The 240,669-nt window shown below is 38.6% G+C and overlaps 4 protein-coding genes across 10 annotated transcripts in view; 2 read left to right on the top strand and 2 right to left on the bottom strand.

Annotated features, from left to right (window-relative positions):
- The window catches only part of NABP1 (nucleic acid binding protein 1), a 15,270-nt gene extending 3,935 nt beyond the window's left edge, over positions 1-11,335 (bottom strand). The window contains exons 1-6 of one of the 2 annotated variants that reach the window (XM_007420393.4): positions 10,651-11,335; positions 10,053-10,191; positions 6,431-6,502; positions 4,378-4,453; positions 4,034-4,103; positions 1-2,961 (exon numbers count right to left, since the gene is read on the bottom strand). The exon at positions 1-2,961 is cut by the window's left edge and continues 3,935 nt beyond it. In XM_007420393.4, the coding sequence (XP_007420455.1) occupies positions 2,765-2,961; positions 4,034-4,103; positions 4,378-4,453; positions 6,431-6,502; positions 10,053-10,191; positions 10,651-10,741 (645 nt within the window). In that variant the 5' untranslated portion in view covers positions 10,742-11,335 and the 3' untranslated portion in view covers positions 1-2,764. Of the gene's footprint in view, positions 2,962-4,033; positions 4,104-4,377; positions 4,454-6,430; positions 6,503-10,052; positions 10,566-10,650 lie in introns of those variants that run through there. The other variant, XM_088135699.1, reaches the window with a different exon arrangement.
- A 4,713-nt stretch (positions 11,336-16,048) lies between these two features.
- On the top strand, positions 16,049-16,882 carry LOC103062985 (testis-specific serine/threonine-protein kinase 6-like). Its single transcript, XM_007420397.1, has one exon. The coding sequence runs from the start codon at positions 16,049-16,051 to the stop codon at positions 16,880-16,882; it is 834 nt and encodes a 277-aa protein (XP_007420459.1).
- A 55,848-nt stretch (positions 16,883-72,730) lies between these two features.
- LOC103062507 (testis-specific serine/threonine-protein kinase 6-like) lies at positions 72,731-73,588 on the top strand. The gene has a single exon (XM_007420396.1). It carries the CDS (start codon positions 72,731-72,733, stop codon positions 73,586-73,588), a length of 858 nt encoding a protein of 285 aa, XP_007420458.1.
- A 17,905-nt stretch (positions 73,589-91,493) lies between these two features.
- MYO1B (myosin IB) lies at positions 91,494-220,678 on the bottom strand. Of its 6 annotated transcripts, none has more exons than XM_025165067.2 (31): positions 220,473-220,678; positions 198,657-198,800; positions 183,985-184,100; positions 159,796-159,890; positions 157,004-157,108; positions 153,160-153,206; positions 149,538-149,601; positions 135,428-135,526; positions 135,120-135,223; positions 133,676-133,823; positions 132,372-132,490; positions 131,339-131,425; positions 131,069-131,134; positions 127,814-127,918; positions 125,967-126,029; positions 123,880-124,080; positions 123,251-123,477; positions 118,636-118,836; positions 117,407-117,500; positions 116,264-116,413; positions 115,425-115,493; positions 113,503-113,589; positions 113,129-113,215; positions 107,972-108,058; positions 105,087-105,161; positions 104,300-104,434; positions 101,212-101,318; positions 97,719-97,851; positions 97,075-97,227; positions 96,794-96,921; positions 91,494-93,116 (listed from the first exon to the last, which is right to left on the bottom strand). In XM_025165067.2, the coding sequence occupies exons 2-31, from the start codon at positions 198,789-198,791 to the stop codon at positions 92,993-92,995; spliced, it is 3,411 nt and encodes a 1,136-aa protein (XP_025020835.1). In that variant the 5' UTR covers positions 198,792-198,800; positions 220,473-220,678; the 3' UTR covers positions 91,494-92,992. The 6 variants fall into 6 exon arrangements, with proteins under 6 accessions (XP_025020835.1, XP_087991827.1, XP_087991826.1 ...); XM_088135701.1 differs by lacking the exon at positions 220,473-220,678 and adding an exon at positions 219,798-220,089; XM_088135700.1 differs by lacking the exon at positions 220,473-220,678 and adding an exon at positions 219,771-220,089.
- Between the last annotated feature and the right edge of the window lie 19,991 nt (positions 220,679-240,669).

Here is a 240,669-nt window from a genome sequence, read left to right on the forward strand (position 1 = left end):
TTCTCATGATGGGAAGACACAAACACTAAGATGACTCAAATGAAGGGCCCAGCTACGTTAAAGGAGGGGCAGGAAGCTTTCCGGTGACAGGAACCATCCTGTGACTTCATACAAACTCATATGAGCAACAGATAAACAATAAAAATAGCCAAAATCTCAAATCCCGCAAACCAAAAGATCTTTAAAGTTTTGGCTAATTCCTGCTTTAAAAAATTAAAGATGCGCTGAATCTCTTTTGAATTTGGAGGCCAGTGGCCACTACCTAGTGACACTGCAGACCCCTCGCCCCTGATCGCCATCTCAAAGCCCAGATTGTGACTGGATTCATGCTATTCCAAACTATCATTTGGTTTATTTGGCCTTGCACAAACCCATGCAATTGTGGTTAATTTAATAAACCTTTGTTAAGGATCTTATGTTTTAGCAGAATGTTCCAATGTAATTCCCAATATTATTTATAGAACGGTACCTAGCATTCGTGCACGTCATCACACAGAATACAAAAGCCCTGTTTCTTTTGACAGCCCGTGCTTGGTTTTTAAAGGGAGAACACCAAAAGTTATATATCAGCAGGAAGCCACTTCTCAACTATACCTAAACTTATGAACAGCAGCCACATCCCATCTCCTCTATTCTACAGCCGTTGGAAGAACTGTTTCCCACAATACCTTGACTTACCAAAATATTTAGACATAACTGTACAAGGTGTGAAGAGACTGACGATCCACAGCTACTAGATTTTATTCAGAAAGCATATCAGATTCTTAAGACACTGCATTGCATCATGGGAATTCCCTCCTACTTCAAGATGCAATGCCGAAATTACATAAAATCAGTATTTATGCTGGGGCATTTCAAAACAGATCTATCATGTTTCCTTCCAATCAGTTCATATACTACTAAAGCTTTCAGTAAGCAACTACAAATGTCATTTAACAAGACATACCATTTTAGAAAAAGGACAGTGGGAGGTGCTTCAAAACTCTTCCGAGGTTTGTTACAAAGATTAGCACATATCCTCATCCTCTACACTTGGGAATTATATTTACGTCCATGTAAATCTGGACAGACAGAAGTCACGGCTTTGAACTGAGTTTTTTTTTTTTTTAAACCAAGAAAAAAATGTTTTTTCTTCTTAATATAACACAGTTAGTGCAAATCTATTATGAGGTCTTCTTCCAAAAGGTAACCAAAAAAAGGGGGGGGGGAATCCAGCCATCTTACAGCATTTCAATTTATTCCAATCATAATCTTAAAGAAGACTGGATAGTTTTAGAGTTACCAAAAAAATTGGTACAAAGTAGATTTTTTTTAACCATAAAGGTTAGGATTAATGCCAGCATTATTCTGCTTTCTCAAACTCAGCAGCCTGAAAACAACCCAAATTGGTCAGGGCCAAGGTTCTTTTTCCAAAAAAAAACCCAACCTAACCCACCACCAAGGTAAGTGCTGCAAGAGCATAACTGTATTGGTGTAACAGGCACTTAAGAACTGAGGATTCTCACGAAAAGGGAATGCTCTCAGTGATCACATCCACCTTTTGTTTGTAGCTCTTCACTTCAGCCGTCTGGGTAGGCTGATGCTCCTTAGGAGGCTGATGGCTTCAGAGGTGTCTGAAGGACCCCCTTTTGTGGCAAGGATGGAAGCAGCCTCATGGCCCCGCAACACCAGCCCCCTCCCTTTCATATAGGCTGCATCCGTCACAACACACACACAAACGTGATTAAACCACACCGCTTCAATCATTCACCCCTTGAGAACGCTGCTGCGTGATCTGCAGATCTGAGATTCAATATTCTCATGCTCCAAGGGGAAAAAAAAAAAAAACAGTGCAAATGGAAAATCTCTACGTCTAGGATGTTTGTTGGCTGTGTACAGGAAATCCTTCTTCTCTTCCCTGCACATCAACCATCTTGAAACCATTACCTGCCACTTGAAATCAGTGTTGCTTGTAAAGCAGCCATCTGCAGAATCAACCGGTAAAGGTTTTCCAGGTGACTCCACACCAGTAGGGGCTTTGGTCACCGAGAAAAGCTCTGAAGAACAACATACTTTACTTCAAGAATGAAAAGCTTCAATCCCTGAGAAGGGTAATTAAAAAAAAAAAAAAACTGCAGCATTTTGTGAACTGAAAGGCAGGATATCTGGTAAATATCTTGAATTTCTATTTTATATCAGTTGGATTCTTATCAGCATACATTTTTTGAAAGAGACATCTGACCCTTGCTGTGAGAGCACCCCAACCAAATAACAAGTCAACCAGTTTGGACAGTTCATCTGCACTTATTGTTAGAAGTTTTTAATTGAGAACTGGCTTGCTAGATGAAACTTCTCCCTACCCATCCCCACCCCCCAACCATCATAAGCTCCCACCAGCTGGGATGTGGGTCAGTCCCAGGAGCAGAAAGGAAATAAACTAACATCTTAAGGCTGCATCATGCAAACTAAACCAAAATAAGAATACTCATCCATCCAAAACCAGGTTTTCTTTTGGAAAACAGCAACTAATCTTTAACAAGGAAATCTATTTCCAAATATGCCTCCATATTTTCACACATTTTCTTTCTGGGGTAATGCATGATCAGCAGCTTCACTGAATTTTTGAACCAAGGGGGGCAGAAGAGCGAGAAAGTCTTTCCCATCAGAGAAGGCTGAGAATCAGAAAGAACGAACAAAATGTTTTCACAGTAAACCATAAATAAAAGTGCAGCAAGTGTTCAAGTAGGCTTAAGAGGTTCTGTGGACAGGGAGGCGTTTGGTTTGGTCATCTCTTGGAGGCTCTGCGGGGGTCCCTCCCATTACTTATTGTGCTTTGTAGGGGACGAACATTATTAGACGGCACAGGTGCTAGAGGAGGAGCAGGCCCCCGTCCGCCAACCCTCCCAGAACCTGCATAAGTGGGGGCATGATTGTAAGCCGTTGACAATCCACTCAGCTCTGGTCCAGCTGGCAAACCATTTCCTAAAAAAAAGGAAACAATAAAAAAAAAAACTGTCATCAGACTTTCTACTTTCTCAGGCCACACTTTAGTAATGAAGATTGCTAACACTGTACTCCAAAGAGCCTGATCTCAACTAGGGAGCATTTAGCATTAAGTTGCTGAGAGCTGGTGATATCATCGGTGGAGACCACAAGGTCCCAAGAGACAGCTTGCCGTGCCATGGTAATCAATGCACAAGAAAAACAAGCAGCTACAGGTTTTAGTGACTTAGCAGGATCTTCAGAGTTCTGTTTAATGCATGTAATTCCTGCCAACCTACAAACATGCACCAAAGCTAGCAAAAGAAGTTAGCATAGCAGTCATCATCTAGATCGGTGTTTCCCAACTCAGCAACTTTAAAATGGGTGGACTGGAAGATGCTGGCTGGGGAATTCTGGGAGTTGAAGTCCGCCCATCTTAAAAGTTGCTAAGATTGAGAAACATTTATCTAGATAAATTGCAATATACATGATGGTGCAAGATCTTTTTTATTAGGTTTTAATTTACCGGGAGCATTTAGCTACACAGGAGGAGATTATGTAGCAAATACCTTTTTATTGTGCCCTGGGGCTTTTGGTTATCATCATCTGCATTAGGAACTTATGGTTTCTCAGAACCAGTTCCCTGTATGTTCTCCCCAGTAAATTGCCACCTGATAAAATGGTTGATGTACATGGGGCTATATTGAAGAAAACAGACTCCTGGTCTGTCTAATCAACCTAACCATGATGAAATTGTGGAATAGGAGGTGCAACCTGACATGTATTACCAAAACCTGGCTGGACAAGGAGCAGTGAGTACCTCTCCCTGAGATTTCTCCAGCAAGGTCTTGGGTAGTGCATCAGTCATGACCCCAGGGCTGGGCAAGTAGAGTGTGCTTACTATTTAAACTCTATGTCAAATTTGGCTTTAATTATGACGGTTAATATTGGAGCAAGCCAAAGTTAACTATGGTTTCTTATCTTTACTTTCTAAAATCAACCATAATTTAAAGAAATGCATGTTCCTGAATAGTCATTCAGTTCTCTCTCCTACTCCTACACACTTACTTACCAGTTGGCCCAAAAGTACAAGTACCCGAATTAGCTGATGGAATGGAATTATTAGTCTGCTCACCCTGTGCCTTGAAAAAGAAATGCAAAGAAAACAAAAGCATTAAGACAACAAACCTCCTCTGTGGAACAGAAAATGGCATGGGGCTTGGAGGGCAGTATCTACAACAGCTGCCGATTTTTTCTTGACCAGGTATTTTCCTCCCATTTATTTAAAAGTCCATTTGTTCCCATAAAGATGCAAAATCCACTGCAGCTAAGGTCATATTAGACAGACTGAAGCTAAACTTAGCTTAAAACTGCTGATCGCAGACCCCAGAATGGAGCTGCGTGTGACAAACGTACCACTTTATTCGACTGCCCAGGGTGATCTGAATTGGGTTCACTGAAGTTGGGCACTTCTGAATACACCATGCAGAACCTGTACAGAAAAACAAGCTTATGAGAGAAGAGCGTTTCTTGCTGCAACTATTTCTGCAATCTCTATCCAATTTCCAGCGATAAACCCAGAGGTAGCCAGAAATGGCTGTACCCCCATCAGACCACCAATTCGATGCTTTAGCCTATCCAAAGTTCAGGCCCTAAGAAAAGTAAAGCCTGTACAAGTGATGGGACTGGCTTCTGAGTAGGTTGTGATTCTAAGCACACATTCCTTCTACTGTAGATGCCTGTATTTAACATTCTAATCATTTCTGCAGAAGGATACACATCAGGGCTACAATCCTTTGTACATTTCCCTGGGAGTGAGATCCACGGAATCATGAATGCCTCACTTGTATGAAAGCACGCCTAGATTTAAGCCACACAGAGAAGACATAGTAAGTCTAGTGTACAAGGATTCCAAGGAGAAATGTTTAAGAACAGTTAACAATCCAAATACATAACTGCACCCAAAATTCTGCATCTTAAATTGCTCTTTAAAGCCTCCTCTTCCAATCAATTGTATTTTGGATCTAAGTCTCCTGCGGGGTAGAATCTGTTAAGAGACATTTTGCTCACCAGAACAATCTTCCACACTAGCCAAAAATCCAAAACAGATGCTTTTCAATTTCTGGCATCACACAGCCCCCCAACTAAAATCAGATAGCCACTTATTTCAGAAATATATACTAATCTTTTCTAAACCCAGATTTTCAGGTGATCAGCACTTTTTTCTCTGCTAAAATACCCACCCTATGCTATTTCCATTGCAACACTTATTTTCTAACACAACTATTAATTTTCACTTTTTTCCCTTTATGACAATATCCTACAAGTTACAGGAACTCTTTGGGTTTTTTGCTTTTATTAAAAAATGGAAGCAGAAATAGTGGAAGGTAATACACTATGAATAATCAGAGGTCTTATTGGATAAATTAGGCTGAAAGCATAATCACACAAGGGCCATCTAACATTGCAGCTGTTAGGAATATTTAGAACACAGTTCTATCTATTCTAGCCTGGTTTACACATGCATGATCACTTGATCATAACAGAATGACTGGAAGATGAATTATGAACCAATTATTGAAAAAGTTTGAATGGGCTCGCATATCACATTAGTCCTCATTTGTTGAATACACAGTAAATCCAATTCACAGAAAACCCAAAGCCAAGAACCCTTCCACTGCATCTGACATAACGCAAGGGGAAATAAGCATCTTCAACCCAGGGCTAGACCTCTGATAGCCCACCCAGTCATCATCTGATGCTCCCATCATCATTCATGTCAGGATGAACCAGCCCCTGGAGTAACAAATTTGAACTGGTCCAGCTCTTTGCTTTTAAACTTTTATGACAGGTCTCAATGAACAGCCTACTCAAAGTTGATAAATGCTAAAAAAAAAAAAGCCAACAGTCTGATTCATGACACAGTAGATCTCAGAGACCTCAGTTAGGACCTAAAAGACTCTGCTACATAGAGGGGGAAATTTACCTTTACACCCCTAGAGAGGCTGGCTCCTCCAGGACAGGCTGGAGCTCAATACCAGAGTAGGATGTGGAAGCTCGCAATGCGGCTGCCTCTACCGTACCTGGCCTGTGGATAAATAGAGGACTTCAGTTTTTCGTGCTGCAAGTCCTTGAAAGTGACAATGTCTTAACCCAACAAAAGGCTAAACTTACCTGCTTACAACTATACTGAAAAGACAGAAATCATGTTGGATGGAAAGGACTGATCGAGATGCCATTTCTCAACTATTGAAGTAGAATTCCCAAGCCCTATATTCCCCCACCCCCATTTCAGGCAGAATAAAACCCAATACTAAGAGCAGGACTTTTACAAGAAAAGCTGGATAAACACCATAGAGCAGGAGTAAATGGCAGAGACAGACATTCTTCCCTTAAGGCCCAGACAACTTTTCCTTACCTACCAGATTTCAGAAAAATGACCAGATTATATGCAAAATAAGATACTCACTCCCCAATTTTTTGCAGGTCACCTCCTTTTCCAGTATAAAGCGTCAGGCATCCTTTCCACAGAGATGCATACCTAAGGAAGGGAACACAAGCAGTATTAGACATGCTAGAAGAGAATGGAGTGACGGTACCAGCTTTATCAGGATAAAGCATAAGCCGTCGCTCACCAAAGGCCATCACATTCATCATTACACTCATCAAAACTGGAGAGAATACAAAATGTACTTAAAACACTGAAACATTAAACTCTGACTTGCCTTACATTAACTGCTGACTTTTATGCTTCGGTTGTAATTACTAAATACTTGGAGAATTTTATCAAGTTAAAGAGTTAAGTAACTGAAATTTGTATTAAATATGGTTCCTGTAATACATTCCACTTTATGCCTCTGTTTGGCCCTTGAGACTCATAATTCAACAAAATAACTCCTTACAAAGATGATTTTTACTGAGGCTGATAAAAAGGGGGCAAAGATACTGTCTGCTTATAAATCAGCAATGCTTCTAAAACTTTTGCACCGACAGCAGAAGCGCTGGATTATCAGTCTCCAAAGAAGTTATCCGTCTCTTTGTGTAGTCACATAATAGTTCTGCAAAGACGCATATAGAAAGCAACTTTAATATGGTATTGTGCCAAGGTGTAATACGAAGGGCTTACAAGTTAGCCTAAGGGTAAAATCTGGTTACATGTGCATATTGCTATAGAAGCAAGTCTTGTATCATTGTTCCCAAGCAAGCAGCCATAACTGTATTTTACATTTAAGCCAAAAAAATATGTTCCAGTCATATTCCGGGTATGTCACATTTGCCTCCAAACCTCTGTCCAAGGTATTCTAAATGGTTGTAGGGTTATTCCACTTCATTCCAGCTGCACGATTCTAAGGCCAGTTAAACTGGAGAGAATAGTCTGAACAGCAGGACATTATGAACTTGGCAGACAAGGAGGTCTGAAGACAAGTCCCCCCCCAGTTTAACTCCAAACTACCTATTGCACAAGTCTTAGTAGTGGATGACTGTAGTCCAATATACAACAAGAAAAACGTATTAGGCCATTCTAATTGAGTGTGTGGCCAGGAGCAGGGCTTCACGTCAGGGCTGTAGCGAACAGGATTCAAAAGAGAAAAGATGATCCGGAGTGTGGGAGGGCACCAACACAACACCAATCAGCAACTCCTTAAAACCACATCCTTGCCTCAGATTACACAAGAATAACTGCAAAACCGACCAGAGGCTTTTACGGAACAGTGGTGCTACCGGCAACCAGTTAGTATTCATCACTGCCACATTGCTGATTTTCTAGATTTTTTTTAAGCTACTTGATCTACTCAAAACATGTCATCATTACAAGCACCATGTAGGAGGAGCCACCCTATTATACCCATAAACTCTTCTCAGGAAATTCAAAGTTCATGCAAGATTTGACCAGGACATACATTGTTGTGTATTTCTACATGGTTTTAACACAAAAAATAAAGACAAATACAAACAAGCCTGTGTTAATTATAGAAAGTAACTGAAGGTCCAGCTAACTGGAATGTGATAAAACATAGCGTAAGTTCTTGTTTTTAATACTAACTGGGAAATAATTCAACAAGGGCATCCCTGAAACCTGTTAACTTCCTCTAGACTGAATTTGGTGCAAAAAATACAGGATACTGGTAATAAAATAAGATGCTCTACTGCTAATTGTTAATTCTGCCTCCCTCCATTTTAAAATAAGCCAGCTTTCCCAGTAATGCTTGATGGAGGCTCATTGACAGAAGAGGCAGAAATAGCCAGCTGCAGCAGGAAAGATATGTTACAAATCACATTACACAAGATCTCAATCCATTACTATATCAAATTTCAAAGAAGCATAGTATATCTAAGCACACAGAGCTATTTACAATTTGTGTAAGGACACCCCGGCATTGCTCTTATTTAGAAAAAACACAATCTGGAAAATTTTGCCTTACAGATCCCATTTTGCTGGGACAATGCAGAAGAAGCTGGAGGGAGCAGGCCTTGAATTCCCAACTCCATAACAAGCCATACTTTGGGCCAGCTCATATATTGAAATATGAGGTATAAATCTAAAAATGGCAGGGAGATCAACAATGTACAAATGCGTGGGTCACAGAAGTACCATCAAGCAGGATGCCTTGTCCAAAGGCTGCTTCCAGGCGTTGTCCTTCACAAGCAAGCCACGCAAATAAAATGGATTATCAAGACCTTTTTTTAAAAGCTCAGAAGGTTGGACAGGGTGTTCAGAGCATCAGCAACAGGCTTTAAGGTTAAACACCACCATATACCTTCTAATCTCCCTCCTCCCCCAGAAAACAGCAGCTTTTTCCCTCCTGTTAGGAGGAAATCCAAAATAATCTTCCCCTCAAACTACCGTATCTACAGAGAAGAAGATATGGCTATAGAGAGTGGTTCTAGTCCTTCCTCCTGCTCACAGACTTTTAAATAGGTAAAATCTCTTAGATGACGCTTGACTCCTGGTGATTATATGACATGCCATGTGGTTTCCTTGGCAACAATACTGAAGTCATTTCCACTGCTTTCTTCCATAAAATAAATAAAAATATAAATATGATTCCTTGCTTTCTGGCTCGGAGATTTCCTAGTAGTCTCCCATCCAAATACTAACCTGATCTGACCCATTTTCCCCCCCCAGATCAGACAAGGTCAGTTAAGTTCTGCTATTTGAATTGTAACATCTCTATTTCACAAGACTTGAACAGGTTCCAAGTCATGCTCTACCACTGCCAGGTCCAACTTGGTTCTTGAAGAGGAAGAGAGGGACAGGAGGGGAGAGAATAGCTTTGCTTCTCCATTATTACAGGAAACACCTTAAGTCAACCTACTTCTACAAAATGGGCAAGTCACCTGTTTCTTTAAGCCACCCTCCCAACCAGTCCCCTCCAAGTGTTACCACCTGCAGCCAACTTGATCAATGGCCATGTTGGTTGGAAAAATGGGAGCCACAAGATTGGGGAAGGCTGCTTTAAGAGGTCAGTCAATGGCCAACACATGGTTAAGAAAGGCACCACTGCTACACACCAAGCCAAAGACAATGGCAGAAATCACTTTTGTTCATATCTGAGTCAGTTCCGATCATATACAAAATGCTGAGTGTGAAAGAGTGAGAGGGCAGACCAGTAGGAAGAGTGAACCCTTCCTGTGCCTGCCGCTTACCCTCAGGAGCTGTTCTCTGGATCTTGTTCATGGGAGCAAGACCTGAGGGGAAAAGTGTTCTTCCAAGAGACAGGGTGACACAGGGACCACTTTCTGCTTACCAAGGTCATGGGTTCAAACCCTGGCCCCTCCTCCTGTTAAGGGGATTAAGCAGGAGGGGAGGGAAAAGACCCTGAAGAAGTACTGTCAGCAAACCCAGTTTAGAGAAAGTACAACTGGTTTGCTGCTCCCACATTTAATGGCAGCCTTGTAAGAGAAGAATTCCTATTCCCACTGCCCTTCTTTTTTCAAAAGAGATGGAAGTCACAGCTGATTCAGCACAAATTGTACCCACTCCAAGCTTGGGGACACTCCCTTCCAAGTCACACACAAGTTGCTTCTAGAGCAAACAAAGAAGCCAGGCTGAGCTCAGCCCAGAGTCATCCTAATCTTGCATTACGTACCCTTTGGTCAACCGAATAATATCACCTGGCTGGATGAGGCTGCCAAGCTCATCCCACACGGAGATGGTGATGCTTCCTGTCTTGTCAGCTACTTTGCACGCCCTGACCTCATGTCCATCTTTGGTTTTGGTAACACGCCCTGCCAGGAAACAGCAAAAAACAAAAACAAAAAAAGGAAGAAAGAAAATGAGAGGGAAAGAGAAAGAATTAATGACCCAAGAAAGTGAATGCAAGCTGCCAGCATAATTTATTCCTCTGTAAATAGGATTAGGAAGAAACTGTGGCATTAAAAGCTTTGGAACTGATTGCAGAAAAATACCACAAATAAGAAACAGAAGCAAGTTCCCTAAAAGAATGAGGAGGGGGTCTGTTTAAGAATAGGATTTTTTAAAAAAGGGTGGAGCACACCACCAGTGGGACTGCCAACCCTTTCCCTGAAAAGTGACCACGTGTCCCAAACTCACTCGCTCGCTCTCACACACACACACGTAGCTGCTGAGCCAGAAGGGGGGGAAGGAAAGATAGCGGGGGGGGGGCGGGGAGGAGAGATTGAGGGAGGGAAACAATGAATGCGATGGTTCCAAGGGACCCCACTTACCGATCTCCAGCACAATAAAGACGACATTTACATTTTTCAGTCCGGGCTTTATGTCTTTTATGAAGAGGTATGTTTCATTTGCCATGCTCATGCTGCTTGCTCAGGAGGAAGACACGGGCGTTGCGGGGGCAGACTGAGCAGGACAAACCATCCCTTCCCCGAGCAGCACTCGGTACCAGAGGGCAGCCGGGGACCGGGGTGGGAGTTTGACCAGCTCTTCAAAAAAGCAAGGATGTGTACGGCCCGGGGGGCGGGGTGGAGGCGCTTTTTTAAGAGACAAGGCACGCACGGCGACCCCCTTTTCCTGTAGCTCGAACTGGTTGCTCTCCCACTCGGGAGGAAACCCGATCGCAAACAAATCTAAAGCTGGGCTGGGGCTGGAAGCCTGGGCGCTATGATTATACAGGCACGGAGTTTGGCCGGCTTCAGCTGCGACTTCCGCCCCTGCCGGTGGAGGGGAAAAACCAGTCCAGCATTCTTCGCCTCCCTGCTCCTTACGGCGCTAGCTCCTCCGAAAAAAGACGGAGGGAGGAGAGAAAGCGCAGCGCTTTCTCTTGTTCCTTATTATTTTACAACCACTAAGGCGCTTGTCTGCTTATCTTCCTCGTTCGCCCCCCTCGTGACCACGTCGCCCCCAGAAAAGTAAGCGCACTAATTTCATTCCCCCGCGTGCTGCTCCCCTTCAAACGCTCCTCTCTATAGAAGGCAAGCATGTGCTGCACCACGCTTTTATAGCCTAGCGGACTGATCCATTTGCGCTTCATGAGGGGAAGAGAGAAAAGACAGTTAAGGATGGCATAAGGAAAGCAGAGAACGGAGGCGCCAACTGCCGGTTCGGTGGGCAGCTGCTGTGTCTGATCAACATTGAGTCGTATGTTTTCCGCCCTGTAACCAACTGGCGCTGGAGATATAAAAAGGAGGACGGGAACCACCCGAGCAAAATGGTACCGTCCAGTGGACGCGGAATGGAACTGAATGTGACAAAGTGCCCCGTGAGAGGAGCCGATTGGTTGGAGGAGATTCTTTTGTCCTCTGACCTAGAATATTTACCCTTGTTCGTCTCCCCCCCCCCACCTTCTTTTCCTTCGGCTCCCTTTCGGAAGTGGGTCGGAGCCCGTCTCAGCCGGGGACGGTGCCGCGCTCTTCTCGTGAGCTTCCCGGAATGGCGGTCTCTGGCTTTTCCCACGCCGTCGATTCCCTTACTGACTTCCCCCCTGTCGAAAGAACGACGCCGCGTGTCGTGTACTGTAAACGTGCTTCTTCCCCAAAGCTAGATACGGTTATGTTTAAAACTGAGCAGCGTACGCAGCAAATCCATTTGTTCCGGGTCTAAGAAAACTGGTGGCTGGAGGTACTGGGAATCATGGAACGGACCGCAATTGGCCGTGATCTCTTGCCGCTTGAAAACTGCACTTTTTTTCAGGTAGAAAAGAATACTTGAAAGCCAGCCTGCGCGTTACTAGCAGGACCAGTGATCCCCGGCGTGGTTGATGGGCTTTCTTCGCAGTAGCTGTGCATAAATAGTATAATTTAGATCAGCGGATCACTACTTGAAAGAGAAGCAGACGTGGCGTACAGTCGAGCGTGTAATTAGTCAATTTATTAAATGCCTCATAAAATATATTTCTCCAGGCTTAATGCCGGCTTCAGCTGCGACTTCCGCCCCTGCCGGTGAAAGGGAAAAACTAGTCCACGGTTTATCACCTGGAGAAATTACACTTGTGCGTGTCAGAGCTTATTGAAAGTGCAACTTACAAAAGACAAGGATAGTTAAAGTGAAGTATATCCTATAATTTCAAATAAACTATCTTAGAACTGAACAGTGTTGTATTCTGCTTGCGCTCCCTGTGGTTTTTCCCCATCACTTCTCTGTTTACATGCATGCAATCTTGAGCATGTATAAAGTCCTCAGATATCAGCAAAAATGTCACAGAAACCTTACATAGTTCACTGAGAAAGTACTGTTGTAGAGAGATCATTCCTTTTGATTAAGACGTCCCCATAACCTGGAAAGATGTCAAAACAGATGATTTTGCAGGCAGTGGTATTGCAGACATTCGGAGAATGTATTTCCAGAGGACACAATCGTTAGAGTGTCTTTGTGTGTTGATAAGGTCTGCTGGATTTCAACAGGTCCAAATTTGCAACCAGCATGTTTAGCCTAAATGTGAAAGGGGGAGGGGAGATACTAATTTAAACTCTTTTTATGTAATAGTTTGGATTTTATTTTACATTGGTAGCCATTTTGTACACCATATGGGTAGGAAACTGGCATATATTATAATAAAGGGTTACTGAGAAAACAAAGTTCACTTTATATAGATTCTGCCGTTAAAGGCATTTCTCCAGTTTCAAAGGAAGTGCAATTTGAGTTTTTAATTAAAGATCCTGAACTGATACTTCAGAGTATAGCTCCAAAATTATAAACAGAAAAGCTTACTGAAAGTGGAATTCTGGGAGTTGAAGTCCACACATCTTAAAGTTGCCAAGGCTGAGCAACACTGCCTTAGAGGAAGGAGGGAACTCTAGAAGCTATCAGGCACCTTGGCCACGGCTAAGTGATTCTTTTCCAGGGATGATTCTCATAATTCTCTTTAGCACAATTTATTGAAATGAAGGGAAGAGGTTAGAAGAATTCTGGTGAGGGAAAAAACTATTAAGACTTTCTTAAAAGACTGGAAGCTTTACATGGACTTTTTGCTGAAAGTAGAAAAAAACAGAACTGAAGATTAATGGATTTGGGGGTTAGAAAGGGTTAAAGAGGGAGGGGAATGAGTAAGATGGGAAATTACTCTATAGAGGGATGGAAGTCAAAATCGTATGGGTTTTTTTTTTCACTTTCTAATTATCTTTTATTTTTCTTTTCATTTTTATACTTCTGTTGTATTGTAAAATTCTAATAAAAATGTATTTAAAGAAAAAAGGGAAGAGATTACAAGAATTCCAGCAACTAACCTATCTGGGCTTTGCAAGGTATCACTACACACATTTCATCGTTTCCCCCCACTCCTTTACTGCCGTGCAGACCCTTCTGTCCATGGACATCCATGACAGAAGGGAGGCAAATGCAAAATGTGTGTCATGACATTGCAATGCAAACTCCACCTCTTTTTTACTTGGCCTGTGACATCCCTGCATGTATCATCATCTTGATGAAATCTCAGTTTGCTGCAGATGCCCCTGTGTTAGATTGGGCATATAGTCATAGAGTGGGAAGTATCTTGGAGGGCATCTAACCCACTCTCTGTCAATGCAGGATTCACTAGAGCATTTCTGACAGATGAACAACAAAACTGATACTTGCTCACCTGTGGTTCTCAAAAATAAATTTGACTGGGCGTTCAATCCTATGCGTTTCTGTACAATATTTGCAAACTGCTTTACTGAATTGCAGGACAAAAGGTGGTTTACTAAAAGGCTGTGGTGCCTTTTAGTAAAAGTAGAATTTTTTCCATGCTGGGTTGGATTAAGCCATTCTTGGCTTGGAGTTTATGCCCCAAATTATGTTGGCAATTGTCTGGCTCGTTAAGAGTACTGACAAGGTAGAAATTCTTTCCTGGACTATTCTTTCTGGGGCAAGGGAAGTCAAAGCTATGAGTAAAAAAAAAATCAGATTCTGAAAGGTGCAAAAGAGATGGAAGCCATGGAAGATCAATGCCCCAGCTGATGTGAAAAACTAATATTTATAGAGAATGATCTTTGCTTACAAGGTTGGGGCATTATGGGAATGAATGAATGAATGAATGAATGAATGAATGAATGAATGAATGAATGAATGAATGAATGCTTTCCCATAATTGGCATCCGTTCCATTTATGGATGAGGATAAAGGCAACAATGCAGTCCTATTTTATCTTAATTACATGGGCCTGATTCACTAATCACTCCAAGGGATGGCTGGGTACACACATGCTAAGCCAAAAACAAACAAAACACATTCCCCCAAATACCCATGTGAGTTCTCAATATTTTTTTAATAACTCTTGTTCATGTGTAATTCCAAATCATGGTTTGTTTAGCCTTGTTTTGTTGAATAAACCAAACCTTAGGTTTGACCAGCATGCTAAGCTAAAATCATATAAGCTAATGATAGGGTATTGCAGCGTGTGAATCCAGCCACAATTCAACTCATAATATTCTAGAAATATTTCTAGAAGAAGCCATTATTTGGAGGAACAGTTGTTATTTCCTTCCTGGAAAAACAAGATTCTCCTATCCATTTTAATTACGATGCATATTCATAATTTTATGTGAAGCAAATGTCAGCTACAATATGTTTAATACCTATTTGATTTCCAATTGATTCCTATTCTGAGGCAGGGTTAGATGGCCGTATCCTTATTCTACACTGAAGGACTAATCAAAGCATTTAATTAAAAGAATTCTTCATTGAATGGGTCAGTTTCCTATTTATGACATTCCTAACTGAATGAGCTGAAGACTTTACTTTTATCTGATTAGTTTGACCTTGAAACTCCTTGAAAAGCTATTCTAAACTTTCTTTATCAAGACTATTATTTTAACGGGCACAAGACCTGTTTTTTTATCATACACATTAAAATAAATTCTGGTGCTAATACATATTAATGAGAAGGATTTCAAGTCATTTTCTTTCAAGTTGATGATCCATTTATATATCCAAGACATTTAAAGCTCTTAAGATCAGGTTTTTCAAACTGTGTTACATGGTGAACTATAAGAACTTGATGGGACTCCATAACAAAGGGGGAAAAATATTTTTTCGCTCAGACGCGACCAGTCTGCAATCACTAGAGCTTTGCCTCTTAATCAGAGGTTCCAGAACATTTTTTTAGAGAACAAAATTAATGGGTTCCACATCATGATCAAGTTTGATAACTCTCCTCTTAATTGGCACAACTTGATTTAATCCTTTAAATTGCTGGAAAATGATTCTTTTTTTAAAAAAAAGTGCTCACTGTAAAATTAACTTCTAAAAGAAGTACTGAATTCCTGAGAGATGAGAAGCTTCAAAGATTACAAAAGTTCAGCACATGATCGTCTGGGTTGTAACATTTTAGTAAAGAAAACGCAGTTCTTAAAAACATATACAGGATTTCTCCGCATAGAAAACAAATACATTACAGAGAAGAGCTAGAACAATAAGAAGAACCGAATTCTCTTCCAGGATTTCCTTGGAGTATCTAAACTGAATTTCTCTGGACCTAAAGGGACCAGCTGACACCTCTGATTGTGCATTGCAGACATAACCCATGACACCTCTTGCACTTCACAATACATATATGAGTAGTGATGACTTCGAAGCCCAAGCCTCAGAGGGCACATGGGGAGTAAAGGTCTAGAGATATCAATCACAATGGGTTAAAGCACTGAGTCCCAGAAAGAAAACTAAAGGCTTTTTCAGCCTAACCAGGTCATCATGTCAAGGGCTTCCAAAGGAGACAAACTTTTGAGTGACCTGGGTTATAAGCTGGGCCAGACCTTAGGAGAAGGAAGCTATTCCAAGGTGAGAGTGGCCACCTCTGCCAAATACAAGGGACCATTAGCAATCAAAATGGTGGACCGACGTCGAGCACCCCGGGATTTTGTGGAGAAGTTTCTACCGCGGGAACTCTCTATCTTGCGAGGGATTCGGCATCCACACATTGTAAGAGTGTATGAGTTCATTGAAGTTTGCAATGGGACTCTCTACATTGTAATGGAAGCTGCATCCACAGACTTGCTGCAAATGGTGCAGCAAGCAGGGAAATTACCCTGTGCTCCTGAAGCACGAGACATCTTTGGCCAAGTTGTGGGTGCTGTGCGCTACCTCCATGACAGGCATTTGGTGCACCGAGACCTGAAGTGTGAGAATGTGTTGCTTACTTCAGATGGCCGTCGAGCAAAATTGACTGACTTTGGTTTTGGCAAGGAATCGCATGGATACCCTGAACTGAGCACTACCTACTGTGGATCAGCTGCGTACGCGTCCCCAGAAGTGCTTATGGGTATCCCCTATGACCCAAAAAAGTACGATATATGGAGCTTGGGTGTAATGCTCTATGTGATGATTACTGGCTGCATGCCCTTTGATGACACCCACATTCATAACATGCCCTGCCGCCAGAAGAAAGGAGTCATGTTTCCTGAAGACCTGCCTTCTCTGTCTGAGCCCTGCAAAGCTCTTGTTATGCAGCTGCTCCAGTTCAATCCAGAATCCCGACCCTGTGTGGGACTAGTATCCAAGAACAACTGGTTGAAAGGGGGAACTTAAATCAGATGTCCTTCCGTATCCTGCGGTTGCATGATGCAGCCAGTTCACCTACTACAGGCAGCTGTTTCAAGGGGGGATCATGGGGACAGAAAAATGGAACTACGTCATTGTGGAAAAAGAGATTTCTGGGATATTGACTATGGGAAGTAAGAGGGCTAATTGCTTTAGAGGAAAAAAGAAAACAATTCAAATATAAGTTCCTCTGAAATTAAAGGGACTTACTTCCTAACAAATTTATTTAGGACTGAGTGCCAATGAGATCTTTTAAACCCTCTTTTATGCATTAGCTCTCATTCTGTATTGTCTGTATTTCTCTCAGTTTTTGAAAGGGAAGGCATGTTTCCTATGCATAATTCAAATTTGGGGAATGTGTTTTGTGGGGAGGGGGGAAAGTGTTGCCAACACTGACAGGGCAGAACGTTGTACCCATATTTCAAAAGATTATGATCTTCTATCTTGCATTATGCAGGATGCCACACAGTAAAGCTAACGAACTATCAAAATGACACCTTCTATAGGGAAGGAAGCTTAAAAATTTTAAATTGAAGAGTCAATGTAATTGGGAAATGATCAGATAAAACAGCAGAATTAATTGAAGAATCTGACTCTTCAATTCGCAGAGTAAAACTAACAGATTTAGACTTGCACGTTACCTCTGATTGTGTGCTCCCTGATTTGTATAATCCTAGAAAGCAATTTAGTGTGCTTGCATTATCAGACTTTTTCCCCATGAAATCAGAATATTTATAAGTACAAACTTCTGATCATACTAAAAATATAAACCTGGATTCAAATCAAACTCTTTACATAGTATTAGAGTCTATGGAACCAAACATTTCAAAATCAAATAGATTTATTTAACATATTTACTTTGTACATGTGTATTATATACAGTATTGCTTAAAAGGCAAAAAGGAGTGGGTCATATCAATCTTTTCTCAGCAGGCAGAGGTATGAAATGAAGGCTAATCAGAAAAGGCCTGATGTCAATTTTTATTATCTAGACTTTTCCATTGTACATACGGTATCTCAACATGCAGCTGATACTAACAGAATTCCAAAGATTCTCCATAGCAAGCTGAAGAGACCTGACCTCCCAACCTTACATTTCATTTATTTAAGATATTTGTTTGCTACTTTTCAAAATGCTTAGTTTTTTAAGGTGCCATTAGCTATCATAAATTAAAATCACAACAGTATTAAAAGTTAACAAAGCAAAGATGAGTGAAGAAATGATAAAACCAATCATTTCCTTTCTACCACTATGTTCTAAAAACAAGGCAGTTAAAAAGAAATATAAATGCAACTATTCTTTCAGCTGAATGTAGTCTGAAATAAAAATGTTTTTATGTCTTAATTTAAACAAAACAAAACAAAAGGAATAAGCTGGATGGCTCTCCCAAGGACAGAAGTTCTGAAATGTGGAGCCCCAATGAAAAGATTGTGTGTGTGTGTGTGTGTGTGTGTGTGTGTGGTTTTTTTAATTGAACTTAGAAGCAAATGGCAGCCACCAGAGCTGATGGAGAATTGGCTTAATAAAGTCAGTTGATTGAGCTGCTGCATTAATTTGTGCACCAGTTTCTTCAAAAGCAACTTCATACGGAATATGTTACTGAAGTTTAGCTTGGATATAGGCTAGGAAAGATGAGTCCAGATGGGAGTCACAGTTAATGAATCATTCTAAGTTGATAAAAGGTACTCGTTATAACCAATTGTGGCAGTCTAATTGTACAATAAAATCACCCCAATTAAATCTAGGAAACTCCCCTCAAAGGTTTCATGTAAACATAAGTTATAGAATGAATTCTAGTAGCATCCATTAACTCAAGATGCCTCAGAAAAACACAGTGGTCAAGAATCAATGGGATTGTATTTCCCCCATCCATTTCCAAAATCAAGCATTCATAAGGGACCAAAAGCCAAACTGAAGTCAATCTAGGTAATGCATTGCCTCCAAAACTGGGGGAATGGGACATTGGATACTAGGTGGTAATTGTCAAGATCCATATGTTCACATTATTTTTTTTTTCCCAATGAAAATCTCACTGCTAGCTTTTTTAGGGCAGCAGTGACCTAAAAACACCATCTTCCATCAAGAAGTATTCATCATTTCAGAATCATATGGTCGATTTCACAATCAGAAGGAGCAAGAGAACAGGGAAGTGCCCCAATCTTCAAGCAATTTATCCACATTCTCATGATTGCACAATCTGAACAATAACTAGACAAATATGGCTATAGGGCGTACTGGCTATACACCTCTCTCATTCTTTCAAAATCACTGTATTATTTGCAGTTTGTAATGAACACTTCTGTAATGTACATGTCTGGACAAGCCCATGCAGTTTTCTTGACAAGATTTCAGAATTGGTTTGCCATTGCCTCCTTCCTACGGCTCAGAGAAAGTGACTGGCCCAAAGTCACCCAGCTGGCTTTGTGCCTAAGGTGGGACTAAAACTATGTTCTTCCGGTTTCTAGCCTGGTGCCTTAAACACTACACCAAACCGGCTCTCCTTTGTATTCATAATTCTAAGTTACTGTGTGGCATTAATTTCTTTGCTCAAAACAAAAAAGAAGCAACAGGAGATATTTCATGCAACCTTATTGTTTCTTTTTGCTTAAAATTCTAAAGGAGATCTTGAAATAAATGAGTCATTTTATATGCAAATGTGCAACAGTTATTCTGACTTCCATATAGCTTCTTGCTTAGGGAGAGAATACTAAGTCTTACTTCATTGTACCACATCCTGCTTTAAAGTCACATGTCCTAGATTAATTTAACAGCTGGTAAGGATGTCACTAATAATAGGTGTTAGTCATTTTTTAAAAGCTATTTAGGCTTCCATCAAACAATTTACTCCAAAAGTATCCCACTGATTAACAAACAGTTTGAGGATTGTGCCATATACAACAATGTATTAATAAGACTGACAATTACACATGAGAAAACATCACACATGTCCCTCCAAAATAGGGTGTAGTACCAAATGTAAATAAAAGGATGCAATTGTTAAGTAGCAGCTAAATCAGCAGTAATCCTTTGTACGTTCTGTTAAACAAAATGATAAAAAGCAGGCCGCATGATTTTTTATTAACTCTATGGGCTCCATTATGAACCTACAAATGTTTAGTATTATAATCATGTAAAATAAAAGATCCAAGATAATATATCAAACACAATTAATTCAAGGGTTTCTTAATTTAAGCTTGTTTTATAAACACTTTTCCACTAGAAAGATACCTTCCATGAGTTAAACCATTACAGGAAGTCCTCGCTTAATGACCACTTGTTCAGAGACCATTCAAATTTATGACAGTGTTCAATGAGTGGTACTTACGACTGGTCCTTGATGTCTGGCTGTTGCAGCACCCCTGTGGTCACATGATCGCAATCAGGGTGCTAGGCAACTGGCCCAGATTTTCAACCATCACAGCGTCCCACAGTCACATGATCACCATTTATGACCTTCCCTGCTGGCTTCCCACAAGCAAAGTCAATGGGAAGCCGACAGGAAGTCAGAAGTCACAATCATGTGAAGTCCTTGTTTAACGACCCACACAGTCCTTGCTTAATGACAGCAACTGGGGACTGATGGGATTGCTGTCGCTGTGGTCACATGACATCGCACTTTAAGGCCACATTCTGTTTTAGCAACAGAAATTCCAATTAATGTCTTTAACTGAGGACTACTTGTAGTCTACCTAGCTCTGGAGCAGCAGCTCATCAGGATATTAGAGGGGAAGTGCCAAGGACTGTAGCTGATACCTGCAACAATCCAATCCTGTCAGCTGAATATTTTGTTTTTTTACCAGAAGCCTCAGTGCCACCAACCCCTATCTCTTCTTCAGCTACACTTCACCCATTTTCATCTTCGTTGAAAAAAATGTGTAACTTTATTTCACTGTATTAGGATTTTCCCACTACCTGAAGGTGATAAAAAATGGCATAGGAGGCTGGAGGTTTTGTCATATAATTTCAACTATATGTTGATAAATATGAGGGACAAACTACTCAAATGGTACATCTCTCCAAGGTCAATGCTTTAGCCAGCATTATTATTAACATTAGCATTATTATGCTTAGAAAATCTAAACAAGGATTAAAATGCTATTCTGAAATCCTGAGCCAACAGACAAGTATGCTGACTTAAATTGTGCAGCCCACATTTCTGATCCCTACTATATTTTGGCATGAGAAGCCAAGGGGGAAGAAAGAGGTAAGGTAGGAAATGTCTCCTGTGATGCCTCTTCTTGGTAGCAGAAAACACCTGAGTTTTCTGTTCTCAATTCTCTGATCCCATGGAGTGACTGCTCTGGAGGATCCAAGAACTGGTACTGCAGGAATTGTTTCTCCCCACTTTTCTCCCCCTGGTTCTCCTGCCACCCAGGAGGAAAGCAAGATTTTTTGAAATGGTTAGCAAGGCATCTTCCCACTGCTGTTTTCAGGATGTTTAAGTCCAATCGTTCAATGGATGGATGGATGGATGGACAAGAATAAACCAACTAAAAGTTACATGTTCTTTCTTTCACAATTACATTGCTGAATAATGGGCAATGTGTATATAGACCTTGTTTTTAAAGCCGTGGATATGTAAGAGCTACATAGTACTGACTGAAGAGCCACTGTTTTCTAATAGGTACATAGAGCATCAGGGTAGATCTGGGACACCTGAGTTCAACTGATCACCATAAAACTCACTGGACAATTTTAGGTCAATTTCTGCTGCTTCACCTAACCTCTCTTTAAAGATTATTATGATATAAAAATAGGGTAACCCAATTTTTTCCCACCCTTTTTGGAAAATGGATACAACAGAGATACTGTATGGTAGTCAGGTTATACCATTAGAGCTTCACAAGCTTCATCAACTGATATTCAAAGAAGCCAGTATCTGGCAACTGTTTGTAAAAAAGAAATAGCAGAAATAGAGCTCGTGTACTGTACTTCTCATATAGGAAGAAACAATCTTGGGCATATGTTTATCCAGGGGAATCTTAATTTCAGATTAGCTCTCTATTTTGGTTTGATCATCATCATGTTAATTAAGAATTGTAGATTCTGCTCTGCACATTGCTCCATTAAGAGTTGCTCCTCCATTGCTCATTAACACAAACATCTGAAGTCACACGAAAGGGATAATGTGGGCACAGGAAAGCGGCTGAGTTATCAGCTCATCTGGTATGAGCTGGGTTTTCCATATAATTTTGTCAGTCCGGCAGGAAAGAGTCATATACTGGAACAACTCTTACACTGCTGCCATTTCAGAAAAATAAACTTGTAAAGCACTTAAGAATGGTTGTCCATTTTGTTTTCATCCTTTCTGACTGCAAAATGTCTCACCTCAAGAGTGAATTCCTTTATATGGGCCACAGTAAACTTACCCCTGTTGCCAGCATCAATTACCTTCTGTGCTTTTGGCTAGTCCTTCAGTGTGAAAGAAGCAAAAATGTATAAATAGACCCAGAGCTAATTTTGTAAAAAAAAAAAAAAAAAAGTTTTCTGCAGCAATGAAAACACGGTGACACACGTAGTAGCTGACATCCAGTTTTGCTGGTTCCTCAGACTTCTCTAACTCTCATGAATGTGCATTGCTGCAGAAAACCAGAACTGAACCAAAATTAAATAAGCAGCTTCATCGGCATTAGGCATTTTGATTTTAACCGATCAGGTTTGGTCAAAGCGGGATGCCTCTTCTAGACTACGCTGCCTCCTATCTTCTTACTGACTGTAGCACAGCAACAGAAAGGAAGAGTTTTGCCGGAGGCTTAATAATACCCAGGTCTTCACGGGTAATTGTCCCCAAAGAAGGATCTCACAGGGATCAAGAGGAACACGTGGCCAACGAGACCAGCCCGAGAGATTTTGCTGCGCTTAGAGAGTAAGATACCACCTTCCCTTTTTCCGTGACAGAAGCTGAAGGCGATTTCAGCACTTGTGATGGGAGAAGATCTTCCCGCCACGCTCTCTTCCGCACCTCCTCAGCGTCGGTGTATCTGAGGCAACCGTGTTTCCATTCTGGGAAAACAGAGCCTACCATGACACTCGCAAAGGCACAGAAACAAAAAGAAAACGAGCCAAAGAAAGCACAGCAGGAGGTGCGCTAAAGAAATACATTCTGAATAGACAGACAGATTTACCTCTTCCCGTGAAACTGACATACAGCGGGCCTATTTTGAGCCAGTAAAACCATGTCATGTTTATAAAAACGACTGCACCTCAAACATGGCCCGCTCCAGATTAATCTTTTTGGATACTCATCTAAATCGGTAGTCTGATCATTTCCAGGAATGGTAATTAAAGCAGGGCTGTGCGCTGTGATAAAAGGAAGGCAAATAGAGTGACTTAACAGGCTTACCTTCTTCTGTATTATATAAACAAGGGTTGCCATGACAGCACCCTAAACCTAAGTGCTTATTAGCCTCAGCAAGCCATTTCCCATTTGAGTCAGATTGCACAACTCTAAGCCGGAATTGCTAAGCCATCTGTGTAAAACAAAATATTTTACCAAAGAATCGTGGCAATTAGCATCTGCCACAGAGAGCTGAAAAACTATTTTGGGGCCAGATTACCTTTTTAATTTTTACATTTAATCGCAGCTCTGCTTATAACAATAGTGGCTGCTGTGCCACTACCTTCAGGATTGAATTCCAAATGCAGTTTAATTTATATGGACAAAATATAACGCTTTCTTCTTTTTTATTCCTATGGGATCCCAGAAGACTAAGACCAGAATAGAATAAAAAATTCCTTTTAGCCTTTTATTCTGTATTTTTGCACAAAACAAAAATAACATCAGAAACACAAGTTGAAGGAAGAGTGAAACTGAAGTCAAAAGGAGCAGGGAAAATTGCATAGGAGGTGCTGCAAGTAATTGGAGGGGCCTTAAAAAAAGGAGCAGCCATTTTTAAAGACCAGCTTTAAATGCGATATGATTTCAAGGCAGTTCTCATTTCTCCAGTAGCTGCCCAAGAAAAAGATTAAAGGTCTGCCTTCTGAAATTGGTGGCACTCCAGATGTGTTAGAATTGCACTTTTCAGAATTCTCAGCCAGCCTGCTGACCAGTAATTTGGTGAGTTGATTTGACCAGTCACAGAATGCCTGGTTGTGAAAAACTGCTTTAGTCAGAAATCTCATGAGATTATACGGAGATGAAATAAATAATGAAAAAAATTCGGAGAGCTCACAGCAACAGCGAACTTATTTATCCTGAAGGATACTAGCTGTGCATTAGGAATCGTGGTCTAAACCCAACTGGAATCTTATGGTCTAGGCCAAGTCTAGTCAATGGCAGCACCTTGTGTTCTATTGTGACTAACCAGATGCTTCCAGGAAGCCCATAAAAATTAATGTCACTCTTGAGCTGAGCATGATGGACACATCAATGTTACTATCTTGGCAACAACATTTAAGGTGTTTGCCATTGCCCCAACTTCCCAATTTATCCTATTGCTTGGGACTTCCTGATACAAGTAGTCCCTGGTTTAAGAACACCCGGTTTAAGGATGACCCATAGTTAAGAACGGAGCCTATTGTAGCAATATTTGAATTAAATACACAATGATTTGAGTTAAATACACAATGGTTTGAGTTCATTACACAATACTACTTATATAGTATTATACAATAATACTGTTTTGGCTTATATACAGTTTCTACTTAAGGACAGACCTTGGGAACAGAACTCATTCTGTAGTCCAAGTATCCAAGTATTTAAGCAGGTCCAATCCTGTTTAGCTTTTTTCAAGATCAGCCTTGGTCAGCTAAGGTGCTGCCCCCTGCTATGACCCTCTTCTGCTCTTACTCCCAAGAAATGGATATAGCCACAATGTATGAAAGACTGATATACATTGCTTGTCTAGTTTTCTTTTAAATCTATTTAGATTTAATGGCCAGCATCCAAAGTAACAGATCCTGCCTCAATTATTCCATCCTGAATGAATCTTTGTGTTCATTATGTCCAATGACATAATATTTGTCATATTCGCATATTTGTTCTTTTGCTCATCTGGCATTTAGCTCCCTGGCCTTTTTAATTTTTCCCACTTACTTTTCTCCCTCCCTTCAAGCTCTCGGTTCAATATGACTCTCATCACCCAAATACCATAATAGTAACTCCTGATTACTATATTCATCTTTGTAAGCATGAGAGAAGTATTTGTGCAACAAGCTAATTAAAGCATAGAAATCCAGTAATTTCAGAATATTTAAAAGAAATGATGGATTGTAAAACCATTTCAGTCTAAAGCTCCTCCTTGAAGCATCCCTGTACCAAAGGTTTATACTAATTGGTTGGGAAATCACTAGGAAATACTAGGTATATAGGCCACAGACTGGGAAAATAAACACACACACACACACCCCCCACACAAAAGAAAACAGTGGCAAACCACTTATATTGCTGCCAGGACAATAACATTAAGCTTGATTCAAAAACAGCTTTATCTTAATAGCTATTCCCCTTTCCAAGGGAACTCTGGAAAATTTAAGTCTGTGTAATAACAAGGGATCTTGAACATACAAGTCTCTGCACTAGCCAAATTTTAAATCATATAATTCTCTGGAGAAAGGCATGTCACTTAAATGACTATGCAGTTTCAATGTCAAAATGTCTTTATTTCCATATCTCTTTTAATCCAGAGTATCAGCCTCCCTCTCTCCAAAGCACAGAAGTTACTGTCTTTCAAACTTTTTTTTTCCTTTTTTGAGAAACTTGCTGTTCCTCTGAGAATTTATTTTATTTTACTGGATCTTGCCAGCATTAACAATCTGCCACAATACACAGCCATGTTAGAATTCAGAACAAATTTCAGGAATTGCTCAGTTTTCTATCAAGTAATGAATTGTCCATATGGGCTCTGTAGTGTCCAGAAGACACTGTCATGCGAGAATTAGCTAGTGATTGTGAATGTCTAATTTCAGGCCAAAGTTTACCTGGAAGCCAACCTAAATCCCATCAAGTGGCTGATTCACATATTTGTTCTTTTGTTCATCTGGCATTTAATTATATACCCTGAGTATTTTAATTTTTCCCACCTAATTTCCCCCCTCAGAGCTATCTATTCAGTATGACCCTCATCATCCAAATACCATAAATGACTCCTAATATTATCATCTTTGTTAGCAAGAGAGAAGTATTTTCTGCCAAGAAGCGAATTAAGAAATAGAAATTCAGTAATGTCAGTGCATTTCAAAGAAATGATGGATTGTGAAATCATTTTCTGGGGTAATTGGAAGCAAACCACTAACATATCTGACACAAACAAGTAATTACCATCCCAGAACGTGCATGGTCTCTTGTTCCTTTCTTGCCCAACAAAAAGGTCTTGCCTTGCCTGTCGGGTAATTTTGTGCACCAGGAGATTATCCCCATGTCTTTTGGCTGCCTCACACTGCCCCCGCCCACACAAAGGTTTACAGTTATTGATTAATGCTGGACAGTTATCTCTGCAAATTTATGTAACCACGTTGTAATCACAAGTATATCACACCAATTGATTGCGTCCACAGGAGACAAATCTTTTCAGACATGACATTCTAACACTAGTGGTGGGCACAAAAGGAACAAGAATCTTTGCACATATTAGACAACTAATTACGTCTTGTAAATAGTGATTGTAAGCAAGAAGCATCACATACACCTAATATGCTTTACCCATAAAATCCTACTCAAATGCATGGGATATTGGGACTCCTCCAATAATAGATAATAGGGCTCCATAATAGATGCATCTAGCCCAGAGCAACCTCCACTGCAAGGTATCAAGTCCTCTCTTACAGGTCAATGGGTAATATCACATCAATAAAAACTACTTCTTTGCGTCTCGTTTATGTATGACTGTAATCTTGGAATCCCTCTTGGAATTAGGTGGAAATCTTCTTGTTCATGCTAAAGTCTCTCTTCTTTGCTAAGCATGCAGCAAAGAGCGAGAGAAACATCTAGGCACATTCGGTGCAATTTATACCTTTCACCCACTGTGTGCAATGCTAACCTTCTTTCCTTTCCTTGGCACAGTACAAGCTCATACTGATGTACTATGAAGTAAGAATGTAGCCTAGACTGCACTGCAACAGAGAAAAAACGAAAAAGGTTTCTAAAGGAAGCATAAGAGACATGAGTTTCTTCAAGATAATTAGCTGCTATGGTTGTTGATGTAATTTGAAATTCTGACAATCCCCATACTTATCTAATCCTTACTGCAGTCACCCCAAAGCATAGTGACTCTTCTTCCTTTATTTTCCAATTATTATTCTGTCTGTAGATGCAATCAGGGATATGAGGCATTAGTGGTCTTAAAGCAGAGAAAACCTGAACACCTCTGCCATTGTACAAAGTGTATGCATTATGCAACTACAGTTTCCTAGCATGCAAATACCTTTTGCTATGGCCAAATGAGAATACAGGAGAAGGCACTACAGCGAGACAGGCAGGTGTAAAACAAACAAACAAACAAACCCTCTCACCCCTATGGGTAGTATGTGTCTTCCTCAGTCTCAGGTCCTCTACCAGAGGCCTGGGAGTTCAAGGGTTCTGCACTCTTCTGGACAGAGAGTTCTGATATTGTTTCTGGGATCTGTTGGAGCCCCTCTCCCAGCTTGGGAGTCACAGCCCCGAGTGCTCCTACCCCCACTGGGACCACTTTGGCCTTTACTTTCCAAATCCTCTCTAGTTCCTTCTTCAGGCCCTGGTACTTCTCCAGTTTCTCATACTCTTTCTCCCTGGTGTTGCTGTCACTTGGCACTGCTACATCTATCACCGCTATCTGGTCTTTGTCTACTACCATGATGTTTGGTTGATTGGCCAGTACCTGGCTGTCTATCTGGATCTGGAAGTCCCTCAAGATCTTAGCCCTGTTATTCTCCACGATCCTCTATGGAATCTCCCATCTGGACTTGGGAGGCTCTAGACCATACACTGTGCAGATGTTCCTGTATACAATGCCAGGTACTTGGTTGTGCCAGTTAGTGCATGCTGTTCCTGCCTGCATCTTACACCCTGCCACTATGTGTTGGACTGTCTCTGAGGCCTCTCTGCACAGTCTGAACCTTGGGTCCTGTCTAGTGTGGTTCTTCCAATATTATTCAGTTTCTGCTGTTGGTGGCTCTGCTGTTACTGTGTTGTTGCATTGCAGTTGGGAGTACACTTTGGCTGGTTCTTCGGAGAACAGAGCATTTATCTTCTTGGCCTCTGCTTCTCTAGTGTATCTCCTTAGCCTGGTAAGCCAGTGCTGTGAGCCTTTGTTTAGCAGCTTCTAGCACTTCAGATGGAGTCAGGCCCTTGTATTTTTTTCAGTAGCTGAGTCTTATCCTTAATCTCCGCACCCTTCTGTAGTTCCACCAGTTGACTAACTTCATTCCGAGTTGCCTTGATCTTAGCCTCCAACCTCATTTTCCAGGGGGGTATGTACTGCTGTTCTTCTTGATCGTGTAGCCAAGCATTTCCAGGATTACAGTGGCTGTGGCATATACCAGTTCATTGATTTGAGTTATGGTGATAGTAGGGATTGTCGTGAGGGCTCTATTGGCATCTTCTAGCATACTATCTGATGGTACTTCTCCACTGAGCCTTGGTAAACAGTCTCAAGCTTTGACTGTGGCTAGTTTATCCATCTTCTTATGCCTCATATCAGCTACTGTGCTCTGTAAGGGAGGGGGTGGCAATGACATTTCAGCTTCAAGGGTTGGCTGCACATCCGGTTGTTCTTCCAGGTTTTCTTGAGTCCAGGATGTAATGTGTAGTTGGTCTATCTCAAGTTGTGAGAGCAGCCTTCTCTTTGCTATGTTGAAGTGTTGGGTAACTAGAGTAAGAAGGAACAAAGAAAAAGGTAGAAATAAAAGACAAAACTAAAGGGCAAAAAGAAAAAGAAAAAGATAGAAGAAAAATAGAAAAATAAGAAAAAAGATATAAAGAAGTGGCTTCCGATCTTCTTTACAACAGTTGCATGTACAATTAGAGGAAGCACCACTCCTACTCTGTTTTTTTTTCTCAGTGACATCATTACATAGCTAAATTTGATTGGCTAATTACTGATGTAATCACAATTACCAAGTAATCCTTGATTGGAATCACTCCAAGAAAGAAGTACTTTGAAAAACATGCCAAACCAGCAGTAGTCCATGGAAAAATGACTGCAACCGGAGCCTCTGAACCATGCTGAACAGAGCTGGGGGAGTATATCCCTACCCATCATGCTATTTCCTTTTAGGGTAAGTAATGTTATGCAAAGCACAGAAAAGGCTAAGAAATAGTAAGCAAGAAATTATATGAATTATATGAATAAAAAAAATACAACTAAATATAATTTATACAACACTGTTCACTATACTTCTCTGTATTCTTTTATCCTTGCTTCCATCCATCCACTGATTCATACCTTGCCTTCTATTCTTTAAACTTTTCACCTCTCCCTTTTGAGGAACACGCCTCCCAATATTTGCTGCAAATCATTTGAGTTCTCAGCAAAATGGCATCATCTGCATATAGTTACCTTTACTTTTTACTTTTCTGATCAGCACACATCTAATATCACCCTAAGCATTGCTTATACATTTATCCATAAATACATTAAACAACCAAAGGGACATTACGCATCCTCTCTAAGTCACTGATCAATGCTGAATCATTTGCTAAGCATTCAATTTACTCTCATACATACTTTACTTCCATCATGTACCCCTATTACTGCATTCAGTAACCATTCCTCACCACCATATTCCTGAAAAAAAATTCCAGGTTCAACCAAATTCAGTATCATACACTCAGCATACATAAAATAGACTTCTCACTTTCCTGTGTTTCTCAAGAACCTGCTGAAGAGCAAGAATCTTGTCTGCATTCCACCTGCCTGCATAAAGCCATACTGCACTTCCCAAATTTTGCTCATGTTCCCCCTTATCCCCCCTCTCAATCAAAATTCTGCCAGGCACCTTCTCAGGCACACTTTAAAAATTATTCCCCCTGCAGTTTTTGCATTCGCTTTTGCTACTTTCCCTTTATACAGGAGAACAATAACATGTAATGTACTTCCAGTTGTGAGGCACAGATAGTCTTCACAAGACAGACAAGCTCCCACTCCACTAGCAAACTACATTTATATTTTAACATTTGTCAAATTATACTGTGTACACCTCAGCCTTTCCATTTTTTCAACATTCTTGCAGTATTTGTAACTTTGTTTTCATCAGTTCTTTCTTAGACACTAATAATTACCACATTCTTTTCAGTTCTCTTGTGTGACATATCATTATCATTCTCAAACAAAGATATGAAACTCTTCTTATGCCATTCTTTCACTTCAACTTCATCCCAAATGACTTCATCGCTTTTAGTTTGAATTCCAATCAGTCTGCTTGAGGCTCCTCGTTTAGTCCTTTTTACCCACTTCTAAAACAATTTTATCATTTCCATTTGTTTAATCTTAGATGTTTATGCCTTACAACTTTTTCTTTCTATATGCATTATATGATATCTTTCTCTTATCCTCATTTCTTGTAGCAATCATGCTCTTATATGCATTTTTTCACTTCATTGTTCTATCAAGCATCCTTTTCATATTTCCTATTAGCATTAGCTCCACATATTTCAGTGGCATTCTATACATTAATTATTTCATTCTGTTCCTTCCACCTTCTGTTTTCTTATGTCCACTTTCCACTCATTCTGTTGTGGGATTCATGCCTTCAAATACCTTTTCATGCAAGACTCATACTTTTTCTTCCTACATCACTCACTCTAGTTCCTTTCACTTCCTTTCTTCTCTTCCATGTCATTTTTTCCCCAAGATCCACTATTGAAATATCCCAAAATGCCTTGTCCCACATTCAGAACTGATCATCAAACTTGTATCCCACAAATACACTCCATTTTTCATTATGAACAATTAGTCGTGCTTTTTTTTATTTCTTTGCTATGTGTACATGTGAATAAGATTAAACCTTGTATTCCAAACACACCTTTTTCTGAGCAGATGCTCACCAAGCAGTCACCATTCTCATTCATCTTCTGGCTCAACCTCTTTTTCTGGAGAGATTTTTCAGGCTACCATTTGACATAGCATGATTTTCCTCTTAAAAATGGAGCAATTCCATATAACAAAGTTGAAAATCACTGTTGAATTTTTCTATCCCCAACTCTGTTTTTTTAGAAAAACATTTTGTAAACAAATCATGAAGGAAACCAGAACCTTGCAATCAACCACTGTCTTGCAATTATTCTTTAATTTAACTCTTTCTTTCAAATTAAGCCATGAATGTAAATGTCATACAACTTTGTACTGCAAGGTGGGGGAAATTTTTTTTCATAAAGATTTTGTTTTCTGTGGGGTAATTATTTATGTTAAATTAAATGTACTGGATACATGGCAGAGATCTGAGATAAAAATGTTTACAGATTATGCAATCTTTTAGATATTGTGTAATAATTCATTCTCTGCAAAGACAACACTATCTCATTTAAGCACAGCAACATGTTATTTTATCATATCCAGTACTCTTGAATGGGTACTCCGTTTATCCCCACTGGTAGATAATGGAATCATATTTGTGAAAAACTAAAATAATTTTCCCAGTGAGAAAAGTGTGCATGACTAAGATTGAATGAGACCATGTGATAGCTTGAGGCCAAGGACAAGACAGTGCATTGCTCCTTTGCATTCACTCCATATTCCACATAGCAAAGTCAATCAGATGGCACCTAAGTTCATTTTAATAATGTCTTGTCCTTGGGAGGCAAGCTTGGGAGATGAAGAGCAGGATTATTCTGTTCAACCTCTTGCTTCTGCTTCCTGCTCACCTAATGTGAGCATCTAATGTCTGAGCTGATAGCCTCATTCTACCTAATAATGGGACTGGCTCTGAGATCTCTTCGATGCAGATGTATAACAATGTTTAACACTTTTCTTTTTGCTTTCTGCTGGCACTAGTCATTTTGGCTGCAGCACCCAACTTGCTTAACATTTTCTAGGTTCACACAATATTCTGAACTACAAACTAACCAAACAGGTTCACACATACATACTAATCCACACATCCACAAAAAAAACCACCTAAGAATAATGTTTAAGAAGCTTAGCATCTTTAACTGATTAGATCTTTAACTGATTCTCACTCCCATGGGGGAGAAATCTAACTTTGCAGCTGCAGCTGTAACTTTATTAAGGTCATTAGATAGCTGGCTTTCACTCTTCATATTGCCAAAATTTCATTTTGCAATCTTGCTGAAGATAGATGGAAGTACAGAACCCTTTGAGCAATTGGGGAATATCTCAGATTTCAGGATTCAAGTTGGCATGGTTGGGCAAGGCCCATACATTAACAAACCAATTTCTGGCAATCTCAGATTCTGCTGTTTCCCCTCCTTGCTTGACCTGCCCCTTTCTTTCCTCTGAATGAGCTATTAAAGGAGCAAACTGAAGGAAGACCAACACAGTTCATCTTCCCCTCTCCTTGTAGACAATGAGAAAGTCAGATCCAAAGGAGAGAGGAAACATATGGACACCAATAGCAGCAACAAAGAGAAGCTGAACTCACTGAGGACATATTATCCAAAAAGCTTAGGCCAAAAATCTAGAAGTTGCACTGCTCATGTAACTCTTCCTGTGGTCAGCGAAGATCCCTAACATATGGAATACATGTGCTCAGTAGGATCAAGTCTCTAGTGCTTTCAAGATGGACAAAGATTCACTTGGACAAAGCTTGCTAAATGAGAAATTTAATTGCTATGCAGACTCCCTGAGGAAAACATTTGGTATGGTAAAAGTCCCCACATTTTGAAGCTGTAATACACCTCAAGTATCTACTGATAATTTACTGTATGATTCAGTAGCACCTCTGAATTTGATACACATTTGCTTAGAGAAAAAAAAAAGTTTGGTCTATTGATTAAAAATAATCCTTTTTAAATGTTTATTTGCCTATCTAGCATAAATCATGGTTATATTGTCAGGACTGCCAGATTCATACAGAATTACAGGAAAGATTTATTAATTTTCAAACTGATTTAAGGTTAAAAGAGAACCATAGATTCATATGTAAAACATCAAGACTGAAGGGATCCAGAGATCAGCTAGTCCAACCTGTTTCTCTATAGAAAGAGACCATGTAATAGATTTGTTTGCCTACAGTGCATATTATACACATCTCTTTTGTCTCACTGTCAGCTCTATGCAATACATTTTCCGTATTTTGAAAAATTATGAAAGCTGGAAAAAAGCTGTTAGGCCACAGATAATAGGCTTGGCAGACATTACTGTACATCAAATTATGGTTTGGCATTACAGGAATGAGCCCTAGTGTCTTTTATAGATGACAATTAATTGTTGTGGCTGCCATAATTCTTCTTCCTGCCAATACATAGCTACAGGAGAATGTTGAGTATGATTTAGTGTGCAGTCTCCATTTACACAAAGAAATTAAATGAGAGTAGGGATCAGGAATGGCCCAACACGTTACATGAACCAGCTGTATATTCTAGAATCTTTCCAATGTTCTTGATTTGCAACAAAGACAAATGAGTATTTGTTCACACTGCAGGCTGTTTGGGATCTGCTTTTTAAAGCTTTGTTCCATAACTTCAAATGCAACAATTTAACCAAATGTACATTTAACTTATACTAAAGTAAATCCCACTGAGCTCAAAGGAGCATGTTTCTGAGTAAAAACACCATTAAGAACTTTCTGTACAATTTTTCAAACAAACAGCTGAAATATTATTTGTCCAAATTTAACAGTTTTATTGGCAGTTTAACAGTCATGAATACAAAACAAAAAGAAGCTTAAATCAATGTTAAGAAGCAACGGGATGTTTTAAGTAAACAAATTCTTCATAGCCAAAATACTGCCTTCCTCAAAGACAAAATAAATGCTTGACAACTTTCTTTGTTTGAAATCATTGCTTTGGGGGACTCAAACTCTTCTTGCTCATGTAAATTGTCTGGTTTTTTTCCCCAATGAAATTGTGTCCTGATCCCCAAGATTTACCTCAATAGCAACATACAATTAAAAATGTCTAATCTCATCCTCAAGCACTGATTTTCTCTAAATTGTGTTCAGGGGTTTCAAGACCTATGAAGGTTAGTACCCCAGCCCAGTATCAGTGCTTTCTCCTTTGTCATCTAAGCCTCTACAGAAATAGCTTCAGAAGACCGCCTGCAGTAAGTGCACAAGCTTCCTCGTAAGGTGGAACCATGATCATGCTCACGTCCAACATTTTAAAAACATGGGAGCACCTAGACAGACATCTTCACAATATTCCTGCAACCACCATGGCCAGCACGTGGAAGGAACATAATGATAGGGCTGGGACCAATCAGTATGATCCCATTTTATTTCTCCATAATGCCTCAATACATTAGGGCAACTTGTAGGATTTTGATGCATTTATCTTTGGATTTTTTCCAGAAATTCAAACCTGTATACAACATACCAGTGCAGTGCAGGGGCTTTGCAAAACTCCTTCAAGCAGCTGCCTCTTTTCCTCCTGATTGTCTTGGGAAAAGATGCCTTTGGTTTAAAGAGTTGCAGCTAGGAGCTACCTGGGTGCCCTAGCAGGTTCCAAAGCATTTGTACAGCTCTAATACATAGTACTCCAACCTCCCATTTTGGCCCAAACAATAAATCTTTTTTTTCTTTTTTCTTTCTCCTTTTTATTATGTTGTTATAAATCTCCGTACATTATGTGGTTTCCATACATGGATGTTTGTATAATCTATTTTAAAAATATTAACATTTTATTATTTAAATAGCTTAGAATATTGAGGATAACATTACAAGCATAAAATTATTTAGTTTTTTCATCCAAAGTTGAGTATCACATTGAAAAAGAACCGCTACAACTCACATCCAAGTGAAATAATTCTGTGAGGAAGGTTAGGCTGAGAGAGACTGGCTGTTCCAAAGTCACCTGGTAACTTTCCATGGTTGAAGGTGGATCTGAACCTGGATCTCCCTGGTCCTAGTCCAATACCATTGTCTTAAGAGAGTCCCTGTTGATCCACGTGTGCATTTAAGATTAATCGTGACAAGTATAGATGGAAAAGACAAATAAAGTGATCCATCCAAGTGCAACCCATGGAAGAGCACATAATTCAGCTGTAAATATTTCTTGGCTCAAAAACTCTGCACAAGAACGTTTATATCTGGGGAAGCAAAGTAAAAAAAATGTATATTTACAAAAACCATTTAGGAAAAAAGTGTACATTTGGGATAACTGCATATAGCAGTATTTTTAATCCACAGAAAATGGGATAAAACAGACTAATTCTTGGATACAGGTTCTATTGGGATGGATTTTGTGGGGTGGTTTGTTATTGTTGTTTTTGGATGCCTTTGAGTCAGTGTTGACTCCTGGTGATTACCTGGACAAGTTCCTGCAGTTTTCTTGGCAAGGTTCTTCAGAAGTGGTTTGTCCTTGCCTCCAGAGGGACTGGCCCAAGGTCACCCAGCTGGCTTTGTGCCTCAGGCAAGACTAGAACTCACCGTCTCCCAGTTGCTAGCCTGATGCCTTAACCCCTACACCAAGTTCGATCTTGGATTGTATTTATATTCCTATTTACAAGTACATGTGGTAATGTATTTTAATGAAACTAAAGGATGTTTTCTAATTGCCACTGACAACATGCAATTACTGTACAGTATGTCAAATACACATTTTTTCCCCACAGATCTAGGAATGCTAAGGCTGTGAACTAGTCCTCAGTTACTTAGGAGTAAATGCCAATGAATTTAGTGTCACATACTTCTAACTATTTTAGTCTAGGTTATAAAAAGACTAAAGCAGGATGGAACACAGTAGAACTAACTCTTAAACAAACATGCATAGGGTTGTGCGGCATAAAATAAATGAATGCAAAAGTACCCTGATTCAGTATGCTATGTTCTGAATAAGAGATAAGCAGTGCCATCTACAGTCTGCAATTAGACTGTATTTGGTGTATATCTCTGTTTGGTGAAACTCTTCATAAGGCCATAATGGTGACCATAATAAAACATTTATAGTAGAGCAATATCTTTATTAGGCCAACCAAGATAGCAGACAAATGTTTTGAGTTCTCATTTTTCATTTTGCAAAATGTTTGTCATTTTTCATCAGATAAGAGACGAGCAAAACAGAGGAGGAAAAAAGGAGAAGAAAAACAAAGAGATTTTGGAACCAGGGGACTGCTTTTAGGGGTAACTGTAGGTTTTGCCTATATTGTTGAATTTTTCTTCTGGACCAACATACAGAGCTCCTCAATAGAAAGAATCCAAGTTGGAGGAAGATTTTAAAGAAGCGGTTACAAAGTATTTCCTCCTCTTACTAGAAAATATTACCCAGTTTGGTTTCTATTGGCTAAAAAAAAAAAAGTTATAGCATATTCCCTAAAATGAATCCAAAACTATCTAGTTAGATAGTTCTAAATAACTGATGGAAATTACATTTTCATAAAGGAAAGAGGACCCAACGCCTGTTTCTTTATGCCAACAGGCTCAAAAGCATCTCTGGGTGCGGGTGCAACCTACAGTCTGCAAAATACCTGATGTGCAACCTTTTCCAGATTCCATTTTAACACAGTAAGTACAGATTGCCAGGGGTCAACAGCAGCCAGCTTTCTCCATTAGCATTATATTTAGCTCCATTAATATTATATTTCATTCTAGCTGAATGAAAACTTCATAATGCAGGTAACTCTAAAACAGACAGCCAGTATGATGTAGCAGTTAAGGTGCAGGACTAAGAACAGGGAGACCAAGGTTCCAATTCTGCCTTAGGCACAGAAGCTAGCTGGGTAACCTTGGACCAGTCACCCCTTCTCAGCCCAAATCAGCATCATGTATGCACTGATACATCTGTTATTTGAATGGCAGTGAGCATAGTCCAAATCAAGCAGACCCTGCATTCAGGCAGGACATACTGTACATTAAGAAAAACAGCAACATAATAACTCTAAAATATATTGTTTTTTCATCACTCTTTGATTGGCTGTTAGAGATATCAGGCTACCATAATTGTTATGGGTTGTTTCCTTATCAGCCACCATCACTATCTGCTTTTTTGTGATGTACGTAATTTATTACAGTTCCCTAATTTGGTGCCTCCAGATATATTACAATTATAACCCCTAGAATTCATGTTAGCCATGCCAGCTGATAATTCTGGGTGTTATAGTTCCAATACATCTAGAAAATACCAGATGAGGGGTGACTGATCTGGTGCGTTACAATTTTTTTCTTAAAATCTGAACAATTCTAATGTTGTAAACTCTTAGCTATGCATATTACTTTAATGTAAAATGTTGCATTCTATTGCTCATGAATCACCTGAAACTGACATCCTGTTGTACAGTTTATTTCTGTGTGCATCTGTCTGAGTGTGTACCTGCACACTACATGCATTAATAAACAGGATTATTTCTAGGAATGCAATTTTTTTCTTAACTACAACATTTTGAACTCAAAACAGATGTTTTGATTTCAACATGGGTTCTTCCAATCATTTGAAATTGAAAGTGGTTTGAGCTCAAAATAATTAACGAAAAGGTGGAAACACCAATTTAGAACTTTTAAAGGATGTTTTTACCATTCTGGAAATAAACTGTTTCAGGCTGGTTGAGCCAAAATACTTCTGCAATTATCAAAACATCCTAATCTGAATTCAAAACACTTGTTTTTAACTTGAAACATTTCAAATTTGAAACGTTTTGCACACCCCTGGTTGTTTTATTTTGCTTCAAGATACTTGATAAAAAATACAAAGAACATTGGATGCCAGTCATGGTAGAAAAGCCATATGTGCTTTTAAACAAACATTGTGAATGCCCAGTTCCCCTTCTATTTTCAGCAAACAGCTGCAGAATAGGACATCTAACAACTGAAATTTCCCCAGACTGGAAAAATAGCAATGAATAAATTTTTACTAGGCAGATTTTTGCCAGTGTTGCTTTTTTCCCTTACCTGTCCTACTTGTACATCCATTTTACTGCTGCAGTTAATATTTTTATTGTTTAATTTTTTAACTGATTCATTCAGAAATCCATTTCTTCCCCTTGGATTCTATGTTTCCCAATTTTATGGACCTTTAATGTTAGTCAGACTGGCAGACAATAGCAAGCATCATTATTTACATATGTTTTTCTCTGTGCCAAGAAAATCTTCAACACCTGATTTCTCTAAATCCAGTGTTATTAAAGATTAATAGGCCAGGCCGATATGTCAAGTCCTTTGTCAATTTTAGCTCTGTAACTTTTTCTCCTAGATTAGTTCTTCCATGTAATAATCCTAGGCTTTGAATACTGGTCATTTTTTAATTATTTCTTTCCTGTTAAATTGGTGTTCTATTTATTAACTTATATTTCTGTATAAGACGGACATTATGAAAATAACTTCCTTAGAAAGGAGATGGAGGGCATTTTGTGAGCATATTTAGAACAATTTGCCTTGTGCTAAAAAAAATAATAATAATAATCCATGAATCAGCGTTATCATTTATCTCTCTTTTTTACTTACCTTTCATAATTGAGATTTTGAAAGAATCTCAGTTGTACAGTTCATCATCAAAAATAGTATTGTTGTATTTTTATCCAATGGTTCTCTAACAATTACAAAAGGAATGGGGCTCTGAATTGCATTTGTTCTTTCCTTGTCTGTTTGATTTATGAATTGCTTAAATATTTGTCTTCTTATATACATTTAATGGAAAATTTCACATGCCCATATTTCCTTTTCTCTCAGGTTATAAGAGAGTTGGGTTTTTTTTCCTACTCAGAGCTTCAGTTGAAAGCAAATATCCTGTTTCTTTGACTTCTGAGATTCTGTTCCCATTACTGAAAGATTTGTAAAGATACCAAAGGTCTCTTTATATCTATCTATCTATCTATCTATCTATCTATCTATCTATCTATCTATCTATCTATCTATCTATCTGTCAGTGAAATGTCTGTTTGATTTTCTTAATTCAAAAAATGACTTTTAAGGAAATCTAAGAACTAGTTAAGGTCAATTCTGACAGATTACAGTCCCATTATTGTAATGTCTTCCTCTTACATGAACAGTGCAGATAAGATAGAAAAATATATTAGTAGTAATCTTCCAGATGCTAATTTCTCCATCAATAGAAAACCAATTGGTTTCATCAGTTTTCAGGGGCAGATTAGTCCCCTCACTTTAGAATCTGGCCAAACCTAAACAAATAACGATTTATCTAAACAAATTGTTCCCTTGCCCACAGAAAATAATCTCTTAATTCAGAAAAGCAAACCAGACTAAAAGATGTATCAGGCCTTCAAAATTTCTTAGGCATGATAAAATTTGAGATAGATCCATGGTTGCCATGGAGTCTGTGTAACTTTGGGCTATGACAGATAATATCACCTTGGGACAAATGATCATTGTAAAGTATCAGTATCAAGATCCTCAAGCCTGCAATAGTGGGGTACCTAAGAGCCTGCTGGATACACCTGGGAATGGTCTAGAGATGAATCAAGCACTCAGACTTAGTTTTACCTAGTAGGCTTGTGTGAAGCTGCTTTGATTTGCTTCAGTGAGGAGCATTGAGAGTTGTCATGCAAATGGGATTTGCTGTGATAAACCACTTAGTGTTGCTTCACCTCTTCCAGCTTTGCAAGTACTAGAACAACTTGCAGAAGATTCCTTGGAGTTTTGGAAAGTGAAGTTGTACAGCAACTTTGGTGTACTTTTAGAAAGGAAGAAGCAGCTTTGAAAGATAGCATTGCTTCAGCCTTTGTTGAAGCAAAGTGCCTTCGGAACAACCCAACCATCCCATTTCTCATTTTTCCAGTTGAACATTTGTTCTGGCATCTGCAAATTTGCCCCAAAAATGAATTTGCACTAATGTTCATTTTGGTAAGCTACATCATTTGCATCCATCTGCATCATTTGCATAAGGACATCATCATGCATGATACAAATTACATCATTTGTGTAATGCCGTAATTACCCAAAATGATATAAATCACCCCAGAAAGTTGATCCATTTCATGTGAAGTCCATTGCAACAAGATCTGCTAAATTGAGGTTTCACTGTATGTTCTATGCTGTGTATGCATATGTTTTGCAAACAATTTTTCTCTAACATAACACAGTTATATACTCATTTTTTAAATTGTGGACTACACTGGAAGATTCTGAAAATCCTTATATCAGCATACAGTTCCATTATGGTTTATACATAGGTTCAGAAAGTGTGAACTGGATAAACTTATGTAAATATTCATGTTAAATAAATCTAGTTCTTTTAAATCCTGTATTCTATCAGCTTTTAGCTACACCACCTGAGTCATCACATTCTTGCAGATTCAAATCAGAGAAAATATCTTCTTACAGTCTTGTCATCCATTAATAGCACTAACACAACTGAGGACACTATCAGCCAGGGCACTAACAGGAAGAGGAAGCCATGTGTTGCTATACACTAACTCCACATACACACCAGTCAATAGAAATCTCTCTGTGTTACTTTTCTGGTCATTCAGAAGAGTTTTGAATGTATGACTGGCTGAAATCCTTAACAACAACTAACCAAATGCAGCAGGAATACACAGCCTCCAGCTCTTAAAAAAAAAACCAAAAAAAACCCAAAAAACCAGCAATTCCTGTTTCCTGTCACATTGACAACTTTTCTCAAACGTTACCATTTTCAGAGTTAGAAATAACCAGATGTTCTAATCAAGCAGTATTTTCTTGAATCTAGAGAAATGCTTTCTTGTTTACTTGGAGAGCAGCCCTATGGGGTAGCAGCTATTTTTTCTCCATGTAACACCTCCTCTTGTAGAGATTATGGGGTTACAAAAGCAACCCATCTTTATTACAAACCTGAATTAGTTTGAAATCCAAATTATGGCTTTCAGTGGGTACCAGAAGCAGAGAGCTCTGTGATGCTTTTGATCTTGTTTAGCTTTCAAGCCAAGTAGGGGATACCTTTGAAATATGGAAATACTAATTCTGATCAGTACAGAGATTAAGCACTGCTCACATCCTTAATATTTACATGGCATGTAAAAATGAACTGAACTGTCAGAATGTCAGTTACTTTAAAAAAATCTTGGGTGGATCTAGAAAATTCTGGGTATGCTCAGAGGGACTGTCATACTATCCTGGAAGCTGCCTCAACTTTAACAAAGATTTAACATGTATATAACCTGGGGATGTGGGTGGGCCTGCTTTCTGAGGAAACATAAAGCCTAGGGTTCCACTTCCTGCTCTCCCTCCAGCTGCAAAAAAACATTTTTTTATAGTTCTACTTTCTGTTAAGATATTGAATAAAGCATGGCGTTTGACCTTCCAATTTCAGCATAGAAGCAACGCTTCTTTGTTATTTCAGTTGTACAGGTTACAGTGTTCAAGCTATTCAGCATATTTTCTGGTTTACTGTACTGGAACAAAGCCTAGCATGTTGATAAATACCTCCCCATATTTCTGCAAACAACAAGGCGTTTCAGGGGCACAAGGGTTACCCATGCTTGATTCCCTTTAAAAGTAGTGATCATTGGAGGCTTGGGGTTTTTTTTTGTTTTTTGTTTAATATCATCCCCATCAGGCTTTTCCTGAACAATACTGGAACTGAAGGCCTCATAAGCAGTGATTCAAGAACACAACTCTTGATCAATTAGGTTTATTGCAACATCTATTATCAGAGTCAGTGTTTGAATCGTAAATCTTTTTCTCCTGTCTGTTTGACAAAATGGGCTGAAAGTTTCCTGCTTTGGGGCAGGAGGAACAGCTGTTACCTCTGATTTGTTACTCAGACAAGTCTTGTCTCAGACTCTGCTTCTGACCATGCCCAATCTAGCCCTTAGAGCCACTATTTTCACTCTCCAAACCGTCAGAAGCAGTTTGAAGACAATCCACAACTGTGTTCACTTCTGCTGACTCAGAAATGCTGAGACAAGGAAAGAAAATGATGACTCCACCTAAGCAGCTAAAGGAAGCAAGGAAGATTACTTGCGTCCTCCTCACATCTCTCACTTCCATGGTGTTTATTTGGCTAGTTGGCAGGCTGCTGCTGCTGCTGCTGCTACAGGGAAAAAAAAAACAGCCTTTTTTGGAGAGGGAGCTAAAAAACTTTCCTCTTGAGAAACTTCCTAGTCTAGCTCCACCTCAGCAAGCAAGGTGAGGCAAGGGTTTTCACACAGGGGTTATGAGAAATGATCAAGCAGCTCCACAGTGGAGAGGGAAGGAGCAGAAAAGAAATGAGTTGTCTTCTCCTAAATAATTTTCATGTTCCAAGGGACATAGCAGGGGCAGGTGTGCATTGAGGTTTCATGTATCAGGAAAACGGGTCCAATTAACCCAGTTAATTCCTTCTACCTCATCCAAATAGCTGAAGGGGTAAAGGGGAAGCAAACTAACACTTCCCATTCTAGAGAAGCTTTCCAAAATCAGGGCCTCCATCTCGGTGGCTATTTCAGTTTTCAACACCATATACTTGCCCACATGGGCAAAAATAGATGAGGGGAAACTCCTTCTGCTGTCCACCATTGCATCAGCTTGGGGGAGGGGGTGTGTGGCAAGTGTGTTGTGTGGACTCCAATAATGAGTAAATTGACAGAGATGATTAACCCTGAGGAGATTAGTTTCAGTGCCCCAAAGACCTCGGCTTCATTGGGAATAAGCTGATTCTCTTCCGTCCACTTTCTCTTACACAAACAATTTCCCTGACAGTCCCTTCCAACATCTATGATCAAGAAGTCCTAGAGAGGCCCTGCAAAAAATGTGCACTTTCTAGGCATTGCATCCCAACGATGGTTTGAATTGTTCTGTCCGCCCTAGGAAGGTAGAAAAGATGGAAGTGGGTTTGGCCCCTCTAAACTTGTCTGCAGTGATTCCAGCCTCAGTCGTGTCATCAAATATTGTCTCCAGAGGACAGGATGTACATAAACTTCATTGTGCGTGTATATGTGTGTGTGTGTGTGAAGGAGAGAGAGAGAGAAAGCACTCTTCTACTTGTGTGGTCTGCTTTTGGATAAATAAATTCCATCTGTAGGATTTGTTCACTCCTTGTAAGACTTAATTTATTTAAAACATTTCTGTCCTACCCTTTCACTAAAATTCTTCCAGCAAAGAGAAATGATAAGACCAGGGCTCAGGTTTGCAATTAAAAAAAATTGCAGCATGCAAAGAAAAGGGATGAAGAGGGAGGAGGGAAAAAGCAAGTTCAGATAGTCTTTCTCACAAGGTAAGGGTTAAAAACAGTTCAAATAGCATGAAGTAACGGCTGGCAATGAGGTAAAATTTGAGGAGAGCCCAAATATGTTATATAATAGATGTATATTACATCTATTTGATATATAAGCTTGCTTAAGATTTATGCTGCTCTTTAATATTTCTAAAGGCTACTGCCCTTAGGAGAGCCATAATAGCCTGATAAGAGCAAAAACTATTATTATTATTAAATTAAATTTATATGCCATCCAACTTCTAGCAGTTATAAACAGATTCTGAGACTTTAAAGATGGATCTTTGAGGATTTTTTTCCCCTTTGGCAACATGTGTTATGTTTTAAGGTTGTAACAGAAGGCAGTGAATGCATCTGAAACACTCCAAAATGGTTTCCTTCTCTTTGCCAACTCTAAGATAAGGTAATAAATTCCTTGTTGAACAGATTGGATTGCCCAGCTCCTGTCAGATTCCCAACTGCATGAGGACTGTAAGCCACTTGGTATGCAAAGTTTGGAGAACTAATGAACAAGGGCCCACTGCCTCAACAGCACAGCCATTCTTGCTGTAGAGCAGGAGGCAAAATATATACAAATTTCTAATCTATCCAGAGCAAAATTGAGTCTTTGCCTTTCCTGAGCTAACCTGCATAGCCAGAGGACTCATAGAGAGGCACCTCTCTCTCTGGGCTATAAGGAAGGAAGCACTGAGGAACTATTGGTTCCTTCTGGCAGTTCTATGAGTTGCTTTTATTGGACTGTTTGTAATGGTATTTACTACAATTTAGGCTGGATGGCTGAATTACTTGTATTTCTGGATTTCATCACTTTTTGCTTATTTATTATTCTATATCATTAGATTAGATTTGTGTATTTATCTTTTTATTATCTATATTCTACTAAAACTCTCATGTCTGTCTGTAGCCTTCAATTGGGCAAAATGGTGCCTCACAGGGTAACAATTTTTGAACCAAGGTACCTCAAATGGGCTAATTTATAGAATGTGTCCAAAATCCAGGACCCATTACTCCCATGGGATTGAAATTTAGCAAAGTTGTGGCTGCTTCAGCACTGCCACGCTGCCATGGTCAGCCACAGTCAGCCATTGTCAAGTGATCATCCTTTCCAGTGCTTCCTGACAGCTTCCCACAAGTCAGTGGGGAAGCTCGCAGGAAGTCTAAACTCGATCGTGATTGCCCACACTCCCTACCAGCTTCCCACAAGCAAAGTCAATGAGGAAGCCAGAAGGAAGTTGCAAGTCCAAAACCAGCAGGCTGCTGCTGGGTGGGGGAGGATCGAGGGGGTGTGCGAGAGGTGCGGCAAGGGTCTGGGAGGGTGTGAGAGGGTGCAAAGAGGTGCGTGAGAGGTGTAGTGCAGGTCAAGGAGTGTGCGAGGAGATACAGCACAGGAAGGAAGGAAGGAAGGAAGGAAGGAAGGAAGGAAGGAAGGAAGGAAGGAAGGAAGGAAGGAAGGAAGGAAGGAAGGAAGGAAGGAAGGAAGGAAGGAAGGAATGGATTTCCAACAAAGAAAATCAATGGGGAAGTCAGAAGTCGCTCCTGCTCCCACTGCTTTTTGCCTGCCCATGGTCATTCTGTTTCTCTATTTAGGTCAGGAAATATCTCTGAACCATGAACCCAACAGTTTACCGGTTGTCTAGTTATATATAAATGTTTGCAAGAGATGTATTGCACCCATCCATTGCTGCTGAAAGCTACGTTGGATCTTAGCTCTTGCAGAATACTTTCAGAATCAGTTTGGCCTAGAAAGGAAAAATGGGGTAAATTTAGCTCAACAGTAATGTCTCGGAGTACTTGAGAAGCTATTGTTATACACAGCCTGATCTCTCTCCTTCAGCAAATTTTCTGAAGTGTGTAAAGTTCCGCATTGTCTTTTCTTTGATTGCTGCTGCAAAAGCCTTTCATAATAAACAGAAGATAGACATCCTGTCAATTTTATTTTTCTTTTTTTCCGCCCTCAATGGATTATGGAAATATAGATCAAGTTCCCTCCATGCTGCACATCAAGCTCTTTTTTATCATATATTATAATGCAATCAAGATCAGTTCTCCTTGGCAAATCATCTTCTTTAGAGCTTCTGTTTAGCCCAACTATCCCTCAACATTCGTTATCTTTACCTTTCTCATTACAGAGCCTCATGTCTGGTGGGGAAGAGACTTTTGCTTTAATAATGTTACACACACACATTATGTCTCCGTATTCTAAAATGAAAACCCACTAGGTTCCATCCTGTCTCCAGTTAAATATTTTGCATTCCTATTGTGTACTTGTAAATACTGCTATTATGTGGAAATTATTGGTTTTATTTAATGCATTCTTCAAATAGTCTACAGAGATGTCTACGATACCAGAATGTTATTTCTGAACTTTAATTATAATTTTAATCAGCTCTGATCTTCCATTTGTTTGTCCTGTGTGCTTATTATTTTTTGCTGTCATGAAGCACTGGGAATGACGCTTAATATTAATAACACTTGTTGTTAAGCAACTTTTCACATTGCTGCCCCTGTTTAAATGGCAGAGGTAAAAAAAAGAACCATCTATTTCTGGTTTTTCAAAGCTCCCTGTGGAAAAGTGAGCAGTTCTTTAAAGCTTCTTCCCATAATCTCCCCACACATATTCATTATGGTCTAGATTAATTATTCAGTTTTGTGCCCATGATTTTAAGAAATGAGTTCTGGGGAATTGGCCTAGGAAGCTACCAGATTAGGAAGTTACCTTGAAACAATATGGAAAGGTAGCTCATACATGAGATGACTGAACATCTAGACAGAATGAATGAGCAAAATAAAAGGTGCGGGGAGGAGAGAAATAGATATTACTAAAATTACCAAGCCTATTTCCATTCATCTTAGCAGTTGCAAGCCTACAGTGAAGAGTTAACATTCCACCTTCTTCCTTGGGTGAATGCACTGGTCAGTCATGAAGTTCACAGAGGCTATGTAGAGATAGCAGTCACTCTGGAGTGCAAGAGGAAACCTCTGCTGGTACCTGAAGACTGGACCTGATCCAACATCAGTAAAACTGAGAGCTGTGGTACACACAGAAAAAAAGGGGGAGATTTTATTTTTATTTATTTGAATTTATAAGCCACTCAACTCCAATGAACTCTCCCCCCATCAACCCCAACTTGAACCAACCACTGGGGAAGGATGTGAAACACAGGAGCACAGTGCCTCTCACTCCTAACTCCCACAGCCAGTCCAGAAGGATACTGTAATTGACAGTATCGAAAGCCTCTGAGAGATGCATCACCCCCATCCTGGCTCTGCCAAAGGTCATCAGCAAGCATGACCAGCACTGTCTCTGTACTGTACCCTGACCTGAAACCAGACTAAAATGGGTCCAGATAATCTATTTCCTCCAAGGTCCTCTGTAGCTGTCATCCAACCACCTTTTCCAAACCTTTCCCAAAAAGGGAAGATTGGAAACTGTCTGATAATTATCCAACAGAGAAGGGTCCAGAGCTGACGTCTTGAGAAGGGGGTGTTTCTCTATCATCAAAAAGACTATTGCTCTGTTTTCCTACTTAGTAGTTGCTTCCTGTCCTTGCTTAGCGATGGCCAGGTTTATGGACGAGAACACCAATACGGCAGTACATCCAACTGCTCTGCTTTGTGGCAGGTCATCTATTGAGGTGGGAGAGATCACTGCCCAAGAGAGTCCAGCAATATTGCAAACCCAATCTTGAGACACATTTTCCCTAGCCACCCCCATGGACTTTTCTGCCACACATTGCCATTATCCATACTGAGGGTGGCAACCAATCACAACCCGGGCATCCAAATTCCAAAACACACACACACACACAGAGTATATATACAGCATCAAAAGGAGATATGAATCTCAGAAACCTTATGTGGACTTTTTGCTGAAAGAAGAAAAAAATGAATTGATGATTTATGGATTTGAAGATTAAGAAAGATGCAGATTAACTGAGGAGATGAGGGGATTTGTAGAATATTTAAGAGGAAGGAGGGACAAGATTGCATTATCAGTTGAAAAGAAGGTCAAAAGTCATTCATATATTTCTTAACTTTAATTTTTCTTTTCTTCCACTTTTTTGTTTTTCTTTCTTTTCTTTCTTTTTTCTTTATTCATCTTTTATTATATGAAAATTCTTAATAAATATAAATTTAAAAAAACAAAAAGGAGATGTGGATCTCATTAAGAGAGAGAAGATGTTAACAGCCTTTTCTGTTATCCTGTTTCAGTGGGATAGAAAATGGCACTTTTTTCTTTTTAAAAAGATGAGAGAATATATGGATACATCCTCCTTTCACTGATCATCAACCATCTGTGGAAACAGTTGCAAGAATGCTTTGAAAATATTACTTGTCACAGAAACTATCCAATAGCTGGCTGCATAAAAACACCAAAATGTACACATACATTGATTGCAATATGTTAGCCATGTTTCTGAAGGCTTTTGTTGTTTTTCTTCTTCAAATTAATTAAAACTCTGCAAAAAGTGAAGCATTAAGTGATGGTCAATGGAAATTCTACAAACTGTTTCTAAAAATTAATTGGTTCTAGAAGTATTCTGTCATCTTCAGGCAGTGGATTCCAAAGCGATAGAGCTCTTTTTTAAACTTGGATTTGAGAGAGGAGAAAATGGTTTAGTGGCTCCGTTAATAGGACCATCGTGGAATGAATACAAGAATGTAGTCTTGTTTCTTGTTTCCACATTAACTTCAGAACTACTTTTGAGCAGATTTGTGCTTAAATTTGGTCCCGACAGAATTGCACAAATCTCTGTTTATGCCATCCCAGTTTTAACTGACTATCTCTTAATACATAAATTTTATAAAGGAAGTATTAGGGAACAAGAGAACAATGTACACAGAGATTGGAAACAAGTTTTCTATAGTTGATGGAAGGTGACAGACATTGCTGGTGGCATGCCTTAATGGTGCTGTATAAATAAGAAAAATATCCTGCTTATTGCTCTTATAGGCCCAGCTAATTTAATGAAGGTCTGCATGTTCCTGCTCGTGAAGAGAATGGCATCTTGCACTGTGCTGTACCAGAATTAGGGGAGTTTGTTCTGTCAGTCTGATAATTTTAACACCAGCTGTTTATAGGCATTTATTGTGTTCTGTTTCAGACAGGATCATTGATGATACTGTCAGTATTCCTTATGCTTGAGGGCTATTTCTGGTGTTTTCCTGCAACAGATCTAAGAAACTATCTATCTGTATCTGTTCCGGAGATTGCATCCCTGAGTACTTCAGAAACATACATACTTCCCAAATTCTTTTTTAATGTTGTGCATCATTCATTTGTTTTCATTTGCACGGTGGCTGGGTTCATACGATGCATTAAGCCATGGCTTGCTTAATGATGGTTCTCTGCAGAGGTACAAAGTATGTGAGCGTCATATGCTCATGCATGTGGAGACAGCCAGAAACAGCTACCAAAGCAGCTGCAGGAACCTTGCATATGGCATGGCTGCTTTAACAATATAAAGAGATGTTTCATATGCCTTTTTCTGCATTGCAAATTGCCTCGTTGGGAGGCTATGCACAGCCCTAGTAAATAGCCTCACTGCACAGCTGCAAAAACTGTCCAGCCACTTCCTTATTCATAATCTATTTCCATTCTCTAGTAGTTCAAACTAAGCCTTTAAGCCTTCCTTTTCCAAGTAACATAGCTTTTACATGTGTTTATTTCTTTTTTCCTCTTAAATTTTAATTGTGGTGGAGAGGAAATCGTGATTAGGATTACACTGAGGAGAGAAAAAGTGTTTAATTCTTTTCTCCACATGCACTGACAAAAATCTCTCTTCTAGTATTTTAGCTGAGAGAAGGGGAAACCCCAAAGATCTTTTAGGTTCCAGAAGTCTGGAAGGAGACTGCCTATTTCATCTGCCCCTTGGAGTGAAACTGTACTTATGGGGTAGCTCAAATAATTGTCAAGTTTACACTGAAAAATTGAAAGAAAAAACAGTTCTGAGGAAACCACAGAGATTCCTCCCCACTGCTGTTAGTTTTCAGTGGTTATTTCAAGGAATTCAGCAGGAAGTGGCTTTGCCCTTTCTTCTGAGGCTCACTGAAGATGAAAATGCTGCTTGCAAAGGCTTCAGCTTCAAATGTTTGGGGGAAATTCCGAGTTTACTGAAACAGTCCTCCTATGCTAGCTGGCTGGCTAGCCTTCACAGAACCTGTTATCTGGAGAATGCACAGTAGCAAAGACCAAGAATTTGGTTACCTTTCAATGAAAGAGCACCCAAAGCTTGCTTGTCTGTTTATAATTCATTTTATTTACAAATAAGCCTGTATATACAAATGCTATGAGCAACGCATAGTGGAACAAATAGACTGCTATAACAGATAGCTAAGCTGCTTAATCCTGCAGCAATTTCCCAAATAATCAATTTCAGTCTTGAAGGCTTCACCCAGGTTTTAACCAGTTTCAGCTAAAACCTCTCCCTCACTTTTTCTTATTTCTCCCATTGCCTTCAGAGATCACTTTCTACTGAAAAGCAAGATCTCACAGGCCATCAAGGAAGGCTTCCACCAGTCAAGTGAGAAGTGTCCTTCTGCTGAAGCTCCTGGTCATTCAAACCAAACTGACAGTAATGCCCTCTTTTTATCATAATAACCTGAATCCATTTTTTTTTCATTTTTTTCCCTAAAAACCGGCTCATACTAACCACCTTCCACTTCTCAGTGCAAGTTGTAACATCCCTCCAAAAGACTTAGTGGGAAAAGATTAATCAAAACAGCAGCAAAAAATAATTTGTAGCCACAGCTTAAAGGAAATGTGCAAGTAAGTTAATAATAATTTACACATACCCTGTGGTTCCTGTAAGTCAAATGTCTATGAAGTCTGTGGAAATAAGAACATGCTGTTTCAAAGAGATTGGATATACTCTCATGTCACAAACAACACCTTGCGATAATTAAAAATTGTCAGCATCTTTGAAATGTCATCCATTAGCTAAAAACCGTTTTTATAACATCTAAATGTCTATTCCTCTGCCCCTGTTTAAAGTCATATTCTTAAATCCTTTAAATCTACCTTTTCAGCTATTTGACCTTTTGGAGAACCATAAAGAAATCTAATTTTAGATCTCTCTTTGCATTGCTTTTAAGGAAAAATGTCAGCCTACACTGAATTACTTTAAGGAAATAAAAGCACAGCTCATATCTGTTATGTTTTAGCTGTCAACAAACACTCTACATTATTTGTTTCCAGTGTTTTATTTGTTATAACTGATACACGTTTCTGGAAATATTTGTTCACCTTTTTTTAAACAAGGTTAGTAGCATATCTATTTACTTCTTACTTGAATGTTAAATGTGGTTTTCCACATAGATGTCAGGTAACTAAGTTCTTTTTCCTGTCTCACTTGGATTTTTAAACAGTGCAGCTGTCTGACTTGTGTGGATAACAGTCAGTATGAGGCATAAAAAAGAGCCACAATAAAACATTCTAAAAAAAGACTGCTCTTAGTGATGCTTTGCTGAATAGCCAAGCAGAACAAATGTTTAAGCCTAGTCAAGAACACACATGCAGTTGTTCAGATATTGTATGAAATGGACAACCCTTGAACTCTACCCCATCCACACATCCTTATTGCCATCTCTGCAAACCCCAGCATTAGGACTCAACTTCTGCAGTGGGATGACCTTTTTGCCTGGAGCATATTCCAAGCCTTGTAAACAAGAGACGTCTACAGTGACACGACCAGCATTGATGATTCTCATCTTATTTATATCCTTTTGTTTAGAAAAGCTTCCCTCAGTGTTCACGTTCAAAGAAAAGGAAGCCCTTATTGAAATAACCCTGATTTCCCCAAATTTCAAAAATAGCAGCTAAGAGGGCTGGCAGAAACATTGCTTGCTGGGGCAAAAGAAAACTGGTGTTTACTGCAGTCAACTGAAACAGGAATGCAGTCGGGGGCAGATTACCCCAAGAGCTGCTCACTGGGATTCTGATGCTAGGCCACCATGGTGATGCCTTCTGAAGAAAGGAAGTGTCCTTCATGATCCTACACTGTGCATTAAAAGAGAGAGAGAGATAGAGAGAGACCTCTCCCATGTTCCCTTATCCAAAATAATCTCAAGGTTTTGAGTCTTGTTGCTCAAGGAGGGGTGAGGGGAATGTTCAATTTCTCTTACCTATTTGATTTTTGCCACATATGGGAAGATGCTGTTACTGCCAGGGACCACTGGAACACAAAGAAATCTTTTGTAAGATGGACAATTCCCCCTTAATCATGCTGCGTTCATTCCTTCTGATGGCATTTCTGGCATTGCTTGGAAGGTGGCCCAAGGGTTTCACCTCAAAAAAGAGACTGACTTTCGGAGGCAGAAACCTGGCCTTTGCTGAGAAGCATTGCACCTGTGGATTGTGCCCCCCGTGTAAAGTACTGAATGCCAGTTCTTGGCATCTGGAGTCAGCATAGTGTAGCAATTTGATAACTTTGTTCTGTCTTTACTCTGCTCCGTGATAAAACAGATCTGAGTGAAAACAGTACTTTGAGGACATTTTGCCCTTCTGCCCAATAGATTAAAGGATTTGTTTGCAATTGCCTTACCCAAATGTATTTGTTTAGGCCTATGAGCCAGAGAAGCAGCAGCAAGTACCATTTTGTTTGATTACATGCAATATTCATGTTTAAATCAAGACGTAGTCCAGCCAAGAATAGTGGCTGAAAGAAGCTTCAGCATCTGCCTCTAGCAATTGATCTCAGTTTGCCTTTCCTGATGTAGGATTATGACCAGGGCCAGCTCAATGCTAAGGCTGAGTAGGCACCAGCCTAGGGGCGCCAAATTTTAGGGGGCCCCAAAATTGAAAAGACTTCCGAAAAACAATAAAGTGAAAAGCAGTAATGCCGCACTCCATGAACCAGCGTGCCTGCTGGTAATATAATTTTGCAGAATTGTTGCCGTATGACAACAATGGGTGCCGGTGTAATTAAAATTACTTACTGTGTAAATAGGGTGAAAATGTCCGAGAAAAGGAAAAAAACAATGGTCCCAGGCTGAAAATCATACGTGTAAAGCCCAAAAACTCAAAGAAAGAAATAAGAAATTCTGAACCTGTATGAAATTCCTAACAAAATCAGAAGATGAGCCAAACCATAGGGGATGCCTGAATATGACTTTGCCTAGGGTGCCAAAATGTCTAGAGCTGGCCCTGGCTCACATCACAATGCTTCCATGTTCCCATGAGCCTCATGCAGGAGCCTGGTCTAGAAGGGTCCCTTTTTAATCGTGAAGTGCAGGCAGAAAATCATGCTACTTCGTTATGGCCATTTGTTATTTATATGCCGTCAGTATTGTGTCTTGTGCAAGCCATCCAGCACCTTCTGCAGATGCTGCCAACAGCACATGTGTGGCAACAGATGGGAGAACGCCCCATTACAGAAGCCTTTGTCTAGACCAGGGTTTCTCAACTTCAGCAACTTTAAGATGTGTGGACTTCAACTCCCAGAATTCCCCAGCCAGCATGAGTTGGAGTCCACACATCTTAAAGTTGCTGAGGTTGAGAAACCCTGGTCTAGATTAAGGCTGGTTTCTTAAATCTTTTATACATTTTGTCTATTAATTATGAATTGCTAATGGTGTTAGTAGAAGCCAGGAATCAGCAATGCACTTACTGTGAGCACCATAGTGCTCTAAGATAGTGTATATAGATCCCCAAATTATTTGTTTTTATTTTAAAAATGCCCCACATCTAACAAATTTGCCAAGATCTGTTTGGATATTAAAAAGGGGGGGGGGGCAGGGAGGAGTCCAAGCCATTATATAAGATTGCCTGATAACACCTAAATGGCTGAAAATATTACCAGCTCCTACTGTGTACGGTGCTATGTAAGTATAAAGGCTTGCCAACTTTGCAGGTTTTATGGGGAAACAATAGATCATCACAAGCACCTACTTTTTTTTTTTTTTTTTAATTTCTGAGTTGTAAAGATAAAATCTCCTGGTGACATCTACGGGATATCCTGCGTAGCAATACAGAAGGGGTTTCAGTTCAGTTCAGGTCATTTTCCCCTGCCCTTTCTGTATGTGTTTTTCAACTTCACAGATTCGTCTACAGCCCAGTGATTTCTGATCTCCCATTGAGTACCAGCCCTGCTTAGTTTCTCAGCACAGGCAAGATCAGCCAGATGCTGCCACCTGCTGAAGCTGATGAGTTAAACAAAAGCTATATTCACTTTGTATAGCAGAGTCAGAAGTCGTATTATTATTACATTGCTGGGAATGAATTTGTGCCAGTATGTTACCATTGATCTCCAATAGTAGAGGAGAAATGTAGCTCAAGATTGAAGAGTTGGGTTCTCTGTGTGCTGAACTTGGTTGCTTTCCTGCAAATGTTGCATTATCAGGCTAGATAGCATCATCAGTGCATGGGAGAGTGGATTTATCTCTTAGTGCATTTATCTTTTACCCAGTAACTTCAGTGTTCCTTCTAGCAAAATAATTCAGCCTTATTTTATCCACTGCAATTTGAACATTTTGGACAGAAAAAAAAATACAGGGAAGATCTGCTTGCTACAGTCATAATATACATTTCATATTCTAAAAGGAGGGAAGATTGCCTGAAAGATTAGCTGGCATGGCCAAGGGAGCAGAAGTCTGATTTTAGAGTGGGAGGAAGTTGAGGAAAGGAAAGCAAATATATCTTAAGCATTTGGATAAAGGAGACATTTTTGTTCTCTGCTTTTGCCTCCAAACACAGAAAAGGTAGATTGGAATTTTCAAAGCTGGAGCAGCTGCTAGACAATGTTGAATCAAATTCTGGACTGTCTTAATTTTTCCTTTATTTTCAGACATGACGTCCACTGGCCGCCCATGAGGCATGTTTCATTCCCAAGGATATTGTAGAGGCAATTTTATAGTTTTGCTGTCTTTTTAAAAAATCTCTGTAAGCTACCCTACCCTTTCTAGGGCTGAGAGAGAGAAAGAGAGCGACTGGCCCAAGGTCACCCTGCTGGCTTTGTGCCTCAAGTGGGACTAGGACTCATGGTCTCCTGGTTTCTAGCCTGATGCTTTAACCACTACATCAAACTGGCTCTCATGGTATGTGATACTTAAGCTAAATTCACCCTATTTTCTCAGATCTTTAACAGAGTATTTTAATTGACTTTTAAATGGTTTTACACCTTTAGATTCTTCTATTAGGCACCTGTCTTTCCTCCATTTTATTTCAGTTGTAATATCTGCATGGATTTCTACTCTGCCTTGCAGATTCTACTTGAAAATCCTCCAAAGAAATAAAAACAAAAGATTCTCTCTATCTGTATAAGTCCTTCTTTGAAACTATCCAAGTAGTAAAATCAGGTGCTACTTGGTAGGTACATATCAGACAGACCACAGTGTGTGCACTTCATAACTGTGAGAGGAGTACAAAGTGCTAGAAAGTCATGTTTTTATCAACCAAGAACAGTGCTGTTGTAATTTTCAATTGCTATGTTTGCCTGTGGGTTTGAGGGGCCAATGTTCGGTCTGCATATCTTTATAGGTTATAATTTTTCCCTTCTGAAAAAGGAATTTATCCTTTCCTGCAAGGTAATCTCATGGAGAAAACTAGGATCACTGCACTTTTTTTTTCTTTACATTTTCCTAACTATCTTGTCAATACTACAACCCAATTTCAATCCCTCCTTTCACAATCCATACAGAAAATTTCCCAGCTTATTTTCTCTGCTTTCTTATATAGTGCATGCCCCTTTCCCCAGTAGTGTCCTAAAAATAAAAATGATGTTACTCAGCAGCAGGCAAAAGTACTGATTGCCTAAAAAAAAATACCAAGCATAAAAAAAAGTCAGGGAAAGTTTCAGATTTTGTGGGAAAGCAGTAGCTGGGGTAATAGGTTGAAACACCCATTGTGTGTTCCATCAGTAACATACGGGATGTACTGCTCCTGACCTCCAGCCCTGATGAGATGCTGAGAATTTTCAATTAGAAAACACCAGCCTATGCTGCCTGCTTGTCCTGAAATTTCCAGGTTTCCCTGGAACAGGGGAATGGCTGATGAAAACCACCTATCATATGTAGCAGATGTCCTCTCTCTGGCATTCAAGAAATTCCTACAAGAATGGAAATCACAGTTTCCTTATTTGGCTTTATAAGCTCTTCTCAACATAAAAACCTTGATGCCTAGATATGAAGATAAAACTATTTCCACTTACATTTTTCAAAGTAAGTAGATCACTTTAGCTTGCTTTTTAAATTCTTCCTATGACCTTTGCTCCACAGTATTGCAGATCACTTGTGATCTTTTATTTGACCCTGAATAAGAATGATGGAAAGGAATGTTTCAGTTATTTACAGACTGTAGCCTTGGCAACTGACCAGCATCTATTCTAAGTTCTGCATTAATGCAGACTAGCCTGTTGTGTAAAGGTTTGTTAAGTTTTTCAAATATTTACATCTGTAAGCAAATTTATACTTCAGTACAAATGTACATTTAGTTAACTTTTCCTAGGCAATGTTTATCATTAAAAAAAAAATAGTTACTCACACTGATCGGCTTTCTGTATCATTCTCCTCCTGCAAATATCTCAGACTTTCTTCTTTTTTATGAAATTGTGCATGCAAATGCCATACAAATGTTCACATTAACTCAAACAAAAAGGCATAAAGATGGATGATGACAGGTTAACAGTAGATCCATAAGCATCCAAGAAGTCACACAGCTTGGCTGGAGAAATGAGAGCAGCCAACAGTAGCACTATACAATTTGGGGTTGGCAAAAATAGACATCTTGAGATAAATTGTGGGCCAAGGCACCCATCTTCATAGACTCTTAAACTCTCATTTTTATATGTGAAGCCACCTATCTGTGCCAAAGCCAGCCCTACTCTTAAGCAGGGTAAAGTAGCCATCTCAGGCAGTAGATTTTGGCTGTCAAAACAGTAGTAAAGTTAGTTCACCTAACTTGAAATCACATTTTACTGCTGGGCATGAGAAAAGGGGATTGGGGGATTTAGTTATTTATTTATTTATTTGCCTCTGTCCCATATGCTGAGGTCAGCTGGCTGGCTTTGGATACAACACCCTGAGCCCAGAGTGGCGAAGGGAGTGGAACTCAATGCCTCTATCTTAGCAAGCAAAAGGCCTTTAAGGAATTGTAGCCCACAGATACCAAATCTGTTGTGCATTTAGGGGACAAAAAGAATCTGAATAGGGACTGCTATGATTTTGGCTAAGATCTTTGTTTTTCTGGTTTCTCTCCCAAAGCATATTGTTAAAGCAAATAATATAAGGTTTGCTTCTCTAGTAAGAAAAGTTGCTGTGTTCTTTTATTTTGATCTGGCTGATTAGGTAGTAGCACAGTTCTTGCTTTGGGTGGGAGAAATCCTGGTTCAGCTCGCAGATAAGGCCCTGCATTTTCTTCTAAGGGTGAGCAGAATGTGGTAACTCAGCCCTCGTATTAGCATATTGCATGAAGCAAGTCATCATGTCAAGGCAGAATATGGGTTGCTTTGGTTCAGTGTTATATGACAGTGGGAACTGTGTTTTGTTAATCTGGAGATATGGTAAGCCAGGTGTGCAAAAATTGCTGTCTAGGAGTCACAAGCAGCCTGTCAGCATCCTTTGGAAGGGGGCTACAAATTAGAGGACAGTACATGTTAAATGTCAGGAATTTCACAAGGAGGACATGGAACAAAAATTGGAATTCTCCTGTCAAGGCTTCTAGGCAATCTGAACCTGCTTCCATAACAATATTCTATTCCATTCATCTCCTTCTCTCCTGATTTTTTTCTCCCCATCCAACAGACATCTAGAATTCCATGTATACTGAGAGACTCAGCCTATTTAGGGTTGCTTTAGATCATGTTCTTTTAAATTGGCCTTTCCTAAGGATTTTTTTGTACTTGGGCCAACTAAAAGAGTTCATCCAAGGTATTCCCCTCTTGTACGTAGATGGTGCTGTTTTGGCTACATAATGTTCCACATTCAAATAATAAGTTGGCTCACAGGTTATGGGTAGTGCATTCTGGATTTGCATCACAAATGTTACAAGACAAAAATGATGGTGGGAATTATTTAACTAAAAAGATAACATTTTTTAAATGAAATAATACCTAAAAACCAGCAGAAGTCAAAAACCCTCCAGCAAAGTGCCTAGGTTGATCTTATCAAAGCTACCTTTTTATTTACTTCAATTTAGTCTTAAAAGTTTTCCTGCTGATAACTCAGAGATATTAAAACTATCTTTTACTTGCCTCCTTAAATTTTTTCCAGTGGTCAACAAGAAACTGCCAGTCACTTGATGGGAGTTCTTTTGGTCCTTTAGAATAGAAAATAGAAACTTTGGTCCTTCGGACTAGACATTTTCTTTTGGATCTGTTTGAAACTGTTATTAGCTGATGCCAGAAGAGAGGAGATAGATTCTGAATTGGCTTCCGACTCTTAATTGACAAAAAATGTCCATTAATAAATTAGCTGTCTTTTTTTCCTTCCCCACTTCTTTAATGCTTCTTTCATCCTTCACAACCATCAAATGAAAATGTTGAGGGGAAGGGAAGGCATTCAAGCCCATTAAATATACCAGGGACCTCAAGAAACTGAAAGAATACCAGAAACATCTACTAGTTAAATCTTCAGGTAAACAATTTAAGGTTCTTTGCTTGAAGCTATGTCAGCTGAAGGTATTTGCAGAAGGCATTTTCTGTCTGGGGGAATACTGTCATCTTCATCTTGAAATTATACCAGTTTTCTTCTCACTTCAGCCTACACTTGGAAGAATTAAAAATATATATTATTCTCAATTCTTGCTCAAAGTCTCAAAAATAGTGAGTGGCAGAATTCATATTTATTACATTCCTAAAAGGAGAATGACAGATATTGCAATGCTTCATGAATATATATTTGCCCTCAAGTTAACAGAAATAATTACATCAGTTGCATGCCTATTATGATGATGATAATGATGACGATGGTTGGTTGCACAGTCAGCCAGATGTTTAGACTGGATTTGGCATTTTTATCCACCTATTGAGTCCTTTCCTATTATTATTATTATTATTATTATTATTATTATTATTATTATTATTTACATTTGTTATGGCTGCCGACGCCAGTAGCCTCTGGGCAAGTATTTTTATATATTGGTTGTAAGTTTTTTTCTATATATGTTTTTTTTTCTTTTAATTTTAAGCCACCCAGAGTTGTTAAGGAGTCAGGCAACCATTAAATTAACTTAACTTAAATTAATTAATAAAATAACAGTGTTATTAGTTTTGACCTGTTATAGGCAACTGAGAACCCTCCAGATATTTTGGAATATATTTCTCACAATCCCTAGCTATTTGCAGTGCTGGGTAGAGCTGATGAAAGCTGAAAGCTGAATATTTGGAGGACACCTGCTTTGGGCACATATTGTCAGAAACCAAAAAGAGGTTAACTGACCAAGTCAATAAATTCCAGGGGGTTCAATTTAGCCTAAAACAGACTCATTCTTGCAGAGGGCTTCCTATCTTCACTTAGTCAGACCCATCCAGGACACAGCAAAAACCAGTTTCTATTCTGGAAGATTCACTGCCATGAAGACATAAACAACCCACAAATCGGGTAAATTCTTTTCAGTGGTCTCTTTGGGACTACGATTCTCACTAGCAGACTTCACGGTCCCCAGAGGAGTACCTTCTTGTGAGCTATTATTGACTTATAACTCTCAGACAATTTGGTTGCTTGTTTTGAGATTTCTCTAATCTATAAAACTATTTTTTGGCAACGCTCCCAAAGTGATCTATGATAAAATACTGAAGTATAATTTGTAAGCACATAATAACATTAGCGACAGTGATAAATAACTATGTCAATTCAGGACTGTGGTCACCAATAATTATTTATACGTGTATTTTAAAGACAATTTTTTTACTGCTATATCTCTGGAATGCTGAAGACAATTTAGGACTCCAGACCGCTATAACTCATCAGAAAGGGATGGCTGATAAGGGCTTCTGTAAAAATATCACTGTTGCATTGCAGAAGCACCAAGGCAGCCAAAAGTAGTTCTCAACCACCACATTCTTTTTTAGACACCATGGAGATAATATAATTATTAAAATAGCATAAGGTAAAAGAAGTTGTGTTTTCAGCTAAGGTTTTAATTAACCTGCATTGTTTAGAGATTTTATAGGAAGGGGGCCAAACGTTATGCTTTCCCATCGTATTTTTTCCATTTCTTCTTTCTAAGCACAGAAAATGCATTGAAGAGGAGAAATGCAGTTGCTGCACAGTGTCATTTGCATGTTAGGAGTTAGAGTTCTCTGAACAGAAGCATCTAACACCAGACTGCAATATCCAGTGACACAGAACATTTCTTTTCCAGAATATCTGTATCCTAGCTCAAGCCTATGATTCTAGGTACTCCTACATACAAAAATGTGCAAAAAACACTACGTATTTTGCTGCAGATTTTTAAAAATAAAAATGGAAAACTAGTGCGGAAATGTAGTAGAAAAAAAATTAATTTGCAGGGGGAAAGGCAAACATCTCTACACAGGCAGGAACCTTTGAAATTTGAAAAAAAAAACCTTAACGCGGCATTTCTCCCCTGAAAAATGTTTTTGTTTCTCAGTGCAAAAGTTAGGACATAGGATATTTGAAATGTAGCAACATGAAATGTGATATAGCAATAAGCAAAGGCTATTTTCTACCTCTTACTCTTCATATGTTGTCAGATATTGATGGATTTTTTTTTTTAAGTTGGTATAGCAAGGGAATAGGGTCACCTCTTTTTCGAGCAGGCCAAAATATGAATCTCAGAAAGGTGTTGCTTTCTGGCATTTCCTATGCAACTTTGCCAAAAATCCACAATTCATCATCCTCCATGTTCTTTATTGCATTATTAGCCATTACTGTACATTAGATGGCATTTCACTCCATAAAAAGGTGTATGTTGAAATACTTACAGTTCAACACCAGATGGCAGCAAATGAATGGCTAAAGGTTCTTTTAATACAAACTGGACACATTTTAAAAAAATATTTCAGTATTCAGATCCTATAAGTACTGCAATATCTAAGTTTAAATGCCAGCCTACCACAGCAGGTTAATGAGAAGTCCATACATCATAGGCGTAAGAAGGACATATATGGCATGTCTAGAAAAAGAGTGCAAATAACAAAAAACAGGCTGTATCCGTTTCCAAAATCAGTAACATGATAATTACATGATCCCTCTTAATATCAAATTTAAAGGAAGAGGCTTTTGTCACAATAAGTATCCTGTGGACTACAGTACAGCATTTTGATTATGAACATTTGGTAGAGCTTCATTCTTAAAACCCAATGTTGAACTTTTTGACATGATCGCCTAAATCCTCACTTAAAGTACATGGAAATACATCTGGCTAGCTCTTCAGCTCATAACACTAAATCCTGCTCTGCTTTGTAGCTAATATATAACCTCAAAAATGACCTCTGGGTGCTGCTTTTCTAACGACCTCGGAGGCAAGCAGGAGTGCCATGTTGCTGGAGGGTTACAGCTTAACTCGTACCTCATGTATCCAGAAACAATTCCAGTGGTTTTTAATGGAACTTTCAGATAATTATACCTGCAAGCAACAACAATACTAATTTCCCTTTATGGCATCTTTAAGCCACAGAAGAGTACTACATAAAACGATCACTACTGATTTCCCATCTGTTCAATACAACCGGCAGTTTTTGCGTTCAGTAATGTTCAGATAAAACTTACAGAAGACAGAGTAAGGAAAAGGAGGATTAAGAAGAACTGAAAATATTTTGTTTTTCCTGTTTTACTACATGACCCCATGTTTGGGTATATACCTTCAACGTACTTCCTGGTTAAATTTATGCTTTTTTTTTTTTTTTTTTAACATACTAAGCTTTTAAAAATTAGGGACAGTGATTTCCAGAGGGACTGGACTAACTGCCACGCAGGTTGAGGGTGATGGAAAATGAAGTCCAACCCATCTGTCTGGAAAAGACTTGTTAATCCATCATTATACTTGATTCAAACCCACTTCAGAAAGTGATAGTAAGAAAGAGTTTGTTACTAAATGTCTTAAACCTTGCATTTTTGTAAAGAAAATGTCCATGTCTATTTTAAAAAAAAGAAGCTCATTATTCTAACCATTCAGCCTAAAAAAAATAGAATTCAAAGTTGCAGCTAGTCATAAGCATCTAGCATTTTTTTCAGCCCTGGTCATTGTGCTGAAAGGCCCATGTAATTCTTGTGAGATCCCTTAATAAATAACATTGTTCTGCCTATCTTTTTTTTTTTTTTTTTAATCCGCACTCAATCGTGACCGATTCTGTGGCGACTGCCTGGACCAGTCCCTGCAGTTTTCAAGGCAAGGTGTTTCGGAAGTGGCTTGCCAGTGCCTCCTTCCGAGAGCAGAGCCCAGCTGGCGAGCGCAGGAGGCGGGGTTTCCATTGCTTCGCGCCTTTTTCGGGCGTGTGCAACTTCCGCGTTACTGGCAACTGCTCCTGTCTCCCGTGCAAGCACCGCCAGCATTTTTCCTCCCACCAGGGTGAGAGTCCCTGTTTATCTACTCACAAAGTTTGCAAGCTGCTGGGTTGGCAGGAGCTGGGGAGGAAGCAGGAGCTCGCTCTGCTGAGCGGAGCTGGGCTCGAACTGCTGAAGTGTCGACCATTTCTGGCCGGCAACTTTCAGCGTCATTAAGCCGCTGCACCACCACGTCTAGAAGCTCAGTAAAACAAAAGCCAATACAAGACATAGTCCTGGGAAACATTTGATTAATTTGAACAGTGAATTTAAAGATGCCCTTGAAATTTCTGCTGTTAGCGGGGCAATCTCATTATGAACTGATCCTTCCCAGCCTCCTATCCTGAACATGAAAATGACAGTGCCCTCAAAAAAGTCAATTTCAGCACCTTGTCCTGCCACACAAGAGTGACCATCCAATTATACTTCTTCTTTTGTAAATTTCTCCTACTTCCAGAGTCTATTTCTGAGTCACATGCAGTTAAAGGATGATAAGCTTTGGGGGCATGATTACATTAGCAATGCTGGAATTAAGGGCGATTTTCTTCCATCTCTGCTTACGGTGAATTTTCCTTACCTTCCAATTAAACATGGAGATGTAAATCAGTAAATCCCTGGTGCTGTGCCAAAGGGCCTCTGAACTCATAAAGGCTTTTTGCCCTCCCCTCCTTATACAGTGCTGGAGAAAAAAGGTGAATACTTCCCTGCTGATGAAGATCTAGAATGAGTTCATGGTGTGATCATGAGATGCATTACTTATGGCAAATATGAGCTCCCCAAGGCAATCAGGTAGGAAAACTTTACTGAACTGAAAAAGAATTCCATTCATTCCTTTTCTTCTTTTAAGACCTTTGGATCTATCTATCAACCTGGGTAATCAAGACCTTAGAGATATAGTCTGCTTATTTGCATATAAGCCTAAGAACATTAAGAACATTTAACCTCTGGATCAGGTTAAATGTCTATTTAGGTCCAAATAGTAACCAACCAGATGCAAATAGACATATGCAGGCTGCTGCTTCATGTTATTTTTTTGAATGATACCACTGTCATTTTCAACAAAGAAAGAATAATAAAGTTGTATATCTTCTTGTTTAAGAACTTGCCATTTTGATCAATGCCAGTTTAGCAGGTGTCAGCAGCTAGCCTATCTTGGCAGGGCTTGGAAGCTAAGCAGGGTTGGGCCTGATTAGTCCTTGGACAGGAGAACACCAGGGTGCTCCAGAGTGGTAAGCTAAACTGTGAAGTTGAAAAACATCTGGGCAGAAGAGAGACAGAAAAGTGCATTGATGTATCCATGTCGTCCTGAGGAGTTAAATACAACCTTTTACCTTTGTGGGTTAGATTGAAATTGAAGTCTAATTAATTTTGGATTCTTTGCAGAATGTCAATATGCATTTGCCATCTACTAGAAACAGAACAGTAGATCGTTGGCAGGTCATGATCCTGACCCAGGGTGTCCACAGCAACATGAGATTTTGTCAAAATGACAAAACATGTTTTGTGACATCATGATACAAGCACCACCTCCTACATACTTGGATGTATTGGGACACAACTATGAAAGGGCTGCATAGCACTGCAACACACATTTCATCATTTTCCCTCCCTTCATGGCCTCAACTGACTGTTGTTGCAACCCATTTTTTCTGCTGTTGAAAAAGGGAATAGCAGGCCATAAACTTAGCTAAACAAGTTGGGAAGTTCTAAATGTATGATCCAGGCCCACAAAACCTCTTTATGTTCCATGGATTTCAACTAAAATGACTGTTTGACCTTATTATGGCTATACCATAATGTCAAATCATTGAGTTTTTTTTTTTAAATACTGCTGAGATTATGATCCTTGAGGATGAATGGGTGCCTGGTTTCAGAGGACTAAAAGTAAACAGATAAGATACTTTGACAAGTAAGTAAGTGATTCACTGCTTAATGCCTTTGCTGGAGCAGCAAGAAATATTTCACAATTGTTAGAATGAGGTAAGACATTTATTCTGACTGTAAGAAAAGTGGAAGCAGAACAGAAGTCAAGTCTCCTTTGAGTTGAGTTTGACTCTTGGTGACTCCATGGATATGGCCATGTAGTTTTCTTGGTAACAATATGGAAGTGGCTTGCCAACACCTTTTTCCACTTTCTTGTCTAGCTGATAGCCCTGAGTTTCCCAGGTATTCTCCTATCTAAATATTCCCCAAGCTCAGTCCTGCTTAGCTTCCAAGCCCAAACATGGTTTAGCCAAATCCTGCTACCCACTAAGACTCTGAAACAGATGCACTGTTCACTGTTATGCTAAGAGAATAAAGGACATATGATAAGAAAGCAAAGACTTCCTAATTCTGAGCTGTCAAGATACAGCCAAACAAAATACACACACACACACACACACAAAACAAAACAAAAAAGCCAAGCCCACAATACTTTCTTTATATTCCTCTTGGTCCTCTTATTTTGAAAAGAAGAAATCTATAATTAAGAAGGTATATTTCCACCTCCATCCTCCAATCACATGCCCATCATACAAACCACATATTAGAAAAGTGGCAAAGAACAGAGACACTGAACAACATTCAAGAATCCAGGCAACTACCAAGAGTTTGGCTTTACAGGGCATGAGGCTTTTAACAAATTAATTTGTCAGGATAATGTATTCTCAAAAATGCAGTGGTAAACATGGCATTTGTAGAAGATAAAGCTTAACCCTTCCATACATTCTCATTTTCCTCCTGCTAGTAAGCCCCCATAATTGTTTCCACCTTAGGAAGGATCTAGTATCATTTCAAAGTGTGGCAATTAAAAAAAAAAAAAAAAGGCTTGGCAGAAAATACATTGGCATTCTTCCCCTACCTTCAATTCAGTATAGGAGATGTTCTCCCCTGTTTGCCTTATAGGGGAATCCCACAGGATTAGGACTTTGTAGATCCCAAATTAGTAATAGAAATGTGTGTCAGCATAAAATCACAGCCCTAAAGATTCTTTCCCAGCACAGTTTGGATGAGACTGTTCTCATTCAGTGATTCATTGTGGTGAAAAGCAGGAAAGCAGCTTAGTCATGATAAATCAGTCAAACTCCACATTTAAAGGCTGAGTAAGGTCAATGCAGGGTGGTTCCAGTCCAGTCTTTCCTAATATGGTGCCTGCCAAATTGCTGGATTTTTACCAAAGTGTGTAAGGGAGGGTTGCCATCAGTTACATTAAATCTGAATTTTGTCAACCCCAAATGATGACTATTTCAGGTTGAGATGACATATAGACGGTTAAGACTTTGGTTAAATGGCAGCCTGAGACATGGGGGTAAGATGGAGGCATTGGTTTCAGCTTAATATAATATGTGAACACAGCTAAAGAGAGAAAAGAATCAAGATGGTTTAAAACTGTCATCAGTGAAACTAATCCATGCTTATTGAAAACTGAAACGTAAAAATAATGTGATGAACAATCATCTAATAAGGCTTTGATTAGAAAGGCAGCCGCAAAGCAGTGGTGAAATGTAGGGCTGAATCACTCAATATTTTATTATTTTGTGCTGAAGCAGTGAATTTGTATCATTTTGTATCATTTGTGTCACCCGGGGCTGGCGGTAGAGTTCCCCAGACTTATGGTTCTGGGGGACTTTAATCTGCCGTCCCTGGGACGTGCCTCGGAGGCAGCCTGGGAGTTCACGGCTACCGTGGCAGCCATGGGCCTGTCCCAGATTATTTGCAACCCGACTCAGGACAGTGGCCTCACATCGGACTTGGTTTTCTTGTCTGAGCAGTGGCAATGTGATCTGAAGGGGGAATTACATCTGTCCTCCCTGTCATGGTCTGATCATGCCCTGGTGGCCTTGAGATTCTCCTATGCCACCCCCCTCCGCAGGGAGGCAGGACCCATTCGATTGGTCTGCCCCCGGCGACTGATGGACCCAGTGGGGTTCCAGAGGGAGCTGGGGGTTATACCTGAGGATCTGCTGCATGGTCCAGCAGAGGCCCTGGCTGCCACCTGGAATAGGAAGGTAGCCGAGGCCTTGGACAAGATCGCGCCCGTGCGACCTCTCTTGACCCATCGAGCCCGATACTCCCCATGGTTTACGAAGGAGTTGAGGGTTCTGAAAAGGATTAAGAGACATCTAGAGCACCGCTGGAGGAAAACAAAGACTGAATCTGACTGAACACAGGCTAGAGCCGCTATTAAGGCCTACTTTGTGGCAGTAAGAGAAGCGAAACGTCAACATTTCTCTGCTCTCATTGCATCTGCAGAATGGCACCCAGCGGCCCTGTTTAAGATCTCTCGATCTCTTTTGGGAAAGATGGGCCCAGTGACCCACCTACAGGGTCGCGCGGAGGAGTTTTCTGGGCATCTGGCAGATAAAATTACTCGGATACGTTCCCAGTTGGATGCCAGGCATGGGGCATGGCCTATGGAGATGCCAGGGGTACATACTTACCCTGTTATCTGGGAACAGTTTTTTTTTTAATTTTATTTTATTTTCAGACTTGTATGCCGCCCATCTCCCCCAACGGGTGACTTTGGGCGGCTCACATAATACCCTGTTGGACCTGAGGAAGTGGACAGGGTACTCTGGGCTGTAAATGCCACCACCGGTCAATTAGATCCATGCCCCTCCTGGCTGGTTAAGGCAGCTCTGGAGGTGACATGTGGGTGGGTCCAGGCGATGGTGAATTCATCCTTGAGAGAGGGAGTGTTTCCAGTGGCCTTTAAAGAGGTGCTGGTGCACCCCCTCCTCAAGAAACCATCACTGGATCCCACCGTACTGGACAATTTTTGACCAGTCTCCCACCTTCCCTTTTTAGAAAAGGTGGTTGAGAAGGTGGTGGCATTGCAGCTTCAGAGGATCCTGGATGAAACGGATTATCTGGACCCTTTCCAGTCAGGTTTCTGGCCCGGATTTGGGACTGAAACAGCATTGGTTGCACTCTTGGATGATCTCTGGCGGGAGCAGGATAGGGGTAGTGCATCCATCCTTGTTCTTCTTGACCTCTCAGTGGCTTTCAATACCATCGACCATGGTATTCTTTTGGGTCGGCTTGGGGAGTTGGGGGTGGGTGGCACAGTTTTGTGCTGGTTCACCTACTTCCTCCAAGACCGATCCCAGTCGGTGCTGATAGGGAGCGAGAGGTCCAGCCCACAGTCCCTCCTTTGTGGGGTGCTGCAGGGTTCAGTATTTTCCCCGCTCCTTTTTAACATCTATATGAAACCGCTGGGTGAGATCATCTGCCACCATGGGATGAGGTATCATCGATATGCAAATGATACCCAGTTTTATATCTCCATCCCAGGTGATTTGAGTGATGCTGTGGCTATCCTTTCATGGTGCCTGGAGGCTGTAGGGTCTGGATGGGGAACAACAGGCTTCAGCTGAACCCTGGTAAGATGGAGTGCCTGTGGGTTGGGGGCTCCTCTGTATCTGGAAGTTTACCATCTTTGGTTCTGAATGGGGTCACACTACCCCAGACAGACCTGGTGCATAACCTGGGGGTCCTCCTGGACTCATGACTCCTGCTCAAAGAGCAGGTGGCAGTCATGGCTAGGAGGGCCTTTGCTCAATTACGTGTTGTGCACCAGTTATGGCCTTTTCTGGATTGGGAGTCCCTCCAGTCAGTCACTCAGGCCCTAGTCATCTCCCGTATAGACTATTGCAATGCGCTCTACGTGGGGCTACCTTTGAAAACTATCTGGAAGCTTCAGCTGGTTCAAAATGCAGCTGCGCAGGCAATTTTAGGTGCCCCAAGGATGGCATGTGTAACACCTTTGCTATGTGAGCTGCACTGGGTCCCAGTTTGCTTCCAGGTCCAATTCAAGGTGTTGGTTATCACCTTTAAAGCCCTACATGGCATGGGACCGGGTTACCTGAGGGACCATCTCACCCCCATTATATCCACCCATCCCACCTGGTCAGGCAGGGAGGGTATGCTGCGGACCCCGTTGATGAAAGAATGTCAACTGGCAGGGTCCAGAAAGAGAGCCTTCTCTGCCATAGCCCCCGCCCTATGGAATACTCTCCCCCCAGAGGTGAGGCAGGCCCCAACTCTCTTGTCCTTTCGGAAAGCAGTCAAGACCTGGCTCAGACCTGGGGGTAGCTAGCACCTTGAAGACTCTCCCATATGCTAACATCTTACTGACCATCAACATCTTGGAAGATATTATTATGTGCTTGGTTTTTATTCTATTTTTATTGTATTTTATATTGTTTTTATTGTATTTTAATATTTATTGCTGTTTTATTGTGAACCGCCCAGAGTCACTTTCTGTGAGATGGGTGGTATCTAAATTTGAAATATGAATGAATAAATAAATTTTTCTTCTAATAAAATCTGTAGAATTTAATTGCTATCTTTGCATAACACAGTATTTTATTCCTCAGCAATTCTGTTTGGTTTACACTCTATGTCACAGGACATGCAGATTGTACTTCTAGATCTATCATCCATATATGTATGCAACCCTGATGTGGAAGAAAAGTATTTTCTACATTTCTCAAAGGGAAAAAATAAGACTAAGGAATGGAGAATTCTGACATTCATGAAAACTAGGGGAAATCCCTCAGATGGATCAATTCTGTTTTCTCAGTAGTATGATCAAGCTGAAAAATGTACTTGCAAGTTCCTCTGAAGTTTCAGTTGGTAACTATGATTCATGGTAAGCAACTCAAATTAATAATCTGCCCACAGATGTGAATGGCTTTCAGTACCTGGCTCATTGCTAAGTTTTCTGTTGTGCTAAAATAATAGTTTTCTTCCACTGCAGTTTCTAGCTAGAGTCTTCTAACTTGGCATGTTGGAAGTGAATTCTTTCTTCTCTTTTCCCTCTGCTTTGGTTTTAATTATCAGCTTTAGTGAATTTAGCTTACTGTTCCTTCCACGTCTCCAGTCTTTCCCCCTCATATCCCATCATTCACTGAAGCCAGGAAGTTGGATGACTGCCTCTGCAGAAAAGCATTTATGACTAAACCACTTCAAGAGAAACTCTAGGAGTCTGCTGAATGGAAAGATTCTGTGGGTCTAGCCCTGCAGAGGGCTCGAGGTTAGGCAGGACGTTCAACATCTTCTCCATTTTCTTCCTGCACAGTCAGGAAGAAAGTTCTATTCAACCCAATTACTAGGTTAGGGATGCTGTATCATCATGAGAGAATGAGAGACACAATTCCTTGGGTCTGAGAAATCAAGGAAGGTACATCTAACAGCCTGACAGGAATAGTTCAATCCTGGCTGGGATGTTAGAGCCCTGTCAGACCAAGGAAATCCTAGTGAGCCAACTGGGCAGATTGGATCTTGGACAGATGATTGCCATCAAGACTTTTTAAATCATAACCCTAATATTCTTGAGCAGAACCCACATAATATTTCATTTTCTAAGATGAAGTCATGCCAGCATGAATGCTATTGCTAAAGCAAAGACCCAGCTTGCTAGAAAGCCTTGTTATAGCATTTCCGACTCAGTGCTCAGCCCTGGTGGTCAGGCCGGGTTATTCCCAAGCCTATGATTATTTCACTGTTCTGGAAGATATTTTGAATGTCAGCTCTAGTGACTCACTGGTGAGACAGATGCGAATAGCTTCATTATATTCCAAGGGGTAAGGGGCCACTCTAGCAACACTTCCAACCAAAGAACTGTTTCTTAACTGGGGCATGCAGCACCATTCCTGATAAGCAAAACATCACTTCCTGTTAGCAGCATGACTTATCTTTTTTGGACTGAACTTCAGTTTGTTAACTTTAATCCAAACCATTATTGAATCCAAGCAGCAATTCAACCCATTCACAAGTTCACCTGATTCTGATGTGTGAGGAATTAGGTTATGGCAACATAGATTTTGTTGCCTAACAAAACCATTTAATAAAAATGAAAAGAACCTTTCCAAGGCTTAAATTCATGCAGAAGTTCACAACGCAAACTAACTCTGGAAATATAAGTATCTACCACAGCTCTATCACCCATTCAGACATGTACAACAAATGTACAACATACCAGAATACAGCACATTTTTTCTAGAGGTCCAAAGGCATCTCCAATAGCAGAGATCTCATTCTGCTTCTGCACTAATGCAGTACAACAGCGTTATCCAATCTGTGGCACTGGAAACTTCAGTTCATGTCTTGCAGGGTCCAAGACCTTTATCTGACCTACGATATAAAACAAACAAGTATACAAAGCTTCTCCAGGCCACCAGGCCATCTGTTTCTCTAGTCTTTACAATGCGCATGTAAATGAAATCAAAATATTTTTCAATTTTTTTCTCCAAAACTATAGTATTCATAGTATAATTCATAGTATTATAATCATGGATATATCTATATTTCTATGAATCTAAGCCTTGCAAAGAAGATCAATCACTGTTTGTCCTAACAGTGTTAAATTCTGAAGCTGAAGAGAGATGCTGGGAAGCAGGACGTGTAGTGGGGGACTTCCTGTGGGAAACAGACCACCTCTATGGGCCATAGAAGTGCTGCTGAAATTCCCAGATCTTTTTTCAAAGTTCCAAATAATTCACATTTCAAAAGAAAAGAATGGTTTTATTTGGTAGGAAATGTGGAGAGGGAGAACTAAAGAAAGGCCTAAACATTAGGGTAGAATTAGGACAGTGTTAATATAATCAAATCTGCCAGTAAATGGGACATTTTTCTGGCAGACACTTAAAATGACAGCTGGAGGGGCTCACAGTCATTCACACCCATTATCCAGGAGAGGATAACAAGTAAGGATAATCCAGAGGAATGAAGAGTTCTTTGTTTAGGAATACGAAGGCTTCTTTCTACTTGTAGGTGTTCCACATGGAATAGGGAAAAGGTTGAAAGGAATACAGACATGGCACCTGGAAGATAGTCATTTAAAAAAAAATAACAACTCCAGTCATGGAAAAGAATTTAGGAAATCCAGCAGAGTGGAAAGAAAATGTACAGCAGCACTTTTAGGGAATTTCTGAGAACTGAAGAAGGAAACTAGAGAGGAAGCAGTCATCTGGCTGCAGCAGAACCATTCGAGGCATGGAATGGAACAGGTAGAACCCTAAATCCTATGTTCAAGGGCAGCCAATATTAACTTAGAATTATATTTTCCAGAAGTTCAGCAGAATCTAGTAAAAAACCTGATTCTTTAAATTACTTCCATGGAAGAAGTCAGCAGTTGTGTCAAATGATACTGTCCAATGAATCATGTGAAATATTTATCAGTGTACGAGTTATTATCATTTGATCCTTAATGTCTAGGGTGATCTTCTTGCATAACTTTTCATATCCTTCTTGCTACAAAAATGCCCCACACTTCCTTGAGTTATTGCAAATAGGGAGCTATTAAGTGGTTTCCCTATGTTTTTTTTTTTCCAAGAAGGAAGTGCTAAGAAGCTTTCATATGATTATTTCTCTTTTGTTTCTTTTGGGGCTGAATTTTCAGCTGTTTAAAGATTTGTCTATACAATACAACTGGCATATCACAGTAACAAGCTCAAAATTCATTCTGCTTGAACTGGTTAGCAAATCATCAGATTGTATCAGTGCTGATTTTAAGCTGAACAGAGGAAGGTGCTTTATATTGTCACATCAGAGGGCTGTTCCACACGACAACACTACAGTTGCAACAAAGCACAGTAGCAGTTCTGTCTGTCCTGAGACCCTGGGAAAGGACAGAGATGGGGCAGGGAACACCATCTTTGGCGTGGCAGCAGCAGAACCAAAGATCTGCTGTCAATTCTTTGGTCCCACAGATGAGATCCAAGCACTGGTGCTATTTTTCTGCCTTGGGTGCCATTCTGTCCTGCTTTTCTTCTCCCCCTCTCCCCATGGCAAGAGAAGCAGGTAAGAGAAACTCTGTTCCCCTTTCTCTCCCCCCTGCTTCCCTTGCCATGGTTAGCAAGCAAAGCAGGGCAGTGGAGGGGAAGAGCATCTTCTCATCTTTTCTCCCCAGAAACGCAGGTTACAGAACTGTTTCTCCCAGGGACAACTACTGCCCCACACGGCTTTGGCACAAAGCTGTGGGGAAGGGCATTTTAAAATGTGTCCAGCACCTAACACACTTGTGGGGGGGGGGGAGGAACATCCATGATTTGCTTCCAGCGGCCTTCTGGAAGACTGCTGGCTACACCTCCAGTTGACATGCGTTCAACACAGTAGTCTTTTAAAAGACTGGGGAGGGAACACATGTTTAAAATGCCCCCCCCCCCAAGCTTCATAAAAACATTGTGTAAAATGTGGGGCAGGCAGGTGATTGTATTTCAGAGGTCTGTAGCCAGCACACCTGCAAAAAAGCTTCCCTGGGTTTATTTCAGCAGTAGTGGCTGAAGAACCAGTTTCAAGCACCCTTGTTGAGAAGGAAGTGGGGGAAGGGTCTCTTAGGCCACTTGGGGATGGTGGGGAGAATGGATCTTTCTGAAGGCAGAAGAACTGGCACTAAAAAGACCAGCTACCCTTTCTTTTCTCCCCACTTCTGCCGCCACACACTGATTGGTAAGAGGAGGGGAAAAGGTTTTTGGATGGTGGGAGAGCTCTGATTCTCCAGCTGCCAAAAGACAAATGGCCCTGAAAATCATTGGCCATGGGTCTGCCTGCAGTAGCCTCAAGGGACCAAGAGCAATGGGGCAGATCCCCCCTAACTTACCTTGGAACAATTCACAACAATCTGATGGCTCTACACACCTTAGGCTGGCAGAAGCTGAAAAACACCACTTCGAAGCAGAGCGAGAAAAGAGGAGAGGAGTCCACCTTTGCCGTGGGCCACAGTTGGATCGGGCTATACATTCATGTCTTCAACAAACAGCTAGAGGAGTGTCTTTATGCTAGGTCAAGCAGGACCTGCTCATTCTGGCAGCAGCTCTCTGGTTGCAGAGAATTCCCCACCAATCTGTTTTTGTGAACAATAAATACTGATAAATCCAGCCATTCCTTTGCTACTCACTGCATTGTCTGAACTCTAGCCCAGGCTTTGTTTTAAAAAAAGAAAGAAAGAAAGAAAGAAAAGAAAATCTATTCCAGTCCTAATCCTCCCTTAGTTTTGTGCATATTTCTATGGAGAAAGAAAATGAAGAAACTAACATCCCAGCCTTGGCAACCTAAATAAGGAATGAGCCATGACACCTGCAGCACATCACAATACATGGGCAAGTTGTATAATGCTCCTGTCTTAAGCCCTCAGTGGGAACATGGGAGGGGGTGAAGAGCAACATCAAGCACACACAATGGGTTAAAGCCTTCAATCCTTGCTTTAATATCTAAGTCCCGGGCATACCCAGCAGAGCTCTCCAAGGCATCCTGCACCATGTCGAAGAGTTCTGGAGGGGACAGATGGCTAAATGAGCTTGGCTACAAGCTGGGCCAAACGCTGGGGGAGGGCAGCTATTCCAAAGTAAGGGTAGCCACCTCAGCCAAGTACAAAGGCCCACTAGCCATCAAAGTAGTAGATCGACGCCGGGCACCCCCTGACTTTGTACACAAGTTTCTCCCACGAGAGCTCTCTATCTTACGGGCAATTCGTCATCCCAACATTGTACGTGTCTTTGAATTCATTGAAGTTTGCAATGGGAAACTTTATATTGTGATGGAAGCTGCTTCAACTGACTTGCTACAACTGGTGCAACAACTAGGGAAGCTACCCTGCGTCCCAGAAGCTCGAGACATCTTTGTCCAGGTCGTGAGTGCTGTACGTTACTTGCACGACAGAAATTTGGTGCATCGGGACCTTAAATGTGAAAATGTACTGCTCACTGCAGATGGCCGTCGAGCAAAGCTGACTGACTTTGGCTTTGGCAGGGAGTCGCGTGGGTATCCGGACCTGAGCACCACTTACTGCGGCTCCGCTGCCTATGCCTCCCCAGAAGTGCTGTTGGGCATTCCCTATGATCCCAAGAAGTATGATGTGTGGAGCCTGGGAGTAGTACTTTATGTGATGGTTACCGGATGCATGCCCTTTGATGACAGCCACATCCACAGTATGCCCCGCCGCCAAAAGAAGGGGGTCTTCTATCCAGAGGGTCTCCCTCCCTTACCTGAACCCTGCAAATCCCTCATTGCCCAGTTGCTTCAGTTCAGTCCAGCTTCCCGACCTGGAGTAGGGCAAGTGGCCAAAAACAGCTGGCTGAAAGGAGGAATCTTAAACAAAGAAGCCTCTTCCAGATAACTCTGACGTAGGGCCACTGAACACAGCTGGAGCTTTGATCTGATACAGCCGTTGCAAGGAAAAAGATGGCAAGGATGAAGCTCCAGAGCAAGCTGGGGTTACAAAGAGGGGAAACAACCATCCTGCAGCATTCAGACAACCATTGGGGGTTATTGGGAGAAAGATTTTGACGCAACAATATGAAGTTGAAGGAGACTGAATTCAAGGACTTCCATGATAGTAGTGGGGGCAGTGAAATAGTGATTGGAACAGCACCCCAAACCTTGCACAAATGGGCATCAGTGCAACCTGTGGCAGAAGAAAAGAACTGTGACCCTTGCCAAAGGACTTGGACATCATCACAGAACCTACGCTTGCCAATGTGCAGGTGAGGCAATGAGACTTACAACAACATAGTGTTGTCTGAAGTCTAACGCACAAATAAACCCTGAAGCTTCCATCTGTTGACTTCTATGTGCTTTTAGTCCTTTGCACCCTGGGTTTCTTCCCCTTTGTTAGATATGTATGAGAGTCTTGGCCTGTTGAGGATAGACATCCCTGAGTTCTCTTACTCTCAAAGGAAATACCCTCATAGGAGATCCACAAGAGGCCAAGGTAAGAGGTAGTGGCCTTGAACAGGGGATACTCTGATTCAGATCTCAATTCAGCTTCAAACCTTGCTCAGTGCCTGTTGAACTCCCTCCACACGTCAGATAAATTAACCCACCCATACTGTAATCAGATTCTTAAGGGAGATCATTTTAAACACCAACTACAGCATGTATGAGCATATGAGAGAAGGGAAGGACTCTGCGTGGGAGTCACATGATGAAAATAGGATATTACCATCAAGCACAGGCTTGTAGTTTCCAATCTCTTTGGTACTGTTAAAACTCTCTTAAGATCAACTAACTTAAAATAATTGTTGTGAGGTTACAAGTTGCACAGGTATCTTTAAAGAAACAGCAGCAAAGAAAACAAGCCAAAATTGCAAGTCTATACTCACTTATCTAGGAGGAAGCCCAAGTAAACTTCATGGAACTTAAAGACACATATAGACTTACACTATAAACCTAAGCTCTGCATAAAAAAATAACTTAGAAACCAAATTTAGAACATGACATCCACAGAGGGCTAAGACTGTAATTATATATTAAGACAAGTGGCTAAGATAGAGAAGAGGGCTGGTTCCTCAAGTTGGAAAGTCTTCCTCAGGAGACAAGGAAGGGAGCCAGAGACTATGCAAGTAGGGAGACGCTCATAACTCACATCTGCTGCTGGGAGGCTGATCGAGACTAAAAGTGCAGAATGTTTTTCTTTTATTAGACTGTGGCCCTGTCCCCCCCCCCCCCCTTGCATTTTAGCATGGCAAAATCATAACACTCCGTCCCCCAAATTGCCCAACAATTTTCCTCATGTTATTGCCCTCATCTTGCTCCAGGTCCATGTGAAAATAATTCTGAATTGCCATTAGCTGTATTAGTTTCAACACAGAATTTCCCCCATAACTGTCACCACTGCTTCAAGGTATGTAAAACCTGTAACACTCAGTCACCTGCTATGTTGGAGGTGAGGTCAAGTGATCAAGCTGAGGTGTGATCAGAGGTATATTTAACAATGTTGAAAATGCACATATGCCCCCTCTTCTTTGGGGACTAACCAGCCTCTACTGCAGCAATTACAGAGTAGTTTAAACCTAGTAGAGCATGTATTACTTTTAAAGAACTGTATTTTTTTAATTTATAAAAGTTATATCTGCATTCCTATTAGGTTTAAAAACAACAACAATAGCTAGAGCTGCTGACTGGGCTCACTTGGTCAACCAAAGGAGTGCAATTTGATTTTATTTATTTCTGACAATATTTGTTTTTATAAGAAACATAATTTTTAAAGATCTATTATCTATCTTATGCCCAAGGGCAATTTCATCTTAAAAACATTGTCATTTATACCCAGTCTTTTTTCCCTCCCCACACTCGCCCAGCCCTTTATGTTTTCTGGTAGAGGTTCTGTTATTTGGCAACAAAAAAGTAGAGCTTCTCCATAGTTTTATTTATTTTGGGTGCCTTCAAGTCAGTGTTGCGTCCTGGCAACTACTTAGACTAGTCCCTGCAGTTTTCCTGGCAAGATTTTTCAGAAGTGGTTTGCCCTTGCCTTCTTCCTAGGGCTGAGAGAGAAGGACTAGCCTAAGGTCACCCAACTGGCTTTGTGCCTAAGCTGGGACTAGAACTCCCAGTCTGTTGGTTGCCTTAACCACTACACCAAACTGGCTATCTTCTCTGTAATAGAACCTTATTTACATAGAATTATCTTCCATCCGCAGTATGTTAGGCTCCAAAACAGATACTGTATATTTTAGACACATTTTGAAAACTTGTTTTTATATATGTTGACTTTTTTCCTCCTAGGAAAACTAAATGCAGTGAAGAAGTTGTAAATAAGACATTCAACAATTTGTTTCAAGGAATTGGAAAAAAATATTGGCCAGAACTTTACTGGTTGCAGCTAACAAGAGATTTTTGTTCAATAAAACACTTACATCTAGGCAGAAGGAGTTGGCAGCCCCCTTTGAAATGAACTATGGAGAGAAGGGGATCCACAGACCACCCACTGACTAAAGATCCACCTCCACGATCCCTCTTCCTTCCAGCTATTGTCTGATACCTGGGTTCTTCCAGAATCTAAGGGAAAATCCCTCTGCTCACACTGCCAGAGTTCTGAAACCACTTCACCCACACTCAACTTCTTTGGCTGCTTGCACTGGGAAGAATAAAACCACTGCAGGATTATATAAATGAGTGCAAAATCATAATTATATGAACATTATCCAGCCAACTGAGTAAAATGTTCCACTGATCACTGTAGCAATGAAACATATTCTCAAATCACTCCTGATCAGATGGCTGGGATTTAAACATGCCTAAAGATTACAGGCCCCTGCCCTCTGTGTTTAGATCCATTTGTAAGGCATTTTAAGGATATAGCTAAAAATATACTGTACAGTACAGTATGACTTTATCAAATCTGTGTTTCCAAGCAAGTGAATCATGAAGTATACCACTCCAGAAACTAGGAGTAATTACCATTTTTGTTGTGGACATGCTTCGTGTCAAAACCTGGATGTGGCACTGTGTAAGGTGTGAAAAGGTATTTAAGAGCAAAAAAGTAAACTAGAATAAGGGGGAGGGAGAGGGGTTTCATGATGGCTGGGCCTGACCAGTGGCTTTCAGTCATCCAAACCATATATCTCCACTCATCCAAAACCCTAGATCCTTTTGTGAGAATACTGTAGGGAGCTTTAAGCCTTTCCCCTTTGGCCTACCCAGTCTAGGTCTATCTTTTTGTAATTTAGACTGAAATGTTGATTACAAACTCAGGCCATCACACTGCCCAAGGAGATCTGCTGCATGGGCCACCACTGAAGTTTCCTCTTATTACTTATGCTTATGTGGGCCTTCTTCTATGATTGCACCTCTGCTCTGGAGTTTTCTCCTTCCTGTTATCTATGAAGTCCTTCCTGTCCTCTTTTATGCTCCTATTGTAAACCTATTTTTCACCCATAACTTCATTATGGCTCTGCTACCACAACATGCTTAACACAAAAAGTCATTATCTCAGTCAAATCTCCCTACCAGTGGTTTTGGCAACAGACAATCATGATTTTGGGAATACAAAGGTCTTGTGTCCTTTTTCCAGGAAGTGCTTAGTATCCCACAAACACTTGTGCCAGGAGAGTATTGGCAAAGCTTCATTTTATAACTAGACCCTCCCCATTGGCTCGGTGGGAAGCTGTGGGCGGGGCTCCACCACTGCAGCCAATCAGTGTTTAAGAAAAGCTACATTCTGTGCTGCCTGGCCTTAACAATGGGTTTATAAGGTCTCATTGCAAAACTTTCTCCCTATGATTTTTCTCCTGTTATTTGGGGGGGGGATTAGTTATGCAAAGCAAATCAACTGACTTAATGTAGGCCAGTGTTTTTCCAAATTGGCAACTTTAATATGTGTGGACTTCAACTCCCAGAATTCCCCAGCCAGCATGCTAGGGAATTCTGGGAGTTGAAATCCACACATCTTAAAGTTGCAAATTTGAAAAACTCAGATTGAGGCATTCCCACAACAGAATTACAAATGTGATTAATCAATAAAGTCCACTTCATATTTTATAGAAAACTCGGGGAACTTTTTAGCAAGATAGCTGGAAAAAGAAAAGTATACTTTCTGCTTTTTCTTCTCCCAAATTTTTCCAACCTCTTGTGAGCTCTGTGCAGCTTCTACAAAGCTTTCTCTTCTAGGCTGCCTAAAACACCGAACAAGAATATTTTTGCTAGAGCTGAAATATTCTGAGAGGGGTTCACCATTCAGTTTACAAAAAAGTAACTATCAGGAACCTTTAGAGAATCAAATATTCATACTCCTTGTAGGGAAAAAAATCCATTCTAATAGCTTTGCAATCAATGTTTATGCCAGAAATTAAGAACATGGATGTTTTAGCAGGACTTAGTTTATTATCTTTGAGTTATAAAATGGTGTAACTCCACAGCCACAGGAACTCTTAATAGCCAGTGACTCAGACAAATACTGGAACTGTCTATGTGGGGAAACTCTCCAAAGTAGTTTCTTTCTTTCCTCAGGTCTATGACACTTAATGTTTCTTTGCTCATACTTTTAATGAACTATGGTCCCAGACTCAAAGTTGGCTTAACAAAATTGTAGTCCCATGCTTACAGGTAGCTGTAGATCTCACTCCATTGACTGGTGATGGAGCAACTTCTGGACGGTAATTGTAGAAAGGCAAAAAACAACACCTGGTGCTGTTGCAAACCAACTTTTGTGAATTCTCAAAATTTCACTTCCTTCTCCTAGTTATATCCTTAAAATTTCCCTTCTTAGTTTGTTTTTTTCCAAATCGTGCATTTCCAGACCATATCAAGGCTCCAGAGTCCAAAGGGATTGTGCAATTGGCATTCCACAAGAGAATATATCGCAGAGGGTTACAACATCAACAAGTAACATTGCATCCCTCCTCCTCCTCCTCCTCCTCCTCCTCCTCCTCTTGTGACAAGCCTTGCAGTGATGACCACAGGCATTAGAAGCCCCCCTTGCAGAGAGGCCTTTATTTTCCTTTATTTATACATTCTCTGGAGCATTCCTTCCCACCAGACAAGAAGATGGTTTAACTTGTTTCAGAGAGAGTTAGTGAGCGTAGTGAACTTAATCATGGGCCTGCTTGACATCTGAATACAGCCAAACTGTCCTGAGAACAAAGCTACTGCTTCCGTGCTGATCTTGTTCAGCTATCTTTCCTCCAAAGAAAGGTGTAAAGAAAGTGTGTGGATCAGCTTCTTCATCTACACTCTTAATGGCCTGCCTTCCACAGTTACCTCAAGAGACACTTCCTACCTCTGCAGTAAATCCTCCTGATTGGCTCTCACCATGACAACTCGTAGGCATCCAATCAAAATGGTTTTTTTTTCTAGAAGTCAGGGCTCTCAAGACTAATTGAATGGCAAGTAGGCAAAAAAGACAATGGAGTGAGAAACACAGAGATGAGAAGAAGCCTTTGACAATCAGGTGAGTAGTTATGACTCCTCCTGATTCTCAGTTGCAGTCTCAGAGGAATGCACCAAGTCCTAAATGGGAGCGATAATGGGAAAAATACAAAGGATTTCTTTATTTAGGCACTGCGTTATTTTAACTTTTATCAACCATTCCGAAGTTCTATAGGTGGGAAGTAACTTACAAATATTAAAAATAATTCAACAACCATGCTTATTTACAACCTCTTCCTTGTTATTTTCTAAATGGAGTGTTACTCTGGCACAGAAGCATTACACACAAGGATTTAAATGCAGCCCTGCATTTCCACACAGCCCTACCAGCAGCAACTGAGCAGAATTCCACTATGGAATTTTAGAAACTCCTCTGTTTCTTCACCTCCCTGCTACAAAGAGTTTTTTTTTTTCCCAGAGATGAATAAAAGTGAGGGGTCATCCTGCTTTTGTGGGCATGTCTGCTACATCCCTTGCCTCAGATCCATTTCACAGTCAAGGGAAGGCAATTTGAACATACCCCTTAAAAGGAACGCAAAGGCTTGTGAGCATACAGGATCTGTTAGGCTAAATTCAGCAGGCTTGTGAAAATGGTGCCATGGTGAAACAAAACTGTCTTTTTTTTTTTTCTGGAATTTGTTGGTTCACTTAGATGGAGGAACAAAGACCCGCAGCACTCGTTAGAGGGACATGACCTGTTGTTGGGCTGGCATGCTTTCCTATGGTATAAGGGAACGAAAACACAGGGCTATTTTAGAAGGCATTATATTCGAGAGGCATTGTTTTTAAACTGGGAGAAGACAAGAAGACAATATTATTCAAAAGTTCCACGATGGATATCCACTATTGAAGCCTTCTCTTATCCAATAACATATAAAAAGGAACAAACAGTTAGATATACTGAGATATTGAATGAAAAGGGTGAACTTAAAACTATGCAAGCGTTGGAAGAACAAGGTATAAAAATGAATTGGTTTTCATATTTGCAAATACAATCTAGATTTGATAAAGATTTTAAAGCAGAAGGCATTTATGATAAGCTGACTGTTCTAGATAAAATTTTGATGGGTACTGATGAAAAGGTGATTAAAAAACTTTATGGACATTTACTAGAATTTAAAATGGAGGAAGAACAGGTCAAAGAAACAATGATTGCATGGGGGAAAAATTTTGGATATGGAATTGATTTAGAGAAGTGGCAAAAACTATGGTCTCAAAACTATAAAATGACAATGTCAACTGCATATAAAGAAAACTTGTATAAGATGTTTTACAGGTGGCATTTACCCCCAGCGAGGATCGCGAGAATGTGTAAGAACATGTCCGATAAATGTTGGAAGTGTCATCAGATACCCGGCTCATATTACCATATGTGGTGGACATGTTCAGAAGCCAAAAGATATTGGATTAAAATCCACACATGGTTAGAAAAAATGACAAAACAACACATAGACTTTAAAACAGAGACATTTTTACTGGGAATTATACCGGAAACATACAGTAAAGAATTGAAATATCTGATTGTAAATGTTTTGACAGCGGCTAGAATTGTATTTGCTAAGAATTGGAAGAATGAAAAAGTACCTATGCAGGAGGAAGTTATTAAGAAAATTATGGAATGTGCTGAGATGAGTAAATTGACATTTGAAATTAGAGAGCAAGAAGACAAACAATTTTATATGATATAGGATTTGTTTTATCAATGGTTGGACGAAAAGATACAGTAATGTAATAGATTAGGAAATTATATAATAGAAACTCGATAAACTGATATAAATTTATATATATATATATATATATATATATATATATATATAATCAATGGACAAAAATGATACAAATCTTATAATGAAAGCTGGTGTTATAGATAGACTAGTCACAAATGATTAATAATTGATAACTGATAAATATATAAATATATGTTGAATAGATAACATGAGAATCTATATAAATGGTGAGTGAAGACTATGAAAGGATGGCACAAATGATTGGTAACTGGCTGACACACGGTTTAAGATGGAAGATGGTTTTTATGTTTTTATGTTCTTGTTTGTTTATGTATGTTTGTGTTTGTTGTAAAAAATAAAAAACTTAAAAAAAAAAAAAGACCCGCAGCACTGATTAAGGGCTTTGAGTACTCTGCTATTGAACCATAAGATGAAGGCATTTCCAGCAAGTTCAACTTCATTTAAAAACATCCGGGAACCACAAATAGTGAGGGCGAAGTGAGGAAAAACCCATATTGGTGTTAAGTACTCTTCAGGATGCTTTGCAAATGAAATGGGTGGGATTATGGCAATGCTTACAACTGACCGTGCCCACATACAAAAAAGTTGATGTAGGAAAATCCACAGCACTTTCCATGTTTAATTTCAAAAACTCACGTCACTTCTTCAGTGAACAAGGCTGAGTGCTAATAGCCTGCAGATAATTATTAGAAACAATGCCCATTCATTCGGGAATTCTAGAACAAAGGGGAGGGGCAGAAACCATGGAAGCTGGCAAGACAGAAGCCAGTGGTTCCCATGCTCAAGAGAATTGATGTCAATGTGATCAGCTTCTTCTCTTGGCCTTATGTCTGAGAGTCTTCTGCTGAGCAGAATTCAGAATTCCTGAATATAAGATTAAGTAGCTGGAGAGTCAAGATTTACTTCCGTGCCTGCCATAAAGTTTGATTAGGGGCACTTCCACATGGCAGCCTTAAGCAAAATTTCTCCTATGATGATTTTTGGGGGGAAGGGGCAACTTCAAGTCATTCTTTTTTTTTTTTATAAAAACTTTTATTGTAATATATAAAAAGCACAGTTAAAATACAAATCAGAACGTATAGCAAAGAAAGAAAATAGAACTAAAAGAAAAAGACAAAATACTAAGATGGTGAGAATAGATAGAAAAATGAAACAGAAAGTGACTTCCGACGATCTCCAATACAGATATAACCTTCAAGTCATTCTTGATTCCTGGTGAATGCCTGGACAAGTCTCTGCAGTTTCCTTGGTTTTGGAAGTGGTTTGCCACTGCCTGCTTCCCAGGGCTGAGAGAGAGTGACTGGCCTAAGGTCACCCAGCTGACTTTGTGCCTAAGGCAGGACTAGAACTCACCATCTCCCGGTTTCTAGCCTGGTGCTTTAATCACTACATCATACTGGTTCCCCTCCTATGATGATACTGGATGGAAATTAAGCCAGCTTAAGAAATCACTGTCTGGATTTCAGGCTTTGGAAATGATGCTGGCCAGATGTATTCTTTCTGGATGACAGTTAGCATGACCACAATTGGTGATTCCCCTTCTTCGTAACTGCTGCCAGCAAAGCAAACACTTTCCTCTCTTTGGCCTTTGAAGGCATGTGGTTTCCATTTGCATAAGTACACAACATGCAGAAGTCATATAGAATCGTTCAACGGAAAGGTCAGCTAGTCTTACATTCTGCTCAGTGCAGGAGTGCTTGCTTGCAATGAGCATTTCACAGTTGCAGTGGTGGGGGGAAGCCACCATTTCACCATTGCTTCTTGCTGTCATTTGAGCTAGATGGGGAAACTAGCAAAGTTGTGTCAATGTCATACCAGCCCTTGTGCTCAGTCCAAAGAGTGCCCTTGGCTTGGCTTTGCATTTCCCCTGAAGAGAGCTTCAATAAGCCAAAAGCATTACTGGATTCTAATCCAGGAGAACTAGGAGACGCATCTGGTCTGGGGAAAAGGGGAAGAATTGGTTTTTACTCGTTCTTGTTTATAATCGTCAGAAAGAAATTTGGGGTTTCCTTGCTTACTTGGTGTACTCACCTGCACAAGTGCATACCCATACAGAGGATCCTTCCTCTCCTGCCGTTTCTCTTTCTTGCAGTTTTCCCTTGTTCCCTATTAACCACCCCCAGCTTCCTGTCCCTCTCCCATTTCCCCAGTTTTAAGTAATTTTCATGGGAGCAAGTTAAAAAGACCATAAAAGGAAAAGTCCACTGTTTCACCAGTTCACCAATGGACTGGTTAAAAAGCAAAGCCCAGGAACCCAGGACAAAATGGCCATAGAGGCCATAACCAATAGGGAAGGGATGTGTCCACCACAGCACATGCTCGACAGTGGGAGCAGAGGTGTTGCATGCAATGAAAAGAAGTGTAGCAGACAGATCACAGAGCACGCGTGTGCTGGCAGAGATTGGAAACCCTTATTTTTGATGCAGAGCAGAAAAGATGGGCAGAGATTGCCTTCATGGTGGGCTGGGGCCAACTGAGGACAATGTTGGGCTTTCATGTCCTTTAGCATCAATAAATGGGCTTCTTCATACCAGGGCATGCAGGACATGCAATTAAGTCCAAGAACAGCGCCGTAGCATACAGGATGTATATGTTCATGGCTTCCACATGGTCATGCACTAAGTTTTGAAAAGTTTCTGAAAGCAATTCACTGTTATAATATTGCGTGTAGTTGATTCTGGAAAAATGCATGTGCTGTAATCCAGTCCTTTTAGCAGTTATGAAAAAATAGTGCCTTTCTACAGATAACAGCAGCAAAATCCTCTAGCTTTGAATATGCTGTTGCCCAGTAGTTTTCAAAAGAATCACTTCAACGTATTTACAGAATGCTAGGGAAGTGGTCAGTGCAAGTACTGGAAAAAGGAAGCATTTCCTCCTGCATTTCAGTTGCTATGCCATCAAAATATCCCACATTGCCCTTACCGGATGGATGGCCAACAGAATTTAGAATATATTTACATTTGCTCATTGGAAAGATGAAAGGATCTACATAATCATTCATATAAGGTTAATCAAGCAAAGCTACTTTTGCCAACAGTTGCATTCCTTACTTATATTTGTTAACAGTAATGCAAGTAATCCAAAAATATTTATTTGGATTTGTACATCTGTCCATCAATTGTTTTAACCTTAGAAAGGAAAAGAATAGTAAGCAAACAAGATGTTAAGCTGCTTGGGCAGACAACTGCCATCTGTTGAGAAGAGAGGGAGAGATGGGGCACGTGGCGAATGTTTCAAGAGGATGTTCCTCTCAAGGAGCTTGGGAAAGCAGCTGGGGTTTAAAGGACAAGGAGACACAGGAGGCTTGATACCCCACTCCATTCTTCTTCCTGCAGATGGTAATCTTGGAAGTTTGCTGGCTAACGCTCTGAGACCACTGGAGCGGGTGAGACAAACAGGCAGAAAACAAGACAAAAAGACTTCCCTGCAAACATGCAGCTTTTGAAAATGCATGTTAAAGCTCTTTTTTAAAGAATGCACAGGACTGGTTTTTTTGGGGGGGGGTCAGCTAATATAAAATGGCACCTTTGCCTTTGCTCCCTTCTCCTTCCATACCCTTCATACCTACTTGAAGCCGTTCTGAGTAAGCCCTGCCCTCCTCCTTTCAAGGGAATTCGGCCATTCTTTGGTTTTGCTAGATGGAAGAAGGATTTGATATACCAGGCCAAGGGATACTTAACAGAACCCAAAGCATTACTTGCTGGATTTCTTTTAAATGTCTGATGCCCTCTCAAAGCAGCCTTCAAAAAGAAGAGAAAGGGGCCATGGGCAGCATAAAGGTGATCTGATTTAAAAGTTCTAAGGTAAAAAATGGTCTAAAATTACTTGTCCAACTGCCTTGCCGCTCTAACTGCCTTTCGCAAATGGGTACTGCTACACCAGTGTTTTTCAAACTTGGCAACTTTGAGACGTATGGACTTCAACTCCCAGAATTCCCCAGCCAGCACAGGGAATTCTGGGAGTTAAAGACCACATGTCTAAAGGACAACATCAGAAGGCCATAGATTCCTCACCTTTGATTTATGGAAATGGATTTCAGAAACCCATAAGAGACACCTGGATCATGCACCCGAGCTGCTTCAGTGATCAAGAGGTACCAAGTCCTCTGCTCAGCACAGAACACCCCTGTGGTGTAGTGATTAAACTGTTTGACTAGGAGACCCAGGAAACCATCCTTGGCCATGGAAGCTCACTGGGTGATTTGGGGCCAGTCATTCTCTCAGCCCAACCCACCTCACAGGGTTGTTGTAGTGAAGAAGAATAGGAGGAGGGTGCATGCTGTGCACTGACTTGAGCTCCTGTACAAAAGGTGGGATTTTAATCTGATAAAATGAATAGATAAATAATTTATTATAGGGGAACTTGGGTCCAAATTATCATTCATAGAAAAGGGTTGGTACCCAACAAATATAGAAATGTTTGCTTAATTTGCATAAGGTATGGAGAATTCAACATTTCTGTAAGCAGGCTTTGATTTAAGAGTGTATTTTATTGCTTTGCTCTTGGATTAATTATGCTTTTATTTTATATTGTCCATGTTTCAGCACATTTAGGGCAAAGGCTTCTGTAACTGAAGCTAATGTCAGTTGCAAGTTAAACTGTATAAAATCACACCACAAATGTATTTCCAGAAGATTACAGTAAACTTCTGCTGTAACAAGAAACTGCAATAGAGTAAGTCATAAATAATGGGAATGGAATTACAAGCCATGTTATAAATACACAGTCAGCAATAGTGATTTAAATTCCCTTGCAACTACAAATCTGGCTTCTGCAGCCTAAATGCCTGTTTTTGCTCAGAGAAACAGTTTATGCAAACAACACAAAACAGATGCAATAGCAACTCCTTTCATTTATTCAAGGTCCAAAGGACATGTTCTTTTAATTTGGGGAGTGGAGGGTAAGGTTCACTTGCTTCCAGGATAGATTTCCCCAATCTGGCGCCCTCCAGATGTTCTCAACTTCAGTACCATTCTTCCTATCCAGCATGACCCCAGAAGTTCAAATCCAACACATCTAGAGAACACCTACCTCTGTACTGTACTTGCGGCTCCCTCTGCTTCCAGATTTCTTAACACTCTCAACAAATTCTAAAGGCTTAATAAGATGGGACTTACCCTCCCAGAATCCATGTTGGTTTTTCTTCAAGATTTTCCTTCTGTTGCTTGATAATTTTATCTTTCATAATGTTTTCCAACAATTTCACAGAAACACATTGAGTTCAACTGCTGGTAATTTCCTAGATTCTCTGCTATAACTGTTCTTAGAGATGTGTTGTATGTTTGTGTTAAAAGATCAGTAATTTTGCATTTAAATTCATTTAGAGCATTCAGATGGATGCTACTTAGACATTTTTCAGTGTTTCAGTATTGCTCAGATTTAGTATCTTATCATTTTCCATCTAGCTCCTCAGACTTCCTTCCTGAAATACAAACAGGAATTCATTTATTTGTGGTTGACCTTTACTGCTCTAATCATTCCATAATTGGCTCCCTACTTTTTATATATTTATTCATTTAGTATTAGTGATACGCTGCTTGGGATCCTTTTACCTGGTTACTTGTACTCTCACTTGGACCAATTTTTCTTTTTCTGAAAGAAACCTTTTCTTGAATTGCTTTTTTGACACTATCCATTAACATGCAGGTGACTTCTTAGATTTGGTGCCAGCTTTTTGGATTTCTGGTAAATATTCTGTCCCCTATTGTAATTAAGTTACATATTTTCAAATATTTTGGATAGGCCTGAACTTTCTTTCTTTCTTTTTTCCAGCTTCCTTTTGACCCATTCCCTCATTTCCTCTCTTGGAATAAAATAAGAGACTTTGGGGCAATTTTTCACTAATATATCACCCTGTGATCTGTAGACCAAATCAGTTCAACAATACAAATTCTTTTCATCCTTTTCCTTACAGAAGTGGGCGAATGGCATGTGAACTGGACCTGAGTTTTCTTCATGCCAAGAGCTTGTCTCTTGTTGTAAAATCAAAGGTGGGAAGAGAAAAATTTTGAGTGATTCATTCAGAGTACCTTGCAAAAAGATTTCTGAAAATATTGGCTAATGGCTATCCAGTTCTAAATAGTGTTTCAGTTATGCATTGTTCAACCAATATTTCTATTTGTGCATATGTAACTGTACTGCAAATATAGGATGGTTCTATAGTGTCCTTGGAGTAGTCAAATAGGCCACAAATTAAAGAGGCTAAAAAATGTGTATGTAAACAAGCAACTGACGATGAGTAGAGCTTGCAAGAGCAGAGGACCAGCACATTGTGTCAAAAGAAAGTTCAGCAATTTTCCCAGAATGCTGAATTGTGGGAACTTCTGCTTTACCAGTGAATAGTCATGCTATTTTTAACATTTTTATGACACAGTTTGTCACAAGCTGTCTCAGGAGACTATCAACAATCTATTTCAAACAAAAATTCAACCCCACACATTTCTCCACTGGAGATGCTGAACATCTGGAGTGAAGGGATACAGTTTCCAGGGATGTCAAGGAGGGGAGAGCAGCAGTTCATTCCTTGGTTCTGACCTCATAGTTGATTCACATTTGCTTCAGATTTGTGACACTGGACAACTGAACAGGCTGTGGTAATACTCAGCTTTGACAGAAAGAAAGAAGCCCTCCTCTAATCCATGAAAATTGAAGTTTTGTTCCATCCTATTATGTTGTAGAATTCCCAACCATTTGTAAATGATGTCCCCAATAGTTAGAACATTCTTTCACCTAGCCCACTATTGAATTGATGCATAAATCTGCAGCCCTTTCAGGAGATGATGAAGACTGAATGTGGAATCCTTTGCATACAAATGATGCACTTTATCACTGACCTACAGTCTGTCCTTGTCAAGTGGCTGAGCTGAAAAAAAAGCCCTCAGAAACCAACCAATATCAATAATATTCACATACCCATTAAAATTGATTTAAAAAAAAAGCAGCAATAGCACATATTCTCTGTGATTCTTTGAATTGTCTCATTCCACTTGGGAGAAAAGTTATCTTGGGGGAAATATAAAAGATAAATAGGAAGTCCAAATCATTCCCTAATATGCTATTGTTCACCTCCATTTCTTCCTCCATGTGTCCCTTTTGCACTCTGTGTAATCATTTTATTCAAGGTTACGAGTCTCCAAATGGTGTTGGATAGTGGCTGCTTGTGGAATATGAACATCGATTTATTTGATTGTGCTGAACGAGCACCTGGGGTCAATGGAGCGACAAAGAGAGCAATAGCAGCTGAGGAGAGGGCATAATCTCCTTCTCTTCTCCCTGCTTATGGGCTTGTATTTTTTTAAATACAAAGAGGCAGTGGGATGTTGTGAAAGCCTCAGTTAGAACTGTGACAATCCAACTCTGCTCAAGCTGTCATTATGGCAGTCGAGAATGAGTCGGGACTGAGGGAAGACAGGTATCATTTGAAAAGAGCCTCTAGGAATCTATTACTTGCAGGATTTCCTTCCAAAGTGTGTAATTACAATAGAGACTGCCTCTTCGACCCACTGCTTAGGGGAACAATGATGGCAATGTCTCAGTCTCCCTTTTCAATTTGAGAAATTCAGCTTGGAAGTTAATGGGGGAATTATCTCCCCCCTCACCCAGTTTTGGGAGAGAGAGTAACTAATCTTATTACTGACTTCGTTCATACTGCAAGGGGATATGATGTTGAAAAACTGTCTGCTCAGGATAATTATAACTTTTGGGGAGCCCCTAGATATTTTCTGTGCTCGCCTATTTCAACTGCAACGTGGATATATTCAGGATCTAAGCCACAGATGGAGCTGTTGTGCTGCACCACTCAGCATACTTCACTAATCCTTGGTCCACCGAAAGTTGTAAGTCAGCAAAATTCCCAAAAGCAAAAATAGAAAGACTTTTAGGTGCTACAGGAAATGTTTGGCAGCTGTCATTTCTGCCAAAGCTGGTGTTACAAAGTAGTGACTGAAAAGCATCCAATCGTTTGTACCTGCCAAATTCACTGCACATAAATCAGAAGTCTGCATCCACATTTGTAGAACAATGTCATGTTTTATTTTGTACTATGTCAAGGCTGTGTGGGCTTCTGTTCCCCTTCATATGGTTTCTTCAGCCAGAGCAGAAGCAGTCTGGCAGACGTGTTGTGTAGCCAAGACCCGTGTTGTGTTGTGTTGTGTTGTGAGTGCCTCATCAGAAGCAGGAGTGTTGATAAGAAAAACATTCTGGATCTCCAACCATATACCCATAAGGCCAGCTCTTAGAAACGGAAATGGAAAATTAACAACAGTGAGCCAAATGGCTTGTCCTGTAATGAGAGTCAGATGGCTGGAGCACAAAGCAGCACTTTAAAATTACATGTCAGAATTTATTGCCCTCGAATCCATAATCCATAGAAACTCAAACACACTGGACTTCCCACAACAATGGATGAGGGGCTGTGGGAGAAGAGGAGAAATTGTCAGTCTTTCCTGCAGGGGCGTGTAAAATCTCCCCTTCCATTATGAAGCCTCTTTTTCTTCTGGCCAAACCTGGCAATGGCCACTGGGCTGTCCCACACTGAAAAGGATCAAGCAAATTGTAGCCAATTTGCAGCATTCTCCTTGGCAGCTGCCAGAAGCAACCTTACTCGCTTCTCCCTCAGAGTCGCAGAGGGTAGCTGAGGTCAGCAAAGAAAGAGCATGGTAGTGCTAGTCTCTCGCGCCACATTGACTATGAAGGAGAGGATGTGAGTGGGTTCCCGTGGATCCCCAGAGATCCATTCCTTTTCCCAGTCTTTAGCATTCCACAGATGGGAGAACAAGCAGAAAGATCGAGCCACCAAGGATTGTCAGCTGCTCTCTGTGAATTCTGTAGGGGGGGCATCTAGTAAAGACACCCAGTGGAATGTCACTCAAGTGACCCTACTAGTTACATGGGCCAGTCCCTTTGGCACGCACAGGCATTCCACTAATGACAGCCAGATTGATTAGGACTTGCTCAAGTGAGTGGACCTGGAAGGAAGGATGTTTGTTTTTCCCACTTCAGTAGTTTCTTTGAGGCAAATGGTGTTGCTGAGGAAGATGGAATGAGGTGCAAGGCCGTTCTATTATCACTCATCATCCCACAAGCCATAGAGTGAGCAGGCCAGGATTCATGAACACAGTATAATTTAAAACCTTTAACCCGCATACCTACACTCACACATCAGTCCAGAAATGATTGCTACACGTAATTCCTTCCCCGACCTGCCTTCTATGGAGTCCAGGCCTTTGCTGCCTTCCTCTCCTGCCCTGATCAACTATGGGGGCCCCTATAGCTCTTCTATGAGCCTACTAGGCTTAACGGGACCTGGAGGACCAATTGTGAGCCTGGGAATTCCACCCACCATCTCCCCCTGCTCCCCCCAGGAAGCCACTCCAGCCAGGCTTAGCCTGGCAAGCAGCTGTCACTGCTTCCTGGGAAGGAAGCACTGGCTTTTGGTAGCCTGCACTCTCTCTGCACTGGTGGCCAGCAGGCTCCAGACAATGTGCTGCTGACCGCCACTGGACTTCCTGTCCCACTGGGACTTACATACTGCCTCAGCTGCTATAGCTTCAGGCACACTTAGCTAATTGCTGTTTTCCCTTTGGCTTTTCAGCTGCTTAGCTTTCAACTCTATAGTTTAATGGAAAAAAGCATTTCCACCTCTCCTCATGAAGAACATTTATTTTACTTTCTCACTCCAGCCGGCATTGATCTACGGAGAAAAAAAATCCTTCTGCCTCTCATCTCTCTCTGCTGGACTATAAAATTCTTCATCTTTCCCAAAGCCCAAATAAGTAGGTAGGACACGCAGGGAAGAGGCAATACATTTTTTTTCAAGACCTGCAGGCCCTATCGTCTCCCCACAACCACCCCGGTTCTACCTTTTTTTAAGTGTGGCCCATAGCCCATACACACATGATATACAAGTGTCATATGTGCCAACAATTTTTGGAGGATAAGAGATCTAGGCTTGGATTCAGTAGGATTTGGCAGTTCCCACTGACAAGGCAGCATACCAGATTTTATATGTTTATATTACATATTGTCACCCTTTCTGGTAGATACAGTACTAAAACTTATAAAGTGGTTCCTTTATATAAGGTGTGAGATAGATAGATAGATAGATAGATAGATAGATAGATAGATAGATAGATAGATAGATAGATGAGAGATAGATGAGAGATAGATGGACGGATGGATGGATGGACGGACAGACGGATGGACGGAATTGTATAGGTTCCTTTGTTTACATTATTGTGAGAGAAGGTCTGGATAATCATCACAATAGCAAAGAAACGAATCATCTTTGCTTGAAAGATCATTTCCGTGTGCCTTTGAGTAGCTTTGTGTACATTTCATCTGCAAATGTCTAAATTCAGCTCTAACACTAATTCAGAATACAGAAGGTTTTTATTTTTCAGATGGTGGGCTATAACACCCGTCACTGTTGACCATAGTCCACATAAGCAAGGCCGGATGGCATTTAATAACACCTGAAAGGCAACTAATTTCAACCAATGACATAAGTGAATGTCTTGTCCAATCTAATTCCATCAGTAAAAACCATTTCCACATCAGTAGAAACACACCACTGTGTTCAGACCTATATATCCATATCTGATAAATAACCTAAGTGAAAATCACAAATAATTATTGCTTCAAAGCTTCTCTTTATTTAAACTTGGGCTGTTTAGCATCGCACTTCTTGTGCAGTAACCTCTCCTTGAAGGCAAGTTCTTAATCAGACTGAGAATACAACAGATCTAAAATCATTCTTACATCAACAATATAAAACAGTCACATTCAACCATCTCCTTTAGCTAATGTCTACTTAAACACTTGAAAACAACATTCCAAAAATCAATGCTTCTGCCTAATTCTCCTGGTTTATACAAGTCTTTAAGATGCAACTGGTACTTGGAAAGTTTAGTATGCAATTCTTGATTGTAAAGTGCTTCTGTGCACACTTTACAGATCAGGCACGCCAACTTATATAAAACCAGTTGAGATATAAAAATATGGTTATTACAAGAGTACCAAATAGCACAATATTACAATTATTTATCATTAACATCACATGTATGTTTGTCCCCCAAATGATTATTTTCTTCAAAGTGATAACTGTAGTGTATATCCAGAGAACAAGCTTAGCATACTATGAAGCTAACTTCAGCCCTTATAACAATGAATACTCAGCATGTCCCAACCATCTATATTACCTACAGATATTATTATAAATAATTTTCACAAGTTGTATGAATGTTTTATTGCACATGGTACAGCATGTATTCTCACCCTTCATTCAACAAGTTTAAATTATTTGCCCTCTGTTTTGCCATGCAGACAATGGCATTACACTTAAGGGTTATGTTAAAAGTGGGGGTAGGAGGAAGCACACAAAACAAAAACCATGTCTTGGGCTACATGGCTTTTGTAACTCCTTAATATATCTGTTGCCTCCTTAAAGGGCTCCGTTGGCTTCCTCCTCTTGTAAAGTCATTAAAAGTTTTCAATTAAAAAAAATGCAGCACCACTGGCTTTTTCCCACTGCAAATACAAAAAAAGCCTATGCAGACATGCTGCATAGATGGTGATGCATGTCTTCTGCTTTGTAGAATTAGGATTGCCTGGCCTATGTTCCATTAAAGATCGTATTACGTATGGCTTAATGCTGTTTGCAATTAACGATATAACTTTCAGTCTCAGAATTTGTCAATTGCTCCTATGTTTCTTTTTGATTAATGCTTTGGACTGAGTTTGCCATGGAAGAAAACCAGGAAGAAAATGGCACAGTGATCATCATCAAGCTATTCTGACAACCTATACAGCTGGCAGTGCAGGGTCTTAATTTAAGATCAAGAATGGCCATAAAAGGCTGTGGGTTTATAACATGCAGCAGTAACAAAGGAATTACAAAAAACTTGCCTGTTCATAATATACTGTCAGAAGCCAAAAAGTGTATATATCAACCAAAAATTACCATATGGAAACTAAAAATGTGTGCATTGAAGAGGTTAGTTGCGACAGCTTTCCAAAAACCTATTTGCCACTCATAGAATCCTCTTCACCATTCCCACAAAATTCCCTCCCATGGATAAAATTGCACCATTGCAAGAATTATGTCCATGTAAGGTATGGATGTATATTTACTATGGTACTGCAACTTCAAGAAGTCTGTTATTTTTTCGCTTGCAAGTGGGGATGCTGCCGTTTTTCTGGTTGCTTCGTACAAATTTTACACATACTTTGTCTTGTCTGAACTGAACCAGGAACCTAGAGAAGGCAAAAATACAGGGGCTAGTTAAGGAATGTAGCTACCACACTTAGGTGTAACTGCAAAGAAAAAGCAGGATATGTTAATAGTTCACAAATTCTCTTATATTAGTAATAAAATAGAACTAATAGCACATTGTGCTACAATAGAGTTAGTCCTTGACTTACAATGGCAATTGGGACCAGAATTTCCATCACTAAGCAATGCAGTCATAAAGTATGACTGCATTGCTTAGTGACAGCAATTCCTGCAGTCCTGGTTGCCGTTGTTAACTGAATCCTACGGTTCTTAGGCGAGGCAACTTCCTGCTGGCTTCCCACAATCAAAGCTGCTTGGCAGCCAGTCCTCAGTGCAAATGGACTGCCAAGCAACCAGATTGTGATCACATGACTATGGGGTGCTAGGATGACCAGAACTCCAAGGACATGTTGTAACCACCATTCATTTAGTGCTGTTGTAACTTGGAATGGTCACTGACCAAATAGTCGTAGGTCAAGGACTACCTGTAGTTTTCTTTTTGTACACTCTGTTTCCAATTATTTTCTGTAAGTCAAAGTGTGGGACACCCCCAAATTTGCCTGCAGTAGGACCAATTCTGTTAGGCAAAGCAAGGCAGACTGAAGATCAAGAATAGTATTAAAGGGAAGAAAATCAACATCTTTAAAAATTTCAAAAAGTAGTAGAAGAGGAATGGAGTGAAGGAACATATACATTTTCTAATGCAGCTATCTAAACACCCGTGGCTTATATAATACAAATTCTACGCCCAACCTGAAAAACCCAAATCCTTAAAAAGAAGAAAGAAATAAGAAGAGACATTTTCTCCTGTGATACTGTGTAAGAGTGTGCGTGTATGCCTTATGTCTCTTCTAAGGTGATGCCTTTTTTTAAAAAAAAGAGTAAGATTTACATTAATTTTAATTAATTTTCCTTAAAAAGAAAATCATGTCCCCATATAATCAGAGATTCCTTCTACTAAATACTCTTTTTTTATCTTCTTACATAAGCAACCCCCACCCATAGTGGGCTTACTTTTGAGAAAACAAGACAGGACTGTAGTCTTTAGAGCCCAATTCTAGCAAGTCATGGAGCATTAGAAGCTTAAAGTGCACATGTTTTCACCTTAGCTCCATCACATTAGAGAAGTCCTCCCCTCACCAACTCTGTTTAAGATTGCTGCATTGTCCTTATTCCCATTAGCAGCAGAGGAGCAGAGGAACAGGCTTGCCAGGAGAAAGCCTCACTACTCCTTCCCCCAGTGAATCCAGCTCTAGACTGCTGGTCTCCCACCATCATTAGCTCACTGGTTTCCCTTCACCCCAAGTGACCCACCATAAGATTTCTGGCCACACATAATCTAGCTTCCGATTTCCCACAATGACTAACTAAATGCCTCTGGGAAGGGTAGCAACTCAGCAAATGATATCCAGAAGCACGCTGCTTAACTCTGGCAATAGTACAGAGTCATCAGAACTAGTAAGCTAATCACACTATCCTCCTTGGACTTATCTAATCTCCACATCTTGCAATAAGGAATTTCATCGCTTAATTATGCTCTATGTGGAAAAACACCTTTGTTTTGCCAATTATTCTGCTACTCTGGTGGAAAACCCTAACTATTTTTGGCTTCTTATTGCAAGGGATGAAAAGCATCATTTTGTGGTGTTATAATAAAAGTGAATTGTGTTGTGGCAGCCACACATGATTGATATTATACTAATCTTTCTCACATCCACCTCTCTATGGAAAGGAGAAAGAATGGAAATACTCTTGGGTATCGTGTTGCTCTACAGGACTTAAATAACAATAAAGCAAGCATTGGAAAAATACAGATATCAAATTCTGTCTTCCCTTTCATGATTGGACCAAGCCTGGTGTACAGGAAATTCTACCACTGGTCAAAACCATCAACAAATCTGAGTCTCCTGCACACGCAGCAGAACAGTATTTTTCCCAACTTGATAAAAACAATGTTTTAAAATGGAATTTTAAACTACTTTGATATTTTTAAAATTCTCTTTTCCAAATGCACACCTCCCCCCCTCCCCAAAATCTACTGGCTGGTATATTCTTTTCTATAGCATAATGATACATATAATTAAATTTTATATGTGAGGGACAACTGAAAGTAGATGCTCCTCAGCTTCTTTTAGTTCCCTCAGCAAAAATATATTTTTAAGGTGAGACTCAAATGAACAATCTGAAGGGAGTACGTGAAAGTACAGCTATCATTTAACCAAGAGACTGAATCCTACAGTTATCTATTTCTTTTCTTTTGTGATGAATTATATTTATTTATAGCCTCTTCCCCTGCATCACTGGCTGAAAACTAGATTAATTCTAGGTCATTAAACTGTGAAACTGTTTCTGTTTTGTTATGTTTCATCTTTCTCATGCAAAGTGAAGCCTGGGCAAAATGGACTATATTCTACTATATTTCATTTTAGTACATTATTTGAAGTATAATGTTTCAAGCCTTTGAATACAAAAGACACCAAGTGAAGTTTAATCAATTTTTCCTCTTTATGACATTAAAAACTGGCTGCCACTCTGAATACCATAAGTATTGGCATTTCAGCTCATGCCAAAGTAAGCAAACTGAACATTTGTAGATCTCAGTATGTTAGAGTACCTTCTGCAAGAAAGTAATTATAGCAATAAATTAGTGGAAAAAGTGACAAAATGAATCGGGCTCTATTTTAGAAGGATATACACTATGATTACTTGGAAGGTCTGATTTTATCATCTCTTATGCAAGACAAATTATTCATGCAATAGAACCAACTATTTCTCACAGATAATGCAGTACTAGGCAAAGCATTCAAAAGAGATGCTCTATAATGCATGTTAGTGTGAATAAAGCATCTCTCAATGAAACATTTAAGCAGCTATGTGCTTTGGGAAGCTCACACAGCATGCACGGATAACTAAGGACAGCTTTCAAAGCATCATGAAAGCTTTCCAATGGATGCAGCTACTTAACACTTCAAGAAGAGGTGCTTTGCTTGCACTATTACAAAAGGACCTCTTTTGAATGTTGTCAAGATGAATCTGGAGCTAGGAATTTCTAAAGACTCTGTTAGGAAATATGAACGCACAAATAGCATGCATATTCCTACAGTACAGGCTGCTTTGTTAGTGCAAATTACATAACTAACCAACAAAAGGACCATGTGGGGTAGGCTCTGGAAATAGAAACAGTGCCAGAAAGGGGAATAAAGGGATAAGAAAGTTCCTTTGTAAAAAGAATAGCTTTCCAGTAAGGGGTCCCACAACTGACTACTGAATTTACTACAGAGATAGGCAACCTTTAACTCCCCTGTTAAAACTCCCATGCTGATAGGAGCTGATGACAAAATCCAAAACATCTGGAAGACACAAGGTTGCCTATTCTGGGTTTCAATGCCAGTGAGACTAGGTGAGAAATGGGTGTGCAGAACAGGACTTTCCTTATGTGATATCCATATACTACTCCTACTTCTGTAGCTTCTGTTTCCATGTGTTTTCCCTGACTCCTGTGGTGGCCTGTTTTTAACAGCTGTTATGTTTTCACATTAAAGATGTTAATTTATTTTCAGATTGAATGCTCTCGTTACATGATTTCCCTGCTTTGATTTCAAGTTATGTAGAATTTTTTTTAATAGAAACTATTTAAATTAGACAAGTCCAAACATACTCATCAGATATTTCAATGTTGAGCTTCTGCTTGGTTTGACTAAGCATTGTGCGGTAAAGCTTTGTGGCCATTTCAATCAGATGATCACTGCTGAACAGGAAATCACCCTTTCCAGCTGCTCCAGATCCCTGGAAAAGAGAATTAATTAAGGTGTTGAGAACAATTCAAATGGATCAAGCCCCATGAATGCATGAAAGTACCAGAATCCTGTCCTTTTACTCTCTAAGATTACAATTGCCAGTTCTTTATTATCGACATTATTGATGTTATTTTATTCCTACCTCTTTGAGATGCACAGCAAAGAAACCATCACTCTGGGAGCTCATGGATACTTTAGTGACATCCCCCAAAGGAACCTCTGATTTGATATGCCCTGACTTCTGATCAGCAAGTAGGACATTATTTTTTGTGAGCAAGAAAATCCTAGCCGTGCACTGAAAAAGAATAAGAGTAATTACTTCTGTGCAAATTTAAAAAAAAATTAACTACCAATGTATTAATGTCTCTGTGCAAACACTTTTAAGTCAAGGTAACTAAAGAGGAAGATGATACAGTTCAGCAAATAAAGCCGGACTCTTAAGCTTCCTTGAAATGAGAATAAATTACCTGGGTTACAAGATTATTATAAGAAAACAGTTATCCAGGAACAAGATGAATTATTAAGTGTGATTGATGTTTATGTGTTAAATGTTGCACCATGGAATCACCATCCTAAACACACAATAAGATGAAAGAGAACTGCATGTAACATTAGAAATATTAATTACGAAATGAATTAATCATTGCTATTCCTTCACCCTGGGGACCGCCGATCAAAACTCAAAGAATACAAGGTAACTCAGAAGAACAAAGCTCTATAGGATGCTTAAGTCAGGATGAAATATTTTATGTATACCAATCTCTTCCCATGTAGAAATGATTTTACCTTTCCATTTGCTCTATTAACTTTGTTTACCACTTCAGCAATAATAATTTTTTCTTCAGCAGCATCCTTCAGTTTCTTGTACTTGGGGTTCTTACTGATTTCAAGATAAGCCCCCTGGAAAGGCTGTCCGACACTTTAAGAGAGGTAAAAGAAACATACATATAATCAAAACTCAAATACACATGCAATACTCTAGGTCTTCTTGAAATATCTTAATCCTACAGATCACTATTGCATGGCTGAATGGCTGCTAGGTGACCTTTGACTGTTTTCAAAAACCTAACAGAATTAGATGGCAGGCTACAAAGAAATATCGTGGCTATAACTAGCCAGAGAAGTAGGGGTGAATTAAATCAATTCCAGTATGGAGTCTTTGGTGCTCTCTGAGCTTAGTTGTTTGCTTGCAGACATTTCATTACCCCACTAGGTACTGAACTACCAAGGAGGAACCATCAAGGAACTACCAAGGAAAAAACCACACTCCCGCCAACACAGGCAGGGCAAACTACTGTATATAAAAAGGGAACAAACCCCACACTCACTAGCGCTGATGATGTTACCTAGCTGGGTAATGAAATGTCTGCAAGCAAACAACCAAGCTCAGAGAGCACCAAGGACTCCACAGTTCAACCCTGAGCTACAGATATTCTTTTCGATTGGAATCAATCCCAGGCTCAAAAGACTCTGCTTTTGAATTCTGAACCTTAAGTGCAATAAAGGATTCCATGATGTCAGATAAAGAAAGAGAAATTAAAGGGTACCTTTTCATTTTCTTAGCATGTGGTCCTCCTCCTATGGCAACCTTTCCTCAGCCTCGACAGCAAAGATAAGCTTCTGAGGTCCAGGTACTTTGCCCCAACTCCCATCAGCCTCAACTAGTATGGCTAATGGCAAGCAATAATGGCAGTTGTAGTCCAAAACTTATGGAAAAACCTACAGAAAGTGCCTATCCTTACCCAGCAGTCTAAAGTTAAAGTCCAGTATATATTGCTATTCCTTCACCCTAGGGACTGCCAATAGGCCACAAGGTTAAGGACGGCTATTTTATGGTTGTGTTGACAAATACGTGACCTTTTAGGTATGTAGTCCAAGAGCCGGTATAAGATAGCCCCCTCTGTCCCTGCCAGACAGTTTCAGAGAACACTCTTAAGAAAACAGACATCACCACCATTAGATGAAACTGAATTTGTAAGATACCTTTGACTGATATTATCTGGTCACAGGCTGAAATAGTATCACCATCTCTTGGATTTTATTGTATTTAATAATTGTATTTTATATTTGTATTATTTTTGTTTTTACTGATTTTAAATTGTTTTGTTGTGAACTGCCCAGAGTCCCTCCTTGTGGGGGAGTTGGGCGGTGATATAAATTTGATTGTGGCAGGCACTGAACACAAAGAACTTTAATACAAAACTGGGAAAGACTTGATGAGAATGGGGAGGGCAGGCAATATCTGAACAGGTCTTGCATTTTTGAAAAATGAGATTTATTATTTTGTTTTCTTCACCATCATGTTGCACTATTTGCCACTGACAGCATCCTTATGAAATTCAGTGAAAGAAATGGAAGACAAGGTAAAGATTGGAAAGTGGATGGTGTGGGTTGCTTAGGACTAAGGCTGAAACTATGAAGGTCCAGTAGTTGGAAGTGGCTCTTCTAGAGGTTCCTGGAAGCCAGCTGGTGGTGGTGGCTGGAAGTCACAGGCAATAGTCAGAGGAAGATTTGCTAGCCTGGAGATCCAATCAAAAGAGTTGGACTTGAATATCTTCATGCTCTGATTGAGATGCAAGGAATAAAGAAGATGGCTCACCCCTGTCCCACAGTAGTGCACCAACGGGGGGACTGTATTGGCGGCGGGGGGGATGCTAGAGAGAGGAGCACTGGAAGAAGGCTGAGGGAAAATGGAATTGGGTGGGAATAAAATGGTTGATGTTTGTATGAAATAGTGGATTGGGAGAGTAGTCTTAGGTGAGCTCAATGGACCAGAAGCATGCTGCACATTGTGGTTTTAAAGCAGTAATGGTCGTCTTCTGAAAGTTGTTGGAAACTTTCCTGATGATTTGGTAAACAGCTGTGTTTCAGGTCTGGTCAATCAGGAGATGATCAGAGCTCTGGATGAGGTTGCACCTATAAGGCCACTCCCCAGGCACTGATCCTGAGGGGCTCCCAGGTTTCCCCAGGAGATAAAATGCATGAAAAGATGCCTAGGGCAACCATGGTGACAGATAACATGCCCAGGTTTCAGCCTACAGTGTGGCAATAAGATAAGAAGCATGGCAGAATGGCAATAAGAGCAGTGAAGCATGTACTTCTCCTCTTATTTTGCCTCCAAATTCCACCTAGTGACCCTATTCAGGCTGAGACTCTTTTGAGGAGAAGGGTACAATAAGATGTCTGCAGGCCACTCAGATGTCTTGGCATGTTTCTTTGGGGATACAGTCACTCATATTTGCTTACGACTAGAAGCCAAATGGGCCAGGTTGGAGAGTGAGGGAGAGGCAGGTTGATGCCTTGCAATGTTACCCAAGGTTCTTGTGGAACTCGAGGATGTGGATAGGTGCTCTGCTACTTACAGATCAGACCTATGCCTCAACTGCTCCCTTTGGGTGGCCAGGTGGGATATATATTACTAAGAGGTGACTAATGCCTCTCTAAAGGAGAGTGAGATGCCACCTGCCTTGAAAAAAAGTGGTGTTGCACCATCTCCCAAAGTGGGTTTCCCTCAATCCTGATGCCCTGGAAAACCTCTGCCCAATCTCCCATGTTCCCTTTCTTGGGAAAGTTGTTGAGAAGATAGATACTAGAAGAAATTGATTTTCTGATTCCCTTTCAGTCCAGATTCAGGTCTGGATATGGATGAAAACAGCACTGGTCATCCTGGTGAATGTCCTTAGGACCTGAATGGGGAGAGCGTACCCCTCTTGGTCCTTTTATTTGGCCCTTCAGTGGAGTTCAATACCATCAACCATGGTATTTTTCTGGACTGTATGAAAGATTTGGGGTTTGGAGGCCCTGTTTTATGGTGGGGTTCTGCTCCTACCTGAGTGGGCAGTTAACATTTTTAAAATGTTAAAATATTAAGGCAGCCTATATCAACTCTCTGAATTGAACCTTGCCATTTTTTACCCACTGACATGGTTTAGCTGACCAAGAGCATTAGATGGATTTTCATATCAAGTTGATAGATAAAAAACATCAATTTTCAACCTGCACAGTACCCACCCTTAATAATCTTGTTTGTAGGCTTTTCTGTGTGCCTAAACAAGTTAAATGCCAATGTTCCAGATATAAAACCATGGAAGAATTAGGTTATTAGGCCATTAATTAAATATAAATTCTCAAGGAAGGATGCTGATGATCTCTAAACTGGTAAAGGCTCGGAATTGGCAGTCTCTGCCAAAAAAGATGAGGAGGATTTTCTGGCAAATTTCTTCCCAATCTGGACATATTATCTTGCAACCTCAGCAAAGTTACCAGAATTGTTCATTACCTGGCTGGATATAAAGCTTTTCTGTCCTTGAAAAGTTCACTAGCTTCCAGTTTTTCTTCATAAATGAGCTTCTTCTGGTCTGTAAACTGTTCTCTGTACTTTTTACACTACAAATAAAGCATTGCAAATGAATCACAGAACTACTCTTTGAAACTGGCTTCCTCTTTTCTTACTGCTCAAGACATACATAGCCCAGGTGCTATTATAAACATAGCAATCATCATCATCATCATCTGTTCTCAATCTACATCTACTGCAACTATTTCTCTTCTGAATATACAGAAAGTCCTTGTTTAGTGACAGCCTCATTTAGCGACCATTCGCAGTTACGACAGTGATGAAAAAGTAACTTTATGACCAATCCTTGCATTTATGACCTTTGCAGGTCTGTAAAGCAAAGGAAAGCTGAAGTAAGTTCATAAGCACAGTTATGCTTTCAGTTAGTGACTGCTTTGCTTCATGACCGAGTTTCCTGCCCCAACTGTGGTTGCTAAACAAGGACTACCTGCATGTTTATCACAAAATTCAGTAAGTATCATGATATTAAAAATATTATTTTTATGAATATTTAAGTACCTCATTTGCTGTTTTAAAAGTAATTACTTTAAGATAAGAACTTTCTTGAGTGGAGTTTGTCTCCTGGTGATTTCACACACCCCCCACACACACTTTTTAATACATATAATTTTATTAAGAATGTTGATTATAATAGTAAAATCTAATACAAACTAAACTTAAAGAGAATAAAATAGAAAGGATAAAAAGTGCAAGGAAAAAGATAAAAGAAAAAGATAAAAAAGAATATAGTAAAGAAAGAGAAAAGAAATATATAAACAAGTGACTTCCAACCTTCATCACAACAAGTATAAACAAATTTAGTAACCCTTCACCCCCTCTAAGGTTACAAACAATTATCTCTTCATTCCATATCCCATCCCTTATCTATAGACAAATATATAAAACATCATTTTTTCAGTCCAGGTGTCAGCAGAAAGTCTATAAAGGGTTGCCAGAAGTAATAACATATCTTGTAACCTTGATCAAATAAACTAACTATATTCCTTCCTTTTACTTCTAACAGTCTTAATCTTTAGTTCATTCAAATGTTGTCATACAATTGATTTCTCTTCATTTCTTCTTTGTCCCATCCAACAGAGTTCTTCAAGGCTTTAACAAGCCTCTTTTGTAAATCCAATAAGAAAAAACTGTCAAGGTTACTTTCTAAGTTTATCATTTGTATTTCCCCAATTTTTTTTGTAGATCCAGTGAAACATAATTTTCCAAGTCATTCTCTTGGCCTATCAGTTGTAAATTTACTTTTGATACCATCTCTACCTTGTCAGATAAAATTTGTTCTTCATCTGTCATTTTTTCAATAACATCTTTTGGACATAGTCTGTCCACAGAAGCAGACATCTACTGACATTGTTGATACTGTGGCTACTAATTTCTGACTCCATTCTTCAAAAGTCTCCTTCAGCATTTTCATTGTTATAATATTTTGTATTTTTTTCCTCCGCTTAAAATCTTTAGTCTCCTTTAGTGTGGAATTTTTAAATCATGAAATTACTTATCTCTGTTATGTCTTCCAAAACCAAAACAGATCTATTTTCCACCAGAAGCTGTTTGTTCTTTATAATTAATTCCAAAGTCTTATTGTAAAAGTTTCAATATTCCAAATTTATCTGGACCCTTAGTCTATTTATAACTTTCTAGGATCAAAATCATATTTAGCCTTTTGGTGTTTATTTTAGATTCTTTAAGTTCTTGAGCTTATAATTAATTTTTCTTTTGTTCAGAGTTGAAGATAAACTCACCCAATGAAGACTTTTCAAATGTCGTTCCGAAGGTCTCTAATAACTTTAAAATGGTTAATAGGCAATTTCCGAAAGTGATTAGAAAGTGAGCTTCTCAAACTTAAGTGCCCTTTATAAGGTTCCGCTGCAGTTGTGAGCAAGATGGTTAATCCCTTCATCTCCTGGCACTCAAAGCTGTGGAAAACCGCTGTCCTGTGGTCTCCTTGCGAGGAGCAGCAGTCTGGAACATGTATGGGCAGTCTCCCATCCTCTCCTTATCCAGAGAGGTTCCAAGGGACCGGTCTACTCACCAGTTCCTTGGTCTGCTCTAGTCCTCGGTTCTGCTTTTGCAGAGCTGTCTTCAGTTCACCAAACCTCCCCTGGAAGTCTTATTTACACACACCTTTCTTACCCACAGTATGTAAGTATTTTGTCATTACTGTATTGCCTTCTGAGATTATTTTTCAACTTCCCAGTCAAATCTAGAACACTGATTTCCTCATAGCTTTTTAAATCTAAGTGTAACCAGGTTGGACCTTAACTTTTTTGAGATCAGCCTAGGTTGGCTAGGTGCTGCCACCTGCTATGACCTGCTGACTTACATCGATATATGATTTTTTTTAAAGTAAAATGCATATGGATATGCCTTGATAAAGTGTATCTTAACTGGAAAATATGAGAATTGGTAAGTGAATTGGTTAATGCTTGATCAGGTACACTTTTCATTTTGGTTCTACTACATGTAGCAATTTAATTGTATAATGTGTACATGTTTTAGTTCAGGTGTGGGGGAGAGAGTACAATTCTTGTTTCAACTGATTTGTCTGGGGAATTCCACATTTAACACATTGCACATTCCATACCACAGGTTGGACTTTGCCTGGATTATAGCAAATGGCTCCAGATTTTTGTAAACAGGATTTAAAGACGACCTTGACTTATAACACTGATGAGTATATACAAACTAAGATAAATGCCCCTTTTGTAGGAAATAAATAACACAAAGGCTACACCTAAACTATAGAATTGTGCCATTTAAAGCAACATCACTGTAGCTATTGGATTCTGCATGATTTGGTAAAACAATTTCAATAAAAACAGAGTACACGAACATGGTAAGAGGTTTTACTTCCTGCATCTTTTATTACTGATTTTCAGCTTTCATGCTTATATTTTTTGGTGTCTTAAAGTTTTTGTATTGTTTTGTTTGATGTAAATAAGCTTTTAAGTAGGCTATTAATAAAAGTGCCCACAACTAAAATAAATGATTAATTCCAGAATTATATTATTACCCTCCACAAGTGGAATATCCTCTTCAATTCCTTATGAGTTGAATCCAAAAACAGGTAAGGCCTTGCTGGCCAGTTTTTATCTACTGGTGATAAAGAAGGCATCTTATTCTTCATTTCCAAAAAGTATTTTTGCATCTAGGTTAAAAAAAAATAGGGGAAAACATTTTATTTTCTCAAGCAGCCTTCATTTTATCAAACATTTGTAAGGATTAAAACCTCTCTTAATGGAGTGGCATCTATTTTCAGGCTCTTACAGAAGCTGGAACAAAGATATAGCAGAGAAGTGCTGTGCTATACACTTGTGTGAGGTCTAAAACAATTCTTCCAAATCAGTTTTGAAGGATAAAAATAATATTTATATTAGGAGAAAAAAATACTCATTTTTTGGCAATAGTATCTATTGTTTTCATTTGCTCTCCTTTTAACTCCAATTAACTAAATTGGAGACCATTTGCTGGGTTTCACTTAGAAAGCTTCAGGGGACTTGATTTCTTTGTAGACTAAAGGAGGTCACTTTAAGAGGCAGACGCAAAAATAAAAGCAGTGTAACAGTATTAAAAAAACCTAAGAGATACAGATGTTAAAAATGAAAGTCATAATAATTGTTCGATTATACAAAAAAGTGCTTTTTTCCTGTGGCAAAGACAATTCAGGTACTTCACTGTTATTTTCTATGTATTACAAAAATAGTGAAATCTTTCAACCAATCTTTTTTTTTCTTTTTGCCTATATTGTAAAGTAAAATTTTCATACAACTGTAACAGCATTATACAAGCAAAATACTTACAATTTTCTGAAGTATAAATTCATAAATTTTCCTTCCAGCGTTGGCTCGGAAGAATTTCCTGTACTCTCTACGAACCTGGATAAGTTAAAATCTCAGAATAAACAGAGAGCTTTTGTGGGGGCCCCTACGCTAGCACACAGACATTAGTAGTTTACTGAATTATAAGCAAAACACATTTCAGTGGTGTTCTGTAAAATAGAATTGGACACTCCAGGTTTTTATTCCAGTTTTGCTGAACAAAGGCCTAGTGGCAATGCAGCTAATTACAAAAAGTAGTTGTTAAGTACTTTCAGGTTTTTTTGAAGCTATTTCTCTACTACCATGTGAGTTGTACACAAGTGGTCACATGATTGTGTATTTTCCCATATGAAATAAAGAAATAAATCCCTTCCTTCTCTTTGTGCAGTTTGCAGGGTGGGGTATAAAGGAACCATCAGTAGAGTGGGCATTTACCTCATCGGTAGCAGTGTCCTGTATGGTTAAAGACACTGTTAAATGTGTAAGAAACACCTGCCTCTTGCTGTTGTTTTTTATCTATTCCACATAGGGAGCCCCAATTTGGACCAAGACCACCACAAATGGCCAAGGAGGTTTAACCCTTCTCCCTGGTGCTTGTTTCCTAACATTTGCCCTCTTTGGAAGTAATTAAAAATGCTTCCTTTGATACTAATGGAGATTTTTTTTTTTAACATCTAGGCCAGTGGAGGGAAGCAAAAGAACTAATTTCAGGCATAGGAAAGGTTTAAATCTTTCTACTCCCTTGCCATGTGTAATGGTCATAATCCAGATTTGAGGAAGAGTTTAAAAAGTTGCATTCTAAGTGTTTGTTATGTTTTACTCCCCGCTCTCAACAGAGATTTACACATATGAGATCTTACATCCTTTTGTAACATTAGCAGATCTAAAACACAGTGGAGATGATTTCATACAACGGTTCCTCCCACAACATGACTGTGAATCAATGTGTGGATTTTTTTTTTAAAGAATCTAGATGATACCCAATTTGATTTTATACTCACATATTTGGAAAAGGAAACTCTTAGGAAATAGTATATTAGCTGTACCATTCATATAAATCAGGATCTTTTTCAAAATTAAGAAAACCACACATACCACAAGATAGTCACGTTAAAACAGGACTGGATCTAATCTTTGAGAGCCTTGTTATTATGGGTTTAAAGCATTAACATACATCTTCTTTCAGTTACAGGCACACACAGATTCAGTAGCAATGCTCTTACTGATTTTGGAGCGCAAGTGCATCTTTATCTAAATGACACTTCCCATACCCACAACTATCTGATTGAGCATGGAAAGGACACATTTACACTATGGACTAATGGGCTTTTCTAGAAGTATTAAGTATTCAAAACGAGTCCCTTATCACCTTGACCTGACTTTTCTTTATCAGTAAAAAACAAAACAAAACAAAAATAGCAGAGATGCTAGAAAGGAGAATCATTTTGCTATTTTCCATATCTTATAATGGGGAGGTTGCTAGCAACAGAACATTACTACTTGGCACTTGACAGTTCAAATTTCCCATTCATTTCAATATGGGTATATCAATTTAGTATAACTGAAAACAAGCACATATGAGGAGGAAAAATGCCAGAGGACAAGATACTTTATAATTGTTGAGGGTTATCTTAAGTATAATTTTTTTTAATTGTTTTTTTTTAAGTTTCTAAAACATTTGAAAACAACTGCTGGGGTCCATACTGAATCCGCTGGTGGCGGGGTGGGGTTTATATATCCAATTATCAAAAAGGCAAAAGCAGCAGCAGTTGGGATCACAATGAAAGGGAGGAAATTGAAGTGAAACAATGGTCAGTTCCTGAAAAGGCACAGGTAGAAGCTAAGTTAGATCATTTTTAACCTTTCCAAAGGTTCAATGAAAGCACACTGGTAAGGTTTGGGGAAGCAGTGGTGCTCCTATTGTCAAGTACAAAAAATGAATTGTAAGACGGGTGTGTTTCATCGACAAGAAGTGTGGAGTAGGGCTTCCCTGGGAACATATGCAGGTTGCATTTCATGTTGCATCAGAGGCATATGGAATGAATAGGTGCAGCGGTTCTTTCAAATACACAACTGACTTCTAGAAATGTTTGCAGCAGGAGGTCATTTCAGTGAGATTGTGTTTGGAACAAACAATATCTCACCTGAGTTTCAAACAGTTTCAAAAGACTTCCATAAAAAGAGTGATGTATATGTCTTAGTTATCTTTTGTAAGGCTGCATATGCAGAGAATCAAACAAATCCAACCAAAACAGCATGAACATGGGTGCTTTGACCTAGTAATAGAAGTTTGTCAAATACTTTGACCAATGTATTTGCCTTCTCCGTTTTCTCCAAATATACTCTCTACCCTCCATCCCCAATTAAGTGCTGGTACTGGAAAACATACTTTGTTGGGAAAGAAACTCCTGTGGAAATCACTACTATTCACCCCAAATCAGTTTGGGGCAGGCCCACTTGAAGACATTTGTCAAGATTTGTGTGATTTAACACAACCAGCAATGTTGATAACCACTTAAATACACAGTCCAAACTCCTGAAGCATCAGACCTCAAAATGTCCAACGATCACATTTAACTTTTTCCCTACTTCATTCCAAAATGTGATTAATGAACTGCTTATTCAGCTTATTTGAATATATTCAGAAATTAGGGGCAATAATGTAGACATGCAGTATATACACACAATTTATAATGTCTGGTACAACATACAAGAATGTTTGTTTTTAAAAGGCCACGGAAGAAAAAAATATCCCTTACAGATCATGCTTCGTTACAGCCCATAGCCCCAGAAGTTTATTATGTGTTAGTAGGTGCCACGCTTTATTGAGATTATTATTAACATAAGGGAGTTGTTTAAGAGAGTACCTTTAGTCCAAGCCAGTAAGCCCATATGACTGCAACAGCATGCTTACGCCTAGCCTCTTCCTTCAAGCGCTTCAACTCCCTCCGAGCCTAAAATGTTTAGATAGTGAATCACAGAGACAGCCTGATGCAGAAAGAACAATGATGAGAAAGAGAATGCTCTCCCTGAAAGAACAGCTGATGGGGGAAGATGGAAAAGCAATAGGCAACTTATGGAACCCAGCATGTCAGTGTGAAGATAGGGTGGAAAGCACAGCTGGCCTTCAACACTGCTTCCTCAAGGCACATCTGAAGAATAAGCAGTAGACATTCCCTTGTAGTAGCATTCTCATGGGACATTACCAAAGGGTGAACAGTTCTTAACTTTAGTGGAAAACCTTCTGCAGAGTCACAGCCCAAAGGGATGTTAATTCAGACTAGAATATTAGAAACCAGCTTATGTATTCCATTCAGCAATGGCAAGTATCTGAAGGAATCCCAGTTTAGGGCACATATACTGTAACTTTCTTCAGTTTTATACTTTATTTTGATGTCAATGCATTTTTCTCAAAATGTTATGGAGAGGGGTCACAAAAGACATGCAATGAATATCGTATCACAGAAATAATAACTTCAGTGTAAAGTGGCACTGGAAGAAACTTTTAAAAAAGAAAAAAGAAAAGCATTTGTGCTCTCTCTAGGGTTTTCTGTTACTCCCTTTGATACTTCAATATCAGTGGAGGACAGATGTCTACTGCATTCAAATTTCTAGATGAAGACTAAGATCAGCAACAATAGCCATAGCCATGCACTTACAGGATTGAAATTTTGGTATGTTTACAAGAGATTTGTCTTGCAAATTTTGCTGTTTGAAAGATCTCAGTGTAAAGTTTAAACCTGTTGTTTAAATCTACACTGACATTTCAGTGCATTCTGACCAGAAAGAAAGAGAGCATTTCCCAATTCTACCATCATTCTGCATTTAATGTAAACAGCAATATTTTAAAGGTTTACAGTTTCCTTTCAGTGAGATTTTAAACAGTCAGATGGTATAATAAAAGATTACAGTTGATCATTAATAGTTTAGGCCCTCATTTCATATTCAAGATTCTTTTACAAAAATTTAAAAATGGTAATAGCCTTGTTCATTGATCTAATTGTAGGGCAGTACAATCCCAAAATAACGTAACATCTTTGTGAATTTTCTCACAGTAAGGGGCTGATTGTATCAACTTCCTTTACTTTAGATAACTAATCCTCAAATATTTCACTCAAATCATCAGTCAGCCCAACCATGTGTGTGAAATTCCCATTATCGTTAAATGTACCAGCTCAGCCGAAAGGAAAGTTTTCTGATTGCTTAGATCCAACACTAGGTTATTTTAACAATATTTCAGCCATCAGTGCAATTTCTAATACATGTCTCTTCACAATACTCTAACTCAAATATGAAATCCTTATGCTGCATATTTTGATGTGTCACCACTGAACCCTCAAGTAAAGCAAAGTGTTACACTAAATAATATCTGTAGCAAATTATCAGGCTGCAGATAGCTTTAACTTCCTTTAGTATTGCCTCTTTGGTTCAACAGAAATAGCATTTTATTTCAAACATTTCCTATTAGTCCTGCGTGAAGAAAGGTGGATGTACTATGATGAAGCCATTTGGGCTCTGGAGGCAATGTGGTTTGTTCACTAAAAAGAAGAAGCCACTCAGCGCTTCTCAGCATTCTCTCCCAGTGGTAGCCAAAGTTCTTCCAGGTTGAATAGCTTCCTGGTTCCATACCAGTCACCAAAGAGTCAGTTTGCAGGGGAGGTGCTGTTCACCTTTTCTACAGTGCTGGCCAGAGCCTTGGAAGAGTATAAGAGCCATTGGCCCAGAGGAGGCTCCAAGTTAGGTGGCTTAAGCACAGACTGCAGTACTGCCTGGGATGCTCAGTGAAGACATCCAACCCCAAAAATCTTCAGCAGATGCTGAGAGGGCTCCAGGCTAGCCACTCTGGTGTACAACATAGGCAATTCAACAGCATTTATTGAGGCCACCCAACCTGCAAGGCTTTCAATACATGCCAAAGCTAGCCACTTCAGCACATACCATGTGGAATCTCACAGCATTTGTGGAAGCTGCCCAGCCTGGAAGCCCTTGGCAGAGCTGGAAGAGAAGACTTCATCAAAGCAAAACATCCCTTTGAAGCTTCATAGAGCCCTATTCTCTAATGCTAAACCACACCTATACAAAGAGCCTGCAAGACAACTAACTAATTATGGCATGACAAGTGTTTTCCAGTGATCAGTCTACGGTATTCATTTTCTTAAGACTGACTATCTTGAGTTGGGTAATGGAATCTGTGTTTTTGGTGGTGGTGGGGAATGTTTCACCACTAGTTTTTAGATACTGGAATTTCTGATTTGTAACTATTTATTCCTTTGCAAAAGGACTGGAATATGATCTGAGAATGGAGTAATTATATCAGCTGTGATTAGGCCAATTCCACCCAGAATGCTTGCCCAGTTTACGCATTTGGGATGATATATAAGGAACGCCAATCACAAAGCTGTTATTCTTTAAGGTGCTACAAAGCACTGTTTTACTCCAAGAGATAACAGGGCACTTGCAACGATGGGAACTAAATTCTATTTCAGCATTAGACAGGAGGTCGAACACTGCATACATACTATGCTTTTCATTTTGTTACACAATGTTACTGGAAGTTTATTCTACTACTTACACAGGTTAAGAACCTTTAAGGTCCAGGTCCTTTTGGATTCCCTGACCTACAGCCATTCTGGAAAAGACTACAAGAAAACTACTTAAGAAAATTCTTGATGCCCCAGGTTCCCTGCCCTGTTCTGACATTTGTTACATTGAGTCTTTTTGGAGTTCAAATGTTATTGGTTGCTTCTCTTTCTCTGAGCTGCTGGTTAATTGTCATATGTAATACTCTTCAACAGAAAGTCTTAATAAAGTATTATTTTTAAAAAGTATTCTGTACTGTGAGCCAAATAAAGATGAACATTTTCCTTCCAACCTGCTGGCACATTGGCTGGAAATTCTGGGAGTTGTAGTCCAAGACAACTGGAGGATGCCAGTTTGGGAGATATGATTTACCCAGGACTCTATGGATTATAACAGGCCCAGTGTCAGGGCCTGTCACCAGTGAACATCTACAAAGACTCTCTGGGTCTCAGAGCTCCTCTAAATCCTGGGCCTGACAACACTGGGAACCTTTTTATTTTAAGCCACATTGTAGGCTTTTTGAGAAAGCCTCCTGACTAGTCACAGAATTGCAGTGACAATGACTGTCCTAACCCTCATGCCCAATGGACTTTAAATGAAAATGCCTGGAATCTTCTACATCAAAGCATGGATCATACCATCACTTAGCAGTATCTCTCCAAAATACAACATTACTAAAATGTTATGCCCTGAATGGGAAGCTAAGTGATGTTAGTGAGCATATTATTGAGAAGAGATTGCTATCCTTTTGGTGAGATCCAAATCCAGCCTTGGCCTTATACCCAATTAGTTCAGTGGCTAATAAGTCATTGAGGGAGAGAAACAGCTGTACTCACTGCAAATTCCACAGTATGTGTTCATATCGGAGGGCCAATGCGACAGCATTTTAGCTATCCTTCTCCGCATCCTAAATCCCAGAGCCAGCTTAGTTTATGACAGAGACTTCAATGTATCCTCTGTAAGAACAGCTGACAGAGGAATTCCTAAAACTTTTTCAGAGCCACAGTTCAATTTTTCATATTACCTGACTATTCTTGAAGAGTCTGAACATACTGTTAAATTGATCTTTGAACACTGGTCACTTTTATATATATATTTAATAGCTAGCACATATATATATTACACACACACACACACACACACATAAAGGAAAACAATATTAAATTTTGAGTGACAAATTACTAGATCTGTAGTCTATGTGCTAGCTATTGGTATCTCCAGCAAACACAAAATGATAATATTTTGTCACAGATCATTTGTTTAAAGTAGGCCATTATATCGAGGGCTTTAAACTCAATAGTTGCAAAATAAGACTCACTTTCTAGCAAATGAACAGGTACGCTCTTATTTATAATTTTGCATCAAAACCATACCTAGTTTTCATGGCAAGGAAAAGAGGTCTAATATGTTTAATGAAATGATAGCACCTAAAGTTCTCCATCATCCATTATCAACATGCAATCTTTCCATGGTATTCTTGCTAAAAGCAACAATTTACTATGATCAGCTCTACCCTCTGTCCCTATGCACTTCCACCAAATCCGAGCACAAATCTTGCAATTTCTCCATATCTAAGTGCACATTCCATGTTACATTGTTTGACTTCCAGTGGTTGTCACATGGAGGGGGGGGAACCTCCTGCTCTGAAATATATGACGCTTACAGGAATTTAACAGACTGCATTTTGCCACTAATTCTACATTTTGGTTGCAAGGTGGTAAATAGGCAGTTGCATAAAATCCTTAAGATATGAGCTAATACACGTATGTGAAATTTGAAAACGCTAAATACTGTGGCAAGCAGTAGCAGCCAGTTGTTGCCTATACCGGGGATGATTTCAACCATCATTTTCTAACCATTAACATGGCAAACTACTTCTTACACTAAGTTGCAAAGTCCTATACTGAGACTCTGATTGGGTCTGATAGGATTCCTGGCTCCTATGGCAGACAGCTCTTGGTCACATTCCCCAGTAAAAAAAATAATAAAGTAAGAAAATCATATCCTAGTACTTTGTATGGGATGAAAAAAAACCCTTTCTTATGTATTAAGACACAATTAGAAGATAGGGACACTGCTGTGAAAGTAATTAATGCAATTACATTTTGTCAAACGGCCTTAGTATAGGAACCTGTACATGTGCATGGTGCTCAAGATAATTTGCTCTGAAACATTTCAGTTTAGTAAAATATATTTTAGAGCCACTAGTCTAATCATTTTCTGGCTTATAAACAAGCAATTAGTGCTATCTATAGATGGGCATGCTTGGAATTTTTTAGTAGGGACGGTTGTCAGGTTAAGCGTGGAGAAGGTGAGAATAAGGGTTACCAGCAATCAGGTGCTCAGGTTTAGTAGCCTAGTAAAAATGATTATGAATCCTTTTTACTAATGGGTAGGCAATTTGGGTGAGGAAGGGAGGGACACATGACACTTGCATGTAGTACCTTAAGTCCAAGCCAGTAAGCCCAAATAACCGCAATAGCAAGTTTATTCCTAGCCTCCTCCTTCAGCCGCCTCAGTTCCCTTCGCGCCTGTGATGTATTTGAAAATGAATTACAGAACATTTTGAGAGAGAAAAGGTTTGCTTCAATTTCCCAGTGGAAGGAGGAAGTGAAAGAGAAAGACAACATTTCATATGGTATCAGTGTAAAGCCTTTGCCAGCTAGACTGAAATCTGTTAAAAGTACAGCTGCAAAAGAGGACAAACCCAAATGCGATAAATTAAGCAGCTGGAAAAACATTTCCCTGGCCTATCTAGGCAACCTTTGTACCATGAGGTGGCTAGGAAACAAACAAAGACTTAGATGCTTTTTCTTACCTGAGCTCCGTGCCAATAGGCTGCGATGGTTGTAACAGCTTCCTCACAGCGCTTCTGGTGCTTCAGCTCACGAAGCAGCTTTCGAGCCTGTGAAACAAAACCCCACGGCCCCAACTTAGCATGTGAAAAAAAAACACAGTTGCACAAGCAATAAGGGGTGAGGATGGGTTCACGTTTTCACCCCATCACTCTAAAGAATTATAAATGCTTCATTGCTATTTCATTTAAACCCTCCGACTCTATGCAATTCTGTTTAGTGCTCCAGAATGCAAGGTTTAAAATGTTCAAAATATTCAAAACTTATAAAACTAGAGCTGGGGGGAAAGATAGCTTGTGTTTCCTATGAGCTATTACCATTACTTGAGTAGCACTGGTGCCTACGCTCACTTGCCCAGGCTCATCAAATTCTGCTGCTGACATGGAATTTTAAGCCACAACCACTCATGCTTTAAAAACAGTAAGTAGATGCAAGCAATGCAGATTATACCAAAACGTTAAATGACAATGGAAAAAAAGGAAAAAAGGCAAGTTATTTTGAGCATAATAACTCCAACCACACTCCATTAACTGCATTTTATTTAATTAGTTTTGCACTTAGATTATTTTGGCACATGAAACTGGAGGGACTGGGATAGCGATTCAAGCATTGAGGCTAGAATTACAATTGACATGGCCTAGTTGTATTTCTCAAACCTTGCCATTGCTTGCCTATTTGCAAATCAGCCCTTTTACTTCATTTAAGTATTTCATTAGAAATAAAACTTTCTCCTAGCACAAAATGACACATAGGTAACAGGATGAGCACTGGGTAATGTTCAATCTTTCTTCTATCCACTCATTTTCCTCTATGCAGGGGTTGTGATACATGGTTATACCCCAGAGTAGGGACTGGAGGATCCCTCTCAAAGAGAATGGGATGGACAGAGGAAAGAGCCTCTGCTCCATCTCCTCTGCAAATCATCTTATGACTACTTAAGACTTCTGTAGAGGAGAAGCACTTGGGGTTCAGAAAGCACATGCTGTGGCTCTGACTTAAGAAGCTGCATTTACAATTTTGATGCACTAAGAGGAAAATGTGTCTAGTGGGAGGTACTGTATTACATTATTTTTGGAGGGTGGGTAGGGGTGCCTTCAAGTCAGGCTTGACTCCTAGCAACTGCCTGGACAAGTCCATGGAGTTTTCTTGGCACCATTTTCAGAGGTGGCTTGCCCTTGCCTTCTTCCTAGGGCTAACAGAAAGGGACTGGTCCAAAGTTACCCATTTGGTTTCTGTGTCTAAGGCAGGACTAGAACCCAGGTTTTCCTGCTCCTAGCCCAGCACTTTAACTGCTAGAGTAAACTGGTTTTCTTATTTATATATTTATTTAACTCGGTGGGGGATGGGTAGAGGAGTGTTCAATAGAAAATAATAGATGTTTCTGGCTACTGGTAAAGTGTAACTGGTTAATATTATGTCTCCATGCTCCCCAGTAACAGAATTACTAATTTATTCTTAATTTTAATTACTACCAGGACAATTTTTTTGTAGGCAGGAGATGTCCTTTTTTCTTTTAAAGTTGGATTCCAAGGACAATATAGGGGAGGCAGTCATGTAGTGACATCCCCGATGAGCAAAGAAAAATGTTCTGGCCCGTTTTGGGGGTGGTTAGTGGACATTTTAAAGCTCAATTCTACCAGAGGCTTAACACACTAATTTTAGGACTTCTTTTAAGCAAAAGTTCACGCTACCAAAAATCAGGAATTTTATACCAAATTTCTTCAGCATTAACTTGAAGAGTGCACTATGGTCAAAAATATGGCTAGGAGCTTCATCAGCCCATGGGTTGTCCACTCCTTGACACTGGGGTCCCCACTCAAACTGCTGTACTGAACTCATACAGGGTAAGAAAAGAAAGCATACTGAAGTCATGCTCCAAACTCACTTTCCATCCTCTGATATAAGACTGTACGATGATGGCAGAACGCTTGATCTGCTGGTACTTCTTCTGTTGCTGTATCAAAAAAAAATTAAAGTATGTCATACAGAAACACGAGTTGAGTTTTAAAATACTATAATACTAAACAAACTGTGCACATTTTCATTCAATCTCTAAGCTATCTGAGATAGTATACAGAGCACACCGCAACACACCAAAGTCTTCAATGGTTCTATTGTGATGTATATTTTATACGACTATCCTTGAGAATGCCTACTTCTAAATGCAGTTGTTTCTAGAGGCATACTAGTGCAACAAGAGCCCTACACCACCTTGACCATGACCAGGCATGAAGTGCAAATAATTAAACTATGGTCAATAATTACCATGACTAATAACTAAATAAGACGCATATAAATTATGCTTTTAATTAACAATGGCTTTTGTTGTATCTGCAATGAGAGAACACTGGTTTCCCATTACTTCAATTTTTCTGCTCACAAGCTTAAAAGCTGCTGTTTCCCAAACACACTTCCTAGCAATAAGACATAACCAAGAAGTCTGTTTTCCTACTTTTCAAATTCAGTTTAAAGTGTTATTTTTAACCAAGAGAAAAGATCTACAGTGAGGTACTCCATAACTGACTGCCTTATAATTACTAAATTATAACAATGCCTTAGTAAACCTATCAAAATACAAGCTAGAGAATCAAAACTGATGTGCATTTTAACTTTCAATTACATATTTTATTTCACTGGGCATGATGTTATCATTTCGGTTTTAAATTACTGTCAGCCATGCTGAAGGGACAGAAATAGTGCCTAATAAATGAAATCCCATCTTACTGCATATCTTCTGTACCAGGCGGAAATCACAATCTGACTTTTTTTCATGAGAAGGAAATACGTGCGGCACTTCCAGCCCCTGTAAATTTTTTGGATTAATGTAGCCAAATCCTCAAGGCGTTGTTTCCTTAGGTCTTCTAATTTGAAGAGCTATACAGATTTAGGGAAGAGAAGGAAAAGCAAAATAAAAATCAATACATATTTAAAATATTAGTACCTTGTTCTCTAAAGAAAGCTAGATTGGTGTGGTGTCTAAAATATCAAGTTTTAATGAACTAATTCCTTTAGTTCAACTATGAAATTCAACAGATGACCTTGGAATATATCCATTTTTTAGTCTGATCTACTTTAGGCCTGGATTATGGAAGGAGCAGAGAGAAAGAGAATGGATTCCACAATTTCAGACTGTACATGAAGGGAATCACATTTAATTTTTTTTGTTATAGATTATTATCATTATGGAACAAGCTAAGATGCAGTTCACTTTCCAATGTGCTACTTTTTATCTCATTTGGTTTTCAAGGAATCTGAAGAAAATACTAAAATGGTTTTCTCTATCTGCAAGTCAAACTGGTAAGATTACCTTCCCCTCATTTTGCTGCATGTACCTTCCAAAGGGTTCTGGAAAAAAAGTAGGATATTTACTGTATTTCTTTAAACTACGAAACTCAATAGATGACTTTGGAATATATGTATCTTTTAGTCTGATCTACTTTAGGTCTGGTTTATGGAAGGAGCAGAGAGAAAGAGAATGGATTCCACAATTTCAGACTCAAGATGAATGGAATGACATTTAATATTTTTTTGTTACACACACACAATCTCATCTCATCTCATCTCATCTCATCTCATCTCATCTCATCTCATCTCATCTCATCTCATCTCATCTCATCTTCTTTCTGGCCTGAAGTTCAAGTCTAAGCAAATAATGTTTTGAGGAACAATAAGCTACATATCGTTATGGTACAATGATAAAAATAATGCTGCTCCATTAACCACCGACTTGTTTTTTCCCCAAACTAATTAAGTTTGCCCTTCGTTGCGTAAATCAAATTCAAAGCTCTAGTGTCCTAAACGAAATAAAATAGAGGATGACCTTTATTTAAATACTTCGTCTAAAGTGAGGAATATTACTTCACGTACGGTTCTTGGATTGCGGATGAATATTTTTGATCTACCCAAGGAGTATTCTTCTCCAGGGACTTCCAGCTTATTAAAAAGGACCTCGACCCCAGCTCTAAAAGGCAAACAAACAAAATGCAAACTATATTTGTCAAAAAGTAGTCTCTCTTTCATATGCTAAGCTTGCATATTATCCAGCACTTTATGAAAAGAAAGCTTTGCTATATAGACATTTTTTAAAAATTAAATTGGCCAAAAATGTTTATATCTCAGGTTTTTAGAAAATTGTCCAACTATGAAAATGATAGGCCAATGAATAGATGTTACGTCAATCATGATTGAGAATTAGATGTTTTAGGCCATATTGTTTTCTTGGCAATCGCCTGCCATTGCCTTCTTCCAGGAAGTTTTTTTTTCGATTTCTCAGCCTAGCACTAACCAGACTCTGACACCAGATCCAACCCTGGTTGGCCAAGTGCCACCACCTATATCCAAAATATTTAGTTATGTTTTATTGAGATATATATTTTAGGGCAGGCTGATATAGGTATAGAGTACAACTGTGGGTAAAAATATGCATTTTAACACTGGGAAGGATGTTAACACACAAAACACTGGGAAAGACGAGGAAAAAAATCCAAATAATAATGAAAAACATAATATAAAAATGAAAAAATAATTGTATTAGAGCATTTTTACATGTCCTTCTCGCCATGCTTTCCACACCCATGTGCAAATAGATTGCCTCAAAAAATGAGGAACCAAGTTCAATTCTGCATATCCCTTTAGCTTGTATTAGGAACCTGTGTGCAACATGCAAAGCTACAGTTTGTCCTCTGAAACAATGATGCCATAGTCTTTACTCCAGATGTATTCAGCAATTTACAATAGGCAAGAAACAGGCATCAATAATGAGCTACACAGAGGCACTCGTTTGGCTCTCACTAGGTCAAAGGAAGTATAATGTTGCAAGATCCTTAACTACGGATGTGGATTGTAGCTTGGAATGTGCTATTTTGCCTTCTTTGTTGACATTGACTTACTCTCTGATGAACATAGCCCTGGTTGAATGGTTCTCTATATCACCAGCAGCAGAAGCCAGCAATACTCAAATCATAATTCCAGATACTGGTTGAACTGTCACCCAGAAGGAGTATGCAGTGCCACAGTCCAATCTCAACTGTTTAACCAGAGCTAAGCACTCCATGTTATGTCTGTACCGGGATGCTCCTATTTCTAGTAATTCTTACCTTGCAGGGCCTCTCCACTGTGGCCAGGTTTGTTTGCAAAGCATTTTGTATCTTTCTAGGCAAGGCTCATACGTTTGACGGAATGCATATCCTGCCCTTCTGACTCGGACATTTTCCAGCAGACCCAAATATCGAACCTGATGACAAACTAGAGCATCACTGAAGATGTGCGCTGCTTTTTGGTCATTAGGCTTAATGCATCTGCAAATAAAAGAGTTTGTTGAAAAATTGCAAGATACTGCACACAAGCCTACTGCTCCCACCAAGTTTGTCAGAAATTTATTTTACTTTTGTTTATGTTATTCAAAACATTTGTACAGCTGTCCATCTTAAAACCAAACTCTGGGCAGCTAACAACCCAACAATAAAAACAATATAAGCAACTAAAATAAAAACAGTAAAACCAAAAACCGAAGAAGAAAAAGAAAAAGAAAGATCTGGCACTGCATCCACACATCACTGATGCAACCCATCACATTCTTCTCCCACTATGACCTCAGCCTATCCCAGTGCCTGGGGAAAAATCCAGGTCTTGAATGCTCTCCTGAAGGTTAAAAGGGTAGGGGCCTGCCGGATCTCCAGGGGGAGGGCGTTCCATAGAGCAGGGGCTGCAACAGAGAAGGCATGCTTTTGAGGACCCAAAAGCGGTGGCAAAGTTTAAGGGAAGGGAGCTGGAGTGTGCCTACCCTATTCGCTGTGGTGGGATGGGCAGATAATCCCACAGATAATCTGGTCCCCTGTCATGTAGAGCTTTAAAGGTGATAACCAGCACCTTGAATTGCACCTGGAAGGAAACTGGGACCCAGTGCAGCTTGCACAGCAGGGGTGTAAGATGTGCACGCTAAGAAGCATCCAACACTGCGAATGCCACTGCATTCTGAACCAGTTGTAACTTCCGGGTGGTCTTCAAGGGCAGCCCCATGTAGAGCACATTGTAGTAATCCAAACGGGAAGTGACCAAGGCATGAGTGACTGTGAGCAAGCCCTCCCAGTGGAGGAAAGAGTGTTCGTCTGGCACACAAGATGAATCTGTGCGAAGGCTCCCCTAGCCATGGCTGCCACTTGCTCAGCGAGCAGTAGCTGTGAATCTAGGAAGACCCCCAAATTGCACACCAGCTCTGTCTGGGGGAGTGCCACCCTGTCCAGAGTCAAAGACAGCATATCACCAGATCACGGGGAGCCAAAACCTCAAAGCCACTCCATCTTGCCAGAGTTGAGCTGAAATTGGTTCCTCCCCATCCAGACCCTCATAGCCTCCAGGCACTCAGTCAGCATTTTGAGAGCATCAACTGCCTGACCGGGGTGTTCATGAATAACAGTATTATCAGCATACTGATGATACTGCACCCCATACTGGCAAATGACCTCACCCAGCAGTTTCATGTAAATGTTAAAGAGAAGAGGAGAGAGGCCCAAGCCCTGGAGGACCCTGCGCTGACCTCTCCCCACCATGAACACTGACTGAAACCGGCCACAGAAAAAGGAGGAAAACAACCATACAGCTAGTCCTTGACTTATCACTGCAATTGGGACTGGAATTGCCATCGCTAAGAGATGCGGTTGTAAAGCATGACGTCGCATCGCTCAGCAATGGCAATCCCGGTTGTTGTCATAACCCCAGACGCATGGGAAATGGAGGGTGTTCCTGGTAAAGAGTGCAAGGGTGCTGCAGGGGGTGGGGGAGGCCCAGCACAGTCAGTGTGTGTGTGTGCGAATGCCAGGGAGGCTGGGGAAGATGGTGTGGGGTATGTGTGAGCACAGGGAGGCTGGTGAAAGAGGGTTTGGAGTGTGTGTGAGCACAGGGAGGCTGGGGAAAGAGGGCACGGAGTGTGTGCAAGTGGAAGGAGGCCAGGGAAAGAGGGTGCAGGGTGAGTGCATGAATGCAAGCACAAGGAGGCCAGTGAAAAAGGGCATAGGATACATGCAAGTGAAGGGGGGAAGGAGGGAATGGTGCATGCAAGCGAAGAAAGGCTGACGGAGGGGGAGACTTATCCAAGCAACTTGAGACCTTCCCTGCCGGCTTCCCCATTGACTTTGCTTGTGGGAAGCCAGCAGGGAAGATTGCAAACGGTGATCACGTGACCATGAGATTCTGCAACCGTTTGTAAGTGTGAGCTGGTTGCCAAGTGCTCGAATTTTGTTCATGCAACAGCTGGAACTTCGAGGACCAGTCTTAAGTCTCTTCATTCAGCGCCAATGTAACTTTGAACAGTTGCTGAACCAATTGTTGTAATTCGAGGACTACCTGTAAAACAGTGCCTCCCACTCCCAGCCCCTGAAGCCAATTCAGAAGCATGCCATGGTCAATGGCATCAAAAGCCACTGTGAGATCCAGGAGGGCCAGGACAGTTGCACCATCCGTCCCAAACCCTCCAGAGTTCATCTGCAAGTGCAACCAATGCCATCTCGGTACTGTACTCTAGCCTGAACCCCAACTGAAAAGGGTTGATGATCCGCTTCATCCAGGGCCCTCTGTAGCTGAGTGCCAACCACCCTCTCAACAACCTTCCCTAAAAAGGTAAGGCTGGAGACTAGATGAAAGTTGTCTAAAACTGTTGCATCCAATAGTTTGGTTTACAACCAAAGAAACATTGTTTACAGCTTATTCATCTATTTTAACTTAGAGCCAGAGTTTGTCTCTTGATGCAGGGAGAAAAAAAAAGGGGGAAATGAAAAATGTATGTGTTCTACTTCCTCTTGTGCCACCTGGAAAGTCTAACCTTCTAAAGAGCTAGCAAAGCCTGAAGGAAAAAACCTGATTGGAGGAAAAACCTGACATATACATTCTCCCTATGCCAATGAGAGCCTCTGCAGGATCATCAATTTTCCATGGAAATCTCTAGGAGTTATATCTAAATCAAGCTCAGTAAACTGCACAAATAAACAGCTAAACATACAATTTACATGAATTTATATCCTGCAACATACAAAATTCTATACAGTATATTCCAATATATGTTATACAAGTATTTATGTCCTCCATTAGGGAGGATATAGATGAACACAGATATCCTCCAATCTCTAAAATATATTCCATGAGTATAAATTCCTACATTTATAATACAATGTTTTTTCATGCCAGTGGAAAGACTATAGTGGCCAAGGAAGCATTTTTTTAACTGAGCAGATTCAACATTTTAAGCTCAGTACGTTTTTCCAAGATTACAATGTTCCATGTTTTCAAAAGAACAGTGGTATTTAGTTGGTGGTTTTAGGTTTGTCCCAAGTTGAGTATAACTTCTTTTGATTAAACAAGAAGATGAGTTACAAACTCCTAATGAAAGTGCTTAATCTGAAGAAATTAAAGTCTATGGACACCCACATTCTGAGCATGTGGGCAGTTTAGAGAAATGTAATATTAACCAAGAACTGAAAGGAGAGAGTCCTCATATGGAAACATAAAGTACTTGGAAAACCCTAATTGTCACTTCTGATTTTATTCCTGGCCCTCAGAATCTTTCAGATTTCTTTTTAAGGAGGTACAATAGGACACAGAAATGTCAATAAAGTTTAACCAAACATGAACTGCTAACAGCAAATCTTCAATATTCATTACATATTTTAACCCAGTGTTTATTTTGAGGCACTTCTATTGTATAAACAATATCACACTTAAGCCTGAACACCAACACTACACAAATGGCTTTATGTCATGGGCAGGCAATTTTTCTGTGGCCAGGCCACACGTTTTGTGATCACATAGTTTTCAGCAGCCTAGAGACTGCAGGAGCAGGTTAGTGACATGACATCAGCTGTGTGGGCAGGGCTAATTTTTTTTTTTTTTTAATTTCAAGTGCAGTTAAATCTCTTGGCAAATTGCTGTTGCATTTCAGCAGCACAATCTGGGACATTCTGGAACCAGTAATATAGGTGTTTGAAGCCACACACAGCCCTTGGTTGGCCCAGCCCTGGTTTCTGGCTAAATGTGATGTGTGAACTTAGCAAATTTTAGCTTATTCAACAAATCACAATCAAGCAAAGCAGGGTTCAATGTGATGGGAGACCCAATCTGATATATTATGTTACAGATATGTTCAACATTCAAAAGCATAAGTTGTTATCATGTTTTGTTCAAGTCAGTGTTAATAAATGTCAAGTATTTAAATGGATAAGTGCCACTGTATTATTAGCTGAATTAGAACTACTATGGGAATAGTTCCATAGCAAAAGATACTGATGCCACAGATGGCCAAAATTAAAAACTTTAGCACAACAAGAAATAACAATTTCAGCACAACAAGGAAGATCTAATTAAACATAGTATTAATCATGGTTGCAGTAACTTTACAAGTACAGAGCAATTAGAACTTTACAAGTATAGAGCAATTAGAACTACTTTTCCCCCTTAATCTTTGGAAAGAAAAGATCAGAAAAAACATTTGGATCGTATTTAGATTATATCCACTCATATGAGATATTGTGAATTTTCACTCCAAAAGTCTCTTTTGTAATTTGAAACTGGGACATATAAAACATTAAAACATTATTTCTCTTCCAACAAAATGATATTCAGCTGATCTGAATAAGAGTCACTCCCTTTCATGCTGTCCTTCGGAGTATGAATTGAAGATTACCATTGTTGAAAGCATGATTTACTTCATTTCCTGAACTTTACCTGATGTAATTGGGATTTTTTGTTTGCAGGTTCCTCATCAACGTTGCCACAGAAGCTTTGAACTGGGAACCTGCTGTTGGCGGCCTCTTTAAATTAATCTTGGCAGGGTTTCCTTCTGGAAATAGTGCTTTAATGAGGGAGTGGTTGGCCTTCCACATAGCTTGGGACAGATCACGGTAAAGCAGGTCATTATTCTTGTCAACAAACCCTTCTACCTGATACATCACCTGAAACAGCAAACCAAGAGTCTAAATAAGCAAAGGTAATCCATTCTGGGAGGGGAATAAACACACTAAGAACAAATTGCTTACATCATCCAAAGCAGTATCTTTGTAAATTCAACGTTAACTATAATAAAATTCTGGTACTCTGAGGTCTTATTTGAGTTTGATAGTTTGGACCATAAGCAAGGAGAGAAAGGATTTTAAATAGTACATCTCTCTTCAGGTCTGAAATTGCTGTAACCTTTGGGAAGCATTGGAATGAAAACCACCAAAGACAACTCATCAATGCACGTTGTTACTCTCATGTCTACTCTATCTTTCATGGGATTTGAGCCTTTATCTTTTGGGGGGGAATGTCCAAAGCAAACATGTTTTCAAATATCCAAGGCCATTGGAATACATTACCTTGCCAGCATAATGTTGAATTCTGAAGCAGCTGTGTGGGAGAGAAGTATCATTCAAGAAACGTGAACATTTGCTCATCCTGCTCTCAAAGTGCTGGTGAGTAGCACAGACCTGGTTCAATTTTTCTAAGAAGGTTTCATCAGTAACAGACCCTGGCCGCAGACATTCTTCATCTAGCATAGCTAGGATTCCATTCTGATTCTGTTGAGTAATGTAACAGTTCATTATTAGGATATAAATATTCTATTATATGTTTTAAAAAGTACAGTTCACTGTACCACAATGAAAAAAATTGAATCAGATTTCAACAAACCAAATTTTCAGTCTTTATCATGTTATAAGACACTGATTTAGATCAAGTAAACAAGTTATCAAGCAAACCCAATGAACAGAATATGATGAGCAGAAAAAGCAGTTCTAAATATCATTCACCTGAATACAAGTTAGTAATTGCTATAAGAAAAAGCATATACCTGGAACTAATCCGAAATATTAAGATTCAAAGCTTCCTGTTCAAACCTTCTATGAGGTCTCCATTCTACTTTCTCAGCATGAAAGTACTTTCTCTACCTTTCCCATTCTCCTGAGGACTGATATTTCAGATGTACCACCATAAAGATGGGTCATACTTTAGTAACAGAGCCATACATTTCTGCCACATGGAGTTTTAAACAGAGGGTATGCAATTGTAACAGCATAATCATTCTGTCTGACTATCAAGACAAAAAACCTTTCCCACTGTTTGAAGCTGATTTTAGAGCTGATTCACACTTAATGAATCAGCTTAGGACCTGTTATCTGCAAGTTTTCAAGAGATTCTGAGAACATGTGTAAGAAATAAGTACATGGATAGGACTCATTCAGAGGCAGTTATTGCCTGGCTTGGAGAGATGGAAACCCCTCACATATCTTTCATGCAAAACTAAGGACATGGTTTTAGGAAAACACGGGAACATAACACACGGAAGCAGTTCAGATGGTATGACCGTGATAATAATTTATCGTGGCTCTCAAAAAATGAAGGCATGAAAAACACGGAATGCTCATTGAAGAGAATGACATGGCATGGAACAGACAGCATCTGAATTGCCCCACTACTCATGCGGTCTTAGAGCCCTTTTTTAAGGATGAACTATTACTGCTGGCAAACCCTTTTTTTCTTGCTACACTGTAACACAGAACACAGGGGAGTTGTGCTTGGAACAATACATTTACCTTTTTTACCTATTTGTCATAGAATAATCTTATCGAAATACTAGTTTCTCCAAAAGACTGCACCATTTTCTTTATGGCCTTACTAAATATTCCTAAATCCTCTGCAGGTCTCGTCCCACAAACTTTCAGTGAATTCTTTCACATAACATACTAAACATGGTTTATTGAAAATGCCATAATTGGCTGATTCTTACTAAGCTATAATCCAAATCACAAAGGGTGGGTTTGCACAACACATAGCCCCAAACAAGTAACTTTATAGCTGAATGAGAGGTGAACCAGGCCAGTGTGATTTGTTTTTTAAGAAAAGTTAATTGAAGACTATCAGTATAGTCAAAAAGCTGTTCCCTTGTCATCTGCTAATTAAAGTTTTTATCCAGTTTCCACTGTTGCTGAAGAACTAATATAACAATGAGGAGGTCTGGTTAGGCAATAGGAACTGTTTGCACATATATGCTTCAGCTATGTCATGCATCAAATGTAAATGTCCCATTTCCAATCAAATGTTATTCACCAAGTAACAGAACAGTTTAGAAAGCTTTTTAAAAGCAATCTCAAATGCTCAGTAATGACATTATTAACCAAATGGCCCTGTATATATGTTAGAAAGCAAAATGTATCATATTACTTAATGGATCACGGTTTAATGGCTTGCTTAAAAACCTAGCTGTTTTCTATACCTCTGATGGGTGTTTTCCTTTTTTCCTTTCTGTATTCCTTTCCTTTTTTCTTTTTGTATATCAAAGTAAATAAAAATGCAAACAGTAATATCATTCATTGCCAGCTGACTGAATTCTTGATAAATAGGAAAAAATTAAACACATACAATAAACTACAAAGCAACACAAGAGAATTTTGTATTGAAGACTTACGTTCTCTATAAGATCACAAATTATAGCATTGTTGAAGTATTCAATGTGAGTCCATTCAATACCCTATAAAAATAAAGTTGAAAAGCTGAGAAAAAGAATATGGCCAAAATAATTTTTGCCAGCGACACAAATATATAGGTTCCCCAACCACGCAAAGCTGTACCAAGTCCAGTAGAACTAGCATAACCAAAAGCTGACACTTAACCAACATATATGTAACACAAATTATTGGGTACCTGTAACTGCGTGGTTCTCCACTATTATGTTTATTTTATTCCTGGGCAATTCAAGACTCTGAAAAAGCATTAAGAATAACTTTGTATTTTATTCCCTGAGTATTCTTAAAGAATACCCTTGAGCTAATCTAAAAATAATTGCATGGGTACGTGTTCAGTCTGCTTCCCTTTCTTACAGATGGTACCAGCTCTCCAGACTGGAATGCATCACTTTTATGCAACACCCATCAAGGGAGATGGCATGATTTAAGTGTATGCTTCATGGTAGTAAGATGTTTATAGTTGGCAATACATAACTATACTTACACAGCCATGGAGGACTACTTCAGTCAAAGGTAGACAACCTGATGCTCTCCATATTTTCTGGATTATAAATCCAGACAGTTCAGTCAATGGACAGAGATTTTAAACATGTAGAGGGATACCTATGACTGCCTTACATGGTCTTCTCAATAGTTAATCATGTAGTAAGATTCTTTCAAACACAGGAAGAAGGCCAGCAATATCTGAGTTTTTTCGAAGACCCACTGCTAAAAACGTCTAAAGGTTTGCCTCAATTCAAGCATGTCTTAGTAAATTAAGTCTTGCCCTAAAATATTTCAGTTTTTCAAAGGCTAAGAAAACCACTGCTGCAAGTTAAGATTGTAAGGACATTTCAGTCTCTTTTTTCCTCATAAGCATTAGGTGGTCCTGGGACCTATTCTTCAATTTTAGATTATATGGAATTAAAGGGTTCACAACGAGAAGACCACTACTGTACTATCAATAGATAAACCTCTATTTTTATAAGTGGCAATGAAAATTATTTTAAAACTTCTGATACAGATTAAGGTGTCTATATCTCAAAAAAAAGAAGAGAGTTTTTGTTGTTGTTTGTACATCCTCTTTCCCAATCACAACTATTCTTTGGGAGCCTCAGCATTTTGTTAGATATGCAGAAATTGCTAATGCTGCTAAACCAAACTCAGTGTTCTTGAATAACTGCCAGATGTGTTTTCCATTCCATTCCGCAATCTGTGTCAATTTCCCATGCACTTAATTGAAATAGATCCAAATTCCTTCAGTGTAAAGCCTTGGGTCAATAAACACTTTGCACATCTTGGAGTGTTTTTAAGGAAATGACTGTTTTACCTCACAAACTCCTGAGATTTTTCTGCCTTTAATCTTCATTTTCAGGAGGACTGATGCTCAGTTTAAATGACACCATCAGAATAGATTACTGTTTGGTGGTAATAATTTTTTGTAACATATATGTCATCAATCAAGTCCTGTGCGATACAGAGCATCACCAAGACACATTTTGTACAATATCCTGATGTTCACATCTATGCTTCCAGTACAATCTCTTGCTTTGCTAATCCTTGGATCTCAACAACCTTTTGACCAACGCTTATAATTTTCATTTGTGCTCTTCCAATCATTTATTTTGTTTCAGAGCTAACACTTATGGTTCATTAACAGTTTGTCAGTATAATGGCATAGTTTCATACCTCACAAGACTATCACAACTAGCAAGGAACAACTCTTCCAAAAGTTAACAAAGGCAAATAGAAGAACCTACTCATGGCAGGACTGAAAAGTAAGAACAGTTACACAGGAAACAAATATTACCTCTCGTATATATTCTTCTTGCTCCTCCTTTAAAGTAAGCTCAATGAAGATCTGCTGCAGTTTCTCATTACAGTAGTTAATAATAAACTGTTCAAAACTGTTATCCTACCCAATAAAAGAAAAAAATGTGTCATTAATCACACTTGGAAAACTTATAAATCAAAAGGTTTATAGCCTGCCAGCCAATTTTATAATTTACTATCTCGTGAACTTAGAGCATATTAATATATTCTATGCATAGCCTGATGGACTTTAGTCATACATAGAATCACTTTCTTTTTGGTTCTGGTAACACACCAAGTGAAGATTTAGGCTTATTTTACTTGTCTCAAGAAAGCAATTTCTCTTAAGACCAGCACAAGTAACTCACTGAAAAATAAGCAAAATACACATTGTGTGTCATAATAAATAAATAAACTGCAGATATTATTTTAATTTATATAGCTGCCCATCTCAAATACATGACTGTGGGTGGCTTCATAGCAATTAAAACCATATAAAACAAAAATACGAGAACCATATATAAAAACAATATAAAAAAGCACACAAGAGTCAGTAGCTGAGCTATAACAAGAACCTCCAATGACAATCAACACTGTACAGGTCCCACTGCACACCCAGATCCAACGGCGCCCAATGGCAAAACCAAGCCTTTAAGGTCTTACGAAAAGCCAGTAGAATCTTTTTATTATTAATGCAAAAAGTTGCTATTGCTCCAGATAGCAGCTATGGCCATGTCAGTTCAATTGTTAACATGGTCCATAGATAGTAATTTTCAAACTTTCTAAATTAGAAGCGCAGTTGGAAGAATTGTCACAGAAAAAGAAAACTGAAGCATACGTTTATCTTCCAAAGTAGATGGATAGATCTGAAAAATACTGATCCCTGCTCCGCTCAACCAACAACAACTGAAAGGGTTAGGGCACCAGTACATTTTAAATTGCATATCAGCTCCTATTACACTCAAATTTATAAAGCTATAGGCATGAGTATGACTAGCAAGTAAGCTTTTACAATGATTTATTTCTTATGTTTTTGCTGTTCCTGGTTAGTCCAATAAAGAAATTTGAGCCTTAAAAATTACTAACAGGTACTCTTCAATTATTCTCACAATAGTACCACACTATCTGAACTGTTGTTATTCATATCATGCATGAACCTCATATTGTCTCTCCTAATATTACTACTCATCCTTACCCTTGCTGAATAGCAGTAGGTGAATATTGAACTAAGTAAAGCTCAGCAGAATCATTTTGAATTCATTATTGTTATTTCTATCTATTCTATTTACCTATACTGCCCAACAAATAAAGTATCATATACATTTTAAGTATCATAGGATTTTTCCACTGCTTTTATTTAAGCATAAAAGGGATGAGACGTATATTGAATGAGAATCATACAGCTCTGCAACTCTAAATAGATAAGTTTGAATGCAAGGTACCACCAATGTTTTTAAAAAAGGAACACGAAAGCATTCATATAACAGCAATGAAATAAAACTAATTACCTCTAACACGAGAAACTTACAGTGAATCTAATTAACTTGACATCATCCTACAGAGAATGGCAAGGTACATTGTTGCTTCAAGCTAAGTATATCCTTAATTTTAAGAAAAAACTACAGATAGTCCTTAGGTTACAACAGCAATTGGGACCAGAATTTCCATTGTTAAGTGATATTGTTGTAAAGTTGACATTTCTTATTTAATTCCTTGTCTTATTCAAGATTTTTAAAAGAAAAAAAAAAAACAGTAAATTTGCTAGCATTCTATAATCATGCTAACATGCTATTAAAAACAGAGCATCTTACAACTTATTTAAACATATAGGTAGTCCTTGCTTAGCGACCAAGTAGTTACAATGGCACAGAACAAGGAGACTTATGACTGGTCCTCAAATTTGCGGCTGTTGCAGTGTCCCCATGGACACTATTTGCAACCTTCATTGCCAGCTTCCAGCAAGCAAAGTCAATGGGGAAGCCAGCAGGAAGTTGCAAGTTGCAGTCACATGATGTCGCACTTAACAGCCATGCGTGATTCGCTTAATGACTGCCAGAACTGCCGTTGTAAGTTGGCATGGTCATGTGATTTTTTGCTTTATGACTGCATCACTTAGCGAAGGAGTTGCCAGTCCCAATTATAGTCGTTAATTGAGGATTACCTGCATTTAAATAATCAATCCAGCATACATGATATTTTAAGAACAGAGAGTTTTTCTTTCACTGAATTTTTTAAATCTTAAACTATATTTCAAAGTCTTGTTGATTCACTCTAAATAAAACCATTTATTTAAAAAAGCAATACTCTATACGTTCATAACTCTAGATTTCCATAACATTGATATTACAAATGCCCCAGGTTTATAACAGTCATTTTAATTGCACATCTAATCATGTAAAGCATGAATGTAATAACTATGTTAAACGTAGGTATGCTAATAGAAGAATCATATTGCATATTGATCTGTATTTAGCATGTTCTCAATAACTAGCTTAGTTTTGTCCTTGTATGCAGTAAGCCTTGTAAAACAAATATAATCTGTTTTGAATACACAGATTATACAATTCTTTCACCCTTATTTGTTCAAAGTTTTACCCAGGAGTGGCTTCTAAGCAAACATGATTCATGCAACAGATATCTAAACCTATCTGAGGAGTTATTGAACAGACTGAGAGATTCTTCAATTACAAAATTAAATAATTTGCCAACTAATTACTCTGTGTGTTTCAAAATGTCTTGGCAATAATCTCTCCCCCCCCCCCACAAAAAAGCAACTAGGACCAAAGGAACATGGCTTATAATATAAACTAGCTTCAATATATGCCTTACGTCCACAGTATTTACTGCCAGTTCAAGATTTTTTTTTTACACAAACAAAATTACTAACAGCATCAAGTAAAAACATTTTTGCTTGCCAAAGTTTTCTAATTTAATCTGAATGTATATCTGGCCAATGTTTAGTGTGCTTGATCCCAGATAGTTTAACCAGCTACCTTTATTGAGACTTTTCCCCCTATGTCAGTGTTGTCCAAACTTGGCCACTTTAAGATGAGTGGACTTCAACTCCCATGGCGGGCGGGGTAATTCTGGTAGTTGAAGACCACTCATCTTAAAGTGGCCAAGTTTGGACAACACTGCCCTATGTTAATTGTTGACCTATTATATGCTGATTTCAAAACCTTTTTAAAGATGCAGGGTACAAATAATACATTACTGTATATTTTGCTAAAAAATTACAATTTGAAGAAAATACCTCAAAAATTTCAAAGCCGTAGATGTCCAAAACCCCCATTACTTTCTTCCTTACTTTGGACTGTGCCTGTAGAAAAAGTTATATGATTAATAGATGGCAGTAACATAGATAGATAGACAGACAGACAGACAGATAGATCAAGAGTACTGTAAATTAAAAATACCATCATATTACATACATATTGTTTACATTAATATGCCAGAACCAGATGACCATTCAGTTTAACTATAGTTATTTACTGAAATGTTACTGTATTTCAATGGACAATACCTTAATGCTTTCATTGATCCTGGTAACAAGCCAACAAAACAGTCTGCTGTAAAGATTCTTTGCCAGAGCATCCCGAGCATAGTAAGCCTAATTAAAATTAAAATTAATTAAAATTTTAAAAAACAAAGATTTAAGATTGACCAAAATATTTTCTGGTGTTGGCACAACATAAGGTGACAATAAATCAATGCCCACTCATGGTCTGCAGGTGTGCTTTAGAGAAATAACTTAATTTTCCATTAAAGGCCTACGTCCAATGTTATTTGGGGAGGATTCTCCCCAGTTCGATTCCTGCATGTCCCTGATGTTTCTCCCACATCTCCTCTGTAAATTCTCCAACCTTTGAAAAACCTTGGGTATGCGTGGGTAATGGGGAATTAAGGAAAGAATTCATTCTGTTGAATGATGCCATTTTGTCAGCAGAGACACTGGATATCACTCAAAATATATTTTAACTTCATTATTCACAAGCCAACCTAGCTTCGCAAGATTTCTGTATCATGAATACAGCTCTGGCCCAATTTTCCACATAGCCATGTGCTATGAGACAAAATATATGTTTTGCAGAGACAGAATCCCAAGTTCTAGTGCAAAACGCTAATCAGTTGCCCATTCACACATGGAGTCAGCGTCGTGAAAGGCATTCCTAAGTGTTGTGAATCACACTCAATGGACTGTGTCAGAATAATGCAATTACTCATGACAATAGCTGATCTGTCCCAACGATACATTTGTGTCTGCTATAGCACAGGACTACACAACACAAAAACTTAGAAATAATACTAAGCACACAAATGACTGGAGTGGGTGAGGGTTAAAAAAAATATAGAATTCATTAAAAAACGGTTGAGGAGTAAATTCTGCGATAACAATTAAAGGTTTACCACACCGGAGTTGCCTCTTCATATTTCCAATATTAAAATAATGAGAGAAAAAATTAGAAATTCTTTAAAGAATACTGGCTTTAGTCTTTTTGCAGCACCTGCTACTGAAGGGGGGGGGGAACCCCACTACTGTAATCATCTGGTATTACCTGAGCCACATTTAAAGTTGTAGATACTTTCTCCTGCTTGGCTTCAACAGTGCGGAAGCTAAAAGCCCTTTCCAGAACTGACTGATCAATGCCTGTCAACTCGCATATTTCTTTAAGTTCTGTGGAAAAAAAGGACCATAACTTGAAGTATACACAGTCTGATGTGAGTTTCATTATATTTTCAAGAGAAACATATTTATTTATTTGAAAGTACTTTCTTCTAGTAACTGACTAGGTGAAACACTGAAAGGAGACTAAACAGCTGCACCTGCTGTATTCATCATTTCCTTATTTTGAATCTGCAAATAACTACAAAGAAATAGTAAGTATGCATTCAAATTTGCAGAATAATGCCGTATTTCACTTTCTACCATGTAGAGGGTGTGTCACCTTCTGTTTACTTAGTGATTCACTGAAACATACAATTTGACTGGGGGTGCTTGACTTTTGCACACAAGTTAGCTTTTACTGATTTCCTTTCTAAAACGTATTTTTAAATATCTGCTATGTCATCTAAAATTATCTATAGCTTTCTTAATATAAAAACTGCCTAGTTTAGCTGGTTTCCACCTACCAAGGAAACTGTTTTACCCAAGGATGGAAATACTTCTGAATAAAAATTGAATGCTATATTTTTAACAAAGCATGCTAAATTACTGTTGCTTCATCCCAGCAGTTCTAGATAGAGAACTACATGCAACCTAAAACCTCAAAGGATCTGAAAGAGTCTAATCTGAATGTTTTCAATTCCATCCCTTATTCCATTTTAAGACTATGATTAAATCCAAACTCCATGACTGCAACATCATCCCGCTTTTCTCCTTTTGTCCAGTCTGCTTTTGCTTCATTCTTGGGTGCACAGACTGCGGCACCTCAAGGCTTCTGTATGGCTTCCAATATCAGCTACTGATACTGTACTTCACTAAACATGTTAATATTAAATCAGTAATTTTAAGACTGGATAAGGTGGAAAAAGGTCGATGAGGGGTAAGAAAAAATGGTTTTTATTTTGGCCATGCTTATCTTCTACGGACCAAATACAACCTAGAAGACCAAATCTTTCCAATGACAGTTTTATGACAGTTGGACATAAGATTTTAAATCTTGTCTGATGAAGAGTTCTGAAGAATTCCAAGCTGACAGAAAAATACCTAGTAAACATACTATAATAAGGATTCTGAAATAAAGATTCTGTCATCTACCTTGAAATGAGGAGATTTAGAAACAAGCCAAAAAAAAAAAAAAAGCAATACATCAATGGAGAGTAGATAAATGTTACTCAATTAAACTACTATCTGAATTACCATTTTTATCTTTGATTTTACTTTCATCTAATCCATTCACACGAGATTCTGGTTTAAATTCAATGTTTCCCAGTTTTAAGACGGCAGCAACAACTTCAAAAACTGACTGTGTCTCATGGTCCATAAATCCCACGATCTGCATTGCATTCTAGAAGATGGAAATCACATTTTTTATTTATTACAAATCAAATCAAATCTGTATTATGGTCAAAGACCAGTATATTTATTTATTATATTTTCATCCTTTCCTTCCTCCTGCTATTTTTCTCCCACTACACCCAATTTATTTTATTTTCAAAGCCAACTAAGTAGTATTTATTTATTTACTTACATGTCTATATCACTTCCATTAATAAAAACATATACTGAAACGTTTTATAAGAACAGTACAAAATAAAAGCAACAAGATAAACATTAAAGCAGAAACAGAAAGTAAAAGCAATGATAAGAAAGTTAAAATTCATGGCAGTATTAACACATTATAAAAAGGTCTTGGGGTATTAACAATGCCTTTGCCAGGCATTGAAAAGACAATAAGGATGGCGCTAGGTACACCTTACTGGACAGAGTATACCAAAACCAGCGGGGTACCACTGAAAAGCCCTGCTTCCAGGTAGTCCCTCAAAGCACTTGAGCATGGGAAGGCAAGTGGAACAGGGTTTAGGGGATAAATAGGAACATAAGGGAAGAGGTATATGGATTACAGAAGCTTTTAAAATTCAGACAAGATTTTATCAGAAAGCTAAGATTCAAATGTACATCTCTCAGTTGGCCCAAACAGCTCTTAGCAGTCATATTACAGTCACACTAGAACCTTAATTAACCTACAGGTGTTACTAGAAATGATTTTTAATTCACAGTTAAATTTTTTAATTACTGTTTGTTTATTTTTTCAAATATGTAAATATATTTATAAGTACAGATCCCCTCTATATTCAATAAAACAACATAGCAACACATTTCAACACAAAAATCATTAAGAACAACCAAGCATTCCTAAGTCGAATACATTTAATACAGTCTCATAACGCTTTTAGCTAATGTTGCTTTCATTTAACATTAAATATATGAAAGTAAGGAGATTTAAAAATGCAGTGTCCCCAACTGATTTCCATTCTCATGGTTTTATGTTCCTGACCCATGGCATTTTAACATTAAGTCTAGTAAGAGGGAGATTATTTATTCTGACTGGCTAGAAAACAGTCTTAAGAAATGCTGTAAAAATAAAGGAGGTTGATAGAATCAGAGGTGGAAGGAATCCTGGAGGTCATATATGTTAATCACTGGTCAACGCAAAAGAGCATGCCATATCAGTTCCACCTGCAGTACTTAAATCTGCTTGAAAATTTTATAATTTTATTTTATAACAGATCTCATCATTAGCTGGAAGTCCAAACTGAGGCTGAACCAATACTAAATATAGCAAAAGAATAGGAATTCTTACCCTCACTGTCCTGAAGTTTGCAGCATCATCTACTCCATTTACTTTTGCAGAGCCTAGACTCAAATAGTTATATCTATTGAAGTCCCGCTCCAGCTTAAGTTTTTCTGTTAAAATGAAAATACATCTTTTTACTAGCAAATCCACATTACTGCTCTTATTTAGCAGCAATAACAGTAGTCATTTTTCTATATATGGATTTAAATAAAAAGTGCACACAATACTGAAATTAGTTGTGCCAGCTTAAAGTAACTTATCTAATTCCATATGCAGTGGTAATTTCAATAAATATTCTCCAAAATTGTACTTACTGAGCAAATCGTCTGATCCTCCAGACAGAATTTGATAGAAAATATGAAAATTTCTTTCACCTCTGGGCTGTTTAACAACACGGGATTTTTCCAGGAGATCTAAAATTATATTAAAATAATTATTTATCCTTTATATAGTCTCTTTTTTTAAAAAAAATCATTTACAATTCTAGTAGAACATTCAGAGAAGCAAAATGTACACTAACTTTTAATATCTAATTAATATAATGGATATTTTGGTTGTATACGTTATGTCCTGCCTTTCTCTAAGAAACACATGAAAAAGTTCCTCTTTCCACTGCTACATACTCACAGCATTCTTGCGAACTAGGTTAGGAGGATAGTGACTGACTAAAGTCACTCTAGAGAACTTCATGACACAGCAGGGAAATTTAATTTACATCTTCCTAATTTAACTTGGCATTCTCAACCAGACTTTCCCATTCATAGCTAAAAATTATGGATGTTAGTCAAACATATCCAGAAGATACCAGATTAGAAGACTGCTTTAACCATTACATTACTTTCACCTTTCTATGCATGAATTCATCTATCCGTTAAATAAATCTTCAATTAAACAAGACACTCAGCTATAAAATGGGGAATGCTTGTGTGCTGAGGAAGCCTAAAATCAAAATGAATCTCTACATATTCCACTCTGGCACAAGATAACTCAAATTAATATTAAGACATAAACAACAATGGGTGTAATAGAATTACAGAATCACATCATCCATAGAATCATACAATTGCACCAAAAGAGAGCTCATTAATGACTCCAAATCAGCCTGGAGGAGAGTGGAATACAACAGGGCTCTGTCCTGGGCTCTGTACTGCTCATCAGTTTATCAATTACTTGGAAGAGGGAGTTGAGGGGATACTTATAAAGTTTGCAAATGGCAGAAAGCTGGGAAGGATGGCTAATACATTAAACGAAAGAAAGAAATTTCAAAAAGGTTTGAGCAGTGGGCTAAAATCAATAGGATGGAATTTAACAGAGAGAAATGTAAAGTTCTGCATCTGGGTAGGAAAAATGCCAGGTATAAGGATGAAACAGGGTATGATGCAGCTGATAAAAAGGCAAATGCTATCTCAATGTGCATTTAAGAACCATAAAGTCCAGAAAACAGCAAGTAATTGTTCTACTCTACTCTGATCTAGTTAGACCACATTTGAAGTACTTGTCCAGTTCTGGGCACCACAGTTCAAAAAAGGCAGTGACAAACTGGAGGAATTTCAGAGGAAGGCTATCCAGTTGGTGAAGGGTTTGATAGCCAAGCCCATGAGAAATGGTTAAAAAATCTGGGTATGTTTAGTATATAAAAAAGACAACTAGGGGGAGAGGGTAGGACCAGAATAAGTGGGTTAAAACTACAAGAGGGATTGAGCTATGCATCAAGATGAGCTTCCTGACTACTCAACCTGTCAGGCTGCCAAATGATATGGCAAATTCTGCTCTACACTCTAAACTGAATGTCCAAAGTGGTCTCATGAATCCTGCACTGAGTAATAGTACCTCTACGGACCCTTTCAGCTCTATGATTCTAAGGAGAGATAACTACTCTAATAAGGCCCACATTCTCTATAAACATCAGCACTGTGAATAAATATACAGTGATCGAAGCCTGTTCCAAGCATTTCTATGGCATTATTCTATTTCACAATAGAATTTGTCAGAATATGGTTCATTTTCATTTAAAGAATTACCTTAGATTATTTGGGAAACTCTTCAAGTTTAGCACTAAAATTAATGCAGCAACATGTTCTCCATTGACACAAATAAGCTTAGCGATGTACAAATCAATATACCATTTGTGTCTTTATCCATTCTTTTAAATTTAGATTTACTAAAAAAAAAATTACCCTCACAATTAACATATTGCACAATGAATATAAGTTGTCTCCATCAAGCTAGTGCTTTGTGTTATGCTTTACCAACATTCAGAACAAACAGAAGAACAATGAAGTGTATTAATATTTCAGTAAGTTACCAGCAGTGTTTTGTCTCCATGTTACCTGCTACAATTAGCAAAGCATACACAAGCCTTTCTACAAAGGACACTCAGAATGAAACCAACTCTTTGTTCTACAGAGCAAAACAAGCAGGACATTCAAAAGACACTATCTGGCAACTTAAAATTAAATGAAGACACTTTCAGATTGTGCATTCACGTGTGAAGACATGACTTAAGATATTCTTCCTCAAGCAACACATTTTAAACCTTTGAATTCACTAGCCAAAACACTGTGCAACATTCGAGAATAGCATTATACTTTTTATAGTGCATTTTGACTAAGTATTTTATATGTATGTGTGTGGGTGTGTGTACACACCCCCACCCACACATCCTAGAAAGGAAATTATAAAAAAGGTTGGAAACACCATTTTGAGAAATGCATGCAAATGCACATCAACACACACATATACACAACATGAACTGTGACCTAATTATTTTATAGAATTACCACCATCTCTATCTTTACTAAAAGAAAGATGTCTAAACTTATTTTTAGGTGATCCTCTCATTTCCACATCAAGACACATAAAGTAAACACATTAACAATGTGTAATACAATAATTATGCACAATAAGTATAATAGCCCTCTCACAGCTGTGGCTGGCAGCTTGCTTTTCCACAGAGCTCATTCTGCAGTAAGTTTCATATACTGTAGGTAGAGCACATAAATTCAGTACCATTCAGGTTACAGCTATTCCAGCACCTCACCACCATCCACATTTTGCCACTGTCTGCTAGTCCATATCCTGAGGCTTCAGAAAGGGGAAAGTAGCAGTCACAGCAGCGAATATAATCAGTCATAGTTCCTAGCAAAATTGTTATTTCTGTGGTTTAAAAAAATACGCTTTTTGTGACTTACACACCCTATAAAACCAAGTAATGACTTCCATGTATCTTGCAGCATGCCAAAACACTCGTCAAACAGATAAGCAGTAATGGAGTGGGTGGAGAATAGCTATGGATCTTTACTTTGCTTGCCTGAGTATTTTATTTAGAACTAACTTGACAATTAGGTGCTTTCTCAACAAACATTTAGAAAAAGCTTGTTCTCTCTAGGCTTGTAATCGCATCAGTGATGTGTTGAAGGTATTATATAACATGCACTTTAGCATCCATCCCCCAGAATTGCTGATCCCAAGTCAAGACAGTGAGCTGTTTAGAGATTCTGTCCTATTCCAACAGATGAAAAAAGGGCTTTCCCCTTGGAGAGGGATAACTGCTACATAAAAAATGTTACAAGGCTAAGAGTTTAGGGCTTTTTTAAAAAAAATACTAGATTGGGGCACCTGATCTGTGGCATGCACACTGTATATCCACAAGGGTTATTTTAGCTTCTAAGCTAGAGGACAATCTTTGAGGAGAAATGTTATTTACAAAGACAGTGTCTTTTGGGTGGAAGGGATCAACTCACTGTTCAGTTTGGGAACTTATTTTCAAACATCTCTGACACATGACTGTTCAGTCCATGAAAACCTCCAGTGAAGGCAATCCCATTGCTTCAACTGGAAATTGATTCCACTATCAAGCTGCTCTTACTGTTACAAAGATATTTTCCCCCAGCCTATTCTTATCTCCTGTTCTCTATGATGACAAAGAACCAGTCTTAGCATTCTTCTATGTGACACCCTTTCCAACAGTTGACAAGTATTATCACATCCCTCCTCAGTCTTTGATCTCAAGGCAAAATATTCCAGTCTCAAAGAAGTTTCTATCCCCTTAAATGTCTATGCTGCCCTTCTCTGAATCTTTTCCAGTTCATCTGAATCCTTTCTTAAATGGGATGCCCAGAACTAGCCACAATACTTGAAGTGGGATGTGACCAATGTAAAATAAAGTAAAAATATTACTTGCTATGATTTAGAAAGTTTTTGTTAATGCAGGCTCAAAGTGCATTTGGCTTTTTGGCAGTCATATCACACTATTGACTAATATTCACTTGATAATCAACTGTTATTGCAAGACTTCTTTTTCCACAATGACAATTACAAAACCAGGTACCTCCCATTCCATACTTGTGCAGTTTTTAAGCTGTGTTTATTACATGCATAACTTTGTACTTAACTCTGTTAAGCTACTCTCAGCCCATTTTTCTGTCCCATCAAGATCATTCTGAATTCTGTTTTAGTCTTTTAGGGAACTATCTCACTCAACTGCATCATCTGCAAATCTTGTCATTCCCTTAACCTCTTCATATAAGTCATATAAAAATGCTGAGGAATACAAAGACCAGGACTTAACTTGTAGCAACGTACTTGATACTCCCCTCCAGTCTGTTGAGGAACTGTCAATGAGTGCTCTACATATTTTGAGGCAGCTACGTATCCACTCTTCTCATGCCATCCAGTCCACTCTTAAATACCTTGCCACTCAGAATGCCATGGAGTACTGTGTCAAAAGCTTTGCTAAAATCAATATATATCATGTCTACAGCATTCCCCCAACTTACCAAGTTGTCCAATAAAAAAATGAGAGTATAGTAGTTTGACAATCCCTTGGTGAGTTCTGGTAATTACAACATTATCTTCAGGATTCTTTGAAACAACTTTATGATCTGCACTTCCCAGACACAGATATCTGGCAGACTGGTCTGTAGTTCCTTGAATTCTCCTTTGCTTTCTTTTTTAGAGACAACATTTGCTTTGCTCTAATCCACTCCATGCTGATTGGGAAATTCTAGGAGCTGAAGTCCACACATCTGAAAATTGCCAGGGTTGAGAAATACTGCTCTAGTCAAATGACATTTCACCTATTCTCCAGGATTTCTCAAGGATAATATATAAATGTTCACCTAATTTATCTGCCTCTGCTGGCTTTAATTTATTCAAAGGAAATTGACAGAAACAAGATCAGGGACTATACGGTCTCAAATTCCAATCTTGCCCTTTCATCCTGTTCTTCATGGTTGTCTGATGGAATCTCTCTTCTCAATGAAGAGTGAGCCAAAGTAAGAGCTGAGTAGATCTGCTTTTTCTGAATTACATTAGCCTTGTGCTTCACTGAAAAAAATGGTATACTGATTTTTCTCTCTTTTTAGTTTCAGCGTATCTGAAGAAGCATTTTTCTTATTCTTTGCTAACCTCCCTTCATTCTGAACATTAGTGTTGTTGTTTTTTGCACTAAATTCACAATTTTGGACTTTTACATATATTCTTCCATATATTTTTCCTTGACGATCTGTCCCTTTTTCTACCTCCTTTATGTTTGTTTTCAGATTATCAAAAAAATTTTTTTGTGAATACTCATATTTGTTTCTTCTCGTACATTCACTTTTCCCCCTCACTGGAACATTTGTGGTTACGCTTTTAGTATTCACATTTTCAGGAATTCCTATCCATCTTGAGAGGGGTTCCTTTTTTCTGCCATGGACCTTACCAATTATTGCTGTGAATTTATGAAATCTGCTCTTTTGAAGTCCAAGATACATAATTGTCTATTAGCTTTAGTTTTCCTTAAGAACTCCAACATAACACAAATACTTTTCCCTAATGTTCCTACTACTTATGTAAACGCTGCTAAATACAGCACTCTGCTTTCCATCACAGGAGAGAATTTTGAAAGTATTTATGTGCACAGAAAGTATGCACTTAAGGATACCAGAAGGATCAGTTTTAAACATGTCCCTAACTCAGTGATAAGAATTGAGAAGGAAATGTCCTCTCTCAAAAAATTAAACAGAAGCTGCAGAACTAAAACAGTCTTGGCAATAGCCATGATTCTGTTGTCATGTATGACAAGCCTTCCTTTCTCTACACCCAATTGTCCCTTAATGTGACCCTCTGTGTCCATCATCCACTACCAGTCTTCCTAGTGATCTCCTCTCATATGGCTACACTATGCAAAGAAACGCTGCCACAGCGTTTTTGTTTCACGTGACTTTCCAATCTACTTGCCAGACAAGCAAAAGGCAGGAGGAAAAGGCCCATATGACCGGCCCTAAACCTTTGGCTAGGAACGCCCTCATGAATGAATCGACATTGCATTACAGCATGAAAAATTGGCTCCTAATGACCTTTGGGAATGCCAAAAACCCAGAGACCTGGGACTTAAAATATTGTACCGAGAAGCCTGCAACACCCCCTTTCCACTCTCATCCCACACAGGGTTATGTGAGGGTAAAAGGTACTTTAGTAGGTATTAAAACAAAGATAACGTATTGATTTGTGCCGGCATGCTTGGAAGTTTACATTATATACTCAAAGGTTGGGCTGACAAGAATAGTTTGTGTGCTTGATATTATTTTACTTTTACTTAAATAACTGGACACGGACGCAGTAAAGTTAGTGCACCAGATGCATCACTGACCCGTCCCCTAAGACTGTATTTATTGTTTCATTATTCCATCGAGACCTGTGTGTTATCGTTACAAAGTTTCGTTTGCATAATCAGGGTGTATTATTTCATGTCATGACCCCATCCCAGTTCATATGTGTGCATTTGCTTCTGTTTGCCCTCATCTGTTTTTGCTGGCAACAAAGAAAAGAAAATGGGGGGTGGGGGGTGGTTATAAATACGACAGTGCACAATAAATACCAACATTAAGTGGATAAGTTGTCTCCAGATTGATGCATCCTACTTCTAGTAGTTTATTCAACAGACTTGCTTTCTGGCCATTCTATATACTGTTCACTCACATGCCTCCCAAGACTTTGATGCAAACCATTTCCTGAACTATTGTTTGCCGTTAAAATAGTCTTAGATTCTTTTCAGAGCGGTTTTGTTGTTAAGCGGGGGGGGGGGGGGATTAAACAACTGTTTCCCAAAGTGAACATTCCCAGCGTTGCTTTCAGAGAAAATTTCCAGAAAGTAGTTAGGAGTAGGAAACTAGATAATTACTAGATCAAGCGACTGCAATGCATATGCTTATTTGAAACAAAGATTAGATTAGGCCTATTTGGTGAGCCCCTAAATGCGTCACCCTGAGAAAATAAGAAAGGAAACAAGCAAAAATGTTTGCTCGCAAGGTATAAAAAGATGTGCTGCAGTAAGGAAGCTAAAATGTGCTCCCATACGAACATACACCATTTTTTTTTCGGTCACCAGGTGAAGGTCTGTGGCACTGTTACTATGTCACTTTAACCCTATAGATACCTGATGGAAAAATCTTAATTTGAATTCTACAACCAGTATAAGGCACAAAGTTAGGGTTTTTGACTGCCTTTGATTTGTCATTAATTACAAGCAGTTTAATTTACAACTCAGTGGGGCACTTATAGAGTTACGGGTGTATTTTATCACACATAAGTGTCTGATATTACCTTATACTTTCCTTACTATTTAATTTATTACTGTTTAACAAAAATGCCACATCTACAAACGTTTGGTAAATGAGTTGTGCCATGAGAAGTCTCTTTTAGGTCCTCTACCCTATTTTTGACAGTTCAACTGTCTTTATTTTCAAATGTAGTACAAATTAAATTCATATTTGGAAAAAAAGAATGAAGGTGCATCACAAGCAAAAAATAAACACCAGTTCCATGATATATTCTAACAATCCAGGAACAGCTATTTTTAACTACTTCCTTTTCTTCCATTGTACAGGAAAGACCATCCCAGCCAACCAGCCTTTTTGTGTGTGCAGGCAACTGAGTTGAAAGTTAAATACAAATGTGCAGTCTGACAAACCACAGACTTCCTTTCATGGTTGTGTCTGTCAACCCAAAGGGCTACTAAGGGGGAAAAAAAAAACTGAGAATAGATGAATTCTGCCCATAAAAAAAAAAAAAATGCTCCCTTTTCTGCAGAAAATTTGAAAAACAGAGAATTGTACTGAATAGACTTAATTAACCCTTCTAAGCAACCAACTGACTAGTTTGGTGTATTTAAAGCTTTTGAATTTACACTGTAGAAAAAATAATTACACACATACACACTTTTTATAATACCATTATAAAATGGGGTCTTTTCAAGACCTGATGAAGCTGGGGGAGAATTTTGTAAAGAGAAAACAAATTCTCTGTGAAAGAGCCAAAATATCTAAGCACCAAATAAATATACATTTTAATCAGAGCATCTTCCCACCAATCCAAGTTAGGGCACTAATAGGAAAAAGGCTGAAAAATTATTTATATTACTCATCACCTGGAAGTTTCTTGCCATGCTGTGAGATGTGAAGAAGGAAAATATTTTTCTTGACTTTTTAACCATGCAGAAAGGGGATAATGGCAAAGGAAAAGAAAAACATCTGTGGGGCATCTGGTCCAACATAACCCTCATGTATTTTTCAATGTTTTGAATAAAATGAAGTTCTGTGACAAAGATGCTATGCACAGAGGATTAAGAGATATGAACTAGCAAAAACCCTGCAGCACCCAAGAAGAATGGCACAGTAATTTGTTTCCTTTAAAAATGGAATTCAAATTTGGAGATCTTCACTATCATAAATGTGGCAGGTGTGGGTACTTTCACTTGGCCATGGATTTTGACCTCCAGGAAAGCAGCGCAAATAGCAAGACATGTTTTATACGCTCAAAGACTGTACAGAAAATCCTTCAAAGCATCTCTGTTCTTGATATGATACAGCCATAAATGTACAAATAAATATTTTTGGATTTCCAAAATGCCTAAGAAAAATCAATATTGTTACATTAGAAAAGGCAGCAAAATATCAATCCTGCAAAATATTTCTAAGGGTTATAAAATAAAAAATAGAGATGATCAGCAATGAGAAACAACAAAAAACAATTCTTAGAATACTGTAATCACCGATAATTACATAATAAAAGATCAGAATTAATGAAAGGACATGGCAGTGGCAGGTGATAATAGATGTCTGACACTTTTGTTCTGTTTCAGAAGCTGAAAAAAAGTCAAGTTGCTTTAGTGGCCAAATAAATGCCATACCAACCAGCAATGCTTGCTTATATGTTAGTGTTTCTAAAGAGATACAGATGTACTTAATTACAGACTTAAATGACATTTGGGTTGTAAATATACCCGTATTGATTAAAAGGTTTCTAAATAACTATTATGTGCATCATTCCATAGTTATTTTCTAGTCTATCATTATGGCACAAATTCAGGAATTCTGCTCAGATAGAATTTTGAACTTTCATAACTCTTTTTCTGTGTAGATACCCTAGAAAGGTCAGTGCAAACCTTCATCATATGGTTGAAATGAATGGCTTGATGGAAGCCCAGAAGAGCTAATCTGTAGCTGCCTCAAAGCTTTTCATCTCAGTAAATAAACTGAGCACGCTTTGGATAGTTTATTTTTATTACATTTATATCCATTTATATCCCATGTTTCTTCCACCACAGAAATCAAGACGAAATGTTTGTGGCTTTCCCAACCAGTTTCCATTCAAGCACTGATTAGATCTCAGATCTGCTTCATACAGTTAGGGAGCTGACAGAGGCCACTTAAGCCATCAAGTCTAATCTCCTGTTTAGATTGTTTGTTGCCACTGAATTGAGTTCAGTTCCAGATAACTATGATGCTTATCATCTTCTTTTCTCTTTAGTAGTAATTCATAGTGCTTCAAAGACAAGCCAGTAATTCTTCTGAACCCATCCATCTATCTTATCTGTTGGCTTTCTTTTCTATTTCCCTCCTCCCCCATTATCCCTTAATATCGTCAAGTATGGTAATTTTTTTAGTCCATTATTCACTCACATGTCCAATATGTGTGCTTGCTGATGACTGCCTCCAAGAACAGTCTACCTTTACGTGGTCCTGGTCTAGTTCTTCTTGCAGTCCATGGTATGTTTACAGACCATCTCCAAATCCATGTTCCAAAGAGATCTATCTTCTTTCTCTTGCTTTTTCACAGCTATGTATTACTACCAAAAAGATCCTTTCTTTAACTATTAGCCTGAAATGTCCTTATCCTCTATAATTTTTTTGTGGCTTTCCCAACCAGACACAAAATCTGTCATTGCCTTCCTCCTTAGAATTAGTCTCCTCTTTACTTCTCCAGCACACTGTCCATATTTATTTAAGCCCCCAAACCCAAAACTATTTACCTCTTCACTTCTTCACCATCCAGTGTACATATTTCACTTTCCATAATTACTTTCACAGGCCTTGTTGTAGTGAAGAAAAGATCTTATGCTGCTTTCTGATCTCTGTTTTTTTCTGAAGTTTGTCTATTGAGCATTTTTCTCTCCATGTATGGTTCGATTCTAAGAACTTAAGCAAAACTCTGAGTGCAGAATTAGTGCAATGGTTCAGTAATTTGCACATTCTCTTGCATTCCTTTCATTACATGCTAATCTTTTCCAATCTCTATCCCACCCAGTCTTGTTTCATATTTATTGACACGGAGCTGTTAGCACTTGAACTGGCCCTTCTGCAACTTTTTAAACAGTTCAGTACAGTACAGTAGGTATTTTATCTGCATATGGTACATGTTGATTTTACAGCTGGTCTATTGCATGTCATACCTCATTTTCTAATGGATTCAGTTACCAAATATATTCTCTCTTTACAAATGTTTCTGTCATTTTATAATCCTTTTTGTAAGTGGTTTGGTATTGTTTTCAATCTTCCCTTAATCTCATTTGTTTCTATCAGATAGCTCCTGTGATTACTCTTGAGTACTCCTATCTCAACATTTTTCTTGTGATTGCTCAAATCTTCTTATACCTAATTTTATTTTTCTTCTATATTCCTCTATTTGTTGATATTCTTGACTCAGACAGCTTTTCTTATGCCTTGCTCTTTTGTGACTTGATGTACAACTTGCTATTGCCCAATGATTTCATCATCCTTGGCTATCATGATAGTTTGTTCTGAAACTCACTTGGATCTTTGACAGCAATAATTCATGATCTATGCTACAATCTCCACATGGAAGCATCTAGCTAACTGGATTGGACTTTTCCATCTACTGTTTCCTATTGTATAATCTTTTTTGATTCTGGTGTTATCAATCCAGGAATGTCCATGTGCAGTATCTGAGTTCATCTTGCTAAAAGCAGGAAATGGCAATAAACAAAGGCCTCTCTTCATGAAATTCAAAAACCCTGCATTATTGTGATTATCCTATCCAAATTTTCCTATGATTCTAGGTTACTTAGGTTCTTCCAAATTTGCATTTTAATCACCTAGCTACTAGCAACATGTTGTTTTCTGATGCTGCATTTAGATCATTATCCTTTATATCAGCCAAAGGCCAGGAATATTAAACACTACTAAAGATAGTAAAATAAAATAAAGTAAAACTTTAGATAATATCAAGGTGGTCAACAAACTGAGTTATAACTGCATTAGTTGGTGCCTCTTTTTTATGCTGCTACAATTTGGGTTATAGAGGATTTGAAGTCTATGAAAAGTAAATTCATAAAAGTTATCTGTTTTTCCAAGGTATTGATGAGGCAGGAGTAAGATGTAAGTATTACAGATGTTCATATAGATGGTGGAGTAAAATAATACATGATGAGAAGTTTCAATATCCCTGGTTCCACACAAGCAAACACATTTCTTGTATGGGATCTTAGAATTTCTTCCCTGTAATAATGTCAAAGACAAAATATTATGCATAGTCGAGAAAAACCTGCTTTCCTTAACTTGTGAAATATAAGCAAGGAGTGTTAACTGGCCACTTCCTAGAAGCCCTTTGCCATCCAGGCCCTGTTTTGCTTCGTCAGTCACAAGATACTTCCTTTATTATTGTATTACACATTTTAGTGCCTAAGGTTAAGCCACAAAGCAAAACTATCATTTCTTTTTCTTTTATTCTGAGTATTCAATATATACCATAGAAACTTCCACAAGTACACAGATTAACACAATGCAATATGCAGCATTCTCAAGTTCCTTGCTTCTCCTATGATATGGATGGGCCACTCAAGTTCTGTGGGCCAGATACAACTCTCAGGAGCTGCCTATCTGGCCTGCCCTCTCCCCCACCTTACATGCCCCTAGGCAGTCCACCAGTCAGCTGACTGGCAGGCTTCAAGGGATCACTTTGGATGGGAGAAAGGAGGAAACACAACTTCCCTTTTCTGTTAAACAATGATTATAGGCTTTCTGCTGGGAGGAAAGTCCCATATATATCATGGGGAAGTAGGCACTGGATATTGCCCTCAGTATTTAAAAGTTTACCCACCCTGAACTTACAACCTCATAGGCTGCATTCAGACATAGCAAGAGAGTATGAATTAACTAGACTAAGAATTACTATTGTGCCATCCACGCTATCTCCTTTTTTCCCCTCTCTCATATATATAAATGCAAAATATCTGTGTTTGTTCAACCAACATTATCTACCCATTAAATTATGATATTGATATTTAACTTCTGTCTATAATTCTGACTTGCAAACTAGGTTCAAATCTTTAATTGGACATTTGTTTGCAGTCCACAGTTAAAAAGAAAAGCTTTTATCACACAGCCTCATCTCTAAAAGGAAACTAGTTTAACAAACTTCAGAAGTTTTGCATTACAGAATACAACTGAAAAGAGCAGAAGTAAAGTATGGAACATTCAGATGCAATGTTAATTTTCCTTCTGATTAACCACACTTTTTTGAGAGAGTTACACGTGAAAATAACAATAAAATAGAAATACTAAAATCTAACCAAGACAGCCAATTTGGCATAGAGATTAAGGCATCAGGCTAGAAACTGGGAGACCATGAGTTGTAGTCCTGCCTTAGATACTAAGCCATCTGAGTGACTTTGGGCCGGTCACTCTTTCTCAGCCCTAGGAAGGAGGCAATGGCAAATCACTTCTGAAAAACTTTGCCCAGAAAATTGCAGGGACTTGTCAAGGTAGTCACCAGGAGTCAACAGTGACTCAATGGCACACACACATTACCTCAACTGAGGATACCTTTAAAATAAATTTATCTAATTGATTAGCTGTCTTAATGTGCAAACATATTTTTCAATATGCTAGTTTAATCAAGTTGGAATTGACAACAAAGATACAGAAATAGTGGGTAACTTCTGCCTTTTAGGATTAACTATTGATAGTAAAGGAGCCAGCATTCAAGAAATATGCCCTGACTAGCACTTGGTAGAGTAGCAGTTAAGGCCCTGGAAAAATATTCAGATACCAGGATGGGCCTATATCTGTAAGATTGCTGAGAATACCATGGATGGCCCGTAGAACAAACAAATGGACCATCAAACAAGTTCTCACTTGGGCACAAATGGTCAGGCTCAAATCATCATACTTAGGACACATTATGTGAAGACCTAGCTTTCTGGAGAAGTCTATAATGCTGGAAAGGTGGAAGGAAAGAGGAGAGGAGGACAACCAGCAAGGTGGATGGACTCAATTACAGCAGTAATGGGTGCACTGCTGGAAGACCTGAAGGACCAAATTAGGGACACATTGTCTGAAGAAAATCTATGATCACTAAGAGTCAACACCAACCTGGTGGCACATAATCAATTTTAAACTAGAGAACATTTCAAAAAAAGGAATTCCCAGTTCTCTGATTTCAAACTATACATACATAAAATGTTACCCCAGTAACAAGTGACATTTTTAGATTAAAGAATTTGATTTTGTTCATTTCCCTGGAGGCTAGCATGACAGGAGATGATATCACTGTGCTTTAAGTATAATATTATTTGACAGACTAATGTATACATGGAGGAACATTTACTATTGGCAGAATTCTAGTAAAACTTGGAATGTTGCCAATATTATGACAGAAACAGCAAGTTTATGCTTTTCACAACAATTTAAAAGAAAAGTTTCGTTGAAAATCAGACCCACAAAATAGGAAGAGTTTCACTAGTTCTGATATGCACAAAATAGACTGAGAGCTGTAATCTGATGAATAAGAATAAGCTCTGCAGGTTAATTCTACTGGCCAAAACAGAAGTATAATATATCTGGCTAAGTACACTAGATGACACTTAATACTGTGTTTTGAGAGAATTAAATGAGAAATAAAGCACCTGGTCCTACTCTGCTTGAATTGTGAAAAGGGAAAGCCCTTAAGAAGAGCCCTTACAGACCCAACATTTAGTTTTCTACTACTTATTCAAAGACGTATTTTTGTCAGTTTTCTATCCTTTTTGCTAGTTACAGTTTCAAGCAATTATTTCTAACCTAATAGATTGTACTTCCTTTTTAATGACATAACGGAATCCACAAAATGTGCTCTACAAATAAAACCTGTGACAGAACTTACAATTGCTAATGACTCCTCCAAGTGGATCACCTTTGAAGTCAAACTCAATGTCCATATATTTTCCCTGGAAAGAGAATACAAAAAAATAAGACTGAAATGTTTCCTTTGATTTACATGCTGCATAGCAAGTTCAGTGTTTTGAGATATACATTTAAATGTAAAAAATATTTAACAATATTGAACCAATCTAAATTGTGTTACTTTAAATAGATCATATTGTATAAAGCATTGTTCTTATAGGCTCATTTATCTCACAGCCTATATAAGAACAATGTCATTAAATTAGTTTTTGTAAGTAACTTTAAAAAATCCATACATTTATCCTTTGGAAATTTCTAAGAGTTTCTAAGAACACTTCTGTTGTGAAGGTTTCATACAAACAAACACACATGCAGACCAATGATCTAATATGGGTAAGCAAATTGTATGGATTTTCTTCTCTTAACCATCAGATTGTAAAGGTTGTTCTTTCACAATGTTCCCTGCTTTATGGGACTGAGATAGGGCAGGCTTCATACATTCACTGTAATATCGTATGTGTGTGTGTAGATGGGTGTGTGTGCGTGTATTGTGATCATACATGGGAAGCCACAAAGCTTGAAATTTCCAAAGAGATCTTTGGATTTGGACTAAATTTAGGTATATTGCCTTGAGCTCCTGAATGGATGGATGGAAGGAAGAAAAGAGTACAAACAGGCATGCAGCTGGTTCCAAAGCAATCTAAACCTGTTTTTTGGCTCGTGAAATCTAGACTTTGGGGCACATCTTTAACGTAACCCCTACACATGAGGTCCAAGTTTCCAAACCAGAGAAAAGAAAAACACTGCAAATAGCACAAAGGATTTTCAGTAAAAGTAAGGTACCCTAACTTCCAAAATAATGGAATAAAGCCCCTTGCCACTGCTGGTCTGGGCAGATACTGCCAGTCCCTTGCTACTATTGTTTCTCCTACAAAAAAAAAGGTTCAGCCTTTCTCCTTACGATTTAATTTTTTCACTTCAGAGTTCATTTCAGATAGTTGTTCAATAACTACTTTAAACAAGAATAAGGAGTATTACTATTTACTGCGATAACAACAATAAAGGCCACATCAGGAAAAACTATCAACAAGTCATAATGCCAATGTGGTTTCTACAGATTTTCATAACTGCAGAGGCATGTCTTTCGTGTAATCTCCAACATTTTCTACGTAAATCAGCAAGTTCAAAACTGTCGCATGTTCTATATGTAGGACTAACAGTTATATTTTAGGAACATTATATTGTGCTACGCTCAACTGTGCAGAGGGAAACAGCGAGTCATTTGTTATTTGACTTGGGCTTTGACCTGAACTTCGCTCAGATGGATCAGAGTTGAAGGGAAACTAACCAACAGCAGAATGTTCAGAAATGACAATGCTGATTTGATTGAAGATAGATATGGCCAACCTGCTGCCCTTTGCAAGCTATCAGTTCATTGTTATGAGAAAAGCCATTTGTCCCTTCCTGGCAAACACTGAGAAAAAAAAGGGGGGTGCCAGAGAGGGTGATCTGACACATTTCTGTTTCTAATGCTGCCCACTATTGGCATATAATTTGAACTCAACAAATTATTTCTCTGGAAAGGTAGCCCACAGCTACATACAGAGCAGGCACAAAACAAAACAAAAAAAAGGAAAAAAGTAGGAAAAACCAGATAACAGACAGTATCATTTCAGATAGGAGAGCTTAAGCAAGATGCCCTAGAGCCAGCCTCATTATTCTTACTGCCCTTCACTTGCTCTGTTCCATGGCCCCAATGTGCAGCATTGCCTAAAAGGGAGGAACACAGTCAGTAAAAAGGAAGAACAGAGCCAGAGAATATTGGGGGGGGAGGCAGGGTCTCAAGAAATGTCTATGATTCTGATCTGCTTTGCTTTCTGATTTCTGACAGCAGATCTGAAAAGAGAGCCTCACATAAGACAGCAAGAAAACACGTTGCAAAGACGAGGGGGTGGGAACAGATATAAATACAATGACTGTAATTTGAAAGGGTGTTCTAAAGTACGTGAATAGAATGTAGGCATGCAGTGAAGGTGACAGCCAATGGTTTCACCCTATCTGGGCTTTGTGTTCCGCTGGTTTTATAGACCCTCTTGAAGGTCCTGCTATATACTAAGATAAAGGGACAACTTAAATAAACTTAAATAAAAGCCCTTTTTTCATGGTCAATGGACCAATGACAGAAACAACCCTTGTATCTCTATGGGACAAAAATAAAATATGTGTACAGGTAGTCCTCACTTAACTACCACAATTGGGATAGGCAACTCTGTCGCTAAGCAATGCGGTCATTAAGCAAGACATCACGTGATCATGACGGACTTACATCACTTTCCCTGCGGTTAAGTGAATCACCGCCATCATTAAGCAAGACATCATGACTTGTGATTTCACTGCCAGCTTCTCCATTGGCTCTGCTTGTTGGAAACCGGTTGTAAAGCATGCAAATGGTGATCACGTGACTGAGGGAGCTGCAACTGTTGTCAATGCCCACCGGTTGCGAAGTGCCCAGATCTCAGTCACGTGAACAAGGGGACGCTGTGACAGTTATAAGTGCAAGGACTTGTTGTAAAGTTACTTTAGTGCCGTTGTAACTTTGAACAGTCGCTAAACAGGGCAGTTGTTAAGTGAGGACTACCTGTATTAACAGCAATATAATGAAGTAACATACCCAGTACCTGACTTTGTAAAAGTGCTCATTTTTGCCACATTCTCTCATACACACACACACACGCACACTCATATACACACTATTTTTGTCACATGGCTTTTAGACAACCAACTAAGCCAACAATAATCTAAATCTAAATCTAAATTATAATTATGCAGTCAGACAGTCCTAAATTTATCCTGCTATTGGCTAAGATGTGATGTAGCCCTCTTGTCTCTGTGTTGGTACATTTCTCCAAAAGAATGTCTACCTCAAGCACAAAATACTTCTATGATACATTTTCATTCACAAAGGACTTTTGTTTCAAGCCTACTAGCTATAGTTCTTAATAAATAGATAATTTTTTCCCAATTATATGTATTCATCATTGTACTCAATCCATTGTCTAACTACATACATTAACCTGATTTTAAGGAATAATATATATTATTTGACATGAGTCCATCACATATGTTCAGCTTTCAATACTTAGGGCAGTATTTTCTCAACCTTGGCAACTTTAAAATGGGTGGCTGGAGAATTTGGGGAGTTGCTGTCCACCCATCTTAAAGTTGCCAAGGTTGAGAAATACTGATTTAGGGTATAAAGTTGCAGCAAGCACTTCATTCTTTTATTCAAGGTATTTCCTGGAATACCACAGCAAGAGTCCTGAAAACAGTTACCTACATCTAAGTATGACAAATCTGGCTATGCCACAGTATTGGGTTAAATCCAATATTCCTCTACGAACAGAAAGAGAGTTGCATTTGCAGATGAGACCCCAGAAGAACCTGGGGAAGAACTGTACATATATAATTTCCTTAACAGAAAGACTAAGGAAAAACGAAACACTAATCAGTATGGAACATTTATTCTACATTCCACTGTAGTTCTATCATTTCAGTAATATTGATTAGCTCTCTGACCAAATTACTTGCATGTTTTTACTTACAAATCTAGATGAGTTATCATTTCTTACAGTTTTGGCATTTCCAAAGGCTGGTAGGAAGAAAAAAGAAAATTAAACATATGCATGATTTAGCAGTAAAGCTGAGCATATATTCAAAAATACAGTTACTACTTAAGACTGCACTGAATAAATTAGATAATTCAAAATGAAGCAGTCATAATTTAAAGAAGTTTAATGTAAATGGAAACAAAATAAGTAGGAATTCTACAGCTAGTGTAATGGCCTATGTACAGCATTTTATTACAATACATTAGAATTTATTCAAGATATGATGGCCTGTTCATTAATGCATTGGTAGTTAATAGTTTGCCATTAGCATCCATTTTTACCTAAGAAAGATCTGGATTTCGAGCGCTCAACTTAGAGGGCCAAAGTAAGTATGTATGCACTGCATATGTAAGTTTAGCCAAGTGTCAGAGTTACAAAGAGAGATAGGGCGTACAGGTAAAGCGAGAAGCAGTGACTGGTAGTGCATTATCAGGCCTACTAGGTCCACACTGAGGGATACAGCCATAATCCTAGCATGGTTTTGCAGGCAAATGTCTCAGGTTCAAACCCCAGTAATTCCAAGTGGGAACGGGAAAGGATCCTGTCTGAAAATCTGGAAAGTAGGGACCCATCAATGCAAACAATGCTGAAATAGATGGGTAAAAGGTCTGATTCAGTATTAATGAGCAGTTTTACATGCTCATTAATGTCCCTACAGAGTTCTGTTTCTTAGATATACAATTTCATGAATAACTCTGACAGTGATGATGGGTAATTTCCAAATATCATGTCCAACTACTGTACAACCTTGTATGAACAAATAGTTGACTCCCAAACTTAGCTATTTCATCCAAACCATCATCTTATGGGATTATGGGCTGTATTTTCCCTGGTTTCTGCAAACCAGAAAATGAGGAGGGGAATCACGAACAGCTAGAGTGAGTATATGATCATGCTTATTCATGTAACGCTAAGCCATAGTTTGGTGTGATGTCTGAACTCTACTGTTCTCTATTACACTGACATAATTACTAGTTCATAGGGTTTTACAATCCATCCCAAAGTGAACAAATTACCCTTATTTTTGTCCCACACCATATTCTGTGGAATTAATGTGTTAGGTTACTTTGTGCTAATTGTATTAAATGGTGACCTTCTAATGTGGGTAAAATGGTAATTCTAATGTGACAAAGAAGTGTGCTGATTTTCCTTGCTCCCATACATAAGCGAACATTCAAATCAACTGGATATTTGAAATGTTATTTCTGCTTCACTAAGTTTGGATTTTGAAACTTCCCTGGATCAAAGCACCGAAGCCAGCCAGAAGGCAAAGCGTATGCTGAAATAATTGTTCTAAAAATTTAATATCGTGCAGAATTCACAAGCAATAAATCATCTTCCAGTCATCAGGCTGCATATCATTAAGCATGAGACTAAAACACTAGGACCATTTATATATGCATGCAGAATCAAATACAAATGGTCTATTATAAGAGTGTAGAGGCAAATTCTTCATTTCACCATAAGTTCATTGTTTCCCTATGTTCCCCTACAGTAGCTGGAATGCAAAACTCAGTCATTGGTAACTTAGGCAAGCAAATATATAGGACATTTTTGTACAATAATTTCATGCAGTGGCAAAAGACAATGCAATCTAAATAAAGTTAAGACTAAAGCAAAACTGGTTCCAACTTGTTCTTTAATAAAGCAAACATATTTGTCAACTTTTACATGACAAATATTTGGAAAGAAGATATATATAAAACAGTGTTACTCAGATCAAAGCAGAAGGGCAATAGATGTTGTTACACCATTTATTTGCCAGAAGTAAAAATTCCTGCAGCTGACATAATACTTTTTACCATGAATATTTCAAAGATGTTACAGTCTCTGAAATGGCAGCAAGCAGGGAAGTAGTTTTCTACACACACTTCACCTTCATTCCCATCCAATATGGTATGGCAGTGATGGGCATGCCCCGGTATGCCCATGTAACACCTCTGCTTTGTGAGCTGCACTGGCTGCCAGGTGGTTTCCAGGTACAATCCAAGGTGCTGGTTGCTACCTATAAAGCCCTACATGGCATATGGCCTGGTTACTTGAGGGACTACCTATCCCCCATAGTATCTGCCTGGCCAATTAAATCCTGCAGGGTTGGTGCGCTCCAGGTTCCTTCAATTAAACAATGCCACCTATTGAGACCTGGAAGTGCGCCTTCTCTGTAGCAGCGCCTGCCCTCTGGAATGAGGTTCCTCCTGAGATTCAAATGGCCCACACCCTACTGGCATTTCAAAGGGCCCCAAAGATGTGGCACTTCGCCCAGGCCTTTGGTGAGGATGAGTGATGCCCCTTTCTTCCTTTTCCTTGTTCCCACCTGGGTTTGTTTCCTTTTCCATCTTTGTTCTTTTGTCTTGTGCGGTTTTTGTCTTGTTGTTTGTTTTTAAATGTTTTTAACAATTGGGAGTCAAGCAGCATATAAATTTAATAAATTATTATCTGTAACTTGATGCCTTTCTGATTTAAAAGTTAAAATCATGTAAACTGACAGGGGATAACAGCTGGGCAACAGATAACAGTATTCTACAAGTCCATCTCTACCAAACAGCTGACTGGCAAAATTTTAACTTTTAAATAGCTAACGCTGTTTAAAGGAAATTACAAAGTTGGGTGATTTTGAGCCAGTCACACTCTCTCAGCCCAACTCACCTCACAGGATTGTTGTGGGGAAAACAGGAAGAGGAAGGAGTATTAGGTATGTTTGCCCCCTTGAGTTATTTATAAAAATAATAAAGGCAGGATTAAAAAAAAGTCTTTAAAAAATCTACAAATATACTTCTTGTGCTGGCAATACCAACCACATTGTTTACTCTGCACTGACTGCCAGGATCCATATTTTCAGTTAGGGCTCTCTTTACAACACTCGTCAATCCTTATATTAGTTTTGCCCCCTTAACACCTCCCCCAAAAGCTTTATGTATGTCATGCAGTAGAAATTACCCTAGAGTTTGAGAATATGATATTGCAAAAGTTTTAATAGCTTTATTCCTGTACTATACTAAAGGATTGGTAGCCACTTCAAACATAAACCACATAAAAAGCTATGTGAAAAATAGCTTCCCTTTTGGTTTGGCTGATCTTTTGACAATGCTGGTGAAAACTCACCCCAAGTGCCCAGAGGAAAAGATCCCTAAAGAGCAAATGTTAACTACCACAGGAGCTCGTTCCATAGGACTGTCCTGTTGGAAGGAGCCTAGATATGTCTTAATTCTTAAATGGTTATTTATGGTATTTTTATATACCATTGTTTGTATTTATTGTAAATCATTTTGGGAAGAGTCTTATCTGAAAAGGTGGGACGTAAACAATCTCAGTAAATAAATAGCAACATGCCTGCTCATACTTTACCTAAGATCAAATGTACTAGTTTAATAAGATATATCATTTGCAAATACAGCATATGTATTATTTTGTCATTTATTGTCTGTAAGTCTGTTTTTCCAGTCCTAGTAGCATTCTAATGGCATTATACTTCCAAAAGATAGCAAAATATTCTTTAAGAATGTTATTTGAATACTGCTTTGCATGTTTAAAAGGAAGAAAGAAAATTAATGGCAGAAACTCAGGCTATGACAAATATGGCCAACTGTGAATCAGATAAAGGTAGAATGCAAGCAAGTATGTGGGAGTTAAACATAGCTATAAGCTATAAGTATGTCCCTATTGTGAATGTTTTGCAGAGCTGAATAATTTATCACAATCTGATGTTTTTGCTGTACATTCAAGAATTATTAATAAACTTCTACCAAATCTCCATCAGTATTAGTTACTAGCCCCTTACCTTCAAGCACTGGATTAGACTGTAAAAGTTGTTCTTTTACTTGATTAACTTCTGCTCCCTTGCCACAAACTGCTGCTACGTAAGACATGACAAGTTTGCTGGCTTCTATAGGTTATAAAAGAGAGAAAAAATCAGTTATATTCCACACAAAATAGTTTATAGTACAAATCCCTGAATCACTCAGATATACAGTAATGCACTTCTCAAGTTTATCCTTGTTTTCTACATTTATTTTTGTTTATTATCTTGGTAACATAGTGTACTTTTATCAGAGTGACAATGAAGGAAGACATGTATGAATTATTTGTCTAGTATTGTTTAATATATTTATATCCTGTCTTTTCACTCAGGAATTCAAGGAGGCCTACATAGCACACCCTTTCCTCACAAAAACCCTGTAAGTTAGGTTGAGCTGACAGAGAATGACTGGCCCAAAGTCTCCCAATGAACTTCGATGGCTGAAGGTTACATCTAATAGAGGCATTTGATAAAGGAGAAAATAGGGAACAGGTCTCCATACCATCTACTAAGTCTTACGTTAGTCCTCTATTAAAAGAACACCGTAGCCTTGAAATCAGTGTATGCAAGTCAGTAAATGTAATATAACAATAATCTGAAGCATCCAAATAAAACTACATTTTATTTGATTTTGAGTTTTGAGTATTGATATTGCATCAACGTTTGCTACCTCTTACCAATTACTAAACCCAGATCAAAGTCTTGTTAGACTGTTGGACCAGGATATTGGGAATTACTATCTTCAAACAGCCAGTATGGTGTAGTGGTTAAGGCACCAGGCTAGAAACTGGAAGACCATAAGTTCTAGTCCTGACTGAGTCATGAAGCCAGCTGGGTGACCTTTGGCCAGTCACTCTCTCTCAGCCCTAGGAAGGAGGCAATGGCAAACCACTTCCAAAAAACCTTGCCAAGAAAACTGCAGGGATTTGTCCAGACAGTTGCTAGGAGTCAAGCCTGACTCGAAAGCATCAGAGAGCCAGTTTGGTATATTGGTTAAGGCATCAGGTTAGAAACCGGGAGCCTGTGAGTTCTAGTCCTGCCTTAGGCACAAAATGAGCTGGGTGACTTTGGATCAATCACTCTCTCTCAGCCGTAGGAAGAAGGTGGCAATGGCAAACTACTTCCGCAAGACTTTGCCAAGAAAACTCTATGGACTAGTCCAAGCAGTCGCCAGGAGTCAACACTCACTCAAAGGCACCAAAAAAAAGAAAAAAAAAGCCCTCACCTCTTCAGAGAGAGGTGAATGGAGTCTTTCTGCTCTGCAATCTTCAACCATCTGAAGAATGGGCTTCGAGAAGCAACGCCTCCTTAAGGCCACATTCCTGTCCCATCAGGAAGGGTTCACTGTGTCCTCACTGCTGAGGAGGGCACTCAGAGGGCATCTGAGGTAACTCATGGTTGCTTCCCCCTCCATTTTCCTGATTTATTGCTCCCTTAGCTTTGGTATGCTGGGCTTTTATTGCTATTTAAGTATATTGATATATATTTCTCTGGCAGCTTAATTGCCTTGTGGATTCTGCTAGTTGGAAAGGTAGGGTGTTAGAATTTTGAATAAAAGAAACAACAGGTTAAATACAATAATTATCTTCTGATAAGTGTGCTGTATGTGCTGTAGGAACAGTATCTTTAAAATGGTTTTTCCTGTTTCCTTTCCTCTCTCTGATGTGCAGACATAGTGAAACCTTTATAAGGAATCCTGCTCATGCAACCTTATAGACAGATGCTATTTTGGCAAATTTGCCAAAATAACCTAAATACCCTGTCTGACTTCTACATCCTTTACTGTGACTTAAAAGGGTTACCTCTGCTTCACCATCCAATCATATGGAACTAGACTCTCTGTACCCAAATATTCCATTTCTGAATTTCCCAGAACACAAACTGAATACAGCTTATGGTGAGGTGTATTTTGCACTGCTTGCTTCAATTTAATCAAGACAAATCAACCTGTTGGTCCCTTTGAACTACTGCAGTTTTATTTTTATTTGAAGTCTAAACCAGTATAGATTAGAGTCAGTTTGATGTAGTGGTTAAAGCATCTAGAAACCAGGAGACTGAGAGTTCTAGTCCCACCTTAGGCACAAAGCTAGCTGTGGGCCAGTCACTTCAGCTCTAGAAGAAGACAATGGCAAACCACTTCTGAAGTCTTGCCAAGAAAACTGGAGGGATTAATCCAGGTAGTCTCCAAGAGTCATAATGACTTGAAGACACAGACACAGACACAAAAACAGTATAAAGTTTAGGTACCCAATTTATACTTTTGCACTCTTCTTCACTGCAGGACTCAGAACTAGTAAAGCTAGAGAGAGAGAATTCCAAGAAAAACCTAAGGTTCACTCACTTCGCTCTCTCTTTCTCTAGAATCCTTCCTAGCATACAGCTTCTCTTGCACTGACTTCCTTTTGCCTAGTCCATTCTTCATATGCTATCAATGTTCTGCACACCTTTAACTGCCAGTTCCCAGGTTTTTCTGTTTCCTCACCCAAGAACACTGATGTCCCACTTTACTGCTAGGATCTCATCTTTCCAGCCCTACATCTACCCTCCATCAGCAGCAGACACTCAGTTTTCTGAACACAGAGCACTCCACAAGCTCAAGTGAAACAGATTTATGAGTTGAGTAAGAATGAAGTCTGCTATCTGGGAGTATGGAAGTGGGCATTTTAACATGGCTAGTTAAAGTCCTAGATTTCCAAGACTGGATTAAGAAAAGAACACACATGCTAATATCCTAGAATTAGAATTAAGAAAAGGTCCAATAATAGATATATTACCTGTTTTTCCAGCTCCACTCTCCCCAGTTATAAGTATACACTGGTCTTTATCCTGGTCTCTCAAAGATCGATATGCTTCATCAGACAGGGCAAAACTATGGAATAAAGTACGACATATTGAGTTATCTAGGTCACATCCAGTGGTACTCAAGAAGCACCAAAATGTTTAAATACTTCAACAATTTTTGCTGATAAGCTTATAAAACTGTACAAATTATAGCGGACCTTTGGCTGTTACAAATGAATGTCACCAACCGCCTGTATTCTTTACTTACAGACTGCTGGCTGTTCATAAGCATCTGAAGATGAAACTGCAGTTTCTGTTCTTTAACTGCAACTCATTTACTTTATACAGTATATGCAATGGAGAAGTTGGTTATAGGCTCATATTAAGAGGCTTTTAAGAGAGGATAGGAGAGTAGTCTCAAAAATCTGGATATATCATATTACCTTTTCACAGAAAATGCTAGATATCAGAAGGCATACTTATCTGTACTCCCTGACAGCAATATCTCTCATTCAACAGGAAAAATAAGAGATGATACACAAATGCCATTCATACTAATAGTCCACCACATCTAGGATATGAAATGGCAGCCACTGGTATTTTTCACTATCAGTTCCAAAAATGGGATAGTACAGATCAGGAAACTCAAGTTTGGTAGCTGGAATACAGTAAGAGCTAATAGTGTATGTTACAGCTGCAGCTGCAGCAAGCCATCAACACACAAGACTATTCCTAGACCTCACCTAGATCATCATTAACACATGCTTCAGTTCTAGAACTCATATGGAATTATACACTATCTAAAATATTTTAAGTAGCAGTATCTCTCTCTCTCTCTCTCTTCACCCAATTCCAGTAAGATATTAACATGTATGTTTCAGTACTATGCTGAGATTACTTGGATTTATTGTCCAAGATTTTGTCCAACACACATAGGATGTTGAGATTTAAGCCATACTGCAACATGAAAGTAATTGTATGTATTTTACATCCATAAGCATGAAGCCTCCATATTTGAATATCAAATTCAAATAACTGAATAATTTTAAACATTATACATAACAACGCAGAGACTAAAATCATAGTGATCTAAACAATTTACTTTTCTTACAATATAAGAAAGGGATACAAACTATAGTTGAAATTTAAGCTGAGATGGGAAGAAAAGATATTTAAAAATTCTTCATGTATTTTTTTTCCTTATGAAATACCATGAACAGTGTTCATGCACACACAACAACTTCTAACATCTCTCATCCTCAGCTAGGAGAATTCCCCAAAATTATATTTACATTAAGGAACATTCCATGTGAGGTGGGGTGGGGATAGGGAGGGGTAGGGAATGACTATCTGGGCGAGTACTGCAGAAAGAAAAAGTATATAATACTGTATTAATAATAATGAAATCAGAACACCTTTCAGGTAAGAACTCTTAGCTGTCTTTGGCTCAAAAGGCTAAGCCAACTTGGATTTAATTAATTTTTGGATGAACCAGGACATCCCAGGCCTGTTGTCTAAACAGAAAAAATATCAGACAAATCATTTCCAAAAAATACTATTGAACATTATTTAAAACTTTTAGTAAAAATGCAAGTAAGTATAAATGTCGTAGCTCATACCATTCCCTGGTTTTCAAGCTGTTTTATAAAAAATTCAAAACCACATTTAAAGGGAGTAAAACAGTTTGGACTAAAGATTTAAGAAATTATATCTTTCTTCACTGTCAGCAGCCTTATAGTGATCTGAACAACTAGCAACCAAAACCACTGGTGTTTTTGAATGGCACTGTTTATTTGAGAAAATTCCTTGGATACAAACTGTGCCAACTTTCTTTACCAATATTCATTTTTAGGCTGACCAGAAGCAACGTTTAGTTCATATTTGTGAACCCTGCATCAAATTTGCTGATTCTACACTAAGTGAGACCTGTGTATTTTCAACTTGACAGGCTGACGTGCTGCTACAGACTTGTGCTGAAATCATTGATAGACTTTGATTATTGTCCTTCACAGTATGCAACCACTTAGTTTTAACTGCACTTACAGACTCCATTAACATAAATTAAGACATTTAATCAGTTCAACACTCTAATGGAACACAGGTAAATCTTATTAAAGTTTTATCTGGAGAGAACTACAATGGCTTAGCAGATGAACAGGACTGTCAACTCAAATTTCTTTTTCACTTTGTATCTAACGTTTAGAAGCTGTTCTTATCTCTGATTTTTTTTTTTCCAATTTCTGACACCACTGCTACAAGACTATTTTTAAGAAAACTTCATGGGTTCTGTGGAAATGAAGTGGGACAACGTACTGCTATGGTAATCTTAGCTTACAATAAATTTTGCTATAATCAAATAAAATCAGTTTATTACAGCCATAAGGCCAGATTAAATTTTGCCATAAATTTCAATAGTTTCAAACTGCTCTTTGAACTTATTCCAAGAAATAAATTTTAATTTAATTTTTAAATCCAAGTGCATACCTATTCAGCCTTGGAGTGCTCTGAATATTACCTCATCCCATTTTAAACCTTCATTTGGCTAAAACCTGCTTTTCATTTTGAGCACTTTAGTGTTATTATAGAATTATTATTATCATCATCATCATCATCATCATCATCATCATCTTATTGAAACACCTCTAGTAGTAGCGTTTTCAGTTTTTCATCTCTATGAAACGCCTCCGGCTCAGCAGTAGGTTGAAAACAATCTCAGGAGACAAATTTTACAATTTATTTTGGATAACTATCATTATTACTTCTCACAATGCACAGTTACATCAGGCACTGTCCTTAAGCATCCTGGACTAGAATTTCAGCTGATCAAATCTGATTCTGCAGGTTTCTTCCCCCGCCCCCTATCCATGGGAAAGGGCTCCATTTGGGTAATTAATGTGCAGTCTGCTACCTCCATATGCTGTTGAAGCCACACAGAATCCCACCTGGCATGAGGGATTCGCCTTCTTTAGAATCACCTTCTAAAATAAGGTCACAGTTGGCCTAAGAAAGGGAATTGTTCCACAGGTAGAGAGAGAAAAATGGATTCTAAAGGGGTGACATTCTGCAAGCGGTTTCTGATGAGCAGCAAATGTGAGTATTCATCTCTAAGTACTAAATGCCTCTGTATTAGAGTAACCTCATTGTAAAGGAGTCATGTGAGTCTGCCACTGCGAACTTCAAAACAACAGGAGCAGCCACCACCTTCATCCCCTAATTACCTACACAATCCAAACAACAGCCTGGCAGAAACTGATGCCTATTTTTTTAAGAAGCCACTCTCACTAATACAAGTATCAATAAAGAAAAAGTCCCAAATGGTATTCTGCATTTCATAAGATATACGAAAGGCCACAGTGTCTAAAGAGAAGTGACATCTCATATACAGAAAAGCCCCTGAACAGTGATCTAAAAAAAGTAAAAGTTGGTGGGGAATTCTTTCAGTTTGTTTTTTTAATGAGGCTTCTTCATGGAGCCAACACAGAATGTCAACACCTCTCTTTAAAATTTACAGATGACTTTAATTACTGTACACACACACACTTCAACAGTATCCAACAGCCTTTTCTGTTGTAATCCACTGCACTCCTAAAATGCTATTCCAGAAGCAAAGGGAAATCTTAGGGGCTTGAGCAATGACCGTAAAAAAACAAAAGAATACAATAAACTCTAATATAAGAAAGTATTTTTCAGACATGCACAAAGCTTTTAGGATTTTTTCCCTAATTTCTTACAACACTTTGGATTAAATTACGTATCTCAAGAATATCATCTGTACTTTCAATTGGCGAGTAGCAGATAGAAAGGAGTACTGGTAGTCCTCACTTCAGAACCACAATTGGGACCAGAATTTAGGTCGCTAAGCGATGCAGTCGTTAAGTGAATTATCACGTGACCACTTTGCTTAGCAACCGCAATCCCGGCACTCCTGGCTGCCGTTGTTAAGTGAGAATCATGGGTTGTTAAGCAGACAAAAGCCCCAGGTAAGGAGCATGGGGGTGTCTCGGGGGGTGGGGGAGGCCCGGCACAGGCCACGCATGAGTTGGGGGTGCTGCAGTGTGACACAAAGCCGCAGCCACCCCTGGAAACCTCAGCTGCCCCAGCTCAGCCCAGCAGAGCTTACGACTGCAGGGGTGCTGCAATTCCCCCCACCCACCTATCTCCCCCACACCTATGCCCTTTTGGCCACCCTGCACTGTGGCCCTTGGCAGCGGCAGCACCACGGCTGGGGCTGAAGTACAGACCCGAGGCCTTCAGGAGTCTTAGTGTCCTATTCTTGCGAGACTGGGGGAAGACCAGAAGTTTTCCAAAAGATCATGAGAATGGGATGCTGGCTTGCAGAAGGTATGCGACGCACAGCTTGGGGAAGGAACAGGATGGGACACCAGCTTCAGGGAAGGAATGAGAGGCATGGCTTAGGGAAGGAATGGGATGCCGGCTTGCAGAAGGTATGGGACACACAGCTTGGGGATGGAATGAGACAACAGGACGCCAGCTTTAGGGAAGGAACGAGAGGTGCGGCTTGGGGAGCAGCGCAAGGCGGTGAAGGTCAGTGGTGTGGGGCCTGAGGTGGCATTTCTCAGTGGCACTGGCAGTGCTGGGGCTGAAGTCAAGACCTGGGGTGTGGTGGCAGTTGGCTGAGACTGCTGAAGGCCTCAACTTCAGCCCTAGCCTCAGCGCTGCTGCTGCTGAGTGCCGCTGTGCAGGGTGGCCAAAGGGGCACAGATGGGGGAGAGACAGGCGGGTGGGGGGTACGGCAGTGCCCCTGCGGTCATAAGTGCGGCCAGGCTGCCGGAGTGTCCAAATTTTGATCATGTGACTGCAGGGGTGCTGTAACAGCCATATCTTCAGGCATTGGTTGTAAGTCCAGTTTTTCAGTGCCATCGTAATTTCAAATGGTCACTGAACGAATGGTGAATTTCCCAATTCACAATCACTACTACAGGAGAGGCTGAAAAGAAGCACTTACTTATATGTAATCAGATTTGCTTTGCATTTTGGTATCAAGGATCTGAGTAGGCGCTAGTCCACACAAAAATTCTAACGCATCCAACTGGAGTCATCAGTCATACCACAGAGCACTAAAGCAGCATCAGCTGCAAATTACTTGAAGTAGCCACAACCTTCTTCTCCACTCTGGAGCTGGTGAGGGGGGAATCACCTCTGCAGCTATACATTGGCCGCACTACAGGGGCAGTAGAGAAAATCCCTGCTGAACAGGAGTATCAGGAATTGTAGGATTCTATCCCTTCCCTAATTTCAAACTTGGTCTAGAGAGGGGAAAGATTTTGCCTATTTTATTTAATAACAATTACCCATTGGACATTGTACAAAACACCCATTGGACAAAAGAGTCTCCTCCAAAACAACTATAAAATAATGCACTGGCCAAGTTTTGGGCTGGCACTGCAGTCCACTGTCAACCACAAAAGCTCACTAGGTCATTTTAGCCAGTCACTCTCTCTTAGCCCTCTACCCCACAGGATTGTTTTTGTGGGAAAAATGAGAGGAAGGAACACTATATATGCTGCTTTGAAGGCAAGGCAGAATGTAAGCCTAAGAAGCCTACAAATAAAAATATGCAATTAAGTACAGAAAAACAAACAAACATAACCACTAAAACCAGACATAAAACACTAAAATCAATCATGCATTAAAATTAAGAACCCACTAACAGTCCTAGGCCACGTGTCTAATGAGTTAGTGAGAATGCATGTCTTTAGAGTCCTTCCATAGGAGTTTGAAGATAAGGAATGGTATATCCCATCTACAAGTGAATTCCATTCGAATTTGGAAAAAAGAAGAAAAAAAACCCCTGTATCTTTCAAGGCTGTCAATTTTATTGATCTTACAAACTGTTAAACAGTAAGGGCCTCAGGGTCAGATTAACATATTGGATTAATTATATGGAATGCAAATGATCCCCCATTTTTTTATCTGTCTCATTTTTTTGGTGATTTTTTACTCTTATGAATCAAGATGATCATGCATAGTTTAGATATGTTAGTTTCTGTTCAATTAGCAGCATCCTGCAGCAGCCTATACTAATAGGCCCAATTCTTCCACAGAACTAAATAGTCACAGAGTGTGTAAATCTCATGACAAACAATGATGAAAGGCCAAACCTTAGTTCATCATTCTCCTACCCAGCCAGGAAGATCATGAAGTTGTTCAACCTTGCTGTCATTTAAAGCAGACTTTGATTCTCATATCTGAATCAGATATGGCAAGTATACCTCAGAGTTCCATGACTGACTTCTTTTGATGTACACAATAAATGAGATTTACACGTCTTTGCCACAGGCAAATCCCCTGATTTTTATAGAACCAATTATACAGAGCTTTTCTTTCTGCCATCCTAGCCCAAAAGCATATCTGATCAGCCATTCAAAATTCTACAAAAAGAAAGTTCCATGACAAAGTACGACTACAAGCAATACATATATCAACACTCATTCATATCTATTAGCATTAGCAGCCCATAATCAAAATGCATGTATAGACCTTTTTATTTATTTCCATGTCAAGACCACTGTACCCCAGGCACACCTTTATCTTCATTTGGTTCTTAATGGAACTCTAGCTCTTCAAACAAGATCTTAAAGAAGTACCTTCATGTAAATGTTTAATTCATATTAACAGCTCTGTCAGCCATAATGTATCACCCACACTCACCTTTCCTTCCCTTCCAGCTCTGACACTATTATTTTGAATTTGGAAAATTAAACTTCAAGAGAACCTAACAAGGCATTATTAGCCTTCAATTTTCATCATGTCATCATGACATTCTTTTGCTCTTAACATATTATCCTTTGAAAGCCAATATATTTAGTGAAAACTCTTAATTTATAGGCCAGTTAGCTTAATGTCAGTTTGAGGTAAAATGGTAGAAAGTATGGTTAAAGAAAAAAATCAAGCTTGAGCAAAAAGGCAGCAACATGGCTCCACAAGGATAAGTTGTTTCACCAACTTTCTAGACTTCGCAGTCCTCACAAGCATGTAGACAGGACTAAGCCAAAAGATATGGTGTACTTAGGTTTTCCAGAAAACTGTAACATTCTCCTGTACAAACTCAGTAGCTATTATATAAAAAGACATGTGCTATATAAACCAGGGGGGTGGGGGGAGAGAAATACAATTTTCATTCAGAAAAATGTTCATATTAGAGAGATATTCAAAGTGAAGTGCCCTCAGGGATCACAGCTGCAATTTGTAAGGTATAAAAAAGAATTCAAAAGAGATGCTTAGTAAGCTGTGTCAGCATGAAAGATGTACCTCTCCTTGAAGTATTAAAGCAGCCACATCCTTTGGAAGATTTCTCCTGCTATTTTGAAAGCTAACCCTAATTGCCCACATTTATAACACTTTCGCTGGGAATGTCAATGAAGTAAAACAGCTGTACACACACACACATAGGTGCAGATGGCTAGAGACAATGTTCAAAGTAGCTACATGAGCCTTCTAAAAGATGCAACTCTTTTAATGCTCTGAGGAGACTGCTTCACTCATATTAATACACTGTGTGAAGCAACTCTTCTGAATGCTTTGCACAGTACTGGTGACTAATACTTTTTAATTGGTTTATAAATCATCTGGTGAGAGTGAGGTTATCATATCTACTGATTATACCGTACTGTTCAACGTAATAATATCTAAAGGGAAATATAAAGAGCTCTAAAATGATTTCTCCAAACTGGATGAACAGGCTGCCTCAATGCAAAGGTGATGCATACTGGTACAAAAATCCACACTTCCCAAATACATTGATGAGATATGAGTTAACAGTGGATGATCTGGAGTCTTGGTGTTCAATGAAAATGCCAGCACAGTGTGCAGCTGTTGAAAAAAAAAAATCTTGTTTTGGATTAACTAGAAAGGGAACTGGGAAAAATGCTATATACAGTCATGTTCTTACATAAACCTTTAGAGATCACACTAGGATTCCTGCATATATCACCACTCAAAAAAACAAAAAAAAAGGGGGTGAGAAGGACAATCAAAATCATTACTACATTGTGTGTGTTTGTGTTTACCCATTTTGAAAAATACCTCACATTTTTCTTCATCTATCCTAGTGCTGTTCATTACAAATAAGCATGTGAATATTCAGGACTGATGAAAAGGAGTACTTCTTTGTACACCACGTAGTTTAACTGTGAAATTAGCTAACATCAGAGATAGTTTTGGCCACCAATACAGTTGGTCTTAAAAAGAAACTTGACAGATTCGTGGAACATTGGGCTATCAATGGCAACAACTCTTGATTGTTGTTTATGGTCACTGGAACTACAGGCAGCATGCACTAGCTACTAGGGAGCAACAGTGGAAGAGTGTCATCCATGTCCCTGGTTTTGTCAGCTTCCTGAACACATCTGGTTGACCCCTATATGACACTGAATGCTGGATTAGATGGGCCACTGTTTCATTCAGCAAGGTTTTCTTATGTCAATAGCCTTTAAGAAGTAATGAGCCAAGTGACTTTACCTTTATCCTATAAATGTGGTATTTTATCCACTAAACAAATTCCTGGATTACAACAGGAGATGAAGAAAATTATCCTTTATTCTCTTTGACTTGGAATGGATAATATTTGCATTTAATAGCTTCTCATTTTAGTCATCCCTTCAATATGTTTTATCCATGTCTCCACAGGTCCAGTAATATGCAACTCAGACCATCCCAACGAGCCCCCTGAATCTGCCCAACTCTGTGCCATCTTCCTTCTACTTTTTGTCAGCCTTTTTTCTTCCTCAAACCTGGCCTACACTTCTGCATCTCAGTCCTCCATGCTCACTTTACCATTCAAATGCTAGTGATACATATGCTCCTTCCATTTTGTCATTAACTCTATAATTGATTATTCTAATCTCTGACTTTGATCTCAACGCACATTTCTCACTTTATAAAGAAGTGTTAAAATATTCCTTTTCCTCCCATAGGCATTTCACTTCCTACTGCTGTGCAATGTGGTTTACCATGAAAAACCTATTAACATGTGTTCCTCCTATATATGCAAACACTGAATGTGCGAACAAAATCCTGAAGTAATCAAATCCAGAGTGGAGCCTGTCACATGTCCAGAGGTAATGACATGTTGGGACAGCCCCTATGATCTCATGACAACCGTATCAATGTATAATCTCCTTCATATTGTTAGCATTTATAGCTATAAACCTCAACGGCATGCCAGTCTTCTGAGCAACCATATAATTACAGAGTCAAATAAATCTTCTAAATTCTTCTTATTTAAGACATTCAAACATGTGTTTCAAATTTTGTCAATATTTCAGGAAGACTATTCACTGCATTTTTAAAAAATGAAATAACGGCTTGTTGCAAAGTTGTCACATAAAAGATAAACATATCACGTGTTTTTGCCACATCAAATTTTCCTCCCCAGATAATAATGGCATAACTATTTAAACTACTCAATGTTAAACAGCCATGTTTTCTTTGCAAAACTTTATTTTAAAGATTCAAATATTTGATCAGCTTTTACTTGTCATCGTCTGTACTTCTCTTTTCAAAAGCTGTGTAGCTCCTAGAAAAAGGAAATGGATATTCATAATTCCAACTTGCCATACTATATAAAGGAATGAAAGCAATGTTTGAGCCAACATCACAAAAAGCATTAGCAGTTTACTCCTAAACCCACAGGCAGTTTTTTAACTAATCTATTTAACTACCTAACTTCATTAAGCTTTTAAATTTTAAATATTTTGAAATTTTAAAAACACATTTCCCTTCAGCAAAATGTTACTTTCCTGTTTTGTTTAATTCAGACCAAGTTAATTAAAAACCTTGGGTTTGAAATGACCTTCAGAATAAGCATTTGATCAACTTTCTAATTCTATTCTACAAAAATGAACTCTAGGAAAGAAATAGAATGTGATCTCTTATCATGTTAATATTTATTTCTCTAAAGCTAAATGTCTCAAGGAGCCAATCTGGTATAGTGGTTAAGGCACCAGGCTAGAAACTGGGAATCTGTGAGTTCTAGTCCTGCCTTAGGTATGAAAGCTGGCTGGGCAACTTTGGGCCAGTCATTCTCTCTCAGCCCTGTGAAGGAAGGAATGGCCAAGAATACTGCAGAAAGTACTCCAGGCAGTCACCAGGAGTCAACAATTACTCAAAGGCATATGTCATTGGTAAATGTGGAGTCCTTGGGATTCTCTGAGCTTGGTTCTCTTCTTGCAAGAACCAAGCTCAGAGAACCCCAAGGACTCCACAGTTCAACCCGGAGCTACACATATTCGCCTCTATTGGTAAATGTCTCAAGATGCTTCAAACCAAGTTTTAACCCTTATAAAATAACCATCAAGGATGCTCTAACTTTTTCATAGACTTAACACCATGCACGAAGCCATAATGTGGTCTGTTTTGGTCTTAGTATAATACAGAAATGCAGAATGGCTCAATAAACAATTTCTGGTTTGTTTGACACTTTACAGTTAGCTTAGCGACTGCTACTGTAACTGGGTGTGATGTGTACATGTAATTGCATGGTTTATTTCTGCTTTCCTGGTTTATTCATTATTTCTTTTTGTGTTCTGCCCAAACATCTAACAAGAAATTATAGCTAAAAAAGTAAGGGGAAATGAGCCCGGGAATCAGCCAAGCAATGAGTAATAACTCATATGGAAAACTGACTCTGACTTGGTTCTGATCTGAATCTGTGAAAGCAGCAATTGTTAAACAGTCTATTAGTTTTAACTGGAGTACTTAAAGGTATCAAAATCAAAGGAACCATTTAAAATATATTCCCCAAATATAAACCCAATTGCTAATTCATGAAGTATATCATTTAGCCAGATGAAAGAAAGGAATTGGACAATTGTAATAATTCTTCACAGACAGGAAGACTATTATGTGAAGCTGAAATATGATGCCACACTTGTGCTTGAAAAGGTCTGTCACATATACTCTCTTCTGTTTTTCTGTGAAATAAAGTAAATTAAAATTTACTTCAAAGCTCTAGTGCCTTTTTCAGTCTAAAGTTTACATTCTGTAGATAAAAAATGGGATTGTCGTCTCAGCACTTCAATGGGCTTTTTTTCTTGATGCTGTCTTCAAATACAACCTTTCCCCCCATGCCCCACACATTCCCTTCATTAAGCAACCAATTGTGCGATCTGTTCTGGCTGCTTACCCACAGCAGGTGGCACATCTTTCGTGGACAATGCCCCCACCATCTGGAATACCATCAGCGGCTCCAAGTCTAATTGACTCACAGCTCTTTACAAATCCCACATTAAATAACATACATGCTTATAATAATAAAAGACCAACTTCTATTGCTGAGAACTGGGAGAAAGACAATCAGCTATCGTAATTCCTTTTCCCTTTTAGCCTAGCCTATCTCAAAAAGAGACTTACATTTTGCATATGTACAGCAAAAATGTGATATCTTGTTGCTTCTGTAGGAATTCAGTAATTTTCAATCACAATCTCAAATGTTTGTAAATGTTTCATTAGCTATTCAACAGTTTATTTTTTTTAAAAAAATGAGAAAAATTAGATTTAATCCTTTTTAAAAGATGTGGGACAGGAAAAAGATAAAAAAGGAGTGGAACTCAGATCTTTGAGGCTCCAAAATATAACTACCTCTGCTTTTTAAAAAATAAAAAACCCTTCATAAACATATAAACAGAAACATAAGAGTAACACTGAACTTGCTTTTATTAGTTTGTATATTTTAAAATTTGTAAACTTTTTGATGATGTTGTATTTTAATAATCCCTTTTTTATCTTTTATAATGATTGTTTTTATCTATTTCTTATTTTATTTAATTGTTGCACGCTGCCCAGAGTCACTTTGCATGAGATGGGTGGCTATATAAATGTGATACATAAATAAATAAAATTCGCTAACTACTTTAAAATTATGTATTTCTGATTGACAAACTAGAAGCTCTGTTCTAAAAATTTAAGAGTAAGTTTTTTAAAAAAACTGCTCAAAACTCAACTTTTTAAAACCCAGTTTTAAAACAAAACTGCAGCTGAGCATATTTTACATTCCCCTCCTTTTTCTCCTAAAATAAGCATTGCTAAAATAAGCACCTCAAGGGTGACTTTTAAAGCAGACCTATATCCATGAAGTCAAAATTAAAAACTGAAATGGACTAGGCAGTGTGGAAAGGAGAGAAGAATTAAGGATCAAATAATGAGAAATACAAATGATCGCAGTATAGGGCACAGGTGTTGCACAAAAGGATCCTACCTAATTGCTTCTAATTTAGAACGTTTTGTAAATTCAGGCTTTTCATGGGCTTCCACTGCCTCTCCAACAGTAAAGGAGAGGTGCACATCTCCTGTATAAAGAACATTAGTTTTCCCCTTCCATCACTTAGCTGACTATTTTCTCCCATAGTGCTTCTTTTGCCATTTAATCTGCTCACTATTTCTTTATAAAATAGGTCTCAGATTGTACAACTACAAAGGGTAGTAGCAACCACAAAGTCAGATCACAGGTGTTGCCAAAGTACTGCTGCATAGCTGAAATTGTTTCTCTGCATTTACTTCTTACGCTCCCCTTGGCAGGCTGATTAAGAAATAAGCCTCAAATTCCTAAGTTTGAGATTGTTTGTTTGTTTATTTATTTAAATCCTGCCTTTATTATTTTTATAAAAAGCTCAAGGCAGTGAACATACCTCATGCTCCTTCCTCTTTCTATTTTCCCTGCAACAACAACCCTGTGAAGTGAGTTAGGCTGAGAGAAAGGGACTGGCTCAAAGTCACCCAGCTGGCTTTCATGCCTAAGGCAGGACTAGAATTCACTGTCTCCTGCTTTCTAGCCTGGGCCCTCCACCACTAGACCAAACTGGCTCTTTACTAAATTTGTTTAAAAAAAAAAAAAAAGCTGTTGTTTTTTAAAGTGCTTGGGGGTATTTCAATATACACTATAAACCACCATGAAACGCATGTGTGTCACCCGTATAAAACTGTAATAAGCACATCTGTAATTTGACTGTGATAAACTTAGGTGCACAGTATAGTTCCTCACAGGGGAACTGCTTTGCCTCTGATCATTCTGGTTGTCCTTTTCAGTAGCCATATTTTTCACAGAACCTGCGCTTTTGGCCTTACTTTGCTATTTATGAGCTCATAAGCCCTACTTTGTCATACACTATACTAGATTCATGATATAACCAGTTGTAACTGCTGCAGGCTCTCAGCCTTGACAGCTTAACTGACTGACGTGTGAGGCTTAGCAAGAGTGACTTCTTGCTTCGTGTATAAATTACTCAGAGTCACATGACTGGGTTGGTAACAAACACAGTAAATAAAAATAAAAACAAATCCAGATAGCAATCATAACAGTAAGTCAATTGTGAGGCATTACCTCACCTGAACAGTTGGACTTGGAAAAATGAGTTACCTGTCTTGATGCATTTGGCTGTTTCACTTCAAAAAAAATCTTCGTATGTTTGCATATACCATAAATGAAATAATGAACGACTAACTATATAAAGCCTCTTCCTAGATTCAAAAACGAAAATCAAAAGCAGGTCATTGCCCCAATTCAATGATCCACTTTGCTAGAGAGATTCAATCAAAGCTTTGCTGCCTTACAAAACTGTAGTTATTTATTTGAACAATTTCCAGGCCACTTGACCCCAAAACAACTCTAGGCAGCTTCACAAGATTAAAAAATAACAACTTTATATATAAAAAGAACCCACAACATTATATACAAGAACACAACAATAACATAACATCATCTCCCAACTAAAGGTGCCTGCCTGAAACAACCTGGGGGGAAAAAAATAGGAATTTAAAGCCTGCTTGAAGGTGGGCAAGGTGGGGTCTATGTGGGTCTCCAGACGGATACTGTTCCAAGGGCAGGTGCAATGACAAAAAAGTCCGAGAGAAGGATGGGGGGAAGGAGCAGTCTCTAGCTCCACATTTACTAAGAAATAGCTGCTCTATGGATTTCTTGCTACTGTACTTATTGTTACTTTAATTTATGGCAAAAGGCACTTATGGCAGCAGATGGGTACCATTTGTATGTTTTCCCCTCCAAAAGCGGGGGGGGGGCAGAATTAAGCCTTAAGGCAATATAAATGGCACATTTTCAGTGAAAGGGATTGACAGCTGTGCTTAATTGCAGCTAGGGACCTCAAAAAATAATAGCCATTAGAGTTTACTAGCATAAGGGAAGATTTCAGCTTGTCTTTACCTGATAAATACAGAGAATACTTAACTAAGTACTGCATTGTTTATTCCTAGACATTTTAACCCCTTTGGGTAGACTCCTTTTCCTTTTTAACTTCCTCTAAGGGACTAATTCATCTATAAATCCACAGAATACAAACTATTAGGAAAATGTGCTTTTGAAAGTCTTCCTCAACCTGATATCCTCCAAAAATGTTGGACTTCAGTTTCCATGTCGCCAGTCAGCATGGTTGTCATGCCAGCTAAGAAATAATGGGATTGACAGTCAACATCTTTGGGAGAAACCAGGTTGGGGAACGTTAATGTAAAAGATTTTACCTTAAAAACCTAACATTAATGTAGTTCAGGTTTCAGAAACAAAGAACTCTTCTTCCTTACAAAACGTAGGACCAACTCATATTTTGCTTCTTAAGACAACAGGAACATCTTCAAACCTTTAATAACTGCCTGAAATCACACTGTATAGAAATTTGCCTGAATGTGTACCAAGGAGAAAATGTGATTATGTCCATCAGAATTATTTGCCTGGGCATGCTCAGTGTAAAGTTGGACTGACAATATATAAACTCTGTCTATATTGGGGGACCCCAATCATACAAACATAGTATAAAACTGCACTTTTCCTAGAAACATTTGGAACATCCAGCTACTTGATCAAATCAGTTTTCTGCTGAGATAGTGGACTAATTTTAATAAAACCTCTTCTTTTAGGATTTAAATTATTAGTCTGGTCACTGAAAGAGAGTCTGAATCTCATATAAACAACTAGATGGAAAAGTTTTTACCAATGCTGTTTTGGCACACATAAGTCAACTGTTGTTGAGTATGGGTTGCTAACTAGCCAGAAAAATATCGGGTTTTGCAATGAAGCCAGTAGACAGAAAAGCAGGCAAGAAGGGGTACTTTTCTCAGGTTTTCTGAAGTTGTGACCCTTTGATAAATGCAGAGCTTTTGTACTGAGCCTTTCCCAGAGACTAAACACGAGTTCCACTCTCTGACCCAGAGGACTTTAGGCACTAGAAGTTTTAGCAGGCAGACCAATGCTAATCTTTTAAAGTTTTGTAGATTTTGTTTAACTTACTTGCACTGAAAAATAGTTTAGCATGGAAGGGTTGATAAGTAAACAGTGCACATCTATGCACAAAACTGTAACTGAATTTTCTCCATTACCTTGTTCCTGAGTAAGCATAACAGAACAAAGTGACATCCTGGATTTTGTAAAACTGTTTCTACAATATAGTAATTTGTCTCATACCATGAATGAAGTTCAGCTGTCAGTTGATTTCTAAGCCTACAGTACCAATTAGTAATGGACATGCTATTTTCTAAACCTGTTTAGAGACATTACATGCCTTACCCACAATTTAGTTTAATTGTAGGGTAAAGGGAAATAACTGAATTTCTTGAACTACTGAATGTTAGCATTCATCTTCACTCACAGCTCTGTGAACCCTGGAACATTATAAAACTATTCTTTCACTAGAGCAGATTAACTATTTTCCATGAATACTGAGAAACAAAAGAACTAACATACAACCAAGAAGAGCAAACACCGTTAAGTATTTTAAGTAATGAGATATAGGAGAAAGGGAACATAATGTTACACATAAAAGTGTGGATAGTGCACTAAATATTTTAGGTCTTTTGATATGGGCTGTAAACTGAAATAATTTAGGAATATACTTTGCTTTTGTTTACAAAAGGATAGGAATATAATAAAACAGAATAAAAGATACTTTCACAGCATGTTCATACATGGTTGAAACCACTGTTGTGAAAAGCTAATTCTTAAGTCAGCTAATAAAAATATATCAGACAAATTATCAGGAGAAACACTTTCCCAAACAGGTTTTTATCTGCCTTTAAAAGGCAGAGTGGCTGTAAGGCACAGTTAGGTTTCCTAGAAGCAAATTCCAGAAAACCAGGGCAACCCAAAGCTTTTGCATCCCTGTATCTTAAAACCAGGTAGATTGTTGTTGCCTGAGGAAGGTATAAATGCACACTATCTACTCATCCACCTATAAAACATGCAACTTCTTAAAAATAATGTTGAAATTCTTCATAAATTTGGAAACTTTCAGACAATCAAGTTCCACAGTGAGCCATATTGCACCATTACTTCATAAGGAAGTTGTGAAGACAAAACAGTGAAAAGGAGGGAAAAATACGTTTACTAACCTGAGCTTTCACATCTGGTGCATAATTTGGTAAAACAAATTATGTGTTCAAAATAAGGTTCTACAAAAATAACCAAGGGCATACTTTTTACTGGAGTTACATCATATGTTCCTTGTTGACACTTCCCATGGGAACTGTTAGGCTCCCTGCCCCCTCTAAATTAAATAGAAAGCTGGCATAGTACAAAATAAAGCAACAATTTCTACCTCTGCCTTTATATTGTAAAACTAGACTGCAACTCATGCTACTTTAACAAAGGAAGTTCTTTACTTGCGGTTTTGCTCTTAGATGTGCTGGTAAGTTATCCTACAGCATCCTCACCTTTTAACATCAATTCATGATAGCTTAAGACAATTATCACAGCAAAAGATACAGTAGCACAGGGGGAAAGGAAGCTATCCTCACCTTTTAGATGGAAGAAACCAGGATGCTATTCTCATTTAACATGGTGCTTTCTGATGTCTATCCCCAAATAGTTGTTACCCACACCATGGTGCTATCTTTAAATTGCTCAAAAAGAAAAGCTAGGGAGGAAGAAAAGCTTTCCTCCTCTTCAAGCAGAGAAGATGAATTTTTTTTACATGCTGCACTAGAAATAATGGCAGAAGGTCAGAAAGTAATATCACCTGGTGATTTATTCTGGTTGGACATTTCAATGTACCAAAATTTGCTGATCTCTGGTCATTGCACATTCCATAATTTCTTACCCTATTCCAGCAATATGTGTCTTTCTTAGCAATTTCTTGGCTTCCTTAAGTGAGATCAGGCAGCTTGGAATCAACCACAACATCTAGCTAAAACATGCTGGAAATGTATACAGTAATGTGGGACCTTAATAAGTGTTTTATAATAGAATATGGTTTCAGTAAGTGTGCTAGTCAAGCCTAGATTTTCATGGTGAACTTCAGAAGACCAATGTTTCCTGGTTTTTCTCAGTGTAAGGCTCAGGTCCCAAAGCTAAGTATCTCTCTTGGAGATTTTCTGCTGATAGATCTGCTGGTCTGATTGACACACTATTCTAGAATACTATTACACAAGACACTATACAACAAAGGATAGGCACACCACTGGGATATATTTACATGGATATTTTTCAAAATGCATTAAAAAAATTCCTTCTATAAGGCTTCCATGTGTTGGCTGTAAAAATCTAGACAAGCACCGAATGGCAGCAAGTAGATTCATAAAACTCCAACTCACTGCTATCATTTAATGGTCATCCAGAATTTTGCATCACAGATCTGGTTGCCCTTAAGAATGTAATATATGGAATTATTAAAAGATCCAAACTTGCCAAAAAATTAGCAAGGTGATAATAACAAATGCAAGAAAATAACCTGAGAATCAAAATAAATAATAAGTCAATCAATAAAATATATTTAAATAATCAGAAGGCAGAAACAGGAATCTAGCAAAAGAAATAGTAGGGTTAGTGAAGGATAACAATTTACTAATAAACTGAATGAACTATTTATGTAAATATATGTCAAACATCAGCTCTTACCTGAACCAATTTTTTCAGGAATAGCATATGAAGCAAATTGTGATGACAGAAGTTCATTGATTGAAACTCTACAATTTTAACTGTCACATTAAAAAAAAAAAAATACCACTGGATCTAGATGGAAGCCACTGGTAAGTTCTTAACTCAAACTGAAATTACTAATTATCTAATCAAAACACATAATCTGTCCCCAAATCAGCTTTTATAGCAAAGGAAATAAGAATGTAATACAAATTTTAAAAGGAGCTGCAAGAAATTATAGATCCGGTAACATAATATCTGTTCCCTCCCCCCGCAAAATAGCGGTATGCACTGTAGTTAAAATTATCAATCATATAAAAAATATTTCTTCTTGAAAAAAAAATCAGTATAGTTCCATTATGGTCTCAGTAACCTTTTAGAGTTCTTTGAAAACATCAATGATCTTGTGAAATAGCAATGTTCTAGTAATTTTGGGCCTTCAAAAGGGTTTTGACGAAGACCCTTAAGTCACATGAGCAAACTCAGCAGTGAAGGAGGAAGCAGACGGAACAAGTTGAAGAAACAGAGAGTAGAAACAAATGCACAGCACTTGCAATGGAGTGATGTAAGGCACAAGCTCTCCTCAGCAGTTCTATACTGAGAGAACAGATAGTTCACAAATGATCTCGAGTTAGGAATAAGCAAGATTATCAGGATTGCTGATAACGTATTTTTGTAAAAATGAAAAAAAGAATGCAAGAAACATCAAAGAATGTCTCTTATTTGGGAGAATGATCCTTTCCTTACCATGGCATATACAGTTCAGTATAAATGAGAGCAAAGTGATGCATGTTGTGACACAGAGCCCCAACTTCACAAATTCACTAATAACATATATACCCTAGCAATTAAGAGCACTTGGGACCAAAATGGATAGCTTAATGAAAAGATTAAAAAGTTTATTTTAGGAAAGAGATTTAAAATTTGCATATTTGTGCAAACTGGGAATTCCAGGTACAATTCTGGTCATCGGTTTTTGTAGAGTTGGGGAAAATTGGTTTATCAATTACAGAAACAATCCTATAAAGAAAATTCATAATTTGGGCACTAGGCAAAAGTTAATAAAAGGGGAAGATGTATTAGAGATCTATAAAATTATGATGAAAGATTCAGAATAAGAAAAAAAGAGCTTAATTATATAGCATAGGATTAAACTATGGAACTAGGTCATCGTGGAGAAAAAGTTGCTGATTCAGACTAGTCTTTGGTATGATACATTCATTCCTACATTCATATGAAAAGATATCATTTCACAATTGTAGACAACTGCCCAGAGGTCTGAAGTCCTTCTAATTATATCTTATTTTAGTAAGCCATCCTATGAATGAGTCTTCTTATTGTAGTTCTAGATTATTTGTATTTCCTTCACAATAAAGAAATCAGGAAGTTGCCACTTAATGACAGTTTCTTTATCTCATCCAAATTGATAAACTATGATTACTAGCTGAAGAACAAAGCCACAATGTTAAAACAAAATTTGAGTTTGCTTTTGACTTTGATATAATCTGAAGTTCATTAAAATGTATTCTTTTGTATGAAACTATTAAATCTTCCTGATCTCCTTGCTTATACCACCAAAGGGAAACAAAACATATTCAATATGTACAAAAATATATTAAACATAAACATTTCCAACCAAAGTTCATTCAATTCATCCACTGAGAAATATTTAGTATATAATTAAAACTTGCACTGAAATTAAACAGATTTTTAAGTGAATTATTTCGCCTAGTTCTTACTGAAGCTTAGTTGTATAAGTAAGAATCCATTGCATTGCTAAGGTCAGCAAATTCCATTAATCTGAGTCCTATTTACAGAAATATTTCTTAGAATATTTTTAAATAAGGAACCAATTGGCTATTTGGGTCTGAAAAAAAGACTGGCACAACGAGAAGGAATTTCAAAATTTATGTTGCCTAAAGACAATAATAACGTGCAGCAAATGTTCAGACTGATCAAAACACTTGACTTGTTATACCAACTATATTATTTTCCTCAGAATGTAAGAAAGAACCTTCCTTAACTATACATGTTACATATAAAAGGGCCACAGGACAATTCTAAATATGCAAGTTATTTATTTTCTAGTAAAAAACTTTCTTATTTTTATTGATTTAAAGTTCTCTATTTTTTTAATCAAGTGGCTTAATATTCCACTGCTCCATAAAATGGATTCAAATTTTCATTCTAGAAGTTATGCCATATACTTGGTAATTTAATTCTACTCTGAACAAATTAACTTTTTAATTAAGTACATCCTAACATGAGTGTCCACATATACTTCCCAAATGTGCTTCTCAGGATTGAAGGGTGCAACAGAGAAGAAGAAAGCTTACTCATACAATGCTCGTTGGAATGCAGACATCCACGATATAAAACAGCTTACACAGAGAAAGCAAACAAAAAGGCATACAATTCTAGCATTGTACTGACTATACAAAATAAAATTAGGGAGGAAGAATACAAGGCCCACATACAAGATGAGGGATTCATGGCTTAGAAGTGCTGCATTGGAAAAGGATGTCGGTACAGTCATTGACAACAAGCTAACATGAATCAACAGTGTGAGATAGCCGCCGGAAGGGCTAACACAGTTCTGGACTGCATTAGAAGAAGCCCTGCATCAAAGACAAGTGAAGTTATTCTTCCTTGGTATTGGCAAGACCAGACCTCGAGTTCTGTGTATAATTCGGGGCACCACATTTCCAGAAGGATACTGATGCAGAGAGCATTCTGAACCAGCAACAAAGATGATACAGGGACTGGAGGACATACCCTGTGAGGACAGGCTCAATGAACCTGGGAGATTCAATCTGGAGAAAAGAAGACTGAGCAGAGACATTATATCAGTGTTCAGGTATATCAGAGGGTGCCATATGGAACCATTTTCCACTGCCACAGGAACGAGGACTAAAGTAATGGGTATAAATTGCAGCTACCTAGCTTTTATTTTTATTTTAAACAAAAGCTACCTAGCTTTTACTTAAAGCTTCCTGACAGTAAGACCTATATAACAGTGGAAGAGTCAACCTATGGAGGTTGTGAGTTCTCATCTCAGGAGGTTTTTAAGAAAAGCTGGAGTGCCAGCTCTAAAGGAAGGCTTAACTGGTTTCCCTGCATACTGCAGAGGGTTGGATCAGATGGTCTTTGTGGTCCCTTCCAATTTCAGAATTCTACGTCTATATCAGCCTTCAATTTAGCATTTGTCTAAGAACCATGTGGTAACTTCTTTTAAGAAAAGAATTTATTTTCAGGCAGCTTCTCTTTTTCTCCACCTGTCAGCCTTCCTGGTTCTGCACTGGTCACAGAGAAAGGGAAGTTATTCCTCATTTCTTTCCATTCTCTTTCAGCCTGCTTATTAAAATGTAGTTATTTTTTACCATCCAATGGCTAATTTCCTTTTTTTTTTCATGATGTTCATGGCAGAAGCCAGCACAAAGATGCAAGTCCAGCATTCCCCAATCCAATACACTCTATAGGTGTTCAGCTACTACGTCTGTCACCTACAGCTGAGAACTGATAGGAGCTTAGTCTAACGTGAAAGACACCATATTGAGGAAGATTACAGTAGCTTTTAGCTGGCTAGCAATCTGTGAGCTTATTTATGAGACTGCCTTAATCCCCACTGAAACAAAAATTATGACTATGAGCTTATCTTCATGAATTCTAACAGGATTTAGGAACGTAAATCCCTTGACTCACATCTATTATCTCTCATTATCAGTCAAAAATCACTGGTACTACTGTATGAATTTTATTTTGAATAAGTATTTCTTCTTACCCTCATCCTGAACTTGGAGAGGCACTTTGGAAGATGTCCCCGATATTAACGGCTCATTTATCCAGCATGCAAAGATCACTCCCAGGTTGTGGAATCCACTTCCTCTGGAGTCTACTTGGATTCTCCCCTCTCCTCTGCCAAGCTTTTAATGAAGCTTACTGTAGTGTTAATTTGTATTGAGCCTTTTAAACTATTTTAATTATTGCTAGCCAACTTGAATAGCCATTTGAGTAAAAAGGTGGGATATAAACTGAATGAATGAAAAAACAAAGGCTTGGATACTAAGTAGTTTAAGTGAAAGGCAGCTTATCCAAGAGACTTTTCCCATGATCCCCACCTCTCCCTCCATCATATGTGCTCATAAAAGGCCTCTCCATGAAGTTCGCAATGAGATGGACAGCTGCTAAACAGGGGGGGAGGAAGGGGCTGCCCCAAATCCAGAGGGCAGCATGGAAGTTTCCTTTCACTTTTGCAACTTAACAACGAAGTTACATTATCTTAACCATTTCAAACTAGTGTTTCAACTTGTTGCAGCAAAACATCCCACTTTTTATAGTACAGTTTGAATTACAAGCCCACTCCAACGTATAATGTCTGGGTTTTCAGATAATTTAGAACATTTGCCAGGGATTATTTAATAAAGGGAAAGAAAAAAGGGAGGTAGGGGAGGAGGTCATTATAAATAGAGGAAGCAAATAAAAATGTGATAGGCAGAAAGGAGGAAAGGGAGTTTAGAGAGCAAAGACATCACATTCCTTCCTAAAGGAAGAATTACTTGGAGAAACAAACCTCCCCTATTTAGTTTTCTACATGGTAGAAAATACTGGGTGTGTAGAATTAAATCTGAATCACTATGCATCCAGATGTGCCAGCTGCAGTCCCAAAAGGGAGATACAAAGACATCCCACTGGAGTTAAGGTTTTGAGCATGAGGCAAAGGGACTATTGAAACTGCTAAATTGTTAATCACCTTTTATTATATTGCCCATTTTATGCTAGTAAACAGATAACCACATTTTAAACAAATTTCCTGGTCATGCTGATCAATTTTACTTACAATTGGTACTTTCAGATATTCATGACCCTGTTACTCTAAATGTAACTAAATTCTGCTACATCATATACAAAATGCACAGCTGACTGGTTGATATGCCTATACATAATATATTATATATTATATAATATTTAATATTATATTATATTTTGGTATTTATACTATTGAGTTTTATTATGTACTTGTCATTGAGCGAAATAAAGACACTGGATTTGATTTTGATATGTTGGCTTAAATGTATGGATTTCCTTCCTGTTGCATTTATAGAACAGGGCTTTCCTACTCCACCACCACCACCACTTCCTGGTATAACCTTAATACCTGCTTCTGGAAATGCTATGATATATTGTACAGACAGCTGCAGTTGAAGAGGAAGTTAACAAAAATAATTTTCCCCTCTACACAAATGGAGATCCAAGCCACTCTCTGGTCGACTTCTAGATGGTACAGTATGCAAGTAACTGCCATCAAAGCAGAAGATTTTTACTTCTCACAGCTCACTGGAAAACTGGTTGTAAATAAATTTAACTGACTGTATATTTACAGTGATGCTTAAAAGTGTGTGAACCCTTTTGAACTTTCAGTATTTCTACATAAATATGACCTAAGACGTGATCTATTTTCCACACAAGCCCTAAAACTAGATGAACAGAACCAAATTAAACAAATGGGTCAAAATATTATACTTGTTCATTGATTTATTGAGGAAAATGATCCAAAGCTGCACACAGTAGTTGTGTCTACCTACAACACCCATCTACCTGCCCAATACTACTCCACACTACTTGCTGGGCAGGAAAATCTGGCCACTATACTATGCCATGATATTTTAATCAATCTATAAGTTCATTGTTGTGTCCACAGGTCATAACAGCATTACATAGAATTTTAAAAAATGAAATTGGTAATAATAAGAGAAATATAAAGGAAATGAATAATAACCATAAAGAAAAGGCATGTAAGATATGTCCAATATTGCTATTTTTACTTGGGGAGGTTAGGTGGTAGAACAAGACATGTTTTTAGTGGCCTATGAAAGAACCTGCTATATAATCCAATTCCGGTATGAGATATTACTAGTAAATATCTACTTATTTATTTATGTATTATTTATTATTTATTTACATTGTTTTTAGTGTATTTTAATTAGTATTTGTTCTTGTTTTATTGTAAACTGCTCAGAGTCGCTCCTTGAGTGAGATGAGCAGTGACTAAATTTGAAATATACATAAATATAAATAAATAAAATAACTTTCTTTATATATAAAAAACACATCCTAAAACTTTAATTGAACAAATACCCAGATTTCCTCCCTTGGGGGAAAAAAGCTGCACATACACCATATTCTAAGTGCTAATCAAAGGCACAATAGATCAAACACATTCTCCTTCTTACAGGAAACAGCTGTTTCTATCTATAACTTATGTTGTTTAAAAAAGAAGATGGATGGAAAGCTTCAGCCTTATACTTACATGTGAGGTCTGAGTTCATAGAAGTTTCTGTTTCTGTATTCTTCTACTTTCTCTGCTGAATAAATAGGGAGCAATCTGTATGGGTTTATTGATATCACCACACTTCCAATATAAGTCTGTAATAGAGTAAGAAAGTAGAGTTTTAGTAGCTGATACTGCAAATAATCCTACAAAATGTATTAGTAAGTTAGCTCCACTTATACTATAGCAGTATTAGTTGTTGCCACTGTCACAAGTTAATGTTTCAACATGTTTAATTCTAGAGCTAAACATCTCTCATAATGGTCGGATGTTTAAACCATTCCCTTAAGGTCTATAGATTAAGTTCAGATTAAATTAAACTGAGAGCCAGTTTTGTCTAGTGGTTAGGGTGTAGGACTAGAAATCACGGACTATGAGTTCTACTCTTTTTTTAGGCATGAAAGCTGGCTGGATGACCTTGGGCCAGTCGTTCTCTCTCAGCCCAATCCATCTTACAGGAGAAGCATTATGTACACCACCTTGAACTGTACAAAATAAAGGCAGGATCTTCTTCTTCTTCTTCTTCTTCTTCTTCTTCTTCTTCTTCTTCTTCTTCTTCTTCTTCTTCTTCTTCTTCTTCTTCTTCATCATCATCATCATCATCATCCTGTTTCTGCTTCAGAGGGTTTCTGTTCCCTCCAAGAGTTGGTTTGCAATCTGGTCATGAACTGGGCATCCTCCTGAATCCAGCTGGCCCAGAATGCAGTGTAGAGTAACACCACTGCTGAAGATCCTGCACTGGTTATCAGGAGGTTTTCAGCCTCTATTACATCTATATAGTACAGAACCCCACTATGGTCTTCTGCTCCACAAACAACTGTGTTCTGCTGTACTTTCAACTGTTTTTTTTTCATCTTATAGATCTTGGGGATTCCCCCCCCCCCCGTTATTTAATGTGTATTTTGTCTTCATTTTTGTTTGTTTCTTAGGATATTGTCATTTTTATCACTCTGTTGCATGCTGCTATCCAGAGTCTATGGATTGGAGCAAGTTACAAAAAGTGAGACAGGCAAGTTGCACATGCTTTGAAAATCATCCAGAAGAAGCAGTTCAGAATGCACAGAAATACAAGTACAGCATCTCTTTAAAACAGCCACACATTTTTTAAGGTTTTTGCATGTAAATTGCAAGAATTGGCACCTTATAAAAATTGTCCAGATTGATGCCCTTCGTATCTACTGAACAATGCATACCAACATGGAACTATGAGAATTGAGTAACACACTTGGGGGGGGGGCAACAAGCTTGGTAAACTGAGAGGATATAAGCCCCTATTCCCAAAAGAACATCTCACAATTAGCAAAACTGAATGATTTGGCAACACCTTTTTATTCTTATTATATTGCATGCAAAAAGGTAACATGATTTCATTTCTCATTAGTGAAAGGCAAAAGCAAAAGACAGTTGGAGTTGAACTGTTATTTGTTACCATATAGTAAGGAAAAGTTTCAAGAAACAGAAAAATGCTCAAGCAGCCACAGAATAAAAGCCTCATAGCTGAAAAATTCTACGAAGAAAAAAATGTATCTTTGGACAACAGAAGGGGAAAACTTAGTAAGATGCTAAGCTGAAAGGTCATGTCTAATGAGGATTATAAAAAACTTTTTTTTTTGTAATTAAGCTTCTCTGATATTCTGAAAATAAAAAACCAGCTGTTAATCAGAGTACAACCCCAATATACCACATTTTAAAATAGCCAATATATTCAAAGGTCAAAGAACTACGCCTAGACAAGGGGTATAGACATGTGCTCATATTTAAGCCAAAGTATGTCAAGAAGTTACTACTTTGGGTTGGGCACTGCTCAATGGGAATGCCATTACCCACCTACAGTTCCCAACCTGGGGCCCTTCAGATGCCAGCTGTGTGTTCTGAATTTGCAGTCCCAGTACATCCGAAGGGCACCAGGTTGGAAAAAGCTGCCCCACATTTTCACTCCACAAACTGTATTCCTTGCAATGGGGGAAGGGGGGGGGCAGGGAAAAAGAATTTTCCCACACAACTTCCTCCTTCCCACCAGGATTCTAATATAAACAAGTACAGATATAAATGACTTAATTCCTTGAGCATGGAATGAGTGTAATTACATTCCACTGATGAAAACAGAACTCCTGGGGTAGTGGGAAGAAAATGCCATGACATCTAAGGAATTAGAATATCCTTTGCTTGTTCTTATACTGCTACTATTTTAGAACTGCAGCCCCCAAGGATGGGTCTCATGATTAAAGCACAGGAAAACAGCAGACAATTTGGATTCCATTTCCTGCTTTACCACAGGATTGGTTATGAGTTTAGACAACTACTTAGGTTCTCTTCATAACAGATAAAACTTAAAAACACAAACAATACAATTGTTCCCTCACTTTACTTATATATGGATAACTTCTGTTACCTAATTATACCTATTTTCAAAACATGCACTAATAACAAGCCCCTGTCTATTTAAATATACAAAGCCTGTATGAATTAATCTAGAACTCTTTTCCATACTGTATCATGAGCTGATTGGAGAGTTTCTAACCTTTGAGGGTCAGTGGACACATCTGAGGAAGAGGCCCATCAACTGTTGCCATTCACAAAGTAGCTGCCACAGTGGGCACAACCAGGCAGAAAGAAATGATTTCACCAAAAAAGAAGATGGCGAGGCTATATGACAGTAACTTGTCCAAGAATCTGAGAAAACTGAGGTGGGAATCAGAGCCCAACCCCTGAAAATATGATGTGTTAAAAATTTATTTACAAATTTACTCCCATGTCAGGAAAACATCCCCCACTTCATTCCCACACCATTGAAACATTCTCAACCTTTTCCTGATTTCCCCACTGCTACCTGTACAAAGTAGTCCACTAGGATAAAGCCTTTCTTTCTTCTACTTTGGGGCAGAGGAGTTGGTAGCACTAAAATGGAGACTAAAGATGACAAGCAGTTGGAAGCCAAAGCTGAATTTTAAGTGCTGCTAGACACCCATTCCTTTTGTAATTAAATCGCTTAAAAAATTAGTAGGACCTTAGTTTTCTCAGGTGCAGAAGCTATACTTCAAATCATATCATTATATGCCCAATAAATATTTTTAGGCTATATCCCCCATAATTTCCAGCCATGGTGGCTAAAACCAATTGGACATGTTCCAAAATATCTGGAGGGAACTGGGCTGTCTATCCCTACTCTACACAGAAAAGATTCCAGCTTCAATTCCCAGCTTCTTTAGGGTAGCTTAGGAAAGGCTTGTTAGAAATCCTGGAGAATTACTGTCAGTTAGGGAGTGGACAAGACTGAACTAGCTAGACCAATGGCTTCATTGGGTATAAGATAATTTCCTATGTTTCTATAATTCTTATGCTAATTAGAGTTCCTCTTTCATGAATCTGGATTTAACGCTGAAAGGATTTCAGAGCTGCAATTTGGATATCTTCAAAGTAGGTACCACAGAGCCTAGGAGGAAAAGGAAAAAAACAAGTCTAACTTGATTACAAACATAGGAAGTTTACTTGGTCAAAATTTAGATGAAATGTAGAAGGTGAGGCAAGTGTTCATAATAAGTGCTGCCTGGTACTATCACTGGGACTTAAAAAGCAAGCAAGGATTTTTTTTCTAAATTCTTCCCTGATGAACTGATCTTAACATCTTAAAAGTTTGCATATTTCTGTTCTCCTTGAAACAGTTGGATACAGACAGATATTGCAGCAATATTGATCTTAGAACTTTCCTTATGGCCACGATGTAACCCTAGAGAGAGAGGGTAAAATATAAATGCATTTATAACCGCTGTCAAAAATACCGGAAGCCGCTTCTTTATAATCTTTTCTTTTCTTCTTTTCTATTTCTTTTTCTGTTTTCTTTCTTATGTATTCCCTATTCTTTATTTTGTCTCTTTTCTAATATTTGTATTGTTTTTATCTTGTTAAAAATTTCTTCAATAAAATTATATTAAAAAAAGAACTTTTCTTATGGCCAACACCATTTACTTGGGTTTGCTTTTTTTCCTATACTTTTAAAGAACCCTTGTAAACACACTGCAGTAAAAATAGTTTTTATTACAGTAACTGAGTCTTTATGAATTATAACTAAATCTTACATTGGGTAGTCTTTGAGCTGAACTATCCACTTACAGGTGCATTAACAGAATCCTTATTTAATCCAAAAAACCTCGTACTGTACTGTTTGCAGTGAGTAACAACTTCCACCAAAGGAGACAACTCGCCTAAACCAAGGATGGATTGATTGATTGATTGATTGATTGATTGATTGATTGATTGATGAAATGTATACATTGCCAATTGGATTCTAGGTGATATATATAGGACATATATAATAAAACTTAATGATAAAATATAACAACAACAGTATATAACTGCAATAAAAACTAAAATTTACATTAATGGTTCCAGAATCAATCCTGGAAAGGCCCTTTGGAAAAGCCTGGTCTTTACAGCTTTCTGGAAGGCCATAATACTGGAGGCTACCCTCCCATCAGAGGATAAGTTGTTCCATAAGAGAAAAGCCCAGGGAATATCCACCTTCAAGCCCCATCCTCTCATACCTCCTGGTAGATGGGAATATTGTCCAGACGTTCTCTGTCTGTTTGGATTGGGTGGGCAGATTTGATCAGGGAAAGGTGGTTTCTTAGATGCCATTTAATGCTATAAAGGTAGTGACCAGCATTTTGAATTACACTTGGGAAACATACTGGTAGCCAATGCAGTTCCCACAGCAATGGTGTAATACGGCAATATTGAGACTGATCAATGAACATAGAGGCTGCTGCATTTTGGACCAGCTAAATTTGCAAGTCGTCTTCAAGTGCTGACACATGTAGAGTGAGTTACAGTAATCTAAGTAAGAGGGCATGAATGACTGTCCTCCATGCATCCTGTTCCAGGTAAGGCTGTAATACGTGTATCAGCTAAGCAAAGGCCCACCTACACATAGCCTCCACCTGCTCTTTTATCAGAAACAATAAAGACATGAGGACCCCAGACTGTGGGCCTGTTCTCTCTGGAAGCACAACCTCATTACAAATCAAAGATGGTATAGTCCTGGTATCAGCAGATTCCCTAATTAACAGCCTTCCCATCTTGCTTGGGTTGAGTCTGATTCTCCCCATTCAAATCCTGACTGCCTCCAAGTATCAGGTTAGGTCATCTACTGCATATCTCATTTGGCCAGGGGTGTCAATGTATGACTGGGTAACATCAGCATATTGATGATACCTCACCCCAAATTGATGGATGCCCTCTCCCGGTGGCTTCATGTAGATGTTAAAGAGGATATGAAAAAGGACTGAGCACCCCATAATGAAACATCTTGAAGGCCTCATTTCCTATCTGCCACCAACATGTGGACCCACCCACTTAGGTAGGAGGAGAAGCACTGTGACAGAGTACTTCCAATTCCCAGCCTTTGTGGATGGTCCAGAAAGATACTCTGATCAACATTACTGAAGGCTGCCAAAAAATTCAGGAGGATAAGGATAGTTGTATTCCCTCTACCTAAATTCTGCCACAGGTCATCAACATAGTTTCTGTCCCATGCCCAGGCCTGAATCTGGCTACCATGGGTCCAGATAATCTGTTTCCTCCAGAGCCCTCTGGGATTGTAGCCCTACCACTTTCTTCTCAACCTTCCCCAAGGAGGAGAGGTTGGAGAAATAACCAAAGATGCATTGCTTTGGGACTTCCCAATCTCATTTTGCAACTCTCTTAACTGGTGCTCTATTAATTAATTGCTAATGAATCTTTCTGATATTTTGATGCTAATCTTATTTTATTGTATAATGTTGTTATTATGAAAGTGTCTTACTGATTTTTTAAAAATAAGGTGATATTACACATGGTGACTCTGGATGAATTTACATTATTGGCAATTGTTCTGTCCTGCACTGTAGTGAACTAACAATACTTGGAGTGTTCAGAAAAGGGCTATACATGGAGATATAGATACAGATATAGGTGTAACACTCCTTATGGAATTCCTCAATACCCAGGACTTCCTTTCTTTGGAGATTTGTTTGGACATTTGTTACAGACGAGGTTAGGCTGCAGAGAAAGAAACCAATTTAAGAAACTAGCTCTCTGATTGTTGTTGTTTTAGAAAAACAGCCTCGGGTTTATTTTGTTGATCAATATAACTTCATTCATAAGGCTGAATAACTATGAACATTAATATCAAACAAAATGATACTAGTGTACAGCCCTAGGCTAGGACTCAAGAGATACAGATTCAAATCTCCACTCAGCAACAAAATCCACTGAGTGACTCAGGACCTCTCTCTAGTAGTTTCAAGGATAAAATTGGAAGATGGCATACTATGGAAGTTGCTTTGAGTTCCTGATATAAATGCAGATTAGCAATGCAACAAATAAATAAAAATGAAATAATTTTTCATTTGCTTTGAACTGAATTCAACCTTGTTCCTGTGCACCCATATTTCACAGAGAATCAATCTCCAATTAGAGAGCTGTAATACTCTCTATAACAATATTTAGAAAAAATAATGGAGAAATTGTACACTATTTAATACATATCTGGCTCAATACAAGTTCGTGTTTTATTTGATTTTTATAAGCACATTTACTGGCTTTGTAATTCTGGAACATAACCGGATACCTATATTGTGTAAAGTTCCTCTGAAAATTATACGAATAAAATGCAACTAGTTTCAGAATCTGATTCTGTAACTGTTTAGGGGCATCTCCTTCCTTTGTCCCAAAAAAGCACACTGTTCTCAAGAACATACAACTGTCTCCTATACTCTTTTTGGTATATTTTAATACACATATGCCTGTAATATACATGCTGCAAAAGCACCATGTATAAGCCCTCCTACCTTAAATATCTGTGACACAGTTATATAATTAAAACTCCAAAGAAAACACTGAAATGTCAGACCTTCAATTTATACTTTTTTCTCTGAACCACAAGCTATTTAACTATAATTTTAAATCCACACCTAGCTATCACCTCAGGGGCAACTGCGCATTATATGCAAATATGGGCAATGAACTCCTGACTTTTTCTTTACATGAAAAACATCCCCAGGAATAGGTGGATGGTGGAAGGGAGAAAAAAGCCACCCTCTACACTATTCTAAGAATCTGAAGCCACTACATGAGGGGAAAGGTGGGGATGATTTTGAGATTTTAAAAAAAAAAGTTCCCCTTCGTACATGGCACATTTGAATGGTTTTATGATGGGAAAATAGAGCTATGACGTGGCCTCAAGTCTATCATCACACAACTATGCTAACCCCACTGTTCCAAATGTTGAGCACAGAAATCTGAAAGAACCACTTCAATGTGTGTTCTTATTTGAAGATAAGGGATCTATCCTCAGACATTCATGCTCAATGCAAACTCCATAACTGCTCTAACTGCAACATATATACAACATCACACACAACATAACATTTGCTCCTTCTGAGTTCAAGGTGCACACGTAAATAGGACTGCCAAGTTTAGGGATTTGCTTCTCAATAATCCATTGTTGTATACTTTTTCACTGACCTGGAGCTGAGAGCTGCAAAGGGAGGGAGCAAAAGACTAAAATAAAAGGGAAAACCAAAGTAGGAAGTACTGACTGCTCATTCGGCAACTGTTCAAAGTCACGACAGCACTGAAAAAGGAGATTTACCACCGGTCCTCAAAGTTATGGTCATCACAGCATTCCTGTAATCATGTGATCGCAATTTGGGCGTTTGGCAACTGGTGCGCATTTACCACCATCGCAGTGTTCCATGGTCACATGATCGCCATTTGCTACCTTCACAGCCAGTTTCTGACAAGCGAAGTCAATGGGGAAGCCAGCAGGAAGTCGCAAGTCACGGTTACGTGACACTGCACTTAACCGCGGGTGATTCGCTTAATGACCACAGCCAGAACTGACGTCATAAGTTGCTGTGGCCATGTGACATTTCACTTTATGACTGCATCACTTAGCAATGGAGTTGCCGGTCCCAATTGCAGTCAGTAAGTGAGGACTACCCGTAGTAAGAACTGAAAGACTAGACTCAAACTACATTGATAAAATTACTGGAGCCTATAAGAAGTAGTATATAAACTAATGTTTACATACATACATACATACACACACACACACACACACACACACACACACACAAACATATATATATTGCATTCAAGTCAGTGTTGATTCCTGGGGACTGCTGGACTAGTCTTTGAAGTTTTCTTGTGGGCTGGCTTTGACTGTGTCATTTTTTAAATTACTATTTGATGCTTTGGTTTTGTTCGATTTTGTACTGGTTTAAACCCTGTTAACCACACAGAGTTGCAATGTGAATTGAGCAGCCATATAAATTGATTAAACTAACAAATAAAACTATTACATCAGCCTTTCAGCCAGTTAATGGATGACATTTAATTAAACTTGCACATCACAACATTTGTTTTATTTCTGATATTCCCCCCCAGAGGAAGACCCACAGTGATACATAGAAGCAATAAACAACCTATGTAAAAATGATCTATCATAAAGCAAGATAAGACAATAACATTACAGTGTTTAGCTGTACAAAATTTATATCAAATGTAATCTTGCAACTCTACCTCCCAAATGCCTAAATGAGAAAGTGTATCTCAAATTGTTCTTTGAAACTAGATAGCCCAAGGATCAGGAAAAGTATCCTTCAATAGAATATTGCTACCAAAAAGTCATTATCCCAGTCACTACCCTTCAATCTATAGTTCGGATTACAAAACTGACTTGTGCCTTCCAGCTGGGCTGGGCTGAACTACAGTTCCCATAACAACCAAGCTGGAGCACGTAGATCCAGACAGCATTTTCTTTGTCTGCACAAATTCTCTGTGTGCTGCTTTATCATTGTCCCAGTTGTGCGCCTTCAAATGAATATGACAGAATTCTCATTTAAAAGCGGACATGAGGAGCGTGTCTCGGGGACAAGCCCTGTCCCTCTGCAAACATGATCCCCATGATTTCCAGGAGAACATCTGAAAAAAGCTTAGGTCTCTGCATTTATGAGAATCCAGGCACAGCTTATCCTGACTTCTCTGCCAGTATTCACTTGCAGGTAGACCTTCAAAATAAGCCTGGTATATGTGGAACTGGCAACCTTGCTTACGTCATGCCACTGTTGGATGCCTGAGAGTTTCAGACAGCTGTATCAGAGTCCAAAAGTACAAATCTTATCACCTTTCATCTACTGTTGAAATAGCTTTCAATTTTTTTTTGTTCCATCACTGAATGCTCAATGCCCTCAAATGCAATAGTTTTATTTAATCAGAAATAAATGGTTAAAAAGTTAATAGCTTCTTAAACCAGCTTTAATCTCTATTTTACTTTATAGGATTGTTGTATATTGGTTAGGGTTAGGATTGATTCAGTCTGAAAACTAAGCCATAGGGCTCCTCTCCCACCCACTTCGACACACATTACTCAATCCAGTACTATGGAATGGGAAATTTGTTAATGTTTGTTTAATTCTCTTTCTCATTTTCCAGTGTTAAGCTGTTTCAGTCCATTTCCACATCGAACTACAATTTTGCGCCCATTTCTTGTAAGAAATTTATTTTTTACTAAGATCTTCCCTAATGTGTATATATCTGGAAATACTATTTCCTCATGTAAATATTGTTTTGCAGTTTTTCTGAACTATAATGTACTTCCATCAATACCTGTGAGTACCTTTATCTAATATACATATTTATGTCTACCCCATTTAATTAAAGAACTATACAGCAAAATGTTGTAATGAAATAAACTGACTACAGAATAAAGCTGATCAACGGCAAAGGAAGGAAAGGTGTGTTTTGGCTGAGTCAAACAACTCTAAGGAAAAAAATATAAATTAAATTACACCAAAAAGCTTAATCTGTAAACAAATTAAAAATGCAATTCACCTTCATTTGTTTAAACTGTGATTCCTAAACTATCATATTAATTAACAATATTTTATTTTATTTTATGAATACAATCTTAAAAGTACACAAGTGTTGGTACTCTATTTCTAAAGAACTTTAAACTGGCAATTAAGTAATACCAGTTTTCCCTAAATGGTATTCTCCAGATATATGGGACTACAACTCCATGATACCTCACCAAGACCCTGTAGTCAAATGTATCTGAAATTGGAAACAGCTACCTTATACCATTAACAAGCAGGAGGGGAAAGAGGACTAACTGAATCAAAGAACAAGAAAATCAAACCTAGGATAAACATTTCATGATTAGGAACATCAATCATATCATGTAAGGCCAACTGTTCAAATTGGGCTTGATTCCAGGTAAGTGAATTCAGTATTTATGCCAACTGATCTGACAGGTGTTGTAAAAATTAAATATGATTTAGAGGTGCACATTCAGAACTTCCAATCAACAGAATCCATCTTAGTGTTAGAAATACAAGACCATCTCTATCAGCTTTAAAAACACTATGAATCCTTGAAAGGAGAGGTGATGAAAAGGAAACACTCTTTAAAACTGCAAGAACACTAGACTCACTTTCTCTTTCATTAACTCATGTGACATTCCTTCCCCAAGTTGGAGTTTAACATTCAGATGAGACTGAAAAGCAATTTGATTGTTTACATAGTTGGTGGTGGATGGGAGAAAAGTGGCCAGAACCAATCGCGTTCATTGAAAAATTATGGCCCTTAGCCACTACACACATGCACAGAGGGCTTCTGTTCTAATCTTTTTTTTTTTAAAGGAAACTTTGGAGTAAGTGGTAGTAAGGAATATTTTCTATGTAGTAAAGTTCTGTTTTCATGAAGCAGAACAGAACTGCCATGAATTCATAGAGCCCTGATAAATCCCTTAAGCAATATATATACAATTTGTATTTCTTGTCCTTATATCACACAAAGATTCATATTTCAATATTTGAAACCTCAGGTCTTTTCAATTAAACAAAATACAGTACGTTTACCAATATTTTCATGAATTTAACCTACATTGGGGCAGCAAAGGAGGAATTGAGAGAAATATGTTCAGTGAAAGAGGGAAACAAGAGAAGATAGCAGTAATGAAATTTACATTGCAAAGATGCTCTCGAGTTGAGCTCAACTCTTGGTGAGTGCATCCATGCAGGGTTTTTTGCAGTGGTTTCCTGCTGCCTATCTTCCACTGTTTGTTTTCAATTTTCCAGTCAAATGCCATTAAATTTATAGGATTAATTAGAAAATAAAAATTACAAATCAGGTACTGTGTATGTAGTGTGGCATCTCAATGAAAAAGCTGTTATGTTTATTTTGGCAATCAGACAACATTTCTAAATATCATCAAGGATTTTGCTTTAATGTTATCAATCCTATCCTGAGGACATGAGTTAACATTATTCTTAAGGGCAATCAGATAGTTTGGTTCCTTTGTCATTTACTTTTTCTGTCCAAGAGCTGAAAATAAGAATTTAAATGTTTGTTTGAAAGCCTTAAGGAAAGAAAAACATGGCACTGAACAAAACTTCTCATCATAATAACATTCACTGCTATCTGGAAGGCAAATGATTCCTAAAATAATGACAAAAGCCATAGCTGTGATTTTGCTAAAGCAAGCCCAATACCTAATTTCCCTGCCCTAGTGTTCCCCAAACTACATGAAGGTGTTCCTCAAGCTGGTCCTAAGATAATGTTTGTGGGGTTTGGATTCACTCAGTTTCATCACCCTAAAATGTTCCTTATTTTTAAATAAGACATGTTGAAAAATACCAGAGATTCACATAGAAAGAATTGGGGGGGAAAGGTATTAAGTGAAAGATACATAATGTTCTATTACCCTTTCCTTCATGCATACTTTTGTGAAAGAGAATTTTCTATGCTCATTGCAACCATGGCCAAATTTTGAAATAAGCTAAATGTTATACCTGTAAGATTTTCTCCAGATATTGAATAAATATGCCATCTTATATGAGCTGATACTGATGTATTAAATATAAGAACATAAGCAGTGCCTTGCAGGATCGGACCCATGGGCCATCTAGTTCAGCTGTCTATTCTCACAGTAGCCAACCAACTGCACACAGAAGCCCACTAGTCTCCCAGCATATGGTCTTCAGAGGCAGTCACACTGCCATCAAGGCTAATAGACACTGATCCCTATGACTTCCATGAATTGGTCCAACCCTTCTTTGAAGCCAACCAAGCTGATAGCCAACACCACATCTTGTGGTAGCAAACTCCAAAGATGAATTAAACATTGTGTAAAAAAAATTCCTTTTTTCTGTCTTGATTCTTCCAGGATCCAATGTCATTGGGTGACCTCTGGTTTTAGTATTTTGGGAAGCAGAAAATAGCTTCTCCTTGTTCATTTACCCACACCATGCATAATTTTGTACACCTCAATTATGCCCTCTCTCATTCCCCTACTTTCTAGACTAACCAACTCCAAATATTGCAACCTTTCCTCATATGGAAGCTGCTCCAGCCTCTTGATCATCTTAGTTGCCCCTCTTCTGAACTTTCTCTAGCTCTATTATATCCTTTTTGAGGTACAGGGACCAGAAATGCACAGAATATCCCAGATGCAGTTGCATCATTGATTTATATAAGGGTTTTATGATATGGGCATCTCTATTTTCAATACTGTTTCTTATTATCCTTAATATGCTGTTGCCGTTTTTTATAGCAGATGCACACTATATTAACACCTTCACTGAACTGTTTACCATTACTCCAAGCTCTCTTTCCTCATCAGTAACTGGTAGCTCTGAGCCCATTCGTTTGTAAGAGTAGTATGTTGTATGGGAACACAAAGCGTATGTTTTATTTCAAGATCTTCTGTCCTTCTTTAAAGGAACATTAATAGAACTCCCTCATATAATATATATTTACATTGTTTGATGTTCCATGGTCTTGAATAGTTTACTAAACACTGCTCTAGGAAGTTTGACAAGCACCTATCTTCATGATAGGTGAAAGAATGTGTATAAAAATAACAATACTGGAAATTATTGAAACTACTGAAACACCTTCCTCCAAAACCAAAAACCAAACAAGGTATTAAGTGTAACATTCAAATCTGTCCATAGAAGGTAATCCTAACATATCTGAAATCCATTTCACACACTGGCAAACCACAATCAAACCCACCTGCTTAGTGTACCTTAAAATACATTCATAGATGTATACCTAAGACTGGTAGGTGAAAACACTACAGTCAATACACTCCATTTTATGATATCTTAACATCATGACAATAATTACCAAATAATTATAATATTAAAGTCTTCAAAAATGTTTTCTTCTGTTTTCTTGATTCCATTTTATTTGACAAATACAAGTTATGAGCATATTAATCTATGGGCAAACATGCATTTTAATTTAGTGCTATATCAGTTTTGAGACAGTAATCTTCCTTGTCTATAGTACCATTACCGTAAATCTCAGGTCAACAGTAGAAAACAAGCAGTAACCTGGGCAATTACAAAATGCTGACTTGGTTTTAGAAAATAATGCTGATTTTCCCATGTCTTTGACATGTATGTAGAAGCATAACATTTTTTACAATCCTCTTTTATTAGTACGCAATCCTTTCAACCACAGGAATGAAGTTTTGAAAACCAAATGAAGTATAGCATATAACTCTCATAATTCTAAGGGGGAAAGAACAGGAGAACTCTAAGCAAGTTTGAGAGCATAATCTGGGTCAATTTAATGTCTTTTCAGTGTATGGCTACAAACTCCGAACCCAGGGTGAAAGAGCAGAAGGTAATTAATTGTAGAGGGGTGAAGGGTAGAGGGTGACTCACTATCCCTAAAACAAGAAAGACTGTAATAATATTGAGACATGGAAGATGTTTCTTTTAATCAACCCAGAGTGAAACCCAGGGCATACCATTTAAAGAGGATTTTTATGTTGCAACCTCCCTCTGGCAAGTGTAAACAATAGCTTTTTATTTTAAAAGGGGGTTAAACACAACCCTGGAGAGGGAAGCCATTCTTTCATTTGCATTAAGGCAGCAGATGAAGTTCCAAAGAACTTCAAAAGAAAACGGGAAAATGCTGGATTCACACATCATGTTGAACCAGAGGTGACATTTGGTCAGTAAATTATAATTGGCCGAGCATGCATAATATGCTAAGCAAAACCATGATTTAGAAACACAATGCACTGAACAAAAGAACCTCTCAAACAACATTGTGGCTTCACGTGATGTGCTAATCCCAGATGAGAATTGCTCAATAGACTTTCAAGAAACAGCAGCATCGTTTTATCCCTATACAAATTTAATAATAAAGAAAACTATGAAATTGCATAAGTAAAAGATATTTACTTTTAAACAGAATCCTAATCTATACTTTTTCTCCTCCAATTATTCCCGCCTTGGATCTTCCTTTGCTTCTGTTCTTAGGGTTCCTAATCTCAGCTTTACCCATTCTCTTTTACAGCCTCATGAGCCATATGTCACTACTTTACTAAGACAGAGCAAGGGAAGTTATAATAGTTACACATCAACTTACAATTAGATTGTTAAATTACTCAATCTGTCACAGCCGTTGAATAGATCCACTATTATACATATAATTATATAACTCACATTTAGTAATCTTATAAGATTGTTGTATTTTATTGGGAAAAAATTATGTTTCAAATACCAGTCTAGAATTTTAAATCCATGCCCTTTTTTGAAATGACACTCCCATATAAACTAAAATATGGAAATTATTTGTAGCATACTTACATATATTTCATTGTGATCAAAGCGTTGTTTGAGATTGCTGATAAAGGTTTCCTCAGTAAGGGGCTCCAGAAGCACCATATCTCCAACCCCAATCATATTGTCAAGAAGAGATGTCTTCACCTCCATTTTTGTCATTTTTCTCTACTACAGAAAAAAAGCAAAAGGAGAGAGATTAACATTTAATATAACATTCAGATTATCAGAATGGAAGAATGAAGATGTACAATGGTTATTCCTAGCACACAGCAAAACAGGAAAAAAGTATTTGGAAAAAGACTGTTCATAGCAGGAATAATAGTAATATTAATAATAATAATATACAGAACAGAAACACTTAAGTGAATAGCTTTCAAGGCCAGAAAACAGCTGTTTCCACTGTATGTTTTTACTATATGGAAGTTATGAAAAAGCTGTTCAGGAAAGTTCAAAGCACTATTAAAATTTGGATTTCCTTACTTCTATAAATTCTTGTTTGCAAGAATTATAGTAAGTCTCATAAGGAAAGTCAGCATAACTACAACTAGCTTTGAAGAACTGACTCAGGACCTCCGAAAAGAAAACACGGAATAACATTTACAGAATTTGCTGACAAGTTTAGACTCTACAGGTAGTCCCTGGGTTAAAAACGCCCGGTTTACAGACAACCCATAGTTAAAAACAGAGCCTACTGTAGCAAAATTTGAGTTAAATACACGATGGTTCCAGTTAATTACACAATACTACTTATACAGTATTATACAATAATACTGTTCCACCTTATATACAAATTCGACTTAAAGACAGACCTTGGAAACGGAACTTGTTCTTAAACTGGGGGTTTCCTGTGCATAGCATCTTAGAAACTGCAGATCTATACCCATGACAATTATTTTCTTGAAAACTATCTGCCTATAGCCCAAGCCGACTGGCAAATTCAGAATCATCTGTGAAATTCCGTCTTGGCACACATACTGCTTCGGCCCCTCATTTTAGGGTTGCAAATACAACTCAGTAAGATAGTGAGATAGTAAAGGCATTAATTATAAGAATTCAATCCAGGACTGTAAATGAATCTCTAGACATTCCTCGCCTTCCTTGACCATATCTGGCTATGTTCTTCATTTGTAACATATACCTTTCAAGAGTTTCTGGCCATTTGATTAATATGATCAACTAACGTTTTGCAAACCTGCTATAATGTACCTCTAATAATAATAAAAATATGTATTGAATTATAAATAAGAACCACAGGAAGAAATAAATCAACCTCCCACCAGTATCAATGCTCAGTGTTTAGAGAGTGCTATTATACTAACTAAAACTATAATCTTACTCAGAAAGGGTAAATTAAGAAAGGATCTTAATTTCAAGAAAGACTGCATACATTAACTCACAGTAACAACAACTTTTAAATATATATTGTTGAACTTTAAATATGAATTTAATCTATCCTGAGGAACTAAACTTTTTCAGGAAAATAAAACACCAAATAACTTGAATTAATCTTGCTCGTACAAATCATTAGTATTTCATCTAAACCTGAAAAAAATACTTATTTTTCTGAGGAATATGAATCCTAATAAGGTCAGTCAGTCAAATCTTTATTATGGCCATATACCAGCATAAGAAGGGTGGGGTACAGTCAATTAAAAAGCATAAAAAATACATCAAAGTCATATATGTGTATGTCATATGTATATGTGTATGTCATATGTATACGTGTATGTAATATATACACATATATTTAAAAGGAATCTAAAAGGAGGGGTAGGAACATTAGATGGGTGTAGGGGAGCATAAAGGTTAGAATGTGGTACACTGTATCTATCAAATTATGAATCCTAATAAGGTCATTTGTGGCTTACATACAGTATTTAGTTTCTCAGGTTTTACCATTCTAAATTACAAACTACCTACTTAAGTGTATCACTGTTAAATTTGGAGGGTAGCTGTAGCCAAACCAGTAAGCTTCCATTTTTATGCTAACATTACTCAATTACAAATCTAGCACAAATGCATCAACCAATATCTAAAGCACATACAGCCAAGTTTATGAGTCAAACTGCCTGGAGCTCTGCCTGTGGCAATATGTATATAAGATGATAAGAACAGCAGTAGTGGGTTAGACCAAAAATCTATCCTAGTGAAGCACTGTTCGCTCTATTGTGGCCAGTCAGATACTACTATACTAGACACCCACAAGCTGACCTAAGAACAACAGAATTCTCCACTCTTGTTCCCATCAAGAGGTATATTGGCATACTGCCTCTACAGAAGTGGGCAATACTCCACTTCAGGAAAAGTGCTATGGAACACACGAGGCCACACGCATTATAGCAGCAGGCAACTCCTTAAAGAACCTGTGTTGCTTCCTTTATCTGCCACCTTGTTGCTGCCTCCTTAACTCAAACATGGATTCTCCTGAGATGGAATGTTTTGCACATTCCTGTACTTCTCTCTTAAATTTCTCTAACTTACCTTCAAAGTGGTTCACCTAGATGGCCAACAACCTATTTTGGGTCAACAAGTTCTGTAGTTTAACTGGCCCCTGTATAAAGTATTATTTCTTTGTCCTGAATCTCAGATTCATTAAGATTGAATGACTTGGGTTTTAGAATTATATACAAGGGGAGAAATTGCTTTCTACTTGTTATTTTCCCTGTGTGATGCATAATAATGGTATCCTTCCCAAACTTCTCTGTTTCCTTTACTTGTAACACTTTGGCTGGACAGAATAACGTATGACAGGAGTTACTTCTTGATACCCTGATTCCTCTTCAAATAATAAATGAATTTCAATGACCCCACCCCATGAATAAAAATAGATGAACAAACTGCTGTGGTCAGTGGTTGATTTCAATAGATGGCTAGAACCACAAGTTTGTCATATCAAAAGTTTTGCTACTCCCTTCACCAGTTGTTATAGTTATGTACATACAAGCTATGAAATCTGCACCTGCTGGGGGCCTTCAAAGCTTCAGCCCCATCAGAACTTACTTACTTACTTATTTATATATAAAATTTATCACCGCCCATCTCATTGAAACAACTCTGGGTGGTTTACAAAACAGTTAAAATCAATTTAAATTATAAATTACAATATACCATTAATAAATAGAAAATAAATAGATCCAAGAATAATTGGCAGTCACTCAGGGAGTGTCATCAAGGCGCTCCCTGTCCAACTTGCTCCCTGTTCAGGCAGAATGGTGCAAATTATGACAACAATCCAGCTTTGGAGATGCACACATCTGGCTTGCACACACACAGATGATTCACTGCCAGGCTGGGATGAAAAAATAAATGTTCTGAGGGAAAAGCCCTCCATAGGAGCAGTTCTAGTTTCTCTTCTCTACCTTCTCCCAGGACATTGCAGCTCTGGGGAGGGAGTGATAAGGCGACTGAGCTACAAAGGTAAAATAAAGGTGCAGATCAATGGTCATTTTCCACTGGAGCTTCACTGGTGACTGTGACAAGCACGTAAATTGCCTTCCTACTTCTGCCTGCCCTTTCCTGAAGGACCAGTATCATCCTGTTAGTGCTTTTCTATTGTCGTGGTAAAATCACTCATGAACAATTGGCATAGGCCTATTGAGATCTGAGCCAGAGGTGCTATGCAGTGCAAGAGGAAAGCAAGCAAGAAATAACCAGGCAATTCCAGAGAAAATGGTCTTAGGAGTGGGGACAGAACTACAAAGAATTGTAAACTGGCTGCAGAGAGAGATAACGGAAAGGGGACTTTGGGATGAGAGAGGGGAAAAATTAAGAGGCAAGTCCAGGGGTGGACAGGAGGAGGAAAGCAAACGGCAAATATATGAGCTAACCCATACTCCAGGCTAAATTAAACAGCAAAGTGGCAGGGTATTGATCTGAACCTCAGCCTGGAGGGCCACCACTGAATGCAGCTATCAAGGCACAGAGGTCCTTCTTTACATATCTCTTTACCCATCCCAGCTACTCCAGGTCAAGCACCAAAACTTCAAGGAAACAAGCATGTTCTCTGAGAGTCAGAAGCTTAGTGTACCAGATACACATTTTCAGCAAACAACAGCTATTCATGTAGCATTCTGTGCCCCTGGTAGCTCCTACAAGACTGCTAACATTTCATTGTATAATCAAAAAGTAGAAAATTAACTATCTTTCCAAACAGAACCTCTAAGAAAGCATTAATTTCTCCATGATGCTGACCTAGCATAGCTGTATTTTTAGCTGTTCCTCCAATTCAGCTTCACAAAAATCAACAAATTGTTAGACTACATATAATTTGCAGAAAGCATTTATATTGAATGTTCAATTTAAAACATAATGTGAATCTTATTTTACACTTTTAAAGAACTCTCCACAAATCTACCCATACAAAATCTGTAATATTCACATCTCAGAAGTGTGTCAATTTTTCAATAAGAGATAGGCATGTTTGCTGGAGTAAAACCAGAGTCTTACTGCACCTTAAAGACTATATTTATTATTGTTTATATTTACAATACATTTATGATTCTTCATCAGGTACCTGAGTATTATCCTGACACAGAGAGAAGATAGAGTCTACGCCTGTATAAATCATTCAACAAGGAAAGCATCCTTTTGGTTCTGTTCAGTAATAATCATGTGTGAGCATGCCCTAAAATAACTTTTATCAGGCTAATGTAAATTCAACTGCTTCACAATTTGGAGAAAGGATCTTGAACGGCACTTCAAAGTGCTTCAATTACAGTAATGTTTTGCACAGGTCTAGTCTTTATGCAAACACACTGTAGTGCAGGAAAAGAACAATGAAATGCCAACTAGAGGGAAGTGAAATACAGGAGTAATTGGGTTCATACATTTTACTATGACATTTTGTTTGATTTTGGCTTGGTATTTTGTATGAACCCAGCTATTATGGTTTGTAAACTTGTGTACATAGCCATTGCAACTTCCTCAACAAGCAGCCATAGCTTAGCAAAATATGACACTGGCCATTCACAAAAGATTTGTTGGTGTGATACAGACTTTTGGGCATTGGTGAGACAATTAATAGTTCTCATGTGATAACTGATTATTTTAGTGAATCCTAGATGTCCTTCACAATGAAAAATACAGTATATACAGCACAGAAAAGCATACAGTAGTGACAAATTATGGCATAGCACAGGAATCAGTTCATAGTTTTGTTCCATGCACTCACTCAGTTGGACTAAAACAAGAGTAACTGAGTCTGGATTCAACCCATAATTAGTAAATGTAAAATCAGAAAAATACGTTTCCCCAACATACATTGTCTGGACCAGGACAAAATATTTTGTGCTATATATCTTGTTTGTTTCTGTTAATGAGGCACTAAATTGATTTGCATCCAGTATTGCAAGCCACAAGTATTCAAAGAATATGCAAACCCTCAAAATATGCTTCATATTTTTCTCCTGGATTTATATTTTCACAAACTCTGCTTCCTGGTAGTGGGAACACTACATAATGTTTATTTTTATGCTGCTTTTCTTCAATAAAATTCTGCCTTACAATACATTAGAACCACAGCAATTAAGATAGGCCAAGTGTTACCCATTCCCACACTCAAGCCTTGAATGCCAAGTTACGTGCATGTTGTAGAGTATGGGTTATGCAAAGTATCTGAAAGAGTGCGTGCTAGCACAAATGAAGCCTCTTTCTTTGAACCGTTAAAGGTTCTAGGTCCTTTGCAAGGTTTAGATGGATCCTTCAGAAATTGTCCCTGCCAAAATAGCCCAGTAGCGGAAGGCCTCTTACACTGAAGTTATCCCTCATGGCTTTTAGCTCTAGGAAATACAGATCTGAAGTATAGGCCTGGTCTTAAATTGGCCTCTTCTTGCCCACAAAATATAATTAAAAGAGTGAAAGGTTGAAAGTATTAAGGGCCATTAAAACCTTATTTACTAAGGGCTTAAAAGGAGTTATTTGATGCATACTGTACTAACATTTTTAAAACCCAGCTGCAAAGGACTACCCAATACTCAATATACACTCTGCACAGAGCACCACAATTTTACACAGCTGTACTCTAAGATGGACCACCTTGCCTGTGAACAGACCATACTTAACATTTTTAAGGGGCTGAGGATCACAAGGTCTTTAGAATCATACTACATTCATGAGAGAGGCTGGGATTGGGGGAGAATCTTGAGACTGTTCGTTATGTAAGCTAACACTACAGTTTACATATGTCCAACCTTAACATGGTTAGAGATTGTGTCATTATTTTTCAGCAATCTGTGGCCTTTAAGGGCCACAAAAGGAAGATTCATGGACCCTCATGTGGTTATGATGGCAAAGATATAAACTATAGCAGAAATTTGGTCCACTGCATTTAAAATCCATTGCATCATGCTCCAGTAAATTGAGGTTTCACTACAATATGATTCAATTTTATTCTGCTTTGGTCAGACCCCATTTTAAGTAATGGGATCAGTATTGGACACCATACAGTATTTTAAGAAAAATTCAGAGAATTTGAAAAAGGTTCAGAGAAGGGCAATAAGGATGATCATAAATCAGAAATTAAATCCTATGAAGAGAGACTAAAGGTTATGTTTAGATGTGATACCTGAAAGGATATCATATGAAAGTTCAAGTTATGTTCTCTGTTCGAGTGCAGGACACAGAATAATGGATTCCAACTGAATATTAGAAAAAAAAATCCTAAGATGTGTTAGATGTGTTCAAGTGTAGGCAAGACAGCCATCTCTCTGGAACTGTTTAACCTGGATTCCTGCAATGATAAGGGGGTTGGACTCAATGGTCTTAGGGAACCCTTCTAATTCTAGGGCTCTACAATTCCATGTGCATGTTTTTTATATTAACACTGCAGGAGGTATTCATTTTGGCTATTGAACATTTAATGATTTGGTAGGTCAAAAGGACTCTTGCCCCCTCCCCCCAAAGCATTTCATGTCACTGGATGAATCCAATCAAATCAGGTTGCCAGATGGCTTCACTCTTAACAGAAGAATATTCTGAACTTTTTTAGTATACTGTCAAGAAAAACGTGGCAGGCAAAGTGCTTTTCAACATTACTGACAACATTAACAACAAAATGGTGTTCTGGGTTTCTTTGAATTTGCCTCTATGTAGCAATGTTAAGACCAGAAAAAACTTGAGGGAATGCATCCATATTTTTTACATCAGTATATAACATAACTGTGCAAGCAAGACTTTCCTTAAGCAGGCCGAGGAAAAGCTAACCTGATCAGTCATAAAATGAGAATTGGGTATCAGATCAACGCATACGTGCTGCTTTTCTTTAAGCCCCATTAAGCTAAATCAGTATCGTAGTGGAACAGTTCTTGTTAGAATGCAAACCAAAACAAAAATAGGAGCATAGCCATCAACATTCAGGAATGTTGACTAAATGAGTTCAGGAGCATCTTCTGAATGCTAATTTAAAGCAGATTCATCCTTTTAGTGGCTACAAAATATGTAGATAAAACATTCCTCCTGTTTTATCTTCTACTGAGTAAGTGTGAAAGCCATTTTCATCAGATATAATACACGTGCCTGCAGATATTAAAAGTACAAACTTCAATTCTCAGCATTTGAGGATTTCTATAAATAGATTTTTTTTTTAGTCTACCACCATTCAATGGCTTACATTTAAACAATATAATGATGAATCACAGCAAAGTTTGAGCTTATCTGCTGTCTTCTCCTCTTACAGTACTGCAAGACAGTGACCCAAAGTTTAAGTTACCATTTTAAGATTAAAGCTAAATGGCAATCTAACTTTTGATCTGTGTTTTAAAAGTTGCATTTGCATTTCTGTTGCAGAATAGAAGCACATATGCCCTCTGGAATGAGATTCCCCCCACCACCACCGACCCACCCACCCCAAGAGATCTGTGTGGCTCCAACCCCGATGGCATTCTGGAAGGCCTTGGAAATGTGGCTGTCCACCCAAGCCTCAGAGCAGGATAGATGCGGTCTCCTTATTACATGTGTCTTTTTGCATACATAGTGCATTGCATATTTTATCATGTATTTTGTATATTGTTTTGTTTTAGATTTTAAATTTTAAATTGTGAGCTGCCCGTAGCTGCTTTGAGCTAGGCAGCCTCTAAATCTAAATAAATAAAGGATTGTTTATTTTAGGTGTCATAATTTAAAATGACTAGTGAGACATGGACTGGGGAAGATAGGAGCTGTACACCAGTATGACATTTCAGCCAATCTTTACCACTAAGTTATAGCATTTCTTAGGCAAGACCTCATTCCTACAAGATAATACAACATTCAATACTGAGAGAACTCAATGTCTGTATGAGATTTTTCTTTCCACAGATAGTTCTCTGTAACTATGCTTTAAAAAATTACGCTCTTTCAGCCCTTCCAGTATTATTTCAGATGAAAATAATAAATTAACTTCTGTTCTGATACACAGCAAACATTACTACATACATTCTATCTATACTGGTAACAGACTATAATATGGTATTCTATTCTATTTATATGGCCTATTAAAAGAACTCAGAAATGTATAAAAATTACAGGTTACACAGACACTTGAGCAATTATGGTAACAAACCCTCAGCAGATCCTGCCTGTGTTTGCATGACACACTGAATTACAAACTAAAGTTTAGCCTGGTGTACTCATTTGTAAACAAGGCCTCATGGTTTATTTATGAATCAATGTCTGTGCAAACCCCAACAATTGGATTAAACAAGTAAACCATGATTTGGGTAACCATAAAGCAAGTTTATGTGTCAAAACTGACAGTGACTAATCCCAAAATTAAACCAGGTCAGATTAATAGCATACTTTGCAAAATTCAGTCATAACATATGTAAAGGCTGTTTTCTTGTATCTCACCAATCTATGATTAGCTGAACTTAAATGATCACACAAAACACTAAATTTATAGGGATAGATTGTGTTTTACAATTAAGCCATAATATTTACTATTTAAAATACAGTATCAGCTGATGCAAGTTCCATGAGTATTTTACTACTCTTCCCAAATAAACAAAAAATGGTATACAGTGGTACCTCTACTTACGAACGCCCCTACTTACGAATTTTTCAAGATACGATCAGCTCCAGCCCCAAAAATTTACCTCTACTTACGAACCGGATCTGCGGCCATTTTCTGCCCGTTCCACGTGGTCCGTGGCCATTTTCCGCCCGTTCCACGTGGTCCACGGCCATTTTTCCGCCCTGCCGTGTGGTCAGCGGCCGTTTTTCCGCCCCGACACGTGGTCCGCGGACGCCGGAACGGATTAACAGTAATTACATTGAACCTTATGGGAAAATTTACTTCGACTTGCGACCAACTCGACTTGCGATCAGAGTCACGGAACAGATTAAGTTCGTAAGTAGAGGTACCACTGTACTATTAAAAGCAATACTAGTTCAACTATGAGTAAAAGAAAAAAGTTAAGGAAGTCCTTTTTATATTACTTGATAATTTTGTCATTACAATATCGAACAACTCTTGCCATTATAAAATTATGCTCTTTTATAAGAATTTATAATTCTTATCCTCAAGAAAGGTTTTGTTTAGCATTTATTTCCAAATGCCTTAATCATCAGAACAACTTTTAGAAATAAACAAGCTTCTTAGCAGAGGACACTATATTAAAAAGGAGAAAGGATAAAGAGAAATAAGGCTATGACAACTGCAATCAAGAAGTCAGGACAAGTCATCTGAAAAATGTAATGGACTATATCTTTTCCTTCTTCTGCTTCACATTAGATATATATGGGGAAAATGTAATCTTTTTCAAAGACAACAGCCTCATTTAAACAGCTCACCTGCTAGTCATAGATAATCAGGAATTGTGTGCACCGAGTGAGCAGATTGGTGGAGGATTACATTCCTCTTTTTGCTGTTAGGTTAACAGAAACCCTTAAAAAAAAAAATTACCCTGTACAGAGTTACAAGACTTCAGGGATCAGGATCCTCCCCTTCTGCAACCAACATGAATAACTTCAAAACACGCTAGTAAGATCCTTGGTTTATATACAACACTGAAAACATTTATCATGCAGATACAGTACGTTCATCAGAAGACTGGAACTGGCTTCAGTTCCTCCTAGATACACACTGGTCAAGGACCAGTCTTGCTTTACTACCGTATAATGCTAGGAAAATCCTTGATATTTGAGTAAACTGAGTTTCACTATCATGCTTTTAACATCTGAACAGTTTTCTGCTAGGAGGTAAAGGATAATGTATTAGGAACAAAATACCTATGGGCATGTATCCTACTTACAGCATTTATATACAATACCTTCTTTCTGCCAAGATAATTGAGCAAGTTTACAAAATACTATAGCCAACATAAAAAGAAAAAGAAAAGATTCTAAAAATTATTCTCAGATAATGAAAGCCAGTCGAGGGATATCTTAAGAGGATATCTTTTTTGAAGTTCAGTAAATACTTGATTTAATGGACCTCACTTTAGTGAACTTCAGATATGATGGTTGCATTTATTTGTGAAAGTTATGAGATAAAGAAACAAAGGATGTCAGTCATCCATAAAGCAAAAGATAAGCTTGTATTATATGCAGCTAACAACAGCACTGAATGAGGGGGATTTATTATGGGTCTTTGTAGTTGCGGCTGTCACAGCGTCCCCGTGGTCACATGATCAGACTCGGGTGCTCAGCAACTGGCTCACAATTACAACATTACAGTGTCCTGTGGTCATGCGATCAGCATTTGTGACCTCCACTCCCAGCTTCCAACATGCAAAGTCAATGGGGAAGCCAGCAGGAGGTTGCAAATGGTGATTACATGACCACAGGATGCTGCGACCATGCAGGATTCACCTAACAGCAGCAACTTGGACTGCCAGAATTGCGGTCATAAGTTGGCAGGGTCACGTGACATCATGCCTTATGACCATGTCACTTAGCCATGGAATTCCTGGTCCCAATTACCTTTGGTAAGTGAGGACTACCTGTACTGCAAGTAAGAAAACTGTTGCTGGGGCAAGAAAAATAAAAATGGAGCAGGAAACATTTGGTGAAGAAGTACTGAAATTGTATGTTCAGCAATGTTCATGTGGTCTTAATGTACGTGGTGGGGAACTAAAATCTGCAGATAATATAATAGCAAACCACATGACATTAAATTTCAAACTCAGTGATAGATGGCTTTGGCAATCTTGTAAAAGGCATGGATCATTATAAGCAAACCTCTAGAGGAGATTGAGTCTTCTAGTGGAGGAGACAGAGCCATTCAGAAAAAAAGTTAAATACACTTATCAATTATGAAGGCCTCAAACTATTATTTATTCATTGTTTTATCAGGAATCTCATGTACAAATGGTTGGGGGGGATGTCAAAAAATTCCATTCAGATTTAACTGACATTCAGCTTTCCAGAATGCCTTTTCCCCCAATCTGTTATTTGGAGGGTTTAGGTCAACCCAGACATGAGGTAGCCTAAATTGGACATGGGAACCGATGCTGAAATAAAGAGTTAATCCCTTCCCTTTTGCTATTTTCCTGTTCTAAATTACTCCAAAAGCTACTGTGTGTGTGTGTATGTGCACGCACACACACGCACACGCACCTTTGAGCCAGTTTTTGGCTCCTGGTGACTGCCTGGACAAGTCCCTGCAGTTTTCCTGGCAAGGTTTCTTTGGAAGTGGTTTGCCATTGCCTCCTTCCTAGGGCTGAGAGTGACTGGCCCAAGGTCACCCAGTTAGTTTTGGGCCTAAGACAAGACTAGAACTTGCAGTCTTCCAGTTTCTAGCGTGATGCCTTAACCACTACACCAAACTGGCTCTCTAAAAAAGCTTTTTTTTTTTTTTTTAACTTTTAGCTCTTTCCAAAAGCTACTACCTAACTCATAAAAGGAAATCTGCAGATTTCCTGTTGCCTATGTATGTTTACTATATAAAGAAAAGAGCAGCTTCATAGTGCTATTTAATGGGAAAACAACACCAGAGGAAAAAAGTTAAAACTCTGATCTGGTTAAAATGAAGGGCCATTAAACCTTAGGTGATGCAGTTTAGGTCTGTCTCACACACCAGTCAAATATAGAAATGGTGCTGAAATAATACCTCTGTCATTACTAGTCTCCAGGCTAAGAAGAACTGGTTTAAGGATGACCCATAGTTAAGAATGGAGCCTACTGTAGCAAAATTCAAGTTAAATACACAATGATTTGAGTTAAATTCACAGTGGTTCGGGTTAATTACACAATACTACTTATACAGTATTATACAATAATACTGTTCCAGCTTACATACAAATTCAAATTAAGGACAGACCTTGGGAATGGAACTCATTCTTAAAATGGGGACTACCTGTAATTTAAGTTCTTCTTTTGATCCTTCAAGCTTCATTTAATGCTTTCTTTTTAAGCCCATTTGTTCCTTCATCTACCCCAAGAAAACAGGACAACTATGCTAATCTGGTTAGGCTTTGACTCCTTTAATCAAAGACAGAGAAAAGCACCTTTTCCTAAAGAAAGTTCTCCATTTTTTTTTAATTACAATTTCCTCCATCATTGGTAAACAAGGAACCTTTTAAATTATAAGCATATGGACCACTGATTTGGAAAGGCTGTTCTAGTGAGAATTTTAACTTTTTTAAAAAATAAATTTTAAAAGAAACAGTAACTACATATTGAATCTCATCATGCTATGTAAATGAGCAGGTTAATTTCCAAAAGAAGAAAAACAATTGCTACAAATTGATATTAGAACAGTAAATTCTAGATTCTCATGATTTCTGGTTTTTGGTGTCGCTATTTAAGCTACAAAAACTATTCCACAAATTATCACTAGAGATGATCATCTCTAGGCAAAGCAACACTAAGCAGGAAGATAGGTGAGTAGTGAAAAAAGTCAGGTTGGTCTTTTGTCGTACAATAAAATGTTCAGATTGAGCATCCAGATCTGAGACTTCCCATGAGTAAATAAGGCTTTATAAGAAGTTGCTCGCTCTTTGGTTAATAAGATACAAACCACTGATTGCAACAGTGCCTGAAGACCAATATCTGAGAACTGAAAATTGAGGTAGTTGGGAAGTTCAGTTAAAATCTCACCAGAAATTAGGCATTAGTCAATCTGCACAAGGACGACTAACACTCGGCCATTGGAAATGTAGCATCTTGTACCACTTGCTTAATATTCTACTTGTGACTCAAAATATTGTACTTCTGACTCATTCTTTCTTATTCAATTCTATATATTTCATGGATAGCATTTCAATTTTAGCAGTTCCTCAAATGTTTGAAAATGTGATAAATTCAAATATCTGTTGCTAACACAAGATGTTTGAACTAATGAATCAATCCCACATGGCATAAGAGTCAAACAGATGACACTCAACTGTCATATCATCACTGGGCCATGAATAAGTATTCAAAGGAAATATTTATAAGGAGAGTGGGTAGAAATGAAATAAATACTTCAGCATGATAAACTGACAGTATAAGATCACAGTGCTATTTCTTATCTCACTTTTCTTCCAAGTAGTGGACTGACAGCTAGGACTTGGTCAATGACTTTCAAAATGCAGGCTTAAAGCTCCACACATCCCAATAGCATTTTTGCATGTGTTGATTAGAGAACAAAGGTGTAAGATCATATTGATCTTAGATATACGTAGGTAGCCAGTTGGCACTTGCTTCTGCTATCTGAAGCTCATTACTGAGTTATCTAATCTAAATCATAAGTCCCAGGTCAGTAACTATGTTGTCTCTGTCACCATTATACCTACTCCTGCAGCTGGTTATAGTATCATAAGTGACTTTTAAAACTGTTTAAGAGAACATGCAAAAGTGACTCCTAAGCTCTGCAGTGCATAAAAATTGCTGTGATTGTGGCAAAATGGCCAGGCCAGTTAGAAGATTCAGAAGGGTAGAATATCCCACCTCCCGTTATTTTTACATGAACAGCTGCATTGTGTGCAAGATGAAAAATGAGGAACCCTTAATTGCTGAGAGCAACTTAGTCCTAGGGCTGTGTAGTGCTTCAGATCTGATTCCCAAAAGGGGCACTGGAACTCGCAGGGACATGCACAAAGCATCTGTTTGCAACTCTAAAGAGCAGCTGCTTTTTTTTTAAGAGTTGCAGAGAGAAGCTATGTGTGACACCCTGTGCGCTGCAAAGCAGCTTTTTGAAATCACAAAGTGCTGCACATTCCTGATTATGTGTCATCAAGTCAGTGTCAACTCTTAGCGACCACACGGATAGATTTTTTTCCATGATGATCTGTCCCTAACTTGGCCCTTCAGGTCTTCTAATGTACATCTCTACTCAGTCCCGAAAGGAGAAGTGGGGTATTTCTATGTGGACTGGAAAAAAATGTTTTGGATTAGTTCACTTCAGCTTTCATCTGAAGGACTTCAATCTGGGTAAAAAATGATGCTCTCCTTTCTTTTCCCAGCCTCCACCAGTCGAGCTGAATGGTCCGACAGAGAAGCATACTGAATGGAAGTATGGTTCTCCATACAATCCAGCACTTTGCTCAGATTATACGGAGGAGTGTATTTAGCTCTCAGATTATACAGAGCAAAGTGCACATATCTAACGGTGTGAGCACACAGAGTTTAATATACCCAAGCTGTATGCAGGTGGGAGAAGAATAGTGAACAGGCTGCAGGTACAACTCTGTCCTCTACCTTGTTTGAAGCCCTCCAGAAATTCAGATGAGCACTTGAAGAGCGATTAAAAGAATGGATGAAACATTCCATCAAAATATTTAAGTACTTTTTCCCCACAAGTTGCTTAAAGCAAAAGCATTAAACTAAATCTGTTATGAGAGAAGGTGGCACTGCCATTGTTAAAATTAACAAGAACACTTTAATAACTTCTAATATCCCTGCATCTGTCTCTTTTGTAAAAACGTAAAACACAAGAATGAGCTTTAAGCAATAATGGACAAAACTGGATATAAAAACAGTCTGCACAGAAGATGCACTGTGTCGTAACAAAACTGTAACTATCTTAGACATCGCACACGGTAAGAGACCAATTTAACTTCTCAGACAATAGAATCAAATAGCATGTACAAAAAACAATTACTGGAAACATAAAACTGATTGACTATGCACTTTTCTTAGAATCACTGTAAGTATATACCATCCTGCAGCAATGATCCTAAAACTGTAAAGCTAGAAATAAAACTGAAAGCCATCTAATAGAAATCATGGTTTCCAGGATCCCAACTTTCCTGAAAAACTAATTATTTCATCCTGATTGTAATTTTAAAAGCAAAAAAGATGGAACATCATGGTGGCCCATGACAGAATACTTGCAGAATAAAAAATTAAAATTAGCATATGTGTCTGAAATACTCATGTGAATGTTTAGGAATACTCAGGTAAATGACAGGCATATTGTTTTAAAAGAGTGGGGGCGGGGGGGATGCGCTACACTGCAAAATGAAATTCCAGCTTCACCTTTACTTTAAAAAAATGCCCCTGGGGCCAAATGGGCCCTATAAAAATGGAAGAAGACTGCAGCCCAGCGCTTTATTTAGAAGTGTGCTCACATGCCCAGGGGGGAAAAAATCTTATATGACAGCTATTCCTACCCATTTTGCAAGAGTTTCCACAACATGCTTTCAAAAGTCAAAATGTAATCTGGGTGTCCTTTAATATTTTACTAACAATTTGAAGAAAGAGGTTGAAGGAATGACTTTTTAAATCTGCAGATGACACAAAATTCAATGGCACAGCAAATATTCTAGAAGACAGAAATAGAATTCAAAACTAACATATTAAGTCACAAAAATAGGCTGAAAGCAACATAATAAAATTTTACCAAGACAAATGTAAAGTTCTTAACTTAGGAACAAAAATCAAACACAGGATACCTGACTAATGAAAAAGACATTGGAACAATAGCCAACCACAAATCAAATTTGAGTCAGTAAGTGTGATATTTTTGCAAAATAAGGCAAATGCAATTTTAGGTTGTATCAACAGAAGTATTATTTTGAGATTGTGTGAAATAATCATTCTGTTTCACTCTGCTATTTTTCAGATCACACATCAAGTATCTCTAAGAAGGATTCAGAGAAACTTGAGCATGTTTAGTGAAATGCAATGAGGACGATCAGAGGATTAGAAACTAAGTCCTATGAAGAGAGATTGAAGGAAGTTGTTTAGCCTTGAGAAAAGATGACCAAAGTGGAATATGGTAGCACTCTTCCAGTATATGAAAGGATATCACACAGAAGATAGTCAAGACCTTCCTTCTCTTGTTCCAGACTGTAGAACATGGAATAATGGATTTAAGTTACAGAAAGGCAGATTCTGATTAACTTAAAAAAAAAATCCTAAAAACAAGAGCCATTAGACAGTAGATCCAATTACCGAGACAGGTGGTTCTCTTCCCTGGATGCTTTAGGGGGAGGCTAAACAGTAATGCTTAAATTTAGATTCCTACACTGAGCAAAATGTTGGACTTGATTACCTAAAGGTCTCATTCCAAGCCTATGATACTATGAAGAGGACACACTACTTTTTTCATTGTAGATGTTATTTCAGGAGATAGTTTTTCATAGGACATAATAACAGCCACTATCCCAGAACAAAAGCTAATCCATAATATTTAGAGTAAAAGCACACTACAAAGTTAATCTGGAGGAGCTGATCTTCAGGAGCTGAGGCCAAAGTATAGTATATTAACTGCTCTTTCCTATAAAATAAGTTGTTAAGACAATCAGTTATAAAATGTATACTTCACAGAATGTACTTACACATCAAGATCTCTCCATCCTTCCCATGATACTGTGACTGGAGTGACCAATAATGGATTGTTGACAAGGATCATTCTTTGCAGCTATCTTTTTATATATTGCATATTAAAGGATAATGTAAAGAATGTAGACAAAGCAGGCAACCAATGGTTAAGATTAAAAGAAGCAAAGCAACTATGGAGTGATTTTGGTGTATAGAAAATAGTGTCAGAAGTGGGTGAAAAGGAGTAAGAATGAGCTTACAGCTGAGTGAATGAAATTAAAAACAAAAGGGGTGAAATTATTTGGGTAAAACTGAAGTGAGAGAATACTGGGAAGGAGTCCATCACAGATTTGTAAAGGAATGATAGTGACAAATCAAAGATTAGAATTGAAATGGATATATAAACATTTGTGAAAAGAAAATCATAAATCCCGTGAGAATATTAAACAATTGAAAGACTGCAAGTATAGACAGTGTAACTGGAGAAATGTTAAAATATGGATATGTTTTGTTTACAGTATGGTTGTGCAACTTGTTTAACAAGTGTGTGAAGACTATACCTTTGCCTGGTGATTGGAAGAATGGTGCTATTATTCTCCTATACAAAGGTAGTAGAATTGAATGTAGAAAACTAAGAGGGAATGCTCAACTGAGCACGGGAAAGCATTAGGCAAAATTCTGACTGAAAGGTTATGAAACGTGACAATGAGCAAAATTTGGAAAATGCAGTGAGGCTTTCTGCTGGATAGGGAATGTGTACACTAGATTTTTGCTGTTTAGCAGATAAGTGAGAAATGGATGAATATGAGAAAGTAAGTCTACTATATGACTGTTGATTTAGAGAAAGCATCCGATAAAGTGAATGGCTTTATAGAATACTTTGTGTAAGCATGGAATTGAAGGTTGTGCTGAATATGAGTGGCATAATAATGGGTGTAAAGCAAGGGTGAGAATAAATGATATGCCTAGCAATTGCTTCAACATCAATCAGGGAGTACATTAAGGATATGTAATGTCCTTTGGTTGTTTAATGTATTTATGGATAAATCTTACAAACACATGTGGTAATATTAGAGATGTGTTATTTCAGGATTTGAGAACATGTGTATTTTTGTACTCAGATGATGCTGTGCTTTTAATTCAGAGCACAAATAGTTATATGAAAATGAGAGTTGACTTGTGACAGAAGAAACATAAAAGTTGAATGCAGTTGGAATGGGGTACTTGAGAAGTATGCATGGTGAAACAAAAAGAGATAGGACCAAGAATGAATGACTGCTGGATTAATCTAGATTGAATTAAGCAATGAGTGGCCATTATAAAAAAGTACATTAAAGTGGTCTGATTCTATAGTGAGAATGAATGAGATCTAATCACAGAGAAATATGTGAAGGCAGATTAAATGGGTCAAGAGAAAGAGGAAGACTGAGAAAATTGTGGTTGGATGCTATTGATGAGATCTTCAAAAAGAGAAAGGTAGTAATTTTAAGGAACAAAAAGCAGTGTATGAATTGGTGTATGGACATTATGGAAGCAATGATGGTTTGCAGGAATAGAAAAAATATGGATAGGAATAATGAGCTATTTGGTATGAACTAGGTTTAGCTTTCTTTCTTTCATTCATTCGTTCATTCATTTATATGATTTATATGGCTGCCCAACTTGCAGATTTGACTCTGGGCAGCTGACAAAAATGTTCAAACAAACAAACAAACATACATATATATGCAAAGAATTTTAAAAACCTACAATGGTCATTGAACATAAGCCCAAACAAAACAATTAACAGAGACGTCTCAACAGGACATCTAACCTCTTGACCCCCAGGCCCCAGAGCACATCCAGATCTTCAATGCTTTACAAAAGGCCAGCAGGGTCAGGGTCAATCTGATCTGAAATTTCATGCCTTAATTCTTCTGAGTTACTACAGCTTACTCTTTTTCTCTGCTTTGCATAAAGTTGCTCACCTCAAAATGGAATATATGACAGCTACATATTTATGTATATGTAAGTTAATATGTTCTGGCAGCTCTTCTTCATAAATGCATATAATTACCCAACTTGGTAATTAGGTAATGAAGTAATACAAATCAAACATTTCATATAATTTCACAACTCATTTTCCTTTAAAACTAAGGTGGGAAATTTGCAGTTTTCAATCCCATTTTTGTAGCCTTCTGAACCCTCCTCCCATATCACAGTGCTGAGAAACAGAAGGTTTATTTATTAATGAAGATTGGTGGGAAAACAAATAAATATATTTTATAATCCACAGTGTGGAGTTAACATGCCTTTAAAAACAAAAACTGGAAATTTTAGCCCCACCTATGCATGACAACATTATAGCATCATCCCACCCACTGTAGCCACCCATACCCCTCAAAAAATCTTTAAAAACTAATGTCTCTGGACAGTAACATTTCTCTTTTACACTGTTTTTACAAGAATATCTCAGTGCACATTATACCAAATTTTATACCGTACTACATCTTAATAAATGATCACTGGTCATCGGTTTTGAAATATTAAAAGTTTGAAGTATAAGAGCTTCTCCTACAAAGTGTACAAAAAACAGTAGGATAAAATGCAATTTATTACAATCAGTTTAACTGTAATTTTCAGCACAATGACAGAGAAACAAGCTCTATTGAATTCAGTGACACATATTTCCAACTGTACTGGTTTAACCTATAAAATGTATGAGCTTTGTTCAAAGATCTGCAGCCAGCTAAAATACTTTTCACCAAAAAAAGTGTTGCTGTTCAAATTGCTGCTACAAAGTAAGAGCTCTATCCCAAAAAAGCAAAGAATGGAGACCCACTGTACAGATGTTAAGATACTGGGCTTGGACCAAGGAGACACACACTGGTTCAAATTCTCCCTCAACTGTGCATCTCTTGACTTAGCATTTGAACAGCCATTCTCTCAGCCCAACCCACCTTACAGATGTGATGAGACAGAATAGCGGAGACTTCTCTATAAATCATCTTTATAAATGATAAATACATCTTCCCTTGATTATTTCATTCATTTCAAACCCTTAGTTTATTTTCCTTATTCTGCAACTTCCCCCTATACTAATTTGTCACAAATGCAAATGAAATGTTTTATTATTGTCTTATTCACTTCCCAAAGATATCTGCAATATTCCTAGCGTGAGACATTGGTGCAAGAGATTTCAAACCATGAATTGTCACTAAGCTAAGGACAAAAAGATGCCAACTGGATGAAATAAAAAAAGAAAGAAAGAAAGAAACAGGCATACTGTATAGAGCTCCAAGGAGAAAATATTTAAAGGAGGTAATGCAGATCATGATTAGACATGATTGGTAAACAAATTGCTTATAAATCATCTGGCAGCCTTCCTACAGCAAAGACTAGTCTTTAGGGAAATCTTATTAAAATGAAGAGTAGTTGATTCTCTTAAAGGAGGGCAGAATGAAATAAATGACAACACAGAAGTGTGAACAGATGGGCAAGTAAGTTCTACTGACTTAATTGCAAGCCTGCCTTAATCTTTTAAATTCTTCTATGGATGGAACAGAAAGAGAGCTCTTGAAAAATGATTCTATGACAGTGTTATATACTACACAACTGATGAACAATGACCCTTCAATTACTTTTTCCACAGACATCCCCTCACATCTGGGCTAGCCACCCTTTCTTAGGTAATTAATGAACAGAACTGATCCTACCGCAGTGGACTACATAAAAAAGCATTCTGGGCTTTAGAGGTGTGTGTATATCTGAATACAATAAGAAAGCAGCAGGAAGAAATAATATATTTGTTTTCATAAGGACAGAAGCTTGAACTTCCAGAAGAGACACAGAAAAACAGGTAAGCTTTTTGTCACAACTGTACCCCCATTCAAGGATAGGCTTCAAGAAGTCATTGTGAACAGCTCTTTAGTGAATGAAGTTTCTGTTTGCAAAGAAGCTGATAATCACAGTTAAAAACAGAGGCAGAATACAGAGTCCGCCAGCAGCAGCAACTTTATTCATTGCCATGTTGCAGCTCAGCCACTAAGCAGAGAACTTGTTGCAACTAAATTGTTACCTCTGGATTTTAAACAAAACAAATCCCCAATAAAGCACAGATATCCTGAACAAAGCAACTCTAAAGATCAAAAATTGGATGCACACCCTAAATTGCTTCAGGGCTTAACAGACTGAAATCTGAAATCCTAGAATCTGGTTTCAATCCCTCTGCAGGCACCATGCACACACAAAAGGACAGAAACGCATAAGCACACTAACATACAGAGTCCTTGAGACTAAACAAAGACCAGGCAGGCAAGAGAGGAAGGACACCAGAGAACTAACTAATCCAAATTCAACTTTCCCTGGAGAAAATCATAAACAGCTTGCAACTTCCTTACAGAACAGTGTATATCCTTGCAACATGTTCCTTCACCAGCCTCATTTAAAAAGTCAGGAAGCAATCTTTGCACCCTAAATTGTCCCTTCAGATCTTACCTGCTCTTCCAACATCCAAACACCCACCTCTTCTCTATCATCCGATATGCTCAGCGCCCCACTCTCCTCTTTCGCCTCCAATTCTTTATTCCCATTCTCCGTCCCTGATCCCATCCTGCATTCCTGAACCCCATTCTTCAGCCCCGCATGTTTTTTATGCCTCTCCATCTCCTGCTTCCTGCCTGCAACCGGTTTAATTGTCGTCCATGCGCCACAGAATAAAGACAGTCCTCTTCCTCCCCTCCAAATTCCAAGGCACCCTCTTTTCCCGTCTTCTGCAAAGTCGACCCCCTTGTTATTCCAGAAGTCCCTGCTAAATCAGTGCAGCTTTCCGCCTCCTTTGCCAGCACCGCCTCTTAGCAAGACCTTTAACCCAGAAGCCTCCGAGGACATCGTCCCTACTCCTACTCCCCCTTTCTGGCGCCAAATCTTAGATCTCTGGCCGCTGGCTTCCCGAAACCCCCCAGTTCCCACCCCAAAGCCCCTCTGTGTCCATCACCATCTGCAGTGCCCTCTCTCACAGCCCCCCTCCCCAGCACCTCTTTTGGCAGCCAGGAAAGCAAGCCGCAGGCAGCCCTGCAACCGGAGCACCTGAAGGCAAGAGAGCCAAGAAAAGCAGAATGGGGTAGCCGCGAGACCGTCCACCACAAAAGCAACTCCGCAGAGGACAAGGAGCCCAAGCGGGACGGCGCCTCTCCGCACCTTTCTCTTTCTAGACAGTCCCCGCTCCGTCCCGATGTGCCTCCAAGCCCTCCAAGCGCGAGAAAACGGAGCAGCTCCTGGGGCTGCCCAAGTCCAGCCAGCGCTCTCGCTCTCAGTCGCGCAAGGAGGCTCCCGCTCAGGCTGGAGCTCGTCCGGCTTTTTCCTCCGAAAAGCAGTCCGCTCTCGAGGACTCAGCCTGCTGCAAGGACGGCCACGCCCCTCCCCGCCTCACAGAAGCAGGGGGCGGGGCAGTGACCTCGCGGCAGGGAGTCGCCGGGTTCGGGGCGGGGCTGCGGCGCTACCGCCTTAGCCCCACACCTCCGTGGCGGCAGGCGAGGTTCGCGCAAAGGGGAGGCGAGCGCCCCCCAGCGGCCCCCTCGAGCAGCCGCTGCCGTTAGCGCGCGAAAGTTTTGATGCCGGGCGCGGAGGCGACGCGAGGCGCGACCCACGCGTTCGGCAAGGTGGACGAGCAGGTGGCTTAGCTCCGGAAGCACCCAAACCCGCTCTTCTTGCCCCTTCGTAGTGCAGCCTTGCAAGGCGACTTGCCTGGGGATCGTGGGTGAGGAGGTCCACAATTGGTGTAGGGCATAGGCTAGGAAAGGGTGGGTTCTCAATTCAGTGGGCCTTAATCCTACATGAATGGGAATAGAATATCGCTTTTATGTTTAATGGACCTCTTTTTATTTTTTTTAATTGACCGTTTTAAAATATTTATATTTATTGTGATAGTTTTCTTTAAGATTGTTGTTCCTATTATCTTTTAAACTGTCTAGGTTCCTCTGGAAGGAAGACTGGCATGGAGTAACTATATAATCGTGTAAATAACTCTGTTCTCTGTGCGTGTGTGTGTATGCCTTCGAGTTTGCTACTGCCTGGACAAGTCCCTGCAGTTTTCTTGGTAAAGTTTTTCAGAAGTGGCGTGCCCTTGCCTGCTTCCCAGGGCTGAGAGAGAATGACTGGCCCAAGGTCACCCAGCTGGCTTCGTGCCTCAGGCGGGACTAGAACTCATTCGCTTTCTAGCCCGATGCCTCAACCGCTACACCACCCTGGCTCTCTCAAAGAACTGTATTGTGATTAAATAGTAAGAGAAATATACTACCCCTCTCATTTCTGTATATGGTATGCCCTGAGAATTTATGAAGAGCAATGCTGGATCAGAGGAAAAGTCTGCATTCTGTTCTCATGGTGGCCAACATGAAGTTTACCTCAAAAATGCCCTTTTAATTTGTCAGAAATACAGTACAGGTTACAATTGCCCTATCTCACATAGAGTGGCTATGGGGTAGACAGATGAAGTGACTCTAGAAGATATGTGGGGGCAGCAGATATTACCAAGCTGCTGCCCCAAAACTGGAAGCAGAGACAAGGGCTTCTGGAAGTTTAAGACCTCTTGCCTTCTGCCCTATAGGCTAAGCCATCCATTTTTACCAACCAATATTGTTTAGTCAAGAAAACACAGGAAAGCAAATTATAGCATAACATGATGTTGAAATCCAAGATTTTGATTATAAATCCCTTTACATTTCAGGCATTTCTCTTGTTACAGCAGTTCTATTAAAAATAACCTGTTATTTAAGTTGCAAGATTTTCTATCAACAATAATTTTTAAATAGGATTTTTAAAAAATAAAAAATCTTGTAGCTGTATGGATTCATGACAGCAGGGATCCAGGATTATTATAACAATATAATAATATTTTTTATTAGAAGCAACTTAAGAAACAGCAAGCTTTCTATGTCTGAGAGCTAAACTCCTGAATTTAAGAGGTATCATTTTAGAACTGTCCAAAGGACCAGTTCTGTGTTTCTGATTTCCCAGGGGCCATTCAAATATTTCAGGAAACATATAAGAAAGACATTCTGGCCACAGTTCTCCCAAATTATTGTTACCAGCAAGTGATATCCAGATAAGTCATGGATAGATGGTCAAGAAACAAAATCCTTTTGTAGCATGATGGGAAAGATCCTTCAATGCTGCAAAATTCTCAAGACCGGGTACTAAAGATTCTATGCAAGTTATCTGACTTGACCAAGCAACTTAAAATCAGATTTCAAAGTTATATGTGAGTCTTCTCCATTTGAAATGGGGGGGGGGAAAAAACCACAGATGACCTTTTTATGAATCCCTTTGCAAAATATGCATCAGTAAGCTGATATTCTATAATCCACCACTGCATATAATTAATACATTTTTTATATGTGTGACTTCAGGTCGGTTTTTGACTCATGGCAACTGCCCGGTCTAGTCCCTGCAGTTGTTGTTTTTTTTTGGCAAGACTTCAGAAGTGGTTTGTCATTGTCTGCTTCTTATGGATGAGACAGAGTGAGTGGCCCGAAGCCACCCAGCTGGCTTTGTGCCTAAGGCAGGACTAGAACTCACGGTCTCCTGGTTTCTAGCCTGGTGCCTTAACCATTACACCAAACTGGCTCATAATTATGTGTTCTATAAAACTTTGAATCTTTGTGCAAAAACTAATGGACTGACAGCTTAATCTTATGTTTTTTTTATTCAGAAACAGGCCCTATTAGCTTTAGTTTCATGTGCTTCAGTCCCTTATACCTTTACTTGGAAGTAAGCTTCCTAGAGTTCAGTCACACTTACTTATCAATCAGGATCTAGCTAGGCTGTATGTATGTTCCTTGTTTCAGGCTTAACAGGATCCACCCACTTGGATTGGTTTATGTCTCTTCAATTTCATTAGAGCACTACAACCACCAAGTCTTTAAAATGCTGGTTTCTACTGTAAAACCCTTGATGACTTGGCACCTAGGTATCTACAGGATGGCCTGCTCCAATCTGCACTGGTCTGACCTATTAGATCATTTAGGGGGAAAATATTCCTAGTGTCCCATCATCAGGAAATAAAGGGGCTAAAACAAGGAGGCCCTGCTTTTTGGTGGCAAGCCCAATCCTCTGGAACAGCCTCAAGTTGGTACCATCCCTGGGTGATTTCAGGAAGATATTGAAGATGGAGTTTCAGAGAGCTTTTTAACCTGTCCAGTGCAGCTTTTATTTTTGTACTAGATAACCTGTGACCTGTTGGAACATTGTTTCAGAGATATTTTCTTATCTAAACAGAGAAACAGAATGACCAAGGGCAAAAAAGCAGTGGGAGTATAAGCGACTTCAACTTGCTGCCGGCTTCCCCACTGACTTTGCTTGTGGGAAGCTGGCAGGGAGCATCAGAAATCTTCCTCCCTCCCTTCTGTCTCACATATAATATAGGCTTGTGCCATTTGCCCTCCCCTCACAAGAGCCCTGGTGAGGCCTCCTCCTCAGCTGACCAGTGGAACTGCCTGTCACTTTGCTGGGGGAAGGTGGAACAAAGGGAGCTGTGGACCATGAGGAAAACTGTACCCCTGCTCCCCATTCTAGTATGTCCCTAAGGGCTCCCTCCCTCAAGGGAGGAAGAGGGCTCACCTGTCAACCACAAGCACCCCCAAGCCAGCCCTACCTCACTAGCAAGCATCCAAGTCGCTCCCTCATCCTTCCCTCAACCCCCACAGCTGTTAAGAGATTTCAGATTTCGGCCTCATTTCCAAAACAGCCAATCACCATGCACCCGTCGGGGCTTGCCACCAGCCAATTGGGTGCAGGGGACAGAGGAAGGTGGGAAAGAGGTCAGGGATACACCCATGATGATCACATGACCTGGGCTGACCTCAGCAGTGCAGCAACACAGCAGTGCTGAAGCAGCCATAAATTTCCCAAATTTCAATTCCACAGGAATCATGGATCCCGGATTTTGGACACATTCTTTAAGTTAGCCCATTTGAGGTAACTTGGTCCAAAAATTGTTGCCCTGTGACGCACCGTTTCGCCAGTTGAAGGTTACAGACATAAGAGTTTTAGTAGTATATAGATTGTTCTTATTAAGCTGTTGTGAAACTTTTCTTTATGTTTTTAAACTTATCATGGTAGTAGCCACTGAGAGTTCAGTTGATTGTGGTGGGATACAAATGCAGTAAAATAAGTCAAACTTAAAATGCCAATTCTAGTTCTGTTATGTTCAACATGAGGGGCCTTCTCCACAGGGCCATAAAGAATCATACACTCAGATTGCACAAACAGATTCTTTTAAAAAACTCAGAACTGTGTTTCTTTTAAAAATAACATTAGTTTGTTTTTTCTGGAAGCAACTTTAGAGGCAAAGAATGGAAATGTGAAAATGTGTATTTTTAAAAACATTAAAACTCAGCTCTATTTTGACAGGTGGAAAACCTTAACCAGGGCTGCTATTGGAGAAGGTAGTTGAAGGCAACCATATTATGCAGCAGGAGAAAGTAATGGAACTTGATTCTGAAAAAAAATGTACCTAATTGGTCTGTAGGGAAACTTCAGAGCTGTCTACACAAAATTTTGTTTGCACTTTTCTGTATGTTGCACTGATTGTAGTATGATTCTCTTTTTTGTTTGTTTGTTTCTGTTTTTTACATTGTTGTGCATTGCCCAGCATCATATGACTGAGGCAAATAAATATTGTGAATAGACAGGCCAACAGATACATAGAGCACTTGTTTGTCCTACCTGAATTGTGAATTCATAAGTAAGACAGAATACAACAGTGCAACAAAAACATGAATTAAAAGAGAAGGAAAACTGAAGTCAGTTTACAATCCATAGTATACTGTGGATGTGCCTGCCAGACAATTAGGGAGTTAAATGGCTGAAAGAGAAGCTCACTAAAAATTAAGAGAGATTGGATGTGTAATTTATATGGCCAATGACAGGGAGAAAATTGAATACACCTGCATCTGAGTAAAATGCTATCAAAACTTAGAGATCTTTCACACAGGAGATAGATATATACACTATGTCCATCATATCACTTTTTAAAAAATGAGGTGGTTGCTGAGTGACTGTACATAACCCTAGTGTCCCAAATTCTGTTAGCCTACTGCTTGAGAATATTTAGGTACATGCTTATAACAAAATGATCTGGGAGTGGTTGGTTTAAGCAGTAGTCTGTTAAGAGAAAAACCCATTTCCATTACAGAATCAGGGACGAGAAGGGGAAAGAGCAACTTCTCACTGGCTGTGTTCCCATTCTACTGTTACCTATGGTTAACTGAATTATAATTTACTCTGGGGTTCACATAATAACCAAATAATAAACTAATCACACAGCCAGAGTTTTCAAAATGCTAGTACAGGGTTTCTCAACCTCAGCAGATTTAAGATGCGTGGACTTCGACTCCCAGAAATCCCCAGCCAGCTAGACTAACATTGGTTAGACAGTTTGACGTTCAGTGTGTCATGCAAACACAGCCATTGGCAGTTGAAATCATGCAGTGGAACTGTTCTTTGTTTACCCCAATTAAATGTAAAGTTGCTTGTAATTTTATTTTTTCTAGAATCCTCTGTATTTTTCCTTGCTTTCAGTCTGTTAGCTTTCACTGTTTCAAACATAAATAAACAAGTCCCATCCTGAGGAGGATTCTGCGGCCTGACTTCTGCCTTGTAGATTTCTCCATTACTTTTTGACTATATGTATTGTGCTGGAAGATGAAAATAGAAAAGGTGTTTCTATCTCCTTCTAGAAATAATGTGAAAATAAAGAGTAGTTGCAGTAAAAAGTCTTGAGTGGATCTTGAGTGTGACTTGTTATTTATAATATTGGAATGCTTCCAAAATCACTTTCTCTCAGCCCAACTCACCTCACAGGGTTGTTGTTATGGGGAAAATAGGAGGAAGGAGTATTAGGTATGTTCACCGCCTTGAGTTATTTATAAAAATAATAAAGGCGAGATAAATAATCCAAAAAAAAAAACCATCAGAAGGTTATATATGTCACAAACACAACTTTGCATCTGCTTAAGGAAACAATTATTTGTTTATGGACACTTCTTAGAGTATTGGCAATGGCTCAAAGTGCTAGAGAATTTAAGTCCCAGGTACTTTAGAGATGGTTTCTTCCATCCCAGTTTGCCTGCCTCCTGATAAGCCCCTTTCTGTATTCCAGCTGCATTGAAAATGTGGTTGAGGGAGACAAAAGAAAGGGAGTTCAGCTCACATCAAAGTATCAGAACTCCCTGTCTTTCACCTATTGGTTACCATTTACTGTCTTATTTAGGAAGGTATTTGTTTTACAAGGACTGTAAAATATTACAGACATTTTATCTATTGCATCTCTGTTTATCCTCTGTTTCCTTTTTTCTTTGTAAATTTCATTTTTTAAATGATGTTACCTTGTATTGTTTTTACTTTATCACCCACCATGAGCAGCGCAGGAGTGCTTAGAAAAGCAGGATAGAAGTAATATGTATTATTTTTTATTTCCATCACAGCTCATTGAATTCCTTTTGAATCCTTTTCTGTGGAAAGGAAATGCTGCTGCCTCATTTGCCATTAGTCAAAACCTGAAACTGGTAAGTAATCAGATGCCTGTTGGGTGAGTCAAGTGTGGTAACTTCCCACAGTTGCAGAAATTCTGGGAAGGTAGAAAGGGAAAGGTGATGCTTTCTTTTTATAGCTGAATGAATTGGGCAAATGGCTGGTAAGTAGACTGACAGATTATTTTCTAACTAATTTGTGCTGGTGATGAACTGAGGCAAGGAAATGAAAAGCTTCTCTACAAACAGCTACAGTATTCCCATAACTGACAGGCAGGAAAACGGCTGCCTGATTGTATCTGATTATCTGAAGGCTGACTACTGTAAAACTAGTGGGTGTGTATTACAATTTTGCGTATAAGCCCAGGATTGATTTTACATTACATGGAAGCATGTCAGTTTCATAATTTAACTATCAGGGTCATCAAGGTGAATTGGAATCGTATACAGTAATGTGCTTCATAGTAACTATAGATAAGCTGCAGACATCAAGAAAACTAGCTAGAAATCATCTATCTTTCTTTATCCTCTATGGCCTTTTCAAAACATGTTGCAGTTCAGACATTTGGGTTATAGTGACCTATGGAGCATATATGAGTGAGACTATTATTCGGGGTTAGGCTGTAATCTTTTTTCCTCATGCAGACTGACAGACAAATTTGCCAATGGCACTTTCTGGAAAGTCTCTTCAACTTCCCAGTCTAGCCCTGGGATTTCCTGTATGTCTCCTGTCCAAATACTAATCAGATCTGCTGAGCTTTTCAAGATTTGCCCATGTGGACTAGGTAGCCTTCCTCAAATTATTTTTTTTAAAAAAAATTATTAGAGGGAGGCACAGATCGTTGCCTGTGTCAGGCACAAAACAGCAATGCCATTCTCCCTCCCTCCAAAGAAACTTTTAAAGGAGAAAAAGTGATTAATAAAATTAATAATAATAAAAATGTAGGGCTACTGAAATTACAGATGGTGTCTTAAAGGAATCTCCCATAAAAAGCTATCAAGAACAGAAACCTGGGGCAAACTCAAGGGAGACAGGTTCTGTTGTTCAAAGTACCAAGATGTAACAAACATAATAACTGAACTTACACAAATGCAATGCACTTTAGATACAGCGGTTATCAGAGATAAAGATTACAAACAGCATGCATGTTAAAATAAATAACCTAAGGATACATTCTCAGCTAAAACATTCACTTATACCTCAGAGAAAACCAGAGTTTTTCTGGTTTTCTCAGTGGAATGAGAACTATGAAAACAACTGAATCCCCTTTGTTTTTCTGGAGTTCCTCCTAGCTGCATTCTCAATGAGACATGCCAGAGCGTTTTTCCTTAGCTCCTTTTCCTAACCCTGGTATCATCTTGTTACTCCTTTTCTTTTCACAGGAAATATACCTCCCATTACAAACAACAAAGGAACTTTTGACCAGAAAAGAAGGGGTTGTGGGGGAGCTATTACTCCCTAAAAAGGTTGTATATTTGGGTATGTCTGAGCTGGCAGTTTGGTATCTAGTCTAAAGGGCTGGAAGCGTGGGCATCTGGTGGTGGGGCAAATGGATCAAATAAAAAAACATACATTGTGGTGTCGTGATGCAAGCTCCATCTGTTGTGTACTTATGGCATTGATGCAAGTATGTAAAGGGTGTAATTTGCATTATGATGCATCATTTTGATGAAACATCCTGTTTCTGGCTGGGAGGCAGTGAATCTAGGGAGAGAGAGGATCCAATCATTACAACATTGTTCCTGTTTTTCTGTGTCGTAACATGCTGTGCAAATCCAGTTGGCTTCAGTGCATTGTGGAATCCAGAACTTGGGCTAATCCATTAACCAGGTTAAGCGTGTAGTCACAATGTATGAATCTATACTTACTAAAAAGGAATGGAATCCTACAAATAATACTAAAGAAAATGAGACCTAGGAATATTTCTTACAGTACAAAGTGATCTCCTAATTCTGAAAACAGTTGATATCCATCTCTCTCTCTCTCTCTCTCTCTCTCTCTCTCTCTCTCTCTCTCTCTCTATATATATATATATATATATATATATATATATATACACACACACACACATACACATACAGTGGTACCTCTACTTAAGAGCTTAATCCGTTCCGTGACTCTGATCACAAGTCGAGTTGGTCTCAAGTCGAAGTAAATTTTCCCATAAGGTTCAATGTAATTACCGTTAATCCATTCCGGCGTCCGCGGACCACGTAGCAGGGACGGAAAAACGGCCGCTGACCACGCGGCAGGGTGGAAAAATGGCCGCTGACCACACGGCAGGGCAGAAAAATGGCCACGGACCATGTGTCGGGCAGAAAAACGGCCGCGGACCACGTGGAACAGGCGGAAAATGGCCGCGGACCACGTGGAACGGGTGGAAAATGGCCACGGATCCGGTTCGTAAGTCGAGGCGAGTTCATAAGTAGAGGTAAATTTTTGGGGCCGGAGCTGATCGTATCTCGAAATTTTCGTACGTAGGGGCGTTCGTAAGTAGAGGTACCATTGTATGTGTGTGTGTGTGTGTATGTGTGTGTGTGTGTGTATAAATTTCACATTAATTTCTTGTATTGATATTATCTGAATACATAAGGAAAGATGAAGACATTTCTGCAATTAGGTAGCTTTGTTCAGTGGAGAGAATGGTTGGAGAGAGAAACATTTAAGTTAGGAATGTAACTTGTAAGAAAGTATTGCAGAATTGTTGTTGTTGTTGTTATATTTATATGCCACTTTTTTGTTTGGGAATAATACCCGATAAGTTACAGCTAAAGCAATACATACAACAGTCCTTTAAAAATGCAGAATAAAAATAAAAATGGAAGATGATGAAAATATAATATTCCAGGTGTGAGCCTGAGAAAAGTTGCAGGTATTTTAATTAATTACAGAAGAGTGCTATTTTTTGTACAAATCTGACCTCCAGTTTTTATTTCTATCAAAGAAATATTTCTCAATAGATATATTTTTGTAGAATTGTTGAATGTGGGCAGTGTCCTTTTTGATCCCTGGCTGAAGAATCTAATTGTGTGCCACTGCTTGGTGCCCAGCTACAGACTGGGCAAATGACTGGGAACATGTAGGACTTTTTTTGAACAGGTTATTCCTCTTTAAGGCTTTACAGTAATATCTTTTGGAGTTTTACATAGTATATATTCTTAATATAAAAATATTACCTAGAGATTATTTTATTCAAATGTGAAGATACTACAAGTGAACATAAATCAGTTTTGTTGCTATAATTCTGTTATAGAGGGTATCATGATTGCAATTCTTTCAGTACAAAAAGCTAACAAAGTCTGAATCAAGGCTACCAGTTCTTGTCTGTGTGTATTGATTGATTGATTGATTGATTGAATATCTCACCTTTCCTTCAGGAACTCAAAGCAGCATGTATGGCACACTTCCTTCTCCAGTTTTTCTCACCACCATCCTGGGAGGGAGGTTGAATTTCCCTGGCTGATTATAGATTTAATCCTGGGTTTCCTCACTCCTCAGTGTATCCCTTAATCACTTGGCCCATTTTCTTTTTCTTTTCTTTGTGTTGGAATTACATGTCAGAGACTTCGGTGAAGAAGCTTTTTAATATTAACTTACCTGAATTTATTTGCTTTCTCACACTCGTAATAACTTGTTTTCTTTTTTGGACAATTCAATAAAACAAAGGGTTAAAGGCACATAGATTTGGTTTTATAATATACAATTTTGGGCATAACTTGAACAGTATCAAATATAGTAGCACCCCAGTTAGGATACATTTTAAAAAATATATAAAAGTTCTAAGGATGGCATAAGGGTACAAGTTCACATAGATCTTAAAACAGACATAGAAATACAGGATTTAAAAATGCTGAGTTAACACTGAGCTACAGCTGGAGCCATCTGCTTTGTTAACTATTCTTCATACTAATTAACCACCATATATTACTATAGTCTGCATCAGTTCTAACACCAAGCTACCAGCTTAGTAGCCTGGCACCTACGTCCAGGGCTTCTAGCTTCTTCATGTGCCAAGTTCAAAATATGTATCCAACAGCAATGCAGACTCAGTCTTGTCTTGCTATCATCAAAAGAATCAGAAGTACTCATTACCCAGACATTATTATAAAGAAGAAAGTCAAGTTGTTGTAATCTTTCAGAATTATCAGGTGCATCTTAAAATTATCTTCTAAATTGCATCTAAGAATGGTTTAAAATGTTCCCATTTCTCTTTAAGATGATGTACATAACTAAGATATAGTTATATATTTTTCTTTTTCTTTTTGTTATTTCCTCTCATTTTTTTCTCTTATTTTTCCTTATTATTGATAGGCTTTGGCTTCATTAATAACAAAATAAAAAACACTAAAAAAAGTCCTACAATATTTAGCCTAACAATATAACAACAGTCCCAGGATATGCAGTCACTTAGAATTAAAACCTGTGTTATCTAAAAGGACATGTTAGATATGAAATCTAAAATGCCTTGGGGACTAGAAATGCCTTAGCCTTGTACCAGAAAAGCAGCTATATACAAGGATTAAGCACACACTGCTATGGAGGTTCTCCCGCTAAGTTAAACTTAGCAGGGACATTATAAGTGGGCCTCCAAAAATGACACTCATGTCTAGGCAGGTGCATGTGAGAAGAGGCATTCCATTAACTACTCTCCTGACAAACCATTCAGATTTTTAAAAATCAGCACTGATATTTTGAATTGAGCTTGGTAAAAGACTGGTAGCCAGTACAATTGATGATACCCAGAACTCTTATTGACCAGTTCCTGTTAACAACTGAATAATCATGCAAACTAAGCATACATTATTAGTTTGCGTTCTGTTCCAATGAAGTGCTATAGAACTTGATTAGTTAAGAAATGACTGTAAGATTTAGTTTCATTGCAGTTTTAAGACTAAACTAATCCACAAATAGAGGCTTACACCATGTCCTCCATCAGAGAAATGACTCTTTTCTTCTTCTTTAGAAAATGTTTTACATACTACAAATATTAGTTGGTTCGGTAAAGCTGTTTGCTTTATTGATCCAATGAATTTTGCTCTTTGAATTTTATCAGGAAACTCATTCAAAGGACCAATGGTTATTAGAAGATTAAATGGTTGGGGAAATATAATCTTTCTTGGTGAATGAATAACTTCAAAACAATACCCTCCCTTGCTCCCACAAGGTATTTTTAGCTCATGGTAGGTCAACCTCCTTACCATTATTCTTTCTGACACTGTTGATATATTTGCCAGCATCAGAATTTTAGTAGGTTACAAAAAGCCCTTTTAGAGATTTCCATTTTATTTATTTTTTATTTATTTATTTATTAAATTTATCCCCGCCCATCTCCCCCTAATGGGGGACTCTGGGTGGCTTACAACTCATTAAAACAATAAATAAGAATTCAATTACATAAAACCTATATAAAACAATTAATAAAAAAGAAAGAGTCCAGGAGGGCAATGTTTTCCTGCCAAACTGGAATCTAAATTCCTTCAGATCAAATAGATTACCCTCAAGAATTACCCAGTGGTGGTTGAGGAGCTGACTATTAAACCAGTTGGAATTATTTGAAAAGATCGTTTACTTGAGTTATCAGGATTAAATAATATCATTAACAGACTTTACAAAAGATGGTCAGATGGATTTTGGAATCCTCAAGAGAACATTGGCTTTTTACAGTGATACTGGTCTGTTTTGGTTATAATTCTGCAGAATGTCCCAGTTTGACTACATAGCTTGTTTTCCACAGCGTCTTGTCCAAGGACAACTTAGTGCTATTATATGGAGCAGTACAAAGCAGTTACAGTCCAAGCTACCAGATGCTGTAAATCATGTCAAAGCTTCATGTCACACATGATTAACTCCCTGACTCTAATCTTTAAAACGATCCAAGAAAATTTGCATTGTGGCGTGCTAGCAAGTTAAATGTTGTTCAGTTGTCAGCCGCAGGAAAGAATAGCTCTGTGTTTTCAGGTTTCACTGGACATGAACTTAAAGGATATATACATCACATCTACCTTACCTCTGGAGGGCAGCGCCTTCCTGAGATGGCTTGGATTCTACTTCTTTCATACAACCACTTGTATCATGGCCCAAATAAAATGTTCTTCCTCTTGTCAAACTATAGTCAGTTGAAGATACTTGCTGATCTACTGCAAACTACCTATAGATCTACCAAGGGTCATAATTTTCTCAGTAAAATGCTTCAGTCAGCCCCATATCCTCTGCACCAGATAAGCCAGGCCCAGCACAGGGCTCAGGTCAGAATCTATCCTTACTATCCCAGGACTAGCCTCTGCGTAGGACACTGATCCAAATTCGCCATTATAACTACCCTGCCCTTGAGAATGGCTGTGCTGTTAGAGCAAATACAAGAGGGGACAAAGGGACCAAAAGATGACAAGCTGGAGCACCTTGGAAATAAGGGCCTATTTGATAATAGTTCAATAGGTCTGCTAGAATACAGAGTTACTAAGCACCAGTGGCTTAATGCCCCTGAGTCACTTGATAGAAGAGGCAACTGTGAAGTTGAAGTGAGGGCTCTTGTTCATGCTCTGTTTATGAACTACCCAGAAGTACCTGATTAAACATAGACACATCTGGGAACTGTAGTTCAATGCATCTGGATGCTACCAGGTTTCCTGTGGGGAAAGCAGGAACCTCTTGATAATACACAGTGATCTTTCCGGCATTGTCTCTAGTTCTGTAACAAACTTAAACTTAACAAAGAAACCACACATGATCCTCTGCAGATAAGAAAAAGCACTAGTTATCTGTCATTCATAGCAATATTGGCCTTTCCATACAAGATTTCTTGATTAAGGAGGAAATTGCTGTAATAATTAAACAGAAAAGGGGAAATATATTTTATATTGGAAAGGCATCCCCTGCTTATTTTCTTTCTTATCCAACTTTATTAATTTACTACATCTGTATCCTGGTTTTCATTTCAGAAGCATACCTTCGTCTCCACTTCTTAAATTTTTCCATCCACACAGTCCTGTAAGGAAGATTCAGCTTTTATGGCCAAGGATGGCCTTGACGTTGGACCTCCCTAGTTGTAGTCAGCACTTTTAACCATCTACCTGCACCTGTATACATACCTGATGTTTTAAAAATTAATAACAAAAACAAGAGAGTTGAATTGGGTAGACTGAGACCTGCTTGAAATACACTCCAGTAACTAAATATGTTCCACTGTATTGTTTGGGGCTAAAGAAGAGGTTTCAACTATGAATCATGGAACACGGAGCAAAAGTGCTTCTTTCTTTAGTGAGGCCCCGACTACTACTACTTTGTCTTGAGTTATCAATCCAAACCTGTAGCAGCCGTGCCAGAGAATTTTGCCCACTCTGCTACAGAAATAATATAATTGTACGGTTTAACATCAAAGCAACTCAAGACTAGCAGAGTGCATTAATTCTTGGAAGCTGATCCCAGGCAAAACTTTAAAGAAACAATTTTGCCTAAAAATTTTCAGGATGTGGTTTGTCATTTCTTTCTTACATACCTGAAAGGTCCCCCAGGTGCAGCTGGCAGACACAGGCTCCAGTCCTCTGAGTGGCTGTCCCTAGCCACGTCTTGGGGCATTTACTAAGGCTAGTAAATGGCAGGTCTCAACCACAGCTGGAATTTCTTTAGGAAATGTATCCCTTGCCTATATGTTAATGGACAGTTATTTTTAAGTTTCAGACAGATAAGAAGAAAAGTTGTATTATTTACTGGCGTTTATTTCCTAAAAGTAAAGTGGATTTCCTAAAAGTAGAACCAATGTTAGCATCCATTATAGGGGTGGGAATGCTAGAAACCATGGTCTGATGTCTTCATCTATTTTTTTAAAATAGTGTTTTTGTTTTTTAATTTAGTCCCATGAAGAAAAGTACTGGCCCAATCAGCCACAGCCACTGCCATCTGCATAAATCCACCCGCCCCTCCTACATTACACCAACACTTATGTCATTCAAACCACACTCTGTCTGAGAAGTGCTTTTCTGCCCTGGATCAAGCTTCCCAAATCGTGCTTGTTCTTTCTTGCATTTGCAATGCTTATAATGTTTGCTAATATCACTTCAAAGTAAGGCTCTGTTCCTCTGATTTTATCTAGAATGCATGACATCAAATTACTTTTTTTTTTTAACCTTTAAAGTTCACTGGGGAAGTCCATTTTTGTAGTTGCTATCCAAGCAAACACTGGACCGTGAAACCAATCTCTATCAGCAGAATGCCTTTAACCTAAGAGAATAGGAATGTGAAAGAAGAAAAAGGCGTGTACAAAAAAAAAAACTCACTGAACATACAAAGACCGAAAGCACTATGTATGTCAGTTGGTTGTTCACCACCGCCTGTATCTGAACAAGATGCAGCACAATCAGCATTTTAATAAACACTGGCCACAATTTATCTGATATTAATGCTTTGAACAATGTTTGGATAGTAATCAATCTAAGCTTTCCCAAGGCAGCTTGCTTTAATATGCTGATTTTATACATGGCATATAAATTTAAGAATGCACCTGTTAGAACAAGCAGAACCCCAAATTTAATAGCATTTGCAGGATTGCTACACACAACTCATTTGGGAGGAGGTTGGCATTTACCAGAAGTTGAACTTATCTATGTAATGACGAATAAGGGTATATTCCTTACAATATGTTAAGTACCTTTTTGTTTCAGGTCAGAGTTAGGCCCAAGCTGATTTTCATAAACACGGTGAGTTCACCTGTTATGCCATTGCTTCCTCATAAATGATCAGCCACCCATTGTGCAATCTTGCATCAGGGTGCAGGATTTTTTAAAGTTACAACTGACATGATTTTTGAATAAGCTCCAAATCTTATGATATTTTGAAGATCTCACCATCGTGGTCTCATGAGACAGCACCAAGATTTCACATAATTTGGTAATCTCACAAGGTGTTTTCTTTTAAAAGGAAAACAAAATTTTCATCCTGAGGTTCTGAGGATGCTGGCATTTTGGCACCCATCATCAAGAGACACGCTGCTGATTTCCGCTGTAGATTTTTGCACCAAACATCTTGAATTGGCAAGAGTATGACTTAATCTAGGACTACCATCTCTGGCCTGTATAATTCTGGACATCCACTAGGTGGCAGCAGGAAGATATAAATGTGTTTGTAGTTTTGTTGCCATCTAGTGGATGCCTGGTTTTATGCAGCCCAGATAGCCTCACTGTAGGAGGAAAAGGGCAGGCCAGGGACTAAAATGGAATCTCCTAGGACTGGAAGAACGGCTCCTAGATTTAAAAGTATAGATCTGAAATAGGAACTACAGCTTTTGATATTGGTGTAACAGACCGGAGAATGGTATGGTGACCTCTGAGATGAGAATGATGGCTCTTAGCTGCACAGAAAAGGAGAGGACAACTGTTCCACAGCTTCTGTGAAGAGAACAGCTGACTCAAGTATCACAAGAGAATGAGGGCTATTCCATCCAAAGCAACTCTCTTGGTGTCTCTTAAATTAAGGCATAACTGGAGGCCATTTGCTGACTCTGCTTGTCATCCCAGTTGATCAGAATGGGAGATGCAACTTTAAGAACTGATAACTGAGTTGGTTTTTTTCATGTCTCTGCTTGATACAGGGGATCTTAAAAACCTTCAGGTAACTGTAAGATGAGAATATGCATCCAATTTTCACTCATGCTTTAGAAACCAAGACTCTGCCATTTAAATTCATGCTACATATACTGAAAAGACTTTGTTCAGTCCCATATACTCTGGTGGCTTAATATATCAGAAACTATTCATGCACAGTTTGCCTTGACCCATTAGCTTCATATTGTACTGAAGAGGGATGAATCCATGCAGACATTCAATAGATGCAGCTTTACAAGTCACTTAATAGAGAGGTACCTGGTATGTCTCTGCTTGATAGATCTCTACAAAAGGTAGAAGTTCCTCAAAATTCCACAGCCACAATGTGCTGCACAATTATTTGTTCAACCACTATTCTGATCCCTCTTTTAAAATTTACGAGAACCAAAAGTGCATACTGCTAATGTAAACAAATCTCAGCAGCTTCTTTTTCAGGTCAAAAAAATCCCTAAAAATCTTTCAGTTTAACTTTTGTTCTGGTGGGGGATAAGACACTGGGAGAAATTTATTAATCTTCATTAGGCAAGTTCAGTTTAAAATACTTTTTTCAAAAGTGTAGTAGAGGAATTGACAAGCAATAGTTTAACATTCAGAAAAATATTTGAATTTTCTTGCTTCTGAAACTCATATGAATCACAGCTGAGTGATACATTAGCAGGCTAAGGCATGTGTTTCTGAATACAATGATACCATCTGGCATAGCTGATAGATGCATCACACACATGCTTTTGTATAATGCTATTATTTTTAGCATTATTTAATATATTTAGTAGCATTAAAACTTCCATTAACAAATGAGAGAATGTATCCCAGATCCTGCCGCTTTACCAATTCCCTCCCCCTCAAAAGACATAATAACAATCAATCATCATAATAGAGAGGCAATTGCAATTGTTAAACTGCATGTTAAACCCAATATTATGACCTCTTTCCTGATCAGAATTCCAAGCACCAGGGTATATATGATGAAACCGAGCACAGCCCTTGGGGATGGGACAAATGCGGGAAAGAACATTTCTGAAACTTGGCATCCCCCAGAATTCCTTTTTTTAAAAAATACACATAATTTTATTGGAGAAATTTTTAACAAGATAAAAACAATACAAATATTAGAAAAGAAATAAAGAAAATAAGGAAGAATAGTGAATAAGTAAGAAAGAAAAAGAAATAGAAAAGATTATAAAGAAGCGGCTTCCAATCTTTTTGACAGCAGTTATAAATGCATTTATATTTCACCCTCTCTCTCTAAGGTTACATCATAATTTCCTTCTTTCCATAAGCTACCCTTTCTGATCTTCGAACCCATAAATCACAAGTTCATTTTTCTCTTTTTTCAGCAAAAAGTCCATACAACTGATAAATGTAGTCGTTGATCTTTCTCTAGTCAAATAAGCTAATTTTGCCATCTCTGCTACTTCTGTCATCTTCACCAAGCATTCCTCCATTCTGGGTGTTTCAGAGTCTTTCCATTTTTGTGCATATAACAGTCTCACAGCAACATCCCCCAGAATTCCTATCTAGCTGGTCCTACATTCCTTTATGGCTAATATGCATTCTTCTGTTTATGGGTTCCTTCATGTAAATGATCTTCAGTGGTTCCTCCATAGTACCAAAGTACATCTTTCCTTCCTTCTCCTTCTTCTCCTTCTCCTCCTGCTTTCTCTGGTTGAATTTCTAACATTTCTCCAGTTATCACAACACTACTGAACAAGTACCTTATAGAACAGAAACCCAGTTCTGTTGACATTCTTGATCTCCACAGCAAATCATGAGCAGCATGGATTCCACAATGTTTTGTTTTTTTTTTAAGATCCTAATTATATATGCAATTGCAGGTTGAAGATAAAGGAGTGAGGAGCGGCAAGGCTTTCCTCACAAAATATGAAATTTTAGAAGGCTTTATGGAACATGTGACAATTATTGACAGAAAATACCTAAGGGTGCCCAATCAAATATGGGATACTATCTTAAAAGATGAGAGCCAGTGTGGTGTAGTGGTTAAGGCATTAGGCTAGAAACCAGGGGACCGTGAGTTCTAGTCCCAACTTAGGCACAAAACTAGTCCCAACTTAGGCAGAACTTGGGCCAGTCACTCACTCTCAGGCCTAAGAAGCAGGCAAGGGCAAACCATTTCTGAAATCTTGCCAAAAAAAAAACCCTGCAGGGACTAGTCCAGGAATCCACACTGACTGAAAGGGGGGAGGAGGAGGAGAGGATGTCGTGCTTCTGTTTTATCTTAGTCAATCCCCAAGCAAAAAAAGCTTGCTCCAAATATTTTTTTTTTTATGTTATTGCTTTAATATAAAAACAAAGAGAAAAAAGGAGGGGAAAAGACAAGCAGAAAGAAAAAGTTAAAAAGGAAACAACAAAATATATTATGCTATATGTAGGAAATCATTCAGCCTGATTTTTAAATATATCCTTAAACCTTGACCATATAGAAAATATCATGCTTTTCATTACATTGAGAGAAAACCAGGTCATAAGCAGAAAGCAAATTCATACTGGCAATCCAATTGTAAATCTGGTTTTGCACTATCTTTCCAACATTTCAAAGTAGTATTTCTGATGTTTCCCCAAGCTTAATAAATCCATAGTTCTTCATATAGTGATCAGTTCCAGCTTTCTGGGATATAATTCAAAAGTATATTCACATCCTTAAACTAAATTGATCTTTGTAACACAATATTAAATTTAAAGACAAACATGGAAAAGATAAGGGTAAGTGGTCAACAGATTGGGAGAGGTCTACACACTAATACCAGAGAAAAGAGACTTCACAGAATGTGTAAGTTATCATACAATAGCCTTAATTTCACATGCTAGCAAAATAATGCTTAGGAATATACTTCAGAAAATGGAAATCCCAGAACATTTCAGTATCCTCATGGAAGACCCACATACAAAATAGGAAGCCACAGTCCACACAGAACATTGTACAACAAATTGGTTCCAGGTTGGCAAGGAGTAAGACAACCTGCATACTTTTCCCTAATTTATTCAACCCATCTGCTAGATATATATTGAGAGAGGCTAGATTGGAAGACAATGAGCATGTATTTAAAACTGGAGGAAGAAACATCAATAATCTGAGTTCTTCTGATGGCACTTCTCTGATAGCTAAAAATGAAAAGGATCTGGAAGCTGTAGTAATGAAAGTCAAGAAGCACAATTAAAAATGGGACTAAGATGAAATATAAAGGAGACGAAAAAAATGGTAACAGATACAACGACCAGCATTAGAATTGACATTAAAGATATTGAAGACATTGAAGTTTTTCCTGTTACTCCAGTTACTACTTTACTACTTTAGCATTCCAGTCTATTAAAATTAATAATGACATCTTATTTTACTGGTGTGTTGTCAAGGTGTTGCAAATTGCCATAGAAATGTTCAGCTTCCATTTTGTCTGCATCTGAGGTTGAGTACAGACTTGAATCACCATAATATTGACCAGCTTGTCTTGAACTTGAAGTGAGATCATTTTATCATTTGGGGGGTTATATCCAAGCATTTACTTTGACTTTTTTTTTTTACCAATAATGTTGGCTATTCCATTTTTTTTTTCTTCTCCTCAGTAGAAGATGTGATGCTTCTCTGATGTGAAGTGATCCATTCCGGTTCATTTCTTTTCACTCATTTCCAGAACGCCTGTGTTCAGTCTTTGACAACATTATGTTTGCCTTACTGTAGTTCTAATGATCCATGTACCAACAGTATATTGTATATATCTGTGTAGGAGTGAACTTTCCTTTTTCCTCTGGCTACATTAGTAGCTTGGCATCCTTTTTGGCTTTAATCAAGCCACATCATAAACACCAGCATTATTTGTACTTGCCCTCTGCACTTCCCAATAGCTTACTGGATTCCTTCTGAGCTGCTGGCTCACTGCCCAACACTGTGAAAATTACTTTTGATAAAAGGGGTGTAAGTTATAACAGCGAGCAGATGGAAACTGCCCCTCTTTCACAAACAAGGGGGTTGTCCAGCTCTCTACATAGAAATGCAGGAGGAAATGGGTAGGTGTTTTACCATCCTACAATTGCCTATATATAGGTGCCACATCTGAAAGTAGAGTACTCACTGGGAATACTGTAAGGTTTACCTTCTTTCCAATACATAATATTAATCAGAGCTCTTGGATTCTCATTCCTTGGATTAAATATAACATAATCCCAACAGTATAGCTAATAACATTATTGGGATGGGCAAATTCCTTCATCATTACAAGGTAATGATACATGAAGGGGGAAAATTCTTAGTAGGA

Source organism: Python bivittatus, unplaced genomic scaffold (assembly GCF_059951505.1).
Source record: "Python bivittatus isolate LINGU-HERP-01145 unplaced genomic scaffold, Pbiv_v1 ctg000200_np1212, whole genome shotgun sequence".
NCBI lineage: Eukaryota > Metazoa > Chordata > Lepidosauria > Squamata > Pythonidae > Python > Python bivittatus.

Excerpts from the sequence above, each read along its gene's own strand:
- MYO1B (XM_025165067.2), bottom strand. The coding sequence starts at position 198,791 with ATGACAAAAATGGAGGTGAAGACATCTCTTCTTGACAATATGATTGGG. Across the intron at positions 132,491-133,675 it reads TAAAATCAAAGATAAAAATG|AACTTAAAGAAATATGCGAG; the intron begins GTAATTCAGATA and ends TTTTTTCCACAG. Across the intron at positions 127,919-131,068 it reads ACGGCTTTGAAATTTTTGAG|GATAACAGTTTTGAACAGTT; the intron begins GTATTTTCTTCA and ends TTTATTGGGTAG.
- LOC103062985 (XM_007420397.1), top strand. The coding sequence starts at position 16,049 with ATGTCAAGGGCTTCCAAAGGAGACAAACTTTTGAGTGACCTGGGTTAT.
- LOC103062507 (XM_007420396.1), top strand. The coding sequence starts at position 72,731 with ATGTCGAAGAGTTCTGGAGGGGACAGATGGCTAAATGAGCTTGGCTAC.